Source organism: Scyliorhinus canicula, chromosome 1 (assembly GCF_902713615.1).
Source record: "Scyliorhinus canicula chromosome 1, sScyCan1.1, whole genome shotgun sequence".
NCBI lineage: Eukaryota > Metazoa > Chordata > Chondrichthyes > Carcharhiniformes > Scyliorhinidae > Scyliorhinus > Scyliorhinus canicula.
The window spans coordinates 217065640-217270874 of record NC_052146.1 but is presented as its reverse complement, the minus strand read 5'-3'; the positions used below and the strand labels follow the sequence as shown (position 1 = coordinate 217270874).

Sequence of the window (205235 nt, the reverse complement as noted above, 5' to 3'; positions counted from 1 at the left end):
TTTATTGAACATCACCAGGTCAGATTATCTGGTTGGTATCACACTGCTGTTTGCTGGAGTTTACCGTCCGCAATTCTGCTATTATAACAGTGATTCCACTTCAGAATTCCCCAGTGGCTGTAAAACTGAGCCTGGTGGTTGTGTCAGGCGCTACGTAAATGTAAGTCTTTGAATTCCTGGTTATCACCGTGAAGCATCAGCATTTCAGTCGACTCTTGAAATGAAAATGAAATGAAAATCGCTTATTGTCACGAGTAGGCTTCAATTAAGTTACTGTGAAAAGACCCTAGTCGCCACATTCCGGCGCCTGTCCGGAGAGGCTGGTACGGGAATCGAACCGTGCTACTAGCCTGCTTGGTCTGCTTTAAAGCCAGCGATTTAGCTTTGTGAGCTAACCCAGCCCCTCTTGGCATCGATTGTATTTTTAAATTTGCCCAACAGATTCTCAATGTTTCACCAACACCAGTGTCAGCCACCAACAACGAGCCCTGGGATCACACACAGCAAATCAATCATCTTTCTAATTCCAGCCTGTCACTGTGCCCAGGAGCTGGACTCTTTGTTAATGTTCTCATTCCAAATCTCACCCAGAGCTTCCTTAACCGCCTGGCTGGATTGCAAATGCTGCATTTAATCAAAGCATTAAAAAAATATATCAAAGAAACAGATACGGTGCAGATAAAACCCTGAACAAATAAACATACAGGAGAAATAGAAGCTTCACCACAAATGTTAGCTCCAGCTGCAGACATATTTGAAAATACACTTATCAACAATCACTAAAACACACCCAGTCCCTTCTGTAATCTTCTCCCTTTCCCTTATTTTTTGAGGAGACAATACTAGACTTCTACTCACCCGCCCAGCTTTTTGTTCCTGTTTTTGCGAGGAGAGGAGGAGGGGGGGGGGGAATTAATGCGCAAATCCAGAGCCGCCGCCGCACAAACTCCAAACCATCCAGCGCTCTCCACTCGCCAAATAAAGCCGCGTCCGCTGGGAGGGGAAACCTCTATCCTTCTCTACGTCCCCCCCCCCCCCCCTTTCAGTCTTAACTCCTCCTCGCCCAGTCTCAGAGCCAGCACAAGACGGCGACCTAGGAGCTCTCAACTCAGTTTGCGATTTTGACTCTACATTTTTCTGCTCACGATCTTAACCCTTTCCCAACACTAAACCTGTGTTAGCCCAAACACTAACCCTGTTTGACCAACAACACTAATCCTCTGTCAATACCCCCAACACTAACCCTCGGTCACCCCCAACACTAACCCTGTGTCAATCCCCAACACAGGCCCTATGTCAATCCCCAACACTAACCCTGTGTCAATACCCCAACACTAACCCTCTGTCAATCCCCCAACACTAACCGTGTGTCACCACCAACACTAACCCTGTGTCACCCCCAACACTAACCCTGTGTCAATCCCCCAACACTAACCCTGTGTCAATCCCCCAACACTAACACTGTGTCAATCCCCCAACACTAACCGTGTCAATCCCCAACACGAACCCTGTGTCACCCCCATCACTAACCCTGTGTCAGTCTCAATCAACACTAACCATGTGTCGATCCCCCCAACACTGACCCTGGGTCAGTCTCTCCCCAACACTAAGGCTGTGTCACCCCCAATACTAACCCTGTGTTAATCTCCCCCAACACTAACCCTACTGTCAAATCTCCCCCAACACTAACCCTATGTCAATATCCCCCAACACTAACCCTGTGTCAATCCCCCAACACTAACCCTGTGTCACCCCCAACACTAACCCTGTGTCACCCCCAACACTAACCCTGTGTCAATCCCCCAACACTAATCCTGTGTCAATCCCCAACACTAACCCTGTGTCACCCCCAACACTAACCCTATGTCAATCTCCCCCAACACTAACCCTGTGACAATCCCCCAACACTAATCCTGTGTCAATCCCCAACACTAACCCTGTGTCAATCCCCAACACTAACACTGTGTCAATCCCCCAACACTAACCCTGTGTCACCCCCAACACTAACCCTGTGTCACCCCCAACACTAACCCTGTGTCAATCCCCCAACACTAACCCTGTGTCACCCCCAACACTAACCCTGTGTCAATCTCCCCAATACTAACCCTGTGTAATTCCCCAACACTAACCCTGTGTCAATCTCCCCAACACTAACCCTGTGTCAACCCCCAACACTAACCCTGTGTCACCCCCAACACTAACCCTGTGTTAATCTCCCCAACACTAATCCTGTGTCAATCTCCCCCAACACTAACCCTGTGTCCACCCCCAACACTAAACCTGTGTCCAATTCCACAACACTAACCCTGTGTTAATCCCACCCAACACTAACACTGTGTCAATCCCCCAACACTAACCCTGTGTCACCCCCAACACTTACCCTGAGTCAATCCCCCAACACTAACCCTGTGTCACCCCCAACACTAACCCTGTGTCAATCCCCCAACACTAACCCTGTGTCACCCCCCAACACTACCCTGTGTCAATCCACCCTCACAACACTAACCCTGTGTCCACCCCCAACACTACCCTGTGTTAATCCCCCAACACTAACCCTGTGTCAATGCCCCAACACTACCCTGTGTCACCCCCAACACTAAACCCTGTGTCACCCCCCAACACTACCCTGTGTCAATCCCCACACTAACACTATGTCAATCCCCCAACCACAATCCTGTGTCAATCCCCCACAAGACTAACCCTGTGTCAATCCCCAAACACAACCCTGTGTCCATCCCAAAACACTAACCCTGTGTCTATCCCCCAACACTAACACTGTGTCAATCCCCCAACACTAACCGTGTCAATCCCCAACACTAACCCTGTGTCACCCCATCACTAACCCTGTGTCAGTCTCAATCAACACTAACCATGTGTCGATCCCCAACACTGACCCTGGGTCAGTCTCTCCCAACACTAAGGCTGTGTCACCCCCAATACTAACCCTGTGTTAATCTCCCCCACACTAACCCTATGTCAAACTCCCCCAACACTAACCCTATGTCAATATACCCCAACACTAACCCTGTGTCAATCCCCCAACACTAACCCTGTGTCAATCCCCCAACACTAACCCTGTGTCACCCCCAACACTAACCCTGTGTCAATCCCCCAACACTAATCCTGTGTCAATCCCCAACACTAACCCTGTGTCAATCCCCCAACACTAACCCTGTGTCACCCCAACACGAACTCTGTGTCACCCCCAACACTAACCCTGTGTCAATCTCCCAACACTAACCCTGTGTCACCCCCAACACTAACCCTGTGTCAATCTCCCCAACACTAACCCTGTGTAATTCCCCAACACTAACCCTGTGTCAATCTCCCCAACACTAACCCTGTGTCACCCCCAACACTAACCCTGTGTCAATCCCCACCATCATTAACCCTGTGTCAATCCCCCAACACTAACCCTGTGTCACCCCCAACACTAACCCTGTGTCAATCTCCCCAACACTAACCCTGTGTCAACCCCCCAACACTAAACCTGTGTCACCCCCAACACTAACCCTGTGTTAATCTCCCCAACACTAATCCTGTGTCAATCTCCCCCAACACTAACCCTGTGTCTCCCCCAACACTAACCCTGTGTCAATCCCCAACCACTAACCCTGTGTCACCCCCAACACTAACCCTGTGTCAATCCACCCTCACAACACTAACCTGTGTCACCCCCAACACTTACCCTGTGTTAATCCCCCAACACTAACCCTGTGTCAATGCCCCAACACTAACCCTGTGTCACCCCCAACACTAACCCTGTGTCACCCCCAACACTAACCCTGTGTCAATCCCCAACACTAACCCTGTGTCAATCCCCCAACACAAATCCTGTGTCAATCCCCAACACTAACCCTGTGTCAATCCCCACAAGACTAACCCTGTGTCAATCCCCCAACACTAACCCTGTGTCAATCCCCCCAATACTAACCCTGTGTCAATCCCCCAACACTAACCCTGTGTCAATCCCCCAACACTAACCCTGTGTCAATCCCCCCAATACTAACCCTCTGTCAATCCCCCAACACTAACCCTGTGTCACCCCCAACACTAACCCTGTGTAACCCCCAACACTAACCCTGTGTCAATCCCCAACACTAACCCTGTGTCAATCCCCCAACACTAACCCTGTGTCACCCCCAACACTAACTCTGCGTCATCCCCACCACTAACCTTGTGACAATCCCCCAACACTAACCCTGTGTCAACCTCCCCAACGCTAACCCTGTGTCAACCCCCCAACACTAACCCTGTGATACGCCCAACACTAACCCTGTGTCAATTCCCCAACACGAACCCTGTGTCACCGCCAACACTAACCCTGTGTCAATCCCCCAACACTAACCCTGTGTCAATCCCCCAACACTAACCTTGTGTCAATCCCCAACACTAACTCTGTGTCACCCCCAACACTAACCCTGTGTAATTCCCCAACACTAACCCTGTGTCAATCCCCCAACACTAACCCTGTGTCACCCCCAACACTAACCCTGTGTCAATCCCCCAACACTAACCCTGTGTCACCCCCAACACTCACCCTGTGTCAATCCCCCAACACTAACCCTGTGTAATTCCCCAACACTAACGCTCTGTCAATCTCCCCAACACTAACCCTCTGTCAATCTCCCCAACACTAACCCTGTGTCACCCCCAACACTAACCCTCTGTCAATCCCCCAACACTAACCCTGTGTCACCCCCAACACTAACCCTGTGTCAATCCCCAACACTAACCCTGTGTCACTGTCCCCCAACACTACCCTGTGTCACCCCCAACACTAACCCTGTGTCACCCCAACACTAACCCTGTGTCAATCCCCCAACACTAACCCTGTGTCAATCCCCCAACACTAACCCTGTGTCACCCCCAACACTAACCCTGTGTCAATCCCCCAACACTAACCGTGTGTCAATCCCCCAACACTAACCCTGTGTCACCCCCAACACTAACGCTGTGTCACCCCCAACACTAACCCTATTTCACTCCCAACACTAATCCTGTGTCAATGTCCCCAACACTAACCCTGTGTCAATCCCCAACACTAACCCTGTGTCAATCCCCCAACACTAACCCTGTGTCAATCCTCCAACACTAACCCTGTGTCAATCCCCCAACACTAACCCTATGTCAATCCCCCAACACTAACCCTGTGTCAATCCCCAACACTAACCTGTGTCAATCCCCAACACTAACCCTGTGTCAATCCCCCAACATTAACCCTGTGTCACCCCCAACACTAACCCTGTGTCAATCCCCCAACACTAACCCTGTGTCACCCCCAACACTAACCTGTGTCAATCCCCCAACACTAACCCTGTGTCAATCCCCCAACACTAATCCTGTGTCACCCCCAACACTAACCCTGTGTCACCCCCAACATGAAGCCTGTGTCAATCCCCCACAAGACTAACCCTGTGTCACCCCCAACACTAACCCTGTGTGAATCCCCCAACACTAACCCTGTGTCACCCCCAACACTAACCTGTGTCAATCCCCCAACACTAACCCTGTGTCAATCCCCCAACACTAATCCTGTGTCACCCCCAACACTAATCCTGTGTCACCCCCAACACTAACCCTGTGTCACCCCCAACATGAAGCCTGTGTCAATCCCCCACAAGACTAACCCTGTGTCAACCCCCCAATACTAACCCTGTGTCAATTCCCAAAACTAACCCTGTGTCACCCCCCAACACTAACTCTGTGTCACCCCCAACACTAACCCTCTGTCAATCCCCCAATACTAACCCTGTGTCACCCCCAACACTAACCCTGTGTCTATCCCCCAACTCTAACCCTGTGTCACCCCCAACACTAACCCCGTGTCACCCCCAACACTAACCCTGTGTCACCCACAACACTAACCCTGTGTCAATCCCCACCATCATTAACCCTGTGTCAATCCCCCAACACTGACCGTGTGTCAATCCCCACCAACACTAACCCTCTGTCACCCCCAACACGAACCCTGTGTCACCCCCAACACTAACCCTGTGTCACCGCCAACACTAACCCTGTGTCAACCCGCCAACACTAACCCTGTGTCAATCCCGCAACACTAACTTTGTGTCAATCCCCAACACTAACCCTGTGTCAATCTCCCCAACACTAACACTGTGTCACCCCCAACACTAACCCTGTGTCAATCCCCCAACACTAACCCTGTGTCAACCCCCCAACACTAACCCTGTGTCACCCCCAACACTAACCCTGTGTCAACCCCCCAACACTAACCCTGTGTCACCCCCAACACTAACCCTGTGTCACCCCCAACACTAACCCTGTGTCACCCCCAACACTAACCCTGTGTCACCTCCAACACTAACCCTGTGTCAATCCCCAACACTAACCCTGTGTCAATCCCCCAACACGAAGCCTGTGTCAATCCACCCCAACACTAACCCTGTGTCAATCCCCCACAAGACTAACCCTGTGTCAATTCCCCCAACACTAACCCTCTGTCAATCCCCAAAACTAACCCTGTGTCACCCCCCAACACTAACTCTGTGTCACCCCCAACACTAACCCTGTGTCAATCCCCCAATACTAACCCTGTGTCACCCCCAACACTAACCCTGTGTCAATCCCCCAACTCTAACCCTGTGTCACCCCGAACACTAACCCCGTGTTACCCCCAACACTAACCCTGTGTCACCCCCAACACTAACCCTGTGTCAATCCCCACCATCACTAACCCTGTGTCACCCCCAAAACGAACCCTGTGTCACCCCAACACTAACCCTGTGTCACCCCCAACACTAATCATGTGTAAATCCCCCAACACTAACCCTGTGTCAATTCCCCAACACTAACCCTGTGTCAATCCCCCAACACTAACCCTGTGTCAACCCCCCAACACTAACCCTGTGTAACCCTAAACACTAACCCTGTGTCAACCCCAACACTAACCCTGTGTCACCCCCAACACTAACCCTGTGTCAATCCCCAACACTAACCCTGTGTCACTGTCGCCCAACACTAACCCTGTGTCACCCCCAACACTAACCCTGTGTCACCCCCAACACTAACCCTGTGTCAATCCCCCAACACTAACCCTGTGTGAATCCCCCAACACTAACCCTGTGTCAAACCCAACACTAACCCTGTGTCAATCCCCCAACACTAACCGTGTGTCAATCCCCCAACACTAACCCTGTGTCACCCCCAACACTAACCCTGTGTCACCCCCAACACTAACCCTGTGTCACCCCCAACACTAATCCTGTGTCAATCTCCCCAACACTAACCCTGTGTCAATCCCCAACACTAACCCTGTGTCAATCCCCCAACACTAACCCTGTGTCAATCCCCCAACACTAACCCTGTGTCAATCCCCCAACACTAACCCTGTGTCAATCCCCAACACTAACCCTGTGTCAATCCCCAACACTAACCCTGTGTCAATCCCCCAACATTAACCCTGTGTCACCCCCAACACCAACCTGTGTCAATCCCCCAACACTAACCCTGTGTCAATCCCCCAACACTAATCCTGTGTCACCCCCAACTCTAACCCTGTGTCACCCCCAACATGAAGCCTGTGTCAATCCCCCACAAGACTAACCCTGTGTCAATCCCCCAACACTAACCCTGTGTCAACCCCCCAATACTAAACCTGTGTCAATTCCCAAAACTAACCCTGTGTCACCCGCCAACACTAACTCTGTGTCACCCCCAACACTAACCCTGTGTCAATCCCCCAATACTAACCCTGTGTCACCCCCAACACTAACCCTGTGTCAATCCCCCAACTCTAACCCTGTGTCACCCTAACACTAACCCCGTGTCACCCCCAACACTAACCCTGTGTCACCCCCAACACTAACCCTGTGTCAATCCCCACCATCATTAACCCTGTGTCAATCCCCCAACACTGACCGTGTGTCAATCCCCAACACTAACCCCGTGTCACCCCCAACACTAACCCTGTGTCACCCCCAACACTAACCCTGTGTCACCCCCAACACGAACCCTGTGTCACCCCCAACAATAACCCTGTGTCACCCCCAACACTAACCCTGTGTCACCGCCAACACTAAACCTGTGTCAATCCCCAACACTAACCCTGTGTCAATCCCCCAACACTAACCCTGTGTCACCCTAACACTAACCCCGTGTCACCCCCAACACTAACCCTGTGTCACCCCCAACACTAACCCTGTGTCAATCCCCACCATCATTAACCCTGTGTCAATCCCCCAACACTAACCCTGTGTCAACACCCCAACACTAACCCTGTGTCACCCCCAACACTAACCCTGTGTCACCCCCAACACTAACCCTGTGTCACCTCCAACACTTACCCTGTGTCAATCCCCCAACACGAAGCCTGTGTCAATCCACCCCAACACTAACCCTGTGTCAATCCCCCACAAGACTAACCCTGTGTCAATTCCCCCAACACTAACCCTGTGTCAATCCCCCCCAATACTAACCCTCTGTCAATCCCCAAAACTAACCCTGTGTCACCCCCCAACACTAACTCTGTGTCACCCCCAACACTAACCCTGTGTCAATCCCCCAATACTAACCCTGTGTCACCCCAACACTAACCCTGTGTCAATCCCCCAACTCTAACCCTGTGTCACCCCGAACACTAACCCCGTGTTACCCCCAACACTAACCCTGTGTCACCCCCAACACTAACCCTGGTCATCCCCACCATCCTAACCCTGTGTCACCCCCAACACAAACCCTGTGTCACCCCAACACTAACCCTGTGCACCCCAACACTAACCCTGTGTCAATCCCCAACACTAATCATGTGTCAATCCCCCAACACTAACCTGTGTCAATTCCCCAACACTAACCCTGTGTCAACCCCCCAACACTAACCCTGTGTCAATGCCCCAACACTAACCCTGTGTCAATCCCCCAACACTAACCCTGTGTCAATCCCCCAACACTAACCTGTGTCAACCCCCAACACTAACCCTGTGTCACCCCCAACACTAACCCTGTGTCAACCCCAACACTAACCCTGTGTCAATCCCCAACACTAATCCTGTGTCAATCCCCACACTAACCCTGTGTCACTGTCCCCCAACACTAACCCTGTGTCACCCCCAACACTAACCCTGTGTCACCCCCAACACTAACCCTGTGTCAATCCCCCAACACTAACCCTGTGTCAATCCCCCAACACTAACCCTGTGTGAATCCCCCAACACTAACCCTGTGTCAAACCCAACACTAACCCTGTGTCAATCCCCCAACACTAACCGTGTGTCAATCCCCCAACACTAACCCTGTGTCACCCCCAACACTAACCCTGTGTCACCCCCAACACTAACCCTGTGTCACCCCCAACACTAATCCTGTGTCAATCTCCCCAACACTAGCCCTGTGTCAATCCCCAACACTAACCCTGTGTCAATCCCCCAACACTAACCCTGTGTCAATCCCCCAACACTAGCCCTGTGTCAATCCCCAACACTAACCCTGTGTCAATCCCCCAACACTAACCCTGTGTCAATCCCCCAACACTAACCCTGTGTCAATCCCCCAACACTAACCCTGTGTCAATCCCCCAACACTAACCCTGTGTCAATCCCCCAACACTAACCCTGTGTCAATCCCCAACACTAATCCTGTGTCAATCCCCAACACTAACCCTGTGTCAATCCCCAACACTAACCCTGTGTGAATCCCCCAACACTAACCCTGTGTCAATCCCCCAACACTAACCCTGTGTCAATCCCCCAACACTAACCCTGTGTCAATCCCCAACACTAACCCTGTGTCAATCCCCAACACTAACCCTGTGTCAATCCCCCAACATTAACCCTGTGTCACCCCCAACACCAACCTGTGTCAATCCCCCAACACTAACCCTGTGTCAATCCCCCAACACTAATCCTGTGTCACCCCCAACTCTAACCCTGTGTCACCCCCAACATGAAGCCTGTGTCAATCCCCCACAAGACTAACCCTGTGTCAATCCCCCAACACTAACCCTGTGTCAACCCCCCAATACTAAACCTGTGTCAATTCCCAAAACTAACCCTGTGTCACCCGCCAACACTAACTCTGTGTCACCCCCAACACTAACCCTGTGTCAATCCCCCAATACTAACCCTGTGTCACCCCCAACACTAACCCTGTGTCAATCCCCCAACTCTAACCCTGTGTCACCCTAACACTAACCCCGTGTCACCCCCAACACTAACCCTGTGTCACCCCCAACACTAACCCTGTGTCAATCCCCACCATCATTAACCCTGTGTCAATCCCCCAACACTGACCGTGTGTCAATCCCCACCAACACTAACCCTGTGTCACCCCCAACACGAACCCTGTGTCACCCCCAACAATAACCCTGTGTCACCCCCAACACTAACCCTGTGTCACCCCCAACACTAACCCTGTGTCACCGCCAACACTAACCCTGTGTCAACCCCCCAACACTAAACCTGTGTCAATCCCCAACACTAACCCTGTGTCAATCTCCCCAACACTAACACTGTGTCACCCCCAACACTAACCCTGTGTCAATCCCCCAACACTAACCCTGTGTCACCCTAACACTAACCCCGTGTCACCCCCAACACTAACCCTGTGTCACCCCCAACACTAACCCTGTGTCAATCCCCACCATCATTAACCCTGTGTCAATCCCCCAACACTAACCCTGTGTCAACACCCCACACAACACAAACCCTGTGTCACCCCAAACTAACCCTGTGTCACCCCCAACACTAACCCTGTGTCACCTCCAACACTAACCCTGTGTCACCCCCAACACTAACCCTGTGTCAATCCCCACCATCATTAACCCTGTGTCAATCCCCCAACACTAACCCTGTGTCAACACCCCAACACTAACCCTGTGTCAATCCCCAACACTAACCCTGTGTCAATCCCCCAACACGAAGCCTGTGTCAATCCACCCCAACACTAACCCTGTGTCAATTCCCCCAACACTAACCCTGTGTCAATCCCCCCCAATACTAACCCTCTGTCAATCCCCAAAACTAACCCTGTGTCACCCCCCCAACACTAACTCTGTGTCACCCCCAACACTAACCCTGTGTCAATCCCCCAATACTAACCCTGTGTCACCCCAACACTAACCCTGTGTCAATCCCCCAACTCTAACCCTGTGTCACCCCGAACACTAACCCCGTGTTACCCCCAACACTAACCCTGTGTCACCCCCAACACTAACCCTGTGTCAATCCCCACCATCACTAACCCTGTGTCACCCCCAACACAAACCCTGTGTCACCCCAACACTAACCCTGTGTCACCCCCAACACTAACCCTGTGTCAATCCCCAACACTAATCATGTGTCAATCCCCCAACACTAACCCTGTGTCAATTCCCCAACACTAACCCTGTGTCAATCCCCCAACACTAACCCTGTGTCAACCCCCCAACACTAACCCTGTGTCACCCCCAACACTAACCCTGTGTCAACCCCAACACTAACCCTGTGTCACCCCCAACACTAACCCTGTGTCAATCCCCAACACTAACCCTGTGTCACTGTCCCCCAACACTAACCCTGTGTCACCCCCAACACTAACCCTGTGTCACCCCCAACACTAACCCTGTGTCAATCCCCCAACACTAACCCTGTGTGAATCCCCCAACACTAACCCTGTGTCAAACCCAACACTAACCCTGTGTCAATCCCCCAACACTAACCGTGTGTCAATCCCCCAACACTAACCCTGTGTCACCCCCAACACTAACCCTGTGTCACCCCCAACACTAACCCTGTGTCACCCCCAACATTAATCCTGTGTCAATCTCCCCAACACTAACCCTGTGTCAATCCCCCAACACTAACCCTGTGTCAATCCCCCAACACTAACCCTGTGTCACCCCCCAACACTAACCCTGTGTCAATCCCCAACACTAACCCTGTGTCACCCCCAACATTAATCCTGTGTCAATCTCCCCAACACTAGCCCTGTGTCAATCCCCAACACTAACCCTGTGTCAATCCCCCAACACTAACCCTGTGTCAATCCCCCAACACTAATCCCTGTGTCAATCTCCCCAACACTAACCCTGTGTCAATCCCCCAACACTAACCCTGTGTCAATCCCCCAACACTAACCCTGTGTCAATCCCCAACACTAACCCTGTGTCAATCCCCCAACACTAACCCTGTGTCAATCCCCCAACACTAACCCTGTGTCAATCCCCCAACACTAACCCTGTGTCAATCCCCCAACACTAACCCTGTGTCAATCCCCCAACACTAACCCTGTGTCAATCCCCCAACACTAACCCTGTGTCAATCCCCAACACTAACCCTGTGTCAATCCCCAACACTAACCCTGTGTCAATCCCCAACACTAACCCTGTGTCAATCCCCCAACACTAATCCTGTGTCACCCCCAACACTAACCCGGTGTCACCCCCAACATGAAGCCTGTGTCAATCCCCCACAAGACTAACCCTGTGTCAACCCCCCAATACTAAACTTGTGTCAATTCCCAAAACTAACCCTGTGTCACCCGCCAACACTAACTCTGTGTCACCCCCAACACTAACCCTGTGTCAATCCCCCAATACAAACCCTGTGTCACCCCAACACTAACACTGTGTCAATCCCCCAACTCTAACCCTGTGTCACACCCAACACTAACCCCGTGTTACCCCCAACACTAACCCTGTGTCACCCCCAACACTAACCCTGTGTAAATCCCCGCCATCATTAACCCTGTGTCAATCCCCCAACACTGACCGTGTGTCAATCCCCACCAACACTAACCCTGTGTCACCCCCAACACGAACCCTGTGTCACCCCCAACACTAACCCTGTGTCACCCCCAACACTAACACTGTGTCACCGCCAACACTAACCCTGTGTCAACCCCCCAACACTAACCCTGTGTCAATCCCCAACACTAACCCTTTGTCAATCTCCCCAACACTAACACTGTGTCACCCACAACACTAACCCTGTGTCAATCCCCCAACACTAACCCTGTGTCAACACCCCAACACTAACCCTGTGTCACCCCCAACACTAACCCTGTGTCACCCCCAACACTAACCCTGTGTCACCTCCAACACTGACCCTGTGTCAATCCCCAACACTAACCCTGTGTCAATCCCCCACAAGACTAACCCTGTGTCAATTCCCCCAACACTAACCCTGTGTCAATCCCCCCCAACACTAACCCTCTGTCAATCCCCAAAACTAACCCTGTGTCACCCCCCAACACTAACTCTGTGTCACCCCCAACACTAACCCTGTGTCAATCCCCCAATACTAACCCTGTGTCACCCCCAACACTACCCCTGTGTCAATCCCCCAACTCTAACCCTGTGTCACCCCGAACACTAACCCCGTGTTACCCCCAACACTAACCCTGTGTCACCCCCAACACTAACCCTGTGTCAATCCCCAACACTAATCATGTGTCAATCCCCCAACACTAACCCTGTGTCACTGTCCCCCAACACTAACCCTGTGTCACCCCCAACACTAACCCTGTGTCACCCCCAACACTAACCCTGTGTCAATCCCCCAACACTAACCCTGTGTGAATCCCCCAACACTAACCCTGTGTCAAACCCAACACTAACCCTGTGTCAATCCCCCAACACTAACCGTGTGTCAATCCCCCAACACTAACCCTGTTTCACCCCCAACACTAACCCTGTGTCACCCCCAACACTAACCCTGTGTCACCCCCAACACTAATCCTGTGTCAATCTCCCCAACACTAACCCTGTGTCAATCCCCAACACTAACCCTGTGTCAATCCCCCAACAGTAACCCTGTGTCAATCCCCCAACACTAACCCTGTGTCAATCCCCCAACACTAACCCTGTGTCAATCCCCAACACTAACCCTGTGTCAATCCCCAACACTAACCCTGTGTGATTCCCCAACACTAACCCTGTGTCAATCCCCAACACTAACCCTGTGTCAATCCCCCAACATTAACCCTGTGTCACCCCCAACACTAACCCTGTGTCACCCCCAACACTAACCCTGTGTCAATCCCCCAACACTAATCCTGTGTCACCCCCAACACTAACCCTGTGTCACCCCCAACATGAAGCCTGTGTCAATCCCCCACAAGACTAACCCTGTGTCACCCCCAACACTAACCCTGTGTTAACCCCCCAATACTAAACCTGTGTCAATTCCCAAAACTAACCCTGTGTCACCCGCCAACACTAACGCTGTGTCACCCCCAACACTAACCCTGTGTCAATCCCCCAATACTAACCCTGTGTCACCCCAACACTAACCCTGTGTCAATCCCCCAACTCTAACCCTGTGTCACCCCCAACACTAACCCCGTGTTACCCCCAACACTAACCCTGTGTCACCCCCAACACTAACCCTGTGTCACCCCCAACACTAACCCTGTGTCACCCCCAACACTAACCCTGTGTCACCGCCAACACTAACCCTGTGTCAACCCCCCAACACTAACCCTGTGTCAATCCCCCAACACTAACCTTGTGTCAATCCCCAACACTAACACTGTGTCACCCCCAACACTACCCCTGTGTCAATCCCCCAACACTAACCCTGTGTCAACACCCCAACACTAACCCTGTGTCACCCCCAACACTAACCCTGTGTCACCTCCAACACTGACCCTGTGTCAATCCCCAACACTAACCCTGTGTCAATCCCCCAACACGAAGCCTGTGTCAATCCACCCCAACACTAACCCTGTGTCAATCCCCCACAAGACTAACCCTGTGTCAATTCCCCCAACACTAACCCTGTGTCAATCCCCCCCAATACTAACCCTCTGTCAATCCCCAAAACTAACCCTGTGTCACCCCCCAACACTAACTCTGTGTCACCCCCAACACTAACCCTGTGTCAATCCCCCAATACTAACCCTGTGTCACCCCCAACACTACCCCTGTGTCAATCCCCCAACTCTAACCCTGTGTCACCCCGAACACTAACCCCGTGTTACCCCCAACACTAACCCTGTGTCACCCCCAACACTAACCCTGTGTCAATCCCCACCATCACTAACCCTGTGTCACCCCCAACACGAACCCTGTGTCACCCCAACACTAACCCTGTGTCACCCCCAACACAAACCCTGTGTCAATCCCCAACACTAATCATGTGTCAATCCCCCAACACTAACCCTGTGTCACTGTCCCCCAACACTAACCCTGTGTTACCCCCAACACTAACCCTGTGTCACCCCCAACACTAACCTTGTGTCAATCCCCCAACACTAACCCTGTGTGAATCCCCCAACACTAACCCTGTGTCAATCCCCCAACACTAACCCTGTGTCAATCCCCAACACTAACCCTGTGTCAATCCCCAACACTAACCCTGTGTCAATCCCCCAACATTAACCCTGTGTCACCCCCAACACTAACCTGTGTCAATCCCCCAACACTAACCCTGTGTCAATCCCCCAACACTAATCCTGTGTCACCCCCAACACTAACCCTGTGTCACCCCCAACATGAAGCCTGTGTCAATCCCCCACAAGACTAACCCTGTGTCAATCCCCCAACACTAACCCTGTGTTAACCCCCCAATACTAAACCTGTGTCAATTCCCAAAACTAACCCTGTGTCACCCCCCAACACTAACGCTGTGTCACCCCCAACACTAACCCTGTGTCAATCCCCCAATACTAACCCTGTGTCACCCCAACACTAACCCTGTGTCAATCCCCCAACTCTAACCCTGTGTCACCCCCAACACTAACCCCGTGTCACCCCAACACTAACCCTGTGCCACCCCCAACACTAACCCTGTGTCAATCCCCACCATCATTAACCCTGTGTCAATCCCCACCAACACGAACCCTGTGTCACCCCCAACACTAACCCTGTGTCACCCCCAACACTAACCCTGTGTCACCCCCAACACTAATCCTGTGTCACCCCTAACACTAACCCTGAGTCACCCCCAACACTAACCTTGTGTCAATCCCTCCAACACAAACTTGTGTCAATCCCCCAACACTAACGCTGTGTCACCCCCAACACGAACCCTGTGTCACCCCCAACACTAACCCTGTGTCACCCCCAACACTAACCCTGTGTCACCCCCAACACTAATCCTGTGTCACCCCCAACACTAACCCTGAGTCACCCCCAACACTAACCCTGTGTCAATCCCTCCAACACTAACCTTGTGTCAATCCCCCAAAACTAACCCTGTGTCACCCCCCAACACTAACGCTGTGTCACCCCCAACACTAACCCTGTGTCAATCCCCCAATACTAACCCTGTGTCACCCCAACACTAACCCTGTGTCAATCCCCCAACTCTAACCCTGTGTCACCCCCAACACTAACCCCGTGTCACCCCAACACTAACCCTGTGCCACCCCCAACACTAACCCTGTGTCAATCCCCACCATCATTAACCCTGTGTCAATCCCCACCAACACGAACCCTGTGTCACCCCCAACACTAACCCTGTGTCACCCCCAACATTAACCCTGTGTCACCCCCAACACTAATCCTGTGTCACCCCTAACACTAACCCTGAGTCACCCCCAACACTAACCTTGTGTCAATCCCTCCAACACAAACTTGTGTCAATCCCCCAACACTAACGCTGTGTCACCCCCAACACGAACCCTGTGTCACCCCCAACACTAACCCTGTGTCACCCCCAACACTAACCCTGTGTCACCCCCAACACTAATCCTGTGTCACCCCCAACACTAACCCTGAGTCACCCCCAACACTAACCCTGTGTCAATCCCTCCAACACTAACCTTGTGTCAATCCCCCAACACTAACCCTGTGTCACCCCCCAACACTAACGCTGTGTCACCCCCAACACTAACCCTGTGTCAATCCCTCCAACACTAACCTTGTGTCAATCCCCCAACACTAACCCTGTGTCGCCCCCAACACTAACCCTGTGTCAATCCCCAACACTAACCCTCTGTCAATCCCCCAACAATAACCCTGTGTCACCCCCAACAATAACCCTGTGTCACCCCCAACACTAACCTCAGGCAGCACGGTAGCATGGTTGTTAGCATAAATGCTTCACAGTTCCAGGGTCCCAGGTTCGATTCCCGGCTGGGTCACTGTCTGTGCGGAGTCTGCACGTCCTCCCCGTGTGTGCGTGGGTTTCCTCCGGGTGCTCCGGTTTCCTCCCACAGTCCAAAGATGCGCGGGTTAGGTGGATTGGCCATGCTAAATTGCCCGTAGTGTCCTAAAAAAAAAGTAAGGTTAAGAGAGGGGGGGGGGGGGGGTTTTGGGTTATAGGCATAGGGTGGATACGTGGGTTTGTGTAGGGTGATCATTGCTCGGCACAACATCGAGGGCCGAAGGGCCTGTTCTGTGCTGTACTGTTCTGTGTTCTATGTTCTATATTCTATGAACCCTGTGTCAATCCCCTAACACTAACCCTGTGTCAATCCCCCCAACACTAACCCTGTGTCAATCCCCCAACACTAACCCTGTGTCAATCCCCTAACACTAACCCTGTGTCAATCCCCCCAACACTAACCCTGTGTCAATCCCCAACACTAACCCTGTGTCAATCCTGCAACACTAACCCTGTGTCACCCCCAACACTGACCGTGTGTCAATCCTGCACACTAACCCTGTGTCAATCCCCAACACTAACCCTGTGTCAATCCCCCCAACACTAACCCTGTGTCAATCTCACCAACACTGACCATGTGTCAATCTCCCCAACACTAACCCTGTGTCAATCTCACCAACACTGACCGTGTGTCAATTTCCCCAACACTAACCCTGTGTCAATCTCACCAACCCTAACCCTGTGTCAATCTCACCAACACTGACCGTGTGTCAATCTCCCCCAACACTAACCCTGTGTCAATTTCCCAACACTGATCCTGTGTCAATCCCTCTGTCAATCTCTCAACACTAATACTGTGTCAATTCCCCCCAACACTAACCGTGTGTCAATCTCCCCCAACACTAACCCTGTGCTAATTGCCCAACACTAACCCAATGTCAATCCCAGAAACAGAAATGGTTCAAACCAGCAGCAACCTGCAGGTGTTGTCTGCAAAGTGGACACCTAGCAACTACTGTTCATGAACCTTGCCCATAAGACAACATTGTGGGCACCTCTGCTGCTCACACTTATAAGAGGCGTTAAACTGAGTGTGTTTTGATGCAAGGGGGACAGAAGGAAGCCTGGATATTTAATTTGCAGCTTGGGAGGGAGAAGAGGAAGTTGCGGAAAAGCACTGACTCACAGCAATAAATAAAACAGGGACAGAGGTTCAGGGAAAGCAGATGGAATTCTTGTTTTAGTAAATAGAGGCATTGTCTGGGAATGTGGTATCTGAAAGAAAGAGCAGTGAATGCAGATTCAAAAGGCATGCTCAAAAAGGAATTAAATACAGCCCTGAAAACAGGCCATTCGGCCCAACCAGTCCCTGCTGGAGTTGATGCTCCACTAGAGCCTCTTTCCACAGCTTCTTCATCTGATACGGAATTGGGATGGGAATGTGGAGTGTTTCCCATTGTGGAGACCAGCAGGAAGCTATTGCATGTGCTCCAGCCCAGCCTCGTTAATTATGCAACCTGCTTTGAGCTGCTTTGAGCTCCATCCCAAACTGCAACCTCCAGGTGAATCCCGACATCTGCATGCCACGTTCCAGAAGTGTTTTGCACTGGCATCACGGAGAAATGGGTATGGAGGAAGATTCTGGTCTGCTTTTCATCTACATCCCACCAGCGGTATGCAAATGAGTTTCACATTGCCCACCGGCGGGTTCCCCAATCTGCATGGCAGGCACCAACGGGAGATATCGTGGAAAATTCATGTTGGCTTGACACTGAGTTTTACACTCCTGCTGAATTCTCTTCCCTGCCCACCATTAAACCTGCCTATGGGACCCTGGGAGATTTCCACCCTCAGCCAATCTATTCCTATCTCCCTCGTGTGTTTATCTAGTTTCTCCTTTGCTTCAACCAGTCCCTGGGGTAGCGAGTTCCACATTCTGGTTAAAGGCGATTCTCCTGAATTCTCGATTTGATTTATTAGTTATACTGACGGCCTCTAGTTTTAGATATTCCAGAGCAGAAATGTTTCCTCCACCTCTGCACCATTTCTTCACTCATTACACCGTTGTCCTCTGGAATTCTGGGCCCAAACACTTTGCCCTCTTAGTTGAAAAACTATTCAAAATTCCATCTCATTGATGGTTCCAGGTTTTCTCCTGCTCTGTCCCAAATTGTTACGGACTCGGAATTCAATTTATACTTGCAAAGGAGGAATGAGGTTGGGCTATGGGAGAGTAGAATAGACTAATTAGACTAAATAGGCGGACACTGGCCGCAAAGCCTCCTTATGATTCATAGAATCCCTACAGTGCAGAAGGAGGCTATTTGGCCCATCAAGTCTGCACCGACTCTCTAAAAGAGCACCCCACCCAGGCCGAATACCCTGTAACCTCAACGAACCTTTGGACATTAAGGGTCAATGTAGCATGGCCAATCCATCTAAGCTGCACATCTTTGGACTGCGGGAGGAAACCTCAGCATCTGGAGGAAACCCACACAGTCACGGGGAGAACGTACAAACTCCACACAGTTGCCCAAGTCAGGATTGGACGTGGGTCCCTGGTGCTGTAAGGCAGCAGTGTTAACCACTGTGTCACCATGCCGCCCCTAGTGAGGCAGTTTCCCTATATGACCATTGTGGTCCCACGTCAAACGGCCACCTAAAGTCATGTGAAGGCAGGCAGGGTCTGGAGAGCTCGGATTGGCCATGTGAGAGAGAGGGGTGCAGAAGGGAGACCAACCGTGTACCCAGCCGTGATGGTTCATTTCAGCTCTCCCTACAGAAACATTGGGCGGAATTTAGCCAAAGCATTCCAAAGTGTCATTTTAAACGAGTTTGGCGGGGTGTTTCTCGCAGGCTTTTTGAGACCCACACCGTTATTCAATCACACTTAATAATTTTCTTGGGCCTTGGGGACTTTCTCCCCATCAAGCCCACACTTAAGAAATATTTTCACCACTGGGGAGCTGAACCTCAGAAATCGGGTGGCCATTTTGAAAGGGTGTCCCAATCTCTAAATGAGCTTGAGTGTCCCTCACATCCCGCACCCACGGGCAATGCCACCCCCTCACACACATGGGCATTACCCCTCAAGTAAGGACACCTTGTCATAATGTTGCTGAGGGCCCCCTCCCCCAGCTTTTCAGGCCTCCCCATCCCCACTTCCGGCCTCCGCCCACCCCTTTTCAGGACCTCCACCATTCATCCATCCAACCTTATGAGGTCTCTTCATACTCCCCTCCCCCCCCCTCCACTTCATCCCCTCTTTCATGATCCCCCACAGGCCCAGACCCTTGGCTGGGTTCCCTGGCAATGACAGGCCGATTCTCTCATTGTAAATAAGAGAGAGCTTCTGTTTTCCTAACGACTGTAGGTTCCCTGACTCAACTGTGCCATTATCCAAGAATCCAATGAAGTGTCTTAGAGCAAAATGAATGGGAGCAGGGAACTCTGCATTCATGGCACAAATCAGTTTGAAGGACCATCATGGTGGTGCAGCGGCTAGCACTGCTACCTCACGCCGCCGAGGACACAGGTTTGATCCCAGCCCCGGGTTACTGTCCGTGTGGATTCTGCATATTCTCCCCATGTCTGTGTGGGGCTCGACCCCCAAAAAATGTGCAGGGTAGGTGAATTGGCCACGCTAAACTGCCCCTTTATTAGAAAAAAAAAGATTGGAGGCGGGTTTCTCTGATCCTGAGGCTAAGGGTTGACGCCGTCGTAAACGCGCGGCGTCAACATGCCCCCAGGAGCAGCAATTCTGACCCCTATAGGGGGCCAGCGACCCACCCCGCTCCAGCTGCCAATACCATCCTCAAATGGGAAACCGCGGGTCTGCGCATGGACAGTATAACCGGCGCCAATGCGAGCATGCGCAGTGCGACCGGCGCGATTGCGCGCATGCACGGTGGCTCCCTTCTCCGCGCCGGCCTCAACGCAACATGGCATAGGGCTACAGGGGCCGGCGCAGAGCAAAAGAGGCCACCAGCCCAAGAGGCCGACCCGCCGATCGGTAGGCCCCGATCGCGGGCCAGGCCATAGCGGAGGCCCCCCCGGGGTCGGATCTCCCCTCACCCCCACCAGGCCGTCCCATGGATGGATGCACGGCGAAGTCCCGCCGGGTAAGACCACACGTTGACGGCGCCAGCGAGACTTGGATTTTTTTTTTACGGCCATCCCGGGCAGAGAATCAGTGGGGGGGGGGGGAGGAGCCGTGTAGAGCGCCCCCCGACCAGCGCCACACTGACCGTGCCGCTGATTCTCCGCTCTCCGGAGAATCGGCGACGGGGCGGAGTCAGGCGATTCGTGCCCGGCGCGGTGATTCTCCGGCCCGGCCTGGGCTGACAGAATCCCGCCCTGGGTACTCTAAATTAATTATTTTTAAATTTAAAAACCAAATCATTTTGCGAATGGAATCCACACATCTGTTTTGCATACCTGTTCAAATTCACTCATTTAGAGTAAGTTATAAATATTTTGTGTGAAAAGGTAATTTATCATAAAGCCACATCTATAAGGGGCAGCACGGTAGCATGGTGGTTAGCATAAATGCTTCACAGCTCCAGGGTCCCAGGTTCGATTCCCGGCTGGGTCACTGTCTGTGTGGAGTCTGCACGTCCTCCCCGTGTGTGCGTGGGTTTCCTCCGGGTGCTCCGGTTTCCTCCCACAGTCCAAAGATGTGCGGGTTAGGTGGATTGGCCATGCTAAATTGCCCATAGTGTCCTAAAAAGTAAGGTTAAGGCGGGGGTTATTGGGTTGCGGGTATAGGGTGGATACGTGGGTTTGAGTAGGGTGATCATGGCTCGGCACAGCATCGAGGGCCGAAGGGCCTGTTCTGTGCTGTACTGTTCTATGTTCTATGTTCTATACTGATCTCAATATAGGAATAAACTCCATATATTGACATGTTTGATAACAGCCTCACGTTTGTGATCATATCATTTTCATTTTGTATAGTTTCTTGACATGAACAGCTATTTGATGCTTCAGTTTCTAAACTGTACCAGGTGCCTCCAGATGAAGGCTGATATGTGGTTAGTCCCAGTTCAAAGGGCAGGAGATTGTGATCGGGTTTAGCTATTCTAAACCACATATTGGAGTTGGTGGAGGTAATATACCAAACACATGTGTTCCTGGAACAATAGGTGAGGTGCAAACTTCATCCTCAGATGTTTTACACACCCTTAGTGCATTAACTAATTCATTAGGGTTTGTCAGTCAGCCAGTCTCCCTCTTATAATAAAAGCAAAGGCTCAGAAGAAGTGTCATGCACACAGAACGTTAACTCTGTTACTCTTTCCACAGGTGCTGCCAGTCTTGCTGAGCTTTTCTCACATTTCCTGTTTCTATCTCTCTCTCTTCTTGATATTTTTTTGAAATGTTTTTATTCTCCATTTTCACATTTTCCTTCAAAATTTACACCCCATCCACAGACAGTAAATGGTAACAAATACAAAATCCTTAACAGTAACAACGATCCCATCCTCCCACCACCCAAACAACGGCCCACCTGTCAACATATGCATCCAATAAAACAAACCCTCCCACGGCGGAAACAAAAAACAAAGGAGAAAAAGAAAAAGGAGTCCGGGATCGCCCATGGTCACCATAGAGACCCCCCCCCCCCCCCTCCACACACACACACACACTCAACGCCGTCCAACCTCTGAAAGAGTACCGTACATGATACCCAAGAGTTGTAAACACCACCCCCCCCCCCCCTCTCCAACTCATCCCGCCCACTACTTCTTGTAAAATTCCTCCCCCCAACCTTGGTTCCTTCCTCCCAACTTTCCACCCCGGCTGGACCACTCGGACCCTGTTCTCCCAGGCTTCGATGGCCGCAGCCCCTCTCCCCACCTCACTCCCGTTCACTGGCCGGCTTAAACCGGCCAGCGTGGAGGCTCCCGCCCGGGTCCCTTCCCCCCTTGCCCAGCCCTAGGAAAGCCCAGAAATCCCCTTTTAGCACACAAACCCTGCATATCCACTTACACCCCAAAGAGCCCTCACTTCGAGTGAAAGTCCCATCACTTCCCTTGTCCAAATATATACAAAATTGGCTCCTTTAGCCCACACCCACACGCAGTGAAACAAAAATGAAGAAAATACAGTCATGAGGTTACATCAGCACATGGCTATTTCTCAATTTCTCAGTTCTGCCACAGTCCTTCTGCCTTCGCAAACTCCTCTGCTGCTTCCGCCGTTCCAAAATAAAAGTCCTTGAGCTTGTAAGTCACCCTGAGCTTCGCTGGATATACAATGCCGCACTGCACCTTGTGGCACTGCGGTTGAAAGTCTGCCTCCTCACCAGCTCCACCGTAAAGTCCTGGTATACACGTACACCAGCTCCAGTCCACTGCACCACCCGCTTCCGCTTGGCCCAGCACAGGACTTTTCCCTTCACACTGTACCTACGGAAGCACAGAGTCACTACCCTTGGCGGCTCACACGCCTTTGGTACTGGCCTCCACGACCGATGAGCGTGATCCAGTTCATACCAGGAGGGATCCTCCCCCTCCCACAATAGTTTCGCCAGCATCATGGCAAAATACTCAGTCGGCCTCAGCCCATCAACTCCTTCGGGCAGCCCCATAGTCCTCAAATTCTGTCACCTGGATCTGTTTTCCAGGTCTTCCATTTTTCCTCGCAGATCCTTGTTAATCTCCATCACCTTCCGCATCTCCTTCCCTATCGAGGTAAGTTGATCACCGTGCTACAATAATGTCTCCTCCATTTCCTTCAGTGCCTCACCTTGCGCCCGCACCTCCGCCACTGCACCCGCCACCGCCATCGTCACCGGGGAAATCGCCTCCTCCACCAGCCCACTCAAAACCTCCCTCATCTCCTTCCTCATTGTCTCCATGTATTTTGTAAACTGATTTTCGAATTCCACAGCCATCACCTTAGTTATTTCTTCAGCCGTAAGCAATACGGCCTCCCTTGGTGCTCCAGCCTCCATTTTCCTTGGTGACCCCGCGGTGACCTTTCCACTCCTCGACGGACCTTCAGCTGTTTTTTTTACGGCTGTATTTTTGCTCTCCCTCGACATTTTCCTTTACTGTGCCTTCACTGTGCCTCCTCTGTGCCTTCTCCCAGCTTTTGCCGCCTCCGTGGACCCTGGGTCCAGGCTTAAAGCCCCGAAAATGCCATTCCCAAACGGGAGCCCGCCATTGCGCGGCTGCCTCCCGCCCGCCGTCACCCCTCTTCTCGATATTTACTTCGCTGAAATGTCTCTCTCTCCTGTCCTCGATCAGGATGATATTTCTGGGCTCAGTAGAGTTGTCAACTCTGGTTAGACATATTCCAGGGGATTTATCATGATCACCCAACCCCATGGTCTTCTGCCATTGGTCACTTGACATGGTCATCTTCTCAAAGTCCAATTGTCCCACACTCATTGAACAGTGAAAAAAACTCTGATTGCCAATCAGAGCAATTCTCGCCTCGGCAAATAACTCCCAAACAATCTATTTGATATCTCTGAGACTTCCTCTGGGTGTTACTCGTAGAAGTGTCCCAGAGATTAATCTTTAATTTCAGAGACCCTAGGATAATCTGAGATTGAAGGAAACCTTCGGTCCCTAAGGAATTTAACAGATTCACATGAAATTCTCCTCGTAGTGATCATCCCTGCTTGCACAATGAAGAGGCATGAAAGATCCCTCGAGTCCAATAATAAAATGCAGACTATTGAAATGATGAGGGATATGTTTGTGCGATATTCCACATCAGGGTTTTTCAGTTGCATTTTATACTAATGTTATGAGTGAACCACATTTAGAAAGGGCATTTTTGATTGTGTTTCCAGTCCAATCCCGACAATTTCCTCTATTCTCTTAGTCTCTTAGTCCTGCCAACGGCGCATCCTCACCGCGGGGTTTTCCAGGGCGTGTGGTGGATTCAATGGGGGGATTTTCCATGCGCACCAATCTTGCTTCTAGCCAGCGGGAGGCGGCTTCCCATTGGCCGGAGGCGAGATCTTCTGGTCCTGCCACTGCCAATGGGATTTCCCATTGAATCCACCATCTCCCCGCTGCCAGGAAATTCTAGGCAACAGTTCACCCTGACCAGGACTGGAGGATCCCGCTAGTGAGAGCAGCCGGGAAATCCTCCCTCCTCTGGGAAAACCCATTGATAGCAGCGGCACCAGAAGATTCACGGAAGGCCCAAAGTTAAAGTCTATCTGAAAAGGAGGAATGTGCAGGGAAGTGGGGAAGAGCTGGCACAGACACATGGACTAAAGGGCCTTTGTCTGTGCTACAGTATAACAATTCGATGAGTCTATGATTCTATGGGATACACAGGACAGGAGCAGCTAAGGGAGAGCAAACACAGAGTTGTGGTAACAACTGTTTTTCAAAACAGAATGGGGTCGACAGCACAGTACCCAAGGTTCAGTTATTTTTGATACACATTAAGGACTTGAACTTGGGGGTACAGGGCACAACTTTAAAAGTTGCTGATAACACAAAACCTGGGAGCATAGTAAACATGGAGCAAGTTAGTATCAGACTTCAGGAAGCTCTGGACAAGTTACAGGAATGGGCAGACTCCCAGGAGGTGAAATCCAATGCAGAAAAGCCTGATACATTTTAATAGGATTAATAAGATGAGACAATACGTGCAAATGGGTACAATTTGAAAAGGGTTCAAGAACCTGAGCAGAAATCTCTAAAGGTGGCAGGAAGGTAAACAAAACAGTTAAGAAAGCATTTATGCTCGTAGGGTTTATAAATAGAGGCAGAATGCAAAAAACAGGAAGTTCTGTTAAACCTATACAAAACCACGAGTTCAGGCCCAGCTGGAGTAATTCTGGGCAGCCATGTACCAGGAAAGACGTGAAGACCTTTGAGAGAACGCAGAAGACATTTCCTAGAATGGTTGAAGGGATGAGATAATTCCAGTATATGAATGGAGTGGAGAAGCTGGAGTTGCTCTCCTTTGAGCAGAGATGGCTTGGAAAAGATTTGATCGAGATACTTTAAATCACAAAGGGTTCAGGTAGAGTAGATTAAAAGGAACCGTTTCAAATGGCTGAATGGTGGATAACATGAGGGCACAGATTTATTAGTAAGAGCTCCAGAGGCAATATGAGGATAAACCTTGAATGCAGCAATGCGTGATCTGGAAGATGCTGTCTGAAAGGTCAATGAAGCAGCTTCAGTCGCAGCTTTCAAAGGGGAATTAGATGTTGCTGGACAACAGACTTGAGCAAAGTTAGAGCTCATAGAATAAAGGATATTAGCAACCCGGAGAGAAAGCTGTCAGAGTGGAAACAGAGTATGGTTAATGAAAGATTTTCGGGTTGGAGGAAGGAGTTCCTATGTGTCAGTGTGGGGACCCTTGCGCTTCCAGATATACATTAATGACATAGACCTTGGTGTACAGGGTACAATTTCAAAATTTGCAGATGAACTTGGGAGCATTGTGAACTGTGAGGAAGATAATGTAAAACTTCAAATGGACAGAGATGGGTTGGTGGACAGGTGGAAGATGAATCTCAATGCAGAGAAACGTGAAGGGACTTTTTCGGTAGGAAGAACATGGAGAGACAATATCAAATGAAGGGTACAATTCTAAAAGGGGTGCAGGTGCTGAGGCTCTTGGGTATATATGTACATAAGTCATTGAAGGTGGCAGGACAGTTTGAGAGAGTGGTTAATAAAGTATACAGCATCCCGGGTTTTATTAATAAGGACATAGAGTGCAAGAGCAAGGAAGTTATGTTGAACTTGTATAAGATACTAGTTTTGCCTCAGCCGGAGTACCATGGGCAATTCTGAGCGCTGCATTTTGGGAAGGATGTGAAGGCATTGGAGAGGATGCAGAAAACATTCATGAGAAAGGCTCCTGGGATGAGGCATTTCAGTTATGAAGATGAATTGGCTACGTTGGGACTGTTTTCCTTGGAGAAGAGAAGGTTGAGAGGAGATTTGATAAAGATGTTCAAAATCATGAGGGGTCAGGAAAGAATAAATAGGGAGAAATTGTTCCCATTGGTGGAAGGAACAAGAACAAGAGGATACAGATTTAAGGTAATTGGCAAAAGAGGCAAAAGTGACATGAGGAAAAGCATTTTCACACAGCAAATGGTTAAGATCTGGAATGCGTTGTCTGTGATTATGTTGGGCACACGTTCAATCGAGGCATTCAGAAGGAAATTTGAAGGGCAGCACGGTGGCGCAGTGCGTTAGCCCTGCTGCCTCACGGTGCTGAGGTCCCAGGTTCAATCCCAGCTCTGGGTCACTGTTTGTGTGGATTTGCACATTCTCCCTGTGTTTGTGTGGGTTTCGCCCCCACAACCCAAAGATGTGCAGACTAGGTGGCTTAGCCACGCTAAATTGCCCCTTAATTGAAAAAAAAATAATTGGGTACTCTAAATTTATTACGAAAAAGAAGGGAATTGTCGTGTTAGGTACACTGGTCTAACACTGGCTGCAACTGGATGCAGCTTAGATCAGAAAGATACTCCAGACCTTGAAGTTAGTTCAATCAGGTTTATTGAACTAATAGCACAGTTAGCACAGTTCTCTGTGAGTTCAAATCTCTGTTAATTTAAGTGTGGTTACTCTGTCTGACTGAACCAGACTAGCTCTTAGCCACGTGGTGGAGGTGAGAGATTGTAACAACACCCTTGACTGACTCTCTAGATGTTCATCAGTAGAAAGAGGCGGAGCGTGAGTGCCTCGTGTCTTTTATAGTCAGATCCCACCCCTGAGTGTCCTGCCTGCTTATTGGTCATGTCCTGTTCTCGGTGTCCATTAGCTGCTTGTCTGTATTTCATTATGCGTGTGTCTGAATATCATGACATCTCCCTTTTTTTAATGTTTGGATGACATATGTGAACGTATTTACAAGAATAGGCCAATATTAACATATACATGCAGTGGATGTGAACATATGTACATGTGAAAACAGCTGTCTAATGCGAGAACACAGAACATAGCAAACAAAACAAATGTTCATAAGTCCAGTCTCTGTGGCTTGCGTCTGATCCTGGTCGACCGCCGGAGAGGTGGTGGTGGGGACGACAGCACCTTGATGGGTGGGATTGAAGCCTGAATGGTGGTGCAGACCTGCACTAGGCTGCATCATGGCCAGGCTTCCCGCAGTTTAAACATCGCCTGCCTCTTGCAGGGCAGTGTACCTTTAAGTGGACGTTGCCACAGCTCGGGCACGTCATGACGTCGGCGTCGTGACGCAGTGTACGTCATCGCACATGCGCAATGCGGTCGGCAGACATCTGCACCTGCGCAGTGTGGGTGTTGGCCGCTTCGTCATCCCGTTCGCATCGCGCATGCGTGGGGCTCCGGGAAAAGTACGCAAGATGGCCGCTGTCTTCAATGCTGAGGCACTGCATCCAGGAGATGGCCTGCACACTCACTGCCTCGTGGGAGGCAGGTTTCTCATTTTCAGCCGATTTGTATTGGGCATACCGATTGTTTTGCGTGCTCATGCACTGTACATGTTTCAATCGCGACTGGCAGGGTCATATGCTTGATTTTTAAGAGCTGATCTCACAGAGGATCAGAGTGAACTCCAAACACAATTTGGTCTCTGATCATGGAGTCAGCAATATCACCAAAGTTGCAGGACAGCACTAGCAGGCTGAGGCTAGTTAAGAAGGCATTGAAAGATTCATCTTTACCTCAAAGACGTTGTTTGAATATGTAGCGCTCAAAGATTTCATTAGTTTTTAAAAAAATAATTTTTATTCAGAGTTTTCATCATCAAATTTCTCCCAACAGTTAAAGTAAACAAGGTGTAAAACTAAACAGAAACAGAAAAAGAATCCCACCCAATACAAAGTAATAAATTAATAACTAATAACAATACAAGAAAGAAGAAAATAGCAAACACACCGTCACAAAAACAAATCCCCTTAACAAGCCCCGAACCCACCCCCCCCCCCTCTTTACCCCCCCCCCCCCCCCCCCCCCACCCCCCCCCCCCCCCCCCCCAGGTTGCTGCTGAGACTGGCCACCCTCTACCCCTCCGCCAGGAAATCGAGAAAAGGCTGCCACCGCCGGAAGAACCCTTGTACCGACCACCTCAGGACAAACTTAACCTTTTCCAGTCTGATGAACCCGGCCATGTCATTGATCCAGGCCTCCGGGTTCGGGGGCTTCGCAACACTCCACTGTAAGAGAATCCTACGCCGGGCTACTAGAGACACAAAGGCCAGGGTACCGGCCTCTCTCGCCTCCTGAACTCCCGGCTCCGATGCTACCCAAAAGAGTGCGAGCCCCCAGCCTGGTCCCACCCTGGAACCGACCACCTTGGACAAAGTCCCCGCCACCCCCTTCCAAAACCCCTCCAACGCCGGACATGCCCAAAACATGCGGGTGTGGTTCGCCGGGCCTTCCGCACCTGTCCTCCTCCCCAAAGAACCGACTCATCCTGGCCCCAGTCATGTGCGCCCTATGCAGCACCTTCAGCTGAATTAAGCTGAGCCGTCGAAGATTTCATTAGTGTCCACTTCACAGTGACTATTGAACTTGTCCAGGATGGTCTGAAACTTTGTCTTGTCCTGATCTTCGGTGAAGTTAAATGAGTTGAAGAGTTCGATGGCTTGATCACCCGCTGTTGAGAGGAGAAGCGTGATCTTTCTTGCATCAGACGCACCCTCGAGGTCTGAGGCTTCGATGTACAGCAGAAACTTTTGCTTGAATATCCGTCAGTTGGCAATGAGATTGCCGGAGGTCCTGAACTGGTGAGGAGCCTGATGTCATGACGTGCCCGAATTGTGGCAACGCCCACTTAAAGGGACACTGCCCTGCTAGAGGCAGGCGATGTTTAAACTGCGGGAAGCGTGGACACGATGCAGCCTAGTGCAGGTCTGCACCACCAGTCAGGCGTCCATCCCGGCCATCAAAGCGCTGTCGTCCCCACCACCACCTCTCCGGCGGTCGACCAGGATCAGACGCAAGCCACAGAGACTGGACTTATGAACTTTTGTTCTGTTTGCTATGTTCTGTGTTCTCGCATTAGACAGCTGTTTTCACATGTACATATGTTCACATCCACTGCATGTATATATGTTAATATTGGCCTATTCTTGTAAATACGTTCACATATGTCAAGGTGCCGGGATACATTTGCTGGTCGTCACGGAATGGACTGAGGTAAGCCACCTTAAATTAATAGTCTCCTGGTATCATGTCGTGTTAGGTACACTGGTCTAACACTGGCTGCAACTGGATGCAGATTAGATCAGAAAGATACTCCAGACCTTGAAGTTAGTTCAATCAGGTTTATTGAACTAATAGCACAGTTAGCACAGTTCTCTGTGAGTTCAATTCTCTGCTAACTTAAGTGTGGTTACTCTGTCTGACTGAACCAGACTAGCTCTTAGCCACGTGGTGGAGGTGTGAGATTGTAACAACACCCTTGCCTGACTCAATAGATGTTCATCAGTAGAAAGAGGCGGAGTGTGCGTGCCTCGTGTTTTTTATAGTCAGATCCCACCCCTGAGTGTCCTGCCTGCTTATTGGTCATGTCCTGTTCTCTGTGTCCATTAGCTGCTTGTCTGTATCTCATTATGAGTGTGTCTGCATATCATGACAGGAATTAGATTGTTATCTGAAAGGGAAGAATGTGAAAGGTTGTGGGGAGAAGACAGGGGAGTTCAGAGAGCTGGTGCAGACACAATGGACTGAATGGCTCTCTCCTTCTGTGCTGTAACAATTATGCGATACTGCATAAATACGTGAAGAAGACAATTTGCAAGAATATGTGGAAAGATCAGGGGAATGAGACTAACTAGATTGTTTTTAGAATGAGCCAGCAGAAGCTTGATGGGATGAATAGACTCCATCTGTGCTGCACTATATTGAATGATTCTATTCTATGAAATATAGTCACATTCCCATGTAGTTTGTGATGAGCATTGTCCATGCTTATCAACCATATCATTAGCTTGAATGCTTCCTCTCATCGATACGTTTTGATGCAAACAAGATCCCATGTCTTTTTACACAACCCGAGTTACATCACAGAGTTATAGGGTTAATTGATTATCATTATTGGCTGAGAGTCTGGCAGCACGGTGGCACAGTGGTTAGCACTGCAGCCTCACGGCGCCGTGGTCCCAGGTTCGAATCCCGGCCCTGGGTCACTGTCCGTGTGGAGTTTGCCCATTCTCCCCGTGTTTGCGTGCGTTTCGCCCCCACAACCCAAAGATGTGCAGGGTAGGTGGATTGGCCACATTAAATTGCCCCTTAATTGGAATAAATGAATTGGGTACTCTGAATCTATTTTTTAAAAATTATTGAATGAGAGTCACATCATGAATAAATGACATTAGGTCAACAAAGAACACAAAATCATCCCGGTACTCCCAAGAAAGGGATCACGTTAATCATTATTAAGCTTGGAGGTATATTGTGGGCTGAGACAAAGCTGCCTCCTATCATCAGCTCTGTCATGAAAGCAAAAATATGAAAAACAAGAGGACGACCAGCACATGGCAAAAAAACAGAATCAAAATGGGGGACAGAGTTCATGGTCTGAAGCTATTGAACTCGATATTGAGTCCAAAAAGCTGCAAAGTGCCCAAGTGAAGATGCAATGATGTTCCTGGAGATTGCCTTGGGCTTTACTGGAATATTACAGCAGGCCAGGATGGACGTGTGGACAAGATGAGAGGAGCAATGTGGTGAATTGACTTGGCAAGTGACAGAAAGGTTGGAGTCATGCTTGGACTGAGCGGAGGTGTTCCAGTTTAGTTTCATGGTAATTTATGTCTTGAACATTTAAAGTCGTTTTGAATTTTAATATTTAAAACCACCATTTTCTATTGGTGAAGGTTTCTCAATAGTTAAATGAATGAAATGAAAATGAAAATCGCTTGTCACGAGTAGGCTTCAATGAAGTTACTGTGAAACGCCCCTAGTCGCCACATTCCGGCGCCTGTTCGGGGAGGCTGGTACGGGAATCGAACCGTGCTGCTGGCCTGCCTTGGTCTGCTTTAAAAGCCAGCGATTTAGCCCAGTGTGCTAAAAAGGCAAAATATAAATCCATTTAAATATAAATCCTGGCTGTGCCACCTGGATGCTACCCTGGCAGTACCAGTGTGTCTGGGTGGCACTGCCAAGCTGGCAGGGGCACAGCCATTGTGCCAGGCTGGCAGTGCCACCCAGCATCATGCCCATGCTGGGATTGGGCCCAGGGGTGCCCTGCCTGTCTGAAGTGGGGGGCAGGGGGGCCCGACGGTCCCCTTCCTAGTGAGTTGAGGCATTAGGGGGAGTCTGAAGACCACATTGGGGGTCCTAAATTGCAAGCTATAATTTTATATACACCTCATTTCTCTCTGACAGAAGTGTTGCTCCTTTTGGCTTTACTGATAAGGCGGACTGATGTCTGCTAGTGGCAATATTACAATATTTGGCAACCTATCTCAGACCAGTGCTCTAATTACACTCTCAAATGAGATTAGCAGTTGTTTCCCCCCTGGGATTTTGCGAATCTCAGTCACATTATCTGTGGGAGGATGTGCGAGAATACAAAGTTACTGTACAGCTCGCCATTCCTGCTGCAAAAAGTTAAATATTTTCACAACAGATGGTGCAAGAATTGTTTATTTTTATATAAACCCAGTTTGCTCCTATCTATAGGAAGAAAACAGTTGAGTTACCTCCAGAATATGGTTTGGCTGTTTTCAATATAATCAGCAAAAAATGTCAACCTATTGAAATTAATTTTAAAAAATGTATTAAACATCGTTTAATTTCTTTGCAGCTGTAACTCCCCAGGTTTTGTATATAGATTCTATTTTCCAACTAATAACCTTTACTGTTACAAGTAGGCTTACATTAACACTGCAATGAAGTTACTGTGAAAAGCTCCTCGTCGCCACATTCCGCCTGTTCGGGTACACAGAGGGAGAATTCAGAATGTCCAATTCACCTAACAGCATGTCTTTCAGGACTTGTGGGAGAAAACCGGAGCACCCGATGGAAACCCACTCAGACACAGGGAGAATGTGCAGACCCTGCACAGACAGGGAATCGAGCCTGGGACCCTGTAGCTGCAAAGCAACAGTGCTAACCACTGTGCTATCGTGCTGCTTTGACACCAGCTAACTCCATAGTATGATTAGAGTTTCATTTATCATAACAATTGTTCCTCTTTATCTACTCTTACTTGTAGGTTCACCTCCTCAAACACTGCCAGAAGGGTGATAGTTTGGTTAGTTGATTTACTTCCAGTACAGCTATAACACTGACATTTACTGACAATAGGTAATTGCCCAGTTATATCCTGTCCACAAAAATCAGGACACATTCTATCTGGCCAATTACTGCTCCATCAGGCTACTCTCAATCTCCAGCAGACTGATGGAAGGCGTCATCATCGGTTCTATCACGCAGCACTTACTCAGCAATAACGTGCTCTCTTACACTCAATTGGGGTTCCCTCAGGGGCACTCAGCTCCTGACCTCACTACAGTCTTAGTCCAAACATGGACAAAAGAGCTGAACTCCAGAGGTGAGGTGAGAGTGACTGCCCTTGACATCAAGGCAGCATTTGACCGAGTATAGCATCAAGGAGCCCTCGTAAAACAGGAGTCAATGGTAATCAGGGGAAAAACTCTCCACTGGTTGGAGTCATATCTGGCACAAAAGAAGGTGGTTGTGGTGGGTGGAGGTCAATCATCTCAGTTCCACAACATCACTGCAGGAGCTCCTCAGGATAGTGTCCTGGGGGCAGCACGGCGGCGCAATGGATAGCGCTGCTGCCTCATGCCGCCGAGGTCCCAGGTTCGATGCCAGCTCTGGATTGCTGTCTGTGTGGAGTTTGCACATTCTCCCTATGTTGGCGTGGATTTCACCCCCACAAACCAAAGATGTGCAGGGTAGGTGGATTGGCCACGCTAAATTGCCCCTTAATTGAAAAAAATGAATTGGGTACTCTAACTTTATTTTAAAAAAGCATTACTGAGACAAGATTTATATTCCACATTTATTAATTGAATTTAAATTCCACCAGTTGCTGTCGTGAGATTTGAACCCATGTCCCCAAAACATCAGCCTGGGCCTCTGGATCACTAGTTCAGTGACATTACCATGACACCACCATTTCCCCCGTTTTCCTAATTTTCAGGTTGGCTCCAGTTACATGTTTTATTTTTTCTTATTTATTATTTTAAAAAATGTTTTTATTCTTTATTTTTGATATTTATAAGTTCAAAATTGCATCACGACACAGGGAAGACAGTGCACCGAAGATCAGGCCCGTTCAAGGAGGGAGAATTGAGTTCAGGTTTCGCTTCATCACAAGGGGTCTGAGTTAGGCCACTTTGAACGACAGGGGCACAGTGGTTAGCGCTGCTGCCTTACAGCGCCAGGGATCCGGATTCAATTCCGGCCTTGGGTGACCATCTGTGTGGAGTTTGCACATTCTTTACCATGGTCAGGGGGACCAGACACAGACTGCCATTGCCATGGCCTGCATGGCGGCCATCATGCCGCGCACCCCACTGACCGCCCACCATGGCCCATGATTGCGCAGAGTGACACCGGCCATATGGATAGTGTCCTGGGGGCAGCACGGTGGCGCAATGGATAGTGCTGCTGCCTCATGCCGTCGAGGTCCCAGGTTCGATGCCAGCTCTGGATTGCTGTCTGTGTGGAGTTTGCACATTCTCCCCATGTTGGCGTGGATTTCACCCCCACAAACCTAAGATGTGCAGGGTAGGTGGATTGGCCATGCTAAATTGCCCCTTAATTGGAAAAAATGAATTGGGTGCTGTAAATTTCAGAGTTCTAGGCCCAACCATCTTCAGCTGTTTCATCAATTACCTTTTTTCCATCATAGGATCAGAATAGGGATGGTGACTGATGATTGCACAATTTTGCGATTCTCCAGATACTGAAGCAGTTGTTACAATCCCAGTTGATATTATAACTGGACGGGAAGATCCCAGAATGGAACCCATGGCTCAAAATACTATAACTTTAATTTTTTTTTAAATGTGGAGGAACAGAGTCACGGAACCGTTAATTAGCTTTAAAGAACAAGAAATGAAATAATTTATTAAACATGAAAAAATTTGGATTATGATCCAATATGCCTTTACACCCCTCTTAGTTTAACACTTACACACAGGTTTTATGATTAATACGGATTGCAAAGTACATCTTAATCTACAATGGTCTCATTAACACAAAGTCTCTTTTAAGTACACAAGATGACTGTGGGCAAATACATTCTTCACTCTGAACACTAAGTTAATGTTTGTGGTTGTCTCCTCAGAATCCCCCCAGATGATTGTCACATGAGAGTTTCCAATAGTCACTCCCAAAAACATGATTTTAAATATTTTCTCATAATAATATTTTCTCTTCGTGATTTGCATTTGAAATCCAGACCAGGTTTTCCAAATGGCACTTTTAAACAAAGCTTCTGCCCACGTTTAACAGTGAATCCAGTCCAGAATTTCACATCAACCCCTTTAGGATTTCTTTGTCTTGACTGCAATGCAAACTGTTCACAATTGCTTTAACTCTTTATCAGATGTTTGTTTAACCTTTCAATTTTGCTGTCCAGCTTTAAATCTGGTTACTGCAATTATGTCTTTAACTCAGAACATGCTGTTTACTCTTCTTTGAATTCTTCTGAACAAATCCTTGGTCTCTGTTCACTTAACTCCACACTGGACACTTCTCTTTATTTATCTTGTTTCCTTAACTAGCTGGACTTTAGATTTCCGGCATCTGTTTTCTTTACATTGCTCCATAGTATGTCTTTTCGGCTAGCAAAGCTGAGAGAGATGTTCCCTCTTTAGCCTTCTAAAACAAAATGCTTCTTGCAGGGCTGTGAAAGCTGCCTTCTCTCTCACTATCTATCTTCAAATGCCCACAAATTAGCTAAACTAAAAATATAAAGATTCTCTATTTAACAAGGCCCCACTTGCTAAGCAACACATACATGCTTATGCCATTTATTTATAGTTTACATCTTAGCCCTCTCGAAGCACAATAAAAACACAGTTGGAAACCAACCAACCCCCCACTCATACACAGCGCCGGCCCTAGGGTTGCTGGCGCCCCGGGCAAGCTGAACTTCGGCGCCCTTACAAGTATAATTTTTTTAAATTTTCACAAGGAGAAAAACTGAAAATGTAGAATAAAGAGTTTATTACAATATTACAAAATCGAGGCATGGTCATTAATCATTATCATAAGCATGAACAAAGTTAGCATTATTTGTGTTGCAGTTAGGCATGTCACGTTTATGTTCTTTTAATCTAATAACTAAATATTCCCAGTTTTGTCTATATTACACGGTTTACACCAGCATTTGGTTTTTCTAAAATATTATTTCTTACTAACATCGACTTAATGGTAGAAGTGTACCTAATAGCTATATTCACATCGAGATCACATCTGTTTGTAAAATCGTCTGTGGTACGTAAAAAATAGCTTCCTAGCCCAGGGGCTGTATTTTTACGTGGGTCCCGCACTTGACTTGACCGGAATTCAAGTAAAAATAGCCAACAGAAAATGATTTATGGTCACGTAAAAATAGACACTGCGTTTTAAAATAAATTAAAAACAGTCAGATAAATACTTCATAAAAATTATGAAATAATTTACTTACATTTCAGCAGTTGTGCTGCCTAGCCTATGCAGCTCCTGGTCTTGAGTCCTGACAAGTTTCAGTAATCAGACGGTCCACAGTCTCAAGAAACAGAATGACAACTGATGTGGCTTATGCCCAACCCAAGCGACCCCACCCCACCCACACCTTCCACTCTCACCTGACCTACGCCACATGTTGATATGCAAAGTCTTATAGACAAAGACGATCACTATGCCCGCGTCCTCAGCCGCCCGCGACCCACCTTAGATGACGTGTACAAGCCGACGGTTGTGGAAATTGCCTTGTCTTTGTAACGCACTCCTTGATGGCGCCCCCTAGCACATGGCGCCCCGGGCGACTGCCCGAGTTGCCGGTACCTAGAGCCGGCCCTGCTCATACACACACACCTTTATCCAGCATGAATCTAACTATAGGTTTACCCTTCCAGGCACAGAAACATTAAATTAAATCCACTTAAAACTATACCTTATTTCTAATGTTTACCAGTACAAATATAACTCCCTTAAAATTACCTTTGCTTTCCTAACACAGCCCAAGGCCAAATGCAGCAAGACCTAGACAATATTCAGGCTGACTGACAAATGACAAGTAATATTTGTGCCACACAAGTTTCAGGCAATGACCATCTCCAACAAAAGAGGATCTAACCATTTCCCATTGACAGCCAATGGCATTACCATCATGAAACCCCCCCCCCCCACTATCAACATCCTGGAGGTTACCATTGATCAGAAACTGAACTAGACCAGCCAACTAAGTACTGTGGCTACAAGAGCAGGTCAGAGGCTGGGAATTCTGTGTCGTATAACTCACCTCCTGACCCCAAAGCCTGTCCGCCACCTGCAAGGCACAAGTCAGGATTGTGATGGAATACTCTCCATGTGCCTGGATGAGTGCTGCTCCAACAACACTCAAGAAGCTCAACACCATCCAGGACAAAGTAGTCTATTTGATTATCACCCCATTCACCACCTTAAACATTCACTCCCTCCACCAATGGTGCACAATGGAAGCGGCGTGTGACATCTACAAAATGCACTGCAGTAACTCACCAAAACTCCTTTGACAGCACCTTTCAAAACGATGACATCTACCACCTAGAAGGACAAGGTCTTTATGGTGGCACAGTGGCACACTGGTTAGCACTGCTGCCTCACAGTGCCAGGGACCTGGGTTTGATTCCTGGCTTGGGTCACTGTGTGGAGTTTACACATTCTTCCCATGTCTGCATGGGTTTCCTCCGGGTGCTCCAGTGTCCTCCCACAGTCAAAGATATGCAGGTTAGGTGGATTTACAATGCTAAATTGCCCCTTAGTACCCAAAGGTTAGGTGAGGTTATGGGCATAGGGTGGGAGGTGGGCCTTGGTGGAATTATCTTTCAGAGGGTTAGTGCAGACTAGATGGGCTGAATGCCTCCTTCTGCACTGTAGGGATTCTGTGATTCTACGATTCTAAGGGCAACAGATCTATGGGAACACAACCACCTACAAGTTCCCTTCCCTGTTACACACCATCCTAACTTTCAGGTAACACCTATATTTTGTTAATGAATATTTTAAAAGGTCACTATCGATGCTATTCTTTGATTGAGGAAGTAAGAAAAAATTTGCATTTCTGTAGAGCCTTTCATAATCTTTGGACTGGTAAAAAGTGCAACGCCACCAATAAAATACTTTCTTTTGTAATTAATGTAGGGGGAAGGTTACAGCGTATTTGCACACAGGAAGCTCCATCCAGAACAACCACTCGATCACAACATCAAAACCTTGATCACCTGGGGCAGCACGGTGGCGCAGTGAGTAGCACTGCTACCTCATGGCGCCGAGGTCCCAGATTCGATCCCGGCTCTGGGTCACTGTCCATGTGGAGTTTGCACATTCTCCCCATGTTTGCGTGGGTTTCGCCCCCCACAACCCAAAGAATGGATTGACCACGCTAAATTGACACTTAATTGGAAAAAATGAATTGGGATAATGCCTCTGATCTTCAGAAAGTGCACCAAGATGCATCTGAGATGGCAGACACACCTCTACCTGAAAGCTGCACTGAAATACTAGCCCTGAGGGCTCACGTCCCTGACCCAATGTTGAGATGATGAAACTGAGCCAAGCCTGAACCTTACCCCAGGTTCCAGATATTTTAATGACTTTTCCTGAAACAGGGCTGAAGACGGTCAGAGCTTGGGCATTCCGGCATCAATGTTGTTCCAATGTGTCAGCACTCGGCACCTTGGAGTGGGGAAAACAGGACACAACCCATAATTCTCCTTCCTGAGCTGCTAACCTCAGTCAGACTTTCGGTGAAAATGCTGAGAATCAATAAAATACAGAAGTACTTGAAAAAGAATGTGGTAGGTCAATGTAGATTTCACTGTGTGCCCCATTATAAAATGGAATTGGCAGTGTTCCGGGAGATCACAGACTTGCCTCATATTGAGGAATGAGGATGTGTCCCACAGAGAGGCCTGCATGCAGGGAGTGAAGGCAAATTGTGAATTGGGTGGTGGGGGGGGGGGGGGGGGGGGGGGGGGGAATAGGGAGAAAGCTGGTCAGCAGCCTGAGAACCCAGGAGTCAGATTGAATGAGCTGTGTGCCTGGATGGTTACTATCATTTCTGAAATTTACTGTGTATTAACATACTTTGGAAACAACTTAAAGGTCTAAGAAGCAGCAATTTAGCACTTTAGGTAAAGTTACACGACTGAACAGCAGTTAGATAGATGCCTGTGTTTACACCACACAGTTGTTCCAACAGATGAACTGAATATAACCAGTGTTCTTCATTATGTTGTTTTGGTACAGACTCTGATCTGTTGTCGCATCACCATGGATACAGTATCCAGGCAGACGGAATGTTTACATGCTGTTTAACATACACAAAGCTTTAAGGAAATGAAATGCCATTAGCTCAATATCTGATGTATTAAACTGATAAACATGAAAGGTGCTGATTTAACTCTTCCAATTGGATTGTTTGACGTTACGATTGATAATATCTGATATTACTCCAATAGTTGTGTCTTTAAATTCTGAGCACATATTGCTGCCAAATGTATCGTCCCTTATCAAACACACAGACAGAGCTATTAGGAATGTTGAATTAATAACGATTACAAACACAGTCTGGTTTTAAAGTTAAAATGTACGAATTTTGTAATTTTTCAATTGTTCTTTATGATTATGATATGTGGGTGATAAACATGAAAAAATTAGGAAGGACATTTGGTAAGTTGGGTACATTTGTGACTAAGTGTGGATAGAGTGCTGCTTTAAATGCACAATTCCCCCAAGCATTGAGTTCCTGGTCTTGTGTTGTCCCATTAAGGAGGAGTAGAGGCAACAGGAGATGAAGCATTTCCATAGAGGGTGAGGAGAGGAATCTGGGGCAAGCCAAGACAGGAAGGTTGGACTGGTGTTCAGTGCCTGAGCGACAAAGGCTATTCAACATTAATTGGTCTACTTGACGAGGCCTCATGGGCTTCTCGCCCCAAATTCCGGCTCGCTGATTTGCCAGGACCGTGCTCGCCAGCTCCCCGCTAACGAGGTTGAGCAGCACTTAAGCTGCCCTTGCTCGGCTAACCCCATCCAGCACGCAACAATAGCGCCGAGGAGACCAGCCCCAAGATTCGGGGATGCTGACCAGGGGAGGCACCTGATGCGTTGGAGACCGGGAGGGATGTGCTGTTCCCCCGGAGGCCCCGGAGAGTGAGCGTCAAGGCAGCCAGTGGCGGAAAGCAGTCAGCTCGGGGATTGTGACCAGAAGGACTGGCCTCCAGTGCCGGAAGAAGGTCGACGACCTACACCGGGCGCCATTAGTGAGTAGACATCAGTACCCCTCCCATCTAAGGGAGCATCCACCCCCCCAACCCCCCAGGGAATCCCCAACCCTCCCTCTACACTCTCCCCCTTCAACCCCTCTCCCTGAACCCCAACTCTCCCTTCCCCCTCCCCCCCGCAATTGTGAACCACGTGTGTGGCTAATGATGCCCTCTCTATGCCTCCTCAGGAAAAGTTCTCCCATAATTGGCGGGAGAGGGACCAGACTGGCGATTGGGTGCCAGACTTGAGAATCCTCACCTCCTTTGAGGAGTGGGCCCTGGAGATGACTGGTGTGGCCAAGGACAGGGTGGACACCCACGCGGAGACTGGCGGATGCCGCAGAGGTGAGGAACAACCAGGCTCCACCTGGAGGAACTATCATACGTCAGTTGGCATTGCCTTGCTGACTGATCCATTCCTCCTACTGACCACATGTCCATTCTCCCGCAGGTCCTCCAGCCGACAGTGCCGGCCCATCCCGGGCAGCCCCCTCTTCTGACTTCAAGGAGAACACCTCGGAGGTGTTCACAATTGCCAATTCCCCAGAGGTTATAGCCTTCAGCTGCACAGCCAGAGGCCACGGCAGTAGATGGGGGTTATGGGTGGTTGTCGGGGCAGTCGGGTATGGTCAAGGGGTGCCCCTGGAATGGGTACACATGATCCAGGGGTTGGCATGGTGCCACCACGAGTGGTTGCCTCAGCCAAGGGTCCCCCACCCCTTGGCCGAACATGCGCATGTGACATGTGACATGCGCAGCACCCCCGGGCTCTTTGCCTGTGAGCAAAGATGGCTACTCACCTCCTCAGCTCCCCACAGAAGCCCTTCCACCAGGCTCACATTTTTCAACATGATCACTAATCGGCACCAGCGTGACCACCTGCTGGAGAGGCAGCTGATTGACAGGAGGCCGTTGGATATGGGGTGGCTCTCGTTAATTGTATGAAAATGGGGCTTAAGTGGAGATAATTGGTTTCTTGCCACGCTACGGCGAGATCCCGATTTCGCGCACGAGAGTGGGCCACTTGCATCGCAAGCTGTTTGGCACCTGGCGCAAATCTTGTTTTTGGTCTCTCTTGCTATTCACCGGCCTCATTTCGCTTGAGCGAAGCGTAACGAGGCCGGAAAATCACGCCCAAAGTGTTTTAAACACAACTAGCTTTAATTTGCAATCACAAAATGAAAGCACCGACCCTGCACCTATTTTAAATGGTACACATTGAAAGACAGATATGATGGTTGTGAAGATTGGCAATTTGTTCCAAATTGAGTGTTTCCAGTGAATCAAAAGTACCTCACTCCTAAGTTAAGATAACATAGCACTGCCAAGAGAAATATTTAAATCCTTGCAAACAAGTTTTAAATTACGGATGATTTTAGCTGTTCACTTTAGAAAGTGTAATACTGTAGGAACTGAATAATCAGGAATGTTTCTGGGAATCATAGAATCCCTACAGTGCAGAAGGAGGCCATTCGGCACAATGAGTCTGCACCGACCCTCTGAAAGAGCATCCCACCTAGGCCCAGGCCCCCAACCTACCCTCGTAACCCAGTAAACCCACCTAACCTTTTTAGACACTAAGGGGCACAAAGATCCCCTGCACATCTTTGGACTGTGGGAGGAAACCAGAGCACCCGGAGGAAACCCACACAGGCACGGGGATAATGTACAAACTCCACACAGTGACCCAAGGCTGGAATTGAACCCGAGATCCTGGCGCTGTGAGGCATCAGTGCTAACCACTGTGCTGCCCTGCCGCCCCAAATCATTTATTACCCATTCCTTGTTGCCTTGGAAAGGTGGTGATCAGCTGCCTTCTTGAACTGCTGCGGACCCGAGGTCTAGGAACACCCTCAATGCTGTTAGGGAGGTATTTCAGGAATACCCTGCGATGGTGAAGGAACGGCAATTTATTTCCAAGTCAGGATAGTGAGTGACTTGGAGGGGAATCTCCAAGTGTGGGGTTCCCATGTACCTGCTACTCTTGTCCTTCTAGGTGGTAGTTGTCGTGAGTTTGGAAGGTGCTGTCTAAGGAACATTGGTAAGTTCCTGCAGGGGTAGCAATCAAGCGGGGCTGCTTTGTCCTGGATGGTGTCGTGCTTCTTGAGAGTTGTTGGAGCTGCACTCATCCAGGCAAGTGTAGAATATTCCATCACACTCCTGACTTGTGCCTTATAGATGGTGGACAGGCTTTGGGGGGTCAGGAGGTGAGTTACTCGCTGCAGGATTCCTAACCTTTGACCTCTCTGGCAGCCACAGTATTTATATAGCTAGTCCAGTTCAGTATCAATAGTAATCCCCCGGATATTGATAGAATTTCAAATAAAGAAACAGATGATTCAGGTGCATTTTTAACCTGGTCTGAAATCTTATTACACAATGAAGACTCCTTCATTCCAGCCTGGCCACTAATTATCCCTCAACCAACCAAAAATGTTTTTCTGTTCATTTATCTCAGTATTGTTTGTGGGATCTTGCTGTGCAGAAATTGGCTGCCATGCCTGGTAGCATCATAGAAATGACTACAAGTTAACTGGAGTGCCTTAGTACTGAAAGACGTGTTGTTAGGTGAATTGGACATTCTGAATTCTCCCTCTGTGTACCCGAACTGGCAGTGGAGTGTGGCGACTAGGGGATTTTCACAGTAACTTTATTGCAGTGTTAATGTAAGCCTACTTGTGACAGTAATAAAGATTATTATTATTGTGATATCCTTGTTGCCATTTACTTACATCTTCCCGCCCGTTAGGGATGCCAAACACTTTCATGATGACTTTACTCTTGAACCTGTGGGTGGCATCATTTGGATTTGGATTTATTTTTTTTAAATTTAGTGTACCCAATTAATATTTTCCAATTAAGGGGCAATTTAGTGTGTCCAATCCACCTACCCTGAACATTTTTGGGTTGGGGGGGCGAAACCCACACAAACACTGGGAGAATGTGCAAACTCCACACGGACAGTGACCCAAAGCCTAGATCAGACTGAGGACCTCAGTGCCGTGAGGCAACTGTGCTAACCATGTGCGCCACCATGCTGCCTTTGATTTGGATTCATTGTCATGTGTACCGAGGTACAGTGAAAAATATTGTTCTGTGTACAGTCCAGGCAGATCGTTCCATACATGAAAAAACATTGGGCATACATGAATACACAGTGTAAATATATAGGCATAGGCAATGGATGAGCATACGGAGTGTAGTGCTACTCAGTAGAGAAGATGTGTGGAGAGATCAGTTCAGTCCATAAGAGAATCATTTGGGAGTCTGGTAACAGCGGGGAAGAAGCTGTTTTTGAATCTGTTTAGGGCGTGTTCTCAGACTTTTGTATCTCCTGCCCGAAGGAAGAGGTTGGAAGAGAGAATACCCCAGGTGGGAGGGGTCTTTTATTATGCTGCCAACTTTCCCAAGTCAGCAGGAGCTAAAGACAGAGTCAATGGCTGGGAGGCGGGTTCGTGCAATGGGTGACAGAATCTACATTGCAAGGAGGTGACTGGTTTACTGAAACAAAACTGAAATATTGATGGAGAGACTGAATCCAGGAGCAAGATGAAATCAGTTTGACAGTAAATCATTTACATAAAACCACGGTGTAGAAACAAATTTCCCTTGTGAAATCTGCAGATTTGTTGAAAGTGGGACATGTATAAAGATCATTTCAACACAAACGGATTTGCTGATAAACGTTTTTATTGAATTAAGTTGCATAGCAGATTTGCATCACTTGAATTTAACATTTGTTTTTTAAAAAAGGCAATATTCAGATTGTCAGGCACAAAAATAATCTGGGTGGAGTATTTTGGCAATTTGTCTTTCTTTAGTAAATTACATGCACCATTGAAATTTGGGATGTCACAGTGATCTAAATGATGATTTTAAAAACGGACTTTGGGGCAGCACGGTGGCGCAGTGGTAGCACTGCAGTCTCACGGCGCTGAGGTCCCAGGTTCGATCCCGTCTCTGGGTCACTGTCCGTGTGGAGTTTGCACATTCTCCCCGTGTTTGCGTGGGTTTCGCCCCCACAACCCAAAGATGTGCAGGGTGGGTGGAGTGAACACCCTAAATTGCCCCTTAATTGGAAAAAAATGCATTGGGTACTCTAAATTTATTTTAAAAAACAGACTTGAATTCCCAGCAACTCAGCTTTAAGAAAAGCAGAAACTAATAAAGTTTCCTTTCCCCCCCTTCCCACTTTGCAAGCTACTGTCTCATTCAATTAACAAGGTGAGGACAGCCTGGAGCTGCCATTAACACTGTCAATAACTGCACCAGTCACCATGCGGTGCAATTTAAACTGTCAGACCAAATGGACAAAATCAAAAGTATAATTTATGCTGGGCACTAGAGTCTGGAAAAGGCTGAATTAACACATTCCATTCTCAGCTGTTTGAATAGAGACACCAGGCTCTCTGTACACACTTTCCTAAAATTTCACTGAGTCAAAAGCTATCCAAAAGCCATGCTGTTATAACATTATTAACTATTTACTTAGCAACATTGTCTGTCTTACTAGGCAGTTGTCTTAGCAACAGGAAGATGTGATAGCATCATTAATTTATGCAGACATAGCTAAAACTAGCAGGGGAATCATATATTTCAAAATTGCTTCACGACAGTCTCCTAACAAACTTTATGGAAGATGTTCCGATTATGTCAAAGGAAATGGGAGCTTCTGTTTACTGGATAGTAAAATGAGGCCTTAAGATGAGATGAGTTTGATAGTAGGGTGTTGTCCAGGTCAAGCAGTGAACATGCAACCTTCATCATAACATGTGTTTATATTGCTCTATTTCTTTGATAGTGTGAGACTAACATGTGTCAGGTTGCTGTGTCGATAAGTAGAATTAACACTTTGCTTCAGAACTCAAAGTGTCATGGAATTTGGATCAGCATGCGGGTATGATACCACTTTGACCCACATCCTTCAATTTTTTCAGTATTCAAAAAACTATCAACCTTTACACTCAATTACTGAGCTTCCATAGGCTTTTGGGGTTGAGAAGTCCAAAGATCCAAAACCCTTTAAATGAAGAAATTTCTTCTCATCTCAGTTCGAAATGGCCAACCCCTTAAACTGAGACTGTTATTCTTATGTGCTAAATTCCACCCCCCCCCAACTCTGTGCTACACCGCCATCTTCCTCCATCCTGTGTTGCTCCCCACCGTGTACTAACCCCCCCGCGCCGTCTCCCCCCCCCCCCCCCCCCCCCCCCCCCACACACACACACACCCACACATTTTTTCAGGAAATAGCTGGCCAAGTCCTTTAAGAATTAGGTGCGTTTCAATGAGATCACTCAATTCTTCCAGATTCTAGGAAATATAAACCCAATCTCACCTCATAGGACAATCCCCTCAGAGTGAATCTTCACTGCACACCCTCTAGGAAAAATATATCCTTCCCTAGGTAAGGAGATCAACATTGTACACAATACTCGAGGTGTGGTCTCACCAAGGTTCTATAAAATTGCAATAAGTCATCTGATCACTTTATAGAAAGACTAGCCTAGAGATTGCCTTCCTAATTGCTTGCTGCACCTGCATGTTAACACATGTTAACGCTCTCTGATCTAGGTACAAAGACATCTAGGTCTCTCCAAATTCAAACTTTCCCCAGTCTCACACCATTAAAAATATTCTGTTTTTCTATTTTCCTGCAGATGAAACTTCACATTTCTCCACATTAAATACCATCTGCCATTTTCTTGCCCTCTGATTTAACCTGTCTAAATATTTGCAGCCTCTTTGAGTCCTTCTCGTTCCACCTCACTCAGTATCGCTAGCAATCTTGGGATGCATTACACTTGGTCCCTTTATTGAAGTGATGGGGCAGGATTCTCCTGCCCCATCACTTCAATAAAGGGACCAAGTGCTGGTTCTTTGCCAGTCCCGCTGGCGTAGATTAGACTGGGTCCCTTACCGGCGGGACCTGCCGGCTCGGGCGGGCTCCGGGGTCCTGGGGGGGGGGGGGGGGAGGCTGGCCGATCTGGTCCCGGGGGATGCCCCCACGGTGGCCTGGCCCACGATCAGGGCCCACCGATCCGCGGGTGGGCCTGTGCCGTGGGGGTACTCTTTTCCTATGCGTCGGCCGTGTCAGCCGCCGCGATGGCAGACACGTAGGTGAACCCCCCCTCTGCGCATGCGCGGGGATGACAGCCGCTGATGCTCCCGCGCATGCGCCAACTCACGCAGGCCGGCTGAGTCCCTTCGGCCCCGGCTGGCGTTACGCCAAAGGCCTTCCACGCCAGCCGGCGGGGCGCAAACCATTCCGCTGCCGGCCTAGCCCCTGAAGGTGCGGAGGATTCCGCACCTTTGGGACGGGCCGACGCCGGAGTAGCTCATGCCACTCTGCCCCGCCGGACCCCACGCCCCGCCAGGTACAGGAGAATCCGCCCATTATCTCCATTTCAGAAGAATTCTAACTTTTAGAGTAACCTAGTGAAACATAAATATGATCTAGTGGGTGGAAGTGGAGTGTTGTTTCATTATTTAAAAGGCCACATAGTTCTTGCAAGAAAGGCAACAGAGTTTAAACTGGAGTATTAAATAGCTAGATCACAATGTCCAGGCATAAACCTATCTGGATTTCTTCAGGACAACAGCGGATGAATATCCTTGCCTGAAGGATGAGAAATCTTGCTGAGTAGAGTCATAGATATTTACAGCATCGTTGGCCCAGCTTGTCCATGCTGCCCAGTTTCTATCACGAAGCTAGTAGTGGTTTAGTTTGTTGCTAGAGTAGTACTTGCTGTCAGGAAAAATCAGCTCCATCAGTTGAAGATGAGGCAATCAGATATATTCCGCAGATACACATTGCTAGGACAGAAACCACCTATTTTCATTAAAAATAGTTCCCATTGGAGCATTTCATAAAAACAAAATCATGTAAAAATGGTAAAAGCAGAAGAATAATCGTTAATTTTCACATTTGCAGTCTGGTCAAAATTCAACTCAATTCCTATTCTATTCGATGTCCAGCCCCAGAAGGTTTAGTTGCTTGGCAGGTGATCATTCCAATAGGCAGTTGTGGTAGATCTCTCCTCATGTTGTTCGATTGCTATTTTCTTATTTTCGTGATTATTGTTGCGGATAAAAGAAAGATGATGTTCCAAGCCAGGGGAATCAGAAATCCACTCCACACTGGCCAATGCGTGAAACCCCATCCTGCAATATGAAAGGCACACCGAACATATTGGAAAGACTGAAAATCTTTACAACGCTTCTAACAAACCTTTATGGCGTTAAGTTGAAGGAGTTGACCACTTTTAAACCTTTTGTGCACATCCAAATTTCCCAAGATCTGTGGTTTAACTTTCTTGTAAAAGTAAATATGAATGGGATGTACATCATAGAATCATAGAATTTACAGTGCAGAAGGAGGCCATTCAGCCCATCGAGTCTGCACTGGCTCTTGGAAAGAGCACCCTACCCAAGGTCAACACCTCCACCCTATCCCCATAACCCAGTAACCCCACCCAACACTAAGGGCAATTTTGGACCCTAAGGGCAATTTATCATGGCCATTCCACATAACCTGCACATCTTTGGACTGTGGGAGGAAACCGGAGCACCCGGAGGAAACCCACGCACACACGGGGAGGATGTGTAGACTCCGCACAGACAGTGACCCAAGCCAGAATCGAACCTGGGACCCTGGAACTGTGAAGCGATTGTGCTATCCACAATGCTACTGTGCCGCCCCTGTGGTATATGCTGTGGTAAAAAGATGTACCAGCGCTCAAAGGTTGGACTATTTCAAACTATTTCGCATTTGAAGGTTGTTTTTTTTACATGTTGGAAGTTTTATTTACTGGTTTGATTGACAACCAGCGCAGAGTAGTCAGAAACAACTGTTGCAGCTGTTGAGTTGCCATGTTACAATCTGACACCAGGCACCCTCTTGAATTAGAAGTCCACATTTTTAATTATAGAATCTGTAGTGGCCACAATCCAATCTGCCACTGCTTCATTCAGTTACAAACTGTATCCTGGTTTCACAGCGAAAAAAAAAAACGAAAATCCGAAATTCAGGCAACACTTCCTTTGTAAAAGTCTGATGAACATACAGAGTGAATATCCAATGCAGGTGTTTGAACAGGAAACCACAGCTTAAAAAGGAAACAGACAACTTAATTCCTGCCATTTGATTCATAATTAATTAATTTCACAAATGGCAGAAATATATTGAGTAATCTCACAGGAAAGAGCATGGTGGGCTAGAGATACCAATCGTCTTCTGTCTGAAATGTTGATTTAGTGGCTTTCCCACTTCCGCAGTTTCCCGTGAAATACAGATTCCAAACGGAAGCAAAGTTCTGCATTGAGCACATTTATTTTTATTCATTCATGTGACGTGGGCGTCGCGAGCAAGGCCAGCATTTGTTGTCCATCCCTAACAGACTGTCTTGTTCGGCCATTTCAGAGTCAGCCACATTGCTATGGGCTTGGAGTCACACGTGAGCCAGACTGGGTAAGGACCACAGACTTCCCTCCCTAAAGGGGTATTAATGAACCAGATGGGTTTTTAACCACAATAATAGCTTTCTGGTCAGCATTACTGAGACAACAGGACAACACGATGGTGCAGTGGGTTAGCCCTGCTGCCTCACGGCGCTGAGGTCCCAGGTTCGGTCCTGGCTCTGGGTCACTGTCTGTGTGGAGTTTGCACATTCTCCCCGTGTTGCGTGGGTTTCGCCCCCACAACCCAAAAAGATGTGCAGGGTAGGTGGATTGGCCACGCTAAATTGTCCCTTCATTGAAAAAAATGAATTGGGTACTCTAAATTTATTTTTAAAAAGCATTACTGAGACAAGATTTATATTCCACATTTATTAATTGAATTTAAATTCCACCAGTTGCTGTCGTGAGATTTGAACCCATGTCCCCAAAACATCAGCCTGGGCCTCTGGATCACTAGTTCAGTGACATTACCATGACACCACCATTTCCCCTGTTTTCCTCATTTTCAGGTTGGCTCCAGTTACATGTTTTATTTTTATTTATATTTTTAAAAAGTGTTTTTATTCTTTATTTTTGATGTTTATAAGTTCAAAATTGCATCACGACACAGGGAAGACAGTGCACCGAAGATCAGGCCCGTTCAAGGAGGGAGAATTGAGTTCAGGTTTCGCTTCATCACAAGGGGTCTGATAGGCCACTTTGAACGACAGGGGCACAGTGGTTAGCGCTGCTGCCTTACAGCGCCAAGGACCCGGATTCAATTCCGGCCTTGGGTGACCATCTGTGTGGAGTTTGCACATTCTTTACCATGGTCAGGGGGACCAGGCACAGACTGCCATTGCTATGGCCTGCATGGCGGCCATCATGCCGCGCACCCCACTGACCGCCCACCATGGCCCATGATTGCGCAGAGTGACACCGGCCATATGGATTCTCCCCACCCCACCAACCGTGCCCCGCCCCCAACAACCGGTCACACCCCACCAACTGTGCCCCTCCCCCAACAACCGGTCGCCACCCACCAGAAGGACATCACACGGCCCTCCAAATGGGTCGGCCACAGTAGCCCTAATATGAGGGCACAGACAGGGTCCACGAGCGTATTGCTGGCATGGGAGCACCAGCCACCGGTACCCCTACTAGTAAGGATGGGTGAGGGGGCCAGAAGCCCCCATGGTGCTGGCACCGATAGGGCCCTGGTGCCGTGCGGAGGGCAGAGTGCCATGGGGAACAGCCAGGGAATATGCAGGGGCAGGGGCCACTGTGTAGTCTGGTGGACCTGGTTGGGCATGGGGTAAGCATCATGCTAACATGTCTGACTTTCACCCCCTGCCGACAATGGACTTAGAATCCAACCAGGAATTATGCCCTTCATCCTAGCCGCCGCAGCCCAGGCGGATGCACTAAGAGTAGGAGCTGCTCGGAGAGGACACTGCAGCGGCAGAGCCTGCCCCCAAGGAACAGGAGCCAGCCGGTGAGGATGGAGAGCCAGCCATCTAACAGGTTGAGGAGAAGGTGGAAAGGAGGCACCACATCAGACCCTGTGTGTACAGGACCTGCCGAACTGAGCATGCCATTGAAGACTCCAGCTGAGCAGGGGTACAGTGTGACATATCTGCAAGATCATGGCGCATCTGGAACCGTGAGGGTATGGAGAAGGACAGCCGCTGCCGGTGGTCGTCAAGGTATCAGTCGCCCTGAACCTTTACGCCACGGGATCCTTCCAGGCGCCGAGTGGGAACCTGTCTGGGATCTCACAAGCCTCGGTGCACAGGTGCATGCACATCACATCGGAGGCCCTATATGCCCAGCAGGCACAATATATGCCTGGGCAGCGGCATTCGCCACCATCGCCCCAGGTCCAGGGGGTATTTGACGGGATGCATGTGCCCAGCCTATGATGGGACCGTCTTCACAAACTGAAAGGGGTTCCACTCGATGAATGTACTGCTGGTGTGTGACCATGGGCTGCACATCATGCACGTCTGTGCCCAATACCCTGGCAGTGTGTACGGTGACTTCATCCTGGTACACTCCATAGTTCCTGACAGCTTTGAGGCAAACCCTGTCTGGGGGGTTGGTTCTTGGGCAACAGGGGTTATTCGTGGCTGATGACGCCTATCCGGGGGCCACAGACCAACGTCCATACAGCGACCAGAGGCGTGATCGAGTGGTGTTTCGGCATCAGGTGCCTGGACCGTTCTGGAGGGGCTGTCCAGAATCGTCTTCGGAGAGTCTTTCACATCGCGGTGGCCTGCTGCGTCCTCCACAACATTGCACAGCAAAGGGACAACATTCTGGAAGAATACCTCATTGGACTATGATTCTGGACTCACATGAAACAATATTTATTTTCTCTCTGGTCTTTTCCTGTAGGAGTGCAAAGGAGGCAACATTGTTACCCACCTCCCATGTTTGAGAGTGAGCAAATAAACTAACCCTTTGAGTTCATCCTATTTTGGGTTTTTCTGTGGGGTTATTAATTAAATTGGATCACACTAAACCCAAGGGATTTGGAAATACGCCACTGTTTAGAAAGGGGGAAACAAATCAAAACACCTTTTCATTTATGGATGGTTGGTGAGAGCAGAAATTAGTGCTGTTTAAATGAACCCCCTTCCTGTCCATAGCATGGATTTGTAAATGTTCTATCACTATTTTATGTTTCAGGTAAATATTTATGTCCACAGTGTTTTCCGAATCATGCTCTTGCGGTTACACATTCTAACATCATTCTATATTCCAGAAAATTCCAAAATCCAGAAATGACTTGGTCCCAAGCAATCTGCACTGGAGAGGTTATGGGGAAAATACAAAAAAACATTCAGAAAACAGTTTTTTTTCAGAAAAGTCTACATTATCATGGCACAAAATTACCATTTTCACCTTTAACGTTTAAAATTAGTCTCCAGGTTTATAGATTAGCTTTCAGGAGGCTAACTTATTCAAATTAACAGAAATTGTGTGTGTGTACTGAATTGATTAAATATGCTTCCTTACCTCGATAAAGTACACCTCGCAGTGCTTCGGCTGCATATGTTTGTGGCAAGATTAAACTAAAACATCTCAGGACATAAGGGATACTTTCAATCGGCCAGATGATTCCTGAAACAAAGAGAGACGAACTTGGAATATGATTCATCTGCTACTCAGATGCATCTCTGATAAGGATAAGATCAACATGAGGAAAATATTTTATTATGCACCGAGTTGGGCGGCTTGGTGGCACAGTGGTTAGCACTGCTGCCTCATGAGGATCCCGGTTCAATCCCGGCTCCGGGTCACAGTCTGTGTGCAATTTGCACATTCTCCCAGTGTCTGCGTGAGTCTCAGCCCCACCACCCAAAGATGTGCAGGGATTGGCCACGCACTAAATTGCCCCTTAATTTGAAACAAAACATAAATTGGGTATTTTAAACTAAAAAAATAATGCATCGAGTTGTTGTGATCTGGAACGGGCTGCCTGAGTGGACAATGGACACGGATTCAATAAGAACTTTCAAAATGAATTGAAGAAATCATTCAAGGGGGAGGAGCATCTCCATCTGCTTTTATTAAACGGAGTGTTTTGTCACTCTCACTGTGAACAGTTTACTGGATTTCCATAGGAAAAAAACAAATCTGGGAAATGATAAGACTTTGTGCTGCTGAGGATGTTATTTATATTGTTAAGAGTTACGCAATAGGAACATGAAATGGCAAGATATACGAATGCCAGATGCAAAACAGGAAATGGTGGAAATGATCAGGAATTGCCTGATTTTGGGCAGGTGATGACAAACTGATGAAGATATGTGAGGATTAGAATATCTCAGGGAAGATTATTTTAATGTGCTGAGTTTGTAAAAAATAAATTTAGTGTACCCAATTCATTTTTTCCAATTAAGGGGCAATTTAGAATGGCCAATCCACCTAACCAGCACATCTTTGGGTTGTGGGGGCGAAACCCACGCAAACACGGGGAGAATGTGCAAACTCCACACGGACAGTGACCCAAATCCGGGATCGAACCTGGGACCTCAGCGCCGTGAGGCAGCAATGCTAACCACTGTGCCACCGTGCTGCCCCTTAATGTGCTGAGTTAAAGGTAGACCCAAACTTTTATTGGAGTTGGGATTGGGAAAGAAAAGCGACTCTGAAATGGTTAACCTAACGCTATCACCAATGCAATTCTTATTTATTTCATGGCATTTTATTTTCCATATAAATTAGAATAAATTTGACACTAAAGTAGGTGGGAAAGCAGGCAGTGAAGAGGAGATACAGATTTTACAAATGGACATAGATAGGCTAGGCGATTGGGCCAAAATTTGGCAAATGGAGTTTAATGTGGATAAGTGTGAGGTTATCCATTTTAGCCAAAAAAAAATAGAAATGCAAGTTAATATCTAAATGGAAAGTAGATTGAAAATGAGTCTGGGCAGAGGGATCTGGGTGTCTTTGTTCATGAATCACAGAAAGTCTGTATGCAGGTACATCATGTAATTAAAAAGGCAAATGGAACCCGCTGCCCCATAGTGCGGTGGAATTGGAGTCATTAAATGGTTTCAAGACGGAGATAGATATATTTCTGATTTAAAAAACAGATTAAACAAGGAACAGGTTGGGAAGTGGATTTGAGACCAGGAAGAGATCAGCCTGATCTCGTTGAATGGCAGAGCAGACTCGAAGGGCTGAATTTCCTACTTCTACTTCTAATTCTATGTAATGTTCCTATGCAAGTTCCAGAACGGATTTTTTTTTTTTTGGTTCAATTGTCAGACATTAGCCCATGCCCTAAATGGCACCAGTACCATTCCTCTAAAGCCCTGTAGATTCTGATCTGCTTTTCAGTTATAAAATTCTTATCTGTGTCATCAAATCCCTCCATGACCTCACTACCTCCCTAACTCTGTAATCTCCTTCAATCCCATATTTTCTGAGATCTCTGCATTCCTCTATTTCTGGCCGAGTGGCCCTACTGCAGCTCCCAACTCCTATGTTCTGGACTATTAAGTAAATCCATCATCATCGCTCCACCATTGGTGGCCATGCCTTCAGCTGGCAGTGCCCCAAGCTCTGGAAATCCCTCCCTAAACCTCTCCATCTCTCTTTACATCAAGATGATCTTTAAAACCAATCACTTTGAACAAACTCAATCTGTTCTAACATCACCTTCTGTTGCTCAATGTCAAACTTTGTTTTATAATTACTCCTGTGAAGTACCTCAAGATGTTTTATTACATTAAAGGTGCTATACATAAATACAAGGGGTGGGATTCTCAACCCCGCCGCACTCCCGCTGCACTCCCGCCGGCAGCGGGATTCTCCGTCCCATCAGTCGGCCAATAGGTTTTCCCATTGTGGGCAGCCCCACGCCGTCGGCAAATCCCCAGGTGTGGACGCACTGCCGGCGCAATGGAGAATCCCGACAGCGGAGAATCCAGCCCAAGATGTTTTTCCGTTAAATCTCACTTACCACTCAGAACAATGTTTGGATAGAAGATACCCAGTGCAACCTGGGCTGCTGACTGCTCATCATCGAATGCAGCCGCAATGACAAGGCCCAGGGACATTCCAGTGATTCCTTGCATTAAGATAAGAATTACTATCAGGAACAAGTTCCCTTCATTGGGAATCTATGGCAGAAAACACAGATAAAAGTGATTAGTTCAAGGCAATCAATTGTTCAATGCAGTTTCAACTTGCACATCTCTTTTTGAACAAAGGGAACCAGTAAGTTGATATACATTGTAAAAATTCACTCCCTCCACCATTGACACACAGTAGCAGCCTTGTGTACCATCTACAAGATTCACTGTAGCGACTCACCATGGCTCCTTCTTTAGCACCTTCCAAACCTATGACCTCTACCATCTAGAAGGACAAGGGCAGCAGACACACGGGGAACACCACCACCTGGAAGTTCCCCTCCAAGCCACTCACTATCTGGACTTGGAAATATATTGCCGTTCCTTCACTGTTGTTTGGTCAAAATGCTGGAACTCCCTTTCTAACAGCACTGTGGGCGTACCTACACCACATGGACTGCAGCGGTTCAAGAAGGCAGCTTATCACCACCTTCTGAAGGGCAACTAGAGATGGTCAATAAATGCTGGTGCCCACTACCCTTGAACAAATGTTTCCATTCCCTTTCATTTGGGACTGCATTTTACCGGAGAACAGGTGCTGATGTAAAGCAATATTTGGTATAGATTGTGGAGTTACTGTGCTAAAAGCTACTCTGATCTTCAACTGTAAGTTGGAAATTTGCTCCTATCGTTTGTCCATGAAACATGTCTGCATCAATCAGGGCTAATTGAACAAAGCAACAGCGCTTAAAAGAGCGACTGGTTCTGAAATGTGCTACGTGCAGACATTGTTTGGTAATAATTTGGAAATAAAAACTAGTGCTTTGGAAATTGTGCAGCATTAGAGTCGTCAGTGGAATATCTCTGCCCAAAGTTGGTAGCATTAAATAAAGGTATTCTCGAGGGGTTTCACACGAGCGAAAGTGGGAGCGTCTCCGTTTTTACGGCTCAAGCTCCACTCATCATTTTTTCATCATTTCTACTCCTCATCCCACTGCTGAAGTTCAAGCCTGTCAGATAGCTCAGTGGCAGTCTAGGGTAGGGGGCCAGCTTTAACCACAGGCTGGCCTAAAGAAGAGTTCCCCCTCCATAAGGATTACGTGGCAGCTGTGACCACACTTACTTGTACTTTTTGGTGAAGTCCTGAGAATGTCCGTCCACCTTGTTCACTGTTTCCTTCCTACATCAGCGGGGTCTCCCTATCCCAGTGGATCCGCCAGCCTCACAGAGGCATTTTGGACAGCACTCCTAGAGGGGCCTGTCATTTGGCAGCCTCTGGTCAAGCCTCCCAAGAGGTTGGCCCTCAGAAACCACCTAAGCTGGGCCCTTGAAAATGGTCCCATCCTTACTTCAAAACTCATGTGGTAAAGATTCTGAACATTGTTCAGAGGTCTGGACCCTTCAATAAACATGAGCTAGTGGCAGGCTTACCTTTAACGGCCTGACCATGGAATTTATACCAATAATACACAACCAAACTAAAGATTTTTTCAGATTGTGGGCAGACTCTTCAATACCGGCCCATTTGAAACTTTTGCAGGAAAATACAGAACTGACCTTGAAAACGAGAAATGTAAAGATGAGTAACAATGCTGTCTGTATAGTCATGGTCAGCAGGTGAGAGGCAGCATGAGCCAATATTATCTCCAGGGAACTAACACCTGAATAAAAGCAATGAATGAAGGAGTTAGACAAAAATATTAATGCAGAGTTAATACAAAACAAACAACAATACCCCACCGGGAATAGGACTTAAACTTTTACTTCATAAAATACACACATTATAGTACCCAATTCATTTTTTCCAATTAAGGGGCAATTTAGCGTGGCCAATACATCTACCCTGCACATCTGGTTTAGCTCACTTGGCTAAATCGTTGACTTTTAAAGCAGACCAAGCAGGCCAGCAGCACGGTTCGATTGCTGTACCAGCCTCCCCTGGACAGGCGCCGGAATGTGGCGACTAGGGGCTTTTCACAGTAACTTCATTGAAGCCTACCCGTGACAATAAGCGATTTTCATTTAATTTTTTTCATCTCCGGGTTGTGGGGGTGAAACCCACGCAGACACGGGGAGAATGTGCAAACTCCACACGGACAGTGACGTGGAGCCGGAATTGAACCTGGGACCTCGGCACCGTGAGGCAGCAGTGCTAACCACTGCGTCACCCTAAACCCATAAAATACACACAGAATGATGAATATCCAGTAAACACTTCAAACCTGCTTTTTACCTGTACTCACTCATCATGCTCTCAAATCTTATGATACAAACATTATCGACAGCACTTCCCTTAAAAGTGATAAATTTTCTTTGAAAATTATGGGTGGGATTCTCTGCCCTGCTGCACCTATTTTGTGGTGCGGCACGACCCCACCGGCAGCAGGATTCTCCATCCCGCCAGTCATCCAATGAGGTTTCCCATTGTGGGCATCCACACACCGTCGGGAAATCTGTGGGCGTGCCTCCGCTGCCGGTGAAACGGAGGATCCAGCCCTGTAACTATTTTGTCAAGAATACTTACAGGCCGTGATTCTCCAATCCCACGACCAAGTTCTGACACCGGCGTGAAAAGCGGTGCCAACCACTCCAGCGTCAACGGTCCCCGATAATCAGGAATGCTCCCCTTCCTAGGGGGCTAGGTCGGCTCTGGAGTGGTCCTTGCAGCTCCAGCTAGCGCGGAACAGCTGGCGCAAGTTCGCACATGCGCACTACGGCCGGCGTGATTCTGCGCATGCGCGGAACAGCCGGTGTGATTCCACGCATGCGCGTGGGTTCCCGTCTCTGCGCCCGTCCCCGGGCAATATGGCGGAGCCCTACAGGGGCCCGGCGCGGAGGAGCATAGGGCCCCGCAGAACCAGCCCGCCCGCCAATCGGTAGGCCCCGAACGCCGGCCAGGCCAACATGGGGGGCCCACTCCCCCGGGGTCGGATACCCCGCTCCCCTTCCAGGGCAGCCCCTGCAGCCACATCTTCCGGGTCCTGTCATGTGGGACCTGAGTAACCCACGCCGGCGGGACTTGGCGGAACGCAGCGGCCACTCGGCCAGTCGGAGTCCCGAATATCGTCGGGGGGGGGGGGGATCTTTCAATGGCCCCTGACCGGCACGGCTGCGATCCCATGGGCACCTGAGATTCGACGCCGGAGAATCGGTAAGCCGGCGTCGGGGCGCGATTCTCACATCCCCCTGGGAATCGCCGAGCTGCCGTGGAGTCGGACAATCCCAGCCACAAGCTCCCACTGAAGTTCAAGGTGTTAGTTGGTGTCCATGAAAATACATGGAAAAGATTGATGACAAGAAAATACCTTCAGGGACAATGTTGAACTGTAAACGTGGATTGTTTAAAGCAGAATGGATTCTTTGGACACAAGCTGCAGCTATGGGCCAATTTGTTCTGACTGAATTTAGCATATATGGTATTGCAACTTACACATCATCACCCTGGAGTCTATTCATTGCCCAGTTTGAGAGAGTGGACATATTTCTATATATTTTCTAATGAGAGTGTTTATTGTGATGTCTGCAACACCCACCGACTTTACTGCAGAGGGCCTAGTCAACGTGCAGACCCCTGTACTGTGTCACCCTCAAACTATTGATCAAGCAGCACTGGGCAGCATGGTAGCAGAGCGGTTAGCACAGTTGCTTCACAGCTCAAGGGTCGCAAGTTCAATTCCTGGCTTGGGTCATTGTCTGGAGTCTGCACGTTCTCCCCATGTCTGCATGGGTTTCCTCTGGGTCTCCAGTTTCCTCCCACAGTCTAAAGATATACAGATAAGGGTGGATTGGCCATGCTAAATTGCCCTTGGTGTCCAAAAAGGTTATGTGGGGTTACTGGGATGGGGTGGAGGCCTGGGCTTAAGTGGGGTGCTCTTTCCAAGGACCAGTGCAGATTCGATGGGCTGAATGGCCTCCTTCTGCACTGTAAATTCTATGATAAGCAGCATGATGATTATTCAAATATGCATATGTTAGTGAAATGACAACACAACCAATTTGATGTCTGTTTTATAAGAATCATATATAAAGTGTCCAATAGTCAGAGCCATGTCACTCGAAAGGTGCTCAATATGATTTCTCTGTGAACAACGACCTTGTCATAGATTATTACGATCAGATTGTTTCAGCCAGTGGTTTTGATGAACGATGTAATTTGAGGATTCACAATGAATGGTTTTTGTTTTCTGAAAAGGTTAATTTAATTTGTCACATTAATCATGTCACACAAACCTGCTGTCCAGCATCTGTCCAGTAAACCTTCCCTTCGTTCTATTACAAATGAGAGTGCAGTCAAACCGACAGCCAAGAAGAAAGCGATGCTGTGAAGATTTAAATTAGTCCTTTGTTATAATCACATTGCGGACGGTTATTTGAATGTGTTCGATACACCAGTTAATGAGAGCAGTGTTAATGTCACACTGACACATTGGCCAGTATGGAGCTGGCCATCAGGCAGCACGCTTGGGATCTGATCTTGTATCTTGATGTGGCAGTGAGAGCAGCATCAAACGAGTGGGGGTTTCAGTGAGAGGAGCATCAGTGAGAGGAGCGTGGGGGGTAATCAGTGAGAGCAGCGTGGGGGGTAATCAGTGAGAGGAGCGTGGGGGGGGGGTATCGGTGAGAGGAGTGTGGGGGGTTTCAGTGAGAGGAGCGTGGGGGGGGGGTAATCAGTGAGAGGAGCGTTGGGGGGGGTATCGGTGAGAGGAGCGTGGGGGGGTTTCAGTGAGAGGAGCGTGCGGGGGGTAATCAGTGAGAGGAGTGTCGGGGGGGGGGTAATCAGTGAGAGGAGTGTCGGGGGGGGTAATCAGTGAGAGGAGTGTCGGGGGGGTAATCAGTGAGAGGAGGTGGCGGGGGGGTAATCAGTGAGAGGAGGAGCGTCGGGGGGGTATCAGTGAGAGGAGCGTGGGGGGGGTAATCAGTGAGAGGAGCGTGGGGGGGGTAATCAGTGAGAGGAGCGTGGGGGGGGTAATCAGTGAGAGGAGCGTGGGGGGGGGTAATCAGTGAGAGGAGCGTGGGGGGGTAATCAGTGAGAGGAGCGTGGGGGGGGTAATCAGTGAGAGGAGCGTGGGGGGGTAATCAGTGAGAGGAGCTGTGGGGGGGGTAATCAGTGAGAGGAGCGTGGGGGGTGTAATCAGTGAGAGGAGGAGCGTCGGGGGGGTTCAGTGAGAGGAGCGTGGGGGGGGGTAATCAGTGAGAGGAGTGTGGGGGGGGTAATCAGTGAGAGGAGCGTGGGGGGGGTAATCAGTGAGAGGAGCGTGGGGGGGGTAATCAGTGAGAGGAGCGTGGGGGGGGTAATCAGTGAGAGGAGCGTGGGGGGGGTAATCAGTGAGAGGAGCGTGGGGGGGGTAATCAGTGAGAGGAGCGTGGGGGGGTAATCAGTGAGAGGAGCGTGGGGGGGGGTAATCAGTGAGAGGAGCGTGGGGGGGTTATCAGTGAGAGGAGCGTGGGGGGGGTAATCAGTGAGAGGAGCGTGGGGGGGGGTAATCAGTGAGAGGAGCGTGGGGGGGGTAATCAGTGAGAGGAGCGTGGGGGGGGTAATCAGTGAGAGGAGCGTGGGGGGGGTAATCAGTGAGAGGAGCGTGGGGGGGGGTAATCAGTGAGAGGAGCGTGGGGGGGGTAATCAGTGAGAGGAGCGTGGGGGGGGTAATCAGTGAGAGGAGCGTGGGGGGGGGTAATCAGTGAGAGGAGCGTGGGGGGGGTAATCAGTGAGAGGAGCGTGGGGGGGTAATCAGTGAGAGGAGCGTGGGGGGGGTAATCAGTGAGAGGAGCGTGGGGGGGGTAATCAGTGAGAGGAGCGTGGGGGGGGTAATCAGTGAGAGGAGCGTGGGGGGGGTCTCAGTGAGAGGAGCGTGGGGGGGTAATCAGTGAGAGGAGCGTGGGGGGGTAATCAGTGAGAGGAGCGTGGGGGGGGTAATCAGTGAGAGGAGCGTGGGGGGGGTAATCAGTGAGAGGAGCGTGGGGGGGGTAATCAGTGAGAGGAGCGTGGGGGGGGGTAATCAGTGAGAGGAGCGTGGGGGGGGTAATCAGTGAGAGGAGCGTGGGGGGGTAATCAGTGAGAGGAGCGTGGGGGGGGTAATCAGTGAGAGGAGCGTGGGGGGGGTAATCAGTGAGAGGAGCGTGGGGGGGGGAATCAGTGAGAGGAGCGTGGGGGGGGTAATCAGTGAGAGGAGCGTGGGGGGGGTAATCAGTGAGAGGAGCGTGGGGGGGGTAATCAGTGAGAGGAGCGTGGGGGGGGTAATCAGTGAAAGGAGCGTTGGGGGGTATCGGTGAGAGGAGCGTGGGGGGTGTGTGTGCATATCAGTGAGGAGCCTCGGGGGGGGGGGTGTATATCAGTGAGAGGAGCGTCGGGGGGGAAATCAGAGAAAGAGCATAGCAGGGGTGGGGGTATCAGAGAGAGAGTGTCTGGGGGTATCAGAGAGAGAGAGAGAGCTTGCGGGTGGGGGTAACAGTGAGAGGAGTATCGGGGAGGGGCGTGGGGGGGGGTAATCAGTGAGAGGAGCGTCGGGGGGGGGTCTCAGTGAAAGGAGCGTTGGGGGGTATCGGTGAGAGGAGCGTGGGGAGTGTGTGTGCATATCAGTGAGGAGCCTCGGGGGGGGGGGGGGTGTATATCAGTGAGAGTAGCGTCGGGGGGGAAATCAGAGAAAGAGCATAGCAGGGGTGGGGTTATCAGAGAGAGAGTGTCTGGGGGTATCAGAGAGAGAGAGAGAGCTTGCGGGTGGGGGTAACAGTGAGAGGAGTATCGGGGAGGGGGGGGGGGGTTATTAGTAATAAGTGTATCTGGAAAGAAAGAAAGCAATGCCGACACACAAAGTAAGTGAAGCATTTCTATTGCACACAGAAACCAAAATATAAAAAAAGCATAACAAATCTGAATTTTAATGTGCATAATAGATACAGGTTTTCCTTTTGTTTCCTAATGCAAAATCCCTGCACTTGTGAAAGCATTTGCAACCTCAACAGCTGCAGTCAGGTATTAGATGAATTAAATTGTTATTTTATTGATGGATTTGCAGCGAGTTTATTATTGCTGATTATCATTCAGAATGCGAAATGTTATGGAATCATAGGAAATACGATCTAATTTGGCAGCATTGTATCAGTAAGCTGTGCTGTATTAATAATATTGTAACTATTACGATCCTGGACCAGACCTCAACAGCTGCCAGGATACCGGACAGAATCACAATATTTTATTTAATTTGTAAGACTGAGGAAAGGATACTTTGCACCAGGAGTGATTCCACGCACAAATAGGGATATGGTATATTTAAACAAACTTTATGATTAACACTGTATTACTAACTTCAACACCATAAAAAGACAACTGCCTTTCAATTACCTGTTAAATAACGCTCATCAAACAATGAAGCAATCCTAACTGCTATCTTTATTTCCATTCAAACAAAACCCATCTCAGGTCAAAATCCATATTAAATACAGTTAGCAGAGTCAGGAATACTTGCTGTAAAGAGGTGTCAAGAAAGAAAGCTCCTTTAGGAACCAGCTGCAGGTTCTTGCCTGAGTCAAACTACTGGTTAATCTGCCAGCCTCTCCAGAAACTGCTGTTCTATTCACAGTCAGATCTTTAAGTGAACTCTACTGAGAGTACAGCTTCTTGTTTGGTCACATCTCAATCTAAAACTCAAACTCCAGAAACTGCTTCAGCCCAAAATCAACTGCAAGCTGTACTGTATCGATAACATTGTAACCATAAACTGTACTGTATCGATAACATTGTAACCATAAACTGTACTGTATCGATAACATTGTAACCATAAACTGTACTGTATCGATAACATTGTAACCATAAACTGTACTGTATCGATAACATTGTAACCATAAACTGTACTGTATCGATAACATTGTAACCATAAACTGTACTGTATCGATAACATTGCAACTGTATCAATAACATTGTTTTTTTAAAATAAAGAGTACCTAATTATTTTTTTCCAATTAAGGGGCAATTTAGCATGGCTAATCCACCTAACCTGCTCATCTTTGGGTTGTGGGGGTGAAACCCACGCAGACACGGGAGAATGTGCAAATCGATAACATTGCAATTGTAAGCTGTACTGTATCAATAACATTGTAACTGTATCAACATCGTAACTGTAAGCTGTACTGTATCGATAACATTGTAACTGTATCAACATCGTAACTGTAAGCTGTACTGTATCGTTAACACTAACTGTAAGCTGTACTGTATCGATATCATTGTAACTGTAAGCTGTACTATATTGATAACATTGTAACTGTATCAACATTGTAACTGTAAGCTGTACTGTATCGATAACATTGTAACTGTATCAACATTGTAACTGTAAGCTGTACTGTGTCGCTAACACTAACTGTAAGCTGTACTGTATCGATAACATTGTAACTGTATCAACATTGTAACTGTAAGCTGTACTGTATCAATAACATTGTAACTGTATCAACATTGTAACTGTAAGCTGTACTGTATCAATAACATTGTAACTGTAAGCTGTACTATATTGATAACATTGTAACTGTATCAACATTGTAACTGTAAGATGTACTGTGTCGCTAACACTAACTGTAAGCTGTACTGTATCGATATCATTGTAACTGTAAGCTGTACTATATTGATAACATTGTAACTGTATCAACATTGTAACTGTAAGATGTACTGTGTCGCTAACACTAACTGTAAGCTGTACTGTATCGATATCATTGTAACTGTATCAACATTGTAACTGTAAGCTGTACTGTATCAATAACATTGTAACTGTATCAACATTGTAACTGTAAGCTGTACTGTATCAATAACATTGTAACTGTATCAACATTGTAACTGTAAGCTGTACTGTGTCACTAACACTAACTGTAAGCTGTACTGTATCGATAACATTGTAACGATAAGCTGTACTGTCAATGCCATTGTAACAGTAAGATGTACTGTGTCGCTAACACGAACTGTAAGCTGTACACATTGATAACATTGATATTTCTTACACTTCACCTTAGGATTATTCCCGGAGTAATGAACGTTGTAAAATCCAAATGTTTATTCCCATAAATTGGCTCTTCAATCTATTAGAAAAAAATATTGTTATTGAAAGCAGAATTATCTGAAATCTTATATCACCTCACAACCTCATATTAAATTCTTAGCATCAAAGCTATTGCATTTTCAAACTCCCCAAGTAATGGATGTACTCTACTGGCTTCAGTAAAACTTCCCCTCTCCAACTGGGATATTATCATATCTCAAAACTTTTAAATGTTGGTAAGGAGTACAAATTGTATAAATTATAATGAGATCTCTCCCTCAATAGGATATCTGAACATGGTTGATATTTGAAGCTGGAGCTGTCCTAATGGTGCAGTGGGTAGGTTAAGATGTAGAATAACAGAGGGTCTCAGGTTCAGCAACTGCCCAGTGTAATTTGCTGATTTCAGACAGGACGACAGCAATGGGACCACCATTGGGTTCAATGCCCTGGGCTGGGATTGAAAAGAGAGACCAGAGTATGAACTGGTGGCTCATGCTTGAAAGTTAACAAACCTGGAGACCAGGGGCAGGATCATGGTGCCTTCTAGAAGATTTATGACTGTCTACAATCCTAGTTTAGTCTCAAACAGAAATGGCCATATGAGGAAAATCGAAGGTAGACAATTGTTTTATTGCCGAAATCTTCTAAGATTGTGAATAGAATTTCCTTCCCTCGGGGTCACCATGTTCTAGGGACAGGGATGTGGGAGAAAGTGATATATTCTCTCTCTCCAGATTTTTAGTGAATTCAAATTCCACCATCTGCTGTGGTGGGATTCAAATTCAATAAAAATCTGGAATTACAAGTCTAATGATGGCCCATGAAGCTATTGTCAAATGTTGTAAAAATCCATCTGGTTCACTAATGTCCTTTAGGGAAGGAAATCTACTGTCCTGACCTGGTCTGGCCTACACGCGACTCCAGACCCACAGCAATTTGGCTGACTCTTAACTGCCCGTTGAAATGGACGAGCAAACCACTCAGTTGTACGGCAATTAGGGATGGGCAACAAATTCTGTTCCTGCCAGCACCGCCCAAATCACATGAAGGAATTTTTAAAAAAGGTTTGTATGTGAGCAAATTATAGGCAATATTGATTCAATCACCAGATACCTCACTCGCCACTTCCAATTCAGATCAATGGATATGAAATTCTGTTTAAAAGGATAACACAAAATCTTTAGATATTGATAAAAAATATGAAATTCACATCACAGGAAGCGGAGTGGAATCAAATAATTGGAAAAATTCTAAATACTGGGCATGAATTATTCATCTTAATTTGTAACCTGTTTCTGTGACATGCTCACTTTGGGCTTAGTTAAGTGAAAGAAGCATTCTGGTTGGCAAATTGTTTTATTTACCTTTATTGGAAGTGAAGATAAGTATGCAAATTTTCCCAGGACGTCCTTAACGAAACCCTGTAATGAAGGATTCAGGCAGACAATTTAGAGTGTGCTGAATGGATGCAGGCTGGATGGTGAAAGATCAGAAAACCTTCAGTGATAGTTCTTCAAAAAATACCTTAACTGCTTCTTGTAGCTTGCGTTGGATGGTGATTACAATTTCTGGATCTAAAAGTAATTTAGAACATCAACGTATCACTTCCATCTCATCACAAGAAACCATAACTGCTTTCACAAACTATTAGTAGAAAATTATTAAAATAATATTCCACATTTCATCTTTTAATCAACCAACAGTTTTCAAAACTTGCATTTACAGAGTGCTTTTAACACACTAAAACATCTCAATTGTTCCTCACAGGAGCAATACAGTTCAACACCGAGTTACATAAGAGAATCAAAGGCTTGGTCAATGAGCTATGTTTTAAGGAGGAGAGCTGGAGTTAAATTCAGAGTTTAGGGCACAGGTAGATGAAGACACGTTGGAGCGATTAAAATCGGGGTTGTTCAGGAGACCGGCATTGGAGGACCACAAAGGTCTCGGAGGTTTGTAGTGGGGGAGGAGATCACAAGGATAGTAACTCCCTGATACTCTTCACTGTGCCATTGGACCCTAAGCTCTGGGGTTCTCTCGCTAAACTTTTCCACCTCTCGATCTCCTTCTTCTCATTGCAAACGCTTCTTAAAACTTACCTCACCTATCCTTGGGCAGGATTTCCTGGCCCCCCTGCAGCATGTTACCCCTTGCGGCATGGCAATGGGATCTTCCAGTCCTGCCGAATTCTGTGGTGTTTTGTATGGCTCGGCCACCCCGCCACCGGAGGACCCTCTGTGGGGGGGACAGGAATAAGGGCCAGAAATTCTGCTCAATATTTCCTCATGCGACTCAGTGGCGAGTTTTGTCATGGGCGGCATAGTGGTGCAGTGGTTAGCATTGCTGCCTCACGGCGCCGAGGTCCCAGGTTCGATCCTGGCTCCGGGTCACTGTCCGTGTGGAGTTTGCACATTCTCCCTGTGTTTGTGTGGGTTTCACCCTCACAACCCAAAAAGATGTGCAGGGTGGATGGATTGCCAAGCTAAATTGTCCCTTAATTGGAAAAATAAAAGAATTGGGTGCACAAAATAATTGTCAAAACATCTTGGGATGTGTTGCAACATTAAAGCGCCTGTAAACCTGGGAACTGCTTTTATGCAGTGCTCAGAAGTACTAACACATCCCCAACAATTCAAAAGTACTCCTTTACCGTTACATTGATGACCATTTTGGTGCCTCTTTATGCTCTCATCCAGACCTGGGAAAATTCATCAACTTCGCTTCCAGTTTCCACCCCTCCATCACTTTCACCTGGTCCATTTCAGACACTTCGCTTCCCTTTCCTTCCTTGACGCAAAGCCCACGCAAACACAGGGAGAACGTGCAAACTCCACACGGACAGTGACCCAGAATCGCGATCGAACCTGGGACCTCAGCGCCGTGAGTGCTAACCACTGCACCACTGTGCTGCCCCTGTGCGAGTGTGATGTTGCCTCCTGCAGTGTTTAAGCACAGTGTCCATGCATCAAGGTGTGATTGGAGAAGGCTGCTCCACGTCAGATGTGCAATTAGGGACACACCTAGGTAGTGGTAGAGCTAGAAGGGCAAAGCACATCGAGGATCACTGACGGCACCGGTGGAGGTGAGGAGACAGCACCATTGGGAGGGTGGGGAATTGTAAAACACAATAAACACCTGTGTGCACAACTAGTATGTTGCCTCTGTCACTTTCTTCCGCAATGCGGGCTGACCTCCGAACCCTAGGCCCATGTCACTAGGCATCCCCCCTCCCTGTGGCACTCACCCACCCTCAGGCCGTGAACATGTCCGCGGAGCTGTGTTCCATCCCCTGGGTGTTCAGATGTTGACTATTGCCAGTGTGATGTTGTCTCCCGCAGTGTTTATGCACAGTGTCGATGCATCAAGGTGTGATTGGGATGCTTGGCAATGACTCACACATGCAAAGTGGCCTACCCACCCACGGGAATCCACGTGGGTTGTGTGAAGAGCTCCCTTAACCACGATAACCAATTTCCTATTTGCAATAGTCTCAACCACACGGCCAGAGGCCTCGGCAGTCGGTGGGTGATCAGTGGGGCAGACGGCAGGGACAAGGGTTGCCCCAGTAACGGGTACACACGATCCAGGGGTTACCATGGTGGTGACGCATGCAGTTGCCCCCCCAGCGCCCCCCCCCCACAACCTCCGATGGTGGCCCACCCCTGCAGAGGGTTCCTCCATCCCCAGCTAAGGTCCCCGCACCCCACTGAGCACTGGGGTCCCAAGTTCAGCACCCCTGGGCTCTTTGCCTGTGAGCAAAGATGGCGACTCACCTCCTGTGCTCCCCACAGAAGCCCTTCCACCGGCTCACATTTTGAAAAGGAGTACTAATCGGCGCCAGTGTGACCACATGCTGGGGAGGTCCCTGAATGACGGGAGGCCGTTGGATATGGGGTCACTCTCGTTAATTGTATGTAAATGGGGCTTAAGTGGTGATAATTGGTTTCTCGCCACGCTACGGCGAGATCCTGATTTTGCCTACTGGAGCGGGCTGGTTGCATTGCAAATGGTATGACGCTTGGCATGGCTCTCCTTTTCCGTTTCTCCCACTATTCACCAGCCATGTTATGCTCGGGCGAATGCATAACGAGGTCGGAGAATCGCGCACTCAATCTCTGCTTGGGATTGGAGACAGCGGGAATGGCGTAGCCCTGGTTGGTTCCATGAATGCCAGTATGAATCATCTCAAAGTGTCTCCAGAAGATGAATGTCTGAGTAAACACAGCAGATATTCTGTCCCAACAGCTTGTTCTACTGTGAAGAAACACTGAATGATCCATCATTAGCACTAAGTTATAACAGTGTTGCTATCTCACTCTGACTATTGCAGAGTCTGAAGCAGCTACAGATTGTGCCAGTCTGACTGATCCATTGGGAGATTGCTGCAACCATGCAGCCAAAGCTTCTCTGAGGAAACACTCAGATCAGGGGAGGTTCAGTGGAAGGAAAATATAAGATGAGGTCCACATCTGTTTGTGTGTTGGCTGGAGCCAGAGCTCAGTGGAAAACTGAAGGTCATTAAAAAATGCAAAGCAGGACTTCCAGTGGCAGCCAGGATCTGAGTGGTCACATGAAGCGCGGCTTTGGTTGAACTTCGACTGCGGCATTTTAACCCCAACAAAAGGGCATCAAAAGTACCGATAATCCCCAAGTTTATACCCCCATTGACCGCACTGCCAAGAAGGATGGGAAAGAACCAACCACCCAGTCGAAAAGCCAGTAGAGACGAGGGGAGGGAAACCTCAGCCTCGGAGCGAGTCTGGTCAAGACCCAGAAGGGACTTGAGGATAAAGTTGACGACCAGGAGAATCAATCGTGGCGACAGAATCTGAGAACCGTGGGGCTGCCAGAGGGAACGGAAGGGAAAAACCCCACAGAAAACAGAGCAGCTGGGCAGCATGGTGGCGCAGTGGTCTGCTGCATTACGCCACCGAGGACCTGGGTTCAAACCCGGCCCTGGATCACTGTCTGTGTGGAGTTTGCACATTCTCCCCATCTTGAATGGAATGAGTAAGGGCAGGCCGGGACGAACAGGGCCAGGCGCACAGGGTGAGTATGGTTGACCCCACAAGGGGAGGGGGCAGCATGGAACATAAAGGGCCTCAATGAGCCAGTGAAGAGAGCCAGAGTCCTCACCCATCTCAAGACTCTGAATCCACTAAACGGCGCGTGCCGAAGCGCTTTTAAACCGGCTTCGGTGAATTTACCCAGCATCCACCGGCCTCCCTTGTTTCTTCGGCCTCCCGCCTCCCCAGTAAGGCTGCAGTGGGGCGCCATTCAGCACTGGTCCACACACACGTAGACCAGGCATAATGGCACCCGGGGAGGGGTCTCTCGGGCCATCGGAGACCCCTGCATGGTCAGAGGCAATGCAGGATGGCCCTCTGGCCCGCCTCCGTAACAAGAGCATCTTGGCACTGCCCAGTTGGCACCTTGGCACTGCCACTCTGGCACTACCAAGGTGTCCAGATGGCACTGCCAAGCTGGCAGGAGCACTGTCCGGGTGCCAGGACGGCAGAGCAAGGGTGCCAAGGTGCCGGAGTGGCACTGCAAAGGGTCAGGGGCCGAGGGAGGCCACGCTCATGAAAAGAGGGGACGCTGTGAGGGGGCTTGGGGAGCCTGAAGATGGGAGCCTCTAGGGTCCCCATAGTGGGGTGTCCTTACTTGGGGGGTATGGGATAGTTCCCATGTTTGTGGGGGGGATGACATTGCCCATAGGTGGGGTAGGGGGTTTGGGGGACCCACAAGCTCACTTAGAGATTGGGGCACCCTTTCAAAATGGCGGCCCGATCTCGGAGTTCAGCTCCCCGGTGCTAAAAACAATTCTAAGGGCCCAATTCTCCCCGAAAAATTTCAAAATTAGTTTGTGGCAGGAGTTTCCCCACCAGCTCTGCCGCTATTCAATGACACTTAGTCACTTTTTTGGGCCCAGGGGAGTTTCACACCGTGCTCACACTTAGAATTTTCCTTCCAGGGTCCCCACCCATTACTCACCCAACCTGGCAAAGGCCCTTACTTACCTGCCCTACACTCCTCCACCCTTCAAACCCCCCCTCACCCTCATTTTATGGGAACCCGCCCCTCGCCCCTGGCCCTTGGCAGTGCCACCCTGACACAGGCAACCTTGCACTGCCGCCCTGATACCCATGCAGTGCTCCTGCTGGCTTGGCAGTGCCATCTGGGCACTTGGGCAGTGCCAGCTGGGCAGTGCCAAGGTGCCCACATTCCAGGGGGAGGGGCAGGGAGCCACCCTGCACTTACCCTGACCACCCAGGGGTCTCCAATGCCCAGGAGTCCCCCCCCCCTCGGTGCTGTTCCGCCTGGTCCATGTTTGTGTGGACCATCGCTGATCGGCGTCCGGCTGTAACATCCCTGGAGAGGCCGAAGAATCAAGGGAGGCCGGTGGATCCTGGGCAGGTAGGTCGTAAATAGGTTTAGGACTTCTCTGAGCATCATTTGGTCCCACCCATTTGGGGCGGGATCCCGACTCCGACGTCTTGCAGGGCGTCAAAGAATCCCAGGAGGCGCAGAGCCGGTCGGGAGGCTCGCTGGAGACCCATCCCGGTGTTATCCGGCCCTATTGCACTCAAGCGAGAGAACAGGCAGGCAAGCAGCAGCTGATCGGGGTACTCTGCTGGGGAAGAGGGAAAACTGCAGATGGAATTTGACCTGCTCTCCACTAGGAAGGCAGTCCACCAGCTTTGCCAGGCATGGAGGGCCTTCTACAAACATGGAGATGAGGCCAGCTGTATGCTGGCACATCAGTTGAGAAAAAATACAGCCGCAAAAAAGAGAGCACAAGTTAGGGACAGAAATGGTAGGATGGTGACAGACCCGAACGAGGTTAATGAGGTCTTTGCAAAATTTGATTTGATTTATTGTCACATGTACCGACGTACAGTGAAAAGTATTTTTCTGCGGCCAATGGAACGTACCCAGTACTTGCATAGTAGACAAAAAGAATAATCGACAGAGTACATTGACAAATGGCGCATCAACAAACAGTGATTGGTTACAGTGCGGAGCAAGGGGCCAAACAAAGCAAATACATGAGCAAGAGCAGCATACGACGTCGTGAATGGTGTTCTTCCAGGGAACAGATCAGTCTGAGGGGGAGTCGTTGGGGAGTCTAGTAGCTGTGGGGAAGAAGCTGTTCCTATGTCTGGATGTGCGGGTCTTCAGACTTCTGTACCTTCTGCCTGATGGAAGGGTCTGGCAGAAGGCAATGCCCTGGTGGGAGGGGTCTCTGATAATGCTGTCTGCCTTCCTGAGGCAGCGGGAGGTGTACACATAATCAATGGGAGGATGGCAAGTTTGTGTGATGCGTTGAGCTGAGTTCACCACACTCTGCAGTTTCTTGCGATCTTGGACCGAGCAGTTGCCATACCAGGCTGTGCTGCAGCCGGATAGGATGCTCTCTATCGCACATCTGGAGAAGTCTAAGAGAGTCGATGCAGACATGCCAAATTTCTTTAGCTTCCAAGGGCTGATGTTATAACCTGCCTGAATCCTATTGGCTGGGGACTATTGGTTATCCCCTAACTTTTTTTTTCTTTTTTTTCTTTCTGGTTATCCCCTAACTCTTGGGGAGGGTGAGCTTCCCCAATGAGAGGGGCAGGGAAATCAGTAGCCAGTAGAGCTGGCCTTGTGGTACCAGCTAGAATCGGAAGCAGTGGTGAATTACTGCTGCTGGGCATATATCGTTGGAAATAAAGTTACTTTCTGTTGACTCTACAAACTCAGGCTGAATTCTTCGTGGCCTTCACAAAAGCTATACACCGCCGAATCCCGAAGGAGGACTCGGTAATGGAACAGTTCCTCAACAAACAGGATCTACCGGCGGTGGGGAGGACAGGAAACAAGGGCTGGAAGCACTGCGAGAGCTGGGCAAAATACGTTAATTCCATGGAGTCAGGGAAGGCGCCGGGACCAGATGGGTTCCCTGTGAACTTCTACAAAATATTTGCAGCAGTGCCGGCCCCACACCTGCGGGAGATCATCATAGAATCATCAAAGAATTTACAGGGCAGAAGGATGCCATTCGACCCATCGAGTCTGCACCGGCGCTTGGAAAGAGCACCCTACCCAAGCCCACACCTCCACCCTATCCCCATAATCCAGCAACCCCACCCAACACTAAGGGCAATTTTGGACACTAAGGGCAATTTAGAATGGCCAATCCACCTAACCCGTACATCTTTGGACTGTGGGAGGAAACTGGAGGAAACCCTCACACGGGGAGAACATGCAGACTCCGCACAGGCAGTAACCCAAGCCGGGAATCGAACCTGGGACCCTGGAGCGGTGAAGCAATTGTGCTAACCACTATGCTACCATGATGTACAGGACTGACTATCAAAGGGGACCCTGCCGCCCACACTGGCCCAGGCCTCGATCTTCTTGATCCCCAAAAGGATCACACACCCATTTCTCTCTTTCATGATGTGAAAGTCTTAGCGAAAGCACTGGCAAGGCGCCGGGAGAGTTGCCTGCCAGAAGTGATCACAGAATATCAGACTGGGTTTGTTAAGGGCAGCCAGCTAACAGCGAACATCCAACGCCGGCTGAACATAATAACGACCCCATCCGGGGAGAGGACACCAGAGGTGATCGTCTCCCTGAACGCTGATAAAACTACAATTGAGTAGAATGGAGGTACCTCATGGAGGTACTTGAACAGTTTGGGTTTGGAGCAGGGTTCACCATGTGGGTGAACCTCCTGTACAGCAAAAAACACTTGGGAGCAGCAGCACTTCCCCAAGATGGGGGGGTGTGGGGTTTCATCCCCAAGTCGGGGTGTGGGAGGGGGAGGGGGATCCATCCTCAAGACAAGGGGAGGATGCATCCTTCCCCAAGACAAGAGGGGGATGCATCCTTCCCCAAGACAAGAGGGGGATGCATCCTTCCCCAAGACAAGGGGAGGATGCACCTTCCCCAAGACAAGAGGGGGATGCATCCTTCCCCAAGACAAGAGGGGGATGCATCCTTCCCCAAGACAAGAGGAGGATGCATCCTTCCCCAAGACAAGAGGGGGATGCATCCTTCCCCAAGACAAGAGGAGGATGCATCCGTCCCCAAGACAAGAGGAGGGCGCATCCTTCCCCAAGACAAGAGGGGGATGCATCCTTCCCCAAGACAAGAGGAGGATGCATCCTTCCCCAAGACAAGGGGAGGATGCATCCTTCCCCAAGACAAGAGGGGGATGCATCCTTCCCCAAGACAAGAGGAGGATGCATCCTTCCCCAAGACAAGGGGAGGATGCATCCTTCCCCAAGACAAGGGGAGGATGCATCCTTCCCCAAGACAAGGGGAGGATGCATCCTTCCCCAAGACAAGAGGGGGATGCATCCTTCCCCAAGACAAGAGGAGGATGCATCCTTCCCCAAGACAAGGGGAGGATGCATCCTTCCCCAAGACAAGAGGAGGATGCATCCTTCCCCAAGACAAGAGGAGGATGCATCCTTCCCCAAGACAAGGGGAGGATGCATCCTTCCCCAAGACAAGAGGGGGATGCATCCTTCCCCAAGACAAGAGGAGGATGCATCCTTCCCCAAGACAAGGGTAGGATGCATCCTTCCCCAAGACAAGAGGGGGATGCATCCTTCCCCAAGACAAGAGGAGGATGCATCCTTCCCCAAGACAAGAGGAGGATGCATCCTTCCCCAAGACAAGAGGGGGATGCATCCTTCCCCAAGACAAGAGGAGGATGCATCCTTCCCCAAGACAAGGGGAGGATGCATCCTTCCCCAAGACAAGAGGGGGATGCATCCTTCCCCAAGACAAGAGGAGGATGCATCCTTCCCCAAGACAAGAGGAGGATGCATCCTTCCCCAAGACAAGAGGGGGATGCATCCTTCCCCAAGACAAGAGGAGGATGCATCCTTCCCCAAGACAAGGGGAGGATGCATCCTTCCCCAAGACAAGAGGGGGATGCATCCTTCCCCAAGACAAGAGGAGGATGCATCCTTCCCCAAGACAAGGGGAGGATGCATCCTTCCCCAAGACAAGGGGAGGATGCATCCTTCCCCAAGACAAGAGGGGGATGCATCCTTCCCCAAGGGGGGGGGGGGTGTCCATCCCTAAGACAAAGGGGCCGCTACCGACCTCAAGACAAGGGGGGGGGGGGCGGCATCCATCCCTAAGACAAGGGGGGCAGGCATCCATCGCCAAGACAAGGGGGGGCGGCATCCATCGCCAAGTCAAGAAGGGGGGCGGCATCCATCGGCAAGACAAGGGGGGGCGGCATCCATCGCCAAGACAAGGGGGGGCGGCATCTATCGCCAAGTCAAGGGGGGGGGCGGCATCCATCGCCAAGACAAGGGGGGGGCGGCATCCATCGCCAAGACAAGGGGGGCAGGCATCCATCGGCAAGACAAGGGGGGCAGGCATCCATCACCAAGACAAGGGGGGGGCGGCATCCATCGCCAAGACAAGGGGGGCAGGCATCCATCGGCAAGACAAGGGGGGGCGGCATCCATCGCCAAGACAAGGGGGGGCGGCATCCATCGCCAAGTCAAGGGGGGGGGGCGGCATCCATCGCCAAGACAAGGGGGGGGGGCGGCATCCATCGCCAAGACAAGGGGGGCGGCATCCATCGCCAAGACAAGGGAGGCGGCATCCATCGCCAAGATAAGGGGGGGCGGCATCCATCGCCAAGACAAGGGGGGCGGCATCCATCGCCAAGACAAGGGGGCAGGCATCCATCGCCAAGACAAGGGGGGCGGCATCCATCGCCAAGATAAGGGGGGGCGGCATCCATCGCCAAGACAAGGGGGGGGGGGGCGGCATCCATCGTCAAGACAAGGGGGCAGGCATCTATCGCCAAGACAAGGGGGGCGGCATCCATCGCCAAGACAAGGGGGGGCGGCATCCATCGCCAAGACAAGGGGGGCGGCATCCATCGCCAAGACAAGGGGGGGCGGCATCCATCGCCAAGACAAGGGGGGCAGCATCCATCGCCAAGACAAGGGGGGCAGCATCTATCGCCAAGACAAGGGGGGGCGGCATCCATCGCCAAGATAAGGGGGGCAGGCATCCATCGCCAAGACAAGGGGGGGGCGGCATCCATCGCCAAGACAAGGGGGGCGGCATCCATCGCCAAGACAAGGGGGGGCGGCATCCATCGCCAAGACAAGGGGGGCAGCATCCATCGCCAAGACAAGGGGGGCAGCATCTATCGCCAAGACAAGGGGGGGCGGCATCCATCGCCAAGATAAGGGGGGCAGGCATCCATCGCCAAGACAAGGGGGGGGCGGCATCTATCGCCAAGACAAGGGGGCAGGCATCCATCGCCAAGACAAGGGGGGCGGCATCCATCGCCAAGACAAGGGGGGGCGGCATCCATCGCCAAGACAAGGGGGGCGGCATCCATCGCCAAGACAAGGGGGGCGGCATCCATCGCCAAGATAAGGGGGGCAGGCATCCATCGCCAAGACAAGGGGGGGGCGGCATCCATCGCCAAGACAAGGGGGCAGGCATCCATCGCCAAGACAAGGGGGGCGGCATCCACTACCCAAAGATGTGCAGGGTAGGTGGATTGGCCACGCTAAATTGCCCCTTAATTGGAATAAAGTAATTGGGTACTCTAAATTTATTTTTTAAAAAGATCAGTGGATTGTGGACGGGCATTCGAGGAGGCAGAGGAATAGAGTCTCTATGCGGATGACCTTCTCCTCTACCTGTCAAACCCCCTAGCCAGCATGGGAAAGATAACTGGACTCCATAGGGAGTTCAGCGCCTTCTCAGGTTACAAACTCAACCTGGGACACATCAAAATCTTCCCGGTGAACCCCCCAATAGGGAGAAGCAGAGCTGGAGGAACTGCCATTTAAAAGCAACCCAGGTCACTGTCCGTGTGGAGTTAGCACATTCTCCCCGTGTCTGCGTGCGTCTCACCCCCACAGCCCAAGGATGTGCGGTTAGGTGGATTGGCCACGCTAAATTGCCCCTTAATTTGAAAAGAAAAATAATTGGGTACTCTAAATTTAAAATAAATAAAAGCAACCCAAATCAAGTTCAGGTAGCTGGCAATCCAAGTGAATTTGGCCGAGTTTCACGACAGCCTCGGAGGCCGCTCCTCGCCCCCTATTCTCCCCTCCCGGCGGGGCTAGGAGCGACGCTCTGTAACTCTCGGCCGCGGGGGCGTCGCGCGAGAATGACGCGGCCGTCACGCCTAATGACGTCAGCCGCGCATGCGCAGGTTGGCCGGCTCCCGTGCATGCGCGGTGCCCATCTTTCCCCTCAGCCGCCCCGCAAGACGTGGCGGCTTGATCTTGCAGGGCGGCGGAGGGGAAATAGTGAGTCTGATTTGGCTGCCGGCCCGACGATCGGTGGGCACCGATCGCGGTGCTGTCCCCTCCCGAGCACAATCGTGGTGCTCTTTCCTTTCTAGGCCACACAAGCCCCAAACGGGCATCTCACTCCCGCTTCATGACAGCAGCGACCAGGTGTGTTTGCCACCGTCGTGAAACGGCGCATCCGGGTCGGAGAATCGCTGTTCACCATGAAAAACGGCGAGCACCGATTCTTCAGAGCGCGGGGGGGGGGGGGGGGGGGGGGGGGGGGGGGGAGAAATCGCTGGGGGCACGAGGGGGGGTGAATTTTGTCGGGGGGCCCTCCCACGATTCTCTCACGCCACGTGGGGAGCGGAGAATCATGCCCTTGGTCTTCGAAAAAACAGCATTGTTGAAGATCCAAAATGATTCACAAGAATTAAGCTAAAACTGGTAGGAATAATTAACAGGAAGGGTTGGGGTTCTTTTCTCTTGAAAAGAGGAGACTGATGGATGACCTGATAAAGATCTTTAAAATTCTGAAGGGGTTTGATAGGATAGGACTTGTGGAAAGATAGGACAAAGAAAATGTTTCCTTTGGTTTGAGGTCCAAAATTAGGAGCCATAAATACAAGATTGTCATCAATAAATCCAATTGGGATTTCAGAAGAAACATCTTTACCCAGAGAACGGTGAGAATGAGAAACTGAACTGGATGTGAGAATGGGGAGTGCAGGATCTTTCTGGATGCATGGATTATGATGGATCAAACAGCCTCAGTCATCTGTATTTAGGTAGTGACCTATGACATGAGGAGCTGGTGTAGCGGTGATGTCTCTGAACTAATAATAAAGAGGGTTAGGCCAATGGTCTGGGTACATGTGTTAAATCTAGAATATGAAGCTACTTTCAGTAATGATGACCATGAAACCAACATCGATGGTCATAAAATTCCCTCATGTCCTTGAGGGAAGGAAATCTGCCGTCCTGACCTGGTCTGGCCTACATGTGACTCCAGATCCACAGCAATTTGGTGACTCTTAAATGCCCTAGCAAGCCACTCAGTTCAAGGCAATTAGGGATGGGCAATAAATGCTGACCCATCCACAGATGTCCACACTCCATGAAAGAATTTTTTAAAACAACAGTGGCGTTTGCACAGTCTTGGGGTCCATCAAGACTTTCCAAGGGTTCTGGGAAATAAAATGGAATTAATAATGGAGATGGGTTGGTGCAAGCTGGGAGGTAGAAGCAGTGTAAAGCAAACATCACATTGAGGTTGGACAGGCTTCACAGTGAGAACCCATCTTACTGATACCCGTGAGTGAGTACATGTTTTCTTAAAAGGATTCTTATGCAACACTATATGCAATATTGCACGAACATAAGAAATAGGGGCGGGAGACCATTCAGCCCCTCAAGCCTACTGTGGCATTCAGTGCCAGTCAGTAAGATCATGGCTAATCTTCCACATCAGCTTCACTCTCCTGCCCAATTCAAATATCCCACAGCGTCCAAAACCTATCGCTCTCAGTCTTGAACATATTCTTTTTTTATTATTAATTTAGTGTACCCAATTCATTTTTTCCAATTAAGGGGAAATTTAGCGTGTTCAATCCACCTACCCTGCACATCTTTGGGTTGTGGGGGCGAAACCCACGCAAACGTGGGCAGCACGGTAGCATTGTGGATAGCACAATCGCTTCACAGCTCCAGGGTCCCAGGTTCGATTCCGGCTTGGGTAACTGTCTGTGCGGAGTCTGCACATCCTTCCCGTGTCTGCGTGGGTTTCCTCCGGATGCTCCAGTTTCCTCCCACAGTCCAAAGATGTACAAGTTAGGTGGATTGGCCATGCTAAATTGCCCTTGGTGTCCAAAATTGCCCTTAGTGTTGTGTGGGGTTACTGGGTTATGGGGATAGGGTGGAGGTGTTGACCTTGGGTAGGGTGCTCTTTCCAGGAGCCGGTGTAGACTCGATGGGCCGAATGGCCTCCTTCTGCACTGTAAATTCTATGAAATCGGGGAGAATGTGCAAACTCCACACGGACAGTGACCCAGAGCCGGGATCGAACCTGGGACCTCGACGCCATGAGACTGCAGTGCTAACCACTGCGCCACCATGCTGCCCTGTCTTGAACATATTCAACGACTGGGCATCCACAATCCTTTGGGGTAGAGAATTAAAAATATTCACAATCCTCTGAGAAAAGAAACCTCTCACCTCAAAATAATCACCCTCTTATTCAGATCCTGTTACCCCATGTTCTAGATTCCTCAGCCAATGAGTATATTAGAAATATTATCATTAACTAATCCATTTGAAAATGGGTCTTTCCACAGTCAGGACTCTCAAAATGCCAATGAGGAGGGCAGCACGGTGGCGCAGTGGTTAACACTGCTGCCTCACGGGTGCCAAGGACCCGGGTTCGATGCCGGCCCCAGGTCACTGTGCATGTGGGGTTTGCACATTCTGTATCTGCGTGGGTCTCACCCCCACAACCCAAAAAAGATGTGCAGGTAGGTGGATTGGCTTCACTAAATTGCCCCTTAATTGAAAGAAAAAAGAATTGGGTAGTCTAAATTTATTTTTTTTAAATGCCAATGAGGAACTCGACTGATCAATTAATCTAAATATCAGAACTTGTGATTGTGGAATATGGTTAAAAAAAAATTCAAAACTTACCAACATGTTTTCACCAAGACTAATAGCTCCATCCAAATAAACCTTCACAATTATTATTGAGCTACGTTGATCTATGTTTTTGTGTCATGTCACAAGAAAGATGAATTCATGTCAGGTAAATAGCCACAGTCCACAAAGGGTTACAGGCAGGTGTCTCCATTGGAGACAGACAGGTATGTACACGCTCTCAAAACCAACACCTTAGGAACCAAGGTCACGCCTGGTTTCGGGTCAGGCGCTTTGAGCAGTTCGAGCCAAACAAGTTGGATGAGAGTCAAGGTTCACTAGGAGCACGGGAATAGATCAGTGCACAAGTGGCAAAGAAGGTCACAAGCCTGGCGCCATGCAGTACCCAGCCAAATTGACCAGGTAAGTTAATTTTTATGAAATAAATAAAAAGTGATGCATGGCGCATTCTACAAATGTCCAATTTTCAGACAGTGTACCTGTGCTGCAAATCGCTCAAAGGACAGCACTCTGCAAGACAAGGAGGAAAGTCTCCAGGAACTACCACAGCCAGTATGGGGGTTGAACTCGTGTTGTTAGCACCATTTGGCATCACACTCTAGCCAGCTGAGCTAACTGACCCATGCAGAGCAACAACAGAACTGCAAAACGTTATCTCGTCTCATCCAGACTGGGAAACAGCAGCAAGCTTCTTGACAATTTCCCTCCAGTTGGATACTTGGAGGATAAGCAAAAGAGGATAAAAATAAGCGTTTAGGTTTCTAGCCACGTCAGACATTCTCCTTTGCCACAGTGGGAAGGTTTTAACAAACTTACTCGTCATATCGAGCCAGACGTGGACTGAACCCCCGTCAACTATGCTTTCATTCACTATTTTCTCATATATCCTAAAAGGAAACCAGAGATACACATTACTTCACAAAGGCCAAGACAGAAGCAGTGTTTAATTTAATTGCAGTAGTCCCTTTGATCAGTCTGGGCACAGTTGTGGTACTGGACTAGTAATCCTGGGACCAGCACAGAATGATCTGGAGATATATATTCAATTCCCACCACAGCGACTGGTTAATTTAAATTTGGCTAATTAAATACAGATGGAATGGTTACAATCACTGTAACTACCTTCGCACTGCCCCCTGGCACAGGTTGAAACTGCCATGGCAGTGCCAACATGTGCAACGGCAGTGCCAGGGGCAAACCCTAGTGGGAGCCCCATGGGGGGATGCGAAAGCAGGGGTGGACACGCTGCCAAGAATTGTCATGGAGGGGGGGGGTTCCCGGCGATGAAAATCTTTTAAAAAAATAAATTTAGAGTCCCCAATTATTTTTTTTTTCCAATTAAGGGGCAATTTATGTGGCCAATCCACCTAACCGGCACATCTTTGGGTTGTGGGGGTGAAACCCACGCAGACATGGGGAGAATGTGCAAACTCCACACGGGCAGTGACCCAGAGCCGGGATTCGAACCCGGGTCCTCAGCGCCGCAGTCCCAGTGCTAACCACTGCGCCACATGCCGGGGAGGGGGAAGGGGTTTGCTGGTGATGAATGTCAGGGGGGGGGGGGTTGGGGTTGCCCGCAGTATCACCATGATGTAGGTTGGAGGCAGTTCGGCTGCAGCGCTGGGCGTGGAGCCTTTTAAAGATGGCGCCCCAATCTCTTTGGAGCAGGTCACCGGGTCTTTGAGGCCCCACCCCACCAGAATGATGGCATAAACCAAGGTCACTCAATTTTTTTGGTAAAGAGGCTCAAGGTTCCGTGAGAAATCTGATCTGTGCAACTGGTGAGCTCCGTGCCAGTGTTCTGTCTCAGCCTAACACTTTGCCAAATTCTGGTAGGTTACGTCCAGAATCACAGAATGGTTACAGCACAGAACAAGGCCATTCAGCTCCACTTTATACCTTAATCTGACTCTTACGTGGACTCTTCAATCTCCAGAAGCCAGTACAAAGCTATCCTCACCTCTCAATGTTTTGCTTCCAGGTAACATGTTATTCCAGAACAGACCTCCACAATGAGGGTTATCCTGAAGATTCCTCCCTCTAGCCAAAGCTAGGTTTATCCTCCAGCCTCATTTAAAACCTCAAGAACTTGATCTTTTCAATCCAAGCACAAACTCCCACCCACATTCTACTGGGTGAACAATAAAGACTGACTACTTTTATCATTTTACTCTCTCACTGTACCTACCTCTCTCTTCCTCTCAGATCTTGCAGCTCAACCTGTCTTTGAGGCTCAGGGATAGCTTAAGAAAACCCTGTAAACCAACAACAATGGATTTCAATGGCCTGCTCTCTTCTCAAGGCCCAGTTCCATGACAATAAATCACATGGACTTGAATCCAGGGGAAAATACTGATTAACTATTTGTTAAACCCCCAACTTCATTCTATCGAGGAATTAAATCGACAGTTTCAATTATAAATGTTCTAAAAATATGTTATTCCTTACACTTCCGTGCGGCTTGGAGACTAACAGTCTGTCCACCATCAGTACAGCTGCCCTCGTCATTGTTTTCAAGTGTGAAATTCTCTCATCTCATCTCATCTCTCAACTTAGACCCTCTTTTATTTGACCTTTCACAACCAAGCCATTAAAGCATGTTGTCAGACAGAGTTCAGAGCATGTCACATGACCCCTTCATTTCTCCATTTTACCTTAAATTAAAGAGACAGTCCCAAAGCATAACTATCTTACAAACGTCATATTTGTAACAGAATAAATATCTAGTCCCAGTAATGGTGACCATGAAACTACCAGATTGTTATAAAAATCCACCTGGTTGACTAATGTACTTTAGGGGAGCAAATTCGCCATCCTTACCTGATTCTAGACGCACTGCCACTTTGTTAACTCTTAACTGCCCCTCAAATGGTTTCAGGAGCAACTCAGTTGAATTAAATTTATTTATTTAAAAATTTTTTTTTTTAGAGTACCCAATTATTTTTTCCAATTAAGGGGCAATTTAGCGTGGCCAATCCACCTACCCTGCACATCTTTTTGGGTTGTAGGGGTGAAACCCACGCAGACACGGGGAGAATGTGCAAACTCCTCACAGACATGGACCCAGAGCCGGGATTCGAACCCAGGTCCTCAGCACCGTAGGCAGCAATGCTAACCACTGTGCCACCGTGCTGCCCTCTCAATTGTATTTAAGAAGACACCTCACCACAAACTCTCAAAGGGCAATTCAGGAGGGGTAATAAATACTGGCCTTGCCAACAATGCCATCATCCCATAAATGAATTTATAATAATCTTTATTGTCACACGTAGGCTTACATTAACACTGCAATGAAGTTACTGTGAAAAACCCCTAGTCGCCACACTCCGGCGCCTGTTCGGGTACACAGAGGGAGAATTCAGAATGTCCAATTCACCTAACAGCACAAGGGATTTGTGGGAGGAAACCGGAGCACCCGGAGGAAACCTATGCAGACACATGGTGAACGCGCAGACTCCGCACACACAGTGACCCAAGCCGGGAATCGATCCTGGGTCCCTGGCGCTGTGAAGCAACAGTGCTAACCACTGTGTTATTGTGCTGCCATAGAAAGGCCTTACAGTGAAGTTTCTCAAAATAAACCAACCTTTCTGGATTGCAGTTTACCTTAAAAGAAAATCTTGTGTGAAGTTTGCTCCAAAGCCTATTACACCCCAATATTTACCGTCTATTACTCCCTTAATGGCATCAGATTGGTTTAAGTGAATCTGTAAGATACAACAGCCAAACAATAATGAACAAGAAAGCATGAACTTTATGGTGACCAATAAAAGACCCGGGCTGTTGACATAAATGGATCAGTAAAAGTCCATTTTGAAATAAAATCAAATTGTTGAATGTGTAACAGGTTTTCTCCAGGGAATAAAGTTTTTTTTTCCAGACAATAATCAAAGTTAAAGGGCTGGATTCTCCGCTGACGGGATTCTTCGTTGCGGCAGAAGTGCACCCACTCCCAGGGATTTCCCGACGGCATGGGCCTGCCCACAATGGGAAACCCCATTGGCCAGCTGGCAGGACGGAGAATCCCACTGCCGGTGAGGGCGCACCACAGCAGAAAGCTGGTGCGGTGGAATGGAGAATCCTGCCCAAAGTATTTCAGAAACTGATTTTCACAGGGGCCTGCTCCCCACATGGGGCAACAATTATGGGGATGTAGATCAGAAAATCAGACATTGAATTCCCAACACTCCTGCTTCTTCTAGTAGGAGTGGATCCAGGCAAAATTCACCATGCAGAATTCTCCACACGATATTTACCATGCAATTTCACCACGCAAAATTCATATGCATGCACCTGCACACACAAATAGACATGTGCAAAAGCACACACAGGCACATACACATGCACACACAAAACATGTTTACCCAGTGAGTGGTGAGAATGTGGAACTCACTCCCACAGCAAGTGGTTGAGGTGAACAGTATTCATACTGGTTAAACTGGATAGACACATTAGAGAAAGAGGAATAGAAGGAGATGCTGATAGGGTGAGATGAAGAGGGATGGGTACGGCTTGAATGGAACGTGAACACCAGTAGAGACTAGTTAGACTGTGTTTGTGTTGTGTGGTCTCAATGTTACATGGGAATTACCTGGGTAATTGTGTTGCTGTCAAAATGCGACAAGAAAGTCTGGCTCATAGCAGGTTGTCCTGTGTCATTGTTCACCACGGCAACAGGCAGGTTCTCTGGAGGTCCTCCAATGCAAAGACAGAGGAGAGAGATCTGAATCACTGGCAGCAAGAACTGGAAACCAAGAAACCTGTGGGACACAGAAAATTATACTCAGCAAAAACCAATGACTGAATTGAACTGTAGCCTTCCAAATACTTGACAATTCTGAATACAGGGCATTTAGATACGATGATTGGTTGGTATATTGAACACTATCTGAAGATTTTTTAAATGTTATACAGAATATGTAACAAGCCCAGATTTTGAAGTTATAATACTCTACAGTATAATCAGGTTGATTTATTCCTCCCTTCCCCTCATTACATGAATTTCATTAAATGAACCTTTTATACAGTATATATATCGCAAATAATCTCTCCCTGTTGGAATTTCAAATGTAGACAAACATAACACAAGCTTGAAATGGCTGCTACATCATTAATTATGTCATTAACTATGGTATAGAGACATTAGCTTGTCCCCCTAAGGGCTGATTGAAAAATAAATACGGAACCTACCCAGGCATCCTCCTGATTCTAGTGAACGTTTTAATCATTAAAGCTACAATATTTCTCCATTTAGGGAGCATGCTTTTCATCCACAATTTGCAGTCCACTAGAAATGAACAGATTGAAAAAAAGAGTCAGACACCATACATCACACAAATCTTTTGAGAGTGATTTAGAAATGTGGGGCGAAGTTCTCCGACCCCCAGCAGGGTCGGAGAATCGCCTGGGGCCGCCACAAATCCGGCCCCCGCCGTGGCAGAGATTCTCCGCCACCCAGGAAGTGGCGGCGGCGGGAATCTCGCCACTCCGATCGGCGAGGCCCCTGCGGCGATTCTCCGGCCCGCGATGGGCCGAAGTCCCGCCGCTGGGAGGCCTCTCCTGCCGCCGAGGTTTGAACCACCTCTGGTAATGGCGGGATCAGCGGCGCGAGCGGGCCCCCGGGGTCCTGGGGGGGAGGGCGGGGGGCGATCGGACCCCGGGGGGTGCCCCCACGGTGGCCAGGCCCGCGATCGGGGCCCCCCGCTCAGACTCCGGGCCAGTGCCCTGGGTGCACTATTTCTCTTCCGCGGCCGCCACGGCCTCCGCCATGGGGGAAGCGGAAGAGAAACCCACATCGCACATGTGCCGGAGGTGACGTCAGCGGCAGCTGGCCGCTGACGTCACCGCTGGCGCATGCGCCGACCGGCGAAAGCCTTTCGGCCAGCCCTGCTGCCGTGGGCGCCGGTTTTATGCGCCAGTCTTCTGGTGCTAACCGCTCCGGCGCGGGGCTGGCCCCCAAAGGTGGGGAGGCCCGACCCCTGAGTGGTTGCCGCCACTCCCCTACGCCGGGACCCTCCGTCACGTCGGGTAGGGGAGAATCCAGCCCGAGATCTTAAATTTGGGGCGAATCCTACAACGATAATGACCTTTCTGCTAAAGAGTTAGGGACTGTTGGGGAGGAGCAGTATGTGGCGCAGTGGTTAGCTGGGATTGCGGCGCTGAGGACCCGGGTTCGAATCCCGGCCCTGGGTCACTGTCCGTGTGGAGTTTGCACAATCTCCCTGTGTCTGCATGGGTTTCACCCCCACAACCCAAAGATGTGCAAGTTAGGTGGATTGGCCATGTTAAATTGCTACTTAATTGGGGAAAAAAAATAATTGGGTACTCTAAATTTTAAAAAAGAGTTAGGGACTGTTGCAACAGTGGGCAACACATCACTGATCGAGAGAAGAGATCTTTCTGATTTTAATTTGAAAAAGAGCCTTTTGCAGTAGAGACTGACAGCCAAACACGGTAACTAAAAGGTTTCAGCTTCAATCTTGGTCTGTGCTGATCTCAGTCCATCCCATAGGTTCGCTTTTCTATTGATTAGTCTCATCAACTCTGGAACAGGGAGTGAAGAGCAACCCTGGATTTGGAGTCCCCTGTGAATTCTACTTGAAAAAGACATGTGCGGAGACCGGGCTGGGGGTTCGATTTGGACTCAGATAACTTGGTGAGTTGAAACTCAGCAAATAGGATCAATGGCTTTAAGAATGTACAGGGCAAATAATAGTATTTTTACTAGTACTAGGTTATCAAAAATCAGATTGTTTAAACTTTTCAGAGTTGTTTTCTGAGTTTCTACATTCAGGAGTTTGTTTTTTTCTTATCTTCACCTCAACCAGAAAATCCTATTCAATTTCTACATGACTCTGGAACTTTTAATCCAATGTTTCAAAACAGTTAAGGGTTGAAATAAAAGAAAGGTAGGGGGCGCGATTCTCCGAACCCCACGCCGGGTGGGAGAATCGCTGGAGTGCTGGGCGATTCACGCCACGCCGCCCTGGAACCCGCACGCGATTCTCCCACCCCCCCCCCAAAACGGCATGTCGCGTTTTACGACAGGCTGCTCGGAGAATCGGCGCTTGCCGTTTCTAACGGTCGATCGGCGATTCTCCAGCCCGGATGGGCCGAGCGGCCAGCCCAATCCGACCGGTTCACGCCGGCGGCAACCGCACCTGGTCGCTGCCGGCGTGAACAGCGCGCAAACACTGTGTGTGGGGCCTGTGGAAGGGTGGGAGGATCGAGCACCAGGGGGGTGCTCAGAGGGGTCTGGCCCGTGATCGGTGCCCACTGATCATTGGGCCAGCGTCTCTAAAAGACGCACTCTTTCCCCTCCGCCGCCCCGCAAGATCACTCCGACATGTCTTGCGCCCCGCGGGAAGGACGGCAACCGGCCGCGTCATTTATGCGGCGCCTCTTTGACGCGGGCGCCAAGGCCCGGTGCGCGTAATTGATGCCGCACCGCTCCTAGCCCCCTGGGGGTGGGCGAATAGGGGGCGAGAGAATAGGGGGCGAGGAGTGGCCTCCGACGCCGGAGTGAAACACTCTGGTTTTCACTCCGGCGTCGGCACTTTGGGCGCGATTCTCCGCTTCCCACGCCAGGTGGGAGAATCGCAGGAGGGCCGGGCAACTCACGGCATGCCGCCCTGGCACCCCCAGCAATTCTCCCACCCTCTGCTCGCAGAATCGCCGCTCGCCGTTTATCACGGGCGAGCGGCCTGACGTTCCTGATCTGTTCACGCCGGCGGCAACCACACCTGGTCGCTGCCATCGTGAACATGGCGCCAAATCTTCGTTTGTGGCTTGTGGGGGGCTGAGAGGGGCGTGCCCACCGATCGTCGGGCCGGTGTCTCCAAGCGACGCACTCTGTCCCCTCCGCCGCCCCGCAAGATCAAGCCGCCACGTCTTGCGGGGCAGCGGAGGGGAAGACTACAACCGCGCATGCGTGGGTTGGAGCCGGCAGCCATCGTGACGTCAGCCGCGCATGCGCGGGTTGGAGCTGGCCAACCTGCGCATGCGCGGCTGACGTCACTTAGGCGCCGCCGTCGCGTCATTCTCGGCGCGCCGAGATTTACGGAGCACTGCTCCTAGCCCCCTGGGGGGGGGGGGGAGTGAATATTGTGCGAGGAGCGGCCTCCGAGGCCGTCGTGAAACTCGGCCGAGTTTACGACAGCCTTCCCGATGCTGCGCGGGAGCGGAGAATTCCGCCCTTTGTCTCCCTTTGGGAGAATTGCGCCCATTCATACCCTATTCCAATCGATGAATAATGATTCAAAGATCGTGTCCTTGGGACCAAATCCCAGCTGAAATTTACAAATGAAGTTTGACCCTGCGGTCATGCATCCTTGTGTTAACTTACTATTTTACACTCAGCAGGCAATGAGACAGAGAAGGAATCAGCTCCACTGTAAATGTTTGTGTACAATATTTATTAATGGTTTGTAGACTCTAGTTTGATTAGTAAAGCCTCCAGAGAGCTTTGATTTTCCTTTTTCTTTTACAGAACATTTTACTGAGGTATTCGTGATTTTGTAACAATAACAGAATAAACAGTGTACATTCAAATATAAACATAGTGCAAAGGCCGTCTTCCTCCCTCACAGGTCCCACCTTTCCTACACACTAAACTAAACTAACCCCCCCCCCCTCCCCACTCTCTGCTGACAGTTAATTTTCTCGAAAGAAGTCGACGAACGGTTGCCACTTCCGGACGAACACTGACATTGACCCTCTCAAGGCGAACTTGATTTTCTCTAGACAGAGAAAGCTAGCCATGTCAGATAGCCAGGACTCCGACTTTGGGGGCTTTGAGTCCCTCCAAGCTAATAGCATCCGTCTCCGGGCTACCAAGGAGGCAAAGGCCAGAATGTCTGCTTCTTTCTCCTCCTGGACTCCCGGATCCTCCAATATTCTGAAAATCGCCACCTCTGGACTCGGTGCCACCCTTGTTTTTAACACCATGGACATGACATCCACAAACACCTGCCAGAATCCCCCAAGTTTCAGGCATGCCCAGAACATATGACCATGGTTCACTGGTCCTCCCGCACACCTTGCGTACCTGTCGTCCATCCCAAAGAACCTGCTCATCCGGGCCACTGTCATGTGAGCCTGGTGAACAACCTTAAACTGTATCAGGCTGAGCCTGGCACATGATGTGGATGCATTGACTCTACTTAACACATCTGCCCAGGGACCATCCTCTACCTGTCCTCCTAACTTCTCTTCCCATGCGTTTCAGCTCCTCGGTCTCAGTTTCCTCTGACCCTATGAGTTCTTTATAGATGTCCGAAACCCTCCTATCTCCCACCCACATTCTGGAAACTACCCTGTTCTGTATCCCCCTTGATGGTAGGAGGGGGAAGGTTGAGACCTGCCTGCGTAGGACGTCCTGCGCCTGCAGATACCTAAACTCATTCCCTCCCATCAATTGAAATTTCTCCTCCAACTCCATCAGGCTGGGAAAGCTCCCCTCTATGAACAGATCTCCCATCCTCTTGATCCCTGCTCTTTGCCATCTCCAAAACCCTCCATCCAGCCTCCCCGGGGCAAATTGATAATTATTGCAGATTGGAGGCCAGACCGATGCTCCCTCTGCTCCCACATGTTTCCTCCATTGCCCCCCAGACTCTCAGGGCCGCTACCACCACAGGGCTGGTGGAGTACCGTGCTGGCAGGAACGGCAGAGGCGCCATTACCAATGCCCCCAAACTCGTGCCCTTACATGATGCCACCTCCACTCGCTCCCACACACCCCCCCCCCCCCCCCACCACCACCCACTTCCTAATCATGGCTACATTTGCCACCCAACAGTAATTGCTAAAGTTCGGTAGCGCCAACTCGCCCTCACCCCTCGGCTACGCTCCAGCGGGGTCTTTCCCGTCCATACAAAGCCAGAGATCGCCTTGTTTACCTGTTTAGAAAAAGTCCATGGAATGAAGATGGGGAGATACTGAAAATAAACAGGAATCTCGGGAGGACCGTCATTTACACTGTCTGCACCCTCCCAGCCAGTGATAGTGGGAGCATGGCCCAGCTTCGGAAGTCTTCCTTCATATGGTCCACCAGTCGGGTCAAATTTAGCTTATGTAGCCGTTCCCATACCTGGATGCCTAGGTACTGAAAGCTTCCCCCTCCCACTCTAAACGGCAACCCCCCCAGTCGCCTCTCCTGCCCCCTTGCCTGGATCGCGAACATCTCACTTTTCCCCATGTTCAATTTATAACCCGAAACCTGTCAAATTCCCCCAGAATCCCCATAATTTCTCCCATCCCCTCTAGTGGGTCAGAAACATATAGGAGCAGGTCATCTGTGTATAGCGAGACTCTGTGTTCCACCCCGCCCCAGACCAGTCCCTTCCAGCCTTTTGAGGCTCTCAACGCAATAGCCAGCGGCTCTATGGCCAGTGCGAACAACAGCAGGGAGAAGGGGCATCCCTGTCTGGTCCCCTGGTGCAGCCTAAAATAGCCCGATGTCAGCCTGTTTGTCCAAACACTCGCCACAGGCGCCTGATTCAGCAGCCTGACCCAGTCAATGAAACCCCGTCCAAATCCAAACCCGCACCAGCACCTCCCACAGATAGGTCCATTCCACCTGATCAAAGGCCCTCCCTGCATCCATTGCGAGCACTACCTCTACGTCCCTACCCTCTGGGGGCATCATGATCACATTCAACAGTCTTCTAACGTTGGCCGCCAACTGCCTGCCCTTAACAAATCCCGTCTGGTCCTCCCCAATCACATCCGGAACGCTGTCTTCGAGCCTAGAGGACAAGATTTTGGGCAACAGTTTGGCGTCAACATGTAATAAGGAGATCGCTCTGTAGGGCCGCATAACCCCGGGTCCTTATCCTGCTTTAGGATCAATGAGATAGTGGCCTGTGACATCGTCGGGGGCAGCCCTCTCTCTCTTTCCTTTGCCTCATTAAATATCCTCATCAGCCGTGAGCCCAGTATCCCAGAGAACGCTTTGTAAAACTCCACGGGGTACCCGTCTGGTCCCGGGGCTTTACCCGACTGCATGGCCTTCAGCCCTTCTGCTATTTCTTCCAACCCAATCAAGGCCCCCAACCCTTCAACCAACCCTTTGCCCACCTATGGGAACCTCAGCCCTCCTAAGAATTGCCTCATCCACTCCGGCTCAGCTAGCCTGCTATAAAACTCCTTGAACGCCCTGTTGAACGCTGAATCTCCGACCAAGTTCCTGTCTCGACCTTCACTTTCCCAATCTCCCTGGTTGCCTCCCGCTTTCTGAGCTGCTGTGCAAGCATTCTGCTGGCCTTCTCTCCATACTCATAGATCGCCCCCCCCCCCTTGCCTTCCTCAGCTGCTCCACCGCCTTCCCTGTAGTTAACAAGCCAAACGCCATCTGTAGCCTTCGTCGTTCCCTTAAAAGCCCTGCCTCTGGGGTCTCCGCATATCTCCTGTCGACCTGAAATATTTCCCTTATTGATCCGTCTCTGCTCTGTCTGCCTTCTCCCTGTGGGCCCGTATCGAAATCAGGTCCCCTCTGACCACCGCCTTCAGTGCCTCCAGACCATTGCTGCCGAGACTTCCCCAGTGTCATTAACTTCCAGTTCTGGGGACTTCCGGTTGCGGCAATGCGGAGCTAAGCCGTACGTTCGGCAGCTCCCGCTACTTAAGGACTTTTGGGCCGATTTGAGGGCCCCAAACAGCGCTGTCTCGACGAACCCCGGTGGGGGAAGGTGTCTAGAGGAGCATTCCCCATAATTTTTGATGCTCACCCGGAGTGGGGCAAAGGAAAAAGCTGCAGCGGCTCCCCAAGAAAAGCGGGGGAAGAAGGACAAAATGGCAGCCGGCGGAACACCCGAGGACTGGTGGAAGTGGGCGCAGGAGCAGCAGGCTTCTCTTCTGCGCTGTTTTGCAGAGCTGAAGGCTGAGTTGCTGGACTCCCTGAATGCAACTACCAACAAGCTGCTTGAGACCCAGACAGCCCAGGGGGTGGCCATTCGGGAGTTGCAGCAGCAGGCCGCTGAGCGGGAGGAGGAGGCCGTGGTCCTCGTGGGGAAAGTGGAGTTGCACGAGGCACGTCACAAAAAGTGGCAAGACCGCTTGGAGCAGCTGGACGTTCGCATGAGGCGAAAGAATTTGAGGATCCTGGGCCTGGCGGAGGGGCTGGAGGGGTCGGATCTCCAGTCGTATGTGACCACGATGTTGAGCTCGTTGATGGGAGCGGGGTCCTTCCATTTGCCCCTGGAGCTTGAGGGAGCTCACAGAGGGCTGGCCAGGAGGCCTAAGGCAAATGAGCCCCCGAGGGCGGTGCTGGTGCGGTTCCATCGATTCAGCGACCGGGAGTGTGTGCTGCGCTGGGCCAAGAAAGAGAGGAGCAGCAAGTGGGAGAATTCGGTAGTGAGGATCTACCAGGACTGGAGTGCGGAGGTGGCTAAGCGGCGGGCCGGGTTCAACCGGACGAAGGCGGTGCTACATGCCAAGCAGGTCAGATTTGGAATGCTGCAGCCTGCGCGTCTGTGGGTGACATACAAGGACCGGCACCACTACTTCGAGTCCCCGGAGGAGGCGTGGGCCTTTGTACAGGCGGAGAAGCTGGACTCAAACTAGGGTCTGGGGACACACTATGGCCGTTGCTGTTTTCGCTGTTGCTGTTCTTCAATTTTGACACGTGTTTTTTATGCTGGGTTTCTTTTTGCTCTGTTTCCGGGTGGGTTTGTCTGTTGGGTATGGGTGTGGGGTATGTGGGGAACGTTGGGGGTTTGTGTTTTATATGTTCTCTTCTGTACGGGGCTGGGGGTTGGGGTGAAACTGGATTTTGGGGAGCTGCGTCAGAAGGGTGGGGTGTGGCAGTGTGAAAGCGCGGGCTTTCCTCTGGATGTCCGCGCTGCGGGGCGGGGGGGCGGAGCTGAAGGTAGGGGCGTGGCCTCTACGGGTTTTCTTTCCCGCGCTGAAGCGGTGCCAAGGAGGTGTGGCAAGAGGGGGATGACCCCATGCCGGGAGGGGATGGGTTTTGGCGGGAGCTGCCGGGGTCAGCAGAAGTCAGCTGACTCACGGAAGTATCATGGAGGGTGCGTCGCGGCTAGGAGGGGTCCTAGCCTTGGGGGGGTGGGGGGGGGGATACTGGGTTGCTGCTGGAATGGCCAGGAAGGAGCTGGTGTGGGACGGGGGGGGTGGAAGAGAGGCGTTATCGCCATGGGGAACGGGTCGGGCGGGGCGCGCTGGCCTGGGGCGAGCAGTCGATAAGCTATGGCTAGCCGGCGGGGGAGAGGGGCGGGTTGCCCTCTGATCCGGCTGATTACCTGGAACGTGAGGGGGCTGAATGGGCCGGTTAAGAGAACTAGGGTATTTTCTCATCTGAAGGGGCTGAAGGCGGACGTGGCTATGCTCCAGGAGACCAACTTGAAGGTGGCGGACCAGGTTCGTCTGAGGAAGGGGTGGGTGGGGCAGGTTTTCCATTCAGGATTGGACGCGAAGAACCGAGGGGTGTCGATTCTGGTGGGGAAGAGGGTGGCGTTCGAGGCGGCTGAGGTGGTGTCGGACAAGGAGGGCAGATATATTATGGTGAAGGGTAGGCTGCAGGGAGAGAAGGTGGTGCTGGTTAATGTATATGCCCCGAATTGGGATGATGCTGGCTTCATGAGGCGCTTGTTGGGCCGCATTCCGGACCTGGGGGCAGGGGGCCTGATCATGGGGGAAGACTTTTAACACAGTGCTGGATCCCCCACTGGACCGGTCCAGTTCAAGGACGGGTAGGAGACCGGCGGCGGCCAAGGTGCTGAGGGGGTTTATGGACCAGATGGGAGGGGTGGATCCCTGGAGGTTTGGGAGGCCGAGAGCGCGGGAGTATTCCTTTTTCTCTCATGTCCATAGGGTTTATTCACGAATAGATTTTTTCGTCCTGAGCAGGGGATTGATCCCGAAGGTGCAGGATGCCGAGTATTCGGCCATAGCAATTTCAGACCATGCTCCGCACTGGGTTGATCTGGAGATGGGGGAGGCGCGGGACCAGCGCCCGCTCTGGCGCCTGGATGTGGGGATGCTGGCTGATGAGGAGGTGTGTAGGAGGGTGCGGGGAAGTATTGAGGGGTATCTTGATACCAACGACACGGGGGAGGTCCGGGTGGGGATGAACTGGGAGGCTCTGAAGGCAGTGATCCGGGGGGAGCTGATCTCCATCCGGGCCCATAGCGAAAGGCGGGAGAGGAAGGAGAGGGAGAGACTGGTGGGAGAGCTCCTGGATGTGGACAGGAGATACGCGGAGGCACCGGAGGAGGGGTTGCTGGGGGAACGGCGTAGTTTGCAGGCCAAATTTGACTTGTTGACCACCAGAAAGGCGGAGACACAGTGGAGGAGGGCGCAAGGCGCGGTATATGAGTATGGGGAGAAGGCGAGCAGGGTGTTGGCGCATCAACTCCGTAGGCGAGATGCGGCTAGGGAAATTGGTGGAGTGACGGATAGGGGTGGGAATGTCGTGCAGAAGGGGGCAGAAGTAAATGGGGTCTTTAGGGACTTCTACGAGGAACTGTACCGGTCGGAACCTCCGATGGGGAGAGGGGGGATGGAGAGCTTCATGAACAGGCTATGTTTCCCAAAGGTTCAAGAGGAGCTGGTAGAGGGGCTGGGGTCGCCGATAGAGTTGGAGGAGCTAGTCAGGGGGATTGGACAAATGCAGTCAGGTAAGGCGCCGGGGCTGGATGGGTTCCCGGTGGAATTTTATAAAAAGTATGCGGATCTGGTGGGCCCCCTGTTGGTGCAAGCCTTCAATGAGGCATGGGAGGGGGGGGCTTTGCCCCCGACGATGTCGCGGGCACTGATCTCTCTGATCCTGAAGCGGGATAAGGACCCGTTGCAGTGTGGATCATACAGGCCTATCTCGCTCCTCAATGTTGACGCTAAGTTGCTGGTGAAGATCCTGGCCACCAGGATAGAGGACTTTGTGCCAGGGGTGATACACGAGGATCAGACAGGATTTGTCAAGGGACGGCAGCTCAACACGAATGTGCGGAGACTGCTAAATGTTATTATGATGCCGGCAGTGGAGGGGGAGGCGGAGATAGTGGTGGCGCTGGATGCAGAGAAAGCGTTTGATAGAGTGGAGTGGGGGTACCTGTGGGAGGTGCTGGAGCGGTTCGGATTCGGGGAGGGTTTCATCAAATGGGTGAGGCTGCTCTACGCGGCTCTGATGGCGAGTGTAGTTACCAATGGAAGGAGATCGGAGTACTTTAGACTCTACCATGGGACCAGGCAGGGGTGCCCCCTGTCCCCCTTGCTCTTTGCACTGGCGATTGAACCTTTGGCTATGGCGTTGAGGGAGTCAGGGAGATGGAGGGGTCTGGTGCGGGGTGGGGAGGAACATCGGGTATCGCTGTATGCGGACGACCTGCTGTTGTATGTGGCGGACCCAGAAGGGGGAATGCCGGGGGTGATGGAGCTGTTAGCGGAATTTGGGGGCTTCTCGGGCTATAAGTTAAATTTAGGCAAGAGTGAGGTATTTGTAGTACACCCGGGAGATCAGGAGGCGGGAATTGGGAGGCTCCCGTTTAAGAGGGCGGTGAAGAGTTTCAGATACCTGGGGGTGCAGGTGGCCAGGAGTTGGGGGACTCTCCATAAGCTTAATTTTACCAAGCTGGTGGAGCAGATGGAGGAGGAATTTAAAAGGTGGGACATGGTGCCGCTATCGTTGGCGGGTAGAGTGCAGTCCGTCAAAATGACGGTTCTCTCGAGGTTCTTGTTCCTCTTTCAGTGTTTGCCCATCTTTATCCCTAGGGCCTTTTTTAGAAGGGTGACTAGCAGCATCATGAGCTTTGTTTGGGCGCATGGGACCCCGAGGGTGAAGAGGGTTCTCTTGGAGCGGGGTAGAGATGGCGGGGGGGGCTGGCGTTACCCAATCTCTCGGGGTATTATTGGGCGGCCAATGTGTCGATGGTGCGCAAGTGGGTGATGGAGGGGGAGGGGGCAGCATGGAAACGGATGGAGAGGGCGTCCTGTGGAGATACAAGCCTGGGGGCCCTGGTAACGGCGCCGTGGCCGCTCCCTCCCACGAGGTATACCACGAGTCCGGTGGTGGCGGCTACCCTCAAGATGTGGGGGCAGTGGAGGCGACATAGGGGAGAAGTGGGGGGCTCGATGGAAGCTCCGTTGAGGGGCCTGTTTATTGATGGGAGGTTTGCGAGCCTGGGGGAGTTGGAGGAGAAATTTGGGCTCCCCCGGGGAACATGTTCAGGTATCTGCAGGTAAAGGCGTGTGCTAGACGGTAGGTGGAGGGATTCCCTTCGCTTCCCGCGAGGGGGGTGAGTGACAGGGTGCTTTCGGGGGTCTGGGTCGGAGAGTGGAAGATATCTGATATCTACAAGGTTATGCAAGAGGTGGAGGAGGCGTCAGTGGAGGAGCTGAAAGCTAAATGGGAGGGGGAACTGGGGGAACAGATCGAAGATGGGACATGGGCTGATGCCCTGGAGAGGGTTAATTCTTCCTCCTCATGTGCGCGGCTTAGCCTCATCCAATTCAAGGTGCTGCACCGGGCCCACATGTCCGGGTCTAGGATGAGTAGGTTCTCTGGGGGTGAAGACAGGTGTGTCAGGTGTTCGGGGAGTCCAGCGAACCATGCCCACATGTTCTGGGCATGCCCAGCACTGGAGGAGTTCTGGAAGGGGGTGGCGAGGACGGTGTCGAGGGTGGTGGGATCCAGGGTCAAGCCTGGATGGGGACTCGCGATTTTTGGGGTTGGGGTGGAGCCGGGAGTGCAGGAGGCGAAAGAGGCCGGTGTGCTGGCCTTTGCGTCCCTAGTAGCCCGGCGAAGGATCTTGCTACAATGGAAGGATGCGAGGCCCCCAAGCGTGGAGACCTGGATCAACGACATGGCGGGTTTTATCAAGCTAGAGAGGGTCAAATTCGCCCTGAGAGGTACAAGGGTTCTTTAGGCGGTGGCAACCTTTCCTCGACTTTCTGGCTCAACGATAGGGTACAGGGACAGTAGCAGCAGCAACCCGGGGGGGAGGGGGGGGGGAAGGGAGAGGAAAAAAGCGGGGGGGGGGGAGAGACGATGACTATGTTTGTTTATTTAATTTTAATTTATTTTTAAGTTCTCTTGTTGTTCATTGGGGTTGGGGGGGTGGGGCGGATGTGATACATGCGTTGATACGGTCTGGGGGGGTGTTACAGTTATTATGGGTTATTTTGTTGCATTTCATTGTTTGTTGTTATATTTTCTGTAAAAAATTCCAATAAAAATTATTTTTTAAAAAAACTTCCACTTCTGGATACATTTCCTCACCCGCCTGTACACCTCCTCATCCACTAATAGACCATCATCCAATCTCCAATGCGGGCGTTGGCTACCCTCCTTGCTCACCTGTAGGTCCACCCAGTGCGGGGCATGATCCGAGACCGTGATTGCTGAGTACTCAGTGCCCACTACCCCCGTCAGTAAAGCCCTGTTCAAGATGAAAAAGTCAATCCGGGAGTACACTTTATGTGCGTGTGAGTAGAATGAGAACTCCTTCACTCCTGGCCGCCCTAACATCCATGAATCCACTCCCTCCATCTGCTCTATAAACCCCTTTAGCTCCTTTGCCATTGCTGGCACCCTGTCTGTCCTTGAGCTCAACCGATCTAGCCTTGGGTCAATGGCTGTGCTGAAATCCCCCCGCCCCCCATGACCAGCTGATGCGAGTCCAGGTCCGAGATCTTCCTCAACATCCTCCCTTACAAACTCCACATGATCCTAGTTTGGCGCATAAACATTCACGAATACTACCGGCAGCCCTTCCAGCTTCCCACTATAATGTACAAACCTCCCACATCCGCAACTATTCTTCCCGCCTCGAATGACAGTGGCTAATTAATCAGGATAGCGACCCCTCTAGTCTTAGAGTTCAGCCCCAAATGAAATAACTGCCCGACCCATCCCTTCCTTAGTCTAGTCTGATCGATTACCCTAAGATGGGTCTCCTGTAACAATGCCACGTCCACTTTCAATCCCCTCAAATGCGCGAACACGCGTGCCCTCTTAACCGGCCCATTTAGCCCTCTTACGTTCCACGTGATCAACCTGGGTCGGGGGGCTTCACATCTCCATCTCCCACCAGTACAAATGCAAACTAACTTACAAAAAAAAACACGGCAGCTCCAGGATCGATACAGAAGGCATTACAAATATAGTCCAAAAACAAAAACATTTTTAAGGTGAACACTGCAGCAAAGTTCAAACACCTCAGTCCCCTGCCAGCCCTTTCCTTCTGGCTGTGTCCATCGCTACTTCAGATGGACTGGTCCACAGAACCAAATCCACAGAAATGTGGTTGACTCTTAAATTCTCTCAGGGATGGGCAATAAATGCTGGGCCAGCCAGCGACATCTACATCCCATGGTTGAATAAAGAAAGAAACTGTAAATGTCAATGTGTGATCCACTCCACATGTGAATGTCAATGGTGGCGATTCACTGTAGCGTCATGCCCTACACACATCCTGCTATTCCAGGATAAGAAGATAGCCCCTAAACGGGGTTCACTCCGGGCACTGAGCAGAACAAATGATGCTCGCAGCCTGAGCACTGACGTAAGGGCATGAACCAGGTTAGCATATTTAAAGAAGCATTTAAATATGCTTGGTCAGTTTAAAGCTGGATGCTCCGATATCCCCCCTCCCCCCTGCTGAGAATCCAGCCCCTGATGTGATGACCACGCCAGTGTTGTTCAGAGGGCATCGGAGCCCCATGTGGTTGGGACATGACAGGGCAGTGCCCTAGATCTGGCCCCTTGCACCCTGGCACACAGGCATTCACAACCTGGCACTGTCAAGGAGTGGGCCTGAAAGGCATATGGTGTGGAAGGGGAGGTGCATGAAGTGGGGTGGAGGGGGTTGATGCCGGTGAGGATGGTAGGGGGGTGGACACTTGGGGTGGAGGGGGTTGATGCCGGTGAGGATGGTAGGGGGGTGGGCACTTGGGGTGGAGGGGGTTGATGCCGGTGAGGATGGTAGGGGAGTGGGCACTTGGGGTGGAGGGGGTTGATGCCGGTGAGGATGGTAGGGGGGTGGGCACTGAAGCCCTTGGGGGGGGGGAGGGCGGGGGGGGGGGGGGGGGGGGGGGGGGGGCGGGGGGGCGGCAACTCATTGAAGCCCTGATGCCGGTGATGCTGTGGGAGCGGCGGTGGCGGGAGAGGGGGGTGGGGGCACCTTTACTGTCAACGATCTCTGTGAAGTCAGGTTTGCTGGCGCGTTTCAATGCCAGTGCAAAAGTCGCCTCCTCCTAAAGGTTTTCTAAGTGTGGGCGGACTGCAACCTGAATCACACTCATCCCACCTTACCATCGCGGGAATCGCACCTTGCTTCCCATGAATTTCTTGGCAGAATTCCACCCAGTGTGTGATCCACTGCATTATGTGACTTTACTGCGGACCCAGGTATCATCTCAAAATTACAACTGAAACATTGAATTTTCATAAACCCTACTTTGTTGAGATCTGGAAGCAGAGATTTTTAAAAAAAATCTCCCCTTCCCAGTTGAGGATGATACTGCCTCCCTGATCACTGTTCCTGCTTAGGGATCAACCAGACTCTGCACTGTAACAGGATGTTTGGCACTGGAGGGTGTTAATTCATAGGATTCATATGGATACGGAAAACTTGAAGCATCTTAATTCATCCATATAGACCCTATTCACTCCATCAGCCCACCGACCCCCTCTTCTTGCTGCATCTCATTGCTTCTTCAATGATTGCAGGGTGTCTGCCTCCCTCACCCTACCCAGGGGCCCATTCCAAATGTCGATCATTCTCTGCATGAAGAAGAGTTGATTCAATCCTATACCAGTGAAAGCATGAAGCTTGCTCCCACTGTATGGTTTGAAGTAATATTCTATACTGTTTCCATACTTTTACTACATTGCTATATTTCCATCAGATCATCAGCATTTGTATCTATTCCTGAACAACCCAAGTGTTCCAGCCTTCTCTCCGTTCTAAGGAACCCTGACATTAGGAATCAATCTTGTTGCTCCTCTCTGGCCTGCTTCCAGTCTCTCTTGTTTTTTGGCGACTAGATGCAATATTCCAGGTGTGTTGTGATCTTGCTCTAAGGTTCAATGATAACCTGGTCTGTCTGGTATTCCTGGTTTTGGGTGTGTTGTTTAACACTCCAACAACCTTGCTGAATTAGTCTACTGAAAGTTCCAAGTTTCTTTCAACATAATTCTGATTGATTTCAACCTCATTCTTGGAGCAAGTGGCATCCATTTTACCATCTCTCTGCTTGCCGGATTTTAAATTTCACTTGTCAACTTTCTTTACCTTTTTGTTTCCCATTCTCTGTGAACAGAGACATTCGATTCATCTGCAAATTTGAGAAATTTGTGTTTTTTTCTGAACTTAAGTCATTGTTGTCAATGAGAATCAGAAATTCTCCCAATATTGACCCCAAGAGACCACCAGTTACTCCTGTCATTGTTTTTTTAATATTTAAATTTAGAGTACCCAATTCATTTTTTCTAATTAAGGGGCAATTTAGCGTGGCCAATTCACCTAGTCTGCACATCTTTGGGTTGTGGGGGCAAAACCCACGCTAAACACGGCAAGAATGTACAAATTCCACACGGACAGTGACCCACAGCCGGGATCGAACCTGGGACCTCGGCGCCATGAGGCTGCAGTGCTAACCCATTGCACCACCGTGCTGCTCTTCCTCCTGCCATTGTGGCATTATCCTTCAAAATAGTACATACCTGTTGTTTAACAAATGCCTTTGGGCTGTCTAAAGTTTTTTTTTTATAAATTTAGAGTTCCCAATTCATTTTTTTCCCAATTAAGGGGCAATTTAGCCTGGCCAATCCACCTAACCTGCACATCTTTGGGTTGTGGGGGCGAAACCCACACAGACATGAGAAGAATGTCCACGAGAAAACGCGACACGGACAATGATCCGGAGCCGGGATTCAAACCTGGGCCCTCAGCGCCTTAGGCAGCAATGCTAACCACTGCGCCACGTGCCGACCTTGCAGCTGTCTAAGGTTCATCAGGCAGGACTGTCGAAAGTCAGGTTCACTGCTGCTCAGTCATTTACTGATGTACAAACAATCCTCAAATTTACTCCTGAAAGTCACTCCATTAAAAAATGAAATGGAAGTTAGATTAATGGACTCGTAATGGTCTATTTGAAAGCAATATCCTATTGCTTTCAATCTATGGCCTTCCCTAATGACTATCTCACAATGATTGTTAACTCTTTACAAACCATCTTTTTCACCTTTTAGTATTCTGAGGTAAAAACACAGCACCCGGGATAGGTCTGAAACACTTTCAGCTTGTGTGAAACCCTATCATTTATATCTAAGTTTTGAATTTTGCCTTTGAACACTTCTTTAAAGTAAGGCACATTGCTTATATTGTGTCCCATTTGGAATACAGTGAAACAGCATATAAATTAGGAGAGAAGGGTGAAAAGAATGAAAAATCCTCTGAAGAAAAAGAGACAGGCACATAGAGGTTAAATCAGTTAGCTCTCCCCCTCAAAGGGGAAATTCAGCCTATGGTCATCTGGGATTGTGGCAACTTTACCTTTGTGAGAGATTCTGACAGATTGCGAGGAAGAGAACGGAAGAGCGTGAGAATCAATGAAGGAATGTGAGAGAGTGTGAGAGTGACAGAGAGTGTGAGAGTGATAGAGAGATAGAGATAGAAGGAAAATAAGGAAAGACAAAAGAAAGAACGGATGAGAAAGGGAGTGTGAGAGACAGCCAGAGTGAGCAGCAAACAAGAGTTTTATATCTCACTTCTGAATTCAGGTTTATTTTGCATGCCTTCCTGAAGAATTATTGGAATTTCCTCATCTTTTTCCCGGAGGTTCCTGTCCCTTCTTTCACAGACAGCAGAGGTGAATTTTGTAGATAACTGATCTGAAGCATGACACAGTTTTAGGAACACCTTCTCCAAGGTCTGGAATAAATAACAGCAAACATAAAAAATAAATCAAAGTGTTAATGTGCAATTCACATAATGGCAATGAAATGATGAACCATAATGACTTACTGATACATTGTGGGACCTTATCAACTCATCAGGTGGAGCCTCTGCAAGTAGATTACCATCCCTCATTAACCCAACCTGAGTGATAGAAGGAATATTTCAGTAAATGATACAAGTGCAGAATTTATTTGAGGTACTTCAGGGTTAGAAAGCAGAAGTGTACCTGAGGCAATCCACAAGGAGGTAGGGCCAAAAGAAACCCTGTACCCTGTATTCGCTGTACATGGATTCCCCGTCATCAGAATATCATTGGTTGAAGAAATGCTAAAGAGAGGAGAGACCCTTATCCAGGGGGATCAAAGGCAGGGAAGAACGGGATATGAAGGAAAACCAGAAATTCTCCAACATCTTTCAGTAACAGCTTTGTAACAAAGCTCACAGAACTCTGGAAATAATTTACTTTGCTTGGTTAGAGAACATGAGTGGCACATGGATTCAACATTTCAAAACCACCAGCAAAAGTGGAGTAAATTAATGAACAAGGAAGATGTTTGTAGTGGTTGGGAGCCAATCATCTCAGTCCCAGGACATCACTGCAAGAGTTCCTCAGAGGAATGACCTCAACCCAACCATCTTCAGCTTCTTCATCAATGACCTTCCTTCCATTAGAAGGTAAGAAGTGGTGGTATTCACTGAAATATAATACACAGCACCACTTTGAACACTTCAGACACCTCTGCTGTCTATATGCAGCAAGACCTGGACAACATTCAGGCTTGGGATGAATGTAGCAAATTCCATCCACACCACTCAAGTGGCAGGCAATGACCATTTCCAAAAAGAGACAATCTAACTATCCCTTGACACTCAGTCACGTTACCATTAGCAAATACATCACCCCCTGACTCCCCAAAGCCTGTGCACCATCTACAAGGCACAAGTCAGGCATGTAATGGAATACTCTCCACTTGCCTGGATGAGTGCAGCTCCAACAACACTCAAGAAGTTCAACACCATCCAGGACAAAGCAGCCCATTTGATTGGCATCCCATCCACTACCATAAACATTCACACCCTCCATCACTGATGCACAATGGCAGCCATGTGTACCATCTACAAGATACACTGCAGGAACTCACCAAGACTCCTTAAGCAGCATTTCCCAAACCCACAACCACTATCATCTAGAAGGACAAGGCCAGCAGATACATGGGAACATCACCACCTGGTCGTTCCTCTCCAAGTCACTCATCACCCTGACTTGGAAATATATCGGACGTTCCTTCACTGCCACTGGGTCAAAATCCTGGAACTCCCTCCCTAACAGCACATTAGGTGTACCTACACCACATGGACTGCAGTGGTTCAAGAAGGCAGCTCACCACCACCTTCCCAAGGGGCAATTAGGGATGGGAAATAAATGCTGGACTGGCCAATGTGCTCACAACCTGAATAAATATGTTAAAAATCAATCAAAATGAAATTGGTCTGCATGGTTTTATCATATTGTTTATGAATTGTTCGTATAAGAAATTCAAGTTGAAGTGGAAAGTGGCTCACCTCAGTCAGAATAATCAATAAAGCGGCAATCAGCAAAAGGGAAGAAACCTGACTGGAACAACCTGCTCAATTACATCGAGGAATTCACACCCCAAACGTGGAACCTATCCCGGGAACAGAGAGGTTCTGGCAGAAACAGAGAGGTCCTCCCGGGAGCAGATTCCCACCCCTTACTCGGGACGAAGTCCCGCCTTAGAGAGCTGCTGACCAAGCAGCGACAGCACTGCAATGGACAGAAGAGGGAGTTAAAGAAGACACCAGAGACTCAGTCAGGGACTGGAGGCCCAGGTTAGTTCAAGGGGTCCCAGGGCAAGGATGGTAGGGAAGGCCTGGAGTGAGGGGAAAGGGGGGAGTGTGAGGGGCCGATTGGGGTTTCAGGGGAGAACCTGATTTTATAAAGGGGCTGTAGAAGGAGACAATCCCCACCCCTTGACTTCCTGCCTGAGATGTAACTTTGTTGTTTTTCAACCTTCCCAGAGGTGAAATCTTCCTGCCAGTCTGAAAATTGAGGCTGGCCAGATTACCTTCATGTGACTATTAATTGGCCATCTAAGGGCACAATTGGAGCAAGGCTGAGCTTTCTATCTGAGGCATTACCTACCCCAATGTAAAATCGGAGCGGGTGGGAACCTGGAGGGACCCCCCCCCCCCCCCCCCCCCCCCGCCTCTCCCCTCAGCTAAAAAAACGCTGGTGGGGGTGCGTGAAATTTTGACCCATGGAGTCTATCCCAGGATCACCTCAACTTGCAAAAAGCAGAGGGCAGCACGGTGGCGCAGTGGTAGCACTGCAGTCTCATGGCGCCAAGGCCCCAGGTTCGATCCCGGCTCTGGGTCACTGCCCGTGTGGAGTTTGCTCATTCTTCCCGTGTTTGTGTGGGTTTCGCCCCCACAACCCAAAGATGTGCAGGCTAGGTGGATTGAACATGCTAAATTGTCCCTTACTTGGAAAATATGAATTGGGTACACTAAATTTATTTTTAAAACTTGCAAAATGCTTTAAACAAAATTTCATATAAAAGGCAAATTTTCAAATTAGTTCTTTTTTTTTAAAACGCATTTTATTCAAACTTGTATCAATGTAGGTTACAACAATTAAACACTCCGGGAAACATTGTTCCCAACAATCAACTATACAGTCCCCCCCTGCGATGAATAGCTCCTCAAACGCGGTCACAAAACATCCCCCACCTTTTCTCGAACTCCCCTGCTGAGTCCCTTAACTCATGCTTTATCTTCTCCAACTGCAGGAAGTCGTACAGACCACCCAACCATACTGCCACCCCCGGTGGCGATGCCGACCGGCACCCCAGCAAAATTCAATGCCGTGCAATCAGGGAGGCGAAGGCCATGACATCGGCCTTCCTCCTCTCCGAAACCCCAAATATCGCCACCAAAGGGTCCGGCTCCACTCCCTCCTCCACTATCCTGGCTAAGATCGCAAACACTCCCGCCCAGAATCTTCCCAATTTTGTCGCAACCCCAAAACATGTGCGCATGATTCGCTGGCGTCCGCCCACACCTCTCACACTCATCTGCTACGCCCTAAAAGAACCCACTCATTCTCGCCCGAGTCATATGCACCCTGTGCACCACCTTAAGCTGTATCAGTGATGTACCATCGATTGCACGCGAGGCGAGCGATTTACCAAAGTCTGGCTTTAATTGACTAGAACACAGCTCTGCGATCGTCTACAGTGGAAAGGGACGATCGTCAGGCGTCTGGGCATTTATACCTCGTTAATAGAGGCGTGGTTAACTCAGCCTCTCGGCCAATCGGTCGAGAGGCACATGACCGACCAGGGCCAATGGTAAGCCGACGTTCTGGCCCAATGGCAGACGAGTATGCAGATCATATCACCACAATCAGGCTCATCCTTGCACAAGAGGAGGTCCCGTTTACCCTTCGCAGTGCCTCACTCCATACTCCCCAATTGACCTCCATTCCCAACTCCACTTCCCATTTCTTCTTGATCTTCACCACCCGCTCGCCTCCCTGCTCCCCCAGCCACTTGTATATTTTCCCAATTTTTCCCTCTCCTTCCACATCCGGAAGCAGCAGTCGCTCCAGCAGGGTGTATCCCGGCAATCTAGGAAACCCCTTCCAGACCTTTTGTGTAAAGTCTCTAACCTGTAGATACCTGAACCACCTTGGCAGCTCTACCCTCTCCCTTAGCTCCTCCAGATTGGCGAGCTCTTCCTCCTAATACAAATCCCTCACCTTGACCAGCCCCACTTCCCTCCACCTCCTGAATACACTATCCATTACCCCCGGCTCAACCCCATGATTCCCGCACAGCGACATTAGCACCGACATCCCTTCCACCCTAAAATGCCTCCTCAGCTGATTCCATATCTTCACCGTGGACTGCACCACTGGGCTCCCTGAATACCTACTCAGAGCCATTGGCAACACTGCCATCACCATAGCCCTCAAACTAGACCCCTTACAAGATTCCTCCTCCATCCTAACCCACTCTACCCCTTCTCCTTCCAACACCGCCGCATCTTGCCCACATTCGCCACCCAATAATAATGAAGCAAGTTTGGCAACGCCCCCCCCCCCCCCCCCCCGCTGCCTCTGCCTCTGGAGCAGGGTCCTCCCCACCCTCGGCACCTTCCCTGCCCATACAAAGTCAGAAATGATTGTGCCCACTTTCTGAAAAAAGGCCTTTGGTCTAAAGATCGGGAGAGCCTGAAAGATAAACAAGAACCTCGGCAGAATATTCATTTTCACCACTTGCACCCTCCCCGCCAACATTAAGTGCAGTGTATCCCACTTCTTAAAATCCTCCCTGGCCTCCTCCACCCGGGGTGTTTATTTGCTGTCACCTACTTTGATACAAGTTAAGTTCCACTTATGGAGCCCCGTCCATTCCCTCGCTACCTGAATCCCCACCCTAACCCTAACCCTAATCCTGTCCCTCGCTACTGTAAATGGCATCCCCCCTAAATTAGCCCGCTGTGCCAGCTCATTCACCGGGAATACCTCGCATTTCCCTACATTCAGCTTGTATCCCGAGAACCCTCCAACTTCCCCAACAGGCCCGTAATCCTTCCCATACTCTCCAACGGATCCAAAACATACAGCAGGAGGTCATCGGCATAGAGCGATACCTGATGCTCCCTCTGTCCAAATTAGTTCTAAGTTCTGGGGATTCAATGCGATTGGAGAAGAGATTGGGAAAAAGAATATAAAATAATAAAGAATTATTTGAGTGGTTTGAGTCGAAGTGGTGGGGGGGTGGGGTGAAGAGTGAGAATGAGTGTGATCTAACAACACTCTTTTTGGGGGCTTTTGGGACATGGCCGGTAAATTGCCCCCATTGTCTGCTTAGAAATGAGCAATTTCACCCCCTCCAGAAATTTCTGCACAGCTGTCCCAGATCTCCCTCACACACATACACATTTTTCAGTATATATATATACATACATGGAATAAGTTTATTCAGTTATACGTTTTGGCAATTCTAATTAAATCTTCACATAAACGTAAGCACATTGTCAAAAAGTGAGAAAGACAAATCCTACCATGTGTGCTTGGCTTGCTTCCTCGATATAATGAGTTGTTATGATCACTGATACCTTTCGATCTTTTACCACATCTATCAGATGTTGCCAGATCCTCCAAGCATAAAAGGGAAAAGTTAATAATTCTGCCAAGTACATCCATTAATAATTTGTAACATTTCTTCATACTTGATAATGAACAACTGAACTATTAGAGACAGCATTTTCAATTCGAAATTCCAGGATCCAATTTCTACAGTAAGTCTCGTCCATTCCTAACTGGGAAAATAATGATGTTGTAAAGGAGTTCTCTCCTTTCCTAAGTTTTGGCACCTATTATTTTCCAATACACTGCCAGTTTTCTGCAAAACCTGTGTGCCAACAGTGACTGTCCGAGTATATTGTCTGATGGGATCTCGCTTGCTCATCAATTAAATCACCTCAACCGGTGAAAGCAATGCGATTTCTTCAACTATTTCAATATCCAGGAAATAGGGATGGGAATTTGAACCACCTACTCAATAAAGATTATATTGAAGGTTTCACAGTGTAGTTAATATCAGCCTATTGTGGGGAATAGTGACGCCCCCTGTGGGCTAGCATTCATCACCACAATGACCAGTGCTACAGCAGCTTGGAAAAAGGTACCAACACCAAAAATGACAACTCACAACATCACTGGTCGGCTTGAGATGGTTTTCTCTGGCAGAGTTGTCTACCTTCTCTGCAGAATCAGCACCATTCCATGTTCACAACAAAGGATGTGCCATGCACTCACTGCTTATAGAGAAGGGGTGGGGTTCTCCGTTCCTGACGGGCAATAGGGTTTCCCATTGTGGACTACCCCACGCCGTCGGGAAACGCATGGGGGTGGGTGCACTGCCAGCGCGGCGGAGGATCCCGCCGATGGAGAATCCCGCAGCAGGTCTTTCATTTCAGCAAATAGGAGAGAAAGAGAGACAGACACAAAGAGAGAGCGAGAGAGACAGCCGAAAGAGAAAATGCTGGAAAATCTCAGCAGGTCTGGCAGCATCTGTAGGGACAGAAAAGAGCTAATGTTTCAAGTCCAATGACTCTTTGTCAAAGCTGTCAAAGCTGAGCTGTGTCAAAGAGTCATCGGACTCGAAACGTTAACTCTTTTCTCTCCCTATAGATGCTGCCAGACCTGCTGAGATTTTCCAGCATTTTCTCTTTTGTTTCAGATTCCAGCATCCGCAGTAATTTGTTTATATTTTATAGAGAGACAGAGCGTTCCTTTCACTTCAAAGGTCTAAACGCCTCTGCCCATTCTCTCAGAAAGCATCACGCAGGAACCAATCTCTAACCGTTGTCAGGCAGAACACCGTCCTTGGCCAACCCACTGGTTGCCAGTTAACCAATCAAACTGACTTCCTCCATACCTAGTTCCTAAGATCCACTCATTATCGAGGAATCTGGACCTGGATTCTCCGATTTTGAGGCTTTGTCCGGTGGAAGTGTCTAGTTTTATGACAAAGAAATCCGCGAGGCCCTGATCCTCCAACCAGTGAGGGGCTAGCAGCTGCGTCACGTAAAACACACAGCCTTCACAAAATAAACGCCCGGAGAATTGGCGGGTCCGTGGCCGCACACGGCGACGAACTGCAGCGGTTGCGCCTACAACATGGCGGCACCAGCCGCACGTGGACTCGACCTGCCAGATAGTGCCTCCCTGGACATCCCCCACCAGTCCCCTCAGCCTTATTCCGAAGCCCCCCAGCCGGCGGCATGGCTCCCCCTGACTGTAGTGGCGCTGGACACAATCCGCAGACGCCACGCTGGCTTCACGAAAACTGAGAGCACACGTGTCCCGTGCCGTCAGGAACTCGGCCCATCAGGGTGGGAGCATCGGGAAAGGTCTTCAGATAACGTCCTGAGGCGTGTGGCCTACTCCTCGATGATGCCGTTTTGGAGGGGGCGGAGCATCCGAAAACAGGCGCCGCCCCCGATTCTATATAAATAGGGATTCTCCGCCCAATCGCTGATTATCATATAGGCATCAGGCAACGGAGAATCCGCCCCTGGTTTCTCCCTTCCAAAATACAAATCCTGGGAACACAGTGCGCTGGATTTACCACTCCCCGACGCCGAAATTGCGTTTGGCAAGGGGGCGGAGAATCCCAGATGATGCAAAGATCGGGCGGGGCGGGGGGGGCGCTTTAGCGATCCTCCACCCCCTGAAAGTCGGTGTACTCTAGGAGTGCGCCGCGCCACGTATCCACGGCCTCAGGCCATTGCCTGAGGCCCACCCCGCGATGCTCCATCCCTGGCCGGTCGAGTTCCCGACAGCGTGGAACATGTGTTGTCTCACCCGTCGCGGACTCAGTCCAGCGCCGCCACAGTCGGGGGAGGGACGATCCGCGGGCAGGGGGGGGCCTTCATTCGGGGCTGGGACACTGTGGGAAGGTGGTCCGGGGCACGGGAGCGGCTGAAGGGCGGTACTATTTTAGCATTCCGGGACGGCGGGCTGAGTCCGCCATGAAGCACGGCGCAGCCGATGCAGGCCACTGCCGTGCGCACGCGCGGCCACGGCTCAGGGACGTATCGGCAACTCGAGCTGGGAGTTCTGTGCTGCCTCCCTGCTCGTCCCCGTGGCCATTTTGCGCCAGTATTCCTGGCGTAAAACACCACCGTTTTCACGCCGGAGTGGGGACTTAGTCTCCCAAACGGAGAATCCAGCCCAATGTCTTGACAAGAAGGCTGCTTCAACTTTTGATTCTGCTGCTTAAAGGCACATCCCGATTATGGGTCCACAGACCAAAATGTCATGAAATGGGAACCACAGAAATAAAGAGGGAGCATTCTTACAATCCTACTCCTGCTGCTCTGTCCCACAGCCCCTGCAAATTACCCTCTTCGTGTATTTATCCAGTTCCCCAATCAAAATTAATATTGAATCTGTTTCCACTGCCCTTGAAGCAACCCATCCCTGATCACAACTCACTGCTTAAAATAAATTCTCCTCATCTTCCCTCTAGTTTTAGCATAAAATGTTCTATTTTATTCTACACAATATGGTTCTGCTTTATTCCTGTTTTAAGTGTAAGTGCTGTGTGGCAGTTCGCCAGATGCTGACTCACCCAATTCTATTTCTGACTGGGTATCAGATTCAACTCATCTATTTTAACAGCTACCCCCTTCTAAGTGACAATGTGTTTTATTTATTAGCTCTTTGCACTAAGTGTTGATCACAATTCAACACCTACTCACAGTGGAATATCAATGCTGAGGAGGAGACTTTAAAATAGAGAATCAAATCAGACAGAACTGAGATGTTAAACCCAGAAATCAAGAATTCAGAATGTCCCAGGAAGAATTTGCACACTACTGTGAAGGCACGAGGAAAGCTGAATTCCAACTTAGATATTTCAATATATGTTACAATCCAATCCAAATTTTAAAAATACAAGAGCAAATAGGGCAGCACGGTAGCATAGTGGTTGGCACAGTCGCTTCACAGCTCCAGGGTCCCAGGTACGATTCCGGCTTGGGTCGCTGTCTGTGCGGAGTCTGCACATCCTCCCCGTGTGCGCGTGGGTTTCCTCCGGGTGCTCCGGTTTCCTCCCACAGTCCAAAGAGGTGGAAGTTAGGTGGATTGGCCATCCTAAATTGCCCTTAGTAAATAAACAAAAAAGGAAAAAAAAATACAAGAGCAAAATGCTGCAGAAACGGCAAACCTGAAATAAAAACAGAAAGTCTCAGGAACACTCAGTAGATGAAGCAGCATCGATGGAGAAAGAAACAGAGTTATGGGTGGGATTCTCCCTAACCCGACACGGAAATCGGAATCTGCAATCGGGCGGAGAGTGGATTCCAACGCCGGATCCGGGGCAGGTGCCGGTTTGATGCCAGTTTGCAATGCTCCGCCCCCTCCAAACCGGCGTCATCGGGCTGTGCGCAGTTGCAAGGCCATTGGCACGTCATCGGCCGGCCCACCTGCGACGCTCTGCCCCCGATGGACTGGGTTCTCGACGGCGTGGGCCACGTGCGGTCTCAGCGGTCGGGAACTCGGCGTGCCGTCTGCAGACCGTGTCCAGCGCCGCCACACTCTTCTGTTAGGGCTGGGGAGAGTGGTGGGGGATGGACAGTGCGGTCGGGGTGGGCGGGTGAGGGTTCGAGCATGGCCGGCACCATCATTTCCGGCACAACTGGAGCAGGATGTCAGCTCTGCGCATGCGCAGCCCGGGGCCCGGACATTCACTGGCCGTTTTCCGTGCGCTCCGTGGGTGGTTCACACAACGCCGGTGCTGGCACCTCACCGGAACCAGAATCGGCAAGCTGTCCGTGCCAATTTTCCTGCTGTGAACTACCCGCGAACTCCATTGGCGTCGACACTTAGCCAAGAAAGGAGAATTCCGCCCAATGTTTCTGGTCAATGATCTTTCATGAGAATGGGAAAGGATTAGAGATGTTACAGCTTCTCAGTAAGTACAGGAGCAGAGAAAGGGTAGCAAACTTTCTTCTTGTAAGATGGATTGTATCATCATCATTAACTCTGTTAAGCATCACCTGGTGTGACGTGGCAGAGGCATTCTGGCATGAAAATCTCTGCCGCATTCACTGCAGAGGACGACAGTGGCTGAGAAGGTGCTCGATTCACTGGCCTCTGTTTTCTCTGGGCCTCTCCTCAGCCCGCTGAGATTTACATTTCTGCTTGTCTCTTCCAATGCCCTTCCAAACAGTCAGCCTCCAGAGGTCATGGCCATTAGTGATTGCCTCCCTATTGTCAGTGTCAATATCGGCATTTTCATATCTCACTTGCAGGCATCCTTGCTGTGGAAATATGGATGCCCAGGAGGTAGTGACTCAATGCAGGTGGTCTTTGGGCATACGGCTGTCATCCATCCAATGAATGTGACTGAGCCTGCACAGAAACCATTGGTTTAACAATGAGCGTATGCTGATGAAATTCACATGCTCCAGGTCTCTGAGCTGGTGACCATATCCTGCCAACAGATGCCAAGGAGACATCTGAGACAACAAAGGTGGAAACTGTCCAGCTGTTTCTCCTGCTTGACACATGTTGTCTTGTTTTTCCTGATGTAGAGGAGGACAATGAGGATACTGGTGTTCTCAGTCAGATTGCTGTTGTTCCATACTCTCTCACTCAGTTTAGATATAACAGCTGCAGCTTTTGCAATGTGTGTGTTGATTTCAGCATCAAGTGGCAGATTGCTGGTGATTGTGGAACTTAGATATGTGAAGCTTTCAACAAGTCCAGCATCATATTGTCAATGCTGATAGATAGCGGGAAGGCAACATCCTGGACCATATATTTGCTTGGAGTCAAATGTTGTTTGCTAATTGTTCCTGTAAAGCTTCTTGAGCATTTAGCTTTGTTTTTTTTAAAATAATTTTTATTGAAAAATTTTGAATTTATACAACATCGAACCATAATAAAATACCAACAATACCAATAATGATAGCAATCATAAACATTCGCCCCTCCTCAATGAACACAACATATTATAATTTTTTTATTTTTTTTTTATAAATTTAGATTACCCAATTATTTTTCCAATTAAGGGGCAATTTAGCATGGCCAATCCACCTACTCTGCACATTTTTGGGTTGTGGGGGCGAAACCCACACAGACACGGGGAGAATGTGCAAACTCCACACGGACAGTGACCCAGAGCCGGGATCGAACCTGGGACCTCAGCGCCGTGAGGCGGTTGTGCTAACCACTAGGCCACCGTGCTGCCCCCACAACATATTATAATAAGGAACACCCCCTTTACCCCCCTCTCTCTCCCCCTCTCTCTCCCCCTCTCTCCTCTCCCCCCCTCTCGCCCCTCCTCTCCCCCTCTCCTCTTCCCCCCCTCGCTCTTCCCCCCCCCGCTCTTCCCCCCCGCTCTTCCCCCCCCGCTCTTCCCCCCCCGCTCTCCCCCCCCCGCTCTTCCCCCCCCCGCTCTTCCCCCCCCCCCGCTCTTCCTCCCCCCCCGCTCTTCCTCCCCCCCGCTCTTCCTCCCCCCCCCCCCGCTCTTCCTCCCCCCCCCCCCCCCCCCCCCCCCCCCCCGGGTTGCTGCTGCTATTGACCAAGATACCTATATTTGAGCCAGGAAGTCCAGGAAAGGCTGCCACCGTTTATAGAACCCTTGTATTGATCCTCTCGGGGCAAATTTGACCCTCTCCAATTTTATAAATCCCGCCATGTCACTGATCCAGGTCTCCACACTTGGGGGCCTCGCATCCTTCCACTGCAGCAAGATCCTCCGCCGGGCTACTAGGGACGCAAAGGCCAGGACACAGGCCTCTTTCGCCTCCTGCACTCCCGGCTCCACCGCAACTCCAAAAATCGCGAGTCCCCACCCTGGTTTGACCCTGGATCCCACCACCCTCGACACCGTCCTCGCCACCCCCTTCCAGAATTCTTCCAGTTCTGGGCATGCCCAGAACATATGGGCATGATTCGCTGGACTCCCCGAACACCTGGTGCACCTGTCCTCACACCCAAAAAACCTACTCATCCTAGTCCCGGACATGTGGGCCCGGTGCAGCACCTTAAATTGGATGAGACTATGCCTCGCACATGAAGAGGAAGAGTTGACTCTCTCCAAGGCATCCGCCCAAGTCCCGTCCTCTATCTGCTCCCCAAGTTCCCCCTCCCATTTAGCCTTCAGCTCCTCCACTGACGACTCCTCCACCTCCTGCATTACCTTATAAATGTCAGACACCTTCCCCTCTCCGACCCACACCCCCAAAAGCACTCTGTCCCAATTCCCCCAGGCCCGCAAACCTCCCGCCAATAAACAGGTCCCTCAATTTACTGATGCCCACCCTTTGCCACCCCCTAAATCCCCCATCATTGTTCCCCGGGATGAACCGATGATTTCCACCCAATGGAGCCTCCATCGAGCCCCCTGTTTCCCCCCTATGCCGTCTCCACTGTCCCCAGATTCTTAGGGTCGCCGCCACCACCGGGCTCGTGGCATACCTCTTAGGAGAGAGCGGCAACGGCGCCGTTGCCAAGGCACCCAGGCTCGTACCTCTACATGACGCCATCTCCATTCTATTCCACGCCCCCCCCCCCCCCCCCCCCCCCCCCCCCAGCATTTAGCTTTGTTAAAGTAACTATATAAATGGGCGTTGTTTTTGCTGCCGGTGTAAACATTTAAAATTACTATCAAACTGAATATTTTTTGGGGCTATTTGGAATGTTACCAAGCAACCATCTGTCATAGGGATGACTCCCTCCACCTTCCTGCATCACAGGTTACTTCCCAGGTACACAGACAGCTCCAGTCCTACTGACCCAATGGGAGGGAGTTTTAATGAGTCTCCCAGAGAGAGCTGAGTACAATAGCTGACAAATACATTAACTAGACTCCAAACAAAGCCATTTGCAAAGGGCAGCGTTAAGATGTAATTCGCTACAAATGGTTTCAATTTCTCCCGAAAACGTATACAAGAAAAATTGGAGAAAACTGCCTTTTGGCTTCTCAGTAAAAGTTCTGGGAATAGGCTGGATAATCTGGCCCAGAATTAATACCTGGCTCGTAATACGGGATCCACTCCCACAGTTGGTTCGTCCAATAAGAGGAGCTGAGGCTCCTGGAGCAGAGCAGCTGCCAGAGATATTCGCCGTTTCTGACCACCACTAAAAAAAAAATCAGAGCCCACTGATCAATAAAACAATTTATTATTGTTAATTATAGTGAAGTTCCGACAGAACTCTTTAGAGATAAATGCCAAGGTAAATGGATTCTTACAGCATTGCAGGCAAGTAGCTACATGTTAAAACATAAAACATATTATTGCAGGAAAACTTCCCAACCCTACCACCAAACTCGTTTCCATGGAACTGTCAATGGATTTTCATTTGTTGGTGGCAATTCATTATAATAATAATAATCTTTATTGTCACAAGTAGGCTTACATTAACACTGCAATGAAGTTACTGTGAAAAGCCCCTAGTCGCCACACTCCGGTGCCTGTTCGGGTACACGGAGGGAGAATTCAGAATGTCTAAATTACCTAACAGCACGTCTTTCGGGACTTGTGGGAGGAAACAGGAGCACCCGGAGGAAACCCACGCGGGCACGGGGAGAACATGCAGACTCTACACAGACAGTGACCCAAGCCAGGAATCGAACCTGGGACCCTGGTACTGTCAAGCAACAGTGCTAACCACTGTGCTACCGTGCTGCCCCAACTTCAGTTGGAGAAGTTCTGAATTAATTTTGATATGTAATCTTCCATGTGACGGTGGCACGGTGGTTAGCCCTGCTGCATCACAGCACCAGAGACCCGCATTAATTCTGACCTTGGGTGGCGGTGTGGAGTCTGCACCTTCTCCCCGTGTCTGCGTGGGTTTCTCCCAGGTGCTCCAGTTTCCCCCCACAGTCCAAAGATGTGCAGGTTAGGTAGATTGTCCATGATCAATGTGCAAGGTTACAGGGATAGGGCAGGGGAGTGGGCCTAGGTGGGGTGGTCTTTCAGAGGATCGGTCCGGACTCAAATGGGACAAATCTCCTTCTGTACTGAAGGGATTCTATGGATTTCACACGACACTTTGGAAATCTGACAGCAACTCTGCTTTCCTCACTTTGTAAATATGTGGAACATTAATTTCTGTATTTCTGGGGTCAGAAAATGCATAGATTGACAATAGTTGGGGTGTAAAGTTTTGCATGTTTTGAAATTTGAATGAATGTTTTGGAGATTCAGACAAGAAACATCTTTTTGGTGTCAGACCACTCACATTATTATTGACATGTTCTCTCTCCTATCCACTCAGGGTACTGGTGCTGAACATATTTCCTGCTTCTAGTCACTATTACACTAGAACCAGCTGCTCTGACAGATTTGTTTGGAGTTTCTTCCCAGCAAATTCTCCTCCCTTTCAATGTCTCATCTACCCGATGTAACACTTCAAAGAATGTCTGAGTAGGAGACCTCCCCTCCCCTCCCTATCTACTCTCCCATTCCTTCATTCCAATCCCCTACCCTCCTATCCAAACCCTCTCCCCTCATTTATCTCCCCATCACCCGCCATCCCTTCTCCCCTCCCTCTCCACAGCTTCCCATTCCTTCACCATCTGACATTAAGCATGTGGTTAGCATAAATGCTTCACAGCTCCAGGGTCCCAGGTTCGATTCCCGGCTGGGTCACTGTCTGTGTGGAGTCTGCACGTCCTCCCCGTGTGTGCGTTGGTTTCCTCCGGGTGCTCCGGTTTCCTCCCACAGTCCAAAGATGTGCGGGTCAGGTGGATTGGCCATGCTAAATTGCCCATAGTGTCCTAAAAAAAAGTAAGGTTAAGGGGTGGGGGGTTGTTGGGTTACGGGTATAGGGTGGATACGTGGTTTTGAGTAGGGTGATCATGGCTCGGCACAACATCGAGGGCCGAAGGGCCTGTTCTGTGCTGTACTGTTCTATGTTCTATCTCCTCTTCCTGTCTGTGTCCCCTCACCCAATTCCCCCTATCGTAGAATCAGAAAACCATAGAATTCCTAAAGTGCAGAAGAAGGCCATTCAGCCCATCGAGTCTGAACTGGCCCTCCGAAGGAGCACCTTACATTAGCCCAATTCCCACCCTAACCCCGTAACCCTACCTTTTTTAAAAATAAATTTAGATTACACAATTATTTTTACCAATTAAGGGGCAATTTAGTGTGGCCAATCAACCTACCCTGCACATCTTTAGGTTGTGGGGGCGAAACCCATGCAAACACGGGGAGAATGTGCAAAGTCTACACGGACAGTGACCCAGAGCCGGGATCGATCTTGGGACCTCGGCGCCGTGAGGCAGCAGTGCTAACCACTGAACCACCGTGCTGCCTCCGTGCTATCCTTCTCACCTCAGCCAACTCCCCCCACCTATCCCTCTCCCCTCACTAGGCTCCCCCTCCTATCCCTCTCCTCTTGCCCAGTTCCTCCTACTCCTCTCCCCTCACTCACCCCTCTCTCCACTTTGGCCCGCTCTCCTTCCCCCGCCCAGGTGTAATTGAGATTTTCTGGGTGTTGTCTTTTCTTGTTTTTCATTCTGAGAGTGAAGGCAGAAAAGGTTTGGGTGGGTGGAGCGTTTATCATTTCAATCCCTTGCTCCCTGGGATCCTATTTAAAAGTCATTGGATATGGATGAAACTTCATAGAAACCACAATTCTCACAAAATTAGGTTGAGCCTCTTAATTGGATGTGACAGAATGGGAACAGGTTGGAGATGGAGGTGTGACAGGAACAATCCTTCCTCAGAATCTGCTTCCTCTTTGATTCATGTAGTTTAGCATAAAAACACACATACCTCAGGTGCTTAACAAGTTGATTCTTGTCAGGAAGATTGAGAAAGTTGATGAGGAACGAGAGACGAGTTTCTATGTCTTTTCTGATAAGACCATGTATTCTTCCAAAGAACCAGAATGTGTCCTTAATGCTAAATTCATTGTATAATGCTAATTCCTGTTTGATTTCAACCAAAATGAGTATTTATTGATGTTACACAGGAGCAATATACAGCAAATAAACCTTCACTCAGTTTCATAGACTTATACACTGATCAGTACGGCCCGCACCAAAGGGGGCCATTCAACCCATTCCACTTGCACCAGCTCTGTTGGAGAGTAATCCAGTTAATTCCAAACACCCACTGTCCCTATACCTGCAATCTTTTCCATTTTTGAGTATTTATCCGATTTTCTTTTGAAGGTTCTACCACTGAATATTCACCCATCTGAATAGGCAGTCAATCCAAAACTTATGCACTCCAGGGGAGATTTTCTGGCCATTCCTGTCAGCGGGATCTTCTGGTCCCGCCAATAGTGACTCCCCCCCCCCCCCCCCCCCCCCCCCCCCCCCGCCCCCCGGCTCCTCGCCCAAAACACTCCCTGCCACGGGTTCCCCAGCAGCAGAGGGTGAGAAAAATGGGCAACTCCGTTGGAAGATCATGCCGACAGCAAATGGTGGGCACCTACTCCGTCGGGAAACATGTTGCGGGAAGGGGCAAAAATCCCACCCTCCATGTGCCGTCACTGGTTCTTCTGCCCAACATCTCAAATCTGTGCCCTTTGATTGTGGGGTGATACCCACGCAGGCACGGGGAGAATGTGCAAACTCCACATGGACAGAGACCCGGGGCCGGGATCGAACCCGGGTCCTCAGCGTCGTGAGGCAGCAGTGCTAACCACTGAGCCACCGTGCCGCCCTCTCAAACTATTCTGCCACCTTCAATGATTTATGCACTTGTACATCCAGATCCCTCAACTCCTGTGTCCCTTTGGAGTTGTAGCCTTGATTTCAAATTGTTTCACCGTGTGCTTCCTACTAAAATGAATCACTTTCCATTTCTCCACATCGAACTTCATCTGCCACCTGTCCGCCCATTTCACCAACTTGTCTATGTCCTTTTGAATCTCTACACTGACCTCTTCATAGTTTACAATGTTTCTGAATTGTCTTCAAATGTTTTAATTGTTCCCTGTACACCAGGGTCCAGGTCAGTAATATATATCAGGAAGGGCATAGGTCCCAACACCGACTCCTGGGGATCTCGACTACACACCTTCCTCCAAACTAAAAAAAATCCATTAACCAACATTCTGTTTCCTGTCACTCAGCCATTTCATATCCATGTTGCTAATATCCCTTTTATTTCATCACCTATAACTTTGTTCACAAGTCTGTTGTGCAGCACTGTATCAATGTATTTTGAAGGTCCATATATACTCTATAACCCACATCAACAGCATTACCCTCATCAGCCCTCTTGATTGTTACCTCTTCAAAGAACTCAAGCAAGTTAGTTAAATATGGTTTTCCCTGAAGAAATTCATGGCAACAGCCTGTGAAGAAAACTTTCCACATCAGAATATAAAACTGTAGGTTGTCTGAGCCACTGAAAACAATAATCTTTGCAAAGTCTAAAGATACATGAAAGTTTGTACCTGAGGCATATATCCCACCATCCTGCCTGGTACCTCATGTCCCGGGAATGCTGGAGGTTTTCCTAGGACTGTCATTGTTCCCTTTGAGATGCGTAATCTCCCCAAAGCACAACGCAAAAATGTTGTTTTCCCACAGCCACTTGGACCCAGCAGCCCGTATCTGCGTGAAACAAATATATCAATGCACACACTTCTTACACATTCTGCACTTCGCTGCTAACTCACTAGAGTACAGGACACTGGGGTAGCACGGTGGCACAGTGGTTAGCACTGCGGCTTCATGGTCCCAGGTTTGATCCAGGCTCTGGGTCACTGTCCGTGTGGAGTTTGCACATTCTCCCCGTGTTTGCGTGGGTTTCGCCCCCACAACCCAAAGATGTGCAGAGTAGGTGGATTGGCCACGCTAAATTTACCCTTAATTGGAAAAAATGAATTGGGTACTCTAAATTTATAAAAAAAAGATTTAAAATTATTTTTTTAAAAAGAGTACGGGACACTGTTCACGATAACCTTATGGCCTTTGTCTCTTTCTGTATCAAGAAGTTTAAATAAGGCATCACCAAACTTTCTCTCTGCTCCTTAACATTGGAAACGCTGCAAAATTAAATAAACACAGCTCGAAGGAGGGACAGCTTCCACCTCATTTTGACAAATCTTCAGCTGTAAAAAGGGGAAAAAACTATCAATATTAGATAGATAGAGAAATACAGCACAGAACAGGCCCTTCGGCCCACGATGTTGTGCCAAACTTTTGTCCTAGGTTAATCATAGAATTTTGGACAATTTTTCATGGCCAATCCACCCAACCTGCACATCTTTGGACTGTGGGAGGAAACCGGAGTACCCGGAGGAAACCCACGCAGTCACGGGGAGGATGTGCAGACTCCACACGGACAGTGACCCAAGTTGAAATCGAACTTGGGACCCTGGAGCTGTGAAGCAATTGTGCTATCCACAATGCTACCGTGCTGCCCTTAAGAAGTTAACCTACACTCCATTATTCTACCCTAATCCATGTACCTATCCAATAGCCGCTTGAAGGTCCCTAACTTTTCCGACTCAACTACTTCCACAGGCAGTGCATTCCATGCCCCCACTACTCTCTGGGTAAAGAACCTACCTCTGACATCCCCTCTATATGTTCCACCATTTATCTTAAATTTATGTCCCCTTGTAATGGTGTGTTCCACCCGGGGAAAAAGTCTCTGACTGTCTACTCTATCTATTCCCCTAATCATCTTATAAACCTCTATCAAGTCACCCCTCATCCTTCTCCGTTCTAATGAGAAAAGGCCTAGCCTTTTTGGGCCTTGATTTCCTGTGCTTCCATTTTCCCAAGATTCAGTGACCTCCATATGGGGTTTGGTACGTTACAGTGCCTCAATACCCATCCCAAACAAGTTTTATACTTGGGACTAATGTTTCAGGCACAGACCCAGGGCACGTTGTTCAACCTTTGTGGTGTGGGTTGCCTCCATATTGGAGGCCTATGTGCCTGGGTTCCACCTGTAGAAAAAGGCAGCGTATGAATTTTGAGGCCAGAACGTGTTGGTAAATTAACTGAAATACGTTTCTTAACAAATTTGTGATAATACAAGAACAATCCTTTCAGATATAATCCAGCAGCAATACTTACATCTGCCCCTGCAGCAAAGTGAGGTGTAAATTATTGAGAACATTCAGCTTTCCATAGGACATGCAGACTCCTCGACACTCGATAACAGACTGGTTGATGTCATTGGCTTCATCTGGATACATAATGCCTTGATCAGCAAAACTGCTGAAATAAAAAGGTAGATTTCAGGAGAACTGGAAACAAATTAAAACATATGGAGAGATAGCCTCAATTTCCCGGCAAGCATAAAAATGTATTTTCAATGCAGAGAGTGAACCAAACTTGCACATAGAAGGTCCGGTTGTGAATGATAAATCGTCTCATCACCCAGATCCATAAAGGAGAGTTAACGATCCGACACAATGACCTTGATTGTTTCAATTGTTAGGGCAACTTAACATAGAACATAGAACAGAACAGGCCCTTCAGCCCTCGATGTTGTGCCGAGCAATGATCACCCTACTTAAACCCACGTAACCCGTATCCCAACAATCCCCCCATTAACCTTACACTACGGGAAATTTAGCATGGCCAATCCACCTAACCTGCACATCTTTGGACTGTGGGAGGAAACCGGAGCACCCGGAGGAAACCCACGCACACACGGGGAGGACGTGCAGACTCCACACAGACAGTGACCCAGCCGGGAATCGAACCTGGGACCCTGGAGCTGTGAAGCATTGATGCTAACCACCATGCTACCGTGAGGCCCCCATTCCTTCATTTTCCACACATTCATTGACTCAATGACCAAATGACCTGATGTACAAAGATTATTGTACCGATTACAGGACAACACATCTATCCTCCTACAGTTCCAGAACAACCTGGGTTTGGTGGGAAAGGCTGGAAGATCGGCCATGGTCTTGATGAATGGTGCAGCAGGCTCGAGGGGCAGAATGGCCTCCTCCAGCTCCTATTTCTTATGTTCTTAATTGAAAACCAGTGCATTTACTGTTAAAGAGCCATTGCCATTGTTTGACAAAACCGAAATCCAGCCTACGGCATCAATAGCTAACTTTAATCAGAAGGAAATAGTCAGTGTTACTGCAGTCTCTCTCCTGCACAGCTCCACCCAGTGGTCTTATTGCCTGTTACATATTCTGAAATTTATGCACATTTTCATTTTGTTTCATTTGAGGCGATATCTTCTATTCTCTCACTTCTGCTGTTCCTGCTCCCAGATTTGCAGAACCTATCAAAAACTGCAAACAACCTGCACAACAGGGAGACAATTCCTCAGAAATGTGGAGTAAATTTCAAGTGTTATGTAATGTACTCTTACAAATAAAATATATTTTTTGAAGAAACGATTATCTTGCGGCTTGAACCTACTCCATCTGGAAATATTTGAAACTGATTTAAATATCTGCCTTTGAGAAAGATTCTAGATATGATTTTGTTGGTTGATAATCCTGCATAGGGTTCCCTGAAGAATTTAGCTTCTGGTGTGTCACTGAGGCAAAACATCTGGGCAAACCAGACAAATACTTGCCCAAGAATTGTTTCTTCACACCCAAGATTGAAAATTCAGACTGCGTTCGCAAACAAATCTGTCCAGAAATCACTGGGTGCTGACCATAGTCGTACTTACAAATGCATTTCTCCAACTCCCCATTACCATTCCCAAATCTCTCCTCTGTTTCAGTCTCAGGATGGGTAAATGGGGTAAATGAGGGGTAAATGGGCGGTAAAAAGGACTCAGCGGGAGAACAAAGGGACAAGGAAGGGAGGGCTCAAGCTGGCTATGACAGATGGCACAGCAAAGAACAAAAAGGCATGGCAAAGAGCTACGCTGGGTGGTCCCCAAACAAAGGGAAACCCTGGAGTGCAGGGCCACATCCACAAGGTAAGTATGGTTAATCCTGCGGGAAGGGAAGGAAAGAAACCCCCATCAGAATAGTCACCTGGAATGTGAGGGGACTGAATGGACCAGTGAAAAAATCCAGAGTCTTCACCCACCTGGAAAGTATGAACACCGACATAGTCTTCCTCCAAGAGACGCACCTGAGGGAGAAGGACCAACTGTGGGTAAAGAAGGGCTGAATGGGACAGACTGAACAATCATGTTACGGGACAAGAGCTGGGGGGTAGCCATACTGCTCAATAAGAAGATGGTGTTTACAGCGACGAGGACGGTTATGGACCTGAGCGGACAGGACGTCACGGTTAGTGGGGTCCTGGAAGGGGCATCAGTGGTCCTTGTTCCGTGTACGTTCTGGGAGGTACTGAAGATGGTGATCAGAGTGTGGTAGTCACCACTGTTGTATTATATTGTATATACTGCACTGTATATGAGGGTATTACGGTAAAGCCCCTGTACTACAGGTACGGGGGTAGATCCCTGCCCAGTAGGCGGAGTATAAATGTGTGTGCTCTCCAAACTGTAGCCATTTCGCCAGCTGCTGTAGGAGGCCACACATCTCTGTGTAATAAAGCCTCGATTACTCACTATTCTCGTCTCGTGGTAATTGATAGTGCATCAATTTATTACACAGAGATATTTCAGAGATGGGACTCCGCATCAAGCCGGATCGCCTGCAGCTGCATCCTCAAGCAGACAACACCAAAAAGGACTTCGAACATTGGCTAGCCTGTTATGAAGCTTACATCGGGTCTGCGCCAGACCCAATCCCAGAAGCACAGAAGCTCCAGATTTTGTACACGCGGCTGAGCTCCGATGTCTTTCCCCTCATCCGGGATGTGCCTACCTACACAGAGGCCATGGCGCTACTGAAGGAGAACTACGCTCAGCAGACCAACAAGATCTACGCCAGGCACCTCCTGTCCACGCGGCACCAACTTCCCGGTGAGTCTGTGGAAGATTTCTGGCATGCCCTGCTCGCCCTAGTGAGAGACTGTGACTGCCAGGCCGTTTCGGCCACTCAACATTCTAACCTGCTAATGAGAGGCATGTTCGTTACGGGCATTGGGTCGACCTACATCCGCCAGCGCCTCTTAGAAGGGGCCACGCTTGACCTCGCAGCGACCAAGAAACTAGCGCTCTCGTTCACAGTCGCCTGACGCAACGTACAGGTGTATGCCCCCGACCGCACGGCCCACCTCTCCTGGGCATCGTGGACCCCGCCAGTGGCCATCCCATCAGCGACCGCCCCCAGCCAACCCCACGCCTGCACCACGCGGCAGCCAACCAACCCCGAGGGACCCTAGTGCTACTTCTGTGGGCAGAGAAAACACCCCCGGCAGCGCTGCCCAGTGCGGAGCGTGCTCTGCAAGGCCTGCGGCAAGAAAGGACATTTAGCTGCAGTGTGCCAGGCCCGCTCAATCGCCGCTATTGTCCCTGTACCCTCCGCGTGCGGCTAGTGGGCGCTGCCATCTTCCTTGCCTCAGACCACGTGCGGTCTGTGGGCGCCACCGTCTTGCTCCTCTCACAACACGTGCAGCCCGTGGGAGCTGCCATCTTGCTTGCCTCACAACCAATGGGCCTGCCCCAATCTTGCCTGCCCCAGGACACGTGCGGCCCGTGGGCGCCGCCATCTTCCTCGCCTCAGGACCCCTGCCCGTCGGGCACCTCATCGGGCCGCTCACCGCCTGCAACCGCCGCCGACCAACCATGTCTCGCCTCCATCACGATCGACCGGTCCCGACCGCGTAACCTCACGACTGCGTCGACAAAGGTGAAGGTCGATGGGCACAAGTTTTCCTGCCTTCTGGACTCCGGGAGCACTGAGAGCTTCATCCACCCCAATACGGTAAGGCGCTGCTCCCTCGTGGTACACCCCATTAACCAAAGAATCTCCCTGGCCTCCGGATCCCACTCCGTGGCGATCCGGGGGTACTGCATCGCCACCCTCACCATCCAGGGCGTAGAGTTCAGCGGCTTCGGGCTCTACGTCCTCCCCAACCTCTGCGCTGCCTTGCTACTCAGCCTGAACTTCCAGTGCAACCTCCAGAGCCTAACCCTGAAATTTGGCGGGCCCCTACCAACCCTTACTGTATGATGCCTCACGACCCTTAAGGTCGACCCGCCTTCTCTGTTTGCAAACCACACCCCGGATTGCAAACCCGTCGCCACCAGGAGCAGGCGGTACAGTGCCCAGGACAGGACCTTCATCAGGCCTGAGGTCCAGCGGCTGCTGCAGGAAGGCATCATCGAGGCCAGCAACAGCCCCTGGAGAGCCCAAGTGGTAGTGGTGAAAACTGGGGAGAAAAACAGGATGGTCGTTGACTACAGTCAGACCATCAATCGGTACACGCAGCTCGACGTGTACCCCCTCCCTCGCATATCTGATATGGTCAATCAGATTGCACAGTACCGGGTCTTCTCGACAGTGGACCTGAAATCTGCCTACCACCAGCTCCCCATTCGCAAGGCGGACCACCCATACATCGCGTTTGAAGCGGACGGCCGCCTTTACCATCTCCTTAGTGTTCCCTTCGGCGTCACTAACGGGGTCTCGGTCTTCCAACGGGAGATGGACGGAATGGTTGACCGGTACGGACTGCGGGCCACTTTCCCGTACCTAGATAACGTCACCATCTGCGACTACGACCAGCAGGACCACGATGCTAACCTTTCCAAATTTCTCCACACCGCCAAACTCCTCAACCTAACCTACAACAAGTGTGTGTTCAGCACAAACTGATTAGCCATCCTCTGCTATGTGATTCAGAACGGAGTTCTAGGGCCCGACCCCGATCGCATGCGTCCCCTCATGGAACTCCCCCTCCCCCACTGCCCCAAGGCCCTCAAACGATGCCTGGGGTTCTTCTCGTACTACGCCCAGTGGGTTCCTAACTAATCCACTCCACCGGTTTCCCACTGACGGCCGAGGCTCACCAGGCCTTCAACCGTATCAAGGCCGACATCGCCAAGACCGTGATGCATGCGGTCGACGAGACGCTCCCCTTCCAAGTCGAGAGCGATGCATCAGACATCGCTCTGGCCGCCACCTTCAACCAGACAGGCAGGCCCATGGCATTCTTTTACCGCACCCTCCATGCCTCCGAAATTCGGCACTCCTCCGTCGAAAAGGAGGCCCAAGCGATCATTGAAGCTGTGCAACATTGGAGGCATTATCTGGCCGGCAGGAAAGTCACTCTCCTCACTGACTAACGGTCGGTTGCCTTCATGTTCAACAACACACAGCGGGGAACTTCCGGTTGCACCTATGCCCGGGTAGGTCGCACGGTCGGCAACTCCCGTCGACAACAGACTTTTGGGCCCTTGTACGGAGCTCCTGCGGCACTTGCACAACGATTCCCGGTGTGGGAAGGAAACAGTGAGGATCCCCCAGCGCTGTATGGAGTGGACCAGGAATAGAGCGATCAAAAAAGTGGCTTTGGAGAAGAGAGGAGTACAGGCGCGAAAAGGCAAGATGGCGGCTCGCGGATCAGGCAGCATGGGCCCAGTGGTCAGGGGAGCAGCAGGAGTTTCTTAGAAGCTGCTTCACTGAGTTAAAAGCGGAGATGCTGGCCCCTATGAAAGCTTCTATTGAAAGGTTGATGGAGACCCAGAGGATGCAGGGGACGGCAATCGAGGAGGTGCAGAAAAGGCCTCTGATAATGAGGATGAGATTTTGGGCCTAGCGGTTACAGTGGAGGCGCACGAGGCTCTGCACAAAAAATGGCAGGAGAGGCTGGAAGACCTTGAAAACAGGTCAAGAAGGCAGAACCTGCGGATTCTGGGTTTCCCTGAAGGCGTGGAGGGATCGGATGCGAGTGCGTTTCTTACCACGATGCTGGGGACGCTGATGGGCGCAGCGGCTTTTCCGCGGCCCCTGGAGCTGGACGGGGTGCACAGAGTCCTGGCAAAGAAGCCTAAGGCGAATGAGCCGCCGAGAGCTATGGTGGTAAGGTTTCACCGCTTCACCGACAAGGAATGTATCCTGCGATGGGCAAAGAAGGAGCGAAGCAGTAAGTGGGTGAACTGCAAGATCCTTATCTACCAGGACTGGGGTGCAGAGCTGGCTAAGAGGCGTGCGGGATTCAACCGGGCCAAGGCGGTCCTCCACAGCAAAGCGATGAAGTTCGGGCTGCTACAACCGGCGAGGCTGTGGGTCACGTACCAATACCGGCACCACTACTTCGATACGCCAGATGAGGCGTGGGCTTTTATTAAGAATGAGAAGCTGGACTTGAATTAATGGACAGCTGTATGTTGTTGGGGCACCCCGGTGGGGGCTGGAGGGGGCGGTGTTATGTTGGTTTTCCCCCGTGTTTTCTTTATTTGCCCCTTTGTTCTGGGCCGTCGAGGTTCTGGGTCTGTTTGCTGTTTGTATAGAGCTGCATCACAGGCAGTGCAGTCGGCCTGGACAGCAAGAGCAGTTCGCGGGGTGGGGGGGGGGGGGGGGGGGGGGGGGGGGGGGGGGGAGTTGCTCATCGTCAGGGTTAGCACCCGAAGTTTGTTTGTTTGAGCTTTTCTTTCTTGACACTCGGGAATAAGGCAATAAGGCGAAGGAGTTTTCTTTCTTCTCCCACGTCCACAAAGTGTACTCGTGGATCGATTTTTTTCGTGGTGAGCAGGGCGCTAATCCAGAGAGTGGAGGGGGTAGATTACTCAGCCATTGCGATTTCGGACCGTGCTCTGCACTGGGTGGAGTTGGGGCTGCGGGCAGAGAGAAGCCAACACCCTCTATGGAGACTGGACGTAGGACTATTGGTAGATGAGGAGGCCTGTGGGCGGATTTGGAGGGGTATCCAAAACTATGTGGTGACCAATGATACAGGGGAGGTTTCAGAGAGTATGGTCTGGGAGGCGCTGAAGGCAGTTAGTTATCAGGCGGGAGCTAATTTCTGTCAGGGCCCACAGAGAGAAGAGGGATAGGATGGAGAGGGAGAGGTTGGTGGGGGAGATACTCAGGATGGACAGGAGGTATGCAGAGTCCCCTGAGGAGGGGCTGCTAAAGGAGCGCTGGAGCCTGCAGGCGGAGTTTGACTTGCTTACCACAGGGAAAGCAGAGGCTCAGTGGAGGAAGGTACAAGGAGCGGTGTACGAGTATGGGGAGAAGGCAAGTAGGATGCTGGTGCACCAACTACGGAAGAGAGAGGCGGCCAGGGAAATTGGGGGAATTAGGGATGGGGGGGGGGGAGACACGGTCCTGAGCTCGGAAAGGATCAATGAGGTCTTCAAGGATTTTTATGGTAAATTGTATGAGTCAGAGCCCCCGGAGGGGAGGGAAGGGATGAAACAATTCTTGGACCAACTGAGGTTTCCAAAGGTGGAGGAGGAGCTAGTAGAGGGATTGGGGGCCCCGATTGAGTTGGAGGAATTGGTTAAAGGTTTGGAGGGTATGCAGTCGGGCAAGGCCCCAGGACCAGACGGATATCGTGTAGAATTCTACAGGAAATTCTCAGAGCTGTTGAGCCCGATATTGCTGAGAAACTTCAAAGAGGCTAAGGAAAGGGGAACCCTTCCCCCGACAATGTCGCAGGCCTTGATCTCGTTCATCCTTAATCGAGATAAGGACCCGTTGCAATATGGCTCCTACAGGCCTATATCGCTCCTTAATGTCGACGTCAAACTGTTGGCCAAGATCCTGGCCACTAGAATTGAGGACTGTGTCCCGGGGGTGATTAATGAAGACCAGACGGGGTTTGTCAAGGGCAGGCAGCTGGATTGGATTGGATTGGATTTGTTTATTGTCACGTGTACAGAGGTACAGTGAAAAGTATTTTTCTGCAAGCAGCTCAACAGATCATTCAGTACATGGGAAGAAAAGGGAATTAAACAGAATTCAAGAAAATACATGAGAATACATAATAGGGCAACACAATATATACAATGTACTACATAAGCATTGGGTGAATACATAAGCTGAATACGAATGTGCGGAGGCTCCTGAATGTGATCATGATGCCCTCGGAAGGAGTGGATGCAGAAGTGGTGGCTGCAATGGATGCGGAAAAAGCCTTCGATCGGGTGGAGTGGGAATACCTGTGGAAAGGGTTAGGCAGATTTGGATTTGGCGAGGAATTCATATGGTGGGTTAAATTGTTGTATCAGGCCCCCGTAGCGAGTGTGTCGACGAACCGGCTGTGGTCGGAGTACTTTAGGCTACATCGAGGAACGAGGCAGGGGTGCCCCCTGTCCCCCCTGCTGTTTGCCCTGGCAATCGAGCTGTTGGCCATGGCGCTGAGGATGTCTAGAAACTGGAGGGGGCTGGTTCAGAGGGGGGAGGAGCATTGTGTTTCACTGTACGCAGATGACCTGCTCCTGTAGATTTCAGATCCGGTGGAGGGGATGGGGGAGGTCATGCAGATCCTAAAAGATTTTGGGGATTTCTTGGGGTACAAGTTGAATGTCGGGAAAAGCGAACTTTTTGTGATCCATGCTGTGGTAGTATGACTAGAGGTATTACGGTACCTGGGAGTGTGAGCTGCCATTGGTGCAGAGGGCTCGCTGCCCATTGGCCCAAGTATCGTGTTCTTTGTATTCCTATTGGCTAAGAGGAAGTTAGCTCCGCATACGAGGCGGGGTATAGGAACCAGTGTTCCCCAGCAGCCAGACCATTTCTATACTTCTGCTGCCGGGCTCACTTCTTGCTGATTAAAGCCTTTCGTTTCGGACTTCACCTACGTTTCGTGTCCATTGATTGTGCATCAATTTAATCAACAAGATTTTAAAGGATTGAGCTTCGCATCGAGCCAGAGTGTCTTCGACTCAGCCCTCACGCAGCGAAGGCAACAGCCGCATTTAAGCACTGGCTGGCTTGCTTCAACAGTTACCTTAGCGCGGCGGAAAACGACCCGACGAAGGAGCAGAAACTTCACATCCTCCACTCGTGCATCGGCACCGCCACATACACGCTCATTGAGGACACGGCAGACTACGACGCGGCTATGGACTTGCTCAAAGGACATTTCATACGGCCGGTAAACCAGGTCTACGCTCAGCACTTGCTAGCCACAAGGCAGCAGATACCTGGTGAGTCACTGGACGAATTTTACCGTGCCCTCCTCATGCTGGGGAGGACCTGCAGCCCACAGGTGTCTGCTGCTGAGCATACTGAACTCCTGATTCGAGAGGCTTTTGTTGCAGGTATGCAGTCTTCGCAGATCCGCCAAAGACTGTTGGAGAGAGAAACTTTAAGCCTCACGGAGGCACGGCCCTCGCCTCCTCCCTAGACGTCGCAAATCGTAACGCTCGCTCGTACGCCCCCGACCGCGCGGCGGCCCCCTGGGCAGCGTGGAACAAGGCCCCTCTCTCCCCCACGGACTCGGACCCCCCTCCAGGCCTGCGCCGCAGGGCGCCCCGAAAAACCCGCGAGGCCCCACTGCTATTTCTGTGGCCAGGCGAAGCACCCCCGTCAGCGCTGCCCAGCCCGTTCCGTAACCTGCAAGGACTGCGGGAAGAAGGGCCATTTTATGGCCGTTTGCCAGGCAAAGGCGGTCGCTGCGGTCCCGGGCAGCGACCGTGAGACTCCCCCTCGCTCTCTTCAGGGGCCCCGTGCGGCCCGCGGACCTCGCTGCCCCCATCCCCCAACGCCACATGCGATCCCCGGGCGCTGCCATTTTACGCCCCCGACGCCATCATTTTGGACCTCCGACTCCACGTGCGTGGAACGGGCGGCCATTTTGTCCACCCCCCACCATGTGCGGCCAACGGGCGCTGCCATCTTGGATCGGCTCCGAGGACCCCGTGGGTGACTATTCCCTGCATGATGAAGACTCCGACTATCTGCCACGACTCGCTTCAGTCACACTGGACCAGTCTCGGCCTCGTACCCTCTCCACAGCGACCACGAAGATTCTGCTCAATGGCCTCGAGACGAACTGCCTGCTGGACTCCGGGAGCACAGAGAGTTTCGTCCACCCTGCCACGGTAAGATGCTGTGCTCTCCCTGTCTACCCGGTTAAGCAAAAAATCGCTCTGGCCTCCGGCTCTCACTCAGTACAGATCACGGGGTGCTGCATAGCGGACCTCACGGTCCAGGGGAGGGAGTTTAAAAACTACAAGCTATTCGTCCTCCCTCACCTCTGCGCGGCAGCACTCCTGGGGTTAGACTTCCAGTGTAACCTCCAGAGCCTAACATTCAAATTTGGCGGCCCTATGCCCTCCCTCACTGTCTGCAGCCTCGCGTCCCTCAAGGTTGATCCCCCGTCCTTGTTTGCAAACCTCACCCCGGATTGCAAATCTGTCGCCACCAGGAGTCGACGGTACAGTGCCCAGGACCAGACCTTCATCAGGTCCGAGGTCCAAAGGCTCCTGAAGGAAGAGGTCATCGAGGCTAGCAACAGCCCCTGGCAAGCACAAGTGCTGGTGGTAAAGACCGGGGAAAAGAATAGGATGGTCATAGACTACAGTCAGACCATCAACAGGTTTACGCAGCTGGACGCGTACCCTCTCCCCCGTATATCCGACCTGGTTAACAGGATCGCGCAGTACAAGGTCTTCTCCACGGTGGACCTCAAGTCCGCCTACCACCAGCTCTCCATCCGCGCGAGTGATCGCAAATACACTGCGTTCGAAGCGGATGGGCAGCTCTACCACTTTTTATGGGTTCCCTTCGGTGTCACAAACGGGGTCTCGGTCTTCCAAAGGGAGATGGACCGAATGGTCGACCAACACGGATTACGGGCAACCTTCCCGTATCTCGATAATGTCACCATCTGCGACCACGATCAGCAGGACCACGACACCAACCTCCGAAAATTCCTCCGAACCGCAAAAGTCCTGAACCTGACCTACAACAAGGACAAATGCGTGTTTAGCACCAACCGTCTAGCCATCCTCGGCTACGTAGTGCGTAACGGAGTAATAGGCCCCGACCCGGAACGCATGCGCCCCCTGATGGAGCTCCCCCTCCCCCAAAGCCCTCAAGCGCTGTCTTGGTTTCTTTTCATATTACACCCAGTGGGACCCCAATTACGCCAACAAAGCCCGTCCCCTCATCCAATCAGCCACGTCCCCCTGTCGATGGAGGCCCGTCAGGCCTTCAGCCGCATCAAAGCAGATATTGCAAAGGCCACGATGCGAGCTATCGACGAGTCCCTCCCCTTCCAGGTCGAGAGCGACGCGTCCGATGTAGCTCTGGCAGCCACCCTCAACCAAGCGGGCAGGCCCGTGGCCTTCTTCTCCCGTACCCTTCACGCTTCCGAAATCTGCCACTCCTCGGTCGAGAAGGAAGCATGTGCCGTAGTAGAAGCTGTGCGACACTGGAGGCACTATCTGGCCAGCAGGAGGTTCACCCTCCTCACAGACCAATGGTCAGTGGCCTTCATCTTCGACAACGCACAGAGGGGCAAGATAAAGAACGACAAGATCTTGCGGTGGAGGATCAAACTGTCCACCTACAACTACGACATCTTGTATCGTCCTGGGAAGCTGATCGAGCCTCCCGATGCCCTGTCCCGCGGCACCTGTGCCAACGCACAAGTGGACCGCCTTCGAACCCTCCACGCGGACCTCTGCCACCCGGGAGTAACCCGCTTTTTCCATTTCATAAAGACCCGCAACCTGCCCTACTCCATTGAGGAGGTCAGGACTGTGACCAGGGAAAGCCACATCTGCGCGGAGTGCAAGCCGCACTTCTACCGCCCTGAACGAGCACATCTGATAAAGGCTTCCCGCCCCTTTGAATGCCTCAGCATGGACTTCAAAGGTCCCCTTCCCTCCAACAACCGCAACACGTACTTCCTCAACGTGATTGACGAGTACTCCCGCTTCCTCTTCGCCATCCCCTGCCCCGACATGACCACAACCACCATTATCAAAGCCCTGCATACCATTTTCTCCCTGTTCTGGTTCCCCGCTTACATTCATAGCGATAGGGGGTCCTCCTTTATGAGTGATGAGCTGCGTCAATTCCTGCTCAGCAGGGGCATCGCCTCCAGCAGGATGACCAGTTACAACCCCCGGGCTAACCGGACAGGTCGAGAGGGAGAACGGTACGGTCTGGAAGACCGTCCTGCTGGCCCTACGGTCCAGAAATCTCCCAGTCTCCCGCTGGCAAGAGGTCCTCCCAGACGCCCTCCACTCAATCCGGTCACTTCTTTGCACATCCACTAATCAAACGCCTCACGAACGCCTTCTTGTTTTTCCCAGGAAGTCTTCCTCAGGGACCCCGCTCCCAACCTGGCTGGCTACCCCCGGACCCATCCTGCTTCGGAAACACGTGCGGGTGCACAAGTCGGACCCGTTGGTCGAGAGGGTCCAGCTGCTCCACGTGAATCCGCAGTACGCGTACGTGGAGTATCCCGATGGCCGAAAGGACACGGTCTCCCTACGGGACCTGGCACCCACTGGATCCCGACCACCGCCCCCAACGCCAGCCCCCCGAACCACCCCGCCAACCCCAACTGCTCCCGGCAGGCGCTCCCATCCCTGGCCCGCCGACACCCTTACACGTGCTGCCTAGTGGACAGAGTGACCCTCTCCCGGCCTGGCCCTCACCAGCTCCGACTAGGGGTACGGACGCAGCCACAAGGACCGGATCATCGTTCCCGGAGTCACGGACACCCACAACTCCAACGTCTCCAGCGAAGCTCCGCTGGTCGCACAGGACGTCCAAGGCCCTCGATCGGCTGATCGAGTCTATGTGAACTGTTGATGGACCCTTGTTCTTGCTTGTTCTCTCGGGTTTTTTTCTCTCAAACCTGTATATAGTTACTGTGTTCTTTTTTTTTATAAATGTTTTTTATTCAGTTTTCATGTTTTATATTGAACAAATTACAAATTGTTAGAGAGAGAAAAAAAAAAGAACACGAAAAAAAAATTAACATATATATTTACAGGTAAGCATCTTCGTAATAATAACTGTGGCCTCCCCCCTTTAGCCGGCATACATATTTTACATTCCCCAATATGGCCGAGGCACATGTTTATTGGCATTTATTTACAGTTTGGTTTTGGGCCTTAGCTAGCCATCAAAACCCCATAACGAACCCGTAGCCCTCCCCCCGGCTACCTTCCCCCGATTCCCGTCCATTTTCCCCTGGTTCTTGGCCACCCGACTATTCTTCCTCTTGTACGTTGGCCACAAACAGGTCCCGGAACAATTGCATGAATGGCTCCCACGTTCTGTGGAAGCCGTCGTCTGACCCTCGGATGGCGAATTTGATTTTCTCCATTTGGAGAGATTCCGAGAGGTCGGACAGCCAGTCTGCAGCTCTGGGCGGTGCTGCTGACCGCCAGCCAAACAGGATTCTACGGCGGGCGATCAGGGAGGCAAAGGCAAGGGCGTCCGCCCTCCTCCCCAGGAATAGATCTGGCTGGTCTGAAACCCCGAAGACCGCCACTATCGGGCATGGCTCCACCCTCACCCCCACCACTTTGGACATAGCCTCGAAGAAGGCTGTCCAGTACTCCACAAGTCTGGGGCAAGACCAGAACATGTGGGCGTGGTTGGCCGGGCCTCTTTGGCACCGTTCACATCTGTCCTCCACCTCCGGGAAGAACCTACTCATACGGTTTCTCGTTAAGTGGGCTCTATGTACCACTTTTAGTTGCGTCAGGCTGAGCCTTGCGCACGTGGAGGTGGAGTTGACCCTATGCAGTGCTTCGCTCCAGAGTCCCCACCCTATCTCCATCCCCAGGTCGTCCTCCCATTTCCTTCTTGTTGCGTCCAGTACGGTGTCGTCCCTTTCTACCAGTCGGTCATACAAGTCGCTACAGTCCCCTTTCTCTAGGATACTTGCGTCCAGTAGGTCTTCCAGTAGTGTCTGTCATGGCGGTTGTGGGTACGTCCTTGTCTCCTTTCGTAGGAAGTTTTTGAGCTGCAGGTACCGTAGCTCGTTCCCCCCAGCTAGCCGAAATTCCTCTGTCAGTTCGTCCAGTGTTGCGATCCTGTCGTCCGTGTATAGGTCCCTGACTGTCAGTGTCCCCCCGTCCTGCCTAGTTACTGTGTTCTGACACGACCCTGTGCATAGTTGCGTGCCAGTGGGCAGCCACCATTGAAGAGGAACGATCCGACATCACTAGTCATACTACCAGCCTCTTACCCACTCGCACGGGACACCCCCCTCCCCCATGTCCTCATTCCTCGTACACCCCCCCCCCACCCCCCCCCACCCCCCCGGTTCCTCTCTCAACAAGGGGTGAATGTGGTAGTATGACTAGGGGTATTACGGTACCTCGGAGTGTGAGCTGTCATTGGTGCAGAGGGCTCGCTCCCCATTGGCCCAAGTATCGTGTTCTCTGCATTCCTATTGGCTAAGAGGAAGGTAGCTCCGCATACGAGGCGGGGTATAAGAACCAGTGTCTTCCAGCAGCCAGACCATTTCTGTACGTCTGCTGCCGGGCTCACTTCTTGCTGATTAAAGCCTTTTGTTTCGGACTTAACCTACGTTTTGTGTCCGTTGATTGTGCATCACATGCGAGGGGCCAGGAAAAGAGACTGGGAGAGCTCCCGCTCAAGATGGTGGAGAGGAGCTTTCGCTACTTAGGCATCCGGGTGGTTAAGAGCTGGGATGTCCTGCACAAGCTCAACCTGACTCGGCTTGTGGATCAGATGGAGGGGGACTTTAAGAGGTGGGACATGCTGCCGCTTTCCCTGGTGGGCAGGGTGCAATCCGTGAAGATGACGGTCCTCCAGTGCCTTCCCATCCTCATCCCCAAGTCCTCCTTCAGACGGGTGAACAGGGTTATCACGGGATTATCAAACAAGAACCCGCAGGTTAAAAGACTGATCTTAGAGTGCAGTCGGGGTGGGGGGTTGGTGGGGGGGGGGGGGGGGGGGGGGGGGCGCGAACATATCCATGATTCGGAAATCATGGATATGTTCACTGCGGTGTCTTGCAGGGATACTCGCTTGGGGGCACTGATAACGGCACCGCTGCCACTCCGCCGGCTCGGTACACCACGAGCCCGGTAGTGCTGGCGACACGGAGGATCTGGGGTCAGTGGAGAAGGCACAGGGGGGAGGTAGGGGCCTTGGTCTGGACCCCGACACGAAACAACCACAGGTTCGTCCCGGGTAGAATGGACGGAGGGTTTCTAAGATGGCACAGAGCGGGTATCAAAAGGATGGGGGGCTTGTTTATAGATGGGACTTTCTCTAGCCTGAAGGCGCTGGAGGAGAAATTCAGTTTGCCCCGGGGAATACCTTTAGGTACCTGCAAGTCCGCATTTTCTTGAAGAAGCAGGTGGTGGAATTTCCGCTGCTACCTGCCTGCAGGATACAGGACAGGGTGATCTCGGGCATGTTGGTAGAAGACGGAAAGGTATCAGACATATACCAGGAGGCGGAGGAGGCCTCGGCGGAGGAACTGAAGGGCAAGTGGGAGGAGGAGCTGGATGAGGAGCTGGATGAGGGCCTGTGGGCAGACGCCCTGGGCAGGATCAATTCCTCCTCATCTTGTGCCAGGCTTAGCCTGGTTTAGTTTAAGGTGGTCCACCGGGCGCATATGACAGTGGCGAGAATGAGCAAGTTGTTTGGAGTGGAGGACAGGTGTGTGAGGTGTTCAGGGAGCCCAGCAAACCATGTCCATATGTTTTGGGCATGCCCGGCGCTTAAAGAATTCTGGCAAGACTTTGCAAAGGCTATGTCCAAGCTGAGTCTGGGGATTGCGATATTTGGGGTGTCAGAAGATCCGGGAGTGCAGGCCCCGAAAAAGGCCGGAATCCTGGCCTTTGCCTCCTTGGTAGCCCGGAGACTGATCTTGTTAATGTGGAGGGATGCGAAACCCCCAAGTGTGGTGACTTGGGTCAGTGACATGGCTGGGTTTCTAAGTTTGGAGAGGATAAAGTTTGCCTTGAGAGGGTCCTTGCTGGGGTTCTCCAGGCGGTAGCAACCATTCCTTGACTTTCTCCCGGAACATTAAGTGGGAACGTCAGCAGCAGCAGCAAACTGGGAGGGGGAAGGCGGGGGGGGAGGTGGGGAACTGTATGGGTTGTGGATAGATTTCTCTTGTAAATTGTAGTTATCCCACCTTGTTTTGTTAAATTGTTAATTTTTTTTTCTTCTATTGGTAGTTGGTTTGTAAAAATTCTGTAAAATCTTGAAGAAAAACAAGTAAAAAAAAACAACACACAGCGGGGCAAGATCAAAAATGATAAGATCTGGCAGTGGAGGATCGAGCTCTCCACCTTTAAATACAAGATTTTGTATCGCCCTGGTAAACTCAACGAGCCTCCCGATGCCCTGTCCCGAGGTGCATGTGCCAGCGCACTAGTAGACCGACTCCGCACCCTGCACGACGATCTCTGTCACTCAGGGGTCACCCGCTTTTATCACTTCATAAAAGCCCGCAACCTGCCCTACTCCATCGAGGAAGACAGGGCTGTCACCAGACACTGCCAGGTCTGCGCGGAGTGCAAACCGCACTTCTACTGGCCAGACCGTGCGCGCCTGGTGAAGGCCTCCCCCCCCCTTTGAACGCCTCAGCGTGGACTTCAAAGGGCCCCTCCCCTCCACCGACCGCAACACGTATTTTCTCAATGTGGTTGACGAATATTCCAGATTCCCCTTCGCCATCCCATGCCCCGATATGACATCTGCCACCGTCATCAAAGCCCTCAACGCCAACTTCTCTCTGTTCGGTTTCCCCGCCTACGTCCACAGCGACCGGGGATCCTCATTTGTGAGCGATGAACTGCGCTAGTACCTGCTCAACAGGGGCATTGCCTCGAGCAGGACGACCAGCTACAACCCAGGGGAAACGGGCAGATGGAGCGAGAGAATGGGACGGTCTGGAAGGCCATCCAGCTGGCACTACGGTCCAGAAATTTCCCGGCCTCCCGCTGGCAGGAGGTCTTCCCCGACGCCCTTCACTCCATTCGGTCGCCCCTGTGCACTGCGACTAACAAAACCTCCATGAACGTCTCTTTGCCTTCCCCAGGAAGTCCACCTTTGGGGTTTCGCTCCCATCATGGCTGGCAGCTCCAGGACCCATTCTCCTCCGCAAGCACGTGCGGCTCCACTAGGCGGACCTGTTGGTTGAGAGGGTACAGGTACTCCACGCAAACCCGCAGAACGCCAACGTACCCCGACGGCCACCAAGACACAGACTCCCTCAGGGACCTGGCACCAGCTGGGTCCCCACACATCCCCCTCCCCTGCCCCAGAGCCACCCTCCCTCCCCCCAGCACACCCCACCGCAGCCCCCGCTCCATGATAATCCATCTTCCCCTTGGTCCCTCCCGGGGATGAAGAGGATTTTGACTCGCTCCCGGAGTCACTGACGACCGAGCCGACACCTGACTCGCCACCAGCACTGCGGGGCTCTCAACGATGGATCAAGGCGCCCAATCGTCTAAATTTGTAACCTTCTCTGAAATTTTTATGACAACCTGTATGTAAATATTTTTCCACCACCCCGCTGGACTCATTTTTAACAGGGGGTGAATGTGGTAGTCACCATTGTTGTATTATATTCTATATACTGCACTGCATACGAGGGTATTACGGTAAGGCCCCTGTACTACAGGTACGGGGGTAGATCCCTGCCTGCTGGCTCCACCCAGTAGGCGGAGTATAAATGTGTGTGCTCTCCGATTTCGGCAGCAGCTGAGGAGGCCACACATCTCTGTGTAATAAAGCCTCGATTGCTCACTACTCTCGTCTCGGCGTAATTGATAGTGCATCACAGAGGAGAGATTTTCACATACAGAGCACGCAGAGACAGGAAGGTGAGGGCGGCTAGGCAACAATTGGTCGACTCCATACAGGAGGTGGACCGGCGATACTCTGCGGCCCAAACCATTGAGCTTCTGGCAGAGAGGAAATAGCTACAAATGGACTTTGACCTGCTCTCCTTGAGGAAAGCAGTGCACCAACTTTACCAAATACGGCTGACCTTCTACAAACACGGAGATAAAGCCAGCCACCTGCTGACTGACCAGCTGAAAAAGCAGGCAGCCACAAGGGAAATAGCGCAAGTTAGAGAGAGACAACGGCAGGCTGGTAGCCGAACCGGAAAAGGTCAACGAGGCATTTGAGGCCTTCAACCGGGGGCTGTACACCTCCGAGCCCCCAAAGGGGGGACTCAAAAGATGAAGCAGTTTCTCCTCGATGGACTGGACATACCAGTCGTGGGACTGGACATACCAGTTGTGGGGGAAGATGGGGCCTGGAGGCACCATTAGTCATGGAGAGTATAAACTCCATGCAGACGGGGAAGGCGCCGGGCCAAGTGGATTCCTGGTGGACTTCTACAAAAGCTTTGTGGCAGCATTGTTTGCACTTGTGGGAGATGTTTACAGAATCACTGGTAAGGGGCTCCCTGCCATCAACACTGACACAAGCCTCAGTATCGCTGATACACAAGAAAGCCAACTGAGTGCGGGTCCGACAGGCCCATCTCGCCACTCAAAGTTGGCGTGAAAATCTTGGAAAAATCCTGGCTAGGCGGCTGGAGAGCTGTGTGCCAGTGGTGGTCGCGGAGGACCACACAGCTTTTTGAAAACAAACTTAAGAGTACCCAATTCCTTTTTTTCCAATTAAGGGGCAATTTAGCGTCGCCAATTCCCCTACCTTGCACATATTTTTGGGTTGTGGGGGTGAGACCCACACAGACACGAGGAGAATGTGCAAACTCCACACAGACAGTGACCTGTGGCCGGGATTGAACCCGGGTCCTCGGCGCCGTGAGGCAGCACAGACGGACTTTGCTAAGGGCAGGACACTTGGCATTAAACATCAGACACCTGCTGAACGTGATCATGACCCCATGTGGGGAGAGAACACCAGAAGTAATCATCTCCCTAGGTTTGGCCTTGGATCAAGGTTCACTGCCTGGGTAAAACTACGACACAGCGCTCCCATGGCGACCGTGTGGACTAACACCGCCTGCTTTAGATACTTCCAGCTGCACAGAGGCATGAGGCAGGGCTGCCTATTGTCCCTGCTGCCGTTTGCTCTGGCAATCGAGCCCCTGGCGATCGGCGTCAGAATGGCGACAGTCCAGGCGGCACAGTGGCGCAGTGGTTAGCATTGCTGCGTCACGGCACCGAGGTCCCAGGTTCGAATCCCGGCTCTGGGACACTGTCCGTGTGGAGTTTGCACATTCTCCCCGTGTCTGCGTGGGTCTCACCCCCACAACACAAAGATGTGCAGGGTAGGTGGATTGGCCACACTAAATTGCCCCTTAATTGGAAAAAATAATTGGGTACTCTAAATTTACATTTTAAAAATGGCAACAGTCTGGATAGGTATCCAGAAGGAAGACAGAGAGCATAGTGTCTGACTCTATGCCAATGACCTGCTCCTCTACATCTCGGACTCCTAAGCCAGTATGGAAAGGATCATGAAGCTCGTAAAGGAATTTGGAGCCTTTTCTGGCTACTGTCATGTGAGGGTCCCTTTAAGAAAAGTGTGTTTTATCAAATGGCTGCAGTGATGTCACTGTGTGGGTGGAGCTGGAATGTGATTCTGCTTTTTAGTTTTGTTTTGAGCTGGAAGCCACTTTGTGGATTTGAGTTTTATGGTTTCGTTTTGAGTTGGGAGCTGCATTCAAACAAAGAAGGTGTATTTTTGGTCTCTCTCTCTGCTTGCCAAAGAATATCTCCAGGTCTGTGTGGAGATTGCACATTCTCCGCGTGTTTGCATGGGTTTCGCCCCCACAACCCAAAGATGTGCCAGCTAGGTGGATTGGCCACACTAAATTGTCCCTTAATTGGAAAAAATGAATTGGGTACTCTAAATTTATAAAACTTTTAAAAAAAAGAATGTCTCCAGGCCGCTTGATAAATTCAAAGTAATACCTGTTTTCTGTAGGGAATTCAAACCTACTGTTTTGGTAGAGAAAGGATGTTTGGCTTATGGATGTTGTTAGGAAAGTTATTAAGGGTTGCCTATAGAGTACTGTATCTTTGGGGGGGGGGTATTTGTGTTGGTAGTTGATAAGATGTTTACTGTGTGTTTATTAAATGTTAACTGGATGCATAGAATAAACATTGTTTTGTTTAAAAATACTTAACATCTCTGCTGCATAACACCTGGAAAGTAGGCCATGTGCTCCTCATAACCAAAATCTATTAAAAGTTGTAGGTCAGGTGAACAGGGGCTGGTTTAGCACACTGGGCTAAATCGCTGGCTTTTAAAGCAGACCAAGGCAGGCCAGCAGCACGGTTCAATCCCCGTACCAGCCTCCCCGGACAGGCGCCGGAATGTGGCGACTAGGGGTTTTTCACAGTAACTTCATTTGAAGCCTACTTGTGACAATAAGCGATTTTCATTTCATTTCATTTCAACTCCATGATATACTTTGGTGTTCTCTAAACCTGAGCAAAAGTGAAATTTTCCCAGTGAACTGGCAAGGGAGAGGGACAGAACTGGAGGGATTACCGTTCAAACAAGGCCCAAACAAATTCCGCTACCTGGAGATCCAAATTGGCCACAACTGGACAGGGATCCACAAATGGAAGCTGACGAGTCTGGTGGAGGAAGTCAAAAAGGACCTGCAGAGGTGGGACACACTCCCACACATGCCGCCCAGGTTCCTCTTCCTGTTCAGATCTCGACCGATCTAAATCCCCAAGGCCTTCTTCAACATGGTAGACAAGCTGTTCATGGTGTTTGTGTGTGTGTGGGGTTTGGGGGGAATGAATCCAAGGATCCAAAAAAGGAAAAAGTAATATGGGAAGCCTGGCCTTTCCAAACCTACAGTTCTACCATTGGGCGGCCACAGCAGAAAGAGTGAGGGGGTGGGTGAAGATGGAGGAGAGTTCTTGCATAGGGACGTCCCTTTGAGCCCTAATCACGACAGCACTCCCATCCCCTCCAACCAAACACTCAAGAAGCCCAGGGGTGGTAGCCACACTCCGGACGTGGTATCAAATGAGACAGCACTTTGGCCTGACAGAAATATCCACCATGGTTCACGTCAGCAACAATGGATGCCACCTTCGAAAGGTGAAGACAGGGCAAGGGGGCACTGGCGGTTTGTGACATGTACACAGACAACAGACTAGCGACTCTGGAGGAACTGAAAGAGAGGTTACAGATCAAAATCCTGCTCCATAGGGAAACAACGACATACCCCTAGACGCCAAGACACTCGCTAGACGAGGAACTGTTGGATGCAGGCGACTTGGGGAAGGGAAATGCAGGGACCTGTACAGACGACTGTTGGAGGATGAATGCTTCCCTCCCCCTCCACCCAGAGAAGACAAGGGAAAAATGTGAGAAAGAACTTGACATAGAAGTAGGGGGGACGGGACTCTGGGTCGAAGCATTACACAGGGCCAACTCCACCTCCACATGAGCAGGGCTGAGTCTAATGCAGCTAAAGGTGGTACACAGAGCGCAGCTAACCAGAACCCAGAACAGGTTCTTTCCGGAGGCGGAGGACAAATGCGAACGGTGCCAGGGAGGCCCGGCCAACCACGCCCACAAGTTCTGGGCCTGCCCCAGACTTGTCAGGTTCTGGACAACATTTTTTGAGGCGACGTCCAAGGTTGTGGGGGTGAGGGTGGAGGCATGTCCAGAAATGGCGGTCTTCGGGGTTTCAGATCAGCTAGAACCCTTCATGGGGAGGGGGAGCCGATACCCTGGTCTTTGCCTCCTTAATTGCCCGCCGAAGAATCCTTCTCGGCTGGCGATCGGCAGCACTACCCAAAGCTGCAGATTGGATGGCTGACCTATCGAGGTTCCTCCAACTTGAGAAGATAACATTTGTCATGTGTTGGGAAAAACATGCTAGGGCCAACATTAGGAGCCCAATGAAGGCAGAATGGCCAAATAGGGTTCACAGCCATAGAGGTCAGGGGGTGTGGGGGGAAATGTAAATATTTATAATACTACTTTGTGACTGCTTTTTTTTCTTCCTTTCTGTTTTATGTGTTTCTTCTCATTTTTTTTGGCCTATTGCACACTTGTAAATATTAATTTATCTTTGGTTGCGTAGCTCAACAATATGTGCGGTGGCGAATTCTGTAACCATAGAATTACGAATTAGAATTATATTGGGAACAATATAAAAATGAGAAAACCAATAAAACATTTTTTAAAAAATCATTAGACTTTTAATTCCAGATATTTTATTGAGTTTGAATTGCTGTCGTGGAATTTGAACCCAGGTCCCCATATCTTTACCCTGGGTCTCTGGATAACTAGCCCAGTATTACCACCGCCTCCCCCTCAACTCCACCTCAATGACATCCATGATCACAGCACACACACACACACATCACCAACATTCCCTGCACAGTCAGACATTGGCATTAATCTTTTATCCTAATACTGTTTCCCTGAAATCTCACCAGCACCAAGATGTTTGAAGAATCACATCACTTTACACAGCTATTAATTTCAGGGTAAACATTCCTGTTTGGAAACACCTGGTTGTCTAAACATTTGTTATTGACATCTCAAACTGACACAGTGGGTAGGAGCTGAGATTCCTGCTTTGGTCAAATGTAGAACAGCACAAAGATAAAAAATGAAGACAGAACTGACACTAGGTGGCAGGGAAGACACTGCGTGAAAGGACAGAAAACTGTGTGACAGAACTGACAGCGGGTGACAGGGGCAGACACCGGGTGACAGGGCAGACAGCGGGTGACAGGGCAGACAGCGGGTGACAGGGCAGACACCGGGTGACAGGGCAGATACCGGGTGACAGGGCAGACACCGGGTGACAGGGCAGAACTGGCAGCGGGTGACAGGGGCAGATACCGGGTGACAGGACAGACACCGGGTGACAGGGCAGATACCGGGTGACAGGGCAGATACCGGGTGACAGGGCAGACAGCGGGTGACAGGGCAGACAGCGGGTGACAGGGCAGATACCGGGTGACAGGGCAGATACCGGGTGACAGGGCAGATACCGGGTGACAGGGCAGATACCGGGTGACAGGGCAGATACCGGGTGACAGGGCAGACACCAGGTGACAGGGTAGATACCGGGTGACAGGGCAGATACCGGGTGACAGGGCAGATACCGGGTGACAGGGCAGACACCAGGTGACAGGGTAGATACCGGGTGACAGGGCAGATACCGGGTGACAGGGCAGATACCGGGTGACAGGACAGACAGCGGGTGACAGGGCAGATACCGGGTGACAGGGCAGATACCGGGTGACAGGACAGACAGCGGGTGACAGGGCAGATACCGGGTGACAGGGCAGACACCGGGTGACAGGGCAGATACCGGGTGACAGGGCAGATACTGGGTGACAGGGCAGACAGCGGGTGACAAGGCAGACAGCGGGTGACAGGGCAGATACTGGGTGACAGGGCAGATACCGAGTGACAGGGCAGACAGCGGGTGACAAGGCAGACAGCGGGTGACAGGGCAGATACTGGGTGACAGGGCAGATACTGGGTGACAGGGCAGACAGCGGGTGACAAGGCAGACAGCGGGTGACAGGGCAGATACTGGGTGACAGGGCAGATACCGGGTGACAGGGCAGATACCGAGTGACAGGGCAGACAGCGGGTGACAAGGCAGACAGCGGGTGACAGGGCAGATACTGGGTGACAGGGCAGATACCGGGTGACAGGGCAGATACCGGGTGACAGGGCAGACAGTGGGTGACAGGGCAGATACTGGGTGACAGGGCAGACACCGGGTGACTAGGCAGATACCGAGTGACAGGGCAAACAGCGGGTGACAGGGCAGATACTGGGTGACAGGGCAGACACCGGGTGACTAGGCAGATACCGGGTGACATGGCAGTTACCGGGTGACAGGGCAGATACTGGGTGACAGGGCAGATACCGGGTGACAGGGCAGATACCGGGTGACAGGGCAGAAACTGGGTGGCAGGGCAGATACCGGGTGACAGGGCAGATACCGGGTGACAGGGCAGATACCGGGTGACAGGGCAGATACCGGGTGACAGGGCAGATACCGGGTGACAGGGCAGACAGCGGGTGACAGGGCAGATACCGGGTGACAGGGCAGATACTGGGCGACAGGGCAGATACCGGGTGACAGGGCAGACACTGGGTGACAGGGCAGATACCGGGTGACAGGGCAGATACCGGGTGACAGGGCAGATACCGGGTGACAGGGCAGATACCGGGTGACAGGGCAGATACCGGGTGACAGGGCAGATACCGGGTGACAGGGCAGACACCGGGTGACAGGGCAGATACCGGGTGACAGGGCAGACAGCGGGTGACAGGGCAGACAGCGGGTGACAGAGCAGATACCGGGTGACAGGGCAGACAGCGGGTGACAGGGCAGACAGCGGGTGACAGGGCAGATACCGGGTGACAGGGCAGATACCGGGTGACAGGGCAGATACCGAGTGACAGGGCAGACAGCGGGTGACAGGGCAGATACTGGGTGACAGGTCAGATACCGGGTGACAGGGCAGATACCGGGTGACAGGGCAGACAGCGGGTGACAGGGCAGACAGCGGGTGACAGAGCAGATACCGGGTGACAGGGCAGACAGCGGGTGACAGGGCAGACAGCGGGTGACAGGGCAGATACCGGGTGACAGGGCAGATACCGGGTGACAGGGCAGATACCGAGTGACAGGGCAGACAGCGGGTGACAGGGCAGACAGCGGGTGACAGGGCAGATACTGGGAGACAGGGCAGATACCGGGTGACAGGGCAGATACCGAGTGACAGGGCAGACAGCGGGTGACAGGGCAGACACCGGGTGACAGGGCAGATACCGGGTGACAGGGCAGATACCGTGTGACAGGGCAAACACCGGGTGACAGGGCAGACACCGGGTGACAGGGCAGATACCGAGTGACAGGGCAGACACCGGGTGACAGGGCAGACACCGGGTGACAGGGCAGATACCGAGTGACAGGGCAGATACTGGGTGACAGGGCAGACACCGGTTGACTAGGCAGATACCGGGTGACAGGGCAGATACCGGGTGACAGGGCAGAAACTGGGTGGCAGGGCAGACACCGGGTGACAGGGCAGATACCGGGTGACAGGGCAGATACCGGGTGACAGGGCAGATACCGGGTGACAGGGCAGACACCGGGTGACAGGGCAGATACCGGGTGACAGGGCAGATACCGGGTGACAGGGCAGACAGCGGGTGACAGGGCAGACACAGGGTGACAGGGCAGATACCGAGTGACAGGGCAGACAGCGGGTGACAGGGCAGACACCGGGTGACAGGGCAGATACCGGGTGACAGGGCAGATACCGTGTGACAGGGCAAACACCGGGTGACAGGGCAGACACCGGGTGACAGGGCAGATACCGAGTGACAGGGCAGACACCGGGTGACAGGGCAGACACCGGGTGACAGGGCAGATACCGAGTGACAGGGCAGATACTGGGTGACAGGGCAGACACCGGTTGACTAGGCAGATACCGGGTGACAGGGCAGATACCGGGTGACAGGGCAGAAACTGGGTGGCAGGGCAGACACCGGGTGACAGGGCAGATACCGGGTGACAGGGCAGATACCGGGTGACAGGGCAGATACCGGGTGACAGGGCAGACACCGGGTGACAGGGCAGATACCGGGTGACAGGGCAGATACCGGGTGACAGGGCAGACAGCGGGTGACAGGGCAGACACAGGGTGACAGGGCAGATACCGGGTGACAGGGCAGATACCGGGTGACAGGGCAGATACCGGGTGACAGGGCAGATACCGGGTGACAGGGCAGACAGCGGGTGACAGGGCAGATACCGGTGACAGGGCAGATACCGAGTGACAGGGCAGACAGCGGGTGACAGGGCAGACAGCGGGTGACAGGGCAGATACCGGGTGACAGGGCAGATACCGGGTGACAGGGCAGATACTGGGCGACAGGGCAGATACCGGGTGACAGGGCAGACACTGGGTGACAGGGCAGATACCGGGTGACAGGGCAGATACCGGGTGACAGGGCAGATACCGGGTGACAGGGCAGATACCGGGTGACAGGGCAGATACCGGGTGACAAGGCAGACACCGGGTGACAGGGCAGATACCGGGTGACAGGGCAGACAGCGGGTGACAGGGCAGACAGCGGGTGACAGAGCAGATACCGGGTGACAGGGCAGACAGCGGGTGACAGGGCAGACAGCGGGTGACAGGGCAGATACCGGGTGACAGGGCAGATACCGGGTGACAGGGCAGATACCGAGTGACAGGGCAGACAGCGGGTGACAGGGCAGACAGCGGGTGACAGGGCAGATACTGGGTGACAGGTCAGATACCGGGTGACAGGGCAGATACCGGGTGACAGGGCAGACAGCGGGTGACAGGGCAGACAGCGGGTGACAGAGCAGATACCGGGTGACAGGGCAGACAGCGGGTGACAGGGCAGACAGCGGGTGACAGGGCAGATACCGGGTGACAGGGCAGATACCGGGTGACAGGGCAGATACCGAGTGACAGGGCAGACAGCGGGTGACAGGGCAGACAGCGGGTGACAGGGCAGATACTGGGAGACAGGGCAGATACCGGGTGACAGGGCAGATACCGAGTGACAGGGCAGACAGCGGGTGACAGGGCAGACACCGGGTGACAGGGCAGATACCGGGTGACAGGGCAGATACCGTGTGACAGGGCAAACACCGGGTGACAGGGCAGACACCGGGTGACAGGGCAGATACCGAGTGACAGGGCAGACACCGGGTGACAGGGCAGACACCGGGTGACAGGGCAGATACCGAGTGACAGGGCAGATACTGGGTGACAGGGCAGACACCGGTTGACTAGGCAGATACCGGGTGACAGGGCAGATACCGGGTGACAGGGCAGAAACTGGGTGGCAGGGCAGACACCGGGTGACAGGGCAGACACCGGGTGACAGGGCAGATACCGGGTGACAGGGCAGATACCGGGTGACAGGGCAGATACCGGGTGACAGGGCAGATACCGGGTGACAGGGCAGAAACTGGGTGGCAGGGCAGATACCGGGTGACAGGGCAGATACCGGGTGACAGGGCAGATACCGGGTGACAGGGCAGATATCGGGTGACAGGGCAGACAGCGGGTGACATGGTAGATACCGGGTGACAGGGCAGATACCGGGTGACAGGGCAGACAGCGGGTGACAGGGCAGATACCGGGTGACAGGGCAGATACCGAGTGACAGGGCAGACAGCGGGTGACAGGGCAGACAGCGGGTGACAGGGCAGACAGCGGGTGACAGGGCAGATACTGGGCGACAGGGCAGATACCGGGTGACAGGGCAGACACAGGGTGACAGGGCAGATACCGGGTGACAGGGCAGACACAGGGTGACAGGGCAGACACAGGGTGACAGGGCAGATACCGGGTGACAGGGCAGACAGCGGGTGACAGGGCAGATACCGGGCGACAGGGCAGATACCGGGTGACAGGGCAGATACCGGGTGACAGGGCAGACACCGGGTGACAGGGCAGACACCGGTGGACAGGGCAGATACCGGGCGACAGGGCAGATACCGGGTGACAGGGCAGATACCGGGTGACAGGGCAGATACCGGGTGACAGGGCAGACAGCGGGTGACAGGGCAGATACCGGGCGACAGGGCAGATACCGGGTGACAGGGCAGATACCGGGTGACAGGGCAGATACCGGGTGACAGGGCAGATACCGGGTGACAGGGCAGATACCGGGTGACAAGGCAGACACCGGGTGACAGGGCAGATACCGGGTGACAGGGCAGATACCGGGTGACAGGGCAGATACCGGGTGACAGGGCAGAAACTGGGTGACAGGGCAGATACCGGGTGACAGGGCAGATACCGGGTGACAGGGCAGATACCGGGTGACAGGGTAGATACCGGGTGACAGGGCAGATACCGGGTGACAGGGCAGATACCGGGTGACAGGGCAGATACCGGGTGACAGGGCAGATACCGGGTGACACGGCAGAAACTGGGTGACAGTGCAGACTCAGGGCGAGTTCCTGCAGAGGAACGTTCCTCTGGGGTCCTGCCACAGCAACACTCCCATCCCCGCCAGGCAAACACACTACAAGCCCAGTGGTGATAGCCACGTTCCAGTCATGGAACCAGCTAAGGCAGCACTTTGGCCTGACCGAAATGGCCACCCATGGTCCCCATCTGCAACAATCGTGCCAGCCACAATGGACACCACCTTCAAAAGGTGGAGACAGGACCGGGGACATTGACAATTAGTGATTTTTACACCGATGACTGACTGGCGATGTTAGAGGAACTGACGGAAAGTGTGAGGTTCTTGTCGGATGGCCTGATTTAATATTACAAGAACACTTGTAGCTAAAGCTATAAAGGATTTATGAACATTACCTGTGGGTCAAATATATACACAACAACAGATGAATAACAGTATGAACGTGCACAAAGAACCGCGCTCTCAACTCCCTAGTCAGTCGGTGAATTACAACACAACCATGATATCATGACAGAAAGGTTATAACTGCCCAACGTGAACGAACTATGACATTTATAAATCAAAAGCTTCCTCCACAAGGAGCCGACAACATATCCACGGATGCTGAGAAGCTCAATAAAAGATAATTTATTGAAAGTATATGCAGAAAATACAAAAACAGGAAGTCAGAAAAATGAAACAATATCGAACACTGCACAACATGTGAACAGTGCGTATGACACTATAGCAATATAAGACATCAGAAAACCCCCATATATACAAATACGTCAGCCACGCCTCCCAAGAAATTTTAAAACAAAAATAAAGTACCCCTCCACCCCTTAATAACCAATTGTTACTGTACCCCGTTACCCTCCCCAACTTCCCCTCATCCCCCCGCTGACGTTGTAATATTTCTTGAATAAAATCGATGAACAGCTTCCACCTCACGAAGAACCCCTCATCCATACCTCAAATGGCGAACTTAATTCTGTCCAAATGAAGAAACTCAGCAAGGTGCCGCACCCATAACCCGATACTTGGTGGATCCGAGGACGGCCAGTTTAGCAACATTCTCCTTAAGGCTAACAGGGAGGTGGAAGCCACAACATCGGCCGGATCCTCAGATATTGCTAAAATAGCTACCCATGGAGAAGACATGGCCACTATTCCCACCACCTGACACAATATCTCTGTGACTCCTCCCAGAACCCCCACTGTGCAGAGTTTGCACATTCTCCCTATGCGTGCATGGATTTCCTCCGGGTGCTCCGGTTTCCTCCCACAGTCCAAAGATGTGCAGGTTAGGTGGATTGGCCATGCTAAATTGCCCTTAGGTTAAATGGGGTCGCTGGGTTACAGGGATAGGGTGGAGGTGTGGGCTTAAGTAGGGTGCTCTTTCCAGAGCCAGTGCAAACTCGATAGGCCGCATGGCTTCCTTCTGCACTGTAAATTCTATGATTCTATAATTTTGGACAGGACCAGAACATGTGGGCATGATTTGCAGGGGACCTGGCACATCGTGCGCACTGATTGACCACTTCTGGGAAGGCTCAGCCTTGCTGCCGTCATATGTGCTCTATGTACAACTTTAAGCTGAATAAAATTAAGTCTGACACACGACGAGAATGCATTAATCCTACACAGTGCTTCTTCCCAAATCCAACCTTGTACCGCGCCTCCCAACTCCTCCTCGCATTTTTGCTTCATTGCCACCATCGGAACTGTCATAATATCCTCTCATGTATATAATGAGATGCAGACAGGCAATGATTGACACACAGGATGACCAATGAACACACAACACACAACAACCAATCACCAGACAGGACACCACCACTATAAAGCCCACAGGGCATTAAGACTCTCTCTCTCTCAGGACCCAGCTACTGAGACAGTCAGAATGCACAAGCTAGTGAGCACTATCACCATGCAGTAGCTAGTAAGTCTGGTCAAGCCAGTAAGAGGTCATCAGTTAGATTAGTAAAGTGTCAACCCACAGCTGAACATGTACAGCAGTCCATAGTTAAATAAAACAGTGTTGGATCATCTCAGTGTCAGACGTTTGTTTCGAGCTTCCCTGCATCGTCGAACCAACCTGCCTAACACATCAGGAACTTCCTCCTTCCTGGCCAACTCGGCATATACATTGGAGATCTTGCCATCCCCAATATCATCCTCCGAGAAGAGCCTTTCCTGCAAACACAAGGGCAGCAACATTGGGATGAACCCAGCTCTTTACTCAACGTCGAACCAACCTGCCTAACACATCATGGTACCAGAGAGCTACTAATCCTAACAAACCTGCCTCGAGTGAATCTGCAACGACCAGCAAGCAGCCATCCAACGAAATGGAAAACATCCAGCCTCCTCCGCAGCTCCGCATCTCCGGCAACCTCGCCGCCAATTGGAAAATCTTCAAGCAAAAGTTCCTCCTGTATATCGAGGCCTCCGACCTCGAGGCAGCATCGGATGCCAGGAAGATCGCACTATTCCTGTCGGCTGCGGGGGATCACGCCATCCATATCTACAATTCGCTTCCGTTTGCCGAAGGCGAAGACAAGACAAAGTTCAAGACAGTTCTGCTAAAATTCGACAGCCACTGCAACATTGAGGTGAATGAGAGCTTTGAATGGTACATCTTCCAGCAGAGGCTTCAGGGTAAGGATGAACCTTTTCACTCCTTCCTGACCCATCTCCGCATCCTAGCGCAGTCATGTAATTATGACTCGACGGCTGATTCCATGATCCGGGATCAGATCGTTTTCGGGGTCCAGTCCGACTCCCTGCGAGAGCAGCTCCTCAAAATCAAACAGTTGGCCCTCTCTGTCGCTATCGAGACGTGCGTTGTCCATGAGCATGCCAGGAATCGTTACTCCCACATCAGGGTGGCAGAAACTGCAAAACTGGTCTCCCACGAGGCAGAACGGGTGCAGGCCATTGCAAAAATGCAAGGCCTGAGCATCGAGGAGAGTGGCCATTTCACGTGCTTTCCCGGGTCCCGACGCATGCGCGCCACGACCAGGTGGGCGACGAGGCCGAAAGCCCTAATGCGCAGGTGCGTACGTCGGGCGAATGCACTGCACATGCACGTTGGCGCACGGAACGCGCTGACGTCAGTGTTATGACGTGTCCGAATTGTGGCGCCGCCCATTTAAAGCGGCAATGTCCAGCCAAAGGACGGCGATGCCTACAGTGTGGGAAGCCTGGGCATTACGCGGCCTTCTGCAGGTCCGCTCCACCGATCATCAGCCAGCGATCCCAGATACGGCGCAGACGTGTCCGCTCGGTACAAGGCATGCAGGATTCTGATCCCGACAGCCCAACAGACCCCGATGCTGACTGCCTCAAGTCTCCATATCGGGAGGGCATCATAACCACACGCAAGCTGGTCTCCACTGCACCTGCAAACCGCCTTTCGATCCTCAGTGTGGATCCTGACGACGAGTGGTGTGCTGTCCTCTCAGTCAACTAGGCTCGCATCCGATTTAAACTGGACACCGGCGCGTCTGCGAACCTCATTTCACAGTCAGATCTCGACAGCATCCGTGACCAACCAAGCATTCTTCCACCAGCCTGCCAGCTCCTTGACTACAATGGCAATGCCATAGCTGCCAGTGGATCGTGTCAGCTAGGGGTATCTCACAAGGCAATCAAGGCAACATTACGATTCGAGATCGTCCGGCCTGACAGGGCGTCCCTGCTGAGTGCTCGCGCCTGCAAGCTCCTGAATCTGGTCCAGCGAGTCCACACCAGGTCCCCGACACCGGCGACTGCCTCGCCCGATGTGTATCTCCAGGCCGAGATAGACAACATTCTCACACAATACCACAACGTGTTTGATGGAATGGGCATGCTCACATATCGCTACAAGATATTGCTCAAGCCGAATGCCATCCCAGTGATGCATGCACCACGCCGGGTGCCAGCTCCTCTCAAGGATCGTCTGAAAAAGCAGCTGCAAGACCTCCAAGACCAGGGAATCATCTCAAAGGTCACGGAACCAACAGACTGGGTCAGCTCCATGGTCTGCAAAAAAAACCCTCCGCATTTGCATTGATCCGAAAGACCTGAACCGCAACATCACGCCTGAGCACTATCCAATCCCGAAACGTGAAGAGTTAACCAGTGAGATGGCTCATGTCAAATTCTTCATCAAGCTGGACGCCTCCCGTGGCTTCTGGCAAATACAGCTGGATGCGTCCAGTCGGAAGCTGTGCACGTTTAACACTCCGTTCGGCAGGTATTGCTCCAACCCCATGCCCTTCGGTATTATATCAGCTTCCGAAGTATTTCATCGCATTATGGAGCAAATGATGGACGGCATCGAGGGGGTTTGAGTCTATGTGGACGACGTGATCATCTGGTCCACAATGCCCGAGGATCACATTGCCCGCCTCAGACAGGTCTTCCAGAGGATACATGAAAACGGCCTCCAGCTCAACAGGGCCAAATGCTCATTTGGTAGGTCCGCTATCAGGTATCTGGGTGACCACATTTCACAGCAGGGTGTGCAACCTGACGCTGACAAGGTGCTGGCGATCAACACTATGAAGACCCCGGAGGACAAGAAGGCGGTCCTCCGCTTCCTCGGGATGGTAAATTTTCTCAGGAAATTCATTCCCAATTTGGCAGCCCACACCACAGCCCTCCAGCATCTCGTAAAAAAGTCAACAGTGTTCCAGTGGCTGCCCGCACATAAAAAGGAGTGGCTCGAGCTAAAGACAAAGCTCACCACAGCCCCAGCACTGCCGTTCTTTGACCCAACTAGGGACACCAAGGTATCTACTGACGCAAGTCAGGACGGCATTGGGGCGGTGCTCCTCCAGCGAGACACCGCCCCATCCTCGTCCTGGGCTCCAGTGGCATATACCTCCAGGGCCATGACGCTGACCGAGCAACGATATGCCCAGATCAAAAAGGAATGCTTGGATCGCCTGGCAGGAATAGTCAAGTTTCATAACTCTGTATACGGCCTGCCGAAGTTCACAGTGGAAACAAACCATAGGCCTTTAGTCCACATAATCCAGAAGGATTTAAATGACATGACATGAAGGATTTAAATGACATGGCTACAGCGAATTATTCTTCGTCTCCGCCGATATGACTTTGAACTTGTCTACACACCAGGTAAGAAGCTGATCATTGCGGATGCCCTATCCCGATCCATCACCACACCGTGTGAACAGGGCGACTTCATCTGCCACATAGAGGCACAGGTGCAGTTGTGTGCCAGCAACCTACCAGCCACTGATGAACGAGTGGTCCAAATACGCGAAGAAACTGCCAAAGATCCTCTACTGCAGCGCGTGATGCAACACCTCGCCCATGGCTGGCAAAAAGGAGCAATGTCCCCAGTTCTTTAACGTTAAGGACAAGTTAGCGGTCATTGAGGGAATCCTTCTTAAACTAGATAGGATCATCATTCCTCAAAGCATGCAAGCTATGGTGCTCGGACAATCCATGAGGGTCACCCTGGGGTCGAAAAATGTCGATGCAGAGCTCGGGAGGCGGTTTATTGGCCGGGCATCAACCATGAATTGCCGACACGGTCCGCAACTGCACAGCCTGCCAGAAGTTTCAACCAGCTCAGCCCAAGGAAACACTGCAATAGCACGAGATTGTGACCTCTCCGTGGTCTAAAGTGGGGATAGATCTCTTTCACGCCAATGGGCGTGATTACGTGCTCTTGGTTGACTACTTCTCCAGCTACCCGGAAGTGGTGAAACTGTCGGACCTCACATCTAGGTCCGTCATCAAAACCTGCAAAGAGACGTTTGCCAGGCACGGGATACCACTCACAGTAATGAGTGGCAACGGTCCATATTTCTACAGCCAGGAGTGGTCCAATTTTGCACGATCCTGCAACTCCAGACACATCACCTCCAGTCCCCATTGCCCACAATCAAACGGGAAGGCCGAGAAAGGGGTCCATATTGTCAAGCGGCTGTTGTGCAAGGCTGCAGACTCAGCCTCCAATTTCAACTTGGCGCTGCTGGCTTACAGGGCAACCCCTCTGTCGACTGGTTTGTCTCAGGCGCAGCTGCTCATGAACCACGACCTGAGGACGACTGTTCCAGCCATTCATATTCCAGACCTTGACCACCTCACGGTGCTGCAGAAGGTGCATCGGTCCAGGGACCAGCAGAAGATCACGTATGATGTTCATGCCACGGATCTGCCTGCGCTGGCTCCAGCAGATGTTGTTCATGTCCAGTTGCCCGAGGGAGGTTGGTCAGCCCCAGCTGTTGTTGTCAGGAAGGCGGCCCCAAGGTCTTCCATTTAAAAAATTTTTTTTTATACATTTAGAGTACCCAATTATTTTTTCCAATTAAGGGGCAATTTAGCATGGCCAATCCACCTAACCTGCACATCTTTTGGGTTGTGGGGGTGAAACCCACGCAGACACGGGGAGAACGTGCAAACTCCATATGGACAGTGACCCAGAGCCGGGATTCGAACGCGGGTCCTCAGCGCCGTAGGTAGCAATGCTAACCACTGTGCCACCGTGCTGCCCCCCAAGGTCTTTCATTGTTCAAATGGCCGGGATTCGAACGCGGGTCCTCAGCGCCGTAGGTAGCAATGCTAACCACTGTGCCACCGTGCTGCCCCCCAAGGTCTTTCATTGTTCAAATGGCTGACGGCTCCATTCTCCGGTGCAACAGGAGGACGCTGCGGAGAGTTCCCGCCCACCGCCTAACCGCATTGCCCCGCCGGTTATCATGCTTCCTCCGGATGTCTCTTGCCACAAGGCCACTGATCTGCCAGCGATCCCACCTGTCCACGACACCGCCGCAATGGCAGCAATCCCGCCTGTCCACGACACCGCCGCAATGGCAGCAATCCCGCCTGTCCAAGTGCCGGCGTCTCCTGCTCCACCTCTGCGGCGATCGACAAGAATTTGTTGCCCGTCTCAAAGACTGAATCTATAGACTTTACTCTTGTAAATTTTATTCAGTTTGCTCTGTATCTGCACGATAGACATCTTCCCATGTACATATGTTTGTTAACTCACCACTTGTACATAGTCAGGCATGTATATACCTTCACATTCCAAAATAAATTTTTTTTAAAAGGGGGAGATGTCATAATATCCACTCATGTATATAATTAAATGAAATTAAATGAAATGAAAATCGCTTATTGTCACGAGTAGGCTTCAATGAAGTTACTGTGAAAAGCCCCTAGTCACCACATTCCAGCGCCTCTTCGGGGAGGCTGGTACGGGCTGGTACGAGTCTGGTAATGAGATGAAGACAGGCAGTGATTGACACACAGGATGACCAATGAACACACAACAACCAATCACCAGACAGGACACCACCACAATAAAGCCCACAGGGCATTAAGACTCTCTCTCTCTCTCAGGACCCAGCTACTGAGACAGTCAGAGTGCACAAGCTAGTGAGCACTATCACCATGCAGTAGCTAGTAAGTCTGGTCAAGCCAGTAAGAGGTCATCAGTTGGATTAGTAAAGTGTCAACCCACAGCTGAACATGTACAGCAGTCCACTAGTTAAATAAAACAGTGTTGGATCATCTCGGTGTCAGATGTTTGTCTCGAGCTTCCCTGCATCGTCGAACCAACCTGCCTAACACATCAGGAACTTCCTCCTTCCTGGCCAACTCGGCATATACATTGGAGATCTTGCCATCCCCAATATCATCCTCCGAGAAGAGCCTTTCCTGCAAACACAAGGGCAGCAACATTGGGCTGAACCCAGCTCTTTACTTAAAAAGGCCCTTATTTCTGACCTCATTACCACTGGGCAATTGGTAAGTCTCCGTCAACTCAGTCAGGTCCGCAAATTTCCCACCCAGAAACAGATCTTCAAAGCATTTGACCCCAAATGGTTCATGTCTTTAAACCTGGCATCCAATCTCACTGGGACAAATCTATGGTTACCACAGATTGGAGCCTTTCTGTACATGCCCTCCAGGCCAAAATGTAGCCGGCACTGATTCCACACCCTCAACATGGAAACTACCACTGGATTTGATGAGTACCTACTCGGTGAGAATGGTAGAGGAGATGAAGCCAGTGCGAGGCACTCAATGATAGAGGAATTGCTGGACGTGGGTGACTTAGGTGGAGAAATTGCGGGGACACGTATGGGCGGCACGCTGGCGCTGTGGTGTGCGTGTGTGGGGGGGAGAAACTGACAAGCCATGGTTAGCAAAGGAAGAGACGGATGGGGAGAGAGTAGAGAGGGGGACAAAAACACACAAAGACCACCACGAGATACAAGGGGTACAGAGTCAAGGGAATAAACCCAAGGGCAAAAAGAAAACTAGAGGGCATAACAACAAACGATAAAGCACAAGCCAACGCCAAGAATAGGTAATGCAGCTGAGGCTGACTGGCAAAATAAAGTACACAGCCACCAAAGAGGGATGAAACAAGCAACTGTAAATATGTACAGTGGACCTCATCTGCGGGCAACATGGTAGCATCGTGGTTAGCACAATTGCGTCACAGCTCCAGGGTCCCAGGTTCGATTCCCGGCTCGGTTCACTGTCTGTGCTGAGTCTGCACATCCTCCCCGTATGTGCGTGGGTTTCCTCTGGGTGCTCCGGTTTCCTCCCACAGTCCAAATATGTGCAGGTTAGGTAGATTGGCCGTGCTAAATTGCCCTTAGTGTCCAAAATTTCCCTTGGTGTTGGGTGGGGTTACTGGGTGATGGGGATAGGGTGGAGGTGTGTGCTTGCTTGGGTAGGGTGCTCTTTCGAAGAGCTGGTGCAGACTCGATGGGCTGAATAGCCTCCTTCTGCACTGTAAATTCAATGATTCACACTCGGGTGAACTTGTTTAATTTTCCACTTTATTATTATTGTTCAATTTCTTTGTTTTCCTGTAACATGATTCTCTTTTGGGGTTTTTTCTCTGGTATAAATTAGAACCCCACCGATTACTTTCTGTAAAATACTACTGACGGGTACAACACCTGTATCTTAACGCTCAAACCAGAAATATGGAATACAAAACTAATTGTCAAACATATAATGTGAAAATCCAATAAAAACATTTTTTTTTTAAAAGAACCGACACTGGAATCTATTGATTTGATTGTAGAACCAGGTCAGTTATTAATAATAATAATAATAATCTTTATTAGTGTCACAAGTAGGTTACATTAACACTGCAATGAAGTTACTGTGAAAATCCCCTAGTCGTCACATTCCAGCACCTGTTCGGGGACACAGCGGGAGAATTCAGAATGTCCAATTCACCTAACAAGCACGTCTTTCGGGACACATCCACAAACACAAACCACACCACCAATGTAGGTCAATCACCATCAGAGAACAGATCGGTTGCAGCTTGGGAGTTTGAACTGTCTACACAACTCCTCCAGCACACAACAGACCATCTGCTGACCCGCAGAACAGTGTATAAAACAATGCTTCCTTTTTCCCTTGCCTTAAGTCAGGATACACCAACCACAACCTCTAACATAAACTTATCTGAACCTGGTACATATCTCCGTTCTGCACAGTCACATCGCCAACTCTTTTAAAAGTCCAGATTCTATCTGTTGACATTATGATAATAATTAACGCATAGTTCATAATCCCTGTGACGCCTATCGAGAAAATTAATGTGAGGCTTTTGTCAAAAGATTTCGAGCAATCCAAATTTGCAAAGTCTTAACATCAACCAGCAACCTGGTTACTCCCTTAAAGAAACCGACCAGTTTGCAAACCACAGCCTGATTTTAATTCATGAAATGTGTCCTAATAATAACTCCTTATCATTAATAATATTATAATAACTTATTCTGTGCCAGCCAGGGAGCATTACACATACACGGCGAATGGCTAATTTCCTAGTTGTGTTGATCTTTTTGAACGTCAGAACGATGGTCAATCCCAGTTTAAAGGAAATGGAGCTTGGGGTGAACTCTTAACACCACACCTAACCTCACACCATCCAGTTTGAGACTCCTCGCTCTATGCCAGCTCACATTTGCACCGTGGTGTCCATTACACATTATATTAATGGTAATGGTGACAGGACTGGAGAACAGACCGGTGGAAACTAGTGCTATTTAAAACCCCTCCTGGAACTGTCCTGGGGAACCTTTCTCAATGAAAAAGATTTGACCAATCGATCAGATTGGTTCATCTTTTGAACGCTCTGAAAGTAACTCTGCACCATTTGAAGGTATTTGCATTCTCTTGAGAAATTGCATTTTCTTCATCTGCAAGTGCATTTCTGCTTGAATCTGAGTGGCTGTCTTTAACAAAACTACTGGCTGAGTGCTTGTCAGATCAAACCCGCTTTCTTTCTGACTGAATCGTTTAGCAACGCACAATGGTTTGGTAAACACAATTACTTCATAAATACCATCAATTTGTCCGCAGCGTCGGCAGTTGCAGGGACTCACTTGACACAGGCTGATTGTCTTGTTTACACCTTCAATAAGAACTACGGACCTCAGACTTCAGATTTGAAACAGGCGAATGGTGTTTCTCCAGCGGGATTACTCTGTGGGGCTTATCGGCCCTGCCGCCCCCAGCGCGGTAAACCCAGGCCGGAACAGGAACTCCCCATCAATCGGGGCAAAACTGGTCAGTTCCACTGAGGTAAACACCACTGCGATATTGTGTGTGATTTATCTCCGATCAATCCCATTTCACAGACGATTTAACTCGAGTGCCAAAGTTTCAGCCCTTTCCATCTGCAGGAGACAATTCTAAAGCGCAAACATTGTATCACGTTCTTTTTAACCCTTTCTGTGCCTTTCAAATCTGGTCTTCATTTCTCGAGTTACTTTGTGTCTGAGAAAGGTTTGCAGCTCAGAATTCCCAATGTGGAATTTTACTGAAATCATTTTTGGGATGAGTGCACCTTTTTCTGTAATTTCCATACCGACCTCAAACATTTCACATCACCAATTATCAAACAAAACTTGACACCCAGACACACAATGTGATAGTGGAAGATGCGACCAAAAGTGAGATTGATAGATTTTGAGCGGCCCAGTGGAGGGCAAGGGTTGAATTACAAGACCGGGCATGATATTGAATGGTGAAGCAGTCTGGAGGAGCTGAATGGGTTACTCCTGCTTCTATTTTTATGTTCTTAAGAAGCAGGGCCGGCTCAAGGCACCGGCAACACGGGCAGTCGCCAGAGACTCGGGTCCCACGCATGCGCAGTTGGGCCGGTGCCAACCAGCGCATGCGCGGTGGCCGCCCTCCCGCTCGGTCCGCTCCCTCCCCCCCCGCTCGGTCCGCTCCCCCCGGCCACCCCCCTCGGGTCCCCCCCTGCCCCGCCCTCGGGTCCTCCCCCCTGCCCCGCCCTCGGGTCCGCCCCCCCGGCCCTGCCCTCCTCGCCCCCCCGGCTTGCCCCCCCCTTGGCCCCCCCCCCCCCCTCGCCCCCCCCCCCCTCGCCCCCCCCTCGGTCCCCCCCTCGGCCCCGCCCCCCCCAAAGGGCGCCGAAGTTCAGCTTGCCCGGGGCGCCAGCAACCCTAGGGCCGGCGCTGTTAAGAAGTGTCTTAAAGGGTCAGGTGGAGAGGTTGAAGGAAGGAATTCCAGAGCTTTGGGCCCAGGTAACCGTGACATCGGCCAGCAAAGGTATAGAATTCACAGTGCAGAATGAGGCCATTTGGCCCATCACGTCTGCACTGGTCTTTGGAAAGAGCACCCTACCTAAGCCCACACCTCCACCCTATCCCACCCAACCTTTTTGGTCATAAAGGGCAATTTAGCATGGCCAATGCACCTGACCTGCACATCTTTGGACTGTGGGAGGAAACCGGAGCACCCAGAGGAAACCCATGCACACGTCCAGAGAATGTGCAAACTCTGCACAGTGATCCAAGCCATGAATCAAACCTGGAACCCTGGAGCTGTGATGCAACTGTGCCAATCATTGTGCTCCCCTGGATGGTGGGAGGTTACTGAGGGGAGGGGGGGAGTTGTAGGGCTGGAGGAGATTACAGAGGCAGGGAGGGGGGCAAGGATGGGAATTTTAAAATCAAGGCATTGGTGGATGGGGGGCCAATGTAGGCCACTGAGCAAAGGAATGATCAGGGAACAGGATTCAATGTGAGTTGGGACACCAGAGCAGCAGTTTCAGGTGAGCTCAAGTCTGTAGAGAGTGGAATGTGGGAGGCCAGGCAATGGAGAATTAGCACAGTTGAGCCCAGAGGTGTAACACAAGCCAGAATGAAGGTTTCAGTAGTGGAGTAGCAGAGACAGACAGAGTTGGGACAGTGTTACAGAAATGGAAATTGGTGGTGGAGACTCTACAATCACTCAGCAAGCAATTTAACTCGGTTTTATTGGATCACTTGGAGATTGACCCAGAAATGATCTGCCATAAAGTCTTTCTGTGAGAACATAAATGATCAAAATACAACACCCACGCTGAGGTTTGAGATCGATTGAATCTAGTTCATGACAATCATGAATTTGAGTTTGTAACGAGGAATCTCTCAACGTGCGACACATGAGGAACTGAATCCCTCTAGACCGAATAGTTTATCTCACTTCCCCAATTTGACAAATATCTGCCAATTTTGAAACAGATGAAAATAATCTGGGGTTGGATAAAGAAATATGTGACAAACCGGAGTGTAAACCATTGCACGACTGGGGAGAAGCTCAGAGTGAAACGGACTGTTGGCAGCATTCTATTAAAAGAAAAAAATAAAGTTTTGCATTTCTGTCGTACTGTTCAAAACCATCAGATCTCCCAAAGTGCTTTTCAATGAAAATGAAATGAAATGAAAAATGAAATCAAAATTGCTTATTGTCACAAGTAGGCTTCAAAATGAAGTTCCTGTGAAAAGCCCCCAGTCGCCACATTCCGGAGCCTGTTTGGGGAGGCTGGTACGGGAATGAATGAATGAAGTCCTTTAAGAAATACGTTTTGAAGTGTAGTCACTGTTGTGATGTAATGGAAACACAGAAGCTAATTTGGACACAGCAAATGCCCGCACACAGCAAGGTGATAATGACCAGATAATCTATATGTTGACTAAAGGATAAATATTGGCCAGGATACTGGGCAGAATTCTCCTGCTCGTCATCAAAATAGTGTCAAGGGTCCTTTACAGCCCCCTGAGATAGCAGACTGGGCCTTGGTCAATGTGTAGTATTGTGTGAAGCAAATAATGGCATGATGGGAAAACTAGTCAAGTCTTCTTGGTACAAGTGAATTTAAACTGATTTTCATATAACCTAAGGCCCAGAATACAGAGACAGCCGAGGTCAGCATGTCTTGGGAACTGGGTGACTCAGAGTCTAGATAAGGCTTGGAGCTAGTAGTCTTAATACATAACAAGCTGAACAACTGTCTCCTTCTGTATGTAAACAACTTCTTCCCTTTCTTAAAACAAAGACAAGATAATGATATGAAACTCAAGTCCCCTAAAGGTCCGCAAGGTGACGCCATTGTAACGATTATTACTTATGTTTTACTTTCAATCAAATTCCTGACCAAGCTGTATTCATGTTATCTTGATCCTATAATGTATAAGAATCGCCTTCTTTTCTGTACTAGCGCAGACTTGGGACGGACTCCGCAGTTTGTAATTGACTGCCTTCCGACTTTCCAAGTATCAGCCAATTTCTGCTAGCAGTTCTAATTAGTGAATAAAGTTCAGTTTTGCTTATCTAATGAATGCTGTTTGAATTTCTCTATCACAGTCAAGACGCGGGGAAAATATAGAATACAACAAATGTCTCATCTGAGAGACAGTGACCGCCATCTAATGGCCATGTTGCGCTTAAGTGAGAGCGCGACAAGGCCGTTAAATAGCGGGAGATACCAAAAACGAGAACCATGCCGTGCTCCAATCCATTCGCGATCCAACCAGCCTGCTCCCCTTGCTGAAATCCGGATCTCACCTTAGCTTGGCGAGAAGCCAATAATCACCACTTAAGCTCAAGCTCCATACCAGTAACAGGAGTGACCCTCAATCTAACGGCCTCCCACGATCTTGGAGCCTCCCCAGTAAGTGGTCAGGCGGGTGCCGATTAGTACTCCTCTTCAAAAACGTGAAGCTGGCGGAGGAGCCGCTGTGAGGACCCGAGGAGGTGAGTAACCATCTTCACTCACAGGCAAAGAGCTCGGGGCCACCTCTGCTCAGTGCTCAGATAGAGTGGAGGAGCCACCGGGGCACCTGCCTTGTTCAGGGTGGACCGCCACAGGGGGTGGGGGCGCGGGGTGCCCATGGTCTCAGCTGGGCAGGGGTGTCTAGTGACCCACAGCTCTGCCATGCCCACCCTCAGAACATGTGTCCCTGTTCCGGGGGGCCACCCTAGCCCTGCTCGCCTGCCCTACCAACCGTTCATAACTCCCACTGACCGCATAGGCCTCTGGCCGTGCAGCTGAAGGCTATTACTAACAGGGAATTGGCAATTGTAGTTAAGTGAGCACGTCACGGTTCCCAAGTGGATAGATGTGCCATGTAGCATTTGGGATTTATCGCCTAGCATTTCAATCAGACCGTTGTAGCTGGACACTGTGCCTGGACCATTACAGGAAGCAACATAATACAGTAGACGCAACATCTAACATCCGGGCCCCAGCACCAGGGTCATTACTGCAGCCGGACGATGGTGAGTGCACCGGGGAGGGGACCTGCGCCCGATCCAGGTAGAGTTAGGTGTGGATGTCTGGGGAGCAGGAAGTGAGGTCCAGTGAGAAGGTCCCTCGCTGCAGCCGGGAGTGCGTGGGCAGAGCATGGGGCGGGGGGGGGGGAGAACAATGGGGGACTGGAGGGTCCCGGGGTGGAAGACACCGCTGGTCGTCAGTCTCACACCCTCTCCCAATTCCTTACAGATATTGAACGGTATGGATGATATTTTGGACTCCGTGGAACTTGCCTTAGTGATACTGCTGGCAGGCTAGGCAGCTGGACGCTGGAGAAGGTGGCGACTGCAGCGTCGACAGAGGCTCAAGGTGGCGGTTCATGTGCTAAGCCCCGCCCAACATCCTGCAGACCCGGTCAACTAAAAGACCAGGGAGAGACATAGAGTGGACAAGGTGTAGAAGCATTTCTGGTCTTTTGAGCAGATGACGGACAACATGTGCCATAGGAAGCTTCGCCTCAACAAGGAGATGGTGCTGCATCTGTGGTCTTGCACCATGTGGAGGAGGAGGATACCCGCTCCCGGTGGCCGTCAAGGTCACCGCAGACCCAAACTTTTACGCCTCAGGATCATTGCAGGGCTCGAGCGGGGACTTGTGTGGCATCTCACAAGCTGCGACCCACACAATTGCGTTGTGAGGTCACGGATACCCTGTTTTCCCGGGCAGCGAACTATATAAACTTTGACATGGATCAAGTCCAACAAGATGCCCAGGCAACAGGATTCTCCACCATCGACGGGTCCAGGGGGTAATAGATGGCACATATGTCACCTCGCTTTCACCGGGCTGTCAGGGAGAGCCCTACATCAACAGGGAGGGATTCCATTCCCTGAATATGCAGCTCATGTGCGACCATCACATGAAGAGCATGCACATGTGTACACACTTCCTGCTGGCCTGGGTTGGTTAGGTTTTATTTGTCTAGGGGGGATGGGGGTGTATTTGGGATATGTTAGGTAGGTTGGTTGTTCAAGAGGGGGCTGGGGGGGAGGAGTGGTGGTTAGGAAGTCAAGGGGGCCGGGAGGAGGGGGGAGGATAGAATGTTGGTGATGCAAGTCTCTTTGTGGTTAGTTTTGGGAGGGGGCAGTGGTGGTGCCATTTTGGGTGGGCCCAAAACCGAGGTGGGCCTGGATCTAGCTGGATCTCTTCACAAAGTAAGGATGGCGGATCTATGTAGAGGGTGGGAAGGTGGAGTTCAGAGAACCCTTGTTAGGATGTTTATATGGAATGTGAGGAGGTTAAATGGCCCAGTCAGGTTTGGCTCAGTTGGCTGGACATGTTGGTTTGTGATGCAGAGCGAGGCCAGTGGATTCAATTCCTGTACTGGCTGAGGTTATTCATGAAGGACCCACCTTCTCAGACTTGCCCCTTACCTGTGGTGATCCTTGGGTTCAATCACCACCAGTCAGTTCTCACCCTCAAAGGGTTAAGCAGTCTATGGTTATCTGGGACTATGGCGACTTTACGTTACCATGGGGAGCTATGTTGAGATCAACCAAAATGGGGCAGTTTTGCCCTCCGCATTTTGGAAGGTGCAAGGTGATAATCAGTGGGGAGGTAATTTCATAGGAGGCCCACAGGGACAACGATGGGAGGGTGAAAAGGCCAGAGTTTGGTTGATTCTATTCTGGAAGTGGTTTGGCAGTATTCAGCGGCCACGGCAAAAGAGCTGTTAGCGGAGAGAGAGGTTGCAGGTGGCGTTCGATTTGATATCAACAGGGAAGGCGGTGAATCAAATATGCCGCTCAAGGGGAGCATTTTATGACTATGGAGAGAAGGTCAGCTGTCCATTAGCTCACCAGCTAAGACGACGGGCATCTGCACAAGAGATAGCCCAGGTTAGGGATGAAGGGAGAGGGTTGGTGTCAGCTCCAGACAAATCTAAGGGCAGCACGGTAGCACAAGTGGACAGTAATGTGGCTTCACAGTGCCAGGGTCCCAGGTTTGATTCCCCGCTGGGTCACTGTCTGTGCGGAGTCTTCACATTCTCCCCGTGTCTGCGTGGGTTTCCTCCGGGTGCTCCGGTTTCCTCCCACAGTCCAAAGACCTGCAGTTTAGGTAGATTGGCCAGGATAAATTGCCCTTAGTGACCAAAAAGGTTAGGAAGGGTTATTGGGTTACGGGGGTAGGGTGTAAGTAAGGGCTTAAGTGGGTCGGTGCAGACTCGATGGGCCGAATGGCCTCCTTCTGCACTGTATTTTCTATGTTTATTTGAGGCATTTTATCGGGGGCTGTATAGGTCCGAGTCCCCGGTGGCGGGCTCAGAGATGGAACAATGTTTAGACTGGCTGGACTTCCCAGTGGTGGGAAGGGCATAGGGGTTGGAGGCGCCTTTAGGGCTGGAAGAGATAATTGAGTGCATTGGTTCTATGCAATCGGGAAAGGCACTGAGGCCTGATGGGTTTCCGGTGGAATTTTCTAAGCAATTTATCAATGGCACAACATTTATTGGGGATGTATAATGACTCTTGCGGGTAGAATTGCTGGCCATGTTGGTGCAGGCCTACATATCCCTGATCCTGAAGGAAGTTAAGGATTTGGTGCGGTGCGGGTCTTAGAGGCCCATTTCTTTGTTGAGCACTGATGTGAAGGTGGTAGCAAAGGTCTTGGTGAAGCGTCTGGAGGGCTGTGTTCCGGAGGTGGTCTCTGAGGACTAGACTAGTTTTGTTAAGGAGCGACAGTTGTCGACTAATATCAGGCGACTTTTGAATATGGCCATGCCCCATCCAGGGGGAAGGGGCCTGAAGTAATCATCTCTATGGCGCAGACAAGGCTTTCAATCGGTGGAATGGAGGTACCTTTTTGAGGTCCCGGTGAGCTCAGGATATTTCCGGCTGTACAGGGGCATGAGGCAGAGATGTCCATTGTCGTTGTTGTTTGCGCTAGCTATTCAAACCTGCCCATCGCACCTAGGTCGTCGAATGAACGGAGAGGTATTAAGAGGGGAGAATGTATAAACTCACATGGACAGTGACCCGGGGCCGTGATCGAACCCGGGTCCTCGGCGCCATGAGGACGCCACCGTGCTGCCCACGCTTAGGGTACAAACCTAATGTGACCAAGAGCGAAATATTTCCGGAGAACTCCCTTGGTAGGAGAGCAGACTTGGGAATCCTAAGAAATTCAGATATCTTGGTAGTCGGGTGGCCCATGATTGAGCTTGATACACAAATTGAACTTGACCTATCAGGTGGAGGGGTGGGGGCGGTGAAAGGGAGCTTGAAGAGGGGGGATGTTCTCCCGCTCTCCTTGGTGGGGAGAGTACAGATGATCAAAATGAACATTCTGCTGAGGTTCCTATTCATGTTCCGTCACTCCCGACGTTCCTCCCCAAATGTTTTTTTGTTAGGGTGGATAAACTAATTTTGGCCTTCGTGTGGGCAGATAAGTAAGACACCCAGGATTCAGAGAGCCTCTACAGAGGAGATGCCATTGCAGGGGGGGAGGGGGGGGGGGGGGGTGCGGGAGGTGCTGGCGTTAACAAATTTAATATTATACTACTGGCCGGCGAATGTAAAGAAGGTGCGGCGGTGATGGGGGGAGCAGGGGCTGGGGTAGGGGCACATGGAGGAGGCTTCCTATGTTGGATTGGGTTTTAGGGCATTGGTCACTGCCCCTCTCCCATTTTCTCCAGCCAGGTACACAGCAAACCCAGTAGTCGTGGCACCCCGTAAAACTCTGAATCAGTTTAGGTGGCATTTCGGATTGGGGGCCATGTCGATATTGTCGCCAATCTGCAGAAACCATAGATTTGCACCGTCAGGGATAGATGCGACTTAGAGGATTTGGAAGAAGGAGGGGATCGAGCGGATTAGGGATCTGTGGCGGGTAGGTTCGTGGTACTGGAGGAGTTGAAGGAAAAATATCAACTCCCGAGTGGGAGTCAGTTTAGATGTATCAACTCCAGAGTATATTCAGGTGTGGGACTTGGCTCACAAAGAACTTCCTTCATTCCCCAGTTGCTGTGACGTATATCGACGGATCGGTTGTTAAAGTGCGATGAGCTGGGGGAAGGGAGGATCTCGGATATATAGGGGCTGGGGACCGGGAATGCTCCATTAGCTGCGATAAAGGGGAAGTGGGAGGAAGAACTGGGATTTGGTACTGGAGGGAGGGGCCTGAAGTGAGACACTGTATTGGGTGAATTCCACTTCCTCTTGTGTCATGCTGAGCCGGATACAATTTAAAGTCCATAAGGCTCAAGACTAAAGCGTGCATGAGTGGGTTCTTCCATGAGAGGGGTTTAAGAGGTCCTGCCCAAGACTGGTCGAGTTTGTGGCCTCGGTGTTTGAGACCATGTCGGTGATTGTGGGGGTGAGGCTGGAACCGTGCCCATTAGTGGCGATATTTGAGGTGACGGATTTGCCGGAGCTTCGAGAGGGGAAGGGGGCCGATGTCTTGGCTTTAGCCTCTCTGATTGCCCAGTGATGAATCCTACTTGGATGGAAGTCGGCGGTGCCCCCAGGGTCTCGGCATGGTTTGGGATGTGGGGGTGGTTCTGCGACTAGAAAAAAAATTAAGCATGCCCTTAGGGAGTCAGAGCAAGGTGGAGGCTGTTCAACACTGTCTTTAAAGATTGTTTATCTGGTCAGCACGGTGGCAGTGGTTAACACTGCTGCCTCATGGCGTTGAGGTCCCAGGTTCGATCCCGGCCCGAGTCACTGTCCGTGTAGAGTTTGGACAATCTCCCCGTGTCTGCGTGGGTTTCGCCCCCGCAGCCCAAAGATGTGCAGGGTAGATGGATTGGCCACGCTAAATTGCCCCTTAATTGGAAAAAGGATTTGAGGATGGGGTGGTGAGGGAGGGGATGGGAGGGCGGGATGGCGGGGATGGGTGGGTGGGGTGGAGGGGGGGGGGGGGGGGTTTGGGGGGATTGGCAGTTTTCTTTGGGGTTATAATTACTTAGTTTATAAAAACAAAAATGGTAAACTGTAATATATCTGAAGGCGTTTTATCCGTTTGGGGAATTTTCTGGAACGTTGGAATAAAATATATTTTTAAAAACACAATGACTGAATGGGAACATCTGTTCTCACCATTACAGTTTCTTGATTAAAACTGTGTCGAGGAATTTCACTCCTAATCTTCAAGGACAAAATACCTCACTTTGTATCTGGAAAATAGAATGCATTCTGTCTGGCCTCTCTGAGCATTCCAAAAGTTATTAAGGAGTTTGTCCAAGAACAAAGGGTTAGCTTTCATATTCCAGACTGCGATACCAGACTAAATTAATACATTTTTAATGACTCGATAATCTGATCACATCAGGGAAACAAAGTTTCCCAGAGCTATAATAATAATAATAATGAGGGGGATCCGAAGGGGAGGTAGAGAGCACAGAGTCTCACTCTATGCGGATGATCTGCTCCTCTATATCTCGGACCCACAAAGCAGCATGGACGGAATCATAGCGCTCCTGAAAGAGTTTGGAGCCTTCTCGGGCTACAAACTCAACATGAGCAAAAGTGAGATCTTCCCAGTACACCCGCAAGGGGGGGGCAGCACTAAAGGGGCTGCCGTTCAAACAAGCCCGAAATAAATTCCGCTACCTGGGGATCCAAATAGCCCATGACTGGAAAGGGATCCACAAATGGAACCTCACCAGCCTGACGGAGGAAGTTAAAAAGGACCTGCAAAGATGGAACACACTCCCGCTCTCCCTCGCGGGGAGAGTCCAGACGATCAAAATGAACGTACTACCCAGGTTCTTTTTCCTGTTTAGATCCATTCCGATCTACATCCCCAAGGCCTTTTTCAAAGCGCTGGACAAACATATCATGGCGTTCGTATGGGGGGGTAAAAATGCTAGGATCCCAAAGAAGGTCATACAAAAAACAAAATCCAGGGGGGGGCTAGCCCTCCCGAATCTACAATTCTACCACTGGGCGGCAACAGCCGAGCGAGTAAGGGGATGGATCCAGGAGCTAGAAGCCGAGTGGGTGCGTGCGGAGGAGGCCTCCTGCATGGGAACCTCCCTCCGGGCCCTCGCCACGGCAGCACTCCCATCCCCACCCAAAAAACACACCACCAGCCCAGTGGTGACAGCCACCCTCCAATCCTGGAACCAACTGCGGCAGCAATTTGGCCTGTACAAAATGTCGGACAAGGCTCCCATCTGCAACAACCATAGGTTCAAACCAGCACTGACCGACGCCACCTTCAAAAGGTGGAGGCAGGACGGGGGGACACTGACAGTCAGGGACCTATACACGGACGACAGGATCGCAACACTGGATGAACTGACAGAGAAATTTCAGCTAGCTGGGGGGAACGAGCTACGGTACCTGCAGCTCAAAAACTTCCTACGAAAGGAGACAAGGACGTACCCACAACCGCCACGACAGACACTATTGGAAGACCTACTGGACGCAAGTATCCTAGAGAAAGGGAACTGTAGTGACATGTATGACCGACTGGTAGACAGGGACGACACCGTACTGGACGCAACAAGAAGGAAATGGGAGGACGACCTGGGGATGGAGATAGGGTGGGGACTCTGGAGCGAAGCACTGCATAGGGTCAACTCCACCTCCACGTGCGCAAGGCTCAGCCTGACGCAACTAAAAGTGGTACATAGAGCCCACTTAACGAGAAACCGTATGAGTAGGTTCTTCCCGGAGGTGGAGGACAAATGTGAGCGGTGCCAGAGAGGCCCGGCCAACCACGCCCACATGTTCTGGTCTTGCCCCAGACTTGTGGAGTACTGGACAGCCTTCTTCGAGGCTATGTCCAAAGTGGTGGGGGTGAGGGTGGAGCCATGCCCGATAGTGGCGGTCTTCGGGGTTTCAGACCAGCCAGATCTATTCCTGGGGAGGAGGGCGGACGCCCTTGCCTTTGCCTCCCTGATTGCCCGCCGTAGAATCCTGTTTGGCTGGCGGTCAGCAGCACCACCCAGAGCTGCAGACTGGCTGTCCGACCTCTCGGAATCTCTCCAAATGGAGAAAATCAAATTCGCCATCCGAGGGTCGGACGACGGCTTCCACAGAACGTGGGAGCCATTCATGCAACTGTTCCGGGACCTGTTTGTGGCCAACGTACATGAGGAAGAATAGTCGGGTGGCCAAGAACCAGGGGAAAATGGGCGGGAATCGGGGGAAGGTAGCCGGGGGGGAGGGGGGGGGGGGGGGGGGGGGCTAGGGGCTCGGTATGGGGGTTTGATGGCAAGCCAAGGCCCAAAACCAAACTATAAATAAATGCCTATAAACATGTGCCTCGGCCATATTGGGGAATGTAAAATATGTATGCTGGCTAAAGGGGGCGGCCACAATTATTGTTATGAAGATGCTTACCTGTAAATATTCATGTAAAATTTTTGTGTTTTCCTTTTTTTTTCTCTCTCTCTAATAACTTGTAATTTGTCATATATAAAATATGAAAACTCAATAAAAATACATTTATAAAAAAATAATAATAATAATCTGTATTATCACAAGTAGGATTACATTAACACTGCAATGAAGTTACTGTGAAAAGCCCCTAGTCGCCACATTCCGGCGCCTGTTCAGGTACACGGAGGGAGAATTCAGAATGTCCAATTCACCCAACAGCACGTCTTTCGGGACTTGTGGGAGGAAACCAGAGCACCCGGAGGAAACTCATGCAGACACAGGGAGAATGTGCAGACTCCGCACAGACAGTGACCCAAGCCGGGAATCGATCCTAGGACCCTGGCGCTGTGAAGCAACAATGCTAACCACTGTGCAACCGTGCCACCCTTGATTTCCATCACTGTCCAACTTGACTGAATGGGGAGAGGGGGAGTATTTTTGCTCCTGTGGCAAAGGCTGGGATTTTCTGGCTGCACTGTGGTGGGACCTGCCACGGGATGTGTCAGCCCAGCCAAAAGTCCACTGATTTTTCCCGGAGCCAGATTATCCTGGCAGTGGGCGGGGATGGAAAACCTGGCCCTAACTGTGGCGGTGTGTGGGATAAATGGTACATTTCACGTGGGCAGTGTAGCGAGTGATCGGGTCCAATTTTACACTTGGAACATCATTAATTATACATCGACGAGCATCTCTCTGAATCAGATGCCAGCGTGGGCAGTGGTTCGTCCATCCAACCATCACAATATGGAGTTGAACATCCTGATGTCATATTTACCTGCCACGCAAACACTCCCATTCACTCTCTGCAGCCCATCGGTGTATTCATTAGTCCTTGATATGGTCCCCAGGAGAAAAAAGGCTGGAGTCCCAAGGTTCAGCCATGACTCCCTGGATTCTTGTTCCAGGTGTCCACCAACACTCATGGTGTCCTCTTCGAGATGCAGGGTTCCAAGCGGTTCACCAACCTGGGAGGCAGTTGCAGAGGAGATCTGTGCCACAGGCACTTGCAACAAACTATCTTGCAGTGCAGGAAGAGGATGAATGATCTCCTCCACTCTGCCAGGATACATCAACCTCCAGCTCACTCCAATCTCACACTTTTGGAAAGGCATCGCGCACTCAAAGCATTAGACAGGCCCGGACACCCACAGCACCCACTGTGAACAGCCCAGACACCCACAGCACCCACTGTGAATGGCCCAGACACCCACAGCACCCACTGTGAATGGCCCAGACACCCACAGCACCCACTGTGAATGGCCCAGACACCCAGAGCACCCACTGTGAACGGCCCGGACACCCACAGCACCCACTCTGAATGGCCCAGACACCCACAGCACCCACTGTGAACGGCCCAGACACCCACAGCACCCACTGTAAATGGCCCAGACACCCACAGCACCCACTGTGAATGCCCCAGACACCCACAGCACCCACTGTGAGCAGCCCAGACACCCACAGCACCCACTGTGAACGGCCCGGACACCCACAGCACCCACTGTGAATGCCCCAGACACCCACAGCACCCACTGTGAACAGCCCAGACACCCACAGCACCCACTGTGAATGGCCCAGACGCACACAGCACCCACTGTGAACGGCCCGGACACCCACAGCACCCATTGTGAATGGCCCAGACACCCACAGCACCCACTGTGAATGGCCCAGACGCACACAGCACCCAGTGAATGAACCAGACACCCACAGCACCTACTGTGGATGACCCGGACACCCACAGCACCAACTGTGAACAGCCCAGACACCCACAGCACCCACTGTGAATGCCCCAGACAACCACAGCACCCACTGTGAATGCCCCAGACACCCACAGCACCCACTGTGAATGCCCCAGACAACCACAGCACCCACTGTGAATGCCCCAGACACCCACAGCACCCACTGTGAATGGCCCGGACATCCACAGCACCCACTGTGAACGGCCCGGACATCCACAGCACCCACTGTGAACGGCCCGGACACCCACAGCACCCACTGTGAATGCCCCAGACAACCACAGCACCCACTGTGAATGCCCCAGACACCCACAGCACCCACTGTGAATGCCCCAGACAACCACAGCACCCACTGTGAATGCCCCAGACACCCACAGCACCCACTGTGAATGCCCCAGACACCCACAGCACCCACTGTGAACAGCCCAGACACCCACAGCACCCACTGTGAACGGCCCAGACGCACACAGCACCTACTGTGAACGGCCCGGACACCCACAGCACCCACTGTGAATGGCCCAGACGCACACAGCACCCAGTGAATGAACCAGACACCCACAGCACCCACTGTGAACAGCCCAGACACCCACAGCACCCACTGTGAATGCCCCAGACACCCACAGCACCCACTGTGAGCAGCCCAGACACCCACAGCACCCACTGTGAACGGCCCGGACACCCACAGCACCCACTGTGAATGCCCCAGACACCCACAGCACCCACTGTGAACAGCCCAGACACCCACAGCACCCACTGTGAATGGCCCAGACGCACACAGCACCCACTGTGAACGGCCCGGACACCCACAGCACCCATTGTGAATGGCCCAGACACCCACAGCACCCACTGTGAATGGCCCAGACGCACACAGCACCCAGTGAATGAACCAGACACCCACAGCACCTACTGTGGATGACCCGGACACCCACAGCACCAACTGTGAACAGCCCAGACACCCACAGCACCCACTGTGAATGCCCCAGACAACCACAGCACCCACTGTGAATGCCCCAGACACCCACAGCACCCACTGTGAATGCCCCAGACAACCACAGCACCCACTGTGAATGCCACAGACACCGACAGCACCCACTGTGAATGGCCCGGACATCCACAGCACCCACTGTGAACGGCCCGGACATCCACAGCACCCACTGTGAACGGCCCGGACACCCACAGCACCCACTGTGAATGCCCCAGACAACCACAGCACCCACTGTGAATGCCCCAGACACCCACAGCACCCACTGTGAATGCCCCAGACAACCACAGCACCCACTGTGAATGCCCCAGACACCCACAGCACCCACTGTGAATGCCCCAGACACCCACAGCACCCACTGTGAACAGCCCAGACACCCACAGCACCCACTGTGAATGGCCCAGACGCACACAGCACCTACTGTGAACGGCCCGGACACCCACAGCACCCACTGTGAATGGCCCAGACGCACACAGCACCCAGTGAATGAACCAGACACCCACAGCACCCACTGTGAACAGCCCAGACACCCACAGCACCCACTGTGAATGCCCCAGACAACCACAGCACCCACTGTGAATGCCCCAGACACCCACAGCACCCACTGTGAATGCCCCAGACAACCACAGCACCCACTGTGAACGGCCCAGACACCCACAGCACCCACTGTGAATGCCCCAGACACCCACAGCACCCACTGTGAATGCCCCAGACAACCACAGCACCCACTGTGAATGCCCCAGACACCCACAGCACCCACTGTGAATGCCCCAGACAACCACAGCACCCACTGTGAATGCCCCAGACACCCACAGCACCCACTGTGAATGGCCCGGACATCCACAGCACCCACTGTGAACGGCCCGGACATCCACAGCACCCACTGTGAACGGCCCGGACACCCACAGCACCCACTGTGAATGCCCCAGACAACCACAGCACCCACTGTGAATGCCCCAGACACCCACAGCACCCACTGTGAATGCCCCAGACAACCACAGCACCCACTGTGAATGGCCCAGACACCCACAGCACCCACTGTGAATGCCCCAGACACCCACAGCACCCACTGTGAATGCCCCAGACACCCACAGCACCCACTGTGAACAGCCCAGACACCCACAGCACCCACTGTGAATGGCCCAGACGCACACAGCACCTACTGTGAACGGCCCGGACACCCACAGCACCCACTGTGAATGGCCCAGACGCACACAGCACCCAGTGAATGAACCAGACACCCACAGCACCCACTGTGAACAGCCCAGGCACCCACAGCACCCACTGTGAATGCCCCAGACAACCACAGCACCCACTGTGAATGCCCCAGACACCCACAGCACCCACTGTGAATGCCCCAGACAACCACAGCACCCACTGTGAATGCCCCAGACACCCACAGCACCCACTGTGAATGCCCCAGACAACCACAGCACCCACTGTGAATGCCCCAGACACCCACAGCACCCACTGTGAATGCCCCAGACAACCACAGCACCCACTGTGAATGCCCCAGACACCCACAGCACCCACTGTGAATGCCCCAGACACCCACAGCACCCACTGTGAACGGCCCGGACACCCACAGCACCCACTGTGTACGGCCCAGACACCCACAGCACCCACTGTGAATGGCCCAGACACCCACAGCACCCACTGTGAACGGCCCAGACACCCACAGCACCCACTGTGTACGGCCCAGACACCCACAGCACCCACTGTGAACGGCACTGCTTGAGACCCGCCAGTCCTTACACAGCTCCTTTGGTACCTGTGTGGATGCAGTTGGAGGTTGGCGTTGAATGTTGCACTCCTCTCAGATTGTGTGTTACTGTTTAAAAATAAATTTAGAGTCCCCAATTCTTATTTTTTTCCAATTAAGGGGCAATTTAGTGTTGGCCAATCCACCTGCCCTGCACATTTTCTTGGGTTGTGGGGATCAGACCCATGCAGACACGGGGAGAATGTGAAAACTCCACCCGGACAGTGACCGGGGCCAGGATCGAACCTGGGACCTCAGCACCGTGAGGCAGCAGTGCCAACCACTGTGCCACCGTGCCACCCAGGAAGCCACATTTTTCATGTTCAGGATTTCTTCCTCCATTTCATCGAGACTTTTATTGATATTCTGCAGCTCAGTCACATGAGCAGTGATACTCTGCGTCAACAAGCCGAGTTTGTTGTCTGTTACTTTGATAATGTTTGCAGTCAACATTAGCAGCGTCTCGAAAGCGGCGGGGGGAGAGTCCACTTGAGGATCAGGTTGCCATCTTGGGAAGACGACGCTATCCCATTGCATCTGACTGCTCCCGTTTATTGCCAGATTTCTCAGGATTGCTTGGCATTTTTTCACCAACACTCAATCAAAAATCTTCTGGGGACATACTATGGAGTATTAACTCCGGATTAGGCAAGCATGTGCTGCATTAACAGGATAAAAGAAGGATTAAAAAGTGAGTAGCGCCAGAACACACACATAAAACTGCTATTCAGACCCCCTCCGCATCACGTGATCCCCAGTTGCCTGATTTTAAACTGTGTGTTTTTGTTTTGCTCTGATTCATTTCACTGAGAAGTTGGGTTGAATTTTCCAGTCTTCCTATTGTTTGGAATTGTTGCGATTGGGAGCGGAAAATTCAGAATAAGGTTAAAAGTGAGATTTCCGGCAAGAGAAAATCAAGTCGGAATTTTGCTCTCGGTGCTCTCATGGCACGCTGATGGCGGATCATCGCTAATCCATACCAGGGAAAACTGTGTTAGCACTGGAATCACAGTCTCTCCCCTGGAACATGAGTCACCAGTGGAAAACGCGACCCATCTGATTCATGACCAGGTATAAGTAACTTAGGTCGGCACCGTGACACAGTGGCACTGCTGCCTAACAGCGCCAAGGAACCGGGTTCGGTCCCGGCCCTGGGTCACTGTCCGTGTGGCGCTTGCACATTCTCCCCGTGTCTGCATAGATCCCACCCCCACAACCCAACAGGATAGGTGAATTGTCCCACACAAAATTACACCTTTAGAAAGAAATGTTGCTTCTTTAGCTGAAGCTCACATTCAATCCTTGGAAGACCAATTGTGTGGTACGTTAGAAGTCCTGGAGGATGTCCGTGTAGAATCTGTACATTCTCCCCGTGTTTGCGTGGGTTTCGCTCCCACAATCCAAAGATGTGCAAGGTAGGTGGGTTGGCCACGCTAAATTGCCCCTTAATTGGAGAAAATGAATTAGGTACTCTGATGAGACCGTCAATTCACGCGACTCGTGGTTAGAAGTGAACAGTGATTTTAATCGTCTTACAACAGAGCCTGCCTGTGACAAGATGAACTCTAGATGAACTGGCAGGCAGGCTCCGACTGCCAAGCTTTATACAACCAGTGGGGGGGAGGAGTCATGGGCGGAGCCAAGGGTGGAGCCCAGTACAAACTTCCGTACATTCCCAGTACACCTCCCCCTAGGGGCAGAGCCACGCAACTGCTCGTGTGCCGAGCTTACAGAGGCATGGTACGACATGTGTGATAACAATGTGAATCATGCTATTATGATTCACCACATACTCTAAATTTATAAAAAAACAAAGAAAAAAAATGTCTTGGAGGATATGGGCAATCGAGGCTGGAAGAAGACTGCCTGGGTTGTCGGTCTGTCAGGAGTGGAGGATAAGAATCCAGTTAAGCTTTTTGAGAGCTGGCTACCACGTTTACTTAAGCTGGATATGAAGGCTGCGCATTTCAAGCTGGAAAGGGCACATCATATGGGCAGCACGGTAGCATTGTGGATAGCACAAATGCTTCTCAGCTCCAGGGTCCCAGGTTCGATTCCGGCTTGGGTCACTGCCTGTGCGGAGTCTGCACATCCTCCCTGTGTCTGTGTGGGTTTCCTCCAGGTGCTCCGGTTTCCTCCCACAGTCCAAAGATGTGCAGGTTAGGTGGAGTGGCCATGATAAATTGCCCTTAGTGTCCAAAATTGCTGGTTACTGGGGTTACTGGGTTATGGGGAGAGGGTGGAGGTGTTGACCTTGGGTAGGGTGCTCTTTCTAAGAGCCGGTGCAGACTTGATGGGCCGAATGGCCTCCTTCTGCACTGTAAATTCTATGATGCTATGATATCCTGCATTTGAGGCCAAGGAACAATCATTCACTTTCACTCAAAACATTTTTTTTTTAAATTTAGAGTACCCAATTTTTTCCCAATTAAGGGGCAATTTAGCGTGGCCAATTCACCTACCCTGCACATCTTTAGATTGTGGGGGTGAGAGCCACACAGACACGGGAAGAATGTGCAAACTCCACAGAGACAGCGTGGGGCCGGATCAAACCCAGATCCTTGGCGTTGTGAGGCAGCAGTGCTAACCACGGTGCAACCGCGCCACTTTTACCATTCACTTTCACAACTTTGCAACTTGAAAGATCACCAGACATTTCTGGACGCGGCAGGGCGTGGCAGGAAGTGGCTCCTTGAGGGGGACAATCATCTCATTTTTCCAGGACTTCTCGACAGCGACACAGCAGAAGCGTACACTCTTCGGTGAGGTCAGAAACCAACTCCAGGCAGCTGGAGTGAATTATGACCTGCTTTATCCTGCTTCTGAAGGTGATATCTGACAACTCCGTTAAGCCTTTCGATAATCCGACTAGTGCTCTGGTCTTCGCAGAGTTGATAGAAGGCGAAGGTTCGGACTGATAGTCTGCAGCTCGTAGAAATATTTCAACTTTCTCCCTGCAATTAATTTATTTACATTTTTTCCAATTAAGGGGCAAACAGAGCGGGGATCGAACCTGGGTCCTCTGCGACGTGAGGCGGCAGTGCTAACCACTGCGCCGCCGTGCTGCTCCGATTTTCCGTTATAATGCCTTTTGCCTGATCTTATATTGTCACATACATGTTTATTGGGGGGTGTTAACGATTGAGCAGTATACTGTATGTTTTATCCTTAAGAATATCAGTGACTTCATTTATCGTAGCTGCACGCATGTTAGTTTGGTATCCTTTCTTTAATCATGATAGAATCAAGTGGGGGCAGCACCGTGGCTCAGTGGTTAGCATTGCTGCCTCACGCCGCCGTGGTCCCAGGTTCGATCCCGGCTCTGGGTCACTGTCCGTGTGGAGTTTGCACATTCTCCCCGTGTTTGCGTGGGTTTCACCCCCACAACCCAAAAATGTGCAGAGTAGGTGGATTGGCCACGCTAAATTGCCCTTTAATTGGAAAAAAATGAATTGGGTACTCTAAAAAAAAAATTTTTTTTTTAATGATAGAATCAAGTGGTGCCATTGCCAGGAGGTGGGTGAAAGGTTTAGATCTTAATGGATGGGTCCAAAATGCTGGGGGCACATTTGGTTCCCATTCTCCAAGTTGCTAATCTCTTCTCCTTTTCATGGAGTATGTCTCCTGATGGTAATGATGGTATGGCCGTGTGTGTATTGTGTGAAGGGTAAGGGGGGTAGAAATGAGATTTTTTTTTCTTTTTAAAAATAAATTTAGAGTACCCAATTCAATTTTTTCCAATTAAGGGGCAATTTAGTGTGTTCAATCACCTAGCCTGCTCATCTTTGGGTTGTGGAGGCGAAACCCACGCAAACACGGGGAGAATGTGCAAACTCCACACTGACAGTGACCCAGAGCCGGGATCGAACCTGAGTCTTCAGCGCCATGAGGCAACAGGGCTAACCCACTGCGCCACCATGTTGCCCGAAATGTGATTTTTAAGGGTCTTTTCTGTGGAGAATCTGCTTCGATAATGAATGAGTATGGTCCTCCAAAGCATTCCCCGGAGTTTGTTACTAAAGTCTTCATGGACTTTGTGGAGTTGGCCTCAACTAATTCTTTTGTGGGCAGGGACTTTAATTGTCACTTAATCCCCTCAGTGGATAAGGTCCCAGTAACCAGAAATCCCCCCCACCCTTCTGGCAAGGACATTGGCATCGGTTTATGAGGACGTTTGGAATTCTCACCCACAAACAGCAGTTGAAGCTAGAACAGTTGTTAATTTTAAATCTGAAATGCATTTTTGATAAGCAAAGGTATTAAGGGATGTGGGCCAAAGGCAGGTATATAAAGTTAAGCCACAGATCCGCCATGATGTCATTGAATGATGGACAGGCTCAATGGGCTGAATGGCCTACTCCTGTTCCTATGTCCCTATGAGGTGGGGTACATAGAAGTGTGGAGAACACTCCATCCTAGAGATAAAGGATTCACATTTTCCTCAGCTCCTCATCAATGTCATACTTTGTCACACAAAGTCGGACTAACCACTAACTCTAATATGCAGATTTGCCAAATACTGATCCTACCTACCATGGCTAAGATTCAGATCGCAATATCTGGCGAGATCCTGTTAGATCTCACAAGGCGTGGGTAGCCGGGTAGATCCCAGAAGAGGGCTCTCCCGGCATCTACCGACTGCCCCATTCACTCTAGCCGGTAGATTGCTCCTTTAGTCCTTTTTTGCCCCCCCCCCCCCCCCCCCCGTCCCGGGTTTAGCCCACACTTTGAAATTGGGGAGCTGAACCTGCCGGCGATACCAGCTCCCCAGAGATCAGGGCGTGATTTTGAAAGGGTGCTTCGATCTCTAAGTGAGCCTGACAGTCCCCCACGACCTCCAACAAAGGACAATGCCCGCAGACATTAGCATTACCCCCCCTCAAGTGAACACAATCCGCTATAGGGTCCCTGAGTGCCCCTCTTTCAGGAACCCTGACCCCCCTTTCAGGGCTCCCCTTCACCCCTACAACCTTTATGAAGCCACTTCATAGCCCCCTGTTCACCCCCCACCCTTCATACTCACCCTTCCATGATCATAGCCCCCCCCCCCCCCCACCCCCCGCAGGCCCTGCCGCTGACCACCTAGGCACACGAATAGCCTCTGATAGCCCTGGAATGGCCATCATGCCTGGTCTATGTTTGTGGAGACCAGTATTAATCGGCGTTGGGTTGAGGCCTCATAGATGCAGGGGCATGATCCAGATCGCGTCAGGCACCATGGGTCAGGTAGCTCACAAGCGGTTTTGTGCCAGTGTGAGGTCTGATTTAGGCCTTCCCTGCTATGTCCCCAGCATGGCCATATCAGTGCTATCCAATGTGAGTATATTGGGCACCTTGAAGTCTTGGGAAAGAGACTTGGCAGTCAATATTGATGAGGAGGCATGGGGTAGTATATGGGATTATGCCAATAACATTTTGGTATGTAACAGAATGAAGGAGATTCAGTTCAAGATACTGCACAGTTTGTACATTACACTGAGTTTGAGAAACAGGTTTGATCCTGCTATATCCCCGATTTGCATAAAGTGCCTGGTAATCTAGGGTGATTACATACATTTCGTATGGACTTGTATCAAAATTCAATCCTATTGGGCTGGTGTAGTTAAGGAGTTTGAGAGGATATTTGACATGGTCTTGGAATTGGATCCTTTATTCCTAATTCTGGGTCTTCCAGATAGGATAATTATTGACGCTAGTGACAAAAGGCTGTATTAAATCATGGGCGGATTCTCCGTCAGCCGAAGCAGAAATCGGGAAAGGCAATTGGGCGGAGGATCTGCTGTGACGCCGAAATTGTGGGTTCACGCAAAATCGCAATTCTCTGGTGCCTCGTTAACAGCGTCAATGCTTTGCACTCCGCACGTACAATAAATGCCGTTGGTATATCATTAGCGAGCCTGACCCGATAGTCTCCGGGACCTCCACGATCCACTGGGGGGAATTCCCGACGATGACGTTCACTTGGGCTTTTAAAAATTGGGAAACAGGCGTTGTGGCTGATGAAGAGACAGAGGAGATAGGACATGAAGAGAGCGACCCATGGGCTGCCCGTCCTGACACTGGCTGGGCTGGCTGGTAGGCGGGATGGGCGCCAGGGCCCTGGGGGGGAGGTGGGGTGTGTTCTAACCTGCCTGCTTACCATTGGCTGGGGACTAATGACAATCCCACAATCCTATGGGAGCTTCCCCAATGAGGGGGGTGGAGAAATCATTAGCAGACTCCCTGCATAAATAAAGCTGGCCAGTTTGGAACCAGCAGAGAGGAGTTAGCTGCAAGGGAAGTTGCTGCTGTTGTATATATATGTTATTGTAAATAAATGTTATTTCTTTGTATCCTGAAGACTCATGCTGGATTCTTCGTGGCCTTCACAAAACTGGCGATGAGGGTTAAAGTGAATAGCTGTCTACACTGCAGAAGCCACCTCCCTGGATTTTTGTTGGATACAGGTTGGAAGTTGTTTTCTATTGCACCATGCCTCTGTATGGACGTTTGGATGTTTTTGATGCTGCGCTGGAAAGCTGGAACCAGTACGCACAACGGATGCGTTACTATTTCCGGGCAAACAATATCACCGAAAACGAGCGCCAGGTGGTCATATTGCTCACCGCCTGCAGCCCGCGTACGTTTGGGGTGATTAGGAGCCTTACGTACCCAGCTGCGCCGGACACCAAAACGTTTGATGAACTTGTGAACTTAGTGGGCAACATTTTAACCCAACCCCATCCACGATAGTCCAACGTTACCGGTTTAATACCGCTGAGAGGACCCCAGGAGAATCCCTTGCCGAGTTTCTATCCAGGCTACGCAGGATTGCGGAGTACTGTGACTATAGTGAGACCTTGTCAGAAATGTTATGCGACCGTTTGGTTTGCGGTATTAACAATGTGGCCACCCAGAGAAAGTTGTTAGCCAAGCCAACATTGACTTTTCAGCAGGCCATTCAAATAGTATTATCCCGAGAGAGCGCAGGACGAGGAGTGCAGGAGCTACAGGGAATGGAGGTGCATGCCTTGGGGCGCAACGCCTTCCGTCCGAAAGCATCCCCCTGCACCCCTGCGGTACCTTGGACGAGGCGACGTCCGGATCGATGCCAGTGGCCGTTGGACATTCCTCCCCGAAGGGAGCCTTCTCCAGAACCAATGGACGAGGAGCCATGTTCGTGTCAGACTCGTCGGCGCCGACCCTGTCGCGGAAGCCGATCCTGGGGGCGCCAGAGTCGCCGTCGTTCCGACCGAAACTGGGGCCAGCCCAGGGGCCGTACCTTTCATTTGGATGAACCTGCGGCGACTACTCCCGAAGACGTGGAGACGGAGGACGACTCCCTGCAGCTGCATTGTGTGGCAGCTCCCCGTGTGGCCCCATTAAGGTGACAGTCCGGGTCAATGGTCACCCGCTTGAGATGGAGTTGGACACTGGCGCAGCGGTCTCCGTAATCGCCCAGAGGACATTTGACCGCATCAAGCAGGATATACAGACCCTTTCATTAACCGACACACAGGCCAGGTTGGCCACCTACACGGGGGAACCATGGGACATTGCAGGAACTACAATGACCCCTGTTGTTTATGGACGCCAGGAGGGGTGTTTCCCACTGATCGTGGTGCGCGGCCATGGGCCCAGCCTGTTGGGTCGGGACTGGTTGCACCATTTGCGGTTTCAGTGGCAGCACATCCTCCAAACAGTTTCTGGAGGGTTGACTGAGGTGCTAGGACGACACCCAGATGTATTCCAGCCCGGTTTGGGGAAAATAAAAGGGGCCGTAGCCCGTATCCAAGTCAAACCAGGAGCCACGCCGCGCTATTTCCGGGCGTGCCCGGTGCCTTACGCCTTGCTCGAGAAGGTAGAAGGGGAGCTCACTTGTTTGGAGACTTTGGTTATCATCAGGCCCGTCTGTTTCGCTGACTGGGCAGCACCAATTGTACCTGTAATGAAGCCAGATGCCACAGTTCGCTTGTGCGGCGAATATAAACTTACAGTGAATACGGCTCCCCGACTCGACCGATACCCAATGCCTCGCATAGAGGATCTCTACGCGAAGCTTGCAGGCGGACTCTCGTTCACAAAATTAGATATGAGTCACGCCTACCTACAGTTGGAACTGGGGTTTAATACACACGATTAATACACACCGGGGCCTGTATGAATATACACGTTTGCCCTTTGGAGTATCCTCTGCCTGCGTTATTTTTCAACGCGTTATGGAGGGCATTTTGAGAGGTTTACCGCGTGTTGCTGTCTACTTAGATGCCGTTTTGATCACAGGGACGTCGGAGCAGGAACATCTGGAAAATTTGGAGGCTGTCCTTCGACGCTTTTCGGAGGCTGGAGTGCGTTTACGTCGCACAAAGTGCGTTTTCAGGCGAAGGAAGTAGTCTACCTGGGTTATCGGTAGGTTTGCACCCCGTCGCAGAGAAGGTGCGCGCGATTCAACAGGCCCCCGCCCCGACTGACACTTCGCATCTTCGTTCGTTTCTCGGCCTCGTAAACTATTACGGAAAGTTCCTCCCCAATTTGGCAATTACGCTGGCCCCGTTGCACCTTCTGCTAAAGAAGAATCACACCTGGGTTTGGGGTCAGCCGCAAGAAATCGCTTTCCGGCGGGTAAAACAACAATTGTCGTTTTCTGGGTTACTAACCCACTATGATCCTGGAAAGCCTTTGCTCGTCACATGTGATGCATCCCCGTATGGTATTGGGGCCATCCTGTCCCACAAGATGGAGAACGGGGCCGAGCGGCCGATAGCTTTCACCTCCCGCACACTGACTGCAGCGGAAATAAAGTACACGCAGATCGAGAAGGAGGGCCTGGCAGTGGTCTTTGCGGTGAAACGCTTCCACCAGTACCTATATGGCCGCCACTTCACTATCGTGACTGATCATAAGCCTCTCGGGACTTTTCAGAGAGGATAAGCCAATACCGCCCATTGCTTCCGCACGTATCCAGCGCTGGGCTTTGTTGCTCGCTGCATACGAGTATTCTCTGGAGCACAAACCAGGAACCCAGATCGGGAATGCCGACACACTGAGCCAATTGCCTTTATCGACCGGCCCAATGTCGACCCCCATGACCGATGAGGTGGTTGCAACCCTAAATTTTATGGACACCTTGCCTGTCACGGCATCACAGATCCGTGATGTTTCTAATTTTGCTAAGTGTGCTTTACACTTAATTTGCTCTGTTTTATAACCTTTGCTCTAGATTCGCCAGGTATCTTTATGATACCACCACGAGGTTCAAGTTTAAGTGCTGATCAATAACTCAATACACCAGTTAGTAAGGTTCAAATCAAAACACATTTATTATATACACAGTCAATCGCTACTCGTGCATAAAATACTACTCACTAGACTATTTCTAACACTAACAGGCCAATACTTAGCTTTGGAAAAGGGACCCACTAGGTCAGGGGAACAATTGGCCTCTCGTTCGATCCTGAGTCTGCAGGTTTCCAGCTGGTATGGACTAATGGTTAGGAGCGCCTATCCCGTAGCGTGCATTGACCGGACACTTACTTGGTTGGTGCAGCTGCTAGGCAAGGCTCTCCGAGTTGAGAGTCACGGTCAAGAGTTCTTTGAGAGCTGCCAAGAAGGACAAATTGAACTTGGGGACTCTACTTTATAATCCCCAGGGGCTTCGCGCCCTTTTGGGCGGACCCCGTACCTGGTTCCAATTGATTGGACTGAGTTCTGATCACTTGGATCGATTTCTCCAATACTGGAGCTGTTCCCTGATCGCTGGGTGGTTCCTAAGTGTCCGTTGGCCTCCCTTTGTTTTGTCTCCCGCTGGCGCCAAGGAGTCTGGCTTGGCCTCGATTATCTTAATTGTTTCAATTGTTCCCGGGGATCGCTCATCAATATGTAGATGGTCATCAGTTTCAGTGCTGTCTGGGTTTCTGCAAGTTCTAGTATACAGGAGATTTTGCACCTGCTTGTTTTCCTGTGTTTAGCCATTTCTCCCTGCATTCCTAGCGGATCTCCATTTTAAAGTCGGGAAGTGGCCAACCCAGGTGGCTACACTCCCTCTTTGTGATCCCTAACGCAAAGCGTGAAGGATCACAAAACTACGTCGTCTTCCCTCCCTGACCCAGCGAGCACTCTTCCATGGCCTCTACACTGACCATAACTAGGCAAGAAATTTTAACTGACAATTCTAAGTGGCGCTATGTCATAAAAGGGACATGCATTACATAACAAGAACTGGAACCTCTAACTATCCTCAATAAACTACTCTCACTTAAATCATCCAAACGTGCTAACTCCCTGACAGTACAAAAATAATAGCAGCATTCACATTTTCCTCTGGCTTGGCAGTCAAGCCCAGAGTTGTACAATCTTTCAGTTGCAAACGAAACACATTTTTTTATTTAACAAATGACGCACAAACAAAACAAAAGTTCTTTATTACATCTCAAGGGGTTCGGGGGCCTGGTGAAAACCGAAAATAGGGGATGTCATCCTGTATACCGGGGTACAAGAGCGGTAGGCTCTCCTTCGCCATTTTCTCATGCGGATAGTCTGCACGATGCTGCAGAGTATCGCCAATGCTAGAAGGGATTCAATTACGTATGAGAAGGAGTACTACATTATAAACCTGTCACACCATGATGGTGTGTTGTTACTTGTCACTGGGCTCTGGGTGCTATGGGGAAGTGAATCATTAACGGCCGGTGGAGTGGGGGTGAGGGGGTTCGCGTTCGCGCGCAACCGAATACAAATTGTAATAACGAAAAACATGTAGGATGTCTTCATTGTTCTCGTCTTTCTTCTCTTTTCTTCCTTCTCTTCCTCTGTTCTCTTCCTGGAGCTTCTGGAATTCTGTGGATCAAGCATAGTGTCTGTTACTACCTTGTTTAGTATCTTGTACGTTAGCATGTCTGTCCTTTAGTGCCAATTTCCCTTTATAATTGGCCACCATCTGTGACTCCCTCATTTCTGTTTTTGTTAAACCGAATTTCAGGACCAGACATACTTTTTTAAAAATACTGAAACAATGCGAGCCGTCTCGCAGGCTGTGCGAGTTACTATCCAAATGTTTGAGGATGTAAATAGCAGGAGGGGTGGCAACCGAAGGGTCACCTGAAAACAAAACAAAACTTTTGAACCAAGAGAGCCAAAATGAGGTGCGTACGGGCCGCAATGGGCAAGAGTTGGATGGAATCTCCGGGTAGGGCGGGTTGTGCTCTACCCGAGTTTAGCTGACCAGAGCGGGGGGTCCTCAGACAGGGCGGGAACCACCGCCGTTTATCCACTGCCTGAGTAACCGACAAGAACGGGCAAGAATGTAGTCATCGTGGGGGGGTTGCTGTAAAGGCTCTACCGTCAAACCAGAAGAGCAATTATGAACAGGGGTCTGGCAAGCTCTCAGTGGTTTCTGCTGATAAGCATACCAACAAGTTCTCAGAGGTTTCTGCGGACAAATGTGGCGTGTGGCCATAGGAGCTGTTGAAACTGAAACAAAGAACACATAACACAAAACAAACAAACATGCAACGAAATATCGTGCAGGTTCCATCAGAAAGGACACCGTTTCTCTCTCAAGCGGTTCCTTTTTAAAACATCAGCTGGACACCTCAGTTATCTATTGCGAACAGAGTCGCAAAGGGATTCTCGTTTTGGGAGTCAGACTCAACGTCATCATCTTCTCCCGGATGCCATACTCTCGTATGGATAAGGGTTGCTAAAGCTGCATGGTATGACTTAGGGTCCATCACATCGTTCCGGACGAGCCTGTACGATGTGTCACGGTGCCAAAAACGTGTGTCGAGTTCGGAGCTAATGGAGTCGGGGTCGTCATCGTAGGGCGGTGGTCTTTGGTGAGGGCTGTTAAGGAATGTGATCAGGAAGGGATCACTCAAGTTGTGTTCAGATTCGTTGGGTGTAGGGCCTGTTGGATAGTAGGGAGGTGTGCTGTGGTTGAAGTCTATGTCACAGTCGCTGTCTCTGCTGCTGCTGCTTGTGGGCGTTCCGGGGGGGCGGAGTTGAGGTCGAGTCCGTGGGTGGGTCGGTCATGCTGGGGGAGGCTAGGGATACGTAGGATATGGGCGGGGTGTGGTCAGGGCCGGCTCAAGGTACCGGCAACTCGGGCAGTCGCCCGGGGCGCCATGTGCTAGGGGCGCCGCGTAAAAGTCTCGGGTTCCGCGCATGCGCAGTTGGGCCGGTGCCAACCAGCGCATGCGCGGTGGCCGCCCTCCCTCAGGCCGCCCCGCACAAACATGGCGGATGGCTCCCGGCTCACCAGTGGTCACTCCGGCCCCCCCCCCTCGGGCTCACTCCGCCCCCCCCCCCTCAGGCCCCCCCCCCCAGCCCCCCTGGCCCCCCCGGCCCTGTCCCCCCTTGGCCCCGCCCCCCCGGCCCCCCGCCCCCCCCCCCCGGGCCCCCCCTGGCCCCCGGGGCCCGCTCCCCCCCCAAGGGCGCCGAAGTTCAGCTTGCCCGGGGCGCCAGCAACCCTAGGGCCGGCGCTGGGTGTGGTCTGCTGCGTCGAGCATGACGTGGTTAGACTGCAAGCCATATGCCTTGAGCTGGTTTATATGAAACCAGGCAGTCCTTCCGTTGGGGTGCTTAATCATATAAACTGAGGGGCTTACTTTGTCCGCAATCGAATACGGACCCGAATACTTGGGTGACAGGAATGTGCTAGGGTTGTAAATAGAGAGCGTGACCTGCTGTCCTACCTCAAACTCAGTCGTATGCACTGTCTTATCGAAACAGGCCTTGCTCTGTTACTTCCTTGTGCCTAATTTTACTGCGGCTGCTAGCTGAGCCGTTTTTACATTCTCTACTAACTGTTTCACTGTATTTTCGTGGGTGAGGGCCGTCACTATGGGGCTGGTCAAGTCAAGTCCTAATAAAAATTCTGTGCCTTTCATGGGGCGTCCGGTCATGAGAGTGTGTGGGGTGAAACCTGTGGAAGTTGAAACAGTATTGCGCAAAAACATTAGTGCAAAAGGGAGGACTGAATCCCAAGTGGTGTTGTTTTGTTGGACCATTTTCCTGAGGGTTGCTTTTAGGGTCCGATTCATTCGTTCCACAATACCACTTGACTGGGGGTGGTATGCGATATGGAATTTTTGGGTGATGCCAAATATCGTGAGGACGTTCTTCATGACACGTCCCGTAAAATGGGAACCTTGGTCGGATTCAATGCTGCGGGGGAGTCCCCATCTCGTAAAGATGTGGTGGGTTAAAATCTTAGCCGTGGTCTTTGCTGTATTTGTTCTAGATGGGAATGCCTCTACCCATTTCGTAAACGTGTCTTTAACAACTAACACATACTTGTAACCATTCCTGCAATGGGGCAATGGTCCTATAAAATCAATCTGGAGGTTAGTCCAGGGGCCATTAACGGGGCGGGTGTGGCTAAGCTGACCTTTCTTTGCATATTGTTTTTGGCACAGATAAGGCGATTTTCTACATAGTGCGTGACGTCTTCCTTTAAATTCGGCCACCAACAGAGCTGCCTGAGGTGGGCTGTAGTGGGATCAATTCCCTGATGCCCATGATTGTCATGGAACAAACAAATAAGCTGATTCCTGTCTTGTTCAGGAACCACATAAAGGGTGTCTTTTAGGATCACACCGTGGTCAGTGCGTTTTTAAACCTATCGTACGGGGCTGGGAATTTTCCTTTTAAAATCTCCCTGAGATTACTATCTTGCTTCTGGGCCTGCACTAAATCTTCAATATTTTTCTGTGAGACCTGAACTGCATTTACTGGGGCGCTTTCGGGGGGGTTCCAAGAATGACCATGCCTGGAACCTGCTTTAGCTAGTGTGTCGGCTTTCACATTTCTAGGTGGGGAGGAACGGTTGTGATTTCGTACTTTAATAATGCCAAATATCCTGTCCTTTGCTTTGTCTAAAATGTGGCGGAGTAATGGGGCTGAAGGGAGGGGCTTTCCGCCCGCGTAAACAAATCCTCTTGCTTTCCACAGGGGTAGGAATTCTGTAAGGCTGTTGCAGACATAGAGGCTGTTCGAGTATATGTCTGCTGGGCTGGGAAAGGAATCTGGGTGATCTACGATATATGCAATGGCAGCCAGTTCTGCCGCCTGCGCGCCTAAGTGTCCTGGTAGTTTTAACGAGATTTCTTCTAGGGCGCGTCCCTGCGCGTCCTCAACATAGATGCCGCATCTTGTAATGCGCTTGCCGTCTAATATAGTGGAAGAACCATCCATATATATTCTTAAGGGTGCGCACGTGTCCGTGTGCTGGGGGCTCTGGAGTCAACTTCCTATCTTTTTGGGGGGTGTCTTTGCGATAAAGGGGCCTGTGTTGTGGTGCTGTGAGATGATGTCACATTCATGGGGGGGTGCCTGGGTACTGGAGGTTGTCGGCTAAGAAAGTGTGGGTCTTGGTCCTTTTAACAGTGATGTCCTGTCCCTGCAAAAGAAGGGTCCATCTGGCTGCTCTGATCTGGCTGACTGTACCGTCCTTTAGTCGTCCGTCTAGTAAAAGTTGTGTGGGGGTGTGTTCCGTGAGGATTGTGATGGGGTTTAGTCCGGTTATATATGAAAAGTATTGAACTGCCCAGAAAACTGCGAGCAGGTGCCTTTCACAGGCTGAAAATCCCTGCTCCACAGGATCTAAAACTCTGGAGGCGTAAGCCATGGGTCTTAACTGTTCGTGCCGTTCCTGGAGGAGCACGGCCGATAGGGTGCGATCTGTGGTAGCTACCTCTATAGCATAGGGGGAATGCGGATCTGGAACCTGTAGTGCGGGGGCTGTGATGAGGGATCTTTTCAAAACATCCACAGCATCCGTATGCTGCGGAAGCCATTCCCAAGGGGCTCCTTTCTTCAGGAGGTCAGAGAGGGGAGCTGCTTTAGTGGCAAAATCGTCGATGTGGTTTCGACAGTCAACCAGTCCTAAAAATGACCGGAGGGCTGATACATTCTGGGGAAGGGGCAATTTGACAATCGAGTCAATCCTTTTGTGCTCGATCTCGCGTTTACCGTGCGTGATAATTGTTCCCAAATATATCACTTTGTTTTCCAAAATTTGGGCCTTCTTGGGGTTCACTTTACATCCAATTTGCTGTAGGAGTTCCAGGAGTTCTGACAGAAGCGAGATGTGCTCTGCCTTGGTGTCTGTCTGCAGTAATAGGTCGTCCACATACTGGACCAGACATTCGGGGCGAGAACATTTAGACAAACCATTCGCCAGCTGTCGGTGGAAAATGGAGGGGGAGTTGTGGAATCCTTGTGGGAAGCATGTCCACGTATACTGCTGACCTTTAAAAGTGAAGGCAAATTTGTATTGGCACGCCTTTGCCAATGGAATGGACCAGAATCCATTACTGATGTCCAAAACCGTAAAATATCGTGAGTTGAGTCCCTGTTTGAGCATGGTCTCGGGACTTGTGGCTACCGTGGGGGCTGCTGCGGGGGTGATTTTGTTGAGCTCCCGGTAATCGATGGTCAGTCGCCATGATCCATCGGGCTTTCTCACTGGCCAAATCGGGGCATTATTAGTAGGGGCTACTGATCTAAGTACGCCCTGCTCTAATAAACTTTCAATAACTTTTGAGATTTCCCCCTCTGCCTCTTGGGGAAATCCATATTGCTTTTGGGATCCAGGGTCAGGTCCTGTAATCTGAACTGAACCAGCCATCCTGCCACAGTCATGTTTATGACTTGCAAATGCTGTCCTGTTTTTCTGCAGAACTGCCCTAACCTGTCTGTCTGCGCTAATCATGGTCGGGTCAAACCAAAAATCGCCGACTGCGCTAATCTTATTAGCATACTCACCTACTGTGAGCGTTGTGGGGGCTCTTGCTGATTGTGGCATTTTCCAGACACATTGATTTACTGGATCAAATGACAGGTTGTGGGAGTTCATGAAATCGATGCCCAAAATGTGTTCTGCAGTGTGGGGCAGGTCGACTAAAACTATGGGATATTTTGTTGTAATGGTGCCAATTTGAATGGATACAGGGGCTGTGATGTGTCCCTGCTGTGAGTGGCCTGTGAAGCCGCTGAGGGTGATTGTGGCTGTAGTGGGACACGTGTCTTTTTGGAACATGTTGGAGGAATTAATTGTGGTGCGGGACCCTCCTGTATCCCAGAGAAATTCAATGGGCTGTCCCCGTATTTTCGCTGCAACGACCGGTCGGCCGGACCTATCCCAAAGGGTGTCACAGACCCAAGTGGGGGAGCCTGAACACCGTCAGTCAGTGCCATTCGTGTCTGTCTGGTCTGAACGGGTGCTTACACTATGTATGGGCTTTGTCTTGTTTCTATTCAGAGTGCCTGTCTGCTGGGTTCTCTGTGGCTTTTGTGGAGCATTGCACTCTCGTGTAAAGTGACCTAATTGTCCTCAGTTGTAACACTCCTGCGATTTCTGTGGGGGGCTGTTTATACCATCATTCACCCATGCGGGGTTCTGGTGCTCTCTAACTGCTTGGATATCTGCCTCTGCCTGTGCTTCCTCGGGTTTTCTGAACGCGGGTTTATTGTGAACAGATTGCTCCCAAGCGCGGGACAACTTTTTAAAAAACCATTTTTCGTTGTGTGCTTCTTCTGAGGGGTCATAATTAGTACAAGCTCTTTGTCCTGCCACTGTGGCATGGGAGATAAGGATGCTGGTCCATTTGGCCATGTTGTCTGTGGACAAATGGGCACGGTTTAAGTCGCCGAAAACTGCTGTAAAATGGATCCACAGGCGTCCAGTAAACACTGTGGGGTGTTCAGTTTTCTTCTGCCTGCACTTATTCAGGCCTTCTACTGGGTCACCTCTGTTATAACCGATCGCATCTAGGATCGCCGTGTGCATCTCTGCAAGGGTGCCTCCTCCTACGTTATGTGGGTCGGGAAGGGCCGCTACAACTGAGGGGTCTAAACTTAAAACGGTGAGCTTCACCTGCTCACGCTCATCCAGGCCGTACATGGTCGCCTGCTGCTTTACTCTAGCATAGAATTGGTGGGGGTCTGAGGTGGGGAGGAACGGTGTGATCTTTTTGCATGCATCCCGTAATTGGGTCACGATTAAGGGGGTCGTGTAAAGGAATTGCGCTTCTCCGTCTGATGTGGCTGTGCGGTGGGTGGTGACTGGATTCATGGGTGCCTGTTCTATCTGCTCTGTGGGGGGTTGGGGTGCTTTTCTCTTTCGGGGCTTTCCTTGCGCATATGTGCTCTGCACATATCTATGCGCCGTTTTATTTAGTTCTTGCCAATCAGGGCCGTCTTCTTCATCTACTGGGATCCAAAGGTGCTTTGAAACCCATTTTGGACTGAAAGCAAAGACTGCAGTTCTGCAATCTGCTTCCGGCATTTTGCATGATCCACTGAGCTTTGTCTCTGGTCCATGGTGGAAGCATGGAGTGCTCTTAACGCTGCTTTTAGATCGCTGCACTGCTTTTTCAATGCCTCTACCTGTTTCTCTGTCTCTTCTCTTACCAGGACTGCATGTTGTGTGTCCTGATAGGCCTTATCGTATTGGGTTTGGAAGCTGCTCAGATGCGCCAGACAAGACTGGTGTGCCCTCTTGGCATCATCCACCTCTCCATCCTTTGCCGCTAACTTCCTTCTTAATTCTATATTCTCTCTCTCTATCTCACTTAACATCAACTTTACTCATTCGATTCCTCTCTTCTAACTCTTTGCTGAGCATATGAACGACCTCCTCTGTGCCTCGCAATTGTGCCAGACAGGACACAATTGCCATCGGCTTACGAGCTTTCCCTAAGCTCTTCTTATGAATTTCGCTCAGGTTCTCCCACCAAGTATGTCCTATACTCCCGGGACCTGTTTCCTCATTTAAACAAAAGTCACTCCAAAGGGGCCATCCCTTCCCTTTGAGGTACCTTCTAATCTCAACTTCCCAAACGGGACACTGTCCTACTCTGCTGCTGGTCGCTGCGACCACGAATTCTTGAGGGTTCATGAGGCGTTCCATTGCCTTCATGGCCATTTTTCCTATCTGAATGCTCTCTTTTAAAATTTGGAACGAGGGGTATTAAGGCGGTGCTGTAAACAAGGGAACGGCTTTCGCTATTTTCCGGAATACAAACTCCCGACAGTTTTTCGCAACAAAATCCATCAGTTTTACCTTATATCCCTGTTAGTTACGCATGCATTAACACACTTCCGAATTCTGAGGTTTGATCAGAACTGCTTGAACACTCGTGGTTATTTCTGTTCCCAATTGGATTCTAATTTCAAATTTCTGGGTTCTCTCGGAGTGGCGGGGAGGGGGGGGGGGGGGGGGGGGGGCGGCACTTCTAAGTCGAGTCCCGTCAGAGTCCGCCACTAATGTTGCTAATTTTGCTAAGTGTGCTTTACACTTAATTGCTCTGTTTTATAACCTTTGCTCTAGAGTCGCCAGGTATCTTTATGATACCACCACGAGGTTCAAGTTCAAGTGCTGATCAATAACTCAGTGCACCAGTTAGTAAGGTTCAAATCAAAACACAGTTATTATATACACAGTCAATCGCTACTCATGCATAAAATACTACTCACTAGACTATTTCTAACACTAACAGGCCAATACTTAGCTTTGGAAAAGGGACCCACTAGGTCAGGGGAACAATTGGCCTCTCGTTCGATCCTGAGTCTGCAGGTTTCCAGCTGGTATGGACTAATGGTTAGGAGCGCCTATCTCGTAGCGTGCGTTGACTGGACACTTACTTGGTTGGTGCAACTGCTAGGCAAGTCTCTCCGAGTTGAGAGTCACGGTCAAGAGTTCTTTGAGAGCTGCCAAGAAGGACGAATTGAACTTGGGGACTCTACTTTATAGTCCCCAGGGGCGTTGCGCCCTTTTGGGCGGACCCCGTACCTGGTTCCAATTGATTGGACTGAGTTCTGATCACTTGGATCGATTTCTCCAATACTGGAGCTGTTCCCTGATCGCTGGGCGGTTCCTAAGTGTCCGTTGGCCACCCTTTGTTTTGGCTCCCGCTGGTGCCGAGGAATTTGGCTTGGCCTTGATTATCTTAACTGTTTCAATTGTTCCCGGGGATCGCTCATCAATATGTAGATGGTCGTCAGTTTCAGTGCTGTCTGGGTTTCTGCAAGTTCTAATATACAGGAGATTTTGCACCTGCTTGTTTTCCTGCATTTGGCCATTTCTCCCTGCATTCTTAGCAGATCTCCATTTTAAAGTCGGGAAGTGGCCAACCCAGGTGGCTACAGTGAGTGGACCCAGACGGAGCCAGTCCTGTCAAAGGTTCGGCACATAGTCCTGTATGGAGGGCAGCATAGACAGCTCCCAGGCGAGTTGCGGGCATTTTCCTCCAAGCTGTCCGAATTCAGCGTGGAAGACAGCATCCTTTTGTGGGGGATGCGTGTGATTGTCCCGGAAAAAGGAAAGGAACTGATACTGAGAGACTTGCACAATGGGCATCCAGGTGTGACCAAAATGAAAATGTTGGCCCAGAGTTATGTCTGGTGGCCAGGCCTCGACACCGACATTGAGAAGGTGGCCCAAAACTGCTCCATTTGCCAGGAGCATCAGAAGCTTCCGCCGGCCACACCCTACATCACTGGGAATGGCCAGGGCGGCCTTGGGCGCACTTGCATGCGGATTTCACCGGCCCTTTTCAAGGATCCATGTTCCTGCTATTAATCGACGCCCAGTATAAATGGCTAGAGGTGCATAAGATGGGAGGCACAACGTCCTGCGCAACAATCGAGAAGATACGTTTGTCTTTCAGTACGCATGGCCTCCCCGAGGTGCTGGTCACGGACAATGGCACTCCGTTCACAGGTGAGGAATTTGCGAGGTTCATGAAGATGAACAGCATACGCCACATCCGCACTGCCCCATACCACCCAGCTTCAAATGGGTTGGCGGAGCGCGCAGTGCAGACATTCAAACGAGGCCTAAAGAAGCAGTCTTCCGGGTCGATGGACACGAGACTGGCTCGTTTTTTGTTTTCATATAGGACCACCCCCCATGCGGTGACTGGGGTAGCTCCCGTAGAACTCCTAATGGGCCGGAGACTTCGCACCCGCCTTAGCATGGTTTTCCCGGACATTGGCACAAAAGTACGCCGCACACAAGAACGGCAGGGACATGGTTTTTCTCGGCTTCGGCCGATTCGGCAGTTTACGCCTGGTGACCCAGTGTTCGTTCGGAATTTTGCTGGTGGTGCCCAGTGGGTCCCTGGCGTAATTTTTCGCCAAACCGGCCCTATCTCTTACCAGGTGCAAGCCCAGGGTCGTCTCCAGCACAAACATGTAGACAATGTTCGGTCCAGAAGACCATCCCTTCCAAAGATTCCCCGTCCCAGGAGCTCATTTCTACAGCCACAGAGACCAGACACAATGGGAAGTATTCCTCACAATCTTCCTCTGGTGCCTCACTCAAAGCCTGCGCAGGCCGTGACAGAACCGCGTGGAGATAAAGACGCCGAGAGAACGGAGGCAGCAGACTCTGACTCCGAGATGGAGACACAAGATACCTCAGAGGGGGAATACTCGGGCCCACAGGCCGTGGATGGACAACCGTTGCGCCGTTCATCACGGAAGCGCCGGTCTTCGTCTCGTTACACGCCGCCCGATCCAGCACCTCGTGCAAATGGGGTCCGGCCTGCGGCAAAACGAGTCCGACGCCCTCCTTCGCCAGGGTCTTCGGTGGATTCCTTGGACTTTGGGGGGGAGGGATGTTATAACCTGCCTGCTTACCACTGGCTGGGGACTAACGACAATCCCACAATCCATTGGAAGTATGAGCTTCCCCAATGAGGGGGGCGGAGAAATCATTAGCAGACTCCCTGCATAAATAGAGCTGGCCAGTTTGGAACCAGCAGAGAGAGAGAGAGGAGTGAGCTGCAAGGGAAGTTGCTGCTGTTGTATATATATATATGTTATTGTAAATAAATGTTATTTCTTTGTGTCCTGAAGACTCGTGCTGGATTCTCCATGGCCCTCACAAAAGGGGGTGATGGGCAGGGGACGGGCCTTGGGATTGGGGTGAGCCAGGTGGCGTGGTGCCACCATGCCCATGCAGTGGGCAGAACAGGGTGCAGGGGCGGCGCCGACTTTTTGGTCATAAGACCAGACGGATCCTGCGGACATAGCCGCAGAATCGGAGAATCCAGCCCTGAGAATTGATGCTGGGGCAGGATTCGTGGAGTTCCACAACAGCAAAACTGGCGCCACGCCTGGACCGATTCAGTGACTGTTGAGGGGCTAGCACCAGCACCATGTGGAACACAATCAATTCCAATGGGAAATGGTGTCGGATTCACCAGGTCTGCGATTGACACTCAGGAGGCTGACAAGCTGCAGCCGCATAAACACAGTTCACTCCCCACACACACTATGCCAGCCAACAAGATGGCAGCAAGGAGAACGACGCAAAGATTAGCCGCTGTCCCATCTATTTTGGAGATGCAGCCGCAGAGCCAGGGACTACATGAGGGGTTATCGGCAAGCATCCAGCACCTGCAGGTGCAGTTGGAGGAGTCCAACACTGTGCAGGATCAGGAGGTGGTGTCCACTATGCGTGCCACCCAGGCCAACATCGCACGGGGTGGCATCCACGGTGGAAGCATTGGAGCGAGGGTTGTGGCTATGGATCAGCATGTTCAAGGCCTAGGGCATTCTGTGCAGATGCTGGCCAAGGCCCAGGACAGAGTTGCTGCCTCACAGGCAGGCCATGTGCCAGAGCCATCAGGAAATTGCGCAGCGCTCCTGAGCGAGGCCCAGTCAGAGCAGGCCATGGCTGGGAACATCGGCGGCATTTCCCAGGAGCTGGCCAACATGGAACAGACACAGAGGGAGGTGACCCAGTCCCAGAGGGAGATGGCTGATGTGACACAGACCTAGAAGGTAATGGCACAGCGAATGGGTGATGTTGGACAGGTCCAGATGGCAATGGTCCACTCTTTGTGCTCCATGGCCGCAAGCATGCAGACCCTGGTCAAGCCCAGAGCGCGTCTCCAGGACTGGTAGCGACAGGCGGCGGGGTGCCTCAGGGGAATGCTCCACTCACACCCCGTCCCCTGGTGTAGCCCGGAGGCCATCGGGCACCCCGAGGGAGGAAGAGGTGATGGGCCCCATGCTGGTGACTGCCGCAGGGTAGGTGCCGGAATACCGAAGCGTCTCGGACTCCCCCTTCCTGCCCCTGGTGCATCTGGTGGGCAGCGGGCGGAACAGGGCAGCACCATGCCACCTGGGACACCCGAGCAGCAGCCAGGCCCATCTATGCCCGGTCACTGAAGAAGAAGATGTCCACGAACAGGAACCCAGGTCGCAGCGCAGGAACCACAACAAGCTGCCTTCACTCCTGGTGTACAATCTCGGGATCCACCTAGATGTAATGTTAGGGCCCGTAGTGTGGTGTTCTTTGTGTTGCTTATTTCAGGATGCTTCGCATAGTGTTCACAAAGACCACAAAATAGCTTTAACTTAAACAAAGCTATAAATTTATTAACAATACTAACTTGGTTTCGACACGTACTCCTAAAGAATACACAGTTGATTAATGCCATCTAAACTACCCGCATCTACAGCTAACCTCACTCCTGATATAAACTATGATCTGCACTCACTTTACACTATCTGTACTTCTGACTCTCACTAGCTAACTCCTGCACACACTCTCCCCACAAAGCTTAGCAGGTCATTGCCTTATATAGTTGTAACAGTAAGAAGTCTTTAACCACACCAGGTTTAAAGTCCAACAGGTTTGTTTTGAATCACAGCTTTCGGAGCACAGCTCCTTCCTCAGGTGAATGAAGAGGTGGTTCCAGAAACACATATATAGACAAAATTTTTAAAATAATTTAGGAATACCCAATTAGTATTTTTTTTCCAATTAAGGGGCATTTAGCGTGGCCAATCCACCTAACCTGCACATCTTTGGTTTGTGGGGGCGAAACCACGCTGACCACGGCAGAGATGTGCAAACTCCACACGGACAGTGACCCAGGGGCGGGACTCGAAACCCGGGTCCTCAGCGCCGCAGTTCCAGTGCTAACCACTGCTCCACCGTGCTGCCCATATATAGACAAAGTTAACCGATGCAAGACGATACTGTCAATTGGCAAAGTGGGTACAGACTGTAAAAATGACAGTCCTCCCGAGATTGCTATTCGTGTTTCAGTGTCTTCCAATCTTCATCCCTAAGGCATTTTTTAGGAAGATGAATGCGGCGATCTCGGGTTTTGTATGGGCCGGGAAAACCTCGCAGGTGAAGAAGGTCCTTCTTCAGCAGGGGCGCGGGGAGGGGCGCTTGGCCCTTCCGAACTTAATTAATTACTACTGGGCGGCCAATAATCGATGGTTAGGAAATGGGTAGTGGGGATGGGGTCGGTGTGGGAGCGAGTGGAGGCAGGATCTTGTAAGGGCACGAGTCTGAAGGCTTTATTAACGGCACCTCTGCCGTTCTCGCCGGCTCGATACTCCACAAGCTCAGTGGTAGTGGCCACAAGCTCAGTGGTAGTGGCCACAAGCTCAGTGGTAGTGGCCACAAGCCCTGTGATAGTGGCCACAAGCTCAGTGGTAGTGGCCACAAGCTCAGTGGTAGTGGCCACAAGCTCAGTGGTAGTGGCCACAAGCTCAGTGGTAGTGGCCACAAGCTCAGTGGTAGTGGTAGCCCTGAGGGTGTGGGGGCAGTGGAGACAGCACATGGGACTGGAGGGGGCTTTCAGTGTTGTCACCGATCTGTGATAATCGCCGGTTTGGTCCGGGGGGGCTGGACGGGGGCTTCACAGGAGGTGGCAGCAGGCAGGGATTGAGAGATTAGGAGATCTCTTTCATGGAGGAGGGTTTCCCGAGCTTGGAGGAGCTGGAGGAAGGGCTTGAGTTGCCCCGGGGGGAATGGGTTTCCGGTACTTGCCATTGTGAGATTTTGTCCTGAAGGCAGGGTCCCGGGCTTCCCTCGCCTCCCACTAAGGGGGCTACAGGATAAGGTGATGTCAAAAACAGGGGATGGGTAGGGGAGGGTCTTGGGAATTGGGGAGGTGAAGAAGAAGTGGGGGGAAGAGCTGGGAGGGGAGTTGGAAGTTGGCCTATGGCTCCTGGCCCTGAGGAGAGTCAATGCATCCTCGTTGTGTGCCAGGTTTAGCCTGATCCAATTCAAGGTGGTCCACAGGGCCCATATAACTGTGGCCCAGATGGGTAGGTTTTTTGAGGAGGTGGAGGACAGATGTGAACGTTGTGTGTGGGGGGGGGGGGGGGGGGGGGGGGGGGAATCCTGCGAACCATGTACATATGTTTTGGGAATGTCCGAGGCAGAGGGGATTTTGGCAGGGATTCCCAGATGTCAGAGGTCCTGGAAGGGAGGGTGACTCCGAGTCCAGAGGTGGCAATATTTGGAGTGTCGGAGGATCCGGGAGGCCAGGGTGAGAGAGAGGCCGACGTTTTGGTCTTTGCCTCCTTTGTGGCCCAGAGACGGATTTTCTGGGATGGAGGGACTCGGAGCCTCCAAAGTCAGGGGTGTGGGACAGTGACATGGCGGGGTTTCTTAGGCGAGAGAAAAATAAGTTTGCCTTAAGGGGTTCATGACAAGGGTTCGCTCGGAGATGGCAGCCGTTCATCAACTTCTTCAAGAAGAATTGACTGTCAGCGGGGGTGGGGGCGAAGCATGGAAGTGACGAATAAGGCAGGGAATCTGATTGTATGGTAGTTAGGTCTTGAGGCTACGCTGGAGTTTGGGTGTGTTATTGTGGGGTTTATGCATGTGTTTGGATCTCGGTTGTTTAAAATGTTTTTAAATTCACGGCGCCAGTCCCCGGTTCGACTCCCGGCTCTGGGTCACTGTCCGTGTGGAGTGTTGCCACATTCTCCCCGTGTTTGCGTGGGTTTTGCTCCCACAACCCAAAGATGTGCAGGAATTGGCCACGATAAATTGCTCCTCAATTGGAAAAATGAATTGGGTACTCTAAGTTATAAAAAAAAGTTAAAATTACGCCTCAATAAATATTTTCAAAAAAAATTTAAATTCACAAACAGCTAAAAATCTTAAATGGCCTTCTTGTCCTCTGGAACTTTCATTCGTGGTATCGCAGCAATCTTGTCATGTCAGGTCGCACGCCAGTTCAGAAATCTGGGCCTGGATTCTCCAAAATCGCGGCCAACTGTTGACGCCAGCGTCAAATCCGGCGCGAGCGACAACCGGCGTCAATAGGCCTCCAGGCCCAGGCATTCACCCCCTCTTCGGGGCTAGTAGGCGCCAGAGTGCGTGCACTCGAAAGCCGGCCTTGCCACGGCTGGCGGGGGGTCCTCGCATGCACGTGGGTTGCCGTCTCCACGCCGGCCCCCGGGCAATATGGCGGAGCCTACAGGGGCCCGGAGCGGAGGAACATAGGCCCCCCCGGGAATTACCCCACCCGCTGATCGGTAGGCCCCGATCGTGGCCTGGCCACGTGGAGGCCCCCCCCAAAGGTCCGATCCCCTCGGCCCCCCCCCCACCAGGACGGCCCCCACAGCCAGAACTCCGAGGTCCCACCAGGTAGGACCATACGTGCTGGTGGGCACTTGGCCCATCGAGCATGGAGGAATCGCCACGGGGGGGCGCTTTCAACAACCCCCGACTGGCGGGGCGGCAACTGCGCGGGCGCGATTGCCGTCAATTCTCCGGTCGCTGGAGAATCGGTGGCCCAGCGAGGGAGCGGCGTGGCGCAATTCTCGGCCCCCCGGCGATTTCCGACCCAGCGCAGGGTCGGAGAATCCCAGCTTGGTCTCCAAGGAACTTCAGAGTCGAAAACCAAAACTACATTCGATTCGATTTCAGTTGATAAAAGGCTGGATAATCAGCTGAGAAGCTCCAGAAGCTGGAGAAGACAGTGGAGGGAGCAGGCAGGACTTTCAGGCGTGGGAGGGTGGCGGACGTGGAGATTCGGCGGCTGAGGGATCAGCAAAAAAATGCTCCTGGAAAGGCTGGAGGAGCTGGACAACATATCTCACCAGTACAACGTAAGAATTGTTGGCCTCCCAGAAGGGGCTGAGGGGCTGGATGCTGCCGCATACGTGGCAGATATGTTCCAGAAGCTGCTGGGGACGGAGGTGTCCCTCGCCCGCCAGAGGTGGACAGGGCATACAGAATGCAGGTGAGGCAGGCCGTGATGAGGTTGGCCCGCACGAGCGATGGTGGTCCGGTTCCACAGGTACCTGGACAAGGAGCGGGTTCTGCAATGGGCCAAGAGCACATGAAGCTGTACCTGGGACAATAGCACCCTGCGTGTTTACCAAGACCTGAGTGCTGAGGTCACCAGGAGGGGAGGCTACAGGCAGGTGAAGGAGATTTGTACAAGAGCAAGGTGAAATTTGGGCTGCTTTTTCCGGCGCGACTGTGGGTTACGTATTAGAGTCAACACCACTATTTCGAGGAACCCGAGGAGGCGATGGACTTTGTTAAGAAGCAAGGGCTGGCCCTGAGCTGAGGACTCTTGGACTCATGGTAGAACTTTTAAGTCTATTTTATTTCTCTCTCACTTTGAGAGATGCCTGCATGCTTGGATCTGTTCTTTTTGTTTTTTCGGCCTTTGTAGGTTGATGTATTTGGTTGCGACGTGTTTTTCTTGTTCTTTTTCGTGGTTTCCCTAAAGGTTTCCTTTTTGGGATCTCTTGTTTGGTTGGAGGTTTGGTAGGGGGAAAATAAGAAAGAAAATAGCTAAAAAGGTGTGGTTATGATGGGGGTTTTGGGGGAATTTGTTTTGCAATCTTTTTCTGTGTGTGGAGGGGAAAGGCTGAGAGTGTCTAGTACTTCTCATCTCTATCTGTCTGATCTAAATTGCACTATTGTAGGGGATGTCTTTGACTTGTATAGAGTGCGTGTTTAAGCAGGGCTGGTTTGGGGAAGTGGTATGGATGGGCCGGGGGAAGGGAGCCAGGGAACAATGGGTGAGAGACGCGCTGGCGCCGAAGCGGGGAGACACCAGGCTAGCTGGGCGGGCTAGTCAACCAGAAGCCAGGTGGGGGGGGGATTCATACAGTTGGACTAGAGCAGGGGTTAGGTGGTTGGATCGTGTTACTGGGAGGGGGGGGGGGGGGGGGGGGGGGGGGGGGGAAGTTGTTCTGCTGACGAGGATGGAAACTGGACATGGCAACAGTGAGGAGGTCTTGGGTAGAGCCGGCCTGGAGGAGGGCCAGAGGAAGCGCGACACATGGCTGGGGGGTTGGCCAAGGAAAGGGGATGGCTGATCGGCAAAAGGGGGGGGGGGCGAAGTGCCCCCCAACCAAGCTGATCACCTGGAATGTTAGATGGCTAAATGGGCCAGCGAAGGGGGTTCGTGCATTTGAGGGTTCTGAAGGCGGACGTAGCCATGCTGCAAGGGACGCACCTGAAAGTGGCAGACCAGGTTAGGTTGAAGAAGGGCTGGGTTAGTCAGGTCTTTCATTCGGGGCTCATTCGAGGTGGAGGGTATAGTTGTGGACAAGGGCAGCAGATTTGTTATGGTTAGGGGTAAGCTTGAAGGGGTGAGAGTAGTCTTGGTCATTGTGTATGCCCCTAATTGGGACGATGTGGATTTCATCAGGAGGTTGCTAGGGAAGATTCCTGACTTGGACTCACGCAAACTGATCATGGGTGGGGACTTTAACACAGTCCTGGACCCGAGCCTGGATCAGTCGTCTTCAATGATGGCAAAGGAACTGAGAGGGTCCATGGAGCAAATGGGGGGAGTTAATCCGTGGAGATTTAGCCGGCCGTCGACGAGGGAGTTTTCGTACTACTCCCACGTCCATAAGGTATATTCCCGAATTGATTTCTTTGTCGTGAGTAGGGACTTGCTGGCCGGGATGGTGGGGGCAGAATATTCGGCAATTGCCATATCAGACCATGCTCTGCACTGGGTAGACCTGCAGTTTTGTAAGGACAGCTTTCAGCGCCCACAATGGAGGCTGGAAGTTGGATTACTCGCAGACGAGGCAGTGTGTGAGAGGCTGAGGAAATGCATGCAGAATTACCTGCAGGTGAACGATACTGGAGAAGTCTCAGCAGCGGTGCTCTGGGAGGCACTGAAGGCAGTGGTGAGAGGGGAGCTGATCTCAATCCAGGCCCACAGGGATAGGACAGACTGGGCAGAAACAGACCAACTGGTTCAGGAAATTTTACGGACGGACAGGAGCTACGCGGAATCCCCGAGGCCAGAGTTACTCAGGGAACGACAGAGGCTGCAGGCCTAGTTTGGGGCGCTAACCACAGGCAAGGCTGTAGAGCAGCTTAGAAAGGCAAAATGCCGCAATATATGAGCATGGGAGAAGGCCAGCAGAATGCTCGCGCAACAACTCAACAACTAAGGAAGAGAGAAGCGGCTAGGGAGATAGAAGGATAGTGGATGGGGAGGGAAATCTGATGGGGGGCCCGGCAGGGCTGAACAAGGTGTTTAGGGACTTTTATAGTAAGCTGTACACTTCGGAACCCCCGGGGGACTGGAGGGGATGAAACGATTCCTGGACGGACTGACCTTCCCAAGAGTGGGTAGGGGGTTGATAGACGGACTGGGGGCCCTAGTCGGGATCGAAGAGGTACTGGGGGGGGCCTGAAGGTCATGCAGTCGGGTAAAGCTCCGGGGCCGGATGGGTATCCAATGGAGTTTTACAAAAAGATTGCAGAGATAGTGGGACCGGTGCTGGTCAGTGTATTTAACGAGGCAAGAGACAGAGGGGTCCTACCCCCAATGATGTTGCAGGCCACTATCTCGCTTATTCTGAAATGGGATAAAGACCTGGAGGCCTGTGGGTCTTCTAGGCTGATCTCTTTGATCAATGCAGACGCTAAGTTACAGGCCAAGATCTTGGCAACTAGAATTGGGGACTGTGTACCGGACGTAATTGCGGAGGACCAAACTGGGTTCGGAAAGGGTAGGCAACTGATGGCCAATCTAAGAAGGCTGCTTAATGTGATCACGATGCTCCCGGAGAGCAGAGAGGCAGAGATAGTGATAGCTATGGATGAGGAAAGGCTTTCGACCGGATCGAGTGGGACTATCTGTGGGAGGTGCTGGCAAGGTTGGGTTCGGGGAGGGGTTCATTGACTGGGTTAGGCTGTTATACCAGGCCTCAGAGGCGAGTGTAAGGACAAAGAGGACGACATCAGATTACTTCAAACTATACCCTCTCTCCCCACTGCTGTTCGCGCTGGCCATAGAGCTGCTGGCAATTGCACTGAGAGCTTCAAGGGCTGGAAGGGGCTGGTCCGGGGGGGGGGGGGGTGTGGAACACAAAGAATCGTTATACGCGGATGACCTGTTGTTATACATAGCGGACCCAATGGCGGGGATGGATTGCATCATGGAAATCCTGAGGAAAGTTGGCCGGTTTTCAGGATATAAATTGAACATGGCGAAGAGCGAGTTGTTCGTAATTCAGGCGAGAGGGCAGGAGAGTAGGCTGAAGGTGTTGGCGTTCAGGCTAGTGGGGGAGAGTTTCCGATATTTGGGGATAAAGGTGGCACAGGACTGGGGCAAGTTGCATAAGCTCAACCTGTCCCGATTGGTGGAACGAGTGAGGGAGGAGGTTCGGAGTTGGGATGCGCTCCTGCTGTCACTAGCGAGGAGGGTGCAGACTGTTAAGATGACGATTCTCTCGAGATTCTTGCTCATATTTCAGTGTCTCCCCATTTTCATCCCGAGGTCCTTCTTTAAGAGGCTGAATAAAATTATCCTGGGATTTGTCTGGGCGGGGAAGTCCCCGCTGGTGAGGAACGTGATGCTCGAAAGGAGCAGAGGGAAGGGGGGACTGGCATTGCCGAACTTTAGCAACTACTACTGGGCAGCCAATATAGCGATGATAAGGAAATGGATGGTGGGCACGGGGTCGGTGGGTGGAGGCTGCTTCATGCGGGGGCACCAGTTTGGTGGCCCTGGTTACGGTGCCTCTGCCACTCCCACCGGCGCGATACTACACCAGCCCTATAGTCGTGGTGACTCTGCGGATCTGGGGCCAGTGGAGGAGGCATGTAGGGGGTGTAAGAGCATCGGTGTGGACCCCAATCTGCGGCAATCACCGATTTGCCCCGGGGAACATGGATGGTGTATCGACTGTGGCGGAGGGAGGGGATTGTGAGGGTGGGTGATGTGTTCCTGGAAGGGAGCTTTCCGAGCATGAGGGCATTGGAGGAGAAGTTCGGGCTGGCGGGAGGGAATGACTTTTGATACTTGCAGGTGCGGGATTTCGTACGAACAGGTGCACGCCCTTCCACAGCCTCCCGCCAAAGGGGAGGCAGGACAGGGTAGTTTCTAGGGGAGAGGTAGGTGAGGGTAGAGTCTCAGATATTTACAAAGAACTATGGGAGCTGAGATACACAGACTGATGACCTGAAGCTTAAGTGGGAGGAGGGCTCGGGGGGCACGATGGAGGACGTATTTGGACAGAAGCTCTGGTTAGAGTAAACACGACCGCAACATGTGCCCAGGCTCAGTCTGATCCAGTTTAAGGGTCGTGCACCGGGCCCACATGAACGGGGCCCGGATGAGTAAATTTTTTGGGCTGGAGGACAAGTGTGCTGGATGCGCCGTGGGCCGGCTAATCAACGCGCACATTTTCTGGTCGTGCCCTAAACTCAGGGGGGCACTGGCAGGGATTTATGACATCATGTCCCGGGTTTGAAAACTGGGGTGGTAGTGAGCCCTGAGGTGGCAATCTTGGGGTGTCGGAGAACCAGGAGTCCAGGAGGAGAAGGAGCCAACGTCTTGGCTTTTGCTTCCCTGGTAGCCCGGCGATGAACACTGTTGGCCTGGAGGGACTCAAAGCCCCCGAAGACCAAAGTATGGCTATCGGACATGGCGAGCTTTCTCGGCCTCGAAAAGGTTAAGTTCGCCTTGAGGCAGTTCACTATCGGGGTTCACCCGAGAATGGCAGCCATTTATTGGACTCTTTACGGAGAATTAATCGTCAGCAGGTGGGGGAGGGGGGGGGGGGGGGCCTGTCTAGGGTAGTGTAGAGTAGGGGGTGGTTTAGGCAGGTCCCTTGCGCGAATAGAGTCGTGGTTGCACTATGTGTTATTTGCTTTCCTTTTGTACGGTACTATTACAATGTCATTGTTTTATATGCAAAAATACATCAATAAATTGTTTATTAAAAAATATATATTCTTATTGAGTCTTTAGGATCGTATGCACAAACATGGAACTGACCAGTCAGTCGTTTCTGTAACTCCAGATATAATACCTTGACTCTGTAATCTTACAAGTTCAAGTTTCAATTTCTCCCAAAGCGGGGCAGGAACCACTGGTTTGGTATTTGTCAGTAACTGAATTTTATATTGATAGCGAAGAGTACTCATGCCTTCGAAGACGTCCGGAAAACGATTCAGAATCCCTTGAATGTCACCTTGAATCAGTGGTTGAGATGAACTCGCCCAATAAATCCTCTGAATTAGATGTAGATCCTTGCAGGCTTGTGTGCCTAAGAGTGAAGATTTGTTTGAATCAACAATCTCAAGTCTTAGAGAAATCGCTGTGTCATTATTGGTAACTAACAAGTAGCAAGATCCCATTGAGGTGATGACATTGCCATTGTAGGCATGCAGTTGACAAGTCAATTTATTGATTTTCGGAGTTTGCTTCAGCTTTGAGAAGTCAAGCCTATTGAGAAAATTTGCAGAAGCGCCAGTATCAAGCTTAAAATTGATTGGAGAATTATTAACTTGTAATACTGTGTTCCATTCCTTTTCTGTGTTGATAGAATGAACTATCTTGAGAGGTGATGAGACTTCTGTGGTTCCATCATACTTCTCAATGATGCCTACGAAGAACGAGTCTTCCAAAGAATAAGCATCTAAATTGTTGGAAAAATGTTCTTGAAAACCCTCTTCAATTGTATCCACACTTCTAACATTCACCTGGTTTGAATTTAAATTTGAAGATTTAAATTTGTGAGTTGATCCTCACTGAGCAGCGAAGTGCTTGTGTTTGCCACATTGTGAGCAAATCTTTCCTCCAGCAGGACATTTTTTTTGAAGGTGGGCGTTTCCACACCTTCCACATGTCATTACGTATATGTCATTATGCACAAAACCACTTTGCGCATGCGCAGATCGGTCTTCGTTTGTCTTACATCTTTTAGTGTAGTGCGCATGTGTTGGTTTAGAAAGTGCGCACGCAAGATGGCTGCTGTCCGAAACGTGCATTTTTTACATCTGCGATACTGCCGTAACACATTTTACCTCGAAGTCTGTTTTCGCGCCCTTTTCCCGGAGAAAATTTTCATTAAACTGTCTTTTAGATAATTGATGTAAACGGCACATTTCAGTCACATTTTAAAGCTGGAGGTCTTTCTGTCTCAGCAAACGTTCCCTGAGCTTATCGTCGATCATTCCGAAGCTAATTTGATCCCTGATCATTGAATCATTTAATACAGAGAAGTTACAAGATTGAGCTAACAGTTTGAGATCAGTTACAAAGCAATCAATTGATTCACCTTTTTTTTGCATTCTTCTTTTGAAAATAAAACACTC

General features: G+C 50.8%; 1 protein-coding gene across 5 annotated transcripts; it reads right to left on the bottom strand.

The window, feature by feature from the left end:
• Positions 1-46647: 46647 nt before the first annotated feature.
• Positions 46648-157540, bottom strand: abch1 (ATP-binding cassette, sub-family H, member 1). Of its 5 annotated transcripts, none has more exons than XM_038807643.1 (20): positions 156830-157540; positions 118898-119041; positions 117262-117421; positions 115626-115780; positions 112873-112980; positions 105384-105477; positions 100359-100433; positions 100103-100265; positions 83569-83665; positions 82970-83138; positions 81985-82085; positions 79195-79265; positions 64982-65031; positions 64822-64878; positions 63424-63494; positions 58668-58756; positions 55995-56098; positions 54326-54485; positions 51868-51972; positions 46648-47571 (listed from the first exon to the last, which is right to left on the bottom strand). In XM_038807643.1, the coding sequence occupies exons 2-20, from the start codon at positions 119017-119019 to the stop codon at positions 47465-47467; spliced, it is 2058 nt and encodes a 685-aa protein (XP_038663571.1). In that variant the 5' UTR covers positions 119020-119041; positions 156830-157540; the 3' UTR covers positions 46648-47464. The 5 variants fall into 5 exon arrangements, with proteins under 5 accessions (XP_038663571.1, XP_038663606.1, XP_038663597.1 ...); XM_038807678.1 differs by having other exon boundaries at positions 100130-100265; XM_038807669.1 differs by having other exon boundaries at positions 118898-119038.
• Positions 157541-205235: the final 47695 nt, after the last annotated feature.

What these genes read in the sequence shown, in the direction of transcription:
- abch1 (XM_038807643.1), bottom strand. Translation starts at nt 119,019, where the DNA reads ATGTATCCAGATGAAGCCAATGACATCAACCAGTCTGTTATCGAGTGT. An exon ending in AGAATCAGGAGGATGCCTGG is followed by an intron (nt 83,139 to 83,568) that starts GTAGGTTCCGTA and finishes TGTGTCCCACAG; the next exon opens with GTTTCTTGGTTTCCAGTTCT. An exon ending in ACAGCAACACAATTACCCAG is followed by an intron (nt 82,086 to 82,969) that starts GTAATTCCCATG and finishes TGTATCTTACAG; the next exon opens with ATTCACTTAAACCAATCTGA.